Raw genomic sequence first — 288,358 nt, forward strand, 5'->3', positions numbered from 1 at the left:
GCTAGAAGAACAATGAAGATGCGCTCGGGGGTGTGGCCTTTTGTAGGGGTGGAGGGGTGCGCCTCGTGACCGTCTTCATCCCTACAAAGCCGTACACAAATTTTACACAGCGAGTCGTGAGGTGGCCTATTGTTTAGGATGTGGGAAAATACATGTTTAAACTCTACAATACTTTGCCTTGTGTCTACAATGTCATTTGTATTGTTGCGGAAGCACACCAACCGCGTAAATAAGTCCCCATGCTCAGCATAGGTGCGTTCACATGATGATGTCCTCAACACATCCGCCCCAGTAATGAAAGTCTTCTGGACAGCAAATGCAAAGATTCAAACGTGCGCATGCGCACAAGTGTCCTACGGACAGTGTTCGGGTTCTCAAACTACTTCAAAGTGCGACACAAGTGAGACGGACAGTTATGAACAGGCACGATGTTCGCAATACTTAAGTTTCTAATGCACATTTGCACGCATGCTATGTTCACTGTACGGACAGTTCCTGTGTCCAACTCCATTTTGTTTGCCTATGAACTTGCCGGCAACCGTGCCTGTTCTACGGACGGCACCATTTTGGCTGCACCCGATACGGACCGCTATACTGTCCTTCACACACTCCCATTTTACTCATTTACACCCATTCCGGACATCTGGTGTGTTCTACGAACATGTATTATCTCGTTTCCAAGCGGTACGACAAGGTAGTATATCCTTTGGACACCCCTTTATGTTATGTACGCACAATTTCAACAGATGGTACAGTCACACATCACATCCGTCTTACTTGATATTACACAGCACCCACATTCCATTCCTTGCGGATAGGTCGAACAGACGTGCTGTTCGTGAACATTTTACGTCTTTTAAAAAAAAAATCTACACACAAACTTTTTCGCTACAACTACTGTACAAAAACATTTTAAACACACACTCACACACACATCAATCGAAAGAAGTAGCAGGGGAAGCAGACACTGAAACAAATATGGGGGAATTAGGATTCAACACAGGCTGGTTATGATGAGAAGATTTGTGAAGGGAAGAAGGGATGGATATTTCGTCAAAACGTCTATTTTCCTGTTCAAGGTTTGGGGATGGTTAACTAGAGAATGGAGAAGCAGGGCAGGTGCTGGTGGGGCAATGATAACAAACTTTTCCTCTCACAGGCCTTCACAAAAACTCCCGTAAACTTTGAAAATTGGCGTTCAATATGTCCATTTTCTCCTCTATCCTCTTTATCCTGTCTTCTTCTGTCTCGTTTGTTACCCTTTCGTCTTTTTTTTCCTGGTCTGTTCAAATCAAAAATACATAAGTTCAATGCCTCTCATTATTTTGCATATGCAGAGCAATGTGTACCATTATTGTCGCTGTCTTCAGACATTTCCCCATGTGGGAAATACTCCTCCAGCCACTCCAAAGTACTAGCCATTTCTGAGTCAAAACAACAGAAAGAAATTATTATTTATGCACCACATACCAAAAAAAACCTCACGCATATAAAAAATGTACTGCACTCACTCTTTTGCTCTAATCTCCCTACGTCCTACTGCGTCCGTCCACTGTCGTTCCAGGCTGCCGAGTTTCTGTGAAGTGATTACGCTGGAGGCATCCTTTTTTTATGGTACCATCCACTTCATTCTACATGCTTATTAAATTTGTTGTTTTCTTTTCCCAGCTTCAGGTTTCCATATTTACCTATTACTTCTTATAATATCTTTATGTCCTTCTTCTACATTGGACACTTTTTGTGTAAGACAATAGTATATTTTCTACTACCCCACGCCTCTTTCGGTAATGTTGATCCTGTCCAACCCAGGCCGCAAACAGGCGATCAGTCTGTACCTTTCCAATATCAATAGGGAGGGGGTTCTGTATGTTCCATGTTAAATGTATGTTAAGTACGTAGATTATACTACTTATCTGTCAAAATCACATGATTTCAGTGTATATTCTGCTCACCAACTTCATTGCCACAATTTCATGCTTACCTTCCATCTTCCAAAAACCTACACACTTCCCTACAAAAAAAACTTTGTTAAGGGGACGTTATGGTTAAGTTGCCCTCCCAAAAACCAGTGAAATTCACTACAAAAAACCTTTGTTGAGGGGACGTTATGGTTAAGTTGCCCTAACAAAAACCTGTACACTTCACTAAAAAACACTTTCCACCTCCTCTTTATGCTACAAATTAAAACCGAAAACCCCCTGAAATTCACGACTTATGGTAAACTAAGCCCCCAACCCTGCCACCACCCCTGTGCACTGCTACCACTAACACCCAGACCATGAAAGATGTCATCTGAAATGTCAATGCTGACATCAATGACAACATCACTTGTTTAGCCCCTTTCTTTTCCTTCCCTGCCATACATATATATATATACAATCAGTGAAAAAATGTCACTAAAGGAATGTTATACTTCACAGTGCAACCAAACACCACTGCACATTCCCCCATTATAGTAAGCTAAGCAACCATAACTCGCACCATCTACGTGCATCGCTAAGACTAACACCCAGGACATCAAAGATGACATCACAAATATCATAAATGACATCACTTTGGCTGTATTTACTGTATATTTTGCAATGCCACTGTCCATGGCCTTCGGCCGTGGCTAGTGGCTAGTGGCCAGGGCCATGGCTAGTGGCCAGGGCCTTCAGTCATGCTGACTATATATATATATATATATATATATATATATATCAGCAGTCTGTCTCCTAAATAGCATCCTAATCTGGGAACTTCAGCAGTAACTTCACATCCTAAATGTTTAAGATGCCCACACTTCGACATCATAAATATACAAACAAGAGCAATCTGTCTTCTAAATAACATCTAGATCCTAAAATGTCATTGCGAAAGCAAAATACATTTGCATCCGATAGTACCCGTATCAGCATTTTCTACACTATAAGAATATGTGCAAATATAGACCCAAAAAGGTTTTGCAATCGCTCACCGCGATTTCCAAACAATAAGATCTTAACTGACCCATTATCTTGCAGCCAACACAAATATGTAGTTACTAGACATGAGTATATAGACTCAGCATCACTATGTTTACAACTCTGTGAGCCATCGACAAAAACGAAGGAATAAAGTTGCCCCCACCAAAATGGGCGATACACGTAGCAACGTGCGGCCATGTTGGTACCTCACGTTGATATAGCAACACTCAGGACCTTAGCAAACATTTGCAGCCGGCGTGCGAGAAGGAACGATCGTACGCTTGTAACAAGGTAAGCGACTGCAACAGAACAGCGGTCAACGATCGCTTAGAAAACATTATGCTGATACTGGTTAAATTGTTAGGGATCTGTTAACACGATCTTACCTCCTATTTTAGAGTGAGCATTACGAGATAGTGTATCTCGTCACACAGAGAATCAATACGGCAAAAAGGTCAGTAGTCCACATAGGGTGTATATTGCCACAAATACAAGAATACTCCTCTAATAATTATATGACACTATATGAGGGAAGAGAATATTAACAACAACAACGGGCACACTGCATGGGTTTATGCCAGTAAGCAAATTCGGATAATGCACATGACAATACAGGGGGATAACTCGGTTACTTTCACGTATATATCGAACGATAACATTGGCACTGGGCATGATAAATACGATGGTTCAGAGATGCTATAAGGAATGATAATTGAGAATTGCTATAACAGAAATGCTATAACAAAATATATTCACAAGATACTTTTTGCTTATGTTTTCTCCGATCTGTTGATTGTGTGTTTGTAACTGTGGGCACCCTGTACATACTATATGGATCAAATGTGTTTCATTAATGTCCTAATGTATAATTAATTTGAACATTTCAATATATAATGTATCCTTGGTGTTTATGATTTAGTTGACATTTACAACCTGGCTCTGAAGAAGGAGTTCATTCCGAAATGCATTAGCCACATAGGGTTGCATAATTATTTGCCTCTGATACAGCATTAGCCTAATTGGTGAAGCTGCACTTCGAAAAAAATGGATAACTGAAATCCAAGGGATACTTGAGAAATAAAGGATCTTAACATAACTATACCTAAATGACAATTTTTTGACAAAGTCTAACAAAATTGCTGAACCCGAAGTGGGTATTAAGGGTGTGCAGCCCACACCGAAGGCTTAAAAGTCTTGGTCTCTTTGCTTCAGTTTACTTGCAGTGCCCTACACGGTGGCACTGACCAGTGGGCTGCACCCTACTAATGAACTTTTAACAAACAAAATAAATACGCGAAACTATTAGACATTGACTAAAGCAGCAACTGTGCACTCTCGTTCTCTCTTTTTGTCTATATATTTTTTGGTGTCACTGTCCAAGGCCTTCAGTCATGGCCTTTGACCTTGGCTAGAGGCCATGGCATTCGGTCATGCCCACTGTAAATGTTTTGGTGCCACTGTCCCTGGCCTTCAGTCATGGACAGTGGGCATGGCTTTTGACCATGCCCACTGTATATTTCTTGGTGCCACTGGCCATGGGCTTCGGCCGTATCTACTGTAAATTTGTCAGCGCCTCTGTCCATGGCCTTCGGCATGGACAGTGATTTTCAACCCCAACATCACTGTAGCTGTAAAAAGATATATATGTATTTATATTTTTTTATCTGAGGTGGAATGTGATGAACTAAAAATACCCACAGTATACCCTCGACTGTTTGTAGTCATTATACCCACAGCTATTCGATAAACCGATAAAAAATGTAATTCTTCCCTGCCCTCCCAGATCCTCACTAAGTGCCCCGTTCATGTGTGCCTGCTCCCCTACTCCCCTGATGGCCTCCTCACATCCCCTGCCCTATCCCATTCCCCCACAACACTCATCATTTCGGTGAAGCAGTTTCAGTTGTAAAGTCGAGTAGCTGCAGATATACCCCAGCTTATAGCCGAGGGTATGTGACAAGTGTTTGAGCTTTGTGTTTCAAACTTCGTCCCTAGCCTCCCTGCAACTCCCAATTTTCACGTTTTATCCTTTTGCCTTCCCCCCACCTCTAGCCTGACAAAATGTGCATGTTTTTTTATCGAAATTCATTTTTTCTGCATTTTGTTTTCTGAAACCATCAGCTACAAGCTGGGGTATAACCACTGATATCGCTTGCATCGGACAAAAACAAATATGGCTGCTGTTTCATTTATAAACACCTGGATTCTCAATTTATCCATGATATAGCTATCTATTTGGGAGAGGTAGGCACCCTGTTCTACAAATATTTTAAAAAGTACTGGACGGAATAACCCTAAACCACAAAAGGAACGCGAGTCAATGGTTCATGCCCAAGTTGTTTCAGACCTGTTCCAAATCCATCCAGCAGTTTGGGCTGTGCGGTCCGTCATAAATGTACCTTTTTGTCTATGGAAAAAGAATGGTGACTATGCCGAATCAGCATTTTAGTTTTTTTTTTGCTTTCTTAATAACTTTTGCATTTTTTAACTAATCTTTCCCAACATTTGCAGTTGGGGAGAGCCCACACGTACAAAGTTTACTCCAAAATGTCAACCAAATGCATCTCACAAGTGAAATGTCATAGGCAATTCATTTTTTCAGATTATGGAAGTCTAACTCACCTTAACGATAGGGCGGTGACCGCCGACCTATAATATATATATATAAATACATATATGCATGCATGCATACATGAATGCATACATATGTTGATAGTTGTCTTTTCTCCCGTCGAAGTATCCAACATCAGGACGATATGTAAATAGAGTCCCAGTTCTATTTCCTCATGATGCACCATGACTACTGTCCTTACTTGACAAGGTCCCCAATCCCTTCCTAGAGAATCCTGTATTTGACTGGATCAGTAGGGTAAGGGATAGAAGCAAAGCCTCAATCCAGAGGCAGGGAAGAAAACTCTATCCTATAGTCATGACCCACAACCTCCAGAACCCAAACGTCTATGATCAAGTCTCCCCATGCTTTCAAAAGAGAGTCAGATTACCCCAAAGCCATGTCTCCTGACTGCCCAAGGAATAATCATCAGGAATGCTGTTGATCCTTGGGAAAGGGGAGTGAAGGACAACCACCCATTCCCATTTTCCTCTTAGTTTTGAATCTATTCCTGTGGAACGGTTGAAGATAATGGGTCTGCATTGGCAGCTTGAAAGAGAAGGAGACTGAAGGACATTTAGAAGAAACATTTACTCTACATCTGAAATGATGGGTATGATTCCTGTCCTCAAAAGATGAATGGACTATGTCCTCTAACCGAGGAACAAAGAGGACTGGACCTGAAAAGTGAATTCAAAGGATGTGTAATTTTGCAAGGGATGCACATTTCCATGTTTAGATGGAAGTGCCTACAAGCATGAAATGCTATAGTTTACAGCCTGTCAAAAGACACACAAGACATGAGCCTGGAGTGCAACTTCCTTTAGCCAGCCGGTCAAGCCAATATTCCCTCTCCTGAGACCAGCAGCTGTGGATATGCGTAGATATTGAGCTAAATGAATAGACCAACGGCCAACCCAGAGTGCCAAGTTCATACCTGCTTAAGCTCTTTACGCAGGTGCTTCAAACTGCTTGTCTACTGGGTCTGAAGGAAACAAGTCCTTTTAGACTACAGTTGCCTGTCTGGTAATGTTAGCCCTGTTAGGTTAGATAGAATAATGTCACTATCATATGTAGCATGACGTGTGAGAGTGAACGCACCTAAGCATGCATGGGTATGGTCATGAAGCCACTATGCTCCATCCCAGTTCTACATATTCTGGAAAATAGAAAATAGAACTGGGTTCCGTAAATGTTGACCAAAGACCTGGCTTTCCAATGTCCACCTGCTTAAAAGAGTATGTGTCACTTAATATGACTTTCTTGTGGTTTAGCGGCCACCTGCACACATGCACACCACAGCACTGCTTCATGCATGCTTCATTCTCCGACACAAAAAAGATAGCCAGGGCCTCAACTGCATGTTCTCTGAAATATCCATAGACCGTCATACACTGATACAGCACATGCCTCTTCCTAAGAGAAGCAGATTTTGGCTAGAGGGGCATCAGAAGGTCTGGAGTATGACCAACCTGGCTCCTGGAAAGATTGGTAGCTCCGATCTGCAGATAGGTGCTGCAGTTTGCTTTCGGCACTGATGCTAAAATAGCGCCCACTATCGGCCTGCAGGTGATCCAAAGTATATGAGCAGCGAGGGGAGCGGCGGAGGCTGTGTGCCGGTGCACTGTGGTGATTGTGCCCCGTTGCTGGTTTCTACCTGATGACTGATTCGGCATAGAAGTGTGCCAGTGAGAGATCCTTCTGCCAGTCGCTACCGGTGTTGCAGATAGCAATTTGAAAAGGCTGAAGCGATGTGAGGAAGAGCCATGAGGCGGCCAATCAGTGGGCGCACTGATTGTGAGACACAGCGCGTACAGACGATCGCTGATTGCCACAACATGAGCGGCACACGGATGACCCAGTGGAGGTGAGCCGAACACAGCGATTGTTGGGTGGCCCGTGAGACTACTACACGTGTGCAATGGAATATAACGAGACCCCACTACCTAGGGGAAGAGGAGCGTAGTTCTGGGTCCCGGATCGGACGGTGCTTTGTCGCCGTGCAGCCAGGTTTTTACCGACCACTGCTTTATATACAGAGGTTACGTGGGAAGAGAGCCGAGCTCCTGCTCCAAGGGGATTGAGAGGCGCAATGAATATTTGCAGACTGGTGGCAAGGCCTGCAGCGACTAATGAGAGCACCACAATTAGGATGTCCTGCTGAAACTCCTTGGGTGCAGTGACTGCCCTTGCCATTATCTTGAAGAGTCAATACTGACCTAACCTGATGCACCTAATATCATTTACTTGGGGATATTATTGGTCATCAAATTGCATTGGGCATGTACCATTAACATAGGACAGAGCAACCACTGCAGTGTAATATACATATAACATACCCTCCCTGAACAGAAGGCACCACCTTTCACTAGTGGGACTATGATTTTCAAAGGATATCTACTTCCAAGTTTTGGAACTTCCACTACTTTCTGTTTTGATTTTCCATCCATGTTACATCAGACACCCTGTGCTATCTCCTGGGGGTTAAGACTATATGTGGTGGACTAGAAGTTACACCTGTCTGATGGCGCATGGAGGTGGAGATGGGTTGATAGAGTCAATGGCCTGGGGAAAGCAAACTCTGGGTGGCTTTACGTAGCCAATGCCTCACAACAATTGCCTAACATACAACATGCCAGAATCCACGATGAAGGCGAACCAGAAAAATACCATTATTTACTCTTTTGCCTCCAGAGGTGCCCAGAAAGTTCTACCCCACCCTCCACCCCAGGGGCCTGATTGCAGACTGCAGGTGGACGGTGGCTCATGGCTGCATGAGCAAGAAAATAAGATGCTAGAAGCAATTGCAGTATTATGCACCTCCATCAAGTACAAAATAGAAGAAATTCAGATTGATGTAAACCTCAGCCGACAGGATGTGCGATCACTATCTACTCGGGTGGAGGACAAGGAAGAGCATATCTCAGCCACAAAGACCACCATTGAGGCTTTAAAAGCGACGGTGGAAAAGCTGGTACACAAGAACAAAGTCCAGGAGCAGCGTGCCGAAGAAGCAGCAGCTAGGTCCCGCCACAATAATGTCTGAATAATGGGTCTCAGGGAGGGCGAGGAGGGGCTTGACCCCACGTCCTACACCAAGAACTTGTTGGTGCAGGAAACTGGACCCAGACAATTGTCTCAAGGCTTCATGGTTGAAAGGGCTCATAGATCGCTAGCTTGACACCCACCGCCAGAGATACGATACTTAAGTTCTCTAAAGATGGAGATACAATCAAACATGGATCATCACTGTTGGCTATTTACACCGACTACACACCTTTAGTACAAATGAAGAGGAATAGGTTTGTTCCAACTAAGGAGAGGCTCAGAAATCTGGAACTCAAGTACATGTTAATATACCCAGCTAAGCTTAAGGTGCTCCATAAGGACAAATTGTTATTCTTCAATCATCCCAGTGAGGACAACCGATAGATGGATGAGTGTGTTCTGGCAGCCAGACCTGAGAAGGGAACCGAATATCCTGGGAATGGCTGATCAAATTCTTTCTATACCCAGTGATGGACCTTTGGCTGAATCAGCACACAGATGGAGCTGTATAAATCAAGATGTCTCGGGAGCGAAGCATGAGACCTCCTGGACAGATCTTGGTACACTCTGATATGGCACAAGCACCCTAGGGCGAATGTGCCACTGGGGGACACCACCGTGGCAGGTTCCCCCATACCTGTGAACCTCTGGAGCATATATGTTCGTGGGGGGAGCGGGAGAGCTTGAGCAGTGTTTCACTGCTGAACCACCTGTTTCTACTAATTGTTATAGTTCATTTTTGCTTTCATTTACCTTTGTTAGTTTTGGGCATTGCCATTTTAGGTATAGTAGAATATGGGCACTTGAGTTGTCTGAGGGTAGTGTGTGAGGAGAGGACAGATATGGAGATGCATATTAGCTGGGCTATGCTGGACATGGATGGGGCTGAACAGGTGCTACCAGTCCATGTGGTGGAAATGGGTGGTTAGAGGAGAAGAGATCTCTATTCTCTGAAAAATGACCACACTTAGGATTGTGTCATGGAAAGTCTGGGGCATGTTCTCTTATATGAGGTGGTTTAGGAATGCTTCCTATTTACATAGGAAAATATATTTCTATAGTCTTACTACAGGAAACGCACCTATTGGGAGAAGAGGTTTCTAAAATCATTTCAAATGGCAAGCTGTAGGGTACGGCTCCCTGTACACAAGGTACGCTAGGGGTGTTCTGTGTGGATTGCTGGGTCAGTACCGTGCAAGCTTATTGAGCTAGAAACTGATTATCAAGGTAGGTTGGTAATTTTACGGGGCTTTATCAAGCACAAAGAGGTCTGTATCATGAACTCGTATGCCCAGAACCTCCATGCATCTGTTTCCTTTCGCTCCCCATATGCGAAGCTGACACACCTCAGGTGCCTTCTGTGGATATGAGGGAGGGTGCTTTTAATTTCACACTAAATCCAGCATTAGATAGATCTGATCATAGATATGCCCAACCCTTCCCTAAGGCCAGGGCCTTGTGCGCCATGCTACTGTTGGACATCTGGCAGACGGGGACAGTAGGTACTACTCCTATTACTCCTCACCACACAAGGTCCATACTAGGATTGATTACCAACTTACTGGGAAGGAATGTATGATTGAATTTGTAGATGCTGGTTATGCTGGTAGGATAATTTTGGATCATTCCCCACTGATCGTTACCTGGGCCCTACAGGGTTCGATTGCTCCGATCCCAATTCGGCGTCTGCCTATGAATGCTCTTTCTGAAGATGTTTTACATTGCCACTTGGAGGATGTGGTGCAGGAGTACTTGGATGTTAACATTGGCAGTGTGTATACATGGGGTACGATCTGTGAGACACATAAGATGGTGGTACGGCACAAGACGATTGCCAAGGCGTTGGGGCCTTAGGAAAACCTTAACCTCTGTCCTGGGTAAATTGGAGGATAGCCTACAGGAGAGTGAAGGGGTGCGCTGAGATGAAGGTCCAAATTAGAAGGTCTCACTGCGTTTGTGCATTGTGTGTACGTGTTAGGCAACGTTTGTATGCAGTACCCTCTGGGACCACTACACACAACTCTAACTACAGGTATAGGCAACCCAACCTTTGGTATAAGCTTGTACTACACAGTTTTGGTACCGTGTTGAGCAGTCAGGCTTATCTCAAGAGGGGAAAATGTGAGCTGTAGTGGAGTTACGCAAAGATTCACAGTTACAGGCATTCAAATAAACTCTAACACTCAAGGTTTCTTGCATAAACAATTATTAATTATTTTTTGGGGGATTTTTTTGTCGTTTTTGATGCAAGCACCTTTACAACAGTTCAAAAATTACTTTTACAGTTTACAAGAATTCATTATAATGATTAAAAGAACATTTACAAAGTAAAAGGCAAAACAGTGTAGCAACATATTCACATGTTCCCAACATTCTCATTACCTCTGAATCACTTAGGGTTTTTTCAAAACTTACAGTTTGATACACCTAAAAACTTTCTTCTAACACAAATTGCTCTGGTTTAGCCTGATATCGACAGACTTTACGAAAGAAAGGAAAAGGCTACTCACAAGTACAATGACGATGTAATACTCGCAACTTCGCTTCAACTGAACAAACCATAATACTCTGTTGCACTGAGTGCCAGCAATCATGACAATCAAGGCACTAATTGCTGTTTCTCAAGCTGTCATATGATTTTCAAAAATGTCATAAAGTTGAATAATGCCAACATGGTAGAGTTTCTATACCCACTCATACATTGAGACCACAAAGCGACCAACATGAAGGCAGAATCACTATTATAATAAGTCCCATGAAATTTGAATCTTGCTTTTAAAAAAAACACACAATCAATCATCAAATGTTTTAGTGTTTCATCTTCACTAGCTACCTTGCAAAATCTGCATTTCAAATCATTTGTTTCACCAGGATTTTTTATCCAGTTCACCATGCGTTCTTTAGTCGGAAGGAGATTAAATCTAACTTGCATGAACATTGTGCGAACTTGATAAGATGGCACTTGTATAATATATGGGAGAAACAGCTTTTGTTTCTGTCTAAGTTTGGCATATTCTGTGTAAGACTTATACGTGCCTATCAAATCACAATTTATTGCCCAATCCCTTTAGTAGAGTTTTTTTTCTCACTATTTGAGGGCATGTTACTAAGTCACCCAGATACATTGCAATAGCATCAAGAGGGTCTCTCAGTTGCTTGACAAAAAGTGTTAAAGATTTCGGATTACCACTAGCTATCATACCAGCAAGATCTTCATATAAAGAGTTCTGTGGAGGCTTCAGCATTTTTGCCAGATTGGTCATTCTCCTCCATACAAGCTTTGAAGCCAATGATGTTAGTGCAAGCTTGTGAATAATGATGGCATTAGGAAGTGATTTTGGTAATGGCAATACTTTCTTCCAGATTCTACCTTGAATGATGTTAAGAGCAGGCCCAATCTGCAAAAGACAAAGGTCAGCCCATATAGGATGACCGCTTCAACCTTCAAGAGGTAGAATTCAATTAACGGTAACAGAGAAAACCTACAAAGCTTGTGTAGTATGATCTTCATCTGACCTATTACGGGAAAGATTTTAATGGAGATAGACAGTTGCCATTTCGCGATGGAACTGGACTTAGACAAGGAATAACCAAGGTAGATCATACCCAAGGTCCATTTGTATGAGATTTTTTTTTTTTAGTCGTAAAGACCACAATGTGCGGTTTTGTCGGATTAGGTTGAGGTTATGTTGTTCTCAAAATCTGGCAAAATGATACAATTCTTTTTGTAGCCCAACTGGAGTCCGATCCAGCAGAATCACATCATCGGCAAAGGCATGCCAGTTTATACGTAAGCTACCTAATTTGACTGGGGAGTTGTCAGAGTATATCCAAAGGGTAACAATATCCGCTAAGTACAGATTAAATAGAATGGTGGCTAAATTGCACCCCTGCTTTACTCCTATAAATGTTTGGATCAAATCAGTTAGCAAGCTAGCGTAGTTAATTCGCACTCTATAGTTTGTGTTGTTATGTAGGAGTGCGATCATATGATATGAAGGGGAATTTGAAAACGTTGCATTTTTTCCCAAAGTATTTCCCTGATGACACAATCAAAGGCAGATGATAGGTCGAGTAAAGCCATAAAGATCGGTCCCTTTTCAGATTGCGTAGAAGACAACAAGATGTGTGAGAGAATAGGTGCATTTAGCTGTGTTACCATTAACTTCCTGAATCCAGTTTGAAACCGCAAAAGAATTTGTCTTGATGATATCACTTGATTCAAATGCTTGAGAACCAGGTATGCAAAAACGTTTGCGGCCACATCCAACAAGGCGATCGGTCTAAAATTTGCCGGGTTATCAATCAGGCCCTTTTTGTGTAGGGGAATAATGATGGCAGTAGCCCATGAGGTTGGCAATATTTTAGACAGAAAGATATGGTAAAAACGACACTTCAGGAAACCAGGCCAAAATTTTTGATCACTCTTCAAAACACATGGGGGAATACCGTCGGACCCAGCGGCCTTTGAAAATGTCTGTTTCTTAATGACTGCAACTATATCCTCTACTCCCCAAGGGCAGGCACAGCGGCATCAATGTGTCCAAATTTTGTTTCATGACAGTGTTAAATCTTAAAGGAAAAGCATATTTTGATTTAAAGAAATCCATCCAGGTCTGACCACTGACTGCAGATTGAAATGTAGCAGGGTTTTTCCCAGATGGATCTCTCAACAGGGCCCAAATCTCATGAGTTTTTTTTTTGTCAAGAGGTTAATCATATATATATATATATTTTTAGATGCCTATTAAACTTAAGATGTTTGACATAATTTTTGTACCTTGATATAATTCTATTTTTTTCTTTTTGACGTTCAGCGAGATTAGTCACTGTTAAGAGCACTTTGTGAATTGTTGCGTTTTTTTTGTTGTTTGGCTACATTATTAATTAATTTATCAGTCAGTTATAAAGCCTTCTTCAGAAAGGAGCAATAGAATAGTAACACACAAATGCACTTCAGTACTGTACACTCTGAGTTTCTAAATCAGTAAACACCCTTTTGGGATGGCCCACAGACACAACCTACACCCACAGGCGACTTCAATAACTAGGGTGCTGAGTACATTAATATCTTACTGTTGGCATTTAGAATACTCTTAAAAGTTGGTAAAAGGCAAAGGTTATTAGAACAACAAGAGACCACAAATATTCTTAATCAGGCATGTACTTTTAGATTTTCCTAGAAGAGTCATTCAGTTCAATAGGCTAAGCCAAAGTCAATGGGCAAAAGTCGTGTACAGGATGAATATTTGTGGTCTCTTGTTGTTCTAATAACCTTTGCCTTTTACCAACCATTAACGAGATAGCACCACTCGAACGCAAAAAAGAAAAGAAATCACTACACTCCAACTCATTGTTCACTGAAGAACTACAGTCATTGCGCTCATGTAGAAGAGCAGCACTGAAAAACTGGCAAAGCAATCCACATGACAGTGCCAAAAATGTGTTCAACTCAATCTCCCTCCAATACAAAGCAGCCATCACCTCAGCCAAAGCTAACACTTTCAACAAACGCATCGCCAATTCTAAATCGCACTCAAAAGAAATGTTCTCCATTTTCAATGAGCGCATCTCCCCACCCAACACACCTGATGAAATACTCAAAGACGAAGCATGGTGCAGGAGTATCCAATCTGCCATGTTACACAAAATTGACCTCCTCCAACAGAAAATCAAGGACCACTGCAAAGCCCTACCTCCTCAATTGGGGACCAAACCAACCAATAATACTCCCGCCTCAACCACTGCCACAAAACCTAACTTCTCTTTCAGGGACATCACTGAACAAGAAGTTATAAACCTACTCAAAAACCTCAAACCCTCCTCATGTAAAGGGGACATATGCCCACCTAAGCTCATCAAGGACTGCGCGGACCAATTCGCACCACTTTTCACGGCATTCATTAATGCATCCTTCAAATCAGGCATTATCCCTGACAGCCTCAAAGAGGCTTGGGACTGCCCTCTACTAAAAAAAACGACTCTCGCCCCTCTTCAACCTAATAACTACAGACCGATAGCCACAGTGCCATTCCTCCTGAAATCACTGGACAGAGCTGCTCATAGCCAAATCCAACACTTTCTGGAAATCCACTCCATTGTATGGACCAGGCAATCTGGATTCCGGAAAGTACAAGGCACTGAAACAGCCATGGTGGATCGAAAAAATCAGATCACCCAAATCATGGACAAAGGCAAGCCAGCCCTGCTGCTTGTCTTAGACCTCTCAGCAGCCTTCGATCTGGTCGACCACAAGACTCTAACATCTCACCTTACACAATCAGCTAACTTCTCCAAAGAAGCAGCATGCTGGGTCCCCTCCTTCCTCGAAGGAAGAGGCATGAAAGTCTTCTCAGACATAGCAAACGCTACACCCACCACAATCCACTGTGGAGTCCCGCAGCGATCCTGCACAGCACCCACTCTATACAACTTGTTCACAAAGCCTCTCTTCAACAAGCTTGACTCACTTGGTATCGTGTACCCGAATTACGCTGACGATACACAAGTACTCTTACCTCTCACTGGATCATACTACGAAGACGCTAAGACACTCCACATGATCTACTCCACCATCCAGGCATGGATGGCAGTCAATGGCTTCTGCCTTAATGGGGACAAGACAGAAATCATGATACTAGGCCAAAAGAACACCCTAGCCAAACTCGATAAACTGTACACCAACTTTACCATTGGCAACTCCACTATCCCCTTATCCACAGCTGTCAAGACTCTGGGAGTTTACCTACACTCCTCTCTAACCATGAACAGACAGGTCAGCGCTATCACGTCATCCTCCGTGCATACCACCAAACTAATAAACGCCATAAAACCATACCTATCTAAACCCAACTGCCTTTCAATAGCTAGAGCAACCATTGGAGCCAAACTAGACTATTGCAATGCCCTTATGGCAGGCACATCAGCCAAAAACCTAAACAGACTACAAGTCACGCAGAACAATGCCCTTCTTGCCGCACTAAGCATCCCTAGAAGAGAGCATATCTCCCTGGCCAGACAATCAGCTCACTGGATCCCAGACAAAGAGCGTATCTCGTTCAAAATCCTCACCCTCACACACAAATGCCTCACACTCTCTGCACCCTCATACTTATCTGAAACTATCTCCAAATCCTCCTATACACGCCCTACTAGGTCACAATACACTAACCTACTCCACATCCCACGCAGCAATAGTGCTAATGCCGGCGGCTTAGGTTTCCCTTATGTTGCTGCCAAAGAATGGAATGCACTACCCACAGACATCAGAGCAGAAACCTCACTCCCTGTTTTTAGTAGAAAACTCAAGCTCTCACTCCCCGCACACTAAATTGTAACTAATTGCTAACCATTTCGATCTCTGTAAATATGTACAAATTTCACTTTGTTCTGTAAGTAAGTATCATCATGTTATTTTGTAACTAAGCCATGTATGTAACAAGTGCCACGATGCCCCAGGGCTGCTATGTGCTTTACCAATCCGAATAAATAAATAAATAAATAAACTTTTAAGAGTATTGTAAATGCCAACAGTAAGATATTAATGTCCCCAGCACCTTAGTTATTGAAGTCACCTGTGGGTGTAGGTTGCGTCTGTGGGCCATCCCCAAAGGGACTTTACTGATTTAGAAACTCAGAGTGTACAGTATTGAAGTGTATTTGTGTGTTACTATTCTATTGCCCCCTTCGGAAGAAGGCTTTATAACTGACTGATAAATAAATAAATAAATAATAGTTTTAGAGAACCTATAGTGACGTACTGGTACCAGTGCTCCTTCGAGTATTTGAGATAGCATATGGGACTGGGTGCCTTCCTGATAGTATGTGTTAATCCATGATAGTCCTGGTTCTTAAACAAAGGAATCCACACTGCCTCTGTGACTCCTATATGCCTTTGTCTATGCTAAATCAGAACATCAACATACTGACGGCGTTATTGGTTGGTCGACTAAAGTGTATTATTGGTTCCTCGATAAACTGCAAACAGACCGGTTTCGTCCCAAATAGAAACACTTACTTGAACTTGCGTAGGGTCCAGTATATCATTGACAGGTCCTGACACACAAAGCTAACTATGCAGTTGTTTCATTAAATGCCATCAAGGCTTTTGATTCTGTTTATTGGCAATGGATGTAATGCTGTGTTGGATAGCTTCGGAATCAGTGATGAGTTCTCTTGTTGGGTTAAACTGATTTATTCTGAGCTGGTTGCTAGAGTACGTACAGGTAAACATATATCAGCTGCCTGTAAAATACATAAGGGCACCAGACAGGGCTATTCTCTGTCACCAATGCTATACACATTGGCACAGGAGCCGCTAGCGGTATACCTGCGATCTCAGTTTGAGGATGCAAGGATATTGATCAACGGAATGCCCCACTTGATTTCGCCATATGCTGATGACTGTCTCTTCTACATACACAATCCCCCCCCCCCATAACCTCCCCACGGTGCTAGAGGTTTTGGATTATTTCAAGGAAGTTACTGGTATCTCCTTTAGCAAAGAGAAGTCTTGTATTTCTCCACAAGCTGGATTGCGTACCTGTAGCTTAGCAGACCTCCCGTTATTTGATATCAGGTAGGAAACTGACCTTTTGATATCTGGGGGTCAATATATTGCACCGGCCTGACCACATGAACAAGAATGACCGTGTGAGCGCTATAAATGGGAGTTCTTAGTCTATGAAATTTTGGAGCCGGTTGCCGCTCTCACTCATGGGGAGAGGTGCATTGGGTAAAATGGTAGTATAGCCCCGTCTATTGTATTTTTATTTTACCAATGTCTTGTTTTGTATTCAGTGCTCATTCTTTAAATCTTTGAATTTTCTGATAAATGGATTTCTCTGGGATGGGAAGAGGCACATAATTGCTCTATCTACCCAAGTTGAGATGCAAAGATGGTGGGGTCCAATTGCTGTGATTTGAATTATATTACCTGGCCTCTCAGGTACAGTATCTGGCTAAATGACTGTCAGATGATGTGTAGCTTGATACTACATTGATGCATTGTGCCATGAAACCTGCTGTCCTTAAGGAGGCCTTGTGGATAACTGATAGCTGCCTCTAGAATAAACTGATCACTTTCTTCAGCTGGCTCCCTCTTATGGAACAACCTCCCCCTCCCTCTCTGTCTTGAGCAGGACTTCCTCAAATTCCAGTAGCTCCTGAAGACTTTCCTTTTCACTTCCTTCTTCACCTCTTCCCTCCTCTGCTAATCTTACAGTAACTGTGATTGGTGGCCAGGGCCCTTATGCATCCCTCGGGGACCTGGCATCCCTTACCCAATTGCCTCTACCTCAGCCTACCTCTCAGCACTTGCCTCAGCACCCACCAGCCTCAATCATGTTAGCCTGCACTTTCTACCCAATGCGGTACCAGGCTGCATAGCACTTACCTTACTATACACTACATCTGCTGCTCACCTACGAGCACGTCCATTCCAGCACATACCCTCACCCCCCACTTCCCCTCTTCTCGCTGCACTTGCACGTTCTGAATACTCACAAGACATGGTAGGTTTGTCTTTATCTTCCAAGGTATACATTGTTTTTCAATCCCATGTTCCCTCCCTGTTGCCCTGTGGGTGGTTTGAAACAGAATTAACTTACTGTATAAGCGCTTAACAAATGCACAAAACATTTTCTTTTTTTAAATGATGGACCTAGGGTGGAAGATTTGGATTAGAATAAGGAGGGTTCACGTCCTAGGATATGCATAGTCTCCAAACATACCCCTGACGGAGTGCATATATCGAGACAAGTGTGATTTGTCCCTATTCAGGAGTTGGAGGGATGGGTCTTGCCACTTGGGGGACATCTTCAAGGACGGAGTGTTTAGGGATTTCTCAGCAGTGGCTGACAATTATGGGATATACAAGGGGCACTTCCTGTGTTCTGTGAGGCTTACTAACTTTGCTAAGGTGCTGTGAGCTATATGGCCAGATGAACCCAAATATACTAAGATACTGTACACACTACACGACCTGAAAGATGGGTGGAAACCCGTGACACGCCTATATCAGAGCCTGACTGTGGGTGCGAGTGGTTCGAGTTTCACGAATCAAGGAGGCAGGCCTAGAATGTGAATTAGAGGATAGGCAATCGGTTGAAGCCCTACTGTTTGCCAAAAATGTTTCCAGGAATGCATGCTTTTGTTTGCTACAGTTGAACATCTTGTATAGGACGTGCATGACCCCACATAAGGTTGCACACTTTCTGCATATGTTTTGGCTGTGCGCGAGAGTGCACTCCTTCTAGATCCAAATCCAACATGCACTGGAATCGGCGGGTGTGGGTAGATACAAGTGGACCCCAATGGAATGCCTACTTGGTATATATCCCCGCCTAGATATAGCTAGACATATAGTTAAGCTTATGGACGTGGCCTGTATACTAGCCAAACCGAGAATTGCCATGTCTTGGAGGGTGTGTGCAGACCCTAGTTATATCGTATGGTGCAAGGATTTGTTGAAGTGGTCCACGGTGGAAACGGTGAACTGGTGCATGGCCTTGAAGATGGGTATGAGTGAGCCCACCGTGTACTTGGGAGCTTGGAGGGCTCTCTTTCAGGCGATGTGCTGTCCTTCTGATGACAAACACCCTTGAGAGTCTGGAGCCACCTATACGCTGGTCTATGATACTTTGCAAGTTGCGTTGTCAGATTGACCCCTATGCCTTGAGTTATGTGCAGTGCTGAACCCCTTGAAACATGTAACCCTGAGATCCCTGCTCATGATTTCTTTTGGTGCCCGATGACAGAAGAAATATGTCTTTTGTTTCTTATGTTAGCCTGCAGTGTGCCCTGTTGTTGGTTTTCTGTTTTCTGCTTGTATTGTTTTCTCCTTGTGTTCACTTTTGAAACTTCAATAAAAGATTTTAATATAAAAGCTAAATGCAAAAGAAAATCTGGCCCAGCAGTGTCATCTGTGATCGTCAAGGGCAGGAGATAATGCAAATTCAGCATCCCTTTGGGACTGAGGATTGTGGCACAAAGCTTCCTGATGCACTTTAAGGAATCTGGACTCCTCCTTTTAATTTTCCTGCTCATCATTTCACTGTGAAAGAATACTGCCAGGCTCTCAGCAACATTCCATAGCTGAAGTTATGAATGGCCACAAAACCAGCAAAGGGGTGACAGGAAGTCCATATTGGGCTGGAGGTCTGGGCACCATGTGAGAGGAGTGTGTGGCTTTGAGGAGAAACTGGGGCAAACCTCTGGATTCTTGCCCCTGCCCTTAATGCCTGACTAACGCCAGTCAATCATCATCCGGTGGCTGACAGGCTCTGCCTTGAGAGGCAACCATCCCAGCTGGCCACTGAGCAGAGCACCTGAGAAAGTTAGATTGAGGTTTGAGAAAGCACTTTGCCTGACAACCTGCAAACAAAGGACACTGAAAGGGGGTCCTGGTGTGTTCATATGGTCTGTTTCTCTGAACCAAAAGTTCTTGCCACCCATAACCCTTAGCACCAAGATGACAGTAATAAGCAAAGCCTGCAGACCGCCCTCTTCCTGCATCTGCCAAATCCCAGCTCCCTCTGGCACATCAGTTGAAATGTATCTACTTGAGAGACAGACAAACAGGGCCTGACACTGAGCTGTTTCTATGACTTCTGATGCATTGTGATGAGATGCATGCATTTATGCATGCCGTAATATTCCAAAGAATGATCTGCTGGATGTGCTTTCAGGTTTTTCTGCCCATAGAGGTCTCTGACTTCTCCCTCCACTAACCCGCTTACATTTTACATTCCAACACAAAATACACATACCAACTAAAAGCCACCTGCATATGTCAATTGAACACCTCTCACAACAGCTATGAAACATCAGAACACCACACATCTACAACCAACTGATATACCACACCCCATGCCAATGCAGTCTAGCACCACAGGCACACAAGGCTCCCCTGCAGACACAAATACCGCTATGCTCTTCACACAGAACACATAGAAACTACCCTCCATACGGAGCTCAGGTTACTTCTGTTCGGATATACGTTAAAATATAAAATTGAGAAATTACTGCATTTTGTTTTTATATTGCAGGGGGAGACGCCCGTGCCCCACTTCCCCCACCTTAACTATTACCCTAGCCCACCTCAACCTCTATATTTTGGGAATTTTTTTAAAAAATGTGTAAAAGATTCAGTAATTTCTCAATTCGTTATTTTATTTTTCGCCCTTCTGTTCTGCATTTATCAACAGAATAGCAAAGTTATCTTGAATTGTATCTCTCTCTCAACTAACCTCACCCATCCTCTTCTCTTTCGGATTCGCCAACACACCTGGGGACTTTGCAAATGGCAGCAGGGCATCCTATAAATCCCAGTAACATAACATGATTGATAGAGGGACAGACAATCAAACAGAAAGCATAATTCAGGATTGTAGGTCCTTTTTTGGTGCTATGTCAGATTCTTTTAGTGCTTTATTCAAAATGTGTCTTATAGGCTATGGGTGGGGTCATTATTGCGGGATAATAACCCATCACCAAGTTATGCCCTGAGGCAAACAAGAGTCTTAAGTTGGGGAAGGGTCATTATCCCAAGCGATAATGACCCCTCCTGAGTTCTATATAGATATTAGCACATAGTGGTAACAGCAATACATGTTTTGTAGTTTTGGTGATGAAGTAAAAATGTTACAATACTACATTAAGTAAATAGCAAATAAGTTATTTACATGTGGTGTTCATGTTGTTGTATTTAAAAAACAAGGTTGTCTTCCTAAATTAAGCATTTAATTGCAAACTTGTTTAAAGTGCAACAGGTTTAACATGGTCGTGCTTTACGTGTAACATGATAGTGAAAGGATTTTCCACTGTTTCAGCTTACTCTTTAATGAGTTAAATGGAATGTTCTATTGAAATAAAGATCCTCCAAAAGAGGGAGCGTCTTTTTGAAATAGAACTTGCCTGGAAATTGCATAGTTGCTTCCCGGTCCTCTTTTGAAGGTAGAATTTTCAGAGTGCAGTCAATAACAGTAATTATTGACTGCACTCTGAACGTTCTGATTGGTTGAGCGGAGGTCAATAACCATGTCCATGTGCTAATGAAATCATTTGCCTGTCAGAGCAGTGAGAAATGTTGGTTTTACTTACTACCGGTGAACAAGGGCTAAGTGGGCGTGTATCTGTTTACTGTCTCTTGAGTGATTCTCTGTCATTGCATTCCAGGAGGAGGGGCTCCTGAAAGGTGAGGTTAACGTGTGTCGACTAAAGTCATTACCCAAGTCCACTGTCCCATAAGAGGCCTTGCTAGGATATGTGTCTAGAAAAACACACAGTTAAAGAACAGAAGCAAAGAAAAGGAATGCATTTTTGTGCAATTGGCTACAGACCCATCTGGGAAGTATGTAAAGTAATTTGCCAGCTTACAAAAGCTAGTTGCCATCCATTCAGCTGCTGGTGGCTGGTTAATGGCATGTAAAGTGGTACATTAAAGGACAATGTAAAAATAGCACTGATGTTGGCTTGCACAGCCCATTAGTCTGGAGAGATTTGACTGCACAGAAGGAGGCCAGATGTCGAGATCTACAGCGGACCCCCATTTGAAGCACCACTGTATGTTGTCGAGGGGCGTTGCAGACTGAGAGAAAAGAAGCTATCAGCATGCCAATAGGAGGACTATGAATGAGCAGAGTAAAGCCAGGTACTGTGTTTATCTACTGTGGAGACTAGAAGTAAAGAATGCAAGTGAACCTTTAGCAGCTCTGCTGAACTGTAACTGCTGTCAATCGCGGTGCAGAGGTGGCAGGTCACCGCCTAGAGCCGATCCAAACTCAGCTTTTCTCTGCCTCTTTCCCTCTTTCCCTTCCCTGTTAATCACCCAACTGCCACTGAGACCAGGGTCTGATCCTCAGGAAACTCATAGGACTAAAGGCCCTTCTTCCCAATTGATACCAGCACCCTCGATCCCACAGCAGTGCCCCTGCGGGCCCTCTGCTTGCCTGCTCTGGATTCCACCCTTGGGAGTCACCGGCACTAGCACTTAGCCTGAGGTCTCCTCTTTGACTGCTCTTGGCACATCCCTTCTGGGCCCTCCACCAGCACTTGTCCACTCCTCTGCCCCCCTTTGCTTCCTCTCTCATAGCAGAATGCAGCCAGGGAGGGAATCTCAGAGGCAGGCCCAGGGACTCAACAGAACAGCTGGGAAGGTCAGATCATGTTAAAAGGAAGGAATGCAGTTTAAATTGGAAAGCAGCTGATGATAAACTCAAGAAATGCATTTCCAATGGGAGAACAACAACAGATCCAGGAACAAATGAAACAAGTCTGAGTCAGCATTTCCCACCCTATAGTGGATCCCTGCCTGTAATCTTCTTTATCCCCTCTGTGTCTTTCCAAGGGTACCCGTGACGAATCATCTTCCAGGACACCAGTGATCCAGGGATGAATATGGGTTTCTAAACTATCAATCAGCCCCACACCTCTAATACACCAGAAGCGATCCGACGAATCAGAATAGCAAGCAAATTATAAACCTCATTGTCCAATTTTCGTAATGCATGGAACGACAGGCCTATCTCCGAAAGGTCTTGGATCGTTGGTTAGTAGCAACATAGCAAAAATAGAATTATTACTCAATGATAAAAGGGACTGTCCACTCAAGGTTGTATTAAAAATATATACTTCTTTAATCACAACAGACAGTCTAACAACACTACGACATACAACCCACCTTGTAAAGGAATGCAGAGGTCAGACAGTTTCAAAGAAGGAAAAAGGGATGCACTCTGGATATTGACAGGAAGGTAGTCGGTATGGTTACTGACCACAACATTTCCTTAACGTTTATTGTCTTCAGCACAAAGCGGGTAACAGGTCTTAAAATGTCTCTTGGGGCCTTCGACTATACCACAATGTAATTTTGGCTGTAGATGTTCTTGCTGCTTAACAGGGTCTAGTCGGCTTCAGGGCACTTTGCAGGCTTCTGCAACAGAATTCGAGACAGGAGTCAGCTGCGGGTATCAGATACCAATATGGTTCGGCGATTGACACTGGATGAACTGCTGCAGGCAGGCCTACATGGCAGCTCGGGGTCAGGAATCATCTCAGTACTGATCAGCGGTTCTATAGCACTAGTCAAGACATCGCTGATGTCTTTAAGCGATTGTGGCTTGACAAAGGTCAGAGTTGCAGTCAGTTGTGGGTCGAGGAACTCGATGGCTGGAAAATGTCCTTTAAGAGAGACATCGGTAGATGCTCATTGAGGCACTTCGCCCAGCTTCTTCAATGGGCTTTTCTAGTCCTTTAAGGCAGATGACCCAAAGCTGAGAAGTGTGTTGCAGGAACCTGCCTTGTCCTTGGGTGTAGCTTCAGAGACCTTCAGGCACATCCTGTCCAAGGAAGCTTGCTGCAAAGCCTAGCAGGGCACGCTGTGTACTGGCTGGGTACCAGTTCTGGAGCAGCTGGAGGGTCGGCTGAGTTATTTATCTCCCTCTGTTCCCTGGGAGATGATTAGGGGAGGGATACCCCTTCCCTCTTTGGATATCCTGGACTTCCTTCACTGGAAGAAGATGTAAGGCAGACTATACCTTCAGCCAGGGTCCAAGGTTGAGTTCTTCTTTGTTACTTCTAGTGGAGTTTTCAGATGATCTGCCAAAAGAGGGGTCCCTCCCTCTTTTAAAGCCAAGTGGGCCACAGAGATTGTTGTATGCTAAGCCTACCTTTGTAAACCAATACTGGAATCCCTACTAACAATCTTCTGTAGGTGTGAGGTCATAACCAGAGTGCTTTGCAACAGGAAAGGTAAAGGGGTAAAAACAGGAACATGGTGTGCCCCAAAACTAAAAGGGTGCAACCCTTCCCTCAATAGAAAGAGCTCTTGGCTCACTCCCTTGTGCTACTAAGTCCCACCCATCTTCCTGTCTGTTGTGTTCTAAGTGGCTCTCTGGTTAATGGTCCTCCCTGTGTGGTCCCTGTTAAAGCAGCAGATCTCCCTTGAAGCTGCAGTGAGACCAGATTCTCTGGTGCCTGCAAACCACATGTGTGTACCTTATGAATGGGGCATGCCTAGCGGGGTGGCCTACTGTAAATAAGAGACCCAGACACGACAGTTCACTTGTCATTGATACTAAAGGCCGTAGCTGGCTTCAGATTGACACAGTCGCATATGAAAGGTTGTTGGGCTTCTTCTCAACTTTGTTATCCTCTGCAGACAGGCATCCTGAGGGCCTGTTTGAAGTACCTTCTGTTGTTATGTTAATCGCTGCCACTAGCTGCGGGGCCTAACAAAAGAGCAGGGCGGTTCCATGGAGCCTTTGTCAGTTAATCAGGCTGACGATGGCAGGGGAAAGGTTGGTCTCCCCCTTTTTGGAGATGGCATTGTGCACTCCTCGGCTGTCACATTCCAACTAAATATGACACGGGCGGATGGTGCCTATAGTGGTGGAATGCCAGAGTGCACATGTCTATGCTTTTGTCGTAGTGTGAGCAAAGGCAAATGTGTGTGGATTAGCCCTACACATTTTCCTGAGGTCGGACTATCATCATTCCATTTTTTTTTATTTCTAAAAAGCCCAGGCTAGCCCGCGCCCACCATGCGGTTGGTCGAATTCCTCACAGTACCATTAATATTCTATTCTTCTATTCTAGCCATATAATTGTGCTGTATTTGTGTATATGGCTTGCACCACCCACACTTCCTTCACAGATAGGTTTGTGCTGTATAAAACCCAGCGTTATGAACGCACTTGATATCCAACCGGGCAGAAGAAACCGATTTGAAGAAGACCTTTTACACTTTGGTCACAGCACATGTATGACTTCATGAACACCCTCTTGTGTTCTATGAAATCCTGAAGATCCGCCTCTAAGCTCTATGCTCCCTCCTGAAGGCTGGTCTCAGACACAGCTTCCGGCACATCTGCCAACCCCTACTCTCAACTGGTCAGAAGCCAAAGGTCTGCCTTTACACGGCCCCTGTTTCATGGACCACTCGCCCCTATCAAGACTTTACCTTCTTATCTATGCATTCAGGTTTTGGGATGAATTGGGTGGCAGCAACCCATCCATTTGTATACCAACCAGAGAGCTTGTTGATCCTATGTATTTCCACGGCAAAGCACTGTAAGGCTGAGGATTGACGCGCTTAACAAAAATGGGCAAATGAATAAACAAACATGCACATATATAGGGGAAACATTGGGAGTTTCAGAACCCAGTAGTCTGAGTTTTATTCCTGACTCCTGAAAAACCAAATTGTTTTCCTGAGCCAATCTTGTGCTTAGAAACAGGCTAAACCTCTGGTTTATATAGCGCCACATAAACAAGCATTGACATACCCAATAGATTTGACTTTTGTTTAGGCATTGTATAGGTACATGCTGTACCATGGAGATCGTATAATCCTGGAATTTGTAAAAGAATGTGCTACCAGAAAACAGAGAGTGAAGGGGTGCTGTGTCCCTCGCCTGCTGCTTTCAGGAAGAAATGTGCCTAGCATCCGTCCTCTCGCCTACCTCCTTGAGCACGCATGTGGAGCACACATGCAGACCATTGCATGCTGTGTGCGTCCCCCACCTCCTGGAGCATGCACGCACAGCATTCCATGTGGTGTATATCCTTTTGCAATGAACTACTTTGCATGCAGAAGGATACAGACGCCATGGAATGTTTGGCATGCAGAAGTAAGAGCAGCCAATCCCTCAGCAGTCTGCCTTCTACGGGTCAAACAGTTGGCAAATTGGTAACTTTGCCAACACTGATTCAACCAAATCTAAAAACTGGCAGCATGTGAAATTAATTAATCTTTTATAAAGTTCTTAATACCAGAGCTCAGTCTCTAAGCGCGTTGCTCTGTGTTTTCGTTGCCCCTGAGCTATCCTTCTGTGAAATACGGATCTCAATAACTCTCCTTTTGTTTTTGTCTGAATACAGCAAGCATTCCACAGATAGACAGCTTCTGTTTTTAAATGCAAAATGTCTACAAGACATGTGCCTTGTGGCTTTGATTCAGAGAGAGGATAAAGGGAAGCTACACACCCGGTATTGTAGCAAAGGTTCATCTGAATGAAATAAGCGAATGTATTCCTCACTCTCTGCCCCGGCTTAGAAAACGCCTGGGCAAGTGTGCCCAAGAGGCCCTGCAGACGAACAGCCCATTCTCCCTCTGCATGAGGACAGAGAACAAGCCAAGCAGCCAATACCGTGCGCCAGATTTATGCTGCCCTCTGCCTGGCCGCTGATTAATTCTTTAATTTGCTTCAAGTGCACAGAAAAACGAGAGTGGACAGGGAATATGCATATGTTACCTCCTTTTCTAGCTAGATAGCTGGAAAAGTTGCACAGCCTTTAAAATCACAGCACATAATGGCAATTTAACAGCAGGATATGAGCTGTTGTTAATAAAAAATATATAGATTTTAGAGAGCGCTTCCGGTTTCACTGATTCTGTTTCAAGGCGCTGAAATAGTATTTTCATTATACAGCATAACTGTACTGATTTCAGCCACGGGGGGAGGATGAATGGATGTGTGAGCTCTGTCTGGGGTTGAATCTGGGACTGCAGGGTGCAAAAGTGCTTAACCTGTGTAGCTATCGCTTTAGTGGCTGGTGGTGAGTGATTTATGAGGGTCTCCACTTATGTTATGTTAAAGGTTGTTATACTTCTAAAATCGAAAAATGTTAACGACTAATAAATATGCTTTCATGCAAGGCTCTCTCATATCTTAATAGTTAAGTTGTATATTGTTACCTTTTTATGCTCGAAGTGGATACAAGCTATAACATGACCCTTTTATACCTTGTTTTCAATAAAAACCTTTAAACTTAAAAAAAAGGTTCTTATACCTCGCACTGTTGCCACACTGCGTGGATTCTTGGCGCTCTGTCGGATCTGTAAGGCAAGGAGGGAGGCGGGTAAGTTAGTAGGACTGAGCGGGGGAAAGGAGCAAGATGATTGTGATGTGCTGTTGGCAGCTCCAGTTTGGTGACATCCGAGTTCACAAATGTAAAAGCAAAGAGGTGTGTGGGCAGAGGAGGCCAGGAAGGCCAGGACCTCAGAAAGAGTGGTTAGATAAAGAGCGGTACCGAATGTTTGCATTCACAGCTGTCCCTGGAGGAAGTTAGAATAGTACATTAAAATCTCGAGATGTGTTAGTACCCTCCCCGCCCCTGCATATTCTAGGAGGGGATCCTTTAATGGTCTATCTCCATTCCTAGAAATCTGAGGAAACTGTTTTAGTTTGCACCCCGGGGTAGTGTGCCGTTAAATCCCTCAGGCAGACATTTGAAGGAACATCGGGGTAAAGAGGTCATGCTCAGCGGTCTGCAACCTGTGGCTCTACAGATGTTTTGGACTACCTCTCCCTTGATCCCACACCCATGGCTACGCTGGCTGGGGCTGATGGGAGTTGTAGTACAACACATCTGGAGAGCCAAAGGTTGCAGAACCCGCAGCTAGGAACTGACAAAAAGCCCTGCAATGTGTTGGATTAAGACCCTGCTCTTTCCCTTTCCCCAAAAGGATGCCCACTGCCTTTACTCCTACGTGGAGGGCACTTCTGGACCTGAACGTTTACCACCCCCAAGACAGGTGTGTAGGGGATTTCAAGGGATTTGCAAGCAAGCCTGGGACTCTTGGATGCAGGTAGGCTGGACAGAGCCAAAGGCACGTCAGACTTCGTTGAGTTTTGTTGCTGAAGATTTTGCGACATGGGGAACAACAAAGCCCCTTTAAGAACTGAACACATGACCCAGGGAGAGCGCAGGAGGGGTGGCAGAAGGGGAGGGAGAAGGGAAAGTTTCAGTTTCAGTTTTGGAGGATGAAGAAATAAAGTGAAGTCGCACATAACGTCGGCTCCACGTGATTCATAGTTACGTGGGTGCATTAGCCATAACAACTGACGACGACAGCGTGGCCCCGACACCACTGTGGCTCGCCACGGACGCATCTGGCCTGCCTACGGTCCATGAGGGGCGAATCCAGATTGAATGCTGAGACCTGCCGTACCGCACTGTGAAGAAAGTGATGGACGTGACACCACCATCACTGGCATTGGAGCAGCGTAAGGAAGGTGGTAGGAGGTCACCGCCTGTAATACATGTGCAGAGGACAGACCTGCAAAGCCGCGCTATGCAGAGTAGCGAGACGCAGTGCCGGAAGGGTGCATGAGGATGCTGCAAGCAGCACGTGCAGCACTGCAGTCTGACTTCTCACATACAGACATTAATGAAGATAACGGATGACTCTGATGAGCCAGAGACGCTCATCAACAGTTACAACAAGGAAATCACAGATAGGCTTGATCTACATGCCCCACTAAAGGCTAGATCTGTTAGAGATTCACCCAATCGGCACAAATGGTTTTCCACAGCCCTAGTGGAACTTCGAGCTAATAAAAGGCAGGCGGAACGTAACTGGCGTAAAGATAATTCCGAAAAGAACTTGCAGGCTTGGGAACTGATAGAGAGGACCTATACACATAAGATCATTGAAGCTAAAAATACTTTTTACAATGGCCAGATTAATTCAGCCGGGGAAGAACTCTTTCGCCTCTTTAGAACTTGGGTAAAACCCATAGCTTCCACTCCACTCTTTAAACCCACCAGTGAGGACTGCAATAGAGTGCAATAGAGTGCAGAAAGCCTTCGCGGATAAATTACAGAAAGCGCAACACAAAATAACTGAGGAAATTCTATTCTCCCCACTTAAGATTGCCTCGTGTCTTGATCAGAGCACTACTAGGGAAACCAGTACAAGTCCTTGCCCGGGTTTGTCCACTGCAGTACCCGATATTCACCCTCAGGAGGATCAAGGTATCGGTTTTTGGTTCAAAGAATTGAATATGGCAGAGTCATGAAATACTGAAAACCATGCATCCTACCAATTGCCCTGGCGAACTGCTTCCATCTAAAATCATACTGGAACATAGAGAATGATTTGTTCCTTTCCTGTGTAGGTATGTGTATTCCTCCTTCTGAACAGGTCTTATCCCTCAATCTATTAAGAGTGTAGCAGTGATACCACTGGTAAAAAAAAGCAGGATTGGATCCCTCAGACGCCGCCAACCTTAGACCTATTACGAACACCCTATTTTTTCTTAAACTCATTGATACGGTGGCCACGGTGCAGCTCCAATCCCATGTTTATACGTCGAATATCCTACATGAAAAACAGTCCGGGTTTAGTAGCTTCCATGGCACGGAGAGTGTTCTCCTTGATCTTCAGACACACATGCTTTCAAAACTGGAACATAGCAAGTCGGGCTGCTGATGTTGTTAGATCTTTCAGCAGCCTTTGACTTGCTAGACCATAAAATTCTGCTCGAACGCATTGCCACGGTTGTAGAACTCTCAATAGAGGCAATTACATGGCTTAAATCCTTTTTGGAGGGTCGCCGCTTGCGAGTTTACTGGGGTGACAGTGCCTCTGAGGCTGAAACTATCACATGTGGAGTAACGCAGGGGTCTTGTCTCTCCCCTCTGTTATTCAACATTTACATCCTACCATTATGTAATGACCTGGAATCTATGGATATCTTTTTATGCAATAATGCGAACGATTTCCAACTGGTTCTGAATATTACTGGGGACTATGAAAAAGACCAGCTGTTGTTGGACACTATTTATTTGTTCATAATGAGATGGATGTCAGCAAATTGGCTGTGTCTGAATGCGGCCAAGACTGAGCTTATGCTGTTTGGCCCAAGACTCTCTAGAATCAATCTTAGTCAGAAGTAATCCAACTTTGTTATTGATGGCAGTCAAATAAAGGTGGTACCTAAAGTTAGGACTCTAGGCACCTACATGGAGGAAAGTCTAAGCTGTAATGCCCATGTCACTGCCATCACAAAAAATACTAACTATTACCTCAAGGTGCTTCAACAGATTGCGTCCCTGATTTCGATAGAAAACTAAACCAAACTGGTGAGGGCTCTGATTCTCCCGTGTGTGGTCTATTGCAATGCCTTACAGGGAGGTGCTAACAGGTCAGATATCCAAGAGCTGCACACAATTCAGAACTCTGCCACACGTATCATCTTTCAGATGAAACGGTCTGAACCAACTACTGCAGCTAGGAAAAGACTCAATTGGCTACCTGTGGCAGCTCGTGTTCAATTTGAGCTGCTAACGATCTGTCACAAATGTATCTTTGGGAACCCCCCAGCGTACCTTAAAAATCGATTAAGTACATATCACCCTCAAAGAAATTTGAGATCTGCTGAGAGTTTCTTCCTGAAACAGCACCAGGTTAAAGGTACCAGGGGCTTGGGGCAGGCCTTCCACATTCAGGGGGCAAAAGCCTGGAATGCTCTACCACCATGTGTAAGAAAACTGAAAATCTTCTTGAATTTAGGAAGCAGTTAAAAACAGTGCTTTTCAATCAGCACGGCTGATTATTAGTATTTTGAGCCTCATACTCCTATCTCTCGGCGCCTGGATGCCTACGGGCTTTGGCGCGATACAAATAAAGTAACATAACATAACATAACAGTGAGGATCCAGAAGACTCGGAGGCCAGCAGGAGAAGAACATCGGTAGGAGGACGTTGCGGAAAGGCCACATGACGGCAGGGACACACACCAACTGGTAAGGGGAACGGCAACCACTGCAAAGAGGGCTGAGAGAAAGGGAAAGAGAATAAAAAAGAGAAAGGGAAAAAAACAGAATGAATAGACAGCAAACAAAGGTTGGAAAGAGTAAGAACACACCAAGGGCAAGGAGAAAAGGAAAAGGAAAACAGCAGTGAGAAAGTGCACTGGCAACAAACACTACACCCAGCAGCTCACGACTAAGCTACAAATAGTCGCAAACCTCCAAGCAAGCATGCAGACACGGAAAGATCAACATGGTGGACAACACACAGGCCAATGCTGGGCCGGGGGTCGTAGCACTGATGAATTTCACAGCAGGTACCACATCCAGAGCGGCATTCCTGAGGTGACCCAGCCCATTCACGCTGCAACCACATCACAACCGAGGACAAAGATGGGAAGAATGGATGGAGGAGTTTGAAGATATCATGAGCACCAGAGGAGATCAGCACTCACCCAACAAGACAGACATATTTGCCAACCTAGCTGGAAATGAGATCAAACAAAACCTAAAGACGATCCCTGCACAAGAGAAATCCCTGTATGCACTAATGACAGCAGCCATCCACAGGAAATTGGTCATACTACCTAACAGGGACTATGAAAGGTACTCTTTCAATCAATGTGTACAGCTCCCTCACAAAACAAATGGAGAGTTTGTCATAAGGCTCCAAAAAAAGATAACCCATTGTGACTTTGCAACCTTCTCCGATGCGGAGACCATTAGACTCAGGATAATAGAAGGATGCACATCGTTCATATTCAGGAAGCATCTGCTGAAGAAGCCTCTCTCACTGCAGGAGATTATAGACCTAGCCAGAGTGTGTGAGAGAGTGGATCTGTAAGTGGCAGCCATTGAGAACCCCAAGAGGAGTAACAGGAGTGACAGTGTTGCATCAATGCATGCCATACCGCCTACGAACACCAGACATCAAAGAACCCCATTCTGGCCAGGGCCAAGAAGCTCACAACAGAGAAACCCCTCAGAAAGACAGTGCTACAGGTGCGGGTTTGAATACCGTCACAGGGGACAATGTCCAGCCATGGGACAGATGTGCATTAGATGTGGACAAGAAAATCATATCCAAGCCATGTGCAAGGAGAAGACCCCGGCCCTCCCGAACTACAAGCCATCCATGCCGCCATGGAAAGCGAGATGATAAGAACAGCCATGAGGTTTCAACTACGGAACATGCTCAGACCAGTACCACGGAAGAAACACAGTGGCGCTCCAAAACGGGTTGATAAGAGCAATGGAAGGCCTTAGGCTTTAACCACCGCCACGGTACCCAGATGAGCATGACTAGTCACCAAACCCACCAGGGTGCTACACCCTCAACCATGATGTCAACTACAGACCAGATCCATATCCAAGCCCATGGGACTACTACACCCAAGACCCATACGAGAACCCATCGGCGGACCGAGTGGATGACGTACAAGCCTGTGAACACTTTTACAACCACCACAACAGATACAGCAAAGGATATGTGAGGCTCCTCAGTGAAGCAACAGATGATAGTCAAGCCCCAAAAGTGACAGTCCAGATTGGGGAATGAACCATCAGTTCATCGTAGATACGGGGGTGACCGGAAACGTCATGAATTAGAATTTATACCAAGACATAAAGGACGCCAATCCGTTATGCCCATCAAAGGCCCAAATATTTCAATGGGGTGCACTACACCCGCTCAACAGGACAGTTTCAATGTGACCTATACTGATTGTAGGTGATAGGATCGAAAAAAAAGGATTGAATGCCCTTTTTTCCAAAACCAAAAGGACCGAAAAAAGGGTCAAATTTTTTTTGGTTTGTTTTTATATGGGTGGGTTCCCCCCAACCCCCTGATTTCTTTTTAACATTTTTTTTATGCATACCAAACTAAAGAATTTTATAAATAAATAAATAAAAAATACCTTTCACCCTTTTTGTTTTCGGTCCTTTTGGTGTCGAACAAAAGGCATTCGATCCTTTTGTTTTAGATCCTTTTGGCTGAACACCACCTATACCACAAGGGTCAAAGAGTGTCCACGACCATACATGTCATACAAAGGCCATACAATGCCCTTCAGCAGGGCGATGCCTCGTAAGATACCACACGGCACATGCCCTTGCTCTAATAGACATACAGTATGACCAATCCGATGTAGTCCAGGGTCTCCCAACAGGGCCACAAGAACTGTACACAATGTCACACCGAGACCTTAGCATCGACACACTCAACCGCTTGTTCCCTGCCCTTTTTCAAGGTGTAGATTTGCTGAAAGACTCAGTGATCTCCCTCCACATTGACCCGAATATTCGCCCAATATCTCAACAACCGCGCTGAGTTGGATGTCATCTCCAGGCACAAGAAACCAAAGATCTACAGTTCCTCTTAGACAATGACATTATTGAACGAGTAAGTGGCCCGTCCTCGTGGGTGTCGCCACAGGTTGTCGTCCACAAGGGAAATGGCTGACTATGCCTTTGCATCGTCGTGCACATCCCAAATGCCACCATTCAAAGAGAGAGGCATCCAGGCACAAACATAGAAGACATGATGGTCATGTTAAACCAAGCTACTCGCTTCTCAAAGCTGGCCCTCAACCAGGGGTACCATCAGTTGGTCATTCACCCCAACCCATCACCACTTTTACAAAGCATGAAATGCTGTTCGGCTATAAGTGGTTTAACTTTGGAATATCTTCTGGTGCAGAAATCTTCCAGGAGACCATCAGCAGACTAATAGCACCAGTACCCACCATGCTAAATTACAGTGATGACATTCTGGTTTTGGCATGACTCAAGGTCAACATTACCAAGCCCTCAAGAGAGTCTGGCCCTCAACCTCAATAGATCCAAATGTGACATCAATAAAAAATAGCCTGTGCTTCTTTGGACATGTCTTCTCGGACCAAGGGATCACAGCCGACCCAGAGAAAATCAGTGCAATAGTTGACTTGGCTTCCCAAACCGGAGTTGCAAAACTACAGTCGTCCAGGACACTGTGCCCGCTACCTTCCGAACTATGTCACTCTCACGGACCCCTCAAACAGCTGCTTAAAAAAGATGCACCATTCAAATTTGATATCGCCTGTCAAGAGGCTTTCCAACCCATCAAGGCTGAACTGGTCAACAACCGCCAGCTGGCATACTTTAACCCAGAATGAGACACAAGATCACGGTTGACGCCAGCCCCGTTGAACTTGGTGCCATAATTGACCAAATCGACCTTAGCAGACAGAACAAACAAGAAATTGTTCCATACGCTAGCAGAGCGCTATCGACCACTGAACATGTCTATTCCCAAGCGGGGAGGGAAAGCTTGGCAGCGCTGTGGGCATGTGAGACATGTTACCACTTTACTATTGGAAGAAGATTCACACTCATCACAGACCACTAGGCGCTCAACTCGCTCTTTGCCAATCCCAAAACCAAAATCCCCCGACGCATTGAGACATGGGGGGTCTGTGGCTCTGTGGACTAATGCATCCACTATAGTGACCTGTGTTTGACCTCATGGTGACAGGTTCGAATCCCAGGAGGTCCACTCAGCCCTTCATCCTTCCGAGGTTGATAAAAGGAGTACCATTAAGTTGGGTAACAATAACCATCTGTTATTAGTGCCAAGATGCCAGGTGAATGTGCGCTTTACAAATACGTCTGTTATGTTATGTTATGGGACATCAGCTTCAAGTGTATGACTTCTGCATCATCCACAAATCAGGAGAGGACGCAAACCCTGGAGATTATCTGTCTAGATACCAAAGGAGGAGAGTGGAAGACTCAATGGAACAAGAAGCAGAACATTACATCATGTACCTGTCAGAGAATACACTCCCCCTGGTCATCACCATCGAGCTGTGCACTGACAAAAGCAGGACGGACACCACCATTCAAGCGGCAGTGCGACTCACCAACATGAACAAGTGGAGGAACTTCCAGAAGGAGGTGTTTGTGAACGGGGAGGTGGACAACAAGGAATTAAAATTAATGGTCAAGCTACAAGGAGAACTAGCCACCACGGACCAAGGCATCCTGCTGCAAGGAAATTGCATAGTAGTCCCCATGTCCCTGAGGAAGAATGGGAAACATAGCTCATGAGGGGCACCGAGAGATTGCAAACATGAAGAAGATACTATGCAACCAAGTATGGTTCGCATACATGGATGCGATAGTTGAGGACACCCTAACACACTGCTAAGCTTGTCAAAGAGAAGTGACAAACTCACTACCATGCCCCCTGACCAGTGTACCACTAACAGAAGGGCCCTGGCAACGAGTAGCCATGGACATCTATGGACCCGTAGAGGAGGGAGGACACCTACTCATAATCATAGGCGATTACTCAAGACTCCCAGTGATAAGGTACAATCCACAGCTTTCCACCAGGTGTTTGGTGTAATAGATGAAATGTTCAGCGAATGAAGACAGACAATGGGCCCCCATTCTAAGACAAAGAGTTTCAGAGGTTCACAGTACACCTACGGTTCAATCACCAAAGAATTGCACCGCTATGGCCACAGCCATATCTTATGATATGATATGATATTTTATTTATATCGCGATCTTACCCAAGTGTTTCATGATCGATCACGATATAAATAAAATATCATATCATATCAAAAGGTACAAACCTCGAATGCATCTTCTGCAATTGGAGGACTACATCAGAGAAATAAATGCAGAAATTCGACAACGAGACATGGAAAAAAAAGGAAAAGCTAAAGAATGGGCATACCGACAAAGAGGGTCCAAGAAACCACAAGTGCCAATTGGAAAACCTATCTTGGTACGGCAAATGCAACAAAGAAAGACAAACCGAAGACAAAACCCTGAGCCATTCCTTGTAGCCGTACCCAGACAGGTTTTCAAATTGGCAGTTGTGGTTTCTTGGCCCCTCTTTGTCGTTATGCCCATTCTTCAGCTTTTCTTTCCTTTTCCATGTCTCGTTGTCGAATTTCTGCGTTTTGTTCTGCGATGTAGTCCTCCAATTGCAGAAGACGCATTCTGGGATTGTACCTTATGATATGATATGATATTTATATCGCGCTTGTACGCGGTGTGTCAAATGCTGAGAACCTTCAGGAACACACCCCATGAAGCCATTGGGAAGACGCTGCTGAAGATCATGAAACACTTGTGTACGAGCGTGATATAAATAAAATATCATATCATAACATAAGGTACTCCTGTTGACATCACAGGTCACTCCTGCTCCCCTGTTGAGGACATGTATCCCTCCTGGCAGTCTGTTGTCATCACAGGACACTCCTGCTCCCCCGTTTATGGCATATTTCCCCCTCTGCCTCTGTAATAATGTCACAATTCACTCCTGCTCCCCTGCTGAGGTCATGCATCCCTACTGGGAGTCTGTTGACATCACAGGTCACTTCTGCTCCCCTGTTGAGGTCCTGCATCCCTCCTGGCAGTCTGTGGTTATCACAGGTCACTGCTGCACCCCTGTTGAGAGCATAAATCCCCCCTGCCCCTCTAAAAATATAACAATTCATTTCTGCTCCCCTGTTGAGGTTATATCTCCCTCCTGGCAGTCTGTGGTAATTACAGCTCCCCTGTTGAGGACATGTATACCTCCTGGCAGTCTGTTGTCATCACAGGACCCTCCTGCCCCCCGTTGAGGGCATATTTCCCCCCCATGCCCGTCTGATAATGTCATAATTAATTCCTACTCCCCTACTGAGGTCATGTATCCCTACTGGGAGTCTGTTGACATCACTTGTACTTAGGAACAATGCTATGTGATGCCCTTCCTGTTTTGTCAAGGGGTGAAAGGTTGTGTACCATCACTTCCTGTGATGTCACTCCGGGGTGGGCTGAAATTACATCACTTCCTGTGATGTCATCAGAGGTCAAGGATCATGTGATGTCACTTCCGCTACCCCAGGCATTTTGGTGATATGACGTCCCGGAGTACATCTTGCTGCTGTTCCACTTGCATTTCTATCTCTCATAAAAGGGCTACTGATCAACAACAAAACAACAGCAAAACCAGGAGTGACCTGTGATGTCAACAGACTGCCAGGAGGGATACATGACCTCAACAGGGGAGCAGGAGTGTCCTTTGAAATAATCAGAGGGGAAGGGGGAATATATGCCCTGAACAGTGGGGTAGGAGTCACCTGTGATTACCACAGACTGCCAGGAGGGATATATAACCTCAACAGGGGAGCAGAAATGAATTGTTACATTATCAGAGATGCAGCTCAGGGTTGCATCTTGTGTTTGTCTTTCTTTGTTGCCTTTGCTGTACCAAGATATTGATCTGTTATCATATGTGACTTATGATTAAGCGCTTTGTATAGAAAAAATATACATACACAAAGACCCAACCTGTGTTCTATTGATATTGTATTGATATTTTATTTGTATCACGCTCATACAAGTGTTTCAGAGCGTGACGAGGCAAGGGAGGGGAACAATGGAGAACAAAACAATGATTTTACTATGTCCAGTGACATTGAGAACGCACAAGTGCATGGGAGAGGGAGAGGGGGGACGTGCAAGGGATGGGGGAGAGGTGGAAAGTGCTGAGTAAAACAAAAATAAGTAAATAAAACATTAAAAAAAGCAACAAACAGCGGCGGTGCAGGCAGCAAGTAGCAAGTGCTAGGAATAAGGCAATAGACAGTGTGTGTAGTGCAGAAAAGGAAAGGGGGACTGTAGTGTTACAGATACAGACCCCAGTGCAAGGGATTGCCAGGAGGCAGTGCTGGTTAGTTGGCAGGGTGAGCAGGTACCTGTGCCCTAAAGACAGAGGGCGACCAGGTGCGTGATGCCAAGACAGAACAGATCAACGGGGGAGAGGAGGTGAGAAGGCAGAAGCAAAGAGAAGGTCTTGAGGTGCTTCCGGATCCAGAGATGGTTCTCCTCAAGTTTCAGAGAGGCATGGAGGCTGTTCCAGAGGGAGGCCCCAGCCGAAGACAGAGATCTACCCCCAGCTCGTTAAGACTGACACTGAGGGAGTTAGAGGTTGAGTAGTGAAGGGCTCGGAAGAAAGGTATTTATGGAGTTAGAGCTAAAGGGATTTTGGACGCGGTTTTTGTTTACAAAAGATCAGCTGAGGTTTAGCGTTTGTCTCGCAGTCATTTCTCGTTGCTTCCCGTGTCTGAACGCTAAACCTCAGCTGATCTTTCGTAAACAAAAACCAAAAGAAAACAAGTCGCAACGCGGCAGACATAAAAGGTGCAAAAACAAAAACGCTGCATGAAAAAGAAAAACAAGCCCTTGCTGGCAACGAGATTCATTGGATCTCTCCATCTCTTCCGCAAATGAAAGGAAAGATATCTATCTCCTACTGGTTAGATCTCCAATTCTATCAAATGCGCCAAAGAAAGGTCTGAAAACAGTGATAAAGAAAGCGAATCACTGCACCGAAAAAAGATTTACCAACACAAAATAGTGCGCACACAGCTAGATGTATTAAAACTTGAATTTGATTGAAAATAACCATCTCCTCACGCTGGCACACCAGAAGTACACGTTTTTGACCAGTTTGCCAATAACAGGTCTCAACAAAAATCGTTTTGGTGATTTGACAATACGCGATTCACTTGTACCAGAATGACATCAAAAGTGTCCTGAAGACAGCCTTGAACAAGTTCAGTTATAAAATTAGGCTATTAAGGCCAGAAACACATCCAAGTGTCGACATTCAATTGTGAGGGCAAAGGCCTCTTCCAAAAAACAAAATGTGGGGTATCTGTCACTCACCGAGGTTACTAACATCACCCATCTTTGCTGTCTAATATATGTTGCTGAAAGCATAGTATTTGAAACCAATACGTTTCTAGTGTATAATTTTGTTCATTCGTATGTTTTAGCCATTATTATTAGTATTTTTTTGCAAACGTTATCGCTAACGTTTTTTTAGAACGACGATTTAATCAAATTTGATATATGTACGCCACCGACCCACTGTATGATCTTTTAATTATGTTAAGATGTCCTTAAAATATGCTCCTGGTGACTCTCACTCTCCACCCTGGAGAGTTGCTCTGTTGCTTATGTTGCTTATGCCATAGCCGGGAAGCTATCTGTGGAACTTGTGTGTATGTGAATATCTCTGTCCTCATCCACAGAGCCCCAATTAAAAAAGAGGACCCCATTTGCTCAGTTGTTTACTAACTCCTTAAGTTTACTTACGCCAAGAAATATAAAGGGCCTCACTCACAGAGTGTTTTCCTATGGGATTGCACCAAAGTTTCTGAATCAGGCGCTTGTCGCTTGGGCAGGCAGATGCAAGTATCTGCATGGCGTGCAGCAGACTCTTCCCCAGCCCAACCGGTCTTTTAAAAGAGGATCCTTCTGGGAAATATCCAGACCCATCCAGCACATAAAGCTTTCTTTCCTCGATGTCCTATTTATACATTTCTTTCAATTCTATCTTTTTTATGCTATGAATTATGCTTTGTGTTGTGTTCCGGTTCCCTGGGGCGGGGCGCGCTTTATAAATATTTCAAATCAATCATTTATATTAATCCCACAATGCTCAGATTTCCAAAGGCGATATTGGGCAGAGTCTCCTCTAGCCACTTGAGCATACAGTGGGTGTCGTGAGTGACTCGTATCTGTGCGGGGATAAAGGTCACCCCAATATTGAATGGACACGCTGGGGGCTGATTAAATTGCACTGCTCGGTCACTTTGAAACACACAAAGGGAGAGTACGGCTCCCTATCAGACGCATTATCTATTCCGGCAGCGGTATTGATCCGTCCGCCCGTAGCTCCTGCGCGCGCGCGCGCTGCATGCGGTTCAGCGGCTGACCTTCGCAAGCTGCGCCGGCTATAAATCCCTTGGAGACTCGATTAGACATATTATGCGTTGGCTGGTGATTTAACAATCAGCACTCAGTAACTACTTCTACTTAAATAATAGTCATGTAATAGCTGGTATCTACACAGTTGCCCCTAACACATCCATTTCACTACTAGGCGTGTTATAGAGGGTTAGCATTTACTAAGTACTCTAAGGCAAGGAAGAAGGTCACATCCAGGCACGTTTTAGTCATTTCCACCACCAAGTGCAAAAGGCAAGTGTAAAAAGGAGGCAACATCGCCTTTACACCTCCTTTTTGCACTCGGCAGTGCAGATTGAGTAAATAGCACCAGCCATTTATTTACACATGATATCTACAATGGATTCCTCTGAAATCCACAGCATTTGCACCAGCATGAAAATGTCAAGACGGCGTAAATTCTTCTACATTTGTGCTGGTGAGAGTTTGGGAATGGTGGAAACACTCTTTTGTCCCTTCTCCGCCATACACATGAATGAAAATGTAGAGTTAAAAGCATGCTTACAATGTTTACGCATGCATTTTTACTGCACTCCACACTCAACATGACCCCTTTTGAATGGAAACAAAAGTGTCGTTACTCATGTCTGAACACCACTTGTGCATGTTGCTACCTCGGAGACAGCAGTGTAGCATCCTAGCTCCTGTCAAAATCAAAACTAAACATCAACAGTAAAACTTTTTGCAAATGATTTTAATTATGAATTGTGCTGCTTTTGTAGGGCTCACATTGATGGTTGCCCTATGATTTTGCATGGGTACTGTAACTTGTTCACAGGGGGAGGGGGGGTGCTTCTGCTAGACAGGGGGTTCTGTGCGCTTTATTGCAGTAGTGGTGCACTATTGCCCCATGGAAACATGTGCAGGCTGTGTCTGAAGGCCTCCGGCATAAACAGGAATAGGTGTATACTGTAGGAGTACAATTTAGACGGTTCAAAATTTAAAACATGCAAAATTAAATCAATCTGAAGTTAAACAATTATTTTAAAAAGCACAAACATTTAGATAAATAAAGGATAAAGAAACAGAAAATTCCCGACTTAACATCTTAAAATTACTGATTATATTGAAACAACAAAATAAATATTACAGCACAAGAGCAAAAAGACTACAATGTGGGTAAATCGCAAAGTGCTATTTCAACTCTCAAAAGGCCTTAGAATAGCAAATATACAAAGGCCATCAGATGGCTAAATTCCTTTGTCATCTTAAAACCAACAATGTAAAGCCCCCAAGGACATTAGGAGAAGAGACTCAAACATAATTGGGGTAAAGCGCAAGATGCTATGTCAAGGTCCTGAAAGCCAGAGACCAGCAGATGTCAAAGGACCAGCAGAATTCACTATTGATTTTCCTCAAAGACCACTCCTATCTAAATCTCCTTCGGTTCTACCTCTGTGTATGTCAGCATTCTGTATCAGCCCTTTAGATAGTCTAATTTAAATCTGTAAAAGAAACATCCCCATGAATCCATATTTGTAAATTCCCAGATCCTTGTTTTACACAGTGCACAATGTATCTATTTTATATGTATCTATTTGAGGGAACGAGAAAGAGAGAGCGTGGCAGTGGCAAGGGGAGGAAGTGAGATGGGGGCTGTCTGCATAGGCCAACTGTGAGGCCTTTTCATGCTATGCTATGATTTCTAATGCTTTTGTATGCCTTAATCATGCCTTGTTAAGCCATTTTATCCCTTGCTACATGTGGATCAACCGTTAGAGCCCCTTGCAAACTGCAATTGTGATTGGTTATTTATAACGCGCTTAATACCCGGAGGTTTCTAAATGCGGACCCCGGGATCAAACCTGTGTTGCTCCACGTCATCTTGCTTTCAAGGCGAGCGTAGTGCCCCTGAGCTATCCTCCCGAGACAAGCCTACCCACTAATTTACTTTCTACCTTATACTACACTGCTTCCAGGTGCCGAATGGGATCTGCTTCCATGTCCTACTGTAATTTGCTCCTTTGTGTCCCATTTTAATTGTGCCCCTCTGAGGTTTTGACCCATGGTGTCCATTGCAATTAATGCCCTACCATTTTTTTGCTCTCCGGTACGCGCTGTAATTCAAGTCAGTGGCTAATATGTGTCACACCTTCACTGTATAGCATGTGTCACACATTCACTGTATAGCTTGTGTCACACCTTCACTGTATAGCATGTGTCACACCTTCACTGTATAGTATGTCACTCCTTCACTGTATAGCATGTATCACACCTTCACTGTATAGCATGTGTCACACCTTCACTGTATAGCATGTGTCACTCGTTCACTATAGCATGTGTCACACCTTCACTGTATAGCATGTGTCACTCCTTCACTGTATAGCATGTGTCACACCTTCACTGTATGGCATGTGTCACACCTTCACTGTATAGCATGTGTCACTCCTTCACTGTATAGCATGTGTCACACCTTCACTGTATAGCATGTGTCACTCCTTCACTGTATAGCATGTATCACACCTTCACTGTATAGCATGTGTCACACCTTCACTGTATAGCATGTGTCACTCTTTCACTGTGTAGCATGTATCACACCTTCACTGTATAGCATGTGTCACTCCTTCACTGTATAGCTTGTGTCACACCTTCACTGTATAGCATGTGTCACTCCTTCACTGTATAGCATGTGTCACTCCTTCACTGTATGGCATGTGTCACACCTTCACTGTATAGCATGTGTCACACCTTCACTGTATAGCATGTGTCACTCCTTCACTGTATAGTGTGTCACTCCTTCACTGTATAGCATGTGTCACCCTTTCACTGTATAGCGTGTGTCACACCTTCACTGTATAGCTTGTGTCACACCTTCACTGTATAGCGTGTGTCACACCTTCACTGTATAGCGTGTGTCACACCTTCACTGTATAGCGTGTGTCACACCTTCACTGTATAGCGTGTGTCACTCCTTCACTGTATAGCTTGTGTCACACCTTCACTGTATGGCATGTGTCACACCTTCACTGTATAGCGTGTGTCACTCCTTCACTGTATAGCGTAGGTCACACCTTCACTGTATAGCATGTGTCACACCTTCACTGTATAGCGTGTGTCACTCTTTCACTGTGTAGCATGTGTCACACCTTCACTGTATAGCATGTGTCACTCCTTCACTGTATAGCGTGTGTCACTCCTTCACTGTATGGCATGTGTCACACCTTCACTGTATGGCGTGTGTCACACCTTCACTGTATAGCATGTGTCACACCTTCACTGTATAGCGTGTGTCACACCTTCACTGTATAGCATGTGTCACACCTTCACTGTATAGCGTGTGTCACTCTTTCACTGTGTAGCATGTATCACACCTTCACTGTATAGCGTGTGTCACTCCTTCACTGTATAGCTTGTGTCACACCTTCACTGTGTAGCGTGTGTCACTCCTTCACTGTATAGCATGTGTCACACCTTCACTGTGTAGCGTGTGTCACACCTTCACTGTATAGCATGTGTCACTCTTTCACTGTGTAGCATGTGTCACACCTTCACTGTATAGCATGTGTCACTCCTTCACTGTATAGCTTGTGTCACACCTTCACTGTATAGCATGTGTCACTCCTTCACTGTATAGCATGTGTCACTCCTTCACTGTATGGCATGTGTCACACCTTCACTGTATGGCGTGTGTCACACCTTCACTGTATGGCATGTGTCACACCTTCACTGTATAGCATGTGTCACTCCTTCACTGTATAGCATGTGTCACTCCTTCACTGTATGGCGTGTGTCACACCTTCACTGTATAGCATGTGTCACACCTTCACTGTATAGCATGTGTCACACCTTCACTGTATAGCATGTGTCACACCTTCACTGTATAGCATGTGTCACTCTTTCACTGTGTTGCATGTATCACACCTTCACTGTATAGCATGTGTCACTCCTTCACTGTATAGCTTGTGTCACACCTTCACTGTATAGCATGTGTCACTCCTTCACTGTATAGCGTGTGTCACACCTTCACTGTGTAGCATGTGTCACACCTTCACTGTATAGCATGTGTCACTCTTTCACTGTGTAGCATGTGTCACACCTTCACTGTATAGCATGTGTCACTCCATCACTGTATAGCTTGTGTCACACCTTCACTGTATAGCATGTCACTCCTTCACTGTATAGCATGTGTCACTCCTTCACTGTATGGCATGTGTCACACCTTCACGGTATGGCATGTGTCACACCTTCACTGTATGGCATTTGTCACACCTTCACTGTATAGCATGTGTCACTCCTTCACTGTATAGCATGTGTCACTCCTTCACTGTATAGCATGTGTCACTCCTTCACTGTATAGCATGCTGAATGGTTCCTAATGGACCCACCAGGACTCCGCGCCCTCTGAAATCCCTATGTATGTATGTATTCAAATGGGGCCCAGCCCAGGTATGGAGCTGTAGAAACAAAGGCAGGCCAAAGCAGAAGCGATCCTTTTGGGTCGCGCCACTCACACAGCGTCGTGGTCATGTGACCTGTGGTCTGAGCTCAGAGACTTTCCATCTTGCACCAGCTCCTGGTTGGAACAACTTACCATCTTGCTGACTCCTGGCGGTGGTTCAGGCATCGAGGAGCAGCTGACCCGGTCTAGTGCCATTGCTGGCGTTTGACCCTGCCGCCCCACAGCATCAGAGGCACTTGAACTGTGGGTTGGGGTCACAGACTTTCCATCTTGCAGCAGCTCCTGGTTGGAGCAACTTATCATCTTGCTCACTCCTAGCGGCGGATCTGGCATCTAAGGAAGCCTCCCCAGTGTGATGCCATGGCTGGCATTTGGTCCCGCCTCTCACACAGTGTCGTGGTCATGTGACCTGTGGGCTGAGCTCACAGCTTCCATCTTGCAGCAGCTCCTGGCAGTGGATCCAGCATCTGAGGAAACCTCCCCAGTGTAGTGCCATTGCCAGCGTTTGGCGCCGCCCCAGTGCAGCATCACAGTCGCATGACCTGTACACCTTTATAACTCCTTTACTCAGGGTGTCCATCGCCCAGTTGTTCTTTGCTAAGAGGAGCCTTCATTAAGGGCCCTGTACCAGGCTGTTTCCCACTGTTCACACCGGTTTATCACCGGTATTTTTACAGTTTCATTTTTACCTTTGCAAAGTATGTACTATAGAAAAATCCATCATGTCCTCTTTTTATGCTTCCTATTTAAGTCTTCTGGCTTTCTTCTTTACATGAATGTTCCTTTTAATCGTTCTTATTTTAGGAGAAAGCATGACTTTTCTTCTTTCACTTTTGGCTTATGGAAAGCTTGCTCCATTGTGTCTAAAATTGTTCTCAGTCTATTTCTTTCTCTTGAGCTTAATTTTCTGTGTATGAGCAAAGCTTGGCTTCATCACTTTGATACTACCAGGCAGGCAGCTTTAACACCTTCTTGCTCTTCCTTCCTTTGCGCATTGTCCCCGGTTGCTGTGTTCTGGGGGCAGCCCATGTCTTCTCTTCAATCCTCGTTGGATTTCTGTTCCTACTACTATGTCTTTGCCTTCTTGATCCACCTTTCAATATCACTTTCCGTCTTTGTCCTCGCTCTCTATTCTTACCATCTGTCATCCTCCAGGATCACCTGGATCGTTTCATGAAGATCTTGATTCTCTTTCATCTCTAGTTTCCGCACAGACTTCTTCATGTATTCTTGATGTTGACCTTGACACTTAATTCTTCTTACTGCAGCCTCTAATCTTTACCTTGTCCTTTCTCCCAACACATTCTAAAGGTGGGGTGTTCCTCATCGTATCTTTGATCCTTCTGATCTTGTATCGCAGATGGGGAGCAGGTTGCAAGTGGATCTAGGTCACCTGGTCTAAGCCCCGCCCACCTGGTACCTTCCTGCCTGCTGCTCTTTTTCACCACTTAGCATGCCCCGCCCACCTAGTGCTTTCCTGCCTGCTGCTCTTTTTCACCACTTAGCAAGCCCCGCCCACCTGGTGCCTTCCTGCTTGCCGCTCTTTTTCCCTACTTAAGGAGCCCTCCAGCCTCTTTTCCTTTGCAGATGGGGAGCAGGTGCAAGTGGATCTAGGTCACCTGGCCTAAGCCACGCCCACATGGTGCTTTCCTGCTTGCCGCTCTTTTTTACCACTTAGCAAGCCCCGCCCACCTGGGGCCTTCCTGCCTGCCGCTCTTTTTCACCACTTAGCAAGCCCCGTCCACCTGGTGCCTTCCTGCCTGCCTCTCTTTTTCAACACTTAGCAAGCCCCGCCAACCTGGTTCCTTCCTGCCTGCCGCTCTTTTTCACCACTTAGCAAGCCCCGTCCACCTGGTGCCTTCCTGCCTGCCTCTCTTTTTCAACACTTAGCAAGCCCCGCCAACCTGGTGCCTTCCTGCTTGCCGCTCTTTTTCCCTACTTAAGGAGCCCTCCAGCCTCTTTTCCTTTGCAGATGGGGAGCAGGTGCAAGTGGATCTAGGTCACCTGGCCTAAGCCCCGCCCACATGGTGCTTTCCTGCTTGCCGCTCTTTTTCACCACTTAGCAAGCCCCGCCCATCTGGTGCCTTCCTGCCTGCTGCTCTTTTTCACCACTTAGCAAGCCCTTCCCAACTATTGCCTTCCTGCCTGCCGCTCTTTTTCCCAACTTAGGGAGCCCTCCAGCCTCTTTTCCTTTGCAGATGGGGAGCAGCTGCAAGTGGATATAGGTCACCTGGCCTAAGCACCACCCACCTTCTTAGCTCTGCCTCTTCCTTCCTGCTCTTAACTATTAGATCAAGGGCGTCTCTCGCCCGGGCGTCCTAAGCAAAGGGCAGACAAAGAAAAGGGCAATTCCTGTTTGGACCTATTTTGGACCAGGAGGAACCAGGGGCCGACCCCCTGCTCAGAGAGCAGGTAAGCATGCACCAACATTTGTTACTCCCTCTGTCCCCACAGGCCATCCCCACCCCCTCGGGTCCCCCTGTGATGTTCCCTTGTGCCCCCACCATTCTCGTACACAGGTGTTGCCTGTTTTGCTTGATTCTTCTACCCTGCCCCTCTTACCCCCACAAGCCTACTTCTGCAGGAGTCTGTCCTGATAAATTCCGTCCATCTTGTGGCCAATGCTGGATTTGACTTTTATGGACTTCATTGATTCACGGTGCGTCACCCTTTCTCAACTCTCATGCTGGACTCCCTTTGCATCTTGTACTCATGGTGGCCCTGGATCATGCTGGTCCCATCTTCATCCTGTATCCTGGCTTGCAACATTATGTGTTACTACTAACTTCTGCAATTGTATTCACTCTCCCTTCTTGCTTCTCCACTCTTTTGACTGCTAACGCTCTGTGCTCTCCTCCTTTCCCTTCTCCCTTTTCCTATCTCCTCCCCTTACTTTCTTCTATGCACTTACTTGTCCCTGGACCTAGTTTGATAGCAACCTCGTCTGTCTTCCCCCTCTCCTTACTGGTTTTTTTCCAGCCCCTCTGAAATGTTGTCAGGCCTAGTATGATAGTCGCTTGTTGTGTTCCTCCCCTACCTTTCTGCACCTCTCTCCCTCACCTCTTGTTTTTCTCCAGCTCTACCAGAAATGTCGTCAGGCCTAGTACGGTAGTCGCCTGTTTCCATTCCTCCCACACTCCACCTCCCTTCCTTATCTATGTATTAGCTCTTGCACTATCTGAAATAGTTAATTTGACATCCTTACTGTTCATAGCCTGTAAGAATGTCATTGTATTTTCCCTTGTTCCCTCCCTTGCCTTGAAGCGCTTTGAAACACATTGTGTATAGGCGCCATATAAATAAACCATCATATCATATCGTATCATATCTATTGATTTTGTACATACTCTTGCTGTGTCTTCTGCTGATCATATTTAGATATCTTCTTCTTTTCTTCTTCCTCTTGATTTCATTCTTTCTTTTAGACCTTCATCCTCTACTTTTTTACTTTGTGATCTTTACAATCTTGATATTTTGGCTTTTGTTGCCTCTACTTTTTCAAATCTTCCGGATTTGGAGCAGTCTCCTTCAACCAATATTGATTATTGCCTTACTAAACTCCCCTCTGCCATTAGCTCATTTAGACCTTGTCATTTCTTTATCTGAATTTAATCCAGGATTCAACTTTAAAAAATCAAAAGTTGATTGTTCCTTAACAATCAACTCATTTGTTCACTATTCAATTCTTCCTCCTCTGCCCTAAAGCAAGCTAAAACAAACTACTTTCAAAATGTCATTCCTTCTCAAGCTAACTCTGTTAAATTGCTTTCCCCATCTCATTCGGACCCTTCTACCATATTAATCTCACCACTAATAACTTTGTGTCATTTGCCATGGCTAAAATTGACACTATTAGACATTAGTTTTCATGACCCTTGCCCGTGGCCCTCACTGGCAAGTCAGCCTTCCAGTTAGGGCCAGGTCAAAGGCCTTAAAACCTTTGGCGCCAGGCTCATAACCATCATGAAGACCAACATTAGAATGGGACGATTTACTTGGGACTATTTAACTTGGGGGGGTTCAGCCAACATGGAGGCACACCCATAGCTCAGTTAAAAGGAATTGAGCTATGCGGTCTAGTCTTTTGGGTGTGGCAGACCTGGGACTACTTTACCTGGACTACTTTGGGTGTGGTAGGCCTGGGGCTATTTTACCCTGACTACTTTACCTGGGACTATTTAAACCGCACCCAAACAGCAGAACATGCCTTGCGTTATTCTGCTGTGGGCAGCGTAACGCTCACTGTGTCCAGTTCTTTGATGCCAGCTTACCTGAAACCAAGGACTTGCAGAGAGAGAAAGAACACTACGAAACTTACCTGGAACAGTATCCTGTCTTCAATCCATCGCTGACTTCAGTTCCACTCACCTGAACTCCATCATCCAGCACTGCATGCATCCTGGAATACCATAACCTGGAAAGAGGAGAAAGAAAGCTTACTTTTTCCTCTACTAAAACTTTGCTGCACACTATGGTCTTATCTTCTTTTCACTACTGTTGTTCGCTTCATGTTGGGCTTCCGATGAACGCTCTTATTCTTCTACGCTCCATTGTACATTCTGCTGTTAGGATTCTTTTTTGTCTCCCTTTTTCTGATCATGTCACTCCTTATCTTGTTCATCTCGACTGCCTGAGGATTAAGCAACTTTTCGAATATCAATTTCTTTGTTTTATTTTTAAAAGTATTCATGCTCTGGTGCATTCGTATCTCGGTTCTCTATCTTCTCTGTATCATCACTCTAGAAATCTTAGTTCTGCATCACAATGTTTGCTGTCTGTTCCACATACTCCATGTGCGTCTTCACGTTTGTATTCCTTTCTACTTCTTGCACCAAAGTCTTGCAGTTCTTTAATAATAATAATTTAGCATTTATACAGCACTACGAAACCTCAGGCATCTGAGTGCTGCTCATTATTACCCATTGTGTATGGTGCTCATTTATCGACCTTGGAAGGAGGAAAGTCTGAGTTTGGCCCTGCCGGGATTCAAACCTGCGTCAACAGGCTCTGCACAGATGTCAAAGCGAGTGCTGATATTCAATTCTGCTCTTGACTTGCTTAATTTAAGAAACTTTGGATGAAAGTGCTATATAAGCACCAATAAATTAAATTAATAAATACCCTGATCTCTCCTCAGGAACCATTCTCACCCACTTTCTATTTGGTACCCACTGCTGCATGCTCCCTATGTTATCCATACCTCCCTGTGTTTTCTCACTCTCATGCCGGGCCAATCGATGCACACTCTCCAATGCAGGAGGTACCCACTCACTTGAGCTTGCCTCGGGACATCTCCTCATAAGTGCCTTACCTGTGGGCACCACTACATGGGCACACTGAATGGGTGCTTCAGTTGCCACCTGAGCCCTCCACTAAACTCTGCACTAGCATTCTCCACCTCTACACTCAAACACCCTATGCACATACCAACTAAGCCACTCGATCATGGCAAATGAGTAACCCTCCCAAAACTCATCAAACAGCTGAACTCTACACCTTTGCAAAGAACTTACATATCACAGATAATCCACACTGTCCACTGTCAGAGATGCCCACCCACTACATGCTGCCTCAGCAATTCTCACAAGTTCCTCATCTGAAGCACGCTTCTACCGAGGTGTCAGCCAAGGGGCACACCTATTCTTTCCCACTAACACTCTCTTACCACAGTCTCCTCCCCCATTTATTTGTTTTCCTCCCTCCATCCCATCCGTCTCTCCCACTGCTCATAATCTTAGTCCCTACTTCGATTCTAACCTTTCCTTTGCCCACCATATTTCTCTTTCATCCCGTGCCTATCGATTTCCTCTCTACAATATTCGCAGTTTGTCCTTTTCCCACTTTTCATGTCACGAAACTTCTTATCTACTCGTAAATTCTTTCTCGACTTTTCTATTGTTCTGCCACGTTCTTCTGTCTTCCTCATTCACGTCTCGTTCCTCTTAAATCAATCTATCATTCGTCTATATGCACACTCTGCCTTCTGTCTTATCGTGACTGGATCTCTTCTTCTCTTACCTCACTTGGCTGGTTGTCTTTTCACTCTCAGGTTAAATACAATTTTCTTTGCCTAGTTTTTAAATCTCTTTATGGACTTGCCCCTGACTTTCTTACATCTCTTCTTTCATGTTATTCTCCTTCTCGTTCTCTCTGTTCTTCAGGACTTTTTAGACTGACCGTCCCCTGTCCTCCCTGCGCTCAATCCTCCTTTCGTTCTTTTCAGGTCCTTGCTCCTCTTCACTGGAACATGCTCCCGCTGTCTCTTTGTTCTATCACTTCTTACTCTTTGTTCCGTTCCTCTTTAAAAACTCATCTGCTTCAGTACCCCGATTGATTGTTACCGGCAGTGCCCAAACCTTGATTTGCAATGCTGATTTTATGTACCGTTGACCTTTTTACGTAATGAACTTTGGAAAAAGGTGCTGTATAAAGTACAATACAAATACAAATACAATAACAAGATGTTGTCAAGGTGTCAAAGTATGGATGTTCCAAGTTTCCCACTGGGCCCTCGGCTAAACTCCCATCTCTCACTTTTCCACCTCTAGACTCAAATGCACTATATTCATACCAACTAAACCAATCAGACACAGCAATTTAATAACCCTCACTAAAAACATTAAACAAAAGAATGTGACACCTGCAGCCAAGTTATAAAGAAAAGCTTCAACAAGTGCATCCTAGAAACATGGACAAATGATGCTCTCATCTGTCACAAATGTCTCTGTGCCCTCAACACAGACCACCTAGAAACAGACGTGCACTCTGAGCTCAGGATACCTCCATTCTGTATGATCCAACACAACACCAAAGCTACCTTGCATTTACCCTCTATCCACACTAACCTAACCTCTCTTTCAGATCTGCCACTGCACCTGGACAAAATACAAATGGCAGCAGTGCGCATTATAAACCCCAGTAACATAGCATAACATCTCCTCCTACCGTGTTTCATTCCAGCAGCTACGGCATTCCCCCGGGGACAATTTCACACTGCTTCACACGTCGCATAGCACCACCACAATACACCTCATCTACAGACATCCTGGGCACATAGGCTCCTTCGAGGAAGACTTAACAACATTACTTGCTGACACCATCAAAACCGCATCGCAAACCTTAATCCTAGGTGATTTCAACTTAGGCTATAACGACCCCAACGGCCCTTCAGCTATCAATCTAGCTAATGCACTGACTGAACATGGATTTACTCAAAAAAGCACCCAACCAACCCACGAAAAAGGAAGGATCCTTGACTGGGTAGCAGATCTAAATTACAACATCACAGTGAACAAAGTCCTACCTCAACTATGGACTGACCACTACCTTCTCACTTTAGAACCTAGCATCAATAAACCACCAAACAAAACTGGCCCTGTAGCACCACCAAGCACTACCAGAAATAAACACAACATTACTGCTGAGGCAATTATGCCATTGGTAATCCCCACTCTAAGCGCACTACCTATCACAAACTTACCCCAATCTACTGATAGATGCCTATAATGCATCCTTGGCCAAAGCGATAGACCTAGTAGCACCTCTTAAAATGCACAAAGGGAAACCAAGAGCTCACATGGACTCCTGGTACACCCGTGAACTAAAGTCGCTTCGCTCGGAAAAAAGAAAACTTGAAGCCCTCTGGAAACATATTCCTTCAGCAGAGAAGAAAACTATTTTAGCCATTATCACTGCTATATAAAAAGAGGAGATCATCCGCACCAAGCGGGATACATTCAATAATAGAATTAGCCAAGCAGGATCTAGCTCTAAGGAACTCTTCATAATTCTGGGAGAAATGGAGGCACCCACCCATCCTATTGACTCTACAAGACAAACTCCGGTTCACGAACATTCAAAATGCTCTCATCAACAAAATTACCAGCCTTCAGACCAAAATAGCAGACAAACGGCGACTCTTAAATGATTCAGCCTCATCCAAACTGACCCTAGCTACCACTAACCAACAGCCCTCAGATTTCAAATACACTAATGTATTGGTACCTGAGATTCAAAAAATCATAGCCTCACTGAAAACTTCTAACTGCCAGGGTGACAGCTGAACCGCACAGATTATTAAAGATGCGGCCAGAGTCCTGGCCCCATTTATTACCAAACTAATCAACACATCCTTCCAAGCGGTACAGTTCCCAGTAACCTGAAGGAATCGTTGGTACTCCCTTTACTTAAAAAACGACCCCACGATCCCCACTAAATATAGACCCATCGCCACAGTCCAGGTCCTGTTAAAAATCTTGGACAGGGTTGCATATTTGCAAATCCAAGACTACCCTGAGACCAACAAACTCCTGGGAACTCAGCATTCCGGCTTGAGACCGCAACATGGGACAGAAACCGTCCTTATTGATCTGAAAAGCCAGATTGACGAACTTAAGTATAAAGGAAGACTTGCAATCTTGCTCCTCTTGGACCTGTCGGCTGCATTTGACTTTGTCGATCACAAGGTACTCTGTGGTCACCTCACCTCAGCAGCACACTTCTCCAAGTCAGCCATCACGTGGATCCAATCGTTCCTAAACAATAGAACAATGCAACTTTTCTCGCCCTCCGCTTCATCTGACCCGATACCTATTACCTGCGGTGTGCCCCAAGGATCATGCGTTTCACCAACTTTGTATAATATCTTTACAAAGCCGCTATTTGATGACTTGGACCATCTGGGTGTCACATATTCAAACTGTGCAGATGACACCCAGATACTCCCACCCCTCACAGGCATCTACGTTTCTGATGTACAACGTGTGAATGAAATTTACACAATCATTCAGGCATTGATGGCCGTCCATGGCCTCTGTCTGAATGACGACAAAACGGAACTCCTCCTCGTCAGTTCACCAATCAACATAAACAAATTAAACCACAAATACAGTACTGTCAATATAGATGGGAACAACATCCCTATTGCCAAAGATGTAAATACTCTAGGGTTTTATCTCAACGCCACCTCCAACCTCTCCAAACAAGTGAACATGACCGCATCAGCCACTGCCTACACATGGCATGCAGACCATTCCTGTCTACTGAAAGTTGTCTCACTTTAGCTAGAGCACTTATAATGTCCAAACTGGACTATTGTAATGGTCTCTACCTAGGCGCCAACAAGACTGTACTTAACAAACTATAGATAATGCAGAATAATGCTCTCAGAGCTGCATTAAACATACCAAGAAGAGAGCATATATCAGACACCAGAAAAGAATGTAAATGGCTTTCCATAAAAGAAAAGATTGAACTCAAAACCATATGTCTCACCTTCAAAGCGCTAAACCACACAGCCCCTCCATACCTCACTGAAAAATTGAACCTTAGATCATCTACACTAACCACCAGATCCTCCAACTTATCCTGCCTGGTGGTCCCAAGATTTAATCTAAAAAGATCTGGCGGTTCTAGTTTCCCAGTTATGGCCTCACAACTGTGGAACACCCTCCCCGCTGACATTAAATCTATCCAAGTATTCTCCAACTTTAGGAGAAGCGTCATCTCTTGGCTTCTCAGCAAGAACTAGCTAGCCCCCATCCAGTCTTAGTAACGCCATCCGCCTAAACTTCGAAGTGCAACTGCTCACTTTTTTTCATGTATGTACATAGTATGCCTTAATGTTTGACTTTGTAATCTATTATTTACTGCATCTCCTGATTTTGTATCACTCTGCTCATGCCTGTCACTTGCTACTTGCCTTAAAGCACCCAGATACCCCCAGGTCAGGTGAGCTATATAAGAAAAATATATAAACAAACGAACACGCTGTGTAGTCCTGGCCTCTCTCAGGTAGCTTTCGCTTGTTACCAGGGGGTTAAAGGCATTTAAAAGACAAAAGACTGCTATCCCAGATCCTTTCCTTCCTTAAGAAGATAAGGATTTACATTCTGTGCATATGTTGATAGGTGGGAAAAGAAGAATGAAGTGTCTTATGTCCTCTTCTCGGGCCTTGCTGCCAGGGAGAGTGGCATCACTTCATTAGGTGTTAGTTAGCAACCTTGGGTACCATCAAGGTATCCAAGAAACTGATGTTTAAAGCATCTTGCAATATATGGGCTGGGGTAAAAGTGAAGTAAATGTTCTCCAAGACGTTTGTGGGGCTGCAAGAACTCTAATAATAACTATTATTTTAAAGAATGCATTGGGGCAAAAAGGAGTACTATGAGGTTGGCAGGAAGAGATATTAACATATTCATGATACAGTTGGTGTTGAAATGGATGTGCATCCAGGCATAAAGCTAAACACCGAATTTAGAGGGATTTGGAGGGTTTATCTCAACACCTAGTTAATCGAACTTGCAGATGATACTCAAACGTTTTGCTCACAAGGGAATCCACGAAAAAGCAGTCGATGTGTCCCCAAATCAATTCTAGGGCTCTGAATCTGAATTGCAGCATCAAAACAATATGCACCATGCCAATGTGATAGACACATACATGTGCTACATGTGTCACAAGGATCAGCATACAACTTGACACAATGGGTCACACCGGGTGTCAGGATGACTCCTTCTAGGACCTTGCCCTCTATTCTCCTGGCGACCCATAATCCATCGTCCTTCACAGTCTTTAGGGCTTGAAGTGTTCCAACTCTCTGTCTCTCTCTCTCTCTCTCTCTTTTTCTAGTCTTCCTCTCTACTCGGCCTACTTTTTTCTCTCTGCTCAACACTTCCTTCTCCGTCTTGTCCTTGTTTTCAACTCCTCTTTCAACACTACTTCTTCCCTTCCTTGTCACCAATGGCACAAGAATCAGTTCAACTCTCGGAGGCGGTACAAGTGTTTTTATTGGTTTTTCTGTGGGCCCTAGGGTTGTCCCTCTCTATTTTCATCTAATTTTGCACCTCCTCCATAGCCCAGGCACCCCTAACACAGGTTAGTATATACAGAAGGTTCACCCCTAATTTCTAATTTCTATCTTATGCTAGAAGTGATAATCTAAAGGCAAATTTGCTCTTCTCATTAACTAAACTCCCTCAGGGACTTTCTTACTGTTTGCACTCTTACCAGTTGTAAGTGATCTAGCAGGAATTTGGAATTGTGCTCACTCACTCTCACTCTCGCCTCTCCCTCCTCTGTCCTCAAGCTACTCTACACTTTTCACCCTCTCTCCCCCTTCCCTCCTAACTACTGTCCCCCTGATGTCTCTCACCCTTCTCGACCCTTTGATGCTACTACCTACCCTCTGGCTTTAATAATCCTTCCTCCACACTTGTACACCCTCCTCCCAACTTCTACTCTCTCCTGCACCCTACAACTCCCTCCTCTACACTATTACTCCCTCCTCCATGCTACAATTCTCTCCTTCACACTACCACTCCCACCCCCACACCACTACTCCCTCCTCCCAACTTCTACTTCCCTCTTTACACTAGTAATCCCTCCTCCCAACTACTACTCCCTCTTCCACACTGCTACCCGCTCCTCCATGCAACAATTCCCCCTCCCAAATACTGCTCCCTTCTCCACACCACTTGTCCCTCCTCCCAACTAGAAACAACCTCCTCCCAACTACTTCAATCTCTTCCACACTCCTACTACTCAGATACCTTCCCTCCACTTACTACCATTCACGTAAAAGGCACTCCTTACACAAACTGTCCTAGACTCACTTGCCACACTAACATGCACACTTACACTGCAGTGACACTTTCATTCCCTGGACAACACGTGCCTTCTCTGTGAATTGCCTCCCCACTCTACTGCTTCTTCCTCCCTCCTGCTGGTCTCTTGTTCTGCTGCCTCCTCCTCTGACCTCACCTGGATAACCCACAACGTAATGCTCCCTGTGGTCGCCTTATTTTTGCCTCCCTATCTGGGCATTGGTTCCCTGTGCCTGTCTTCCTCACCCATGGCATGTTACGACAACCAAACATTTCAAGTAGAAGGCTAAACCCTGTCCACTTTGATTGGCTGAATCCACTGTGGAAACGAGAAGGGTGGTCTGGGCAGGAAATTGTTTGTGTTCACGTCGAGGGGACTGTTTTCCGATTGCCAAAAGGTAAGACCAATATTGTGATAGTGTAATGTATTTCCCCCAGAAATAGTTATGGGGGTTTAGTGCATCTGTTGACAACTGCGGGTGCTTGCTGTTATCATTCGGCAGCATGGTATGTATTGTATTATATTGTATTGTATTGTATTGTATTGTATTTGTTTATTTGTATCGCACACCTAACCCTGAGGCAACTGGGCATTGGAAAACTTAAGTTACAGGAAACATTAATATACATCAACATACATAGGTGTTCAACAGGTGGCTTGACCAAAGGGTACAGGTAGGTCTCGCAGTCAGTACAGTTACGGGCAAATCAAGAAGCAGGACAGTGAGGATAGAGTATAGATCCGCTGGCGGCCGGGAGTTATTGCCTCTACACTCTACTGCTTCTTCCTTGTTGCGATGAAGAACTGTTGTGCACTGTACTTGGGGAAACACAACCTGCTTCACCGCAGCAGACAGCTTGTGCCGCATGCTGATCCTGTTCGGAATCGTCATATGTAGCATTCTGCAACCCTGGTGATGCCTTCAGACTTTGTGATGGACCCCTTGTCCTGACCCTGGGTGGATCGTCATCTGCTGAGTCTGGGCAGTCCATCTCTGATGAGCTCGACTACCCAGAGTACCAGTCTGTTGTTGCTTCATTGGAATTCCAGTAATTGGCATGTGTGCTTTGTGCAGCGCACCACTTCTTTACACAGTCCCAGTATATTATCAATAAAAATCACATTAAGCCAAATTTCAGAAATACTATTATACCACACATTAAGGGAGAACGTATTAACTGTATCGATCTGGCTCTCTCCCTCTCACGCGAATAACTTGTCATGTTGATTTATTGACCATAAAACTAACAGAAATACCCTTTACAAATGTTGCATTTTGTTGAACTGTGTTAGTTTGGTGAATAAAACTGCACACGTGCCTCCCTGCATTTAAACAGGTCAAAACAATGCACTGCTGCTTCTCAGGCTGCTGCTCAAGTCAGCATGTTTGAAATGAGGTCTACTACTAATTCCAGGAACCGGGAGGATAGCTCTGGGGCAATGTGCTCACCTTAGAAGCAAGAGGTCCGCTCTTAGAAAGCTATGGGTGTTAAGCGCATTATAAATAACTAATTATTATACTGAAGAGAGACTTCAGATATGTGCTAACAGGAGTTATCAATTCCAAACACATACAAACAACCAGAACCCCTTTGATTTTTAAACTCACAGGTGTTCAAAGATACTTTGCTGTGACAATCCACATATTTAAATTTTAAAACAATATGTTATTAAATCAAATTATTCAACAGTTCAACCCACCACCACAACCCCCCATGCCCTCCTATGGCCAACCCCTCCTTCAACCCAATGGAGGATTCAAAGGCATTCTCATTCATCTTCCTGTCACTAACTTGTGGGGTGTGAGGTGGTGATCAGACCCAGGCTGATTCCTTAAGGCATATAGAGTTATCGGTAGGCAATATAGCCATCCCTTCTTCAATGTCAATTTAAGCTTGGTGACTCTTTCCTTCAAGAGGCCCTTGAGTCTCTCACATATTCCGTTTGCTTGCGGGTGATAAGCAGAATCCTATTTGTTCAAATACTTCATTAACAAAATGTGGCCCATTATCGGATCTCAGCACCTCACACATTCCCCATCTAGGAAATACTTCTCATACAAAAAGCATTGCAGCGCAAGTGGCATTGGGGTGTGTACAAGGACCTGCTTCGATCCGCCTGGAAAAGGGACTCACCACTACTATCAGATACCTATATCCATTATATACTTGCAGCATGTGAGATCAACTGGCCTAGGTACAACACTTCTTCTTGACAATATTGTAGCTTCTCTTTATCTACTTTATATCCCTTGTCTGCTAAAATAGTCATTAATTGAATTGAGTCTTGTCTACACTCATCTTCTGTTAGGCTACAAATAGAAATGTCACCTACGTACTGTATCACAGTGCTTTTCATATCAATATTGCCTAGGTCCATCTGGGGGACTCTATTTAAGATCGATGAAGACTCACAGTACCCTTGAGGCAGTCTCATATGTGGATTTGTCGGAATGAAAATGAAGTCAAGTCTTGGGAATCTTTGTGCAACAAGATTGAGAATAACACATTTTTAAATCAATCACCATGAAATATCGTGCTTCTACTGGAATACTACATAGTATCATCACTGGATTAGGAACTAAAGGAAACTCTGCCTCTACAATCTGGTTAATCGGTCTCATTTTTTGTACGAATCTCCATGACCCTCCCTTTAATTTCTTCACAGGGTACACTGTGGTATTGCATGATGTCTTTGACAGTACCGGAATCCGTTGCTTTATCAATGATGAGATAGTCTGAAAAATGCCCACATTTGCCCCTCGAGACATTGGGTATTGTTTAACTCAAGGTAGAATCGCTCCTGGTTTCAGCTTTATTTTAACCTCCCCTACTTCCTTTAGCAGGCCTATATCATAAGGGCCTTTAGTCAAAAAAACACTTGGCACTTTCTCCAAGTCTTCGTCAAAAAATGCTGGATGCTGCAGCATTATCGTCATGCGCTGTGGAATCTCCTTTTTCTCTATTCTGATCCAACATTTAATGCTCATAAAGAACACCACTTCATCATCTGATAGATTGTCTCTGAACATCTCATAATCAGTGACTTTAGTCAATCTGCATCCTTCCCTGATAGCAATTACTGTTCTCCATGGCATACCTTCGTCATCTGTCCCTTCGAGCATTGCTATTTCTCCTCATACTATGGCGGCATCTAATACTAGGGGGATGGTCTGTTCCCCTCTTCGTCCATAGGTACCTGTGATCTAAACATAAATTCATCAGGTATCCTCATAGTCCTTCCCACTAAACCAGGTAGCCATGTTAACAGAATTCTCACCCAATAAAGGAAAACTTTAGGTTCTAGTGGCACACCTCGCAGAGCCATTAGCCCTGTAAATGCCAATATAAACTCACCCACATTTATATAGTGTATCCCAGGAGTGGAGCACACTATACCTTTGTCAGTTAACAAAATTGTCAAGTTAAGTTTTGTCAATAAGTCTCTTCCTAAAATATTAACTGCAGTCTGCCGTGAATACAATAATGGATCAGACATATCACATTCTCCTATCGAAACTGACAATTCGTCAGTAAAAGGAACTTAACTTGTAGCTCCACAGAATTGTTGAGCATTCATGGCATTTCCTGAAATTGTATATTTTCCCTCTGATATACATAAACGAGTTGCACTAGTGTCTGCTAAAGATGAAAATGATGTGCCTCCTATCAGCACATCAACCCTTGGATCCTCTTGGGGGTCTGGTGTCACAGATAGTACTGAGCACATTGATATGATATGATAGTTTATTTATATAGCATCTATACAAAATCTGTTTCAAAGCGCTTCAAGGCAGGAAGGGAACAAGGGAAAATACAATGACATTCTTACAGGCCATGAACAGTAAGGATGTGAAATTAACTATCGTACTCGGCTTGACGACATTTCAGATAGTCCAAGAGATAAGACATAGATAAGGAAGGGAGGGGGAGAGTGGGAAGGAAGTGGAAACAGACAGGCGACTACCGTACTAGGGCTGATGACATTTCTGGTAGAGCTGGAGAAAAACAAGAGGTGAGGGAGAGGGGTGCAGAAAGGTAGGGGAGGACCAAAACAAGCGACTATCATACTAGGCCTGATGACATGTCAGATAGTGCTGGAGGGGGGAGGGTGGGGAGGAAAGTGGGAAAAACCAGTAAGGGGAGGCGGAGGAGACAGGTGAGGTTGCTATCATACTAAGTCCAGGGACAATTCTGATTGAGTAAGTGCATAGAAGAAAGTAAGGGGAGGAGATAGGGAAAGGGAAAAGGGAAAGGAGGAGAGAACAGAGAGTAGAGATTTAGCAGTAAAAAGAGTGGAGAAGCAAGAGGGGAGAGTGAATACAATTGCAGACGACAGTAGTAACACATAATGTTGCAAGCCAGGATACTAGATGAAGATGGGAACAGCATAATTCAGGGCCACCATGAGTACAAGATGCAAAGGAAGTCCAGCATGAGAATTGAGAAAGGGTGACGCACCGTGAATGAATGAAGTCCATAAAAGTCAAATCCAGCTTTGGCCACAAGACGATGAAGGTGAAACCAGAATTTATCAGGACAGACTCCTGCCGAAGCAGGCTTGAGGGAGGTGAGGGGGGAGCAGGGTAGAAGAATCAAGCAAAACAGGCAACACCTATGTGCGAGAATGGTGGGGGCACAAGGGAACATCACGGGGGGTCCAGAGGGGTGGGGGATGGCCTCTGAGGACAGAGGGAGTAACACATGTTGGTGCATGCTTACCTGCTGTCTGAGCAGGGGGTCAGGCCCTGGGTCCTCCTGGTCCAAACAAGAATTGCCCTTTTCTTCCTCTGCCCTTCGCTTGATCTAATAGTTAAGAGCAGGACGGAAGAGGCAGGGCTAAGAAGGTGGGTGGTGCTTAGGCCAAGTGACCTAGATCCGCTTGCACCTGCTCCCCATTAAGTCGCCCTGCGAGCTGTCTTATTGTGGATACATGCATAACCCAGTACATGTGAAACAATTCCCTCCCTCCAAAGTGACACACCCTATTGTAGGTGTCAGTACTTGTCCTGTGTTTGCAATCTATTGTATCTGCATGGGGGCGTGCTGTGACTGCCCTTGTGGTAGGTTCACTGGCGTTTGCTGTAACTGTTGTGGATGCTGTGCCTGCTGCACCTGTGGTGCTTGTGCTAAATATACATGTCTGATCTAGAGCAAAACCATCTCTAGTTTGTGAGCTATATGCTGGAGGATATGCTGTCCCCCATCTTGAGAATTGCCCACTTTGTATATACCCTTGGCTTCCACATGTGCACATAATATGCCCTGTCATCCCACATGTCCAACATATAGTAGTACCTCGTCTAGCTAGTCCCCCTTGGTTAAACCCTCCTTGTGCATTCTGATTCTCATTCTGCACATTCTGAAATCCATCTCTTCCTCTATGACACATGCCTCTACCCCTTGGTATAAATCCACTCCCTCCTTGGTCATTGGGTGCTGATTATTCACCTGCGGTGTACCCACTGCTGCTGTAACCCTAGCCCTTCTCTGCTTGTCAATACCGCCACTTCTATGGCGTTCTTTGACAATTTCTTCTGGACCAACTTGGCTTCCTCAATTTTCCTAGCATCGTCTTTCTTCTTATTTTTCTCCTGTAACAGTTGACATTGATGCTTTATAGTCAACTGTATCTCAGGCCACTGTTTCGCTTCCATTCCCACTTGCTTCTTAATTTCCCTCTGTACCTGTTCAGGCAATCCCTGACATAAAATGTGGTCAAATACTGCCGTTGTCTTTCCCCACGGCTCGCGCATTGCAAGAATCCAGCATTCCTAAATATCCTGAATATAAGCAAGTGCATCCTCGTCATCTTTCATCTTTCGTGTCATTATTGCACCCATGTCTGATACATTGGGATACTGTACTCTCAGAGCTCTCCAGACATCTGCTGTACAAGTATTAAATCGTGCTTCATCATGCACTGTGTTCTGTGCTGTGACACTTGAATATCCTGTTCTCATCCAAATATCATCAGCACTTTACCCATGAACGGCTGCTAGGAGATCCTAAATATCCCCTATTGCCAAGCTATTTCCTCCCGTCATTTATTCTAACTCATAAATCCATTTTCCTTCACCCGCCATTAAACTGGGGAGTTTGCACCTTAAATTATCCTTATCCATCTGTGGCCATGGACTATACTGTGGCCTTGCCCCCCTTTTTTCAATAAGGGAAACTGCGTAAATCTTGATTTGCAATCGGCTCCAATCATCTGCCTGTCCATTGTAGGAAGGATTTCTGATTGCCTCCTTCCTGGCAATGACCTTAACCTATTTACATACGGCAGTGATTCCCTCCTCTCGCTGTATGCTCATCCTTTAGGGCACTCTGGATATGCTATAGGATCTGGAGTTCTTTCCTTAGATTGCTCTAAATCAGACCATCTCACTTCCTTGTCTGCCTGTGGGCCTCCCTTCGAGGGTGCACGCACCTCTTCCCTCTTCCCCATGGAAGGATTCTCGCTCTTCGTCGGACATATTTAGTCCCCAACTAGTATGAGTCTCATCCTCTTCACCCTTATCTTAGGTCTGTCTGCTTAAAGACAAGGCTCTTTGCTCAAGACTGAATGGATTATTCTCTTTGTTTTGTGGCTGAAGGACTAGGGTTTGCTCTACCTTCCCCCAGCTTCCACTTTATCTTGAATCCTGATAGGCTTTATCGATCCTATCTCCGATACTCCCTATATCGAAATTCTCTTCTAGGGTCACTCTGAATGGCCCTGACATTGCTCCCTGTAACGGGAGGAACTCCTCTATACTGCTCCATTGTGTTACTGGACTTGGCTCCATTAATTCCTTTTGGATGCGATCAATATCATGTTCCCGCTGTCTCCTTTTTTGTTCTAATTCTTCATCTACCTCTCTTTGCTTATTGCTTCCGATCTAACTCTTTCTCCTTCCTTTCTCATCTCTTCTTACCCCACTCTTCTTTCTTCCTCTTCCCTTCATCTTGTATTCTTTTATCTCTTCATTTCTGCATGTCCTCTTCTTCTCTCTTTCTTTCTTGCTTATCTCATTCCTCTATTGCTCTCTGTATGTTGTCATACTTTCTTTGCTCCTCCGCTCTTTCTTCTTTCCTTTGTTACTCCTCCTAATAAATCTGTTCTCGCCACTATCTACTCTTCCTCTTATGCTCGTCTTCTTTCAATCTCCTCTATCATTCCCTGCCTTTTCTATCCTGTTCATCTTGATCTTCCCTTTGCATAACTTCCTCAATGCTTTTCCCATCTAGCTTTAGCAATAGCTGTCCTCCCATCCATTCTTTCTGTCTGAGCATTACTTCATCAGCTTTATCCTTCTCTCCTTTCCATCTCTTGATCTCTCGTTCTATATCTGTCAATACATTCGATCACTCGCTTTTCTCTTCCCTGTTTTGTAAGACCTTAAAGTCTCCTCTTTTCTCTTAGTCTCCTCTGGTGTTTCGTCACAACTATAAGCAGGCGGTTTCTATATCAGATTACTATACCCCATCACTGCCTTCAGTACCCTTAACGGATACAATCCTACGTCTTCCGTGCTGTCACTTTTGACCTCAGGTGAGGCAAGTGGAGGAGAAGAATTGGCCCCTTCCTCTTTATACTGATTAAACATCCAATCCCCAGGCATCGGGTCCTCTCTTTCTTCCTAATACATTTTCCAAAGCTCTAAAATAGCTAACCTTTTCTCCAAATTCTTTCCCATGTATGCAGTGTGCAAGTATGTGGCCATGTGTTGCAATACTGCTTTTGACAATGATCCCCCTTGTGGCCATGGCAAGAACATCTTATCTGCCCTGCCTTTCACCCATTCTGCACTGTACTGTTTGAGTTTGGGCATATGTTTTGGCAATGTCTTCCATAAATGCATCAAAGTTGTGATGTCTCCCATTGTGACGAGTCTCAATTGACTGTCAATACTTACCAGTATTTACACAAAATACCTTTATAAAAACAACAAATATGAGCACGGTCAAACAATCGCTGCTCAAACCTCTATTTCTTCAACAATCTCAACCTATTTCTAAGTTGGTACCAATAGTTTCTCTAAATAGGCTCTATATCTTTTTGACCTTTATCCAACTCTTTTTACACAATTATCGCTCTTCGACACTTCAATATACTACAAATACACAAACATACTAGTCGACTCTTCACATTTATCCTCAGTGATCGCTCCTCTTATTTCCGCCCCTAATTATATCCTGATCACAGGATTTGAGCTGTCTCCTTATAACAAACCTGTTTGTAAGTAGCCTAGATTACTTCGACTGGAGTATATGGCAGCTCCTTCTAAATCCTCTTGGATTAGGACTCTCGGGCTTTATTCTCTCTTCTCTCACATAAATAAAATTACACACTGCTTTTACCCGTTACTTCTAACTACCACAATCCCGTCCCCTCAATTTTCCATTCTCCTTAATCTACTCACCATTCGCTCTTTCAGCTCGAGACCTTCGATATCGACTCCCACCTCCAATTGATCACTTTCTCCTTCCGTCCGCAAAAGGCCTGTGGAAATCAGGAGGGATTTCGTCAAATAGGGACCCGTCCCACCTGGCTCCATTTTCTTGAAAGAATTCTATATCAGCCGCTCTCCACAGGACACCTCGCGATCTTCGGCCTGGATGGCAGAGGGTACTCGATCGTTCAAAACTCTAGAGTCTATCAGTCAATGGGTCATTCTAACCAACCATCTGAAATGCTACAAAGTGAACCCTTATGATCCTTTTAAGTAAGGTAACATATCATACAATGGATGGGATGGAGAATAACTCTCACACCAAACAAGAAGACAGACTCAGGAAGTTGGCAAAAACGCTCTATTTTATTATCAATTATCTAAAACAGGAAGTACAACAGACATCAACGGACGTTTCACAGCACAATCTCAACACATTACATAAAAAATTACACTTTTATAGCAAAGACCCATCATACGTGAAGTCATACTGCGTGGCAAACTACAAAAACCTACGGGGGATTGCGGTTGGTTCAAGGGGGACATCTAAGCATACTTTCTATATGAGATAGGATTGTGATTGGGTCTCTATAGTCAGGCGGGCAACCTAGTACAAGTCATCGTCAACTGCGATTAGAACCACAACACCTCATTGGCTTTCAAACTATAATGCCCTTTGTTATATGCCTTCTACAATTGTTTGGCACGCTTGTACCCTTCTGGAACATTCAATTCTCTAGCAGCACTTAACCTGGTACGCCCGGTGCTGGTGGGTGTACTTGACCATACCTCCCCACCCAATTAGCCCATCATCTCTCATCACTCATGCCATCTGCCATGAGTGTGAGCACATTCTTATCAAGGTTCAGGCTTGCATGCCCACGTCTATTCTCATCTTGGACTCACGCGATCAGAGACTGTGAATCGGCCCATTTCGTAACATTTACTTGTCTTTAATGAAGAACTTGGCTTCCAGGATTTTCTCTCTTTGCAACTTACCAAGGGATGCCTCGGCTTCTCACGCTTACTTGTTCTTCAAGGACTGATAACCAGTTTTGGCTGCTCATAGCCTTTGACACCAAGCCAAGCAGTTTTCCTTTGGTCCATCTTCGAGCCTCAGCTTATTCTTTGCTGTCACTCCTCCTTTTTCCATGGGTTGAGCTTACTAAAATTATAGCATAAAATGTCCAGATTCTGTACACATGTATATATATATTGGCGGCACCGCCTGCAGTCTATTCACTACTTATAGCCAGCCTTATGATCACTTAGTCTACTTGCGTTACGGAATCTGTACAGTTATAGAATTACATGCACTTTCTGCAATGCTTCGTCACACATGAAATCTTCATTCCACACATTACCGGCTTCTCAATTATTTACTTCGCCATTTCTTGTGACGTCACAAGCTTCTTCTTTCCATGTTTTCACAATTCCTCAGGCATCTCTCCTAGGAGACCATCATCCTTCCGGCGATACTTCACGTAGGGTTTTCTCAGTGGATACCTTGTCTCAAAGGCTTCTCGCGATATAGGTACTCTTACTGGTATTGCACATGTTCCAATTTCTGGTTTACAACATATACGTAAAATAGGGGCGGGGCTTCCTGCAGAGGCTTTCAGCTGCTCCTCTACACTCTCATCACTGTAGAGAAGGAGATGTACATGTCACTCATGGAGCCCACCCCCTCACCTCTGTCATGTTGGAAGAACAGCAAGAAAGCACTGTGCATGACACCTGGTATCATCCTAATACCGCATTGAAGATATGAAAGAGAACTGTACCTAATGTACCCTCGAGCTCAAGTGGTAGAAGGAAATATACAGACAACATCAGACATACAAGAACTATAAGTGAAGTCTGACATGCGTAAGGTGCACGTCATCAATAAAAGAGACATTGATGCACTGAAACGATACAATAATACTTAAAGAATGAAGATGTAACTCAAGTAACAAAGTAAATGAATGGATACTAAGAAATAACACACACTGAGAAGATAAGTAAGAAGAGATGGAGTTGATGTAATTATGCAGAAACACAAGGTAGATGCGAAATATAGAAGCTTGCTGCATTAGAAAATATGACACGGGTAAAGAAGCTAAGATGAGAAGATGGACGTCGGTTATATAGTAAGCTGAAAACCCCAAGGAGAGAGACCAAGGCTGCAGAGCTGACAGGCACTGATATACAGATTCATGCAAGAACAAAGAATATTTGTTTGGCTAAAGATCAGGGATGCCACAGTGAAAAGCAAACTGCAAAGTACAAAGGGAGCCAAAGAGGATAAGTCATGAACGCAAGACATATTTCTCCTAGATTAGGCAAAGGAGTAAACATTTGTGAGTGCAGAGTGTAGGATAATTAAAAGTGAAGAAAGCTTAAGCAAAACGGAACAACCAAGTCTCCAGAGGCCAAGAGGTTTAATTGAACCCAGCACAATTGAATCAAATAGCACTCAATAGGAGGACAGAATGAACAAATCATGGCCTCCTCACACGTGGTGCAAGACCAAAAAACAATGCCTATTCATTACACTCCATGCAAAGATAGCCATGTACCCTCACTCTCTTAGAAGTTACGGAGAAGAGAAGCAGGGTCAACTGCAAAGAAGAGGCCTTGGCTTAGCACCTAACAGATGAGAGATGAAAAGGCTAATTGGCCAAGTGGGCAGTTGCCTGACATTATTACCCGCACCTGGGTCCACGGTTGGAAGAGGATGCCAACCAATCAGGATGGCCTGTACAGCACTCGATGCGCTCCAGACGCTACTGCACATCACTCTGCTCTTTCTCTTTCTAAAAGCTACCAATCTCCTCTTCTCTCTCTCTCTCTCTCTCTCTCTCTCCTGCTCTCTCTCTCTCTCTCCTGCTCTCTCTCTCTCTCTCTCCTGCTCTCTCTCTTTACTTTCGCCTCTCTCCTCATTTCCATTCTCCTTCTTACATGACCTCACCTCTATGTTACCATGCATCCCCACTCAAACATTGGCGGGGTCGTGGGTCCTCATTGAGCGATGGGTGCGGTCTCATTCCCATGCTATCCCAGTATCCCCGACAAGTGCAGCATGCAATTTCATAACGCATGCAAACCCCAAGCCACTCCCATTCTGCCTTAAACCTCTCAGTGGCCTCATCCCTTTTTGAGGGGAAACAGAAGTTGAAGGTCCACCCCAGGGGTCTCCAGGTTTGTTCCTCGAGAACCCCCACCCGAACAGGTTTGCAGGATAACCACTGACAATTAGAAGAACTTCCCTTTGCATTTCATATGGATATCTTAAACTATGGGATGGATTTGGTTCTTGAGGATTGGATTTGCAGACTTCTGGGACTTTATCCTGCCAGAAACCTTGACGTCTAGCTGTCTGGGAAAGCCTGCTTTCCTGGGTGTGAGAGGAGTTTGGTCCCCACCCGCCCATTCAATGCTCGGCTGTTATATTAAGACTGCTAGAATAGGCGCCAGTCGCTAACAGATGTGGGACTCCATCTTAGACCTTTCATAGGGCAGGAGGTGAATTCTTCAAACACAACAAGCGACTAGGCCATCTGCTTCTCATCCGCCAAAGGGGCTGTAATGCGGTTTTGCAGACTGAGAATATTGAAAAATATTAAGAATTGAAAGGTAGGGAAATTAAATTCCCTTATTCAAGAGCCCTGGAATCGCTTGGCCGAACCTTGAAGTAGAGCTATAAGGCAAATATCCTTGACTTGGTGCACTTTAATGACCCACAGAAAGTATTTTGAACCAAACCAGATTTGAGTGCTCTGCATAGTGCGCTGGCATAGCAAAGGACATTTGGGATAAACACAGGCCCGAGAGAGTCTAGTTCTGCATTTACTTTTGATTTGTTTAATAAAAATGGTGCGCTGCGTTTAGGGTTTCATAATTTTGTGTTCTTTTATTGCGCTTCATGCCAGATCCCACCAGCTTCTAAGCACTGTAACTAAAAAGGTGCTATCACACCCAATGTTGAATGGTACTCGATTTATCGACCTTGAAAGTATAAAAGGCTGGGTCAACACAGCTGAGATTCGAATTTGTGAAGTGCACACTGCTCTCATGGCAGGGACCAGCGGCTTCCTGGTAAGCTATCTTCCCAGATATATGTTTCAAAAAGCACCCCCGCCTCTGAAAATGGGGACGGCAAAGCCCCACCGCATCATATCATACCAAACCAGTTATTGATAGCTAGTGATATAAGATCACATGAGATTCGCATAGACCCCCCCCTTTACCCCCATGGCTTCGGTGCATCCTGTATGGGCTGGCTCTAGAATAAGGCAAGACTAGCCTGCCACAAAGGTCACCTCCAGCAGGGAACATCACGTTGCCCCTCCAAGTGGCAAAGCTCTCTCCATGCCTCGGCAAATAGGACTGCACTTTTTGGGTTTAGATTGTGGCGGGCTTGGTCAGTTGCTAACAGTGGCATGTCCAGGCTCTTTTGACTGGGGTGACCCAAGTGGGGCACTGATTTATACAGGGGTGGCATAAAGTACGAGCACACACACATAATGATCATAGTTTAGGATAATGGGGTGGCCCCTGGGGTGGCCAATCAGATTCCAGAGGTAGCACGTGACACCGCAGGCCACTCCCTGGACACCTCTGGTTGCTAAAAGGGCAGTGTGCAGGACTGGTGGCCAACATAGGTGGAGTCTATGCGCTGGTGATTATGTCAGCAGAACTCAACATGACAAGCAAGCTACACAGGTTCAAATCACAGAGGAGACATCTCATTCTCCTGAGGTCAGGTGCCTGAACGCCATTTAACTTCAAGCAAATGACACCCTTCATTAAAAAGTGGCAGTAACTTTAGATGTATTAGTTCGAATGTGTGGGTCACTAAATCCCTGCCTGGATGTTGCACAAAGCAATGTTTTATGTTAATTTGCTTTTGCACTGTGCCAAATCACCACCCTCGTAATTTCCGAGCGCTACGTCCTGTCTGTGGAAGGGCAGACTGTAGCCTCACGAGGGAGACCAAATATTGCAATTAAAGAATAACTCATGAATACAGATAACTGTATAACACTTTTTAAAATAAATTGATTTACTATGTTTTTTATTCAGTAAATTAAAAAAACCACTAATCACAGGTCGGGGCTCGATTCAGAGGTCCCTGTAAAACTAGAAATGTGTTGTACTAAGCAGCCACAACACATTTCTTAAACACAATGCTTTGGTAACCATCAGCAATGCAAGGTAGGGCAGAGCCCTGCTTTAGCATGTCAAAAAAGAGGAGTTCAAATCCGGCACCTGAGAGATCGCGTTTGTCTCAGGAGGGTAGCTCAGGGGCAACGCCCTCGCGTTGAAAGCCAGACTATGCTGAGCAGCACAGGTTCGATCCCCAGTCCGCGCTTAGAAACCTCTGGGTATTAAGTGCATTATGAATAACCAATAATCTACTGCACACATTAACTTTCCCAGATTGCAACAACACATTTCTCTAATTTACTGGAAGCTTAAGGGCACTTTCCAAAATTAAAAAGTGGCCAGTCTTTTAAGAAATGCTCTCAGTGATGCTGCTGCTGCAGACACTGTTCACACAATAAGGGATTTTAGAAGCTTCACTATCCCCTCCAGTCTTTCCACCCACCTCACAATGGGGGTGCTGAAAACTGGAGGCGAGCATGTCAGCTTTCTAAGCCGAGCTCTGAACCGCCTTCCCAGTGGTGTGAATTTAGAATCATGCGGTTCTATTTAGGACCAACACCTTTCTAGTGCCATATTCTGGAGCAATTATAAAGTGTGGGGCCAACATGAAATCTACTCGGCATCCAAACTTTACGGCTGTGGCAACGGTTCTGGAGACCACCATAATCTATGTGCCAACTCGGCGGGAAGATTCTCTGTGCACTGCGCCACTTCAGCATGGTAAAGAAGGCGTCAACATGTTCCACTTGGGAGGAGTCGGCAATAACAGAAAAGTATGTCTTATAGTCAAATTTGAGATATCTGCCGCTGTGAGGAATTACAGGTTTCCTTTGGTTTCTATCTTTGGTTACTGGTAATTAGGTGTGAGGGATTGTCATCTGGCAAGGGTGCCAAGCCCTGGCTTTTAGGATTTTTATTAGTACATTAAAGGATGTGGTGAATGATTCCTTCTCCAAAGGGGTAAACTGCTAACCAGATCCCCCTTTGTCGGACCTCCCTGCCAAAAGAATAGCGCACTTGTGCCTTGCTGCATCAGTAGCCAGATCTCCAGCACATGCTCTACTCGTGGTGCAGAGCAGGTTCAAAGGTCACAAGATGCCCAATCGACTGCCACAGCGACAGCAAAGTCACTGCGACACAGGGGCAACATTTGAGATATACCCCCTGTACCGAAATGAAGATGATCATGAGCACCCAGTGCTGGTGGCAGGGTAATTTATAAGGATAAGAATAAGCTCATTTCTAAGACTAAGCTTGCCTAAATGTATGCATAGTGCATGGCGATACTAATGATCATGGCCGCCATGTTCACATTGATATTGGACATATGTCAGCTATGCTGTGGAAGGGAATGTGTATTCGGTCAGATGAGCCTCTGCTGCCACATGGCAGGACAGAAACCCAGAGGACCCGGCCTCTCTTTGTTTCTCTTTTTGAGGGCCAGTAACCCCCTTCCCCAGAGACAGCCACACAGCAGGCAGCTGTCCTGGGCCCAGGTATCAAATGAGCACGCCCATTCTGGAGGAATTAGCCTCTCACCTGGGTGCTGCATATTGTGACGACTCCCCAGAGAGGAGCTGTTCCCTATGAGGCTAGGGAGGTGTTCCCTAGGGGTGGTAAAAAGTGGGAGCACCACATAGAGAGACTCCTCACATGGGGGATAAGGACTCTAGTCCTGTGAAAGACCTCCCTAAACACTTGTTCCCAGAAGCCATGGCTCTATTAACTCCTTCTGCCTCCCAACCTGAAACTACTACTGTGTGTTTTTGTTAAGTTTCTATTATCTCATTTGTAAGATTAGATAAGACAGAGACGAAGAAGAACCAAAGAAACATACAGAACAACAGCAGAAGTGAATACCAAAGAACGGTGAAGAGGTGTCCGCTATGAGGCACAAAGATAACTTCTGAGGAATTGACGACAGACATGGATGCTACGCTGGGGTGGGCCCAGCATTATAAAGTAAAGACAAAGGAAGGACTAGAGGTATTTGAGAGTGAGGGAAGCTGGCATCATGCTGCAGGGCCTGGGAGTTAAAACCTGTGTTGCCCAAAGTATCCAGAGACAACCATTCTTAAAAGGAGAGGCCGAAAGAAACAACGCAGTAGAAGCAGGAAGAATCCATCCGTGGCGTGGCCTCTTCGAGGTGGACCAGGTGGTCCATAAAACACACCAAGACCACTGCAGCAGTGACTCTGTGAAGCTGCATAAACCAAAGAAGAGAAAAGCAGGAATACACACTAAACGTGTGCAGAACCAACAGCGACCATAGGCCCTGGGAATAACCAGTAGTTCTCCCAGTGAAGATACAGGTAACGGGAGTTGTGGGTTAGCCGGGTGTAGTCCAGAGTAAGAGTCATGTATTCATCGGGAGTGATCTCCCTCATCACAGTAATGACATGAAAAAACATAAATCTCAAAAGTGAACTCCCTAATCACAGTGGAAAAACCAACACATGGGAAAGATACCAAAAGGACAAAGGATTGTCATGGTGTAATCTCCCTTATATTTAAAATACCAAAAGGCCTGACAAAGTGCCAGCAATGAGGAGATGAGTCGATAAAGCCTTAACTCTATTATTTGCAAATCCTTGGGAGAAAATAAAGAGACTTCTAAAAACGTATACACAGGACTATCAAGGATCAGTCTCCAAAGCTATTCCAGATAGACCAGAACTTTGGAGTCATTCTCCTGGTCTAAGTGTATTTGGTAAATCAGACCCTATTACAGGAGACTGCTGTTAAAGTCAGCATAAGACTGGATTGTTTCACCAGAAGGGAATCGTTCTGCTGGTGGCTTTGATAAGAAGTTCCCTGAATTCTTTTTGGTTTATTCCTTAGTAGTATGGACAGAGTAGTTGGTTTGAACAGAGGATGGTTTGTTTTTTGACTTACATCCTGATGAGCACCCATGTTTTTCTGTGTTTAGTAAGGGAAAACCCCTCTAGAAATAGAGAGAGACAGGTTATTTTTCTTCATTTGAATAAAAGTCAATTGCCAAAAGTATAATGCCTCCTTACTACATCATGCCACAACATCCAAAGGTCTTTGTTGTCAGTAGGAAAGAAGGAGGCAGCAGTGGTATAGGTGGGACTGCTCAGGGCACTGGATGAAGCACTCCACCATCTTGTTACTTGCTGTCTCTCTTTCCCATTCCTGTCTCCTCCCCTTCCTCTGTAGCAAAGCACTTTGGATACAAGATCAATAGGGCAAAGTCCCCTTCAGCCAGGAGCAGGGATTGGTCTCCTAACGCAGGCTAACTTTAGACCAATCACCTGAGGACTTCTGCCCTTAAAAGATGGAGTCTTGCAACCCTTCAACAGAATTCCCTCAGTTCCTCAAGGAGCATTTAAGGCTGATTAGACTTTCTGAACATTCTCACCTGGACTTCCTTTGGGACAGTTGCACTGTCCAAAGCCCTCCGCTGGAGGTGAAGGAGCCGTCCAAGACAGCAGGAAGATCTGTCCCCTTACCACTCCCAGGAAACATCGGGAGTGCCCAGTGGTATGGAACAAGACCAAACATTCTGCAACAGATATTTTAGGCCAGAAGAGCAGACCCTGAATTAGAGTATCCTTTCCTCAAGTCCTTTGTGAAGGCCTCAGAGCAACCGTAAGGTCAGGCAAGCCGCAGCTCCCTGCTGCATCCTCAGCAATAGGGGAGGCTCTGGTATCTGCATTCTTCCAATCAGTCGAACAATTGCAATGCATCTAAACCAGCACGACAATGCATCATGTCCTAGCAAAGCATATCACCAGCTAGGCCCAAAGCGTCTGCTCAATGCCAGAACCCGAACCGAATCTCAGGATTGGAGGGTCACTCGCTGACTGTACCCGGGGGTTTCAAACATGGCTCCGGCCCAATTAGCCTGAGAACTGCCGCCTCATTGACAGCACATCTACACACCCTCGATCACCGCTTCATGACTGTCATCCGCCGAAATCGAACTGCTGGAGCGTCACTCGCTGACCTCACCCTGCGGCCAAAGCACATTGCAGTCTGGCCAACTGTGAAGCGTTCTTGGGACAGCCCCAACCTGCCTCAATGAACCCGCGCCGTTCCACCGCACAGAACACACGCATTCGTCCCTGCCCGACATCCACTTGCTGCCAGGTCCGCCACTATCCTACGTAGTCCGCCACTATCCTACGTGCCCGACTGAGCCTGATCAGTATGTATCGACGTTCAAACCCATGTCTGATGAGTCAACCCACCAAGAACTTAATCCAGGTACTGTGACACTAAACTGCCCCCACGGTCCACTTGGGCCCTAGAGACAGGTTAGGTCCCTATTGCTCCTGTTTTCAACTCCTATCCTTTTTATGGATCTATACTGATGCTACTTACTCCAGTTTGTTACATCTCTTCTGTTCTTTCCTTTGGGGAGAGTTTTTGTATAGTAATGTTTGTTCTACTTGCAGATGGTGTGTTTTATTAAAGTGTTTATATTTCTATAGAACCTTGATTGGACATTCCCTTTATTTTGGACTGTGATACTGTGTTGTTTGTGTCACTACTGGTTCACCTTCGCACCCCTCTTGATGATATAGCCTTCCCTCTGCCCGCGTCACCATAAAGGGTAAAGGAGCTATATCTCGTGAATGTCCCAGATGTACCTTTATTATTGCGTTGGGTTTTGGTTTGTAGAAGTGTGAGGTATGAGTGGGTCATTTTATCCCTACTCATCCTTGTACTGCTGCGAGGCAGAATCCAATTCATCACACCAGGGGCCAGATTACAGAAACTTTGCACCGGTGCAAGTGTAAAGGTGCACGGTATTAGCACTAGGGCAATGTTTGCCCTATTTCTAAAAACAGTGGGACATATAAGAAAACTATTTCACCTTGACAAGTGCAGTTTGGCAGGGAATGAGAACCACGGCATAAATTGCCATAGTGCAAAAAAGATACATTTTTGATGCGTTTTTTCATCAGTGCAAAGTTTGCTCTAGTGCTAATACCATTCCGTATTAGCACTAGGGGAAACGTTGCCCTGGTACCAAAATGCAGTGACAATGTATCTTTTTTGTCCGAGGGACATTTTTGCCATGGTGCTTATACCATGCCAAACTGTACTTGTCATGGTGCAAATGTTCTCTAATGTGTCATCGTGTTTTAAAAAATAGGGCAAACTTTGCCATAGTGCTAATACAGTGCAACTTTGCACTTGCAACGGTGCAAAGTGTCTGTAATCTGGTACCAGGTATGTAATCAGTCATGATATTCTAGCTCATCTGTCATATGACCGACCATGCTGTATTGCCAAAATATACATCTGTGTGCCTCGGTGGCACATTTGGGTAAACAGTGCCATAGGCATTTCTTCTATTTTCTAAACATTTGGCAACTCCTGAGATGAATAAGATATAGTTGGGGTCTTTACCAGAAAGTGTTGCCATTGAAGTTCGGAACAGGCGGCCCTCACAGCCAGGAAGCAATGATACCTTTAAAACTGGAAAGTACGTCTGCTTACCGCCGCTTTGTCCACCCATCTCTGAATCGTAGTGTAGGGAAATGGCGGGGAGCATGGCGGGTTTCCAAGACAGTTTCCATCCTGGCTCAGAATCGGGCCCTGTCTGAAAGGTAGGTTTGTTAGGTGCAGTTCGTAGGCGCGAACTCGGCATTTCATTGTTCCGAGGTGGAGACATGGAGCACGGCTATTGACTTGGGTGATAATGACACCTATTATCAAACCCCAGAGTCCTTAAACACTGCACCCACGCAAGTGTAATTTTTCACAGTACTGGGACTTCTAAGCCCATACCCACAATGGGAAAAGTGAAACTACAAGTCACAGCATGGCATGCAACTGGAAAACCCTGGATCGGTTCAAGGTGGCGCATGTGACATGGGGCCACCTGACAGTTATTAAATTGCCCTAGTGAAAATACCCATTCTTTAGAAGCATATTTGCACCTGCCTAACGTATTAGCAGCACACGAATAAACATGGTCCAGGTACAAACATTCATTAAACTACGTATTTGCCCTAGTGCTGATTGATACCGTGCAAAATTACACTTGCACGAGTACGAGGTTTCTAAAACACGACCCGGGAAGTGTTTCTGTTTGCACCGGATGGGCTACAAAAAGTCAATGTCGCCTCCTATTGAAACAGGGGAAAGGGCCTGTCCTTGTATTGCTACATTAATGTTTAACAGCCGGGATGACCTCCATAGGTTTCCTATTTGTGATGCTGATTGCATTGGAGAGAACATGTTGCTGGCGGTAACGCTCGTGCGTTGCCCATTAGCAGGCAAAGCGGCGCGTCTCGCAGCCCGCGTGTTCACTGATGAGGATAATTTTGTGTATTTTGCAGAAAGATCATATCGCTTTAATAGACTGATTGCGAAGCTAATGAGGTTCGTGTTTTAAAGGCCTATCGCGTCCTCGCGTTCCGACGCGTTTGGAATATTAATGACTGGGCCGCTTTTTCTAAATTAAAGCAAAACGCACAATTACTAGGCAGCAGTGAAGGCCCAGAAGGTCGCGCGCTCTCAGAGTGTTGCATGTCAGGCCTGAGTGGTCATCTAGTCCTGTTTTTTTTCTTAGCGTTCCCAACTGGTAGTTTTGCATTTCCAATTAGAAAGTCAGGGCACAGTGAAAACCAGTCCTGATTGAGCTACACACAGCTGGCATGGTGAGAGAAATGCATGCATGCATGCCAACGGGAACTGACCAGCCCTGCATAGACTCCGACTTTACATCAGGGAGGCCATTTCACCAAAATACCAGGGGTAGCGAAAGAGACATCACAGCTAGTAATGTCATTTGACCCCTCCCTGAATTGACATCACAGGAAACACGACCTTTTACCCCTTCACAAAACAGGTAGTGCCATCACATAGCATTGTTTCTAGGTACACTACGAAAAATATGGTTGCGAAATCACTGTAAAGTGATTTACGTTTCATACAAGAATGGATCACCATATGTATTGTTAATATCAGTGCGTATAGGCCCATATTACCAAATTACTGTAAATGCAAGCAGACGTCCATGGCCAAACGATAACGATGCGTTATTATATAGCACTTATGCTTAGGCGCTTCATATAGAACAAGTATACATACAATATCACCCAACCTGTGTTGGTACTCATTTATCAACCTCAGCAGAATGAAAGACTGAGGTGACCTTGCCGCGAGTCGAGCATGCAACCTGCAGATCACACAAACAGTGCAGCAGCGAGCGCTCAACCCACTGAACTATCTTACTGGCTATAGCTACCAGAAAACCAGCCACTTCTGAAACAAAGAGCCAAATGTTGCTGGCCACAGACCAGGAGCCTCATTAAAAAAAAATTACAAAAAATCATAATAATTCTTTTTTTCTTTTTTTTTAGCGGTAGCGAGGGATATCTCAGGGGCTTCAGGTGCGACCCCTGGCAACCCCTAAATGATGTCCCTGCTTTACATTGGCTCATCCGTACATTCGCGTTTTAGCTATTAGGTGGTGCTAGTGCTCACACATCCTCCATCCCAGACTACTTCTGGATAAACCCCATAAAAAAACACCTAATCATGCAATATCAACACGGTGCAACAAGGCACATTTTATTTATTTATTTATTTATTTATTGCATTTACTTCAGCGCACAAAGCCCTAAGGCGCTAGTTACCACTGGTGTAACAGGGGACCACGCAGCACCCGCGGTACGGGTGGCCCTGCCAGCACATTTCCTGGGAGGGGGCCCTATTTTAAGGAAAAAAAAGCGTATTTTATTTTTTAAAACAAAACGTTTCTTTTTTAATTCACTCTGCATTAATAAAGAAATTATTTCTGTAACAAAAATCATTTCTTTATGAAGTCTGTGGGCTCCCCCACCCCATGACAGGGAAGACCCTAGGCTGGAGGCCTCCATGTCATGGGGTGGGGGGGAGCCCTATGACTTCAAAAATAAATAGTTTATTTTTGAAGTCACTCTGCCTTCATGAATCAATTATTTCCGTTATGGTTCGGTCCTGCACTGAATAATTTCTTAATGAAGTTAGAGTGACTTCAAAAAGAAACAATGAGGCTCATTGTGACCATGCCGGTCCGGAAACAACGGTGCTGGTAAGCTTACCGGCACCGTTGTTTCTGGACCGGCATATTACAGGTCTGCCTGCTGGGGCCGCTGTGCCCGACAGGTCTGACCCTGCCGGGCACAGCATCCACGGTAGGCAGACCCATCACGGAAGCACCGGCACTGTTAAGAACGGTGCTGGTGCTTCCGTGTCACCAATCCCGTGGAGTTCTATGGGAGTCCACGGGAATGGGGATTACTGAAATTACCGGAGCCTGACTTCCCAGCAACCGGACTTGGAATAGCCCGGTGGCACCGGGAAGTCAAGCGCCGGTAATTTTTTACGGGTCTGGCAGCAAGGCGCCGGTAGCACCGGCACGGTTACTGCCGGACCTGTAATGAGCACCAATTTCTTTTTGAAGTAATAGGGCTACCCTCAACCCCATGACGTGTGCGTGTGTGAGTGTATGGTTAAAGGGAGCACACTTAAATGTATAGGTGGCTGCCTGTTTGAGTGTATGGTGAAAGGGTGCCCACAAATGTATGGGTCGCTGGGTGTGCGTGTACGGTGAAAGGGTGCACACTTAAATGTATGGGTGGCTGCCTGGGTGTACCTGTATGGAGAAAGGGTGCACACTTAAATGTATGGATGGCTGGGTGTGTATATGGTGAATGGTGTGTGTGCTTGTGTACAGGGGCACAACAAAACCTACATTTCGGGGGGCTAACCCTTCAAATGTTGGTAGAGGCGCTAACTTCATGGGTGGTGGGGGGACGCAAACGTATTTGTGTGGGGGCATCTAACTTTTTTACGCGTTTTAATGAGACTATTCTAGTGCGGCTTCAATGTTACAAGCAATTAACTCTCTCCTTTAAGTCTCCTATTCCCTGTCTACCCTTCCAATCACTCCGCTGGCATGCAAGTACTAGACCCACATCATGATTTCAATTGCCTAAAAAATGTGGCATTTGAATGCAGGTACTAACAGTGAAATGCTTTACGTTGGTAATTGCTGGGCCCTTATTAACAGCAAAACCCAGGTGCCGTTTATCATCTGTGTCCTCTTCTGTCCGGCAACTGCTCTAAATTTCATCCAGGCCGAGTGAACATAGCTCAAAATTTCAGTGGGGAAGTGCTGAAGCCCAGTCAAATCAATGGTGTAGCGCCAATACTTGTGTTTAATGCCTTGATTACTCGTAGCCCTATTCTTCCTCGTCCCAGTACTTATGTATGAGGCAGTACCTGTGTACATGGAGGTAATGCCTGACTTAGCTACCTGTAATCTGCATTACTCCTAGTCCCACTCTTCCTCGTCCCAGTACTTACCTATGAGGCAAGGAGCCTCATACATAAGCTCTGGGACAAGGAAGAAGGACATGTAGGTAATTCTTGGCTAAGGAGCTGATTTTGGAGGTTGGGATAGAGGGTGGGAGGGAGAGGGGATGTGTGGGGGGGCGGGAGTGTGCGATAAATCATAATGGTTGTCCATGTCCAGGCTAAGCAGGCATGATATGTGGTATTAGTGGCTAAAGAGGCATTTCGGTGCAGCCAGTCTAGTCATTCCTCACTTTGGTATGACTTTATTTTAACTGGGAATTTCTGATAAAGCAGTCCTGCTAAGTGTAATTACCTGACTAGATTGGCATTTGGGTGCTGCCAGTCTATCAATTTCTTACTGCGCCATTGTATATTTTTCTGGGCATCTGTGATAAAATTATATGATAAAAGTCATTTATAACGCACCTGTACACAAGAGTGTCTATGTGGGACAAGAAAAGGGAGGGACGATAGAGGGAGGACAAGACAAACGATCTCACTAGGCCTTGTGTCATTGCGAGAACGAGAAGTGCATGGGGAAAGGGAGGGGCGAAGTGCAAGGGAGAGGGCAGGGGAAAACAGGGCTGCAATGTTCTGAGTAAGTGCAGCCAGGGCAGCGCGGCTATGGGTAGTGCAAGGAGAACAAGGGGCTGCAGGGTTACAGTTACAGCCCCTAAGTGCTTGGTAGGCACGGAGACAGTGCAATGGTGACTGATCAAGAAAGAGCCTGGTCTCAGTGAGACTCTGAGGGTATCCAAGCAACCGGTCGGTACAGCAGACAGGTAGGTCAGCAGGGGAGGGAGAGAGAAAGCAGAGGAGAAAAGGTAAGTTTTGAGCTGCTTCCGAAACTTCAGATGGTCCGGCTCAAGTTTGAAGGGGAAGGGAGGCCATTCCAGAGGAAGGCATCTGCAGAAGAAAGAGATCTACCCCCCACTGGAGAAGCGTCTAACCCTTAGAGAGTTGGAGGTAGCTGAGCGAAGGGTTCGAGAAGGAAGGTATTTTGGAAGAGAGCGTTGAATGTAGTGCGGGCCCCAGCCCCAGAAAACTTTGTGGACAATGAAAAGGGTCTTGAACTTGATCCTTGCAGCCACTGTGAGCCAGTGGAGAGAATTCAGGGCTGGAGGGATATTATCCCTGGGCTTCAGGACAAGGATAAGTCTTACAGTCCTGTTCTGGATTAGTTGCAGATGACGGAGAGTAGAATAAAGCAGATTGAGAAAGAGGCTGTTGCAGTAGTCCAGCCTAGAGAGAGCCAGGGCTCTGGAGACAGTGAGCTTCTGGTGGAAAGTGAGAAAGGGAAGAGTCCCTTTGAGGAGGAGCAGCTGGTAGTGGAACTTCTTGGTGACATCCCGAGATGTGAGGAGAGAAAGAAAGAGTGGCATGGAAGATGACACCAAGGTTTTTTACTGCACAGGAAAGTGAAGGAAGAGGGCCAAGGCGGATGGCCAAAGTGAGAGAGGGAAAGCTGGTGCCAGGGACCCAATGAGAAGGATCTCTGTCTTACTGGCATTAAGGCATACATCGTTGGAGGCGCACCAATCCTGAATCGCAGATAGACAGTCATGAGCAAGAGAGGTGAGGAGGCTGATGGGAGGTTGCAGGAAAGCTGAGACATCCGCATAACACTGAAAGTTAGAGAAGGTGGAGATCAGGTGGCCCAAAGGGGCCAAGTAGAGGTTGAAAAACCAGGGTGAGAGTATAGAGCCCTTGGGAACGACACAGGTAGAGAGAGGTGGCAGAGAGAATGGGACCAGGTTGGACCTGGGGGGGAGGGTGGTCCAAGAGGAAGGAGGTCAGTCAATCCAGGTGCTGATCTGTGATGCCTAGGTACTCAGAGAGTCGATTGATCAGGATGGCGTGGTTGACAGTGTCAAAATCAGAGGAAAGAAGGAGGGTGAGGACAGAAGGAATGCTGCAATCAAGGTTAGAGAGCAGATCTTCACGGGTTTTCAGGGTAGCAGTTTCCATGCCTCTGGCAGATCTGATGCCAGACTGATGGTCATGGAGACAACCAACAGATTCAGTGTGGAGAGTAAGCTGGGAGATGGCAGTTTGCCAAAGAAAGGGGTGATGGAGATTGGGCAATAGTTTGCCGGGCAGGTAGGATCAGCAGAAGCCTTCTTGAGGAGTGGGTGCACAAGATAGTGCTTAAGGGGAGAGGGGAACGTTCCAGTGGCTAAAGAGTGATTACAGAAATCGACCAAGGCTGGAGCGAGGGTGTCAATATCGTCCATGATGGTTCTGGAGGATCAGGGGAGCACCTGTTTGGACGACGCTTTCATAGATCGGACTTGTCTAGAAACCTTGTCAGGTGTTGTCAGAGAGAAAGAGGAAAAAGGAGGAGGAGAGGTAGAGATGGCCAAAGGGGGCAGAGAGAGGAAGAGGGAGAGGAGAGGAGATAGAGGACAGGAAGTCCTGAGATTTAGCAGAGATGTGAGAGGCAAGAGCCATACAGAGGGCCTTGGAGGGAACAGGTGTGGTAGAGATCACAACAGGATTGACCAGTTACTTGCAGATTTTAAACAGTTTGGCCATGTTGGTAGAGGCCACGGAGACGCAGGCTTTAATGTGTGCTCTCTTCTCGATGAGTGTTATTGCTTTGACTGGCATTTTGGTGCAACCAGTCTAGGTATGTCTAAATGTGGCCTGCCATTATTTACTGTAATGTTATTACGTGTCTACACTGGTCTACATTGTGCAGCCAGTTGGACCTGTTTTCATTGTGGCATGGCATTTTTAATAGAAAAGCATTAATGCTCCTGTGCACTGTTGGTGACTTGCATGTATTGGATTGGTGTTACCCTACAAAACAATTTCAAACATTGTGGATTTATAGCCAATTTATCTCAGAAAGTATGCTGTATATTGCATTAAAATACATATTTATATCTTTCTACTAGTGCAGTGTGCGGCATACCCCTTCAGCAGCATGTTCATGTGTATTGTGCAAGCATGACAACCTAGGACGGCCCAGAGTATGGCACGACCCATGATTTGTTGCCGAGTTGAGGGGGGGGCCCTCAGCATGGCTATCAGGGGGACCCCCACATTTTGTGTTTCTGTTACACCACTGCTAGTTACAGCAAGTGCATGGTACATTGGTTAAGTGCATAAATAAGCATATGATTACAGACATAAAATAGTGTGTGTACGCAGACTGGCAAAGCCTCCCCTCGTGTTACAGGGGGCTACATCAGGCTGCATATGAGTCAAATTGGTACAATACAGATTGGCAAAGCCTCACCTTATGTTAGGGGGCTACTTCAGGCAGCATATGAGTCAAATAGGTAAGATTCGACAGACTGGCCAAGCATCACCTCATGTTACAACTCATGTTACAGGGGGCTACATCAGGCAGTGAATGAGTTAAATATGTACTATTACACATACTTGCAAAGCTACACCACATGGAGAGAGGGGCAAAACCAAAAAGGCTGCCACATAGTAAGGACTATGTAATTGAATATAAGCAGTGAGCATAGGAAGAAGGGCTCACCCGCATGAATGGCACTCAAAAGACACCCTAAGCACAAAAACAAAAATGGTTGCACACATGTAAGAACACCTACATTCGATTTTTCACACAAGGCACTTGTAAAGACTGGAGGGGGGTATCTGTACTCCTGCTCTTTATATGGCAGCGCAGAAGCACAGAGCCCCCCAGCCAAGATTCTCTATATGGTAACGAAGGTCGAGCAATCAAGGCTTAGCTCTCAGGAGGTGATGCAGGCTGGTTCTTAAGTACAGTGTAGTCCCCAAGCCTCCACAAAGGAATGTCCACACACTATGTTATCTGCTAACACAATTCTTTATATAAAAATAAAGTTCAATATATATACACAATTAATAACACACTTTGTACTTTGGCAAATCCAATATGGTAAATTTATACCATCTTTATGTGGTGCCACACTTAACTATTGACTCCTTTAAATTGCACCAACTGCTGACAGTTCTAATGGCATACACATCAAACAGTAATGTGTATCAGCATAGGACATAGGAAGGAAGACAAGTTAGTTTAAACAATGGCAGAATACTTTCTTCAGCTACCAAGACACAGTTCTGGGTGAGGATCCGCCGACCTGGGCAACCTGTAATAAAGAGTATTGACAAGCCCAGTCCATATATGTTTAAATATTCTTGTTTCCTAGTCAAAAATGTTCCACTTATCCCAATGTAGCTGAGTTTAGCAGAGTTTCTTTGATGGTTTGTCGACGTATCCCTCAAGGGGGGACCCTCTTTAAAGCAGGAGCTACAGGGCGTTGAGAGTCCACAAAGAAAATGTGAACACTGTCGATGAGACAGCAGCTTTGACCTTTGCGGTGCTCGTCGACGATCGATCGTGGTCGTCCTGCAAAGACGAGGTGTGCGGTGCACTTCGATGTAAAGAGTTGCAGCAAAGCAGACTGGGTGAAGAACGTAGGCCTGGCAATGGGCATCGGGTGTCAGCATCAGCGTCAACGATCAGGACTCGACCACGGCTGGCTTTCAGATCTTCAATCGTCAGAGTCTTTGTGGACTTCAAGTGGTGGGAAACCAACCGGCAGATTCTCCTCGGTCGTCAACGAACTCGATTTTCTCTGGCGGGATAAAGCGGTCGACAGTGATGGCAAGGAAGCCCTTCGTTTAAATTTTCTTAGGCAAAGGTGGAGTGTTGCGGTTACTGTCGTGGAGCAGCACAGTGTCAAGCTGTCCCCGCTTCTGGGCAACACAACTCAACTGGCTTCCAGCGGTCACGGAAATCCTCGGAACCCTAGTCGACAGCAATGGACTTCCATGGCCTCAATGTTCTGGTGCTTTACTTCAAGATTTCTAGGCAGACCCCGTCAACAGTCGACAGCTTTTCGGGACTGGCTTCCAGGGTGCCTCGATGAAGATCAGCTTCTGCACGATGTTCCCTCATAGCTCAAGGAGAGGTCTCCTAGCCAGGTCCTTTCTCAGATCAGTCCTCGACAGACTCAACACCTTTCGGATTTCGTTGAAGGAAAGCAGCAGCAATTATTCTTGTTCCAGCTGGGCTTCAAGGATAAGCAGCTTCAAGCTTCAACTTCAGCTTCTGAACTAATTGGTAAGTGAGAGGTCCCCAGATTTACACATCTGTCCCTCATTCACACTGCTGAGCCAAGCTCAGTCAGCCAATAAGTCAGAAGGGCATTCATGCACGCAGGCAGCCAATCAGGCTCACAGTTCATTCAGGCCATTCACTTCCACCCAGACACCCATAACAATAATGTGCATTGGGGCAAGCACCCACCCTTTCAACACACCACACTGCATCCATGTAAGTTTCAGGCAGGTATTTGTATTTGTATTTTATTTATTTGTAAAGCGCAACCAAGCCCTGGGGCACCTTAAATCAATTTAAATGTGGGAATGGTCTGATCCTTTGGGAGTCTCCTAAATAATTCTTTGCTGATGAAGCTCCTATCGTTATTCAGGCATAGTCTGCAAACAATGGCTCCTCCCCCTCATTTAACTGAATATGGAAAAACAACTGTTCGCCCTTTTTCTGAATGTCCATCAGACTTTGAGTAGGTTCTTCCTTGCCTGGTTTCACGGGACCCAATGGTTCGTCTGACTTTTGATTGGTGCAAAACTTTAGGGTGTTCCATTCCAGTGTGGATTGCCACTTAAAACTGGGAGTAAGGTTGATTTTCAAGAATGGAGAAGGGTTCCCATCACCAGTGTGTTCTCCTACAGAGATAACAGTGATGTCTGGGACTTGGCTATTGTTGAAATGGAACTCTACATTCTCAGAACATTGATCAATTAAGTAACAGGTACTATTCAGACTTACATAGTTGGTACTCATTTTAAATTTTAAAGGGGGTTAGTCTGAGCCAGAGGACCTTGTTTACACAGTCGATCAGAGGTGATAACTTCCTCAGGAGATCTTTCCCCAGTAAACAAGGTGTGCCCTCTGGAGTCACAATCGTCACCGGATGTTTCAGCCGATGTCATCCAATTTTTATGTGCCGATCCGCAGTCCCTTCGATGGAAATATCATTCCCATTGAAATCTTTGAGTTGTCTGGGAAGCGATGTGAGGGGGAATTTGGTGGCCCTCCGCTGCCCTGAGTTTAGTTGATCAAAGGCCTTTTTGGACAGGAGAGTCGCTTGGGATCCAGTATCCACCATAGCTGATAATTCACACTGACCGTGCACCTTGAATGGTGCATGACATCAGCCTTCTATCTTTTTCAAGGGGCAAAGAAAGTGTGTGTCACAGGTTTCCCCCTTTCTCACCTGTTTTCGCTGCTTGATGGATTCCGTTGTAGAAGTTTTCTTCCTTATGCTTTGGGTCTTGTACAAGCCCGCTCGGCCGTCTTCGGCTTCCAGTGTTGGTTCAACTTCTTGTCCGGGATCGATAGTAAACTCCAGGAAATCCAGGAAAAAATAAGGGGAAGAAGCACTCGGAGGCGGGTGCAGGGATTCCGGGAGAAGGTTGGGTAAGAAGGAGAAGGGATAGAATGGAGCAAAGGGTCCGGGAACCAGGAAAGCAACAAAGTTCTGCGAAGGCGAACTATGGAGCACACGTCTAGCCACAGCTAACAGTAGCGTTGAGACGCGTTGAAGCGCGGGGGTGTGGCTATTTTATCGAGTGTGCTGCAATGAACGCGAAAACTGGTAGGCAGCGTTCAGTGTTTGCGGCCATATTGGTAGTACAACAGAGTGCAAGCCCCGGCGTGACAGGGACCAGGAGGTCCAGAAGGGGCGTGTCCGATGGGTCATGACAGCATGCCTCCTCCGAAAACCCGTCCCGCCAGGTTTGCCTGGGTGTATGAGATGGAACCTTCGGAGTAACCTGGGGGTATTCAAATTGGAGACGGGTTCCGAAGTACGTTCACTGGGTGGATATCCTTTCCATTCCGCCAGGTACAGGAGCTGACCACGTTTATATCTGGAGTCACATATTCGGGAGACTTCACATTCCAGTTGGTCATTGACAAGGACAGGGCTAGGTCTGAGGTTAGTCCGAGAGGTCTGGATGTATGGCTTTAGTAGAGATGTATGAAAAACTGGGTGGATCTTCTTCCAGGAATCTGGCAATTTGAGGCGAAAGGCCACTGGGTTGATGATTTCTTTTATAGGAAAGGGCCCATAATATCGGGTAGCCAGTTTATTTGGCCGTAGATGTCGAGGCAGTAGTTTCGAAGATCACCATACTTTATCGCCTATTGCGTAGGAAGGGCCTGGTCTTCTCTTTGAGTCTGCATAATGTTTGGTCTGATCCAGGCTCTTTCTAGCTGTTCTTTGGCTTCTCTTTGTACATTGAACAGTGTTTAAATCCAGGAATCGACTTTAGGAACCGGTGTAGGATGGGGGAGGACAGAATGTAGAACCGAAGGGTGGAACCCCTGGCTACAAAAAAAAGGGCTGGTTTTAACAGCCGAGTGATCCGAGTTATTACAGGCGAATTCGGCCACAGGTATTAAAAGGGACCAATCATCCTGGACCTTGGTAGCAAAACATTGAAGATATTTTTCTAATGTTTGATTCACACGTTCAGTAGCTCCGTTGGTTTGGGGATGATAGCCTGAGGAGAGAGCACGTTGAATTCCTAGTATTCGACAAAGGTGTTTCCAAAACTGAGAAATGTATTGGGGTCCTCTGTCCGATATTGTCTTGGAAGGGAGACCATGAAGCCGGAATATGTGTTCCAGGAAAATTCCAGCAAGTTCTGATGAGGATGGTAGTTTATACAGGGGTGTTAAATGAGCCAAATAAGTGAACAAGTCAATGGTGACCATGATAGTCGTGTATCCCCTGGAAGGTGGCAATTCCACAATGAAGTCTGTAGCGATAAATTCCCAGGGCCTTGTTGGTAGTGTAGCCTGCAGTAGGAGACCCGCCGGTCTCTTGTTGTCATGTTTGTTCTGACTACAGACAGAACAGGCTTGGACGTACAGCTGTATGTCAGTCTTCATTCTAGGCCACCAGAATTGCCTTTGTATGAGACGGAGGGTATTGGTAATGCCACGATGTCCAGAGTGAAGTGTATTGTGGCAAAGGTTTATTATCCTTTGTTGTAGTTTCTGTGTGGGAATGACTAAAGCATTATCTTTGAACAAATATCCATCCTTGGTTTTCAGATCCCATTGATTCTTCCTTGAAATATTCTTCCAGAGTTCAGAGGACTGGGTTTGTAAGCAAATTTCTTCCAGGAGGCTGATTGCGTGAGCTACAAATATCGTATGGAGAAACATCTTAGGGAATGTCCGGTCTTCTGGAGGCTCTTAATCAGGACGTCGAGATAAGGCGTCAGCAATTATATTCTGCGTTCCAGGGACATGGTGAATCTGGAACTGGTATTGGGCAAAGAAGAAGGCCCAACGGGCTTGACGGCTATTTCTGCATTCCAAGGCCTGTAATACTTGAAGATTTCGATGGTCCGTGCGAACCTGGACTGGATGTTTTGCTCCTAAGAGTAAACGACACCACTCAGTAAAGGCTTAACGGATGGCTAACAGTTCCTTTTCTAAAATAGAGTAGTGGGTTTCACTGGGAGTTAAGGTCCGTGAAATTAAGCAATAGGATGTTCCAGTCTGTCGTCGAATTCTTGTTTCAGAACTGCTCCAATGGCGTAGTTAGAGGCGTCTGTTTCCACTAAGAAGGGTCGATTGATATCAGGTTGCGCCAGGATGGGAGCTTGGGTGAACTCTGATTTCAAGCGTTGGAAGGCTTCCTCCTGAGCTGTTGCCCAATGAAAGGGAGCGTCTCTCTTCAACAAGGCAATAATCGGTTGGACTATCTCAGAAAAGAAAGGTATACATTTCCTATAGAAATTAGCTAAGCCCAGTAAGGACTGGATCTGTTTCACGGTGGTCAGACTTGGCCAGGATAGTACAGCCTTTACCTTGGATTGATCCATTCCAATACCTTCTGGGCTCAGAACAAATCCTAGATAGTGGACAGTAGGCACATGAAAGAGGCACTTTTTGGGTTTTGCCAGGAGCTTGTGTTCACATAGCCGTTGTAACACTGCCTTAACATGTTCCTCATGTTTGAGTGGGTCCTTCGAGAATATTAAGATATCGTCCAGGTACACGATGACAAAAAGGAATAGCATATCCGAAAACACCCGATCCATGAAACGTTGGAAGACCGCTGGGGCGTTAGCAAGTCCGAAAGGCATGACCAAGTATTCATAATGACCAAAGGGTGTTCTGAAGGCTGTCTTCCATTCGTCACCTTCTCTAATACGGACCAGATGGTAGGCACCTCTAAGATCCAATTTGGTGAATACTACGGCTCCTCTTACTGCTTCCAGGATGTCTGAGATCAAGGGCAAGGGATACCAATCCTTTAGGGTGCACTGATTTAGGCCTCGATAATCAAGGCAAGGTCTGAGCTCATTGGTGTCTTTCTTTGGAACAAAAAACAGTGATGAACCTGCTGGATGGTCGTATGGTGCCATTTTCAAGGTTAGTATCTAGGTATTCACGGAGGGCCTTTTTCTCGGGTTCGGATAAAATGAACATCCTCCCAAAGGGGATCACAGCTGAAGGTTCGGTTTCAATAGCACAGTCTTCTGGTCTATGAGGAGGTAAGGCTTGAACAATAGCAGAAGAAAACAAATCAGAGTATTCCTGATAGACTTTAGGAACCTGAATAATGTGCGAGACCGAGAGTGGAACTAGATGGGTTGCTGAAAGTCCTTCCGCTGGTGTCGGAGCAGGGTCCAGGGGTAGGCAATGAGACATGCAATGTTCGGAACACAGGAACAAGGAACTTGCTGTCCAATTGATGTATGGATTGTGTCTTTGTAACCAGGGCATTCCCAAAACCAGTGGGTAATGGGCGGATTTTATGATGTCAAACTTTATCTTCTCTCAATGGTGGTTTATTGCTAGCTCGATTTCCTTAGTCTGGAGGGTTATTGGTCTGGAAGAAAGGGGTCTCCCATAAATTGCTTCTACAGGTTGCATGACATTCTGGGATTCGTAGGGAATATGGTGTTTAAGGACCCATTCTTGGTCTATGAATATTCCCATGGCCCCACAGTCCACTAGGGCCAGAATGGGGTAGGTGTTCTTCTTGGATGGCGATAGAAAGGCCTGTAAAATTACCAGATTGTTCTGTCCATGAGAGTTCAAGGATGGTATAGATGTGGAGCCAACATCTCTCTCTCGAAACTGCGCTCCATCTAGGATCGGGAGCTGGTGTTTCCCGAACACCGTGGAGGAGCTATAGGACACTCTCTCACTAAATGTTTGTCTGATGCGCAATACATGCATAAGCCGGTATGGATCCTTCGTAATCTTTCTTGGGGGGATATAGGTCCACGGAAGGCCCCTAATTGCATGGGTTCAGGTTGGTTAATAGGGGCAGAGCTGTCTTCAGATTTCGTGGGGATCTCTATCGGATTCTTCTGAAAGGGTGACTTGGTTTTCTTTTTCTCTGCCTTCCTTTCGTGTATGCGAAAGTCAATCTGTAGAGCAAGATCCATAAAGGCCTGGTATGAACTTGGACTTGCCACCCTGGCCAGTTCATCCTTGATGTCTTCATTCAACCCTCTTCGAAAGAGGGTGAAACAGGCTTCAGAGGACCAGTCTGCTTCTTTAGCCAATTGCTTAAATCGTGTGATTGATGAGCATATCCTGAGAGCCCTGCTGGAAATCGAGAAGGCGTTCCTGAGCACTATAGACCTGATCTGGATGGTCAAAAATGGTCTTAAGTGCTCGAATGAATCCGTCATAATCATCCAGGAGGGCATCTCCGGCATTAACTAATGGTGTGGCCCAGGTTAATGCATTCCGGTAAGGTGTGAAATAATAAAGCCACTTTAGCCCTGGGGGGGGGGGGAGAAATAATAGGGCTTAAAAGTAAAGTGGACCAAACAGGAATCTAGCAATCCACGAAGGTTCTTTGCTGACCCATCGTATTTGTCAACAATGCCGCCCAATAGTACGCTCTCCTTCGTGGCAGAATCGCGGGATAAAACCAATTGCTTTAGCGCAGCATTCTCTGCCTTTAGGTTTTGTACTTCGGTCGTTAGTTCCTGCATGCCGCGCAAAAGATCCTGAACGGCCACCTCCATGTCTGTATCGACTTCGGTCAGGTGGCGTCTCAATCTGTCACAGGTTTCCCCCTTTCTCACCTGTTTTCGCTGCTTGGTGGATTCCGTTGTAGAAGTTTTCTTCCTTATGGTTCGGGTCTTGTACAAGCCCTCTCGGCCGTCTTCAGCTTCCAGTGTTCGTTCAACTTCTTGTCCGGGATCGATAGTAAACTCCAGGAAATCCAGGAAAAATTAAGGGGAAGAAGCACTCAGAGGCGGGTACACGGATTCCGGGAGAAGGTTGGATAAGAAGGAGAAGGGATATAATGGAGCAAGGGTCCGGGAACCAGGAAAGCAACAAAGTTCTGAGAAGGCGACCTACGGAGCACACGTCTAGCCACAGCTAACAGTAGCATTGAGACGCACTGAACCGCGGGGGTGTGGCTATTTTATCGAGTGTGCTGCAATGAACGCAAAGACTGGTAGGCAGCGTTCAGTGTTTGCGGCCATATTGGTAGTACAACAGAGTGCAAGCCCCTGCGTGACAGGGACCAGGAGGTCCAGAAGGGGCGTGTCCGATGGGTCATGACAGTGTGAGTTATTGAACAGCCCATGGTAATTTTCTTAAAATTGAACTCCGACACTGTGTGATCTTGGGCAATTTTCTGTGTCAGAGTTCGGAATCTGTAAAGAAAACTTTGCAACTCGCAATGAGAGTTGTTGGGGAATCCTCCTTTCCCCCGGCTCCTTGGCTCATCACCTTTACCTGGCCACAGTTCTCAGAACCTGTTTGTAGAAAGGACACCCCCTACATTTCAGTTCTGTCTGGCTTACCTTTTAGGGGTTGAAGAGTTTCTTGTTCTGGGTCGGTCTCCATACTTACCCTGTCCCACTCATTGTCTTTTGGGGCCCAATGTTCTTTGGATGGGATCCCCCATTTTTTAAAGAGAAGTTCTACTTACCTGAATCCTCCAGGGTTTCTTCTCTTTCAAAGGGGATTATTCTTTGGCCTCTCCTACTTAGCCTTTGCTCTTAGGGTTCTAACATTTTGGGGGTTGAAGAGACACTTTCAAGCTAAGAGGTTTTTAGGGGTTCGGTTTGGGTGATAAAGGAAGTTTCCTCTAGGGCGTGGCATCTCCTCTCCACCTGGGCCCCCTCCTCAGGAACCTGTGGTTTGTCAGAGATTCTGCTTTAGTCATTTCCGCATCAGACCAGTGTGTTGGGGTGTTCTGGGCAGTCGGGTTAGGTTGAGCATTCAAGCAAGCCCTAAGCACGTGCCTCAGATCATCAGTCAACTGCTGAACCTGTTGATCCAGCTGCGTAACTTTTTCCTTGTGCGTTGTAAGGAGGCCACTTTTCATACCTCTGCTGCTCCCTAAAAGGGTAACTGTCCCTTCTAGGGGAGTAGCTTGGGTATTGGACATTTCCCCCATAATTTTCAGTCCTAAATCTCCCGTCTCCCAGATTCAGGTCATAGAACCGGAGGGGAGGAGGAGAATTATTTTAGAAATTCTGATTGTAGGGTAACTGTTGGAAAATGTCAGGTGGAAAGGTGAAGTATTACTTCTCTCCTGTGGGAAATTTGAAGGGGAGTTTTCCTGGGGCAGTATTTCCCTGATTTGGCCCCCCCTTTGTGCCACGGGAGTGTACACATACCCCAGGAGTGGTCTAGTACCCTTGTACTGGGGACTTACATAGGTGGCAGGGTCAGAGGGGTATTATTCTGAAGTACTGCCTGACTACAATTCAATTGAACTGGTGTGGATGGTCCTCCTCTACCGTTTATTCTGCTTGTTGGCACAAGGGGTATTTTAGGGCCTCCCTTCTCCAGGTCCAATGGAGGAGTAGTTTTCACCTCCGCCACCTTTGCAGCGGCAGGTGTGGTAGATGGTTTGGTAGTTTTGGGGTTACTCTTATTCTCAGTGGGTTATCCTTGTAGCTTGCTCTATGTTGCAATCCAGTGTCCTGCACCCATGGAAGTCATGCACCAATTGAGTCATTATATATTTGGGAAGGACATGGAAATAAGTGGTCACAAATTCCCTACTGTTTACATTCCCTCGCCTGGAAGTCTGTGCAAAAGCACAATTTAATTCTTGCACAAACTCCCTAGGTGCCTGATCTTCCCCACACTGTAGGTTATAAGCAGCCTTTACGGTCCTCTTGTGGGTTGCTGTGTGTGGAAAAGTGTTTCAAAATGGCTGCCTTTATAGATCGCCCATCTTGAATGACATTGATCCTCCAGTCCAGCAAAGAAACTGGAGTATTCTGGGGGAAATGTCAATTTTCTTTTTTTTATTTGTATATGGTTTAAAAATAAAACCTTTAAACAATGTTTTAAATTACAACAATACAATACAACATGAATAGAGAAGGTAAATTAATAAAAGAAAAAGGAGAAAGAAGGAAAGATAATCTATGAGATACAATTCTCAGATGTACACTGTCTCCAATCAAGCCAAAAATGCTACTTTAAAATGTCACAATTGATTAAAACCCGCTTTTAATACTAAATCTTGCTTACAACACAACTTTAATCACACAGTTTACAGATGTTTTTTTAATTTCAGGGATACCGATTTCCTGTTTAAGATAGTTAGCCACAGACTTTCAATTAGCACCCATTGAGGACTTATTATGTATTTTCCCAGGTACACTATTTGCACGGCCAAAAGAGCAGGGCAAAAGAGAATCAAGTGCAACAGTGTCTCCTGTGTCCTTATCATGGTGCAAAATCTACAAGTAGCTGCTTCCACCGGGAGGCCCCCTCTAATTCCAATGATCTCATTTGTAAGTAGAACATTTAATCTAAAATGCATAAAATCATTTCTAGCATGTCTTGCTGGGAACAGGCTCAGATATAGTTCAGTAGTTCCCAAACGTTTGTGATGTAGAGTGAAATGAGAGTACAGGGGAGATTTCAGTAGAGTTTCCCTCATACTGATCCAGTCATTCGACTGTATTAACTTTTTTACTTTAATCAGGTTAGCAATCAAAGTTTGTAGTGAACTTCCTGCATTGGACAGAAGCCTGGAACAGTGCCCCATGAATAGAACGATAGAATTATCATTAGCCATTCCTCTTTACCCAGTTGCGCATAAAGTGTATCTTTTGGGGAGCAATGCAGTTTCCTTAAAAGAGCTAGCTGCTTCCACCAAACTTTACTTTCAAGTGCCTGTAGCCCTGGTGCATAACGAATTGCAACCATCGAGATGCTGCGTGGTAGAAAACCCTGTACTTTACGCTACATCAGGGCTTCAAAAAATGCAGTTCTTTAAGCAGCCAACCAGGGAAAATTCTAGACCATAGATAAATTCCTTTTCCTAAATAATCTTTCAGCTCTGGCATCATGGACAATTTATTACACTTTCTGTGTATTTTACACATTTGGGTAGCTAACCTGGTTGCTTTTTATTTTAATAGATTCCTGAAGAAGGGTTTCGAGGGGTCGAGTTGATATGATAGCCCAAGTAAACCATACTCTCTTTAAATGATAACTTGATTTTATTTTGATACCCAGATAAGATGTTTTTCTTTTTTACTTTGCAAAGTTTTAAGACCACAGTATTCGAGGGATTCATTCTTAATTTGTTGACCAGGATATATTGGTTAAAGGCATCAATTAGTCTCTGTAGTCCTATCAGCGTATGATCAAAATAGCACAAAAACGTCAGCATACGCCATCGATGAGATTCTAAACTCGTCTATTTTCAGGGCAACCAACAAGGCTTTTAAAAGGGATTTACCTACATCCGTCATGTATGAATGAAAAAGACGCGGTGCAAGAATGCACCCTTGCCTAAGGCCGTTATTCGTTTGTATTTGCTTAGACAGCCCCCCTTCATTATTCAATCTGACGTGCAAAGAGGTACATTCATGGATGTGTATAAGTAAGCTTAACAGGTTTTTAGGAAAGTCCAGAGTATCTAATTTGGACCACAAGATTGTGCGGTCCACCATACTGAAGGCCATAGCTACATCCATGGAGGCAATATATATTGGCATTATTATAGCTCCCTCCTCCCACGCCAGATTTTGCATACAAGTCATTAGGAAGCCTCCACAATCAGTACCTATGCCTTTCCAGAAGCCAGTTTGATAGATTTGCAGCACATTCTTTTTCTTTACACAAATCTTGGATTTTTTCCAGTAACAGGGAGTCAAACATTTTGGAATCATTGTCCAGAAGTGTGATGAGGCAGTAATTTAGAGGAGACAGCGTATCCCCCTTTTTATAAATCGGATGACATGCATGGTTTTCTATGTAGGGGTTGGGGTGGTCATGGTGCCAATAATGTCAGAAAGCAAAAGATACAAGATGCAGGACCATAGCCCAGTATCATTTTTAAAGATCTTGTTAGCCAAATGGTTTGGGCCTCCCGCCTGAGATGGGTTTGCCTTAATAATCTTTTTTTTCGATATCTTCTATAGTAAATTCCAAAAAACAGTTTTTGAGACAGGCAAGATCACTACCTAGAATGTTGGACTTGCTGAGGCCATATAATATGGAAAAAGGAGCGGTCCAGATATTTTCTGCTACTGAGTTACTTTGGACTGCCATTTGGTTAATTTCCAAACCATTCATCAGGGTCTAAAATCTCATGAATTACCGCTATTCAGAGCTGCCAACATGTCCTCCCCACTCTGTTGCTACAACCTATGCCTATGTGCCTTCAGGCCATTTTTTAAAACTTTTCTTCGCTTTTTTTTATATCACACAGAATATCCTCCTTCTGACCAGTAGCCCTTTTAATTTGCCCAATGAGTTGGCATGTGAAACTTTTCATGTTTTGGATTTGTACATCAACTTTGTGGGTGAACGGAATCTTGAGAGATTTACGCCAGTGGTCCTTACAGAGTGAGTCCACAGCTAATTTCACATATTGGTTGAAAGATATAGATGAGTATGTTGGGTACTTGGCCTCATAAAACAAGGCCCCAAAGTCTTTCACCATCAACATGTTGAGCCTTTTGATATTGTCTTCATGCCAGCTGAGGTGATAACATCTCACATTAGCCGAGTACAGTTGTATTTTTTGGATTAGAATATTCTACACCCTTATATGCAAAGGACATAATTAACATGCAATGGTCACTACTATGATTATAAATAATTTCAAATTTAGTACATTGGTCCCAGTGGGCTTTGGAGACAAACATATAATCAGTCATAGATGAGCAATTGCTACTGTGCCATGCTGTGTTGGTCTTCATTTTTCCCACGGAGAGCTCATTCAACATGAATATTCCCAATTTTTCCAAATAATTACAGCACATATTACCTTTCCCCCGCACAGGAACCTCCCTACAAGTAAAGAAGGGATCAAGATCTGGGCTTTGAGCATCAGTACAGTCCACATTCAAGTCTCATGCCACAATCACCTTACTCCCTGGGCAAGTCACTGACCATTTTTCCAATATATCATGAATGTTTCCTATTACTTGTCATAAATCCATACTGGAGTTCCAATAAATGTTTATCAAGGGGCTAGGGCATGTCATGTGGCTTTCTTTTTGATTGATTGTAACCAGTGAAATCCCCTAGTTGGGTTGGTGTGTCGGATGATAGAGAACTTTACCCCATTACGTATGGCTACTAGAAAACCCCCTGCTGGGCACCCCCCGTAAGCCTGGAACAGTTGGTTCAATAATTATGGAGTATCCATGAAACACCGGTGGGTTCACTAGCCAGATTTCCTGAAGGAAAATGATGGAAAAAGTTTGGAGATGGGAACAAAGAGAGGCATCGGTATAGAGGGAATAGAAGCCTCTAACATTCTGGGATATACACCTAATCGGGGCCACAATGCAAAAGTTGCCCTTTTATATCTTCAAGCTCTGTTATTGCTTCTACAAGGGTCATGGCTAGCCAGCACCATTCACCTGCCCCAACCCCCAGTGCTCCTTTGCTGAGATGGTTTGTTAGTGTGCTTACTCGGTTCTTCGTATTCCACTTCCGGAACTGCCCCCCGAACCCTCTCGAAGCCTTGGGAAACCTCTGTCCCCTGACCAGTTATCTCAAAGTGTGAGAGCTCATAACCAAATTTAATTAGGTTGGGTGCCTCATTTAATATGACCTCGTATATCATGCGAGATAGGATGACTAATCTGACCTGATCAAATCTAGAGGGGTGTACAAAGTTCACCAGTTTGATATCCTTCAATGTTATAAACCAGTGGGCCGATAGTTTGTTAAAGAGGATCAATATTCGAGTCTTATTCAATGAGCCTGGCCCCCTCTGTCAAACATATAGGGCCTCATTACACGGACAGCGGTAACCATGGCGCTATTAGCGCTATTAGCGCCATGGTTGCCGCCGGTATTTGACCGAGTCCGCCATGGTAAACGGCGGAATTACCACCCTATTCCAAGGTGTGTGGGGGCGGTAATTCCCCATTCACCATGGCACTTCCCCATTCCCATTATTGCCCCCATAGGGCTCAATGGGAATGGGGAAGGCGGTATTCACGGTACCGCAAATTGCGGTACCGTAATTACCTCCAATGTCCCTTTGCGGGTCCCATCCTTAACGGCTGGTAAAACCTTCCCACCTTGGCCCAATAATGTGTGTACGGGAAGCAATGTGAAGTCCTTCTTAAATAACGGTCCCCCATGAGATACTCTCTAGTTTTCCCCTACCTGTGTGATAAATCTGTTTCAGCAGTGATTGCGTATCCTGAAGGCTGTGCCTGATGTTTTTATTAACAGAATCACCGCCTTCCCTGCGTGCTTCATATCCCTTGGCTTTCTGAGAGTTGTTGTCATTGTAGGCCTGTGCAATTAATGAATCCCTCCTAGCTCTTTGCAGCTGCCCCACCCTCCTTTGTAGGACAGTCTGACCAGCTTGAGATAGAATGTTCTTAATAATCTCATTGATGGTTGCCTCACTTAGATTGGACTTTGAGTCCTCCTGTCCATACGAGTCCCCCTGCTTTCCCGAGGTATATTGCTGCAGGTTTATTTGGGTCTTAGTACCTGACCCCTGCGTCTGCGGTCTTTCTTTTTGATAAATATTGATCACCTCGACCCCTTTTACCCTGAGAACCTTCCCCTATTTCATAACTGGTGTAGGATGTTGGGCCTGGCCGGTGGTCTTCGGCCTTCCTTATTCTCACGTATTGGGGCCGGTGGTTGTTTAAGGATATCAAACAAAGCATCTTCTTTAACATTGGTGTCAGGCTTAACGGGACGCTGTTCCTTTCTTAGACCTTTCAGTTTCATAGTGGCATGCAACCCAATAGTGGCAGTTTCATAGGCAGGCATATGTATCTTTTCCAGGCTCTCCCTGCTTCCCGGAACTAACTAGGGAGGAATCTTCAATCAGGAGGAATCTGCTTTCCAACTGGTCATTAAGGGTAACAGAAACATTTCCCTCAGGGCCCCGTTCCAGGGAACATCTGATAGGCATGTTTCTCAAATATTTCCTGGAGGATTTTTTATTTTTTATTATTTTAATTTTTATAATTCACACTTTATTTTTGGTAAAATGTTTTCCCAGGTTTTGGGGTGTTTGCTTGTTGCTATCCACAATAGTGTTTTCCAAACCTTGATGAGGAGTAGCTCCAGGGGAACTCTCGCAGGCCCCCCCTCCCTCGCCCACTTTAGGAATAACTTCCTCACAGAGCACAGATTCATTCATGAGCCATCTCACCCCACATATTGTTGCACAGGCTCTCTATGGCAGTAAATGTAATTTGCACCGCAAGCCAATTTATGGGCTTTACGGGAGTAGGTGCCGGGGCCAATGTTATACTCCCCTCAACATCTGCTACTTCATCTAAGAGTTCTGACCGAGCTAGAAGGGAGACTTCACCAGGCACAAAGATTGCCGGGGTATCAAAGAAGAAGCAATGAGGTGGCAATGGGTGTGGGTTATGAACCCCCAGGATTTGATTTTGACTAGTTGTGGGGAGATTGTCCAGTACATCGATCCCCCCGTGGGGGATGTTGAGCTCTGGTTATTATCCTTCCGCTGGATGTTGGTTACCAGAGCTTCACCACTCTCCCCCTTCCCTTTTACAGGTCCCCTGGGTGGGGAGAACTCAACATCCCCTGGCAAGGGAGCTAAGCTAGGGCCAGGGCTCGGCTCATACTATCCCGTCTTTTGGAACAAATCATAGGAGCCGCTGTGATCTCGAGTTGGCATGGGCCCCCCTGCCCTTTTTCATCATAGTTCCACATTTCAGATGGTTTGCCTCTTATTAGTCGGGCTTTCAGCTTAAGTCAAGTAGGATAGTAGTGAGTGCTGCACTTTTTTAGTGTGAATGTAGAAAATTCACGAGTAGGTGTACAGTATAAGAAGTACCTTTTATAATTGGGGGTATGGCTCAAAGGGCCATAGCCACGCAGTCACCACGACAAAATATTGTAGGTGACTTTAGAAGGTTAAGTCACAGCTCAAAGGGCCGTAGCCCCGCAGTTACCACAACAAAGTGCAGGGGAACGCCAGAAACCTGCCCCTCAGTCACAGTGGCCTAACACTGAGTGGTAGCTCAAAAGGTAGCAAGAACGTGCTCCACAGTCACCAATCCACTTCAAACAACGTTGAGACAAAACAACCTAAAAAATAAACCAAACAATAGTAGTAACCTACTGCCTGTACTTCGACTCATGATTGACAGGGTTCAGCAGCTACCTGCAGGAATAGCCTGGATTCTCTGATTTTCAGTTCTCTGCTCCTGTGATACGCTAAGGTTTTTCACACACACTCCGCTTCCCCTGGCTCCTACGAGTTCCTGGGGCAGCAGGACTGATCTCAGGGTAGTGTAGACAGAGTACACTGAACACTCTGCTTCACTAGGTAGCAGACTCTATCAGCGCCACCTCGGCACGATGGAAATGAGTGACAGAGCCAGGTAACCCTCAGTCTGCCGCCTTCACGATTCTTGGTGCTCTAACAGTAATTTTGTTAAATCCTCGGCTAACGCTATCTATAAAGGGTTGGTTCTCCAGCAAATACCCCACTTCGAACAGGCTTACTATTGCCCTGACTAGTGAAGAATTCGAGCATAGACTGGCTCGCCCACTTCCTCTAAAGATTAACATTTCAAATCAGGTGAAGGATATAGTGTACAATTTTGCACAACTCCTCATGCCGAGGTGGTGGTTTAATTGGGGGAATTTCAGCTCTTACCCATATTTCTCATGATGGAGCCAACCACACAGAGCCCAGTGCTGATATAAACAGGAGCAATAAGAAGGGCTCCACCAAGAGTACAGTTTTGGTTGTCTTGCCCTCAGCTGAAGCTCGTCTGTTGAGCTGGAATGTGGCGGTGTTGGCTAATAAATTAGATGACCCAGATTTGGTTAGGCTGGCTAAAAACCTCTGATATACTCCAGGAGACATTGTTATTGGAATATACTTTATTAGTAAATCTCTTCTTGGATTACTGGGTAACAATTTCTCTGGCTACACGTGAGGGCATTAGCCGGCCACGTAAGGCCTTGCCACTTTGATGCGCCGATCTAGGAACCGGGATCCTGCACATATCTCTTCACCAACAGACCAAATTCTTTTGACGTCCATCCCAAAGGGTAATAAGGGGGACGCCAGACTCCTTATTGAAATATGTATCTGCACCCGAAGGAGGAATTAAAAAGTATCTTATCCCCGAATGGGTGGCTGGCGGACCATCAATTATGTGAATGTGACTCTAGCAGACTGTCAAACTCGGGGCACCCTCTGATAAACTCCTCCTTGAAGTAGCTTGTGCGATCCCCAAGCAAAATAAAACGTTGGTTTCTGGTGACTCACATGGTGCTTTACTGGATGTCTTTTTAAATGCCACTATGTTGGTCGAACTAAATATTAGATCACAGGGTGATGTAACCCTGAAACATACAGCTGAGCTGGAAGTAATTCTTTAATTGATTACTGTCTGGTTGATTGAGATTCTTTTTGGCGAGTGAGAAGTTTTGAGGTCTGTCCACACCCAGAGAGCGACCATGATCCACTAATTATTGGCTCGACCGTGGCGTCCTTATGTACCTTCTGCCGTAACAACCTGGTTATGGCTTACTATTCAAGAAAATGATCTAAAGGAGTTTGGCTGAAATCATGGACATTGCACGGTCCGCAAGGGATGCATTTGTGGCACAGTCATTTGCAGGGGACCCCAATGTATCTGTTAAGGCGAGCAAGAAACTGTTGACTTTTATCGCTGGATTGTGCAGGGGGCCAGTTCCTTTACCTCCAGGGACTGGTCCAAGGTGGTGCTCAGTGGACCGCTCTAACACCCAGTGGAATAATGCAGAATGTCGTAGGGATATGTTTGCCTTATGGCTTAATGCCAGATCTAATAACAACACAGCATGTGCTAGGTAAGCGGCTAAGAGAGATTATAAGAAACTTCTGAGCCTAAAGAAAACATTGTTTTACGAATCCCAGTGGCTATACGTGACAAAGACACAAAAGGCTTATGAAACCTTGTGGCATGTAGTTTCCGGGAAGCTGGTTATGTTTCAAGCTGCCCTATATTAGACTGCGAGGGGCTGAGCACTTCAAGAATATTATGTTTGACGAGGTTTGAAAAATTCCCCTTACTACCTAAGGTTGATATTGATCTTACTTTCTCACTGGATGAGATGGACTAAGTTATTATGGATATCAAACCAGGCAAGGCATCGAGCCTGGCGAATATCAGACCTGAAATGTACGGTATTACCCAAATTGATCCTTTCGGATTGACCGAATGGTACAATTGGCCGAATTCGGCCAGTACCATTTGGTCATTTTCAAAACAACCAATTTGGGTAATCACTACCAAACATGGGGAGCAGGGGTTGCGGAGGTGTCCGCCGCTCCCCATGTTTGGTAGTGATTGCCTTTAGGGGCAGCAGGGGTTTCCCCCGCTTCCAGAGGTATGGAGACGGGGGACAAAAAAAATAAAAGCTGACACGTCGGTGTCTGTTCTGACATGCATAGAAGGGACGGATCCGACATTGTAGGCTCATTGAAGGCCCGGACAGTGAAAAGGTGAGTAGGGGGTGGGTGGGTGTTTTTAATGTGGGAGTGGGTGGGGTGATTTAAAGATTTGACCACGGTCAATTCGTCCGCGACCAATTGTGCAAGGGCCAAAATGAATACATCCAAATGTACAGGAGGTTCCCAGATTGGTGGCTACCAGTCTCCTCACTCTTAGTCTCTGAGTCTTATCAAACCAATCTTCAAAAAAGGCTCCAGGTTGTATCCTCAATGCTATCACCCCATTTCATTAATAGATTTCAGCTCAGAAATGTATATTAATTGTCCCCTGGTCAGGCTTGAGTCATGGGTGGAGGAAAATAAGATACTCCCCATTCATCATGCTGGATTTCAACAACGGGCCATGTTTTGTACTTTTGACAATTTTAGATCAATATGTAAGTATAAGAAGGGGTGCATTGTATGAAGTCTTTTTGGATCTAGCCAAGGACTTTGATTCCATTGAACGACCTCTACTGTGGGCTCAACTCAAGAGACTGGGTGTCCCATCTTCACTACTCCATATGATTGTTGATACTCAGATACTAGGGTGTGTGTTAGAGGCCACCCCAGTGCAGGGCCCTTGAGTGAGTTCCCCACAAACAAAGGGATGTGTCAGAGCTGTCTATTGGCCCCCTTTTGTTTATTAACCTTTCTTCTGATTTTATACAGCCCCATTATTTGATGGTCTCTCTTCCCCCAAGCTTTACTTTATGCAGATGATACAGTATTACTAGATCTGGCCCCTAAGGGGCTGCCCTGCAACCGTGGCTATGCATCTGAATATTTTAAAAACAACGGTCTAAAATTAAACCTAAAGAAAACCAAGATTGCTGTGTTTGGTTCTAAAAAAGAAAATAAATATAATCGGTGTATAGACAAGGTCAATCTAAGTGTGGAGGATTTATATTGCTACTTGAGTGTTATGGTCGCAAGCAACTGCCAGTGGTCTGCACATGCAGCAATGGTGGAAAACCGCCCAAGGACTAGTCTGGGTGAGCTCAGGTGATTTTACCAACAATTTGATGAATTCCGCTTTGATAAATGTATTCAAGCCCTTGAGGCTAAGATCTATTCTGCATGTTATATGGCAGTGAGTTATGGGGAAGTGTGAGTTGTACCTCCTTGGACCGTATACTCTGTATCTGTCTAAGAAAGTTGTTAGGTTTGATGCCCAGCACTACGGGATCTCCTCTTACACTAAGAATTGGGGTTTCTAGCATTGGCGTACAGGCTGAATTCAGGTTTTTAGAATATTTTCAGAATATTTCTGAAAACTATACTTCTCCATTGCTGAATTCTAATCTTTTTCATCTAAGAGAAGAACTAAAAAAGGCAGAGAGGTATGCCTTATATCCCCGGTTAAGGACTGTACCAGCTTGTGCAAATAGTGGGGAATTTGTTTTGAGGCGCTGAGGAGTGGCACAATAACTAAACATCAACTGTCCATGAAAGCTAGATGGCGGAACGTTGTTCTTGCAATAAATATTAGTCACAAGTTAAGCTCATTGGGTTATTTGAGTAGGGCCCAACAGAAAGACGCATCATTGCGAAGATCCATCTGAATGTCTTACCTCTCAGGGCGCAGATGAAGTGGCTGTTTAATTCCAAGCTTTGTACATGTGGGCGAGGGACTGAGAAGGACTAAAATCACATTTTATTTATTTGCCCAAAACTCTTGGATCTGAGACGCCTATGGTTGAAAAAACACTTTAATGCTAATAACATCAGGCATGTCTCAGATGCTATGAATTTTGTTTTGTCATGTGTAGATTCGTGTTTTATTAATGACTTATGTAAGTATACTGTTGAAGCTTTTAAAGCTTTGGTGAGGAAATGTTAATCTCTTTTCATATGTAATAATTCTAAGAAAATCAGGTAAGCAGTAGGCAGAGCTTCTCCGGCATCACTGAACACTCTGCTTCACTTTGCAATGCTCCGCTAGGTAGCAGACTCTATCTAACAAACAGCGCCTCCTGCGGCGCAAGGGAAATGAGTGACAGACTCGGGTAAGCCGTAGGCAGAGCTTCTCCGGCTTCACTGAACACTCTGCTTCTGTCCATTTTACAAATTCAATACAATTTATGTCATTATTAATCTCAAATGATGTCATCATTTGTTCATAAAGTTCTTCTAAGTGCTCCAATACCAGATATGTTGCATTCTTGTGGTATGGGGTCAAAAAGGTCTTTATGGCTTTGATTTGCCTGGTTGTGTCTTTTAGAAAACCCTTTGTACTTGATTCCATTCTCCATCTGACTCAGAGCTGCTGTCGGACCTCCATTCCCTATCCTCTATACACGCCCCATCTCTATGAGATCGGGAAGATCTCCCAGAATCACAGGGCCTGGCTTCCTTTGTCCTGGACAGCCGTTCACTCTCTGGGTCATATCCCCTCTAATTACCTTTTAGGGCAGAATGGTACTCAGAGTGTAATCTCCCTCCGTTCGCCAGAATGTAGGACATTTTTGATAATGCCCTTCCTAGGCTGAAATTTGTGCTCCTGTCTCTCAGCGATGCATGCAAAATGGTCTTTTTGTACTTTCATTTTCTGAAAATCGAATTCCCTGATTCTTTCATCGTAAGAATCTTCCTGATTAGAAACATTCCCAATATTTTTGGTCTCTCAGAACACACTGGACAGGCCACTTTTCCTTGTGTTTGATAGAGATGAATACTCATTTATATCAAGTAAGTACTGGCCTTCTGTATTAGTTTGACATGGGACAGAGAAGCCCAGCTGCCTCATGTTTCCCTATTTTTGGTATGTGGCAGACATGAGGTCTGTTCCAGTTTGCACATGGGAGATTGAGGATAATTGGGTTGAGGTCCCTGCTGGGAGGGGCATCTCTTTTTCATCAGAAGGCCCTGTCTCATATTCTGATTGGTCCGGGTACCTCATAGCCTGTTTGTATTTTTGTATTTCATTCATGAGTCTTGCGCTTGTGTTTCTTTCAGTCCTAAATTCTTGGATACATTCAGAGAGTTGACGTTTTAATTCTGATGCCAAGACCTGTCTGGCATCAAGCGCACTGCCCTGGGCATAGTCGGTCTTTTATTTTCTGTGCTTCATCCTGAAGTGCCTCTGTAGGGAAGCAGCTGCATGGCTCTGCAAGAAACCCCAAACCCCTACCTCCCATATGTTGGAGACCTGAGATCCTGCCGTGTTTGACACGAGCAGTTGTGCCAATACCGCAGCGTAGTTCCATAGAAGATACCAATTGAGACAACCGTACCAAATGTATCCCCGTCGTGAAGAAAACCCAAGGGGCGAACTCCCTGAAGGAATATGAAAAAGAGCAAAGAGAGAAGGTAGTGACATCACAAGAGACATATATGACGTTCCGATATACTGGCTGAAGAGGATGTATGGATCCTAGAGAAACTAATGCCGAAGTAATGAATCAAGTGAACACTTAAATACAAAAATGAAGATTAAATATGCGCCAAGTGCTGCAAAGAATCAACCGTTCAATAATTGTACAGATGCTGAAATGCAAGTAGACTAAGTCATCATAGAAGCTGGCTATACGTAGTGAATAAAATGCAGGCGAAGCCACCATTGTATAGAATCTGGATGCAGGTATCATGAATTTAGTAAGGCAGGACTCATGAAGGGGAAAGGGAAAACTGTGTTGCAGCAAGAATGAGCTGAATCTTACAGCTTCATGCAAGGTTGTCTGGCCTAGAGTCAAGACCGAAGCAGCCAAGGTCAGCTATCTATTATGGAAAGGAGCAAACGTTCGAAGGATGAATCATCCCTTGTTAAGGTGCAAAGAGGGAACACCAAGAGTGCCAAGTTCAATTAATTTAAGGCATTTAAAACCTGCAAAATAGACCAAATCATGGTCTCCTGTCACGTGAGCCAAGAATAAAAATAGAGTTCGGGCTTGGAGTCCCATTCTGAAGACAGTGATACTTTTGCAAGGCCAAGTTCAAAGACAATGTTCATTGCAGAAGGCATGGGCTATGAGAGATCCAGGGCTAATTGGGTGGGGAGGTAGAGTCAGGCCCCATCTCCTTGCACCTGGGTCTGGGCTTACGTGCTGCTAAGTGAATCACAAGCATGCCAACCAATTGTAGTGGTCCATATAACGATGGACATTATAGTTTGAAAACCAATGAGACACTGTGTATCTAATGTTTCTGAAGCCATGTTTTAGAGTCTACCTGGCAGTGGGCAGCCAATCACAATCCTAGTTCCTGTAGATAACATACTTAGATGTTCCCCTTAAGCCAATCTCGACCCTAAGTAGGTTTTGCATTATTTGCCACATACTATGACATAACCTCTCACGTATTTTTGATATGTAAACTATGTTTTATGAAAAGATCGCTGGGAGAACCTGAGCTTACGTCCGTTGATGCTCATTGTAAACTCACTGCTTAAGATAATTGTTAATAAAACAGTGCTTTGCCATCTTCCTGAGTTGGTTCGGTTATTTGGACTTGTAGTTATTCTGTGTGATCCCATCCATTACATGCACGTTCCTAAAGGGCCCTAATCTCACCTCATATTTTCTCTGAGAATTCTGTATGATGTGTACATATTCTGCACGCTTTTCTTTTAGGATGTTAATGTCCTGTTTCTGAGCTTTTTGGCAATGCACTGTGTGTATTAAGTCATTTTCTGCTTCCTCACCCGCTTTGAAACTTGTACATTTTGTTCCTTAATTTTTGTCAGTTTCTGAGAACCTAACTGATCCTTTCCTACTCCTACCTTCAACGGATTTACCTCCTGGTTCAGTTGCTATTTTGCTTTTTCTTGGTGCATCTCATCAAATTCGCCTTGGGAATCAATCCCTTTTTTAATCAGATGAATATTTTTGGCTTTTATTTCATTTATGGTTTGTTTAAAAGCTACAGTTTCATCCAACAACATCCTACTGTAAGCAGTTAGATCATGTGTCTTGGCTTGGAGGGTGCTCACATCCTCCATACATTGCCTATGTACATCATGCAGTACCGAGAGTTGCAATCCCACCTCAATGCTGACATAAAGGTGGAAGGTGTGTAGTCAGACTGCACAAAAGCACACTCAGTTCCAACTTCCAAGTCTCAAATGTCCTTAGGTGTGCGAAAAAACTGCCATCCAAAGATGTAAATGGAGATTTTTTATTGTGGTCAGAGCCGACACGTGTTTCGACCACAGGGTCATCCTCAAGGCAAAGGCTAATAGTGATAATGCCCTTTATGTCCTGGTTTTGAGATATTGCAAAGATGCAATTATGTGAATTCATGGATGCTACCTATTAGGTACTCCATAACAGCCCCATGAAGGCAATGAAATAGTTGTGATCACAATAAAAAATCTCCATTTACATCTTTGGATGGCAGTTTTTTTTGCACACCTAAGGACATTTGAGACTTGGAAATTGGAACTGAGTGTGCTTTTGTGCAGTCTGACTACACACCTTCCACCTTTATGTCAGCATTGAGGTGGGATTGCAACTGAGGGCCTGATTCTCATCCTGGCGCAGTGAACATGCTGAATAGAACGATTCACTGCGCCATTTCTTGGTGTATAGGAAAGTGTTCATATACACCCGTGTGGTGTATATGAACACTTTCATTTAAAGCGAGCAGCTTCAACGTTGCATCCTGCAACGTTGAAGCTGCTGTCTTTGGTGTAAATGAAAGTATTCATATACACCCATGCGGTGTACATGAACACTTTCATTTAAACCAAAGCCAGCAGCTTAAACGTTGCAGAATGTAACATTGAAGCTGCTCGCATTGGTTTAAATAAAAAGTGTTCCTATACACCCGTGCAGTGTATATGAACAGTTTCATTTAAAGCGAGAAGCCTCAACGTTGCATTCTGCAACGTTGAAGCTGCTAGGTTTGGTGTAAATGAAAGTGTTCATATACACTTGTGCGGTGTACATGAACATTTTCATTTACACCAAAGCCAGCAGCTTCAATGTTGCAGAATGTAACGTTGAAGCTACTCGCATTGGTTTAAATAAAAGTGTTCCTTGTGGTGTATATGAACACTTTCATTTACACCAAAGCGAGCAGCTTCGACGTTGCAGTATGCAGCAACGTTGAAGCTGCTTGCTTTGGTGTACATGAAAGTGTCCATATACAACACGGGTGTATATGGACACTTCCATTTACACCAAACACCAAACAAGGCTTCTTGTGGCACTCCTCCAGTTTAACGGCACCAAAAGGGTATCGCATATGTGCGCTAGTTCAGTGCACATATTAAACTGAAGGAGTGCCACAAGAATAGGCTTCCAAAAAGCAAGTTTACAAATGTGGCGGTTGCTAGGTTGGTTTCCAACCCATCCTAGCAACCGCCACATGTATTCCGAAAGTGGTGCATTCCTTCCAACTTCGGAAGAATGCGCCACCTTCAGAATAGGTCTTAAGTACCGAAAAGGTTGCTAACCCTTTTAATGTCCTTTTCGGTACTTAACACCTTGATGAGAATCGGGCCCTGAGTGTTCTCTTGCGCAGTCTGACTCCACACCTTCCACCTTTATGTCAATAATTTTTGGAGTAACTTAGGGGAACCTCCTGTGTAGCTTTGCAGCATGGGACAACACGTAATATAAGAAAGTAGGGCGCACCCCATATGTTGTCACTTCCCTTTCTCATCTTCCACCTCAATGCTGGACTGCAAATGTGTTTCTATCTCATCTTTGAAATGTTTAATGCACACTTCATATTTTAGCTCTGCAATGTGACAGTTTTGTAATTGTTCTTCTAATTTCTGTAATGATTTCTGGGGCTCGTCTAGGTCCCCAGTTTTATCCAGCAAACTGGCTTCTTTATTTTGCAATCGCTCTTGGGTCATGTAAAATTGTTCTAACTTTTTGTGTAACAGACCCCTATCCCCCCAATTTTCCGATGTTACTGCTGTAACTTCCAGAATAATTCTGTCTTACCAGGTGCCAGCATCCATCGCTGCCCATTCACTCCGAATAAACAACTTTGAGAGGAGATACTGTCTGGCCTGTTCCATTTCTGCAATACCATTGCTTAAAAGTGACTTGTTTTTACTAATTTGCAAACATTTTCTACTGCAACACAGTCCTGTCTTTCACAGTCAGTAAATGTCTACAATTTCTAAATTAAATATCTGGTCAAATCAGATTACTTTTGGATTACTTTGGGTACTTGTGTTCCTCAATACTATTCTGATTCTCAGAGGTCAAACCAAAGTGGTACTTCAACAAAACATGAATAATAAGCCAAACACCTAGTGATTTTACACAAAAATGACTGGCCATCTATACCATTCACTTGTCATGAGTCAGAACAACAGGCTAAATCCTGAACGAGCCACCAATTTGTAAGGGCCTTCTGTGATATTGAGTTCGCTTAGCCTTGTCTGAACAACATATAATATCATCAAGGCTTTCTCCCCCTGTACCACGCAAAGCCCAAAACTAGGCCATGGTAGTGAAATAATAGATATTTTTATTTATTTGAAACAGATGTTACGAAACTCACACTGAAATGTTAAACACCAGTTTATGCATGGCATATCACAACAAACTTCTTTCAATATAAATTGAACAGAACACAAATCACAATGATTTACTTTCTACAAATATCACTTCAAAAAATATTTAGCATTGGTCAGTGAACACAATTTACAAATGTAGTGCTGTGTAATTTTGATTTCCTGCATGCTTAGAATGCAAGCAGTTTGGTTTTTCAGATTTGGACAAATGCATGTGGCAATTATGATTTCACACACACTTTTGGTTTAAAATTAGGGTGATTTAGTAGTATTTTTTTAGACCCCCCCCATACTTTGGTCTGGGTTGGGGAAGTCTGACAAAAAAAATGAGGGTGATTGAAGAATTTTGGATTTCAGACCCGCTCAAGTGAAGGGCCTGTGTTGGGGAAAGTTGGACAAAAAGATTGGACTAATATAAGAAAAAATACATCCCTTTCTTAAAGAATTTGTGTTAACTGGACAAAAAGGATTAACCAATAAAATTATACACTATCGATTTTTTTCAGCACACACTCGAGAGTGAGCTTTGTTAATTTCGAATTTTAAGAAAAATACCCATAGTGTTTTGCCAAAGGGAATTAATTAAATTATTATTTTGAGTTAAATAGGCTAAGTCTCTGCACAGTTTTGCCCCCCCCCCACACACTATAAAGGGAAAGGATTTAAGGCCAGCAGATTCCCCTACCTTTTGTTTACAAAGGATTTAAGTCTACTTACATTCAAAACCGCTGTTTAAACTTCAGGACAGCCATCTGCATGTCAGGATCCTCTGAAAAGATAGGGCTGGTGTCTGATCACTCCACTCTCAAGGATGGCCTCCCGCTCTCCACCATAGGACCCAGTCAGCTTTTAGGCCTTTCCAGAAAGGCAGCTCCACCCAGATGCACTCTCAGAACATTCCTCTGGTGTTCCCTTGCAGCTGTCAGATGGTAACGTTCAGCAGCTCTCCCCAATGGCAAATTACAGTAGGACTGTCCATTCCTCATAGTGCATTCCCCCCTTATATAGCAATAATGACACAATCAAGTTTACGATCTTGGGGAAGTACCCTGCAAAAGTTCTCGCAAATAGGATTGGACAGTTATCATTCTCTCTAATCCACAGCAGACATATGGCAATTCCCATTTACAATCCACATTTGTTCTCACGTCAAATATTTGGCAAAAACTTGTTATGTGGCAAAACCTCATTATTTTTTCTAGCAGCCACCATAATATATATATATTCAGATTCAGCTAATCATGGGGAATTCAATTAGATGACAGCCAGGTCCACACCATTTTAAACAGTCGTGTGGCAACTTTCTACCATTTTCACAAAAAGTATAATCATTAGAGAAATGTAATTTATTCCCTATATTCCTAATTTCACCCTCCACCCGTTCACCAAGTACCAAATTTGAAACATTTTCAGATCAGCCAGAAACCCATTTTAGGTGGTCATTACAGTTCCTTTAGTTGATGATGGATGGATTTTATATCACCAAAATCACATGGAAATTATCTAAAAATTAATCATAAATAAAGAAATTCAGATTGTGGTTACTGCGAAAAAGTCCTAAATGATAATAGCACTTTTAAACAAAGGCAATCTTCATATGTGTAAATATGAGCTTTCCTTCCTCCACATCAATCCCCATTTGCTACTCTGGGCCAGTGTTTTTATTAGTCTCTTTGAAGTGGTTTGCCTATTGGAGTTTCAGCCTCCCTTAATTGTAGCACATGTCTTCACACCTCCTGCTTAAATTCTGTTCAAGCTCCAGCCAAGGGAAATTGTCCTGCAGAGACAGAAACTCTAAAGGACACTTGGTTTTCCACACCTTTCAAGGAAGCCACCTTTTATTCTTGTTGTAAAATAGCTGAGGCGATGTAAACCAGGCCTTCTGTGGGGGAGTTCTTCATGACATGTGTCCCACAGCAAGCAGACTGGGTCTGCCTGGGCCTTCCCTGACATTTTTATGTTGGCTGGGTACAATTGCTCACATTTTAACTGCATTCACACATGCAAAACCGTTGACGGGTCAGTGTGTTTAAAGATCCTGTTTGTCATGTGAAAGGGACCTTTGATTTGCTTTCTTCCCTTGTAGATTAAAATGCTGCTTTTCCTTTGTTAATTATTCACATGCAAACCCACATGCAAAGTCTTTTTTGGGTCAGTGTTTAAAAATCCTGCTTTTCATTTGAAAAGGTCCTTCAGTTTGGGGCCTTTGATTACACCCACAAGATGTATTTTTAATGAAAATAATACAGAGAGAGTTGCCACCCCCAACGGTGGTGCTGTTTCTAAATATCTTCCCAATTCAGAGTTTACCACAGTTGGAGGTGGCATTACTGAAATATCTCCTGAGGTATTTCAGAAATGCCATCTTCTTCAGTGGTAATGTAAAAGGTGTTTTCAATTCAATGTGAAGGTGGAAATGGATTATGTACAGTAATTTCTGCCACTACTGTATTTCTTTGGGATGTACAAAAGGGTAAATTCAGACCCCTTTATGTATTACATAGGTAAGGTGGTGAGGGGGCATCAGATATGCCCACCTTTTCACCACCTTGCCAATGCCCTTTGTGAAAACATGATTCACTTTATTGAGGGAAGCACCTGTGCCTCTTTTCTGTAAAGTAAAACACGTTTATTTACAAATTGTGGCCAATTTAGTTCTTGACCTCCACCTATTAGGCAGAGGTAAATATAAGTGAATTGTCTGCCAAAAATCTGCTTCAAATACTGCTGCCAATGTTCCCATGGCATACCGCTGGTGGTATTTGATCAAACCCTGAATTTGGTGGACATACAATCTGTGGTATTTATCAAATACCACAGATTGTACAGTTACCACCCAATTCTGAATGAACCCTTAAGCCTGTGATCATTGTTTATTTTCTTATCCAGGACACTCTTCTGCGCCAAAGAAGATGCAGTTACAAAGCATCAACATCTTCACATCTATAGTTAGTCATGTGAACACAGACACACAGTTATACTTTACATAGTCACAAATACATCACCACAGCGACACAAAACGAAACAAACACAAACAAGCACACACTCCACCTCCAATGAAAATACAAATAAATATAAAAGGTCCATCTTAGTCCCTCTCCATTACTAGATCCCAGGCTGACTTCCCTCATAGTTCCAACTGCTTCTGTGAACAGAAGTATGCAGTCAACCTTCCAAGAAAGTGAGTATCATACCATTACATTACATATGTGTTTGCTGAATTCTTTTCCATCAAATTAGTTTGGGCATTTTTCACCCCAATGTAGATGGGGGTTGGTGTAAGGATTACATTAAGGTGGGGGATGTGAGGAGTGGCTCTGGGGAGTCACACCCACTTTAATTTGCATTGAAAAATGCAAAAATGAATCGATGAAATCGAATTTCGGTAAAAATAGATTTTATGCAACTTGGGAAAACAATACAAACAAGACCTCTCAGCATCTTGTGCTTTGTGTTGTTGAATTGCAGGCCCAACAAGACCTTGACCACAACTTTTTGTTTTGTCTAGCAGAGGTCCACTGGAAAATTCAGTTGGTCTATTGTCTAAATGTGAGTCAGGGCAACAGAAGCAGGTGAGTGATAAGGAATTGGTGACTGAGCAATGTGGGCAAGGGAAAGGGGTGTGTGCAAGGTAAGAGGGTTGAGTTAAGTGTTAAATGATGGAGTAACAGGGTAGTGAAGGTGTGAACGTTAATTGTAGGGAGGGTAGGAAAGGGGCATCAAGAATGTGGTGCAAGGAAACACACCAGAGGATGATGGGTAAGGAACAAAGCTAAATTAGACAGAGGTACAATTCTCGAAAAGTAGGTCAGCAGATTGAAAAGACTTTGGCTGAGAGCTGTGCTTGACCTGCCTACCATTGCATTCAATTATGGGACACCTGGACACGTTTCTGTGTTAAATACTTGCTTTATGAACATGTGTTTCAATTAAAGCTTCTCTTATATTTTGTCAGGTTGATTTATTATATGACTGTTGCTTTCTATACCAATATTGACAAAAAGTAGAAATGCTTCTACTGAGTGCTGGTCTATTTACATTACATGCTGTGGGACCTTCGGTGACGCTCGCACCTTCCAACAAACAGACCTACCTAGGCCCTCTTCCAGCCCTCGGGATCCTGGAGTAAGTCCATCCATCAGGAACCCACGGCTGCCCCCGAGTGCAACACGCACCCAACAGTCCAGCAATCCACACACAGCATCACCACTGCAACAACAGCAGAAGATAAAATGGACAGAATCACATCTAGCGTCCATCCTGATGAAGGCCAACTCTATGACGGGCTTGATACCAGCCCCCCATGGCCGAAACACTCAAGTGTCAATCACCTGTGACACAACTGTATAAACCTCTTTTGTGTATGTTCTGTAGATAGTGTTGTGTACACTTTTATATCAATTACCCCCTGGACCAATTACTGTCCCGTGTTGCACTTTGTTCAGTCGTAGGTTTACCCTACTGTCATTTGTGCCTGTGCCTTTGTGTGGAAATATTACCTTGATATTTCAGAGGTTGATACTTACCTGTAGTTCTGTTGTATATAATCACATCTGTCCATTGTAACTTTTGTGCTTATCGAAAGTCTTGTAAATAATTGAGAAATCATCAGAAAAATCTGGTTTGAAATAAAATTATATGTTCAAAACCACGCAGCTGTATTTGGGATCTCTCATCCTGATTATTTGATATTTATACTTGTACCCACCTGGGTATATCAGGACCCTGACAGGTGCCCTGTAGATTTACTTGGTCTATTTAAAGTACTCATAATTTTGAAATGAATTGTTGGGGACAAATTGAGTCCAAACCACTAAAGGTGCACAATTAATTATGCGCTGATACACCTGCGACCAAATCAAGGCTACGAGGAGTAAAGCTGCAGAACCTCTTCGGTTCCATCGCAGACAAATCTGGGCAGGGTCTTTTGTGTCTGCGGAGATCCTCTTCCCGTTCCCTTACTCACTCTCTTCCCTCCAGCCGAATAAGACGGGAGGGAGAACAATACGTTGCTCTACGAACCAGGCGATGGCACCTTGAAACTACTAGGGTAGTGGTTTGGCGCCAAACAAAAGTATATTAACATAACATTTGATCTTTCAGACAAAAGGACCACATGGGGCCTTTCATACAAAGTTGTAATGACAGACTTTCCGCACAGGCTCTCTTTACAAAATGGCTACTCTGTGCCCTAGCTTGCAAGAAGCAGGGCCATGTAGTGCCTTTAGAGATCGGGTGAGTTTGGGGCTTTTCTGTATTCTCCAGTCCCTGGCCTGGGTGGCCCTGCATCCATCATTGGGCTTTGAGTACAACATGCAGTGCTGGACTTTAGATGACAAAATGGCTGCTGTGTGGCCTAGCTTGGAAGAAGCAAAGCCATGTAATGCCTTTAGAGATCGGGTGAGTTTGGGGCTTTTCTGTATTCTCCAGTCCCTGGCCTGGGTGGCCCTGCATCCATCATTGGGCTTTGAGTACAACATGCAGTGCTGGACTTCAGATGACAAAATGACTACTCTGTGGCCTAGCTTGCAAGAAGAGGGCCATGTAAAGCCTTTAGAGATCGGGTGAGTTTGGGGCTTTTCTGTTTTCTCCAGTCCCTGGCCTGGGTGGAGCTGCATCCATCATTGGGCTTTGAGTACAACATGCAGTGCTGGATTTGGCTGCATTTAACCTTTGTACCAAGGTTGTTCTGTCAGGGTTATGGTTTCCTTTGATCGATATTGGGTTGTCTGTATGCACTTTGTTTGTGACTGCACTGGGAGCCGGCAGTGCAAGGGCATCATTTGGAAACAGCTATAGGCTAGTAATTGTTAGTCCTACGTTGATGCTTGCAGCCCCTCTCGACTGCCTTGTGACCCCGTGATCTAACTAGTCTGACTGGTGCTCTACTTAAAATGAGCAATAATTCAGCTTGTGGTAGTATTAATAAATGGGTGATTGTGCCTGTTATCCATCACTGTTTCTTAACATGACACAGCCTCGTATTCTCAAGGAAGATTGGTCCATTATCGGGGTTATGGACCGATCATCACTTCCTTCATGACCTTGCAAGGTCCAGGGACCTGTGATTTCACTTGTGCTACTCCTTCTGCAGCGGCGGGAAACGGGGAACGCCAGGGTGCAGCATTAGAATGCGACTGTGGGTCTATCTCACCATGGCCGGCCCTTTTCACCAACTGGACTTTGGATTGGCTCCGTTGGAGGCATGGACTGCACCTGGGCATAATTTGTAAGGCAGTGAGGGAGCGCTTGCTGTGGGTTTGACTGGGATGTAGGACGTACAGACATCACACAACTCAAGGTGTACAGACGTGTGGGAGATGGCGGGAGTTGCTGCATGCCGCGGTGTGCCAAGTGCCGTGTTGGCCAACAACGGGTGGATGACGCCTGGATTAATAGGTGCCACAGGTTGTGTAACAAGCAGGACTGTTTGCTGGATAAAACGGTTTAAGCGATCCGTCATGGGCAGGGCCGTGGGTGCCAATTGGGCTGCTGTAGGATCTTGCGAGCACTGATCGTGAATGGCAGAACTCTGAGAGATCTGGATCTTAGAGAACTTGAGATCTCGACTCAGGCATGGTGGGATCCCCCGTCACCAGCGTGATCCATGGTGCTACGCACTGAGACACCCTAGTCATTTTGAAAGGCAATCCCTAAACGCTCAGTAAGCAAGAAAACTGCTTCATTTAGGAATTTTCTTTGCTCTACCCACTCATGTACAAGGCATGAAAAATGTAAATTAGATACTATTTGCGAATATTTTTTAACCGGTTTACAATACTTAGAGAACAAATGATCTGTTTCACTGCTTGAGAACTGTAATTTAAAGCTTCCACGTGCTGGTTGAGTGCTTGAGGAAGGTTAAGCAAGCCTTTCTCCCTTTACAGGGCAGGTACTCGCGCACAGCTGTGCAATCGCTGCACGAGAGCACTGGGAAGTGAACCTCCGCATTATCTTGGGGATTCCCCGCCAGATGGACTCGTCCAAAAGAGTCCAGATGTAAATCTTCTTTCTGAGAAAGGGAGCGAATCAAATGGGGGTCCTGAGATTCCGCGGGCTCATACCAATTAAAGGGGGGAAGGGTTTTGCTTCCTGCTAGAATAAAAAAAAGCCAGGTGTTCCAAGAAGAAAAAAGAAATGAGCACATGGAAAAAAGGCAATAAAAACAACAGTAAGCATCTGCAGGTGTCCTGAAGGAGATTCGTCTCGAGGCAGCTGGAGCGGCCCCTGGTTCCTTACAAAGCCTCAAATTGTTTTATACCAGAGGAACCATTTTACCTCCTGCATGTCACGACTCCCCCACCAATGCTTCCGGTAAACTCTTTAGGGATGTTTTAGGTCCAGAAAAATTCACAAAACGTAAAACAATTGGATCCATGAACTCTAAACGACTTTCATAGACTGCACAGTGCTTAAAATATGACTTCAAATCGCTTTTTTTCTAAATTGGTTCCATGACATGAATTGTGATGAATATGATATGATATGAAATTTATAGTGCACCTATACACAAGTGTTTCAAGGCGCTACGAGACAAGGGAGGGAACAAAGGGGGGACAAGACAACGATCGTACTAGGCCAAGTGACATTGAGATTGCGCAAGTGCAGGGGAGAGGGAAGGGGAAAAGTGCCAGTGAAGGGGAGGAGGAGCAAGTGCAAGACATAGGATCAAAAACATTGAAAAGCAAGAAGTGCGGCCAGCAGGTGGCAGTGCAGGGGTTAAGTGCAGACAACAAATGTTAGATAAGTGCAGGTATAGGGGACAGTAGGGTAGCAGATACAGCCCCACGTGCCGGGTAGCCAGGAGGTAGTGCAGGTGTGCACCTGGGAGGGCAATACCTGGGCCCATGGTTCACTGGTGTAACTGGAGCCCCCACAGCCCCTGCGGCGCAGGGGGCCCCGTGCTGCTCATGCCTAGCAGGGGGTTCCACTGGCAGTGGGGGGGCACAGCAGGGCTTGCAGGGGGGCCCCCACATTTTGTGTTACGCCACTGCCGTGGTTCAGAGGGTAGCCAGGTAACCAGTGCAGTATCAGACAGGAGATCAGCAGGGAAGAGGAAGAGAGAAGGCAGAAGCAAAGAGGAGAGTTTTGAGCTGCTTCCGGAACCGGAGATGTAACTTATTACTTTCTATTTTAAATGATTCTTTACTAAAAGAAAAAATGATAATATTTGCCCAAGCCCTTGAGCAACACTTTGAGGGCTCGCCTCTCAACGCGGCAAGCTGGCTATGCGAAGCCAAGGATTACGCGCTCATGGAGATGTGGAGATATATCAAAACCTTCCTCTTCACTTCTGCTTTCTCTCTCCCTCTCCCCTGCTAAATTCTTCACCAATACTGCACTGATTCTGCAACTGGGCCACTCTCACCGACCTCGGTCCTGGGCCCAGTCACTCTTCACTTGCACTGCCTCCCTGGCAACCCCTGCACTGCGGGACTGTCTCTGTATCACTACAGCCCCCCCCCCCCAGCACTTGTCTGCACTTACCTTGCACTTGCCACCAGCTGGCCCTATTTATTTATTATTTTATTTCTATTCTACTTATTTGTACTGCACTCCCCCCCCGCACTCCCCTTCCCCTTGCACTTTTCCCTTCCCCCTACCCCTGCACTTGCACGGTCTGAATGACACCTGGCCTAGTAGGATCGTTGTCTGTCTTCCCCTTGTTCCCCCCTCCCTGCCTCGTCGCGCCTTGAAACACTTGTGTATAGGCGCGTTACAAATGCCTTATCATATCATGTCTTTGTTAGACTATTATATAATGGCCAACTGCCAAAACCTTATCCCACGTGATCCCTTGGCCCCACCCTCCTCCATAGCCCACAGTTCCCTTGGTGGCTCACAAGGCCTCAACTGAGGGACACCCACATAACGATTTGGTGTGGCTGTATAAGTTCCTTACATCATGACAATATTGTTTTTATAATATGTGACTGGCTGGTGCAGACGAAGCAATACAAACTGTAATAAATTGTAGTATCCAAGTGCCAGCAGATGGACCAGCATTCATGTAAGGAACACTCTGGAGCCAAGTGAGTGCAGTAAGGGCTGCCTCATTAGTTACAGGGTAAGTTAGGAAGATTCTACAGGAGATCAGTACTGTAGCATCTTTCCAGATAGGGCGTCCATCCCGTGTGTCCGAACTGTCCCACTTGGAACACACAGGCCGCCGGGTTCCACATTCCATGATGCATTCCATCCACTTAAAGAATGCCCCCAGACACATACTACATAAACAACACTAGCAAATGTGCAAACTGCACCAGCAATAAACATATGATACTCGCTGGTAAATGTAGCCCTGGGTAAGTCTTTGCTGATCACAATGTATACCCCATCCTGACATAGCACTCACTTACGTGGGCCTCTCTTCTATGATTTCTGCGTAATGCGCTTCTATATTGCATGCTGTGCCTGGCTACGGTCTACCGAAGACACAGTTGTGTGTAGCTATGCAATTCCAGACGTCCCACTATCCTATCAGGCCGCATGCATGGCGATTGCGTGCTTTATCAAAACGCTAGTAACATAGCATATAGAACGTTAGCAAGGTATGTGTGGACATTTTCCATATGAAAGGATAACCCAACCCAGTAGCAGGCGTCTACCAAAAACAAGCAGTGGAACTGTGAACCGGGCGGGGAGCCACATGCAACACATTTTTGACGGGTCACAGTCTTGCTGGTTGACAGTCAATTGAGTTGAAACAGATTTCAGTTTAGCTGGAAGTGCTAATGGGTGGTAAAGTGGAGAAGTGCGCTTTAACTTCACAAAGAGCAGTTCCAGAATGGTGAAAATGGTTACAAAGCGTAGTGGAACTCGTAACAGCAAAATATAAAAAGAGGTGGAACTCTGATCCCGACCGTTCCCGCTCACTTCGACCACTGGCCCCACCCAGAAGGGTTTGGAAGCACACCTATGACATAAGGTGCATTGTTCTAGAGCTGGCTAAAACCCTATAGGGTGGAACACATATTCCCCGAAAATACTACCCATAACATAAGCAGCACACATAAGTAATGCCCCATGCCCACCAAATGCGGCACACAATTCAGTGGCGCATTATACAATCAATATGGATCTTTTTCGCCAAAGTGGTAATTGCATGGAGGAGACCGGCTCCCATCGCACATTCGAGCAAAAAACTCCCCTTCGTGCAATTTTCTTCATTTCCGAGAAGCAGCGCAAAAAAAGGGGGGGCCTCATTACGAGTTGTGCGGTTATCAGGCGGTAAATCTGCTAGAATACCGCCCAATGGAATTACCATTACCACCATTCAGTGCAGCGGAGTTACCACCAGATTACAAGTGGCAGTGGTGGAGTTAGCCCCCATTTTTGTAGCGTCCATTGTACTCTATGGGGCATTTTTGACATAACTATCGTTGGCGGAATTACTGCTGTGGTAATTCCGCTGCTTTGCCGATTTTCAGCAGAAAGTGGGATGATTTACCTCCAGCATGAAGCTGGAGGTAAATCACCTGCTCCAGGGTCATACTCGTAGTAGGGCCGTGCGGGAAAAGTGGCTGTAATTCTGTTACCCCCAATTTTTTCCCACACCGTCACACTCGTGATGCCACAAGGTGTTAAACCTGGCAGTTCAGGTTAATAGTTTTTTTTACACTCATTATTGGAAAAAATGTAAATGTTTTCCTCGATTAATGATCGAGGAGGCGTTTACAATGGATTTCCCTGGTGCCCCCCTGTTTTTAGCAGGTGAATAACCCGGACATATGCCAGAGCAATCCATTGGTTCAACATCAGTACAGAATGGCACGCCTGCGTTAAACCAAAGGTTTTGCCGGGGGAGCGAAAATGCACGGGGGAATGTATGTCCTTTCCATCCACCCTCCCAACCCCCCGCCTCTCCCCTGATCAGAGAAAAAGGTGTCCAGACAGGCGTTAATATGCAATATCTCTCTTTAGTGCCATGTTTTTCGATCAGGGGGAAGTTGAAAAAGACCCTAATGAAGCAGGTCTCGACCACCAATTCCGCCTTCTCCGACACTATCACCTAAATAAATACATAACTCTACTCCCCCTTCTGCACCAAGCTGGCTCCCCACCCATCCAAACATGAGCGCTGCAAGCGAGGGGCACGCACCTTTAGGACTGTCTCCCTCGCCACCTGTGCCTGCGATGAACTTTCAGAAATTCTGGGAAGTCGTGACTGCCCACCATTCCTGATTCTCATATAAACCATGAGGACACAGTGGTAGTCATTGTATAAGTCCCAAGCAGGGCGTAAAGCAGGTCCATTCCATGAGAATATAATGTAAAGGCCATCTGGAGAGTGGAATTTGGAATCTGCATTTACGTGTGTTCATAAAATAGCGCATAATAGCATGCAGTGAACCCCGCGGCATATAAGTGCTAACATTGGTGGTCTCGCATTTTTCATAAAATACCCCCTGTGTGAGTGTCCTTTACTTACTGGAGGGTAACTGCATGCAATTTTCAACTTTGGTAAAGGGCAGCGAATACATTCAGGTGAAATTGCCTTAAGTCTTTGCTTTTCTGCTCAGCCCTGTAAAAAGTGTACATGCTGCCTCCAAATTAAGCTTTGCATACAGCATTTACAGTAGACCCACCTGCATTTTGCAGGTGTTAAACAGGGGTGAGTTCCACCTGCATGAAACTCTCATGCTGGTGTAAAATGAAACTGACTTTAAAGGCACGGGTAAGCAGGGCGGAAACGTTTATTGCACTGCGTTCCTCTTCTCTACCTTCAAATGACTGAAACTGGGCCAGAGGGATAAACCAAAAGCATACAGGCATTACGCCTTGCTTTTACGCCTACGTTTGCCATCCCCACCCTTTTAAAATAACCCTCATTGTGGTAGCCATTGAAAGGAAGAAAGACTCAGCTTTTAAGATGCATGTATAGAGCCTGTTGTTCTTGCCTTGTCTGTGCAGACCATCTTTTCCCAGGATCACAGGGTGCAGCATCCACCATCTTTTCCCAGGATCACAGGGTGCAGCATCCACCATCTTTTCCCAGGATCACAGGGTGCAACATCCACCATCTTTTCCCAGGATCACAGGGTGCGGCGTCCACCATATTTTCCCAGGATCACAGGGTGCAGCATCCACCATCTTTTCCCAGGATCACAGGGTGCAGCATCCACCATCTTTTCCCAGGATCACAGGGTGCAGCATCCTATGAGCCTTGATTCAGAAGAACTGGGTGGTCAGTCTTAGATTGCATTAAGTTCCACAGCATGCCAGTCATTGCCGGTGAATGTGTCTGAAAGCCAATGCTGAAGAGGGATGACGATTTGTTGTACTGCTTATTATCAGATGTGTCCTTGCATGTTCTGTAAACAAGTATGTTAGCTACACACATTGCCATGGATAGTTATTGACTGTGCTATTTATTCATCCATCTCAATAGTAAATGTAATGCAAATGCTATATAATGGCCATATTGTTTATTGTCAAGTCTCTACTTTCTTTTCTGGCAACGCTATTCCTCCTCGTTTTCAGTCTGGTTTTCGTCCCTTTCATTCTACTGAAACTGCCCTTCTCTCTGTTCTTGATTCTCTTACATCTGCTCGTTATTTTAAACATTCATCTCTTCTTATTCTTCTCGACCTATCCGCTGCTTTCTATACGGTCGATCACTCTCTTCTTCTAGCTTCTCTCTACTCCTTTGGTTTTACCGGAACGTTTTTTTTCTGGTTTAAATCATACCTGTCCCAAAGGACGTTCCCAGTCTCTTGGTCCTGGCCTTCCTCTGATACTCTCCAACTCATTCACGGTGTCCCGCAAGCTTCAGTTCTAAGTCCCATCCTTTTCTCTCTTTCAAACTTCCCCGCTGGCTGAAGTTATCTCCTCCTCTGGGCTTTCCCATTACTTCTATGCTGATGATGGCTTTTTCTTTCCTTCTCCTCGTTTTCCACTGACGTACATACTCAACTTTCTACAGGTCTCCTGGCCGTCCAATCTTGGATGTCGGATCCTTTTCTTGCTCTTAATGCTGCTAAAACTGAAGTAATTTTCTTCCCAGTAAACACTATTGCTTCTCCTTTTCCTCCTTCCTTTGTTTCCTTTCCTCCTTCTCAACTAGCTATTTCTCTTACAGCCCGTGATCTAAGGCTGTACTCTGATTTGGCACTATCATTTAAGCATTCCAATTCATTATCTGCACGTGCTTGCCGCTTTCTTCTTTAAACATCCAGAAAGCTCGTCAATTTCTCACTTTCAACGCTTTAAACTCTTGCTATCTTCGTTAATTTTCTTTTGCTTTTTTTACTGTTCCTCAGCCCATTTTGGTCTCCCGTCTACTCGTTTGGCACCTCTTGAATCTATTTTTACAGCCTCTATTCATTTACTTTTTCTTCTGGATCCCCATGATTCTATTTCTTCATCACTTTCCACTCTTGGCTGGCTTCCATACTCGTCATGAATTAAATTTGGTATGGCTAGTTGTGAAATCTCTCCATGGCCTTGTCCCTGACTATCTTTCTTCTCTGGTTTCATTCTATGCTGCCACTTGCACACTTTGTTCCGCCTCCCAATTTTGCCTTGTAACTCCATATCCCCCTTGTGCACAGTCATGTTTCCGTTCATTTTCTCTGCTGGCCATCCTGCATTGGAATGTTCTTCCATTTCCCATCGCTCTATCACTATTGTTAATCTGTTTCGTGACTCTCTGAAATCCGATTTACTTCACTCTGGTTAATTTGGTTGCTAAATTTGTATTATCTTCATCTGTCAACACCTGTGTATGATGGCGTTACAAATAAAATATCATATCATATCATTATGTACTGCCTTTTTTCTGGGTACAGCGCTTTGGTGTAAAATACAAAATACAAATATGTAATCAAAGGTAAAGTTAGGGTGTAGAGGAGCAGGTGGATGCTTTTCCCCTGGACCCCGCCCCCTCACCACCATCTTGTTGAAATAGCCGGCGAAGAGATACAATTGGGAACCCATGTATGAATCCATCCAATATTCCTGTACCACGTTGAGTGTATGAGAGACGATATGCACTCAGGCAACCATTCAGAATGTACCCTCATGTTGAAGCAGTGGAAAGAGACTACCAGGAAGGATGTCACTTACCAAGTTGTCAGAATGCGTCTATGGATGATGTGTATGTATGTTAAGCAAAATCTGATGAAGGTTGTCATAACAACCATATATGAAACTGATGACTATGTAACCGAGCACTAAAAGGAACATGTACCTAAAGATAAAGTTAAAAGATGAAGTAACTCTTTGAAAAATAAATTTAAGTATGCCCTAACACAAGGTAGAAAAGACACATAGAAGCTTGCTAAAAGAGGTATATGAATAACGTTTAGGATGGCCATTAGAATTAGATGGACAATGGCTCATGACAAATCAACTCAGTTACCTCAAATATAAACCTAGGATTGCAGAAATTAAGAAATGATGAAGAAGCTGTTTTCATGTGCAGAATAAAGGAGTACCATGGCCTGGAATCAAGGATTCTATTTCAAAAGATGAATGCGGATCACAAAGGGAGTCCAATGAATAGACCATGTGCATAAAACATATTTCTAATAAGATTAGGAGAGGCACGAACATCTGCAAGAGCCAAGTATTGAACAATTAAAAATGCAAAAAGCCCATGCAATGTGGAGTGAGCAAGTCCCTAGAGGTCGCAAGGAGTCACGACCCCCAGCACAATTGAATCAAATAGCAGTAAATAGAATGTCAAAATTGAAAAATCAATCGTCTCTTGACACATTATGGAGAATGCAAAAAAGGGCTATTCATTAAACCCAAGTGGAGATAGCGGTCTGCTCACACTCCCTTGAATGTTTCAGTACAGTGAGCAGACTGCAAGGTCAACTACAAACGGAAGACCTTGGCTACGGATCGAAACGATGAAAGATGATGGACTAATTTGGAAAACAGAGAATGGGTTGATGTATCTCAAACACCTAGGTTTCATTTCCATGTACGTGCTGCTAAACAAGTCAAATGTACAAGGTTGGATTGGGTTGCCAACCAATTTGAAAGCCTGCCACGCACTTTTAGATACAATGTTGCATTTAATAGTCTGCTCCCATAATCTCTGCTATATGACATATGTAGAAGTAGCTCAGGGTGTGTCCTACAGACAAGGGGCAGCCAATCAGATACTAACACTTATATGATTCTATAAGCAGAGGTATTCCCCTTATCAATCCCTCCCGTTGATAGGTTTTTGTACAATGCCACGTAGGATGGCGTCACAAATAATGTGTGTAAAAGTATATAAACTCTGTACTAACAAGATAAGGTGTGACTACTCATGCATCCATTTTGAAAGCTCTGATATCTCCCTGCTTTCTTTCATTAAGATTAAGCAGTATGTTTACCATCTTCCTTGAGTTTGTCTGTTTTTTTGTTCTAAAGATATTTTATTTGTAATTCCATCTAGCGCAAAGTAAACGCTGTTAGGGTTGAATTTTCATTTCTATGCGAATTCCCTTTAAGCTTAGAGACCCCCAGCTCTTTTGCGGGACTCTGGGCATTTACATTTTTACTCCTGAGTGAGTGGGGCCTTCTTCTCCCTCACTCATGTGTTTTCCTGCCTATGACTTTCTATGTTCCTTACTGTTTTATGGAGTCTGGTAAACTCCATACGCATCCAATTTTGCATTGTGACACACAGCACCTTTTGTGCAGTGTCACTGAGAAGTCCCTCTCTTAATGTTGAACTACATTTTCTTGGGCCAACTACTGTTCCCAAGAATAGTGAGATGACCCCTGTCTTACTTACCTTTACTTTATGGGTCCAGCACCCACCACCCTATGTGGAGTGCTGGGGGGTTTACATAGTATTTCCTTTAACCCATTCCTCATGTAACATTGTGTTACACTAACTTACTTGAATGGCTGGTGGCAGAGGTTTCTTTTTTTCTACCTAGTGACATGTATCTGTAGGCTGATACCTCAGCTGCAGTGCAGCACCCAATGGTGAGAATATTCTGAAAATGGCCCCTGTCTTCTTTTTTGACCATTTCCTGTTAGTCCATTTCTTCTGGGCTTTTACTCTGTTGTTTGCATCAGGTTTGAGTCCTTTGTGTAGTTTGCCTTTGGCGAGCTTCAGCCCTAAATCCCGGCCAGGCTCCAGTGTGTCTGGAAAGGCAGGAAGAGAGGCAGGGTCCCTAAACTTCTTTGTCCTTTGTCTCTAGGTGTGCCTGAGTGAAACCAGTTACAATGGGCTGGCTGCTGTCCTGGAGGACAGCTACTCTGCTGTGTGATTGACAGCGTAGGGCTGTGAATGAATGGGAACTTGCATAAAAAGCAAGGTTTTTGTGACTAAAAGAAGAGTCGACTACTGGAGGACAACATCCTAAGCAGAAGATGAGAGAAGACCCCAGCAGCACGCTCTTGGACCGCAAAGTGCTGGTGCAGCCCTGAAGCTGTGCTGAACCTGTTTTCGAAGCAACAGGGTAAACCCGTTAAGGAAGACTTCCTCCATTAGTCTGGTGTGACCAACTAGCCTCGAGATAAACTCCATTTTAGCACTACGCCCAACTTGCTGTGACTTTCCAAGGCTGCAGAAGCCCAATACCTGGGGTACCTCAACCACTTGTGAGTGCATTGTCATCCAAACTCTTAGTGGGCATCCAGAGGACCCTACAGAATCAAGAACTCTGTATCCAGGGTCTACTCACCAGAGTCCTGGACCGAGGTATCAAGGAAATACTAACTGGAGCTGTTTGTTCTTCTTTGGCGATGAGAAAAAGGCGCCAAAAGCACAAAGAGCCGCTGAATCAATGGATAGCCATTGCTGCCGAGTCGCTCTCTCGAGTGCTGCTGCAGAAGCCCACCAGACGTCCTCCCTTTCATCACCATGGCCAAGGACCAGGACAAGGGTCTACTGCATTGCATTGTAAAGGCAACTAGCTGGAGCAACTTATTCATTTCAAAGGTTCTGTGGGGCTTGGGGTACTTTATCCTTTTGCCATCTGGGGTGCGATTTAACCCTACACTAAGTTGACCTCAATTTACCTGCACTGGCCTTACAGCTTGTGCTTTCCTAAATTGACTCCTCTTGAGTTGCTGTGATTTCTAATTTGAACACTGACTATTTAAGAACAATTTTCTAAGAAGAAGAGCATCAGAACTTTGACTTTGTCCATTGGCTTTGGCTGTCTTGGCTCCCTAAAGGCACTCCTCTGAACGTATTGGCTCTCCCTTTGGGAGACTCTAACTGTTCTTATAACCTATCAATCTGTTCTGATCTAACCCTAACCATTCCTTCCTTGAAAACTCAATATTGCAAAGGTGATACTATATCAATGCTATACTGACCTCAACTGACGTCACCTCCGGGTGCTGGAACACGTGTAACATATGAATGAATTACTCACCTGCTTTATTCTTCACTTTTTTTAATTGAATCCTTGGAATTAATGTTACAGCTAATTAGTGCTTTTCAAAGAATGCTTTAAATATCTTTATGTATAAATAAATAATTTATTATACAGCTTTAAGGTTGTAAGTGTTTAATTGGATACTTGTGTTTACTGATTTCATTGTACAGCTCCACAGCTCACATTACCCCTCTTAAAATAAGCCTGTCTGCTCAGTCACACTACCAACTTGTGTAGTGCACGTCTATATTAAAAAGTGGGTTAGCAAATACCAAGAGATATGTCTTGTTTAGTCCCACAGCAAAGATTAGGTTGGTCATGCCATTATGTCTTCTCATACCTTCCTTATTCCAGAAATTAGGCACTGGCACGCCATTCTCTTGTCTCCACACTTCCGTTTTCCAAAGATTACGCGGCAGCACACCATTCTCTCTTCCCAATCCTTTTTTATTTCAGAGATTAGGTAGTGCAACACCATTCTCTCTTCTCAATCTTTCCTTTTACCAAAGATGAGGTGGTGGTATGCCATTCTCTCATCACAATCCTTCCTTATTCCAAAGATTAGGCAGAGTGGAACACCATTCTCTCTTCTCCACCCTTCCGTTTTCCAAAGATTACATGGTGGCACACCATTCTCTCTTCCCAATCCTTCCTTATTCCAAAGATTAGGCAGAGTGGAACACCATTCTCTCTTTGCAATCCTTCCTTATACCAAAGATTAGGTAGTCACACGCCATTCTCTCTTCTCCACCCTTCCGTATTTCAAAGATTACGTGGTAGCACACCTCTTCCCAATCGTTTTGTATTTCAAAGAGTAGGGAGTGCCACACCATTCTCTCTCCTCAAACATTCAGTATTTCCAAGGATTGTGTGGTGGCACACCATTCTATCTTCTCAATTGCTCCTTATACAAAGATCAGGTGGTGGCACACCAGTCCCTATTCTAAATCCTTCAATATTCCAAACATTAGGTGGCGGCACACTATTCTCTTGTTTAGTCTTTCTGTACTCCAAATGTTAGGTGGTGACACCCCATTCTCTCATCTCAATCCTTCCATATTCCAAGGATTAGGTGCTGGCATGCCATTCTATCATCTGTTTGAGAAATTCCCACACTCAAGTGATATACCGTCCATCCTAGCCACACACAACATCCACATCCACCAATGCGCTGACGACACACAGCATTACCTCAAGATCGACTCCATCAAGGACATCCATAGGCACAAAACCTGCCTCTCGCTGATCCGGTCTTGGATTTACAGTGCATACTTGAAGCTCAACCCCTCCAAGACGGAATTCCTACTCCTCACCAACAACACCAAACACCCAGACATACAGCTCTGGCTATCAACCACGAACTCTGAGGGCTTCACACCCAAGCCCAACTCCTGTGCCAAGTCCCTTGTGTTCCAAATCGACAAACACCTGTCCTTCAAGGAACACATAACTAAGAAAACTCAGACAGCTTGGTACCAGTCCTCACTCCTACAAAAACTCAAGAACCTCCTCCCTCTGGACAGCTTTAGATCCACCATTGAAGCACTGGTCCTATCCCACCTGCATGGGGGGAATGCACTCCTTGAAGGTCTCCCATTATCTTCTCTTATGCCCCTGAGATGTGCTCTATACACGGCTGCATGCCTGCTTAAGGGTCTATGCAGATACGAACACATCACCCCTGCCCGCATCGACCTTCACTGGCTCCCACTGCCCACACAAATCACCTTCAAGTCTTGCTGCATCATCTATAAGGCAGTCGCTCTCAAGTCACCCAGCTACCTTACGGAGAAACTCAGCATCTCCGCCGGACAGCGCATTAGCAGAAGCCAGGACATGTGCAGACTTGAATTCTGGCACTGAAAAAAGGAAAGGACCAGTAAACAATCCTTCTCCGCCTACGCTCCAAGACTATGGAACCAACTCCCAGTCTGCATTAGTCTCGCCCCCACACCCCTACAATTCAGAAAAGAACTGAAGACCCACCACTTCTAGGAGTCTCTCCTCCTCAACACTGAGGCCATCAAGTTGCCCCTCTCCTCCCTCCCACGCGGTATAGCTGTACCCCTCCTCTGTTCCCTTCTGTATCCTACCACTGGCTGTATATGTGTTCTGTTGTTACCACTGAAAAGTGCTCCATTATGCATATGTAATGTTGTACACCTCTGTAAAGCTCTCACTTATGTATTATATGATATGATAGTTTATTTATATAGCACCTGTACACAATGGGCCTCATTCCGAGTATGGAGGTAGTCATGGTGCTATGTGCGCCATGACTACCTCCCATACCGGTACCGACTCCGCCCTGGTTCAACTTACCGGGCTAGTCCAACCTTTGCGGGACTGGTAAATCCCCATTGAAAAATCCATTCCCCATTCCCATTTAAGCCCCATAGGGCTCAATGGGAATGGGAAAGTAGCTAATAACGGTACCGCAAATTGCAGTACCGTTATTAGCTCCGAAGTCCCTTAACCTAGCCTGTCCACAACGCCTGCCAGGCGTTAATGGAGGGACCCGCTAAGGGACCTCGGAATAGGGCGCAAAGGGATTACCGGCACCGGTGTCCTTACCAGTGCCGGTAATCTCTTTGCGCCCAAGTCGGAACGAGGCCAATGTGTTTCAAATCGCTTCAAGGCAAGGGAGGGAACAAGGGAAAATACAACGACATTCTTACAGGCGATGAACAGTAAGGATGTGAAATTAACTATCGTACTCGGCCTGACGACATTTCAGATAGTGCAAAACCTAAGACATAGGTAAGGAAGGGAGGGGGAGAGTGGGAAGGAAATGGAAATAGACAGGAAATTACCGCACTAGGCCTGACATATTTCTGGTAGAGCCGGAGAAAGACAAGAGGTGAGGGAGAGGGGTGCAGAAAGGGAAGGGAGGAACAAAACAAGCGACTATCATACTAGGCCTGACAACATTACAGATAGTGCTGGAAGGGGGAGGAGACAGACGAGGTTGTTATCATACTAGGTCCAGGGACTATTCTGATAGAGTAAGTGCATAGAAGAAAGTAAGAGGAGGAGATAGGAAAAGGGAGAAGGGAAAGGAGGAGAGAACAGAGAGTTAGCAGTCAAAAGAGTGGAGAAGCAAGAGGGGAGAGTGAATACAATTGCAGAAGTCAGTAGTAACACATAGGGCCTCATTACACGGACGGCGGTAAGGAAATAACGTTACCGGTAAGTGAATACCGGTAACGCTAAATTTCCTATCCAATTACGACCCGGACTTGCCTCTATTAGCGCCATCGTTAAGTACGGTGGCACTAATAGCGGAAAGTCCGTGGGCGCGCGACCCCCAGGTCGGAAATAGCGGCATGTCGATAATAGCATCCCATCACAAGGTAGGCAGACATGGTAATAGCGGCATGGTAAAGACCCCAAAACACCCTACCGCCATGGCGCTAATACCGGCATCGCGAACCACCCGTTAAGAGACCTGAGTAGTCCACCTGGCACAGGTGGACACATCCAGCACAGGTGTAGGGGATGGAGACTGTGGAAGCACAAAAGGGCACACCACACCCCTCCCCACACCCGTTCCCACACAAAAATGCTTCCAATACTGCCCGCATTACATGTGCTGCAGGATGTGATTGTAGTGCGGCACCATCAACAACACGAAGCACAGAGGAGACGCAGGAGGAGTAGGAGTAGGAGTAGGGCAAGACAGGCGTAGCAAGCACCAGCAGGGCACCCAGAAATACCACAGAACCAGCAGGAAGAGGACAAGAAAATTGCACATAGCCGTACCTGCGCTGTGATGGAGCAGGCATCCGGCCTCTACAACACACAGCAACGGTCCCTAAGCGTGCTGGGTGAAGCCCTCCTGTACGGCCATGACAAAGTGCCAAAGTAAACCATGGCATGTGTGTTGCGGGACTAAAATTACATCAGGCGGAATGTGACTATGCCACCTGACATGCAAGCACAAGATGAGGATGATGTGGATGGTGATGAGGATGGCTCGAAAGGCCCGCAGGGACATGCAAGTAGCAATGTCCAGGCAGGACACGATGTGCGTCAGCATCTGATGCATCAGATTGCATGTCATACAAGGTATGACTGTAATGGATAAAGATGGGTATTACTGCCCTGATGCATGTGGTCAGTACCACAAAGAACCATCTCCCCAATACAGTACACACACACAATGATGAATACCAAGCCAGTGTAAACTTTCAAACAGTGTATTGTGAACAAAAGACAACAATAAGTGCAGGGCCCAACTGTGAAAACACCCTCAATGCTGCCTTCACTTGCTGGGAGACACACTCCCGTGGGTGCCACGATGGCAGCAGGCATGGCCTGTGGCTGTGTGCAACTGGTGCTCCTGCTGCCTTTGTCCCTGTGGTCATGGTCACTCCTCCTGGCTGCCCTTGAGGATGTGGCGGTGTCCCCTGTGGCATCCCTCCTGTTTTTTTAGCTGGATGTGGGAGCAGGTGTGGAAGTGCGTGCCTCCTCAGTTTCTGTGTGTGATCCTGTATGGGCGAGAAATGGGGAAAATCATAATTTATGGGTCGACCTGCCTTATGCTGAATGAATACGTCATGCCGTTCTATGCATTTAGGGCTCTTTAGTGTGGATGCAGGTAATGGGGATGTTGGGTGGGTCATGCATGAATGGCTCTGTGTTGAACGGGTATGTGGTGATGCATGCATGTTTGTTTGTGGCTGGATCCACGGCATCCATATGGACACATGATTGAGGGGACCATCACACTTCACTGTGCATTGTTTGATGCATACACTCACCTCCATCAGACGAAATGGCCACGCCATGCTCCATTTGTCCAACTCCCTCGATGGATTCCACGCCGATTGTTGATGCACAGGCCTCCTCCCACTCACTGAGCTTAATCGGCGATTCGCTGCCTCCTCCTGTGCCCGTAGCCAGGTTGCGGTTTACGGATAGGATGTTCCTCAAACGGAGCCGGAGGTCGTCCCACCTCTTTCGGCAGTCTTTAAATGTGCGGGTGGTGGTGCCTACCGCGCTTACCTTGTGGGCTACCTCTTCCCAGGTGGCCTTCTTCTTCAGGATGGTCTCCCGCCGCATGTCATTGCAGAAGACCACCTATGCATTTTCTGCTAGCGTCTGAGTGAGCATTATGAGCTCCTCCTTACTGAATTTCTCCTTGCGTTGCCGCTCTGACAATTTTTTCACGGCCTTGGGCATCTTTACAGTGTCCTGGAAGGATTTTCGAACGTGTTTCCTGGTAAGGTGTCTTGGATAAGGAGGATGGCAATGGATTGTGTTTTTGGCCGCCGTGCTGTTTCCCGTTCCTATGAGATGAGGCTATTTCCAGTTCCGCAAAATAACGGTCACCGCTATTAGCGGTGACCGCTAATGCCGATGTCCGCTAATTGCGGTGACCGCTATTTACATGTGGCGGCAGGTCGGAAGTGCTAACAGCGCTTTCGACGATGCCGTTAAGGGACTTTTTGGGGACTTTTGCGGCATGGCGGTAGGATCATTACCAGCATGGCGCTATGCTCGTGCCCGCGAACTCGTAATGGCACGCAATTGGCGGCCTCTTGCGAGGGCGGACACGCTAATTACGCCATGCCGGTAAATTCCTATTTTTACCGCACAACGTGTAATGAGGCCCATAATGTTGCAAGCCAGGATACAAGATGAATATGTAAAGAGCATGATTCAGGGCCACCATGTGTACAAGATGCAAAGGAAGTCCAGCATGAGAGTTGAGAAAGGGTGACGCACCGTGAATGAATGAAGTCCATAAAAGTCAAATCCAGCATTGGCCATAAAACGGTGATGGTGAAACCAGAATGTATCAGGTTAGACTCCTGCAGAAGTAGGCTTGAGGAGAGTGAGAGCGGAGCAGGGTAGAAGAATCAAGCAAAACAGGCAACAACTTAAGGAGGGCTCCTTAAGTAGGAAAAAAGAGCAGCAAGCAGGAAGGCACCAGGTGGGCGGGGCTTGCTAAGTGGTGAAAAAGAGCGGCAAGCAGGAAGGCACCAGGTGGGCGGAGCTTGCTAAGTGGTGAAAAAGAGCGGCAGGCAGGAAGGCACCAGGTGGGCGGAGCTTAGGCCAGGTGACCTAGATCCATTTGCAACTGCTCCCCATCTGCAAAGGAAAAGAAGCTGCAGGGCTCCTTAAGTAGGGAAAAAGAGCGGCAAGCAGGAAGGCACCAGGTTGGCGGGGCTTGCTAAGTGGTGAAAAAGAGCGGCAGGCAGGAAGGCACCAGGTGGGCGGGGCTTGCTAAATGGTGAAAAAGAGCGGCAAGCAGGAAGGCACCAGGTGGGCGGGGCTTGCGAAGTGGTGAAAAAGAGCGGCAGGCAGGAAGGCACCAGGTGGGCGGGGCTTAGGCCAGGTGACCTAGATCCACTTGTACCTGCTCCCCATCTGTATCTGGATTGGTGTATACCTCTGTAAAGAGTTTGGTTGCTTCTCAAAGCTAGATCTGCGCTCAATAATTACAATAATAATAAAATACCCCCTCAAGGATTCAATGCTCCCCACTCTTGTTCCATCACAGGTGTGTGCCAGATTTTTATTACACTCTGTTGCATCCTGGGAAGAAAATGGTGCTGCACCAGTATTTACTGCTTTGAATCTGTTTGTTTTCTGCCTCTCAAGAGCTTTGGAGGGGCTATTCAGCAGTGTTAAACATTTAAATAAGTCACCAATCAATATTGAGTCTCCTGCACTAGAGCTCTGTCGTGACCTCCCTCAGCTCCCTCCAACGTGCCTGACCTCTTGGGTTGCTTACTGGAACCTAGCCATCCCTCATAAATCCTGATCTAGGCCAAATGCACACACGCATCATAAGCCTCCTGTCAGAACCTTCCCATGCCTGGACTTCGGCGATACCATAAAGCGCTTTGAGGCTATACAAATGGGAAAAGGTGCTCTATAATGACTACTACAATACAATGCACAGCCCTAACTCAGGCACTCCCTTGCTTTTCAGTTTTTCAGAGATCAACTCTGTTTCCAGACGGTCTGCAGAGGAAAACAGGTGGCCTACAGCTGGGAGCAAAGCCGATCAAAGTGCTTGGGAAAATGAATACATGAAATAACAGGTTGTGTGAACCACAGGGGGCGGATTAATGGTAGAGGTGAAAAAGGATGAAAATAAACTGATGGAAAAAAGACACACACAGCGGTGCCAAGCTGGACTTGTAAAAGAAGGAATAATTGCTAGTTCAAATGCAAGGTGATTATGTCATTGGAGCTGCTCTGCACTATTTTAGGCAAGCCTGGCCTTTGAGAGTAAACAATTTTAATCGAGCTATTAAATAGGAAATGCACAGTACGGGTCATAGCAATTGTGAAGATTATATTGCGTTGTTTTGCAATTGTTTTCCAAACATTAAAGACTTTTCAGTGCACTAACCCCGGAATTGGCAATCCTAGAAGGTGCGATTTACTGCGTTAAGAGTTTGAATGTCAGAATTATTGAATTTTGTTGGAAACATTCTTAGAGGTGAAGCTGAATATTTTATGTAACATTTGGATACTGTTTTGTTTTTTTTCCTTTCTCATGATCTGTGAGTATGGTAACGTTTTTATTGTATGTTTAGTGTGTATAATGGCTGCTGTGTTGCGATTAAACTACAAGAACCAATACATAATTGGGAGTTAAAAAGAAGCCGCAGGACAGTCAAAAAAGAGTCGCTGGACCAAACCATCACTTATGTGGTCTGCAACCTTTGCCTCTACAGATATTGTGGACTACAATTCCCGTCAGCAGTATCCAGCATAGTCAAAGGCGAGAAATCATGGGAGCTGTAGTCCAAATCATCTGGCCTACTTTTCCAAGGGTGGTTCTCTGCAAACTATCCAGGAAAGGAATGGAGGGGAGTCACTCTACATATCAAACAAGCGTGTAACATGGTAACCACTGTTGGATGAGGAAAGGCACACAGAGGTGGGAGTAGTGCAATGATACGGACAGCAAAGTGAGGTGGGGGATCAGCTTTGAAAAAATTTATTGTAAGTGCTGATTATAAGTGCTGATTTAAAAGCTGGGATGCTGCTGATGTGCACAACCTCAGGGGCTAAGGAGTTCCAGAGGAAAGAGGCAAGCAGGCAGGAGGAACGGAAGAGGGAGGCGATATATGGTGGGCGATTTATAGAAAGGTTGACAGCGTTGCTGGAGCAGTGGGTACGAGTTTGGGATTAGCGAGAGAAAAAGGACGACCATTAAAGGGATGGGGGAGTGAGGCCACTGAACTGTTTAACTTATTTATTTAAATTTATAAAGTGCATGTCACTGACCCGGAGGCATAATAGTGCTAACAGGACGTACAATATATAATCATAACATATAAAAACAGGGACTATGCCTAGGAAAGGACAGACAGCGCACAGGCCAAGCCTGGCTGGGGCGCTGTAGTTAGACCAGTGGCGTCGCTAGGGGGGAGGGCCTGGGGAGGCTAGGGCCCCCCCCCTTTGAAACCCTGTGCCTCCCCTTGTGCCCCCCCACCTAAGACGAGCAGTGACCATGTTCTCTCCCTACTTTTGTCTGTGCCCCCCTACTTTTGTCTTTGGCCCCCTCTGTGCCCCTCCTAAATTTGATTCCTGGCGACGCCACTGAGTTAGACTAGGGTTCATTCAAACAGGCTGGGTTTCAGATATTAAAAAGGCAAAGCATAGGAATGAGAAGTGGGAGTGGTTGCCCACAGAGAGCCAGCCGGCATGCAGAGGCAAGGTTGGAGAGGAGCCTGGAAGTGTAGAGAGGTTGTGAGTAGTAAGGGAGGCCTAACAGTAGGTTGGAGCAGAAGTCGAGGGGACTGAGGAGAAGAGTAAACATGAGAGAAGTGGTTGAGTGATCGGTGAGGAAGGGCACAGATTGTTCTAATGTTTAATAGGTTGAGTCTGTCTTCAGTGGCAGTCGATGTTGTGAATTGTTGAAGCTTGAGGTCATTGCCAAAGATGATCCCATCTAAAGGTTGTGTGCCAGAGTGGATGGGGAGAGAAGGTCCGGGGGAAAGATATGGATGAGGAGATGAGAGGAGTAATACTGTGCACAAGAAGGTTGATGCCTGCCTAAGATGAGTTAAGCATGAAACACCGAAGGGCAATACTGTGGCAGATGGCTGAGAGGAAGTCTGAGGGGTTCCCAAAGAGCGCAGGGGTGAAGTCCGGGAAAGAGAGGAGGATCTGGGAATCATTGGCAAATCGATGATAAAAGAAACATAAAGAGGACATGAGCTTTCCAGGGAAGGAGTTTACAGGGGGAAAGGAGAAGGTCATAAAATGGCCACTGTGGTACTACTACAAGAAATAGTGTATAGTAGTAGTAATAGTAGCATTCTGAGCAATCCGTGCTCCCTCAGATGGAAAAAGATAGGTCTGAGTGGTCTGAGAGGTAGGAGGTTACCCAGCTAAGAGCAGTGTCTGGGATTCCAAGGTTAGTGAGGGCAAAGTGTGTCTGCTGTGTCAAAGACTACAGAAAGGCATAGGAGAATGCAGATGAAAGACAGTTTAGTGTGCTGATTGGTGGGTAGGAATTCTGGGATGCGGTTGAGGGCTGTTTCAATTGAGTTGCAAATGAAACATCCTGATTGGAGCGGGGAGGGAAATAGTTTGATTCGAGGCAGTGAGTGATCCTAGTGAAACCATATGCTCTAGAATTCTAGAGTTGTGGGTGATCAGGACGACAGGTTGAGAATGAGTAGGATTGCCTAGGGCAGCCAAAGACTTTTGTAGGATATGTAAAACAGAAGTAATGTTCTAGGAAGTGAGGAAGAAACCAGAGGCAAGTGCAATTTGGAAAGGGGCAGAGAGGTAGAAGAAGGCTGTTAGGTAATATGTTCATAGTAATGATACATCTTCCTGACCTGGGTCAACCCCAGAACCTATTGCTTTTGCTGGTGGATTATCTTTTCCGTATACCTCTGTGAGTGGGAACCTTTTTCCACACTCATGGAATCTTGTATTCTTTTTATGGGTGTCATATTTAGGACGCTCAATTGTGTCTTTAAAAGTTATCCTCTTTGACAACTTTTTGGCAATAAGTGCCTGTGGTTGCTGGGTTGCCATAGGGTCTCCCCTTTTAATTTTCTCTGGCTAACCTTGAGGAACTACAGTTCCCAAGGGTAGAAAGGATATTTGTATCCCTTTTAAATTTTATTGAGTGGGCCAGCACCCCCACCTTATGTGGAGTGCTGGGGTGATACTTAGCATCCCTTTTCTCATTTTAAATGTGGCATGTATCTTACAAGAACAAACTTAACTTTAATGGCTGGTGGCAGTGAACCTTTCTATTAGTTCCATGGACCTTTACTGCAGGCTATTTGCAGAGCCCCGGTAAAAGTACCCATGAGTGCTCATTTTACCAAAATGGGCCCTGTATTTCTTTTTGCCATTTTAGTGTTTCTTGTCCTTTCTTGTTCTGTCCCCTAGCCTCCAGGGTGGAAAAGTCCTTTCTGTGATTTATGTAGACTCCCAACCAAAACTCCAGAGTGCCTGTGAAGGCAGGAAGCGAGGGAGAAGTCCAAAACTCTGCAGTCCTTTTTCTTCCAGCCTGAGTGTGAGAATCCAGTTCATACTGGGAGGCTGGCTGTCCAGAAAGGATTGCCAACCCCCCAAGTTTGAATTCTGCAATGCTGTTTGATTGGCTGGGTTCCTGCATAAAAGTCCAATCCTGGAAGCTGAAGAGATAGTCGACCACTGGGACCAAAACTGAAGCGAAAGATGAAGATTTGAGGCTGAAACGATTTCCAGCGACTGGAGAGCCTGCTGTAACTCTTCCTTCCAATCGAACTGGAAATTCCATAAATGACAGCCCTGATGTTCAGCCTGATGAGACCCACTACACTCAAGAATACCTGAATTTTGAGCCATTCCACCCCGTGCTGCGACCTTGCGGGGCTGCAATGCCCCAATACCGTGGGACATCAAGACATTGTGCGGTGCACAGTCTTCTGAATTCTGAATCTTGCTGAAACTTTGTGGGCAACCTGCTGGACATCCAGACACGTGAATCCAGTTTTAGAAGTCCCCTCACCAGGGTGCTGGACCTTGCAAACCACGGGAATCTGACCAGCGTATTCTGTCTTCTTCTGTGCTTCTGGAAAAGACACCAAATCCACAGAGCCTCATCCAGCCACAAGCAAAACCTTGCCTAGAGCCTTCCCCATGATCATTACTGCAAAGGTCCTTCCAGTGTCCTGTCTTCTGTCTTCTTAATCAAGGAATTCAATGACTGGGTTTTTGGCTGCAGATCCTGAAGTCCTCCTGCTGCAAAATATTCTTCTGTGCGGAGGTACTGTGCTGGCTTGGGTATTTACTTACCTTAAGTCTCTTATGATTCCTGTATAGTTTTGGGGTGTTTTCTGTGATTGGGAGGTCTCTCGTTCAGTTCACCCAGGCCCACTGCTGGAATCCTCCTAGGGTGTCTTCTCTGAAGTCCCTGGACCCTCAACTAACTCTAAAGTAAAATACGTACTTGTTTGAACAGAGTTCCTACTCTGAGAGTGAATAGTTACACAAAGCTATTACTTACCTGATATGTTCTGCCATTCTGAAAAGTATATATAGGATTTACTTACCTTGAATAAGCTGTGTGACTTCTTAAATAAGTATTCTCAAAGTCTTACTTTCCTTAGAAACTGTTTCCACATTCTAAAGAAAGTAGGTAAAGGGTTAACTTACTCGCCTGATAATTTGGTTCTCCTCTTCCCAAAAGTAATGCTGTTGGTTTCACTTTATTTTTCCTGTTAGGATAATTGTATGAGTGTCCCTAATTGTAATTTGTGTCTCCTGACTTGCTGTTAGCCTGTCCAGAATAGGTCTGCCTAGGTCATACTAACCTTTTAGTTTGCGGGTAGCTCCTTACAAAAGTATATAGATTTTACTTACCTTGCATAGCTGTGTTCCATCCTAAAATAAGTTAGAGTCATTGCTTCCCTTAATCTGTGAACTGAAAAGCAACAGTAATTGAATATTACATGATAAGGGTTTTCTTACCTTGAGTATAATTGTGGTTTCCTAAAATAAGTTAGTTATTGCTTCCCTTAGTCTGTGAACTGAAAAATAACTGTAATTGAATATTACATCAAAAGGGCTTACTTACCTTGAGTATAACTGTGTTTTCCTGAATCTGAGTTATAGGTGTTTTACTGTTCCTAGAATAAGTGTTCCACTATTCTGAAAAGTATATTTTCCAGTTGACTTACTATGTGATTTTGTACTGAGCGTCATAGTACAACTGATAGAGTCTACTACCCTGGTATTACTGAAAGTAATCTAAAAGTAACTATTGGTTTTGACTTCCCTTAGGGGTTCCAAACAAGGTTATATGTTTTGGTCTGTGCACCTTCAAGCATAGTGTTGTGTTTTTCTATAATGTGTTTATATGATCTGTGGTAGTACTTATTTCCCCCAGGATTTATCTGGGCCCCCTTGTATTTAAATAAACCATTTATTTTTACAATACATAGTGTTTCAGTGTTTCCTTGGACCATCTTTATTACAATTTTGTTGTACTGATTCTACAGCCCTCTCTCGCTCCTAAGATAAGCCTGGCTGCTATGTCTACACTAGGTGGTACAGCCTTATACTAAGAGTGGAGTCTTCCAGTTGACTTACTATGTGATTTTGTACTGAGCGTCATGGTACAACTGATAGAGTCTATTACCCTGGTATTACTGAAAGTAATCTAAAAGTAACTATTGGTTTTGACTTCCCTTAGGGGTTCCAAACGAGGTTATATGTTTTGGTCTGTGCACTTTCAAGAATAGTGTTGTGTTTTTCTGTAATGTGTTTATATGATCTGTGGTAGTACTTATTTCCCCCAGGATTTATCTGGGCCCCCTTGAATTGAAATAAACCATTTATTTTTACAATACATAGTGTTTCAGTGTTTCCTTGGACCGTCTTTATTACAATTTTGTTGTACTGATTCTACAGCCCTCTCTCACTCCTAAGATAAGTCTGGCTGCTATGTCTACACTAGGTGGTACAGCCTTATACTAAGAGTGGAGTCTTGTACTGCCTCGGTTGGACTTTAGAAACAGTGTCCTAACAAAGGCTAGAGCTTGTATTTCTTTAGTGGCTTGTGCAAAGGGGTCAATAGGAACACAAGATATGTTAGCAGTGTGAGGCTCAGCAGGGGAGGTATGTGTGAAGGTAGGAAAGAGGACTGGTGAGGGTGCAATGGATCCAACATATTTCTGTGGAAAAGTAAAGGGGAAAAACATCTTTGGCAAATAGGGAAGGAGATCTGGAGTGAGGATGTGAGGAGACACAGCAAAGTATGGCAGAGGAGAATAGCTTCTGGTAATCAGAACTGGTAGATGAGATGATCTTTGTAAAGAAGTGGATTTTAGCATTGATAAGGGTTGTAATGAGGGACAACTTCAATTTGGCGGGCATTGGAGATTTTAGAGAAGCTCTAGTCATTTACCAGTAAGTTAGGAGCATTTGCTGGGAGTGAGCCAACTAGGAGGTTGAGGTCAGCGAAGAAGGAGTTTGAGTGTTAGGTTGGTGCTAGAGTACAATAACAGCGAAGGGAAAGCATGGAACTACCTGATCAAATGGTGAACATTTTTTATGTGAAATGGAGGCAAAATGTTTGGCCTTATTGATAATGAGAATCCCACTACTGAGAGCATGTAAATATCCTTGAACTGAATAAGGACCAGTTGGAGGTATTTTATCATCAAAGGAATTTAAGTTTCTCAATTCCTCTGAAGGTCACATCCCTCTGTTTTACATCATTCAAAAGCGCATAAGGATGTGGGCATATTGTTTCTAACTGTGGATCCATTTTGGAACCACTATCAAACTATGTTGATTTTTTTACTAAACCACTGGCTGTGAACACTCCTACATACTTAAAAGATACATGTGACATTATCCGTCTAGTTGAAGATCAACCTTTTGATCCTGAGAACCATTTGTTTGTTCCTATGGATATAGAATCTCTATATACCATTAGCACCTGGCACGCGCAGCGCAACGGGAATACTGCATGGTGATTGACTCATTTGCGAGCCATACCACACGGTATTCCCTTTTACGCTGTGCGTGCCGGCTACTCTGTTCCCGGCGAGGGGCGTGGCAGCCCCTCAGACAATGAGGAGGCTCGAAATGGGGCAATCCCCGCTCTGAGCCTCCCCATGGCTGGAGGCTTCATTCGTCCCCCGCCGGGGACTCAGGTAAGAATTTATAATGTTTTGTCCTCCCTCCTCACACCTCCCACCCCACCCGACTTACCTTCTATCCTGCGATCTCCGGCGGGGGACGATGGAAACCTCCAGCCATGTGGAGACTCGGAGCGGGGCCATCCCCGCTCCAAGCCTCCACACGGCTGGAGGCTTCCATCGTCCCCCGCCTGAGACCGCAGAAGTTTTTTTTTTTTCCTTCTTTGTCCCCCTCCTTTCCGCCCTCCCAACCCCACTTTCCTTCTTTTTTCTTCTGGTCTTGGGAGCGAACGCGCTGGGCACACAAGTCTTCCCAGCGCATCCGCTCCCGATGGCCGCCATGGAAAGGGAAAACGGACTAGGTTTACCCTTTCCCGGTGGCCATTTTTTTTCTTTTTTTTTTGTTTCGAAACAAGCGGAACAGAAAGAAAAAAATGACATTAGCACCCCGGTCTAACGGGCCGGGGTGCTAATGGCAATAAGACTCTCGGCGGCGGTCCAATATCGCCCACGGTAATGCCCCGGGGCTTCATTAAGGCATTTGCTACGCTCGGGCCTGTAACTACGGCCCCGGGGGTATTACCTGGGGCAGTATTGGCCCGCTGCCTCGGGTCGTATTGCCACAATATTCCTCGGGATAAGGCTATTAGCATGTTTCAAGAGGCTCTTAATGGGGGTAATTACCCCACACTCTGAGGACTTATTGTTTAGTTGACTGTGCTTCTCTTGTCCTACAAAACAGCTTTTTTTAAGTTCAAACAAACAAGAGTTCTACAATCAATGTAAAGGCACGGGTATAGGGTGTACATTTGCTCCTAATTGGGCTATTCTCCTTATGACAGAGTTTGAACAGATACACATTTTTAGCAGTAATAATCATTTTCGTAATTTAATTGTCTTGTATAGAAGGTATATTGAGGACATTTATTTTTCATCTGGGATGACAAAGAAACTAACCTTTATTTATTTGTCAAATGGCTGAATAGTTTGGATAATACTCTTAATTTTACATGTGAATACAATTCTCAGTGTATTCCTTTGTTGGACCTACCTATTAGGCATAATCAAGGTAAGTTGGAGGTTGATCTATTTCAAAAAGCTAGGAGCGCAATACAACTTTGCATTTCTGCAGCCACCATCCGAAGGCATTGTTTCACAAGTTGCTGGATGGTATGTTTCTGAGACTACATTGAAACTGTACTCAACTTATGTCATTATATACACAAGTTGATTCTTTGCAACAGATATTGTTACTTCAGTGATACCCGAAGAAAGTCATCAATCAATTTATTTATTTATTAATGTGTTAACAGCTTAACATAAGCTTTTCACATATAAATCAATAAAACATTTTATAGAATAAAATTCTATTTAGATAAAACAAAGATAATATCATTAATTCGTATCTAATAATAATAATAATGTAACTTATAAAATAGGCATTCAAGCTATATTATAAGACTTGCATGTCAATAGCTCGTATAAACCTTACCTAATACGAACAGCCATAAGACTGGTTGTATTCACAATAATAAAAGTAGGTAAAGTATCTCTATATAGCTATTTCTAATAATTTTTCAATTGTTAGCCATACATTATATACAGCAATATAGAGCTTCATTCCTGAGCCATTGAGCACTCTAAGCCAAAAATCTTCACTGCAAATGTGGTCCAAATGGTGGACAAAGTCCCCATAACAAGTTGCATAGATTTTTTGCATGGCCGAACATCTAGTTAATACATGTTTTCCTGTTTCAATCACCATATTATTCATACATAATCGACAGGATCGTTCTATATTGGTGAAATTACTCATAATCCCGCTGATAGCCAATACCGGCAGTTGGTCCGTCCGCAATAATATAATAAAACGTCTTAATCGCGGAGAAGGGCACAGAGAGAGATAGGGAACCGGTTTCTTAAAAATGTAACTCATATGTTGGACAAATTTATATCGTTTCAATTCTTCCAAGTGTGCATAATTTTCAATCCAATCATATAATTCAGATTTTTTAGATAAAGCACACAAGGTAGAAGTTCGAATGCCGTTATGCCTATTTGACCAACCAATCTTTTCCAGATATTCCTCCATTTGTTTTTTCATGAGAGGGAACAAAGACGATTTATTTATTTCATTATGCAATGTGTTCAGTAGAGGATTTTCTGTAACTAGTGACATCTTTAAATATAGTTCAGCTCTTTTTCTGAGAACTTGTGCTTTTAAAGATATCAGGCCCAATTCAAGTCTTAGGATAGCCATTGGAATACAATTTGGGAGGCCAAGTAATTTCTTCCAGAATGTTCCTTCTTATATCTGGAGCCACCCCAAATCCATGAGCTGCAGGGCTTCCAATCCATAAGTAATCATAGGAGTTAGTACCTGTAGATACAATTGTCGTGCAGCCCAGACTGTGTATCCACAGTGAGAAGTAGAAAAACGATATATTAGAGCACTGATTTGTGCCGCTCTCGTGATTCGGACTTGCTTACACATCGCATATTGACACTTTGGCTCTATTTCAATTCCCAAGTATCTATAAAAGGGAGTATATTGAATTCCGGACCCTTGTATTTGTAGACTCACTCTGGCGATTTTCTTATTGCTGATGACCATCATCTGGGTTTTGTCTAAGTTGATAGTAAGGCCATTCCTATTGGCATAGCTCCATAATGCCTCTGCAGAATTTCGAAGACCTTTGATAGTATGGTCCATAATAACTATGTCATCCGCATAGGCTAGAACTGCACAGTGAGCTGGGCCAATCTTAGGTGGACAGTTATGGACTTCAGATAAGGCTTTTGGAATGTCATGAACAAAGAGATTATGCAATGTTGGTGCTGTCACACAGCCTTGCTTAACGCCTCGCAATTGGTCTATCTTATTGGTCCTGTTACCCTTTGCATCTAATTTTAGAGAGAATGTGGTATCCCAATGTAGCTGTTTGAGGTAATATAATATTCCCTTCGGGCATCCTAGATTTTCTAATTTGGTCCACAGCAAGTCTCTCGGCACTAGATCAAAGGCAGCCTTAAAATCAATGAATAATATGTATAATGGAGGACTGCCGGGAGATCTGGCCTTATTCCGCAGTATATCCATTGTAATAAGGTTATGCACCGTAGAGTATCCACTCCTGAAACCACATTGGAATTGGTCCAAGATCTTTTCTCTGTCCATCCATATATGGAGCTCTTGAAGTAAATATGTCGAAAATAATTTGCCAGTGGAATCCAACATAGATAATAATCGATAGTTTAAGGGGTCAGTACGACTTCCCCTCTTATATATGGGGACCAAGGTTGCAGTTCGCCAGGAGTCCGGTATAAGGTCGTTTTCAAAGTTTTTTCAAACAGTATTTTCAGGACCTCTGCCCAATATTCAGGGTTGCTTTTTAATATAACATTCGCTAGGCCATTGGGCCCGGGCGCTCTCGATGATTTGAGTTTTTTAATCATGATTATCAATGAGTCGATCGACACCTTGAAAGGAGGGGCAGGGCTGTTCCAGACTGTCGGCACCATAGACAGATCAGATAACTGGTTATTGCGACTTCTCAAAAATTCGTCCCAGTGGCCCTTGTCAATAGGATTGTTAAGACTACTATTCGTTTCGCCTCTGGCCTGTCTCAATGGACTCCATATGGAGCGGGAATTTCTTGTGCATAATATTTGAACTGTCTTTTGCCATTTAGCTAATTTGGACGCATAGCGTTTTTGTCTAAGCCAAGATCTAAAGGCGTTCTTGCGTTTCTTACTGGAAATCAGGTAACTATCCCAGGTGGTAGAGTTTTTCTGTAGCATCCTAAGTTCTGCTCTTAAGATTCTTTTAGCGTCTCTGATTTCAACATCAAATGTATTAGTTATTTTAGCATCAGGAGCAATTATGTTAATATTCACAGCGGCATGCTTGTGTGAGAAGGAAGTTATCCACTTTTCAATATCGTTGCCGGACATTCTGAGAAGAGCAGCATGGCCAATATCTGGCATTTTATTCATAGCTTCTACAGCTTTTGTGATATTTTTGTCTGACCAGCAAATATTTGAAGAGGTGTGGTTCGTTCTCAAATCGCCAATCGATCGAGGGCAAATATGTTGAAGAACAAAATTAAATGTTAACAATAGGGAGGAATGGTCGCTCCAATCGTTGTCACTGACCTTCATATCTGCAGTCAGATTAGCCATTGAGGGACTTACAAATATATAATCTAGAGTACTACGGGCTCTGGTATTTCTCCAAGTAGATTGACCTGGATAGTCACTGGGAGTTCTACCATTCAAGATTTCAAAATCCCAAGCATTAAAAAAATTGAACCACAGCAGTCCCTCCGCATTCGCCTCCTTATGCCACATCGTGCCTGTATTGTTCTGCAATGGGTTATTGGTCTTACTCATTGGACCCACAATATGACAGTTGAAGTCACCTACAATTGTTACTAGATTGTGGTCAGAATCTACCATCCAATCAATCAGTAACGAATGGGAAGCATCCCGAATGAGGTCTCTGTGTGGAGATTCAGGTGGATTGTAGAGATTAATCACTAACATCTTCTCCGTTTTATCTTTACCAGTGAGTTCAATTTCAACTGCTAGTACAAATGCGTCAAAGTTCGAGTGGATACTCAAAGATTTTAGTGGGTGTATGATTCCAGTTATAAGGCCCCCATACGGTCTTCCCTTGGGACCCTTTTTGGCTAATTCCTGATGAATTGAATAGCCATTGAAAAGTGCCTGAGTGGTGATCCACGTCTCCTGTAGACAAATACATGTTTTCCCCACTAGCAGAGAAGAGGAGCCCACTGCCGATAATAAATGGCTAAATCCCCGACAATTCAATGTGATTAAAATTTGATCTCATTGGGATAAGGAAAGCGACGGCAGGGATTCGGCAAGCCATTTAAGCACATTTTGCACATCCGCTAGTTGTACTGCGTTGCCTTTAGGTAATTTCGGTGCTATAATTTCAACCGCTTTGGTGCTTGGTATATGTATTGGCCATTGTGGATCGATTATATTTGGATCAGCATCTACTTCAATATCCACTTCCCACAAGCTTGCTTTATAGCTGTGAATTAGATTGGCAGTCGCTAAAAATTTACAGTGTAATGCCGAGGTATTAGAGTTCTTTGCTTTCAAGGGCTCCACATATTCGAAGTCTTCTAATCTCAGCACCCTAAGCTGTGGTATAGAATACAGTCTAGTCAACAGCGCCTATCTAGAGAGCCAATCATGATCGCTGTTTTGGTACAGGTTTTTAATAATACATATCCTTCCACCTTGGTATGGTATATTATTGCCTTTGTCGTTGTTTTGAAGTTCCCCTAATGGAACAGATACTATATCTGTTCGAGCTGGATTGGTTGGTACGGCATTTGTAATGTCAACTGCGGGGTTGTCCTTCAGCTCATCAAGACATGTTGAATGATCTGAATCTCTCTCATCTGCTTGAGGTACAACAATACTCTTATTAGACACAATCTCCTCAACTGTATTGTTGATAGTGCGCTTCTCAAGAATAAGCCAACTAGTCAGTTTATTCTCCCTGCTAGCAGTGCCTTTATTCTCTCGAAGTACCTTGCGTTTGGGTTTTTTCTTGTCTTGTTTAGGGGTCCTGCCTTTGGTAGGAGTAGATATTTCTTCTTCCTGCTCCACTGTGTCCGGTGGTCTTAAGGTTGCCATTTGGCGCTTTTTCCTCGCAAGGGCTCTTTTCACCAGTCGTCGCTGTTTACGTGAGTAGAAGACGTCCACATTCGTTGTGGTGTTAGAATCGATGTCTTCGATCTCCGGGCAGTCTGGCGGGATCTCTTCCTTGTGAGGCAGATCACTTTTACCGTTATTTGCTGATGGTAGGGTAAGGGTGACTTCCAATATCCTCCCACACATCTTTAAAAGGATGTTCAGAGCAAATTACAGAGATGCAACTGAAGGTTGCAAGTCACCCAAGGTTATCTGACTTTCTCCTTGATCCCTACCGCAATCAGGTTCTGAAGATTCCAAATGTACATCCAAATTTGGAGAAGCAGATAAACTATTGTATGTTTCCCGCTGTGTGTGAATAGGCAGATGTTGGTAGCTATCATTCTGGATAGCCAAATTGTTTCCTAGGTAAGGAGTCATAGATCTCTGCATAGATAAACACAAGTCCAATAGCGAATTGTTATCTATTACACTTTCACCAAGTGCCTCCATAGAGGTATTCATACCAGAGCCCCCCATAGATTTATCCATCAGGAGTGTTGGTGTTGTAATATTAGCGGTATCAGGGAGCGAGAAAAAATCAGTGATTGCTCCTTTCTCCACAGGTGCTTCTTTGGATCCTTTACTTCTGTTTGCTTTTTTTGTCTGGGTTCTGCTCTTCTGATTACGTAGAGAATATCTCGTCGCAGAGCATTTCCTAACTGATAGCATGTTAAGTCTTGAGATGCTTCTTTAATAATCTCTGAGAACTCAGTATCGCGTATATAGAGACACAGTTTAGAGCAGTGTATTAGCAGTTCCCTGGGCTTAGTAAGCCTATAAGCTCAGTTGCAAGCAACCAATCACAGTCTATAGGCTATAGACTTATCCAAATGGAGTTCAAGTAGTCACAGGGAGCTGATTGTATATAAAGTATGAAGGCCGGATCCAAGGGTGACCTACAGTCTCCTACTGAGGTCGGCGTATGGCACTGCGGCCTCCAGACCCAGAGCAAAGTGCAAGTTAGGTCCTTCCAATATAGGACCTAGCAAGGGCCAAGTCAAACGGCCCGGATACGAGAAAAAAAAAAAGTAGCCGGGTTTTCTTAAAATGGATCTTACCAAGTGCCCAGCCCTCGCGTGGGCGCTTCTGCTGCTAGGCAGGTTTTCACAGCTCCGGGCCGCCCTCCGCTTTCCTCCGCTTCCCTGCAAGTCCGTGAACCACCAGCGTAGCCTCTGCAGCCACTGCTCAAGGCGCAGGATCGCCGTAATCCCAGGCCGCAATCTCGCGTGTAACAGCCGAGTGCCCACAGCCGCTTGCCCACCGCGACTCCAGTCCCTGGGCTACGGCCGCTGGTGTAGGCTACGGTCGCTGCTGTAGGCTGCTGTAGGCGTTCAGTATACGGGGGTAGCAGGGGGTCGTGAGCTTCGGCAACTCTGTTCTCTCCCGCAGCCTTCGCGGTTAGAGTAACGGACCCGTTGCCGTCGATACGCGTCAAGCCGCACCACGTTCCAACGCTCGCTCGCTCGCGTAACAGAGCACAGAGCACAGAACTGGCCGCTTCCGACGCAAACGACTAGCAGTAGTATTACTCTAGAGAGCTAAAAGCTGCGTGCTTCAGAAGACCCTGCAATGTAGAAAGAGAGCTTGATATACGAATAAGGAACTATTTGTTAGAAATTAGGCCAAACACCCACCAACAGTCTGATTATCTAGTATGCATGACCACTTTTTAATATATTAATGCAATTAGGGGAGCAATCTTACAAAACTGATGTGTGCTTCAAATGTTTGATTCTTCTTTTGAGAAACCTCTGTTTGCATTCAAGAAAGATAAACGTCTAAAGCAGAAATTGGTCAAAGCCTCCAGGGTCCAGCCCCAAAAGCTTCTACTATTCTGAGCATGTGAAATATGCCTTTCTTGGGACATGTCCGACGTGGAAACTCCATTGCCTGTGAATTTCCCAAGCGCATACATTCCTTTTATTATGAAAGCAAACCATGGGAATTACGTTCCTTCGTCACATCCAAAAGTCATATATGCTATTAGTTGACCTTGCCAAAAGATGTCTATAGGTAAAATAAATGACATGTGCAGTACATCTTTTTATTAAGAAACACGCTCGAACGTTCTGACCTCACTGACACTCTGGAGTGTTGAGAAACCACACTTGCCCCCCGCAGTGATGGTCATTCGAGTACACAGGGACTAGCCCGTCCCCTGGGATCACCTCTCTTCGGCCGGACTCTACTTATGGATTTCCGCCGTGGGGAGAGGGCCCTAGATGTGGAATCACTTGAGGTCTGGTGTTTGGTGTCGTGGTTGAGGGAAAACGTTATTTATTTATTATGGTGCCCTCTCAATTTTTCAGGATATTACTCAATCTTTGATGTGATGCCAGTGAGTTATTCCAAAATATGTTTCTGTAAATGTGTTTTTTTTTAAAACATGGGCCAGCAGATATGCAGATTGAAATGGTCTTTCTCTAAAGGTGTTGTTCTAGCCAACACGCACCCTGATGAAGATATGCAATAATGAGCTCTTTGCGTCAGAACTGGTCAGTTTCCTATCTACAGTTTGACACATAGGGCTTCATGCTTTAGATTGCTCCTAATGAGATGGAACTTGTCTGATAATTTTATGTATTTGTTATGATAATGTATATCACATTTCCTGCTGTTGAACTTAATGATGTTGGGCACACCAGTTTTGAATGCACTTTAAAGCCTATTTGTGTATGTTTCAAAACTATGTATTTGCTGCGCTGTGTACCATAAGATGAGCTGTTGCATTCATTTTTGAATTGAGGCAGTAGAATGTGTTTGCGCAGACTTCAATTTTTCCTGTTGAATAGTATTTTCCAGGGTGGTCGGTGGGTATGGGATACCTGCTTTTCTGATGTAAATTATTGATAATGAGGCTGCGAGATTTGCACTGTCATGAGGAGCAATTTACGTCTCAGTGATTCCTATCGCAGCAATATTATGATTGTGGTAATCAAAGTAGCTAGAATGAATGGAGGCTTTGTGGCAATTTGATTGGGAATTCCAAGCCCGATAGTGAGGCTACGAAAAAAAATAGTAGAGGTGAGATGCATTAGAAGGGAAAGGAGAGGGGGGAAGTTCATATCGGTGCAACTTTTCTGGGGGTCTGGTGTTTCTTGTGAGTGGTGAGTAAGATAGGAATAAAGAGCGTGAGGAGAGTAGAAATGGGTGGGAATGATGCAGAAGAACACATGAGGGTGGCACAGTAAAGGATAGGACTAGGAGTGAGAGAGAAAGTGTATGTTATTACTGCTTTTTCCTTTACATTCTGAATTTGTAGTCGTCTATGTATAATGCGATAAACAGAATTACAAGTCCCAGAATGCACAAAACAGAACAGGACTGAACGTTGTTCTTCCAAATGGAATGGGGCATGCTAAAATATGGGCAGGAAAGGGATTTTGGGGTGGTATGGGGATCTTTCACAACCCATGTGGTTTTTCAATAGGAATCAGCGATCTCCTGAATTATGAAAAGAGTCTTCTAATTTATAATCCACAAATCTAATCCCAGGAGGCGGTAATGCAGGAATATAGGAGGCAAGGCCAGGACTAAATACAGGGGCAAGTGTGGTTTCTCAACACTCCAGAGGGTCACTGATGTCAGGGGCTAGTAGGGCATCATCCCGCAGGACCCAGGGCTCAGCACAGCCACTAAGAGGCCCATTAATTGTTCCAGTGGTAAACGATGTAATGGTTAGAAAGCTCCTGCCGGGGGGGTGCTGCTGAGCAGCCATCAAGATGGCCGCTTAAAGACAGAGCTCTGCTCTCGGCCCAATGATAAACAGACTCGGTCACGGCAACACTGCACTTTAAACTTTATAAACAGGTGGGCTGGTACCCCTAACGGGAATTACCGTCTCCAGTGGTGGCAAAAACCGGGAAGCAAAGGACGAGCTATGCTGCTTTGACGACCTGCACCGGGGATGGTGGAGGAGCCTCTGCAGCATTGCACTGGGAGGACTTTCCACGCGGCTGAGCCCTTGCTCGGAACTGCCCTGGTCTGAAAACACACACACTGCAGTGGCCCGGCACTCAGGAGGACAGTGAGGAGGCCCTTCTCATTCATGACACAGCGGGCGGATGAAGAACACCCCGTCACATTGCTTGGATCAGTGGTGCCGGTCACAATCCCACGCCCATCCACTGGCAGCGGGATGGGTTGGGGCCCTTCCCGATCGCAGGGGCTGCAACATGAACCCTAGGCTGCTCTGGCGGTGAGTGGTTGTCCCTCCACTTAGCGCACGACCGCCCCACAGCTCCAGCATATACTGAGGCCTCCTCCCAGCTGCCCCACATTGGGCCTCCGGACCTGCACCACCACACATGTTTGCTGTGGCTTCTTTCCGTCTCAGCATACCTTCCTCCTGGCTAGATCTCTGCCACACTTGGGGAGTGGCGTGGATCCCCCAGTGATCCTGTGCTTCCTCCATACTAGCGTCCCTCCAACTTGTGCTGCTACTGGCCTCCTATATCTGCCTACAAAAGGCTCTGTTGGGTGAAACTACCGGTCTCATGCCAGCAGCCCCATGACCAATCGGCCAACCTACAGACACTACTATTTTACTGTGAGACACCTGGAGTTCTGGAGACACCTAGATAAGTCCTGACACTATCCATGGGCCAACAACCATCTGCCAAAGTAGGCCAACAGCCCCATACTTCGTTACTGGACCTTTGAATTCCCGAGCCATAGAACAGCTGGTCTGGGACACCTACCTGACTTGGACGACCCCACAAAACGTCCAGAGCACTCCTGAGACGCTGGAACAAGCTGGAATAACGCAGGTGGCTGGGCTGACTCTCTGATGTGTGCCCTGGGCCCCCCCTCTGAGCGAGCTCCCCCTACTCTTTTACCATGACCAGAGGCGCTGGTGATGGAAAAGAAACTGAGGCCATGGACAAGTTTACTAAAGCTGCTACCCGCCAGAGCCCTGGTCCCTCGACTTGCTGTCCTCCAGACCAGATCCAACCCATCATGCCATCGCCACTCACACATATGAAGGAAGCCATGACAAAAGGCTTTGCGGCTGTTCACAAAAAGCTGGATGACATAACAGCCAATGTGGCGTCCATGTGATCTCAGTAGACCAAGGAATTTGGACATATAATAGAAGCAGAGACGAGAATTGGTGCGATGGAGGAGACCGTCCAGGGGGTTCAGACACTGTAACATCCCTAGCGAAGGAAATGAAAATAGCGAGAAACTAATGCGACGACCTGGAATCGCGCTCCAGGAGGAACAATATTCGCATAGTGGGAGTTCCGGAGGAGGCACTGTCTGGTGGCATGAAAAAGGCAGTGGAAAATCTTCCTAGGGACCTGCTTGGGGCACCAGTGCCCTCCCCTTTTTTTTGTGGTGGAAAGCGGGAAAACGAATTGGCAGCAGAGTACAGGGTTGGACATTTTTTCACTTAGAAAAGCAGGAGGTACACTGGGAGGTTTGCGGGGCATCCATTAACTAAAATTACCCACTGCAATGGTGCTTAAGGTGATGAGATGGAATGTGAGAGAGTTGGGAAACTTCACAAAATCACGTAAGATCATGGCCTTTGTAAATAGACATAGGATAAATACCTCACACTCAACCCAATCCAGGGGGTTCATGATGCTAATTCACAAAAATGTGAACTTTGCCTTAAAAAAGAAATATTTAGACCCTTGGGGGCGCTATGCCATCCTCCATTGCCTCATTGATGGTGCAGAATTGCTACTGGCTAACACCTACAGCCCCAATATTGACTCTGCTGAATTGTTTGATGAAGTAGTATTAATACTTGCTGGGGGGGGCATGAATTTGATTCTGTATCAGACCATGGATAGGGCAAATGTGGCCCCTAGAGCTAAGTCACGTGCAGCTCGGCAGCTCCTGACTCACATGGAACACGTGGAACTGGGTGATACATGGCACCTACTACACCCACAAGAGCGACAATACCCATTCTACTCATCGGTACACGACAACTCGTCACGTATCGACACATTTCTGACATCCAGATCCTTGGTGGATAGGGTCGAGGACGTTGTTATACTACCCCACACTCTCTCTGACCACTCCCCATTAGTACTGTCTGAACACAGATAGATCGGGCATCGCTTGGCGTTTTTTGAGACATACATTATGTGCAATGCCATACATTATCTACACTCTACAAAATGCTTGTGAACAGACAGTCTTCTTTGACGCCGAAAATACGCAATAACTGGTGTGAGTACCTGGGGATTGAGCTATCAGACTCCCAGTGGAAACGCATCTGTGCGCACACCAAACAGGTATCGTTACATTTCAGAGTCAGATATACAGACTTCAAACTATTAAACAGACTGTATTACACCCCTGAAAAACTCAGCAGGATATCACAATGTATGGAAGGTTGCTGTCCCAGATGCTGCTTTAGCCCTGCTGATCACATAAGTATGTTTTGGTTCAGTACCCAACTGGGAGATTTCAGGCACACTGTGCTAAAGACCTTTGCCAATGTGATAGGGATTTCTCTTGAGCGCTATCCTTTGGGGTCCCTGTTTTTGTGTGTGGATAACCTCCCAGACAAGAGATTCTGCTTGTTTGTGAGTGCAAGTTATGTGATAGCCAAGAGATGTATTCTGTTGAAATGGAAACATGCTACCTCCCCTAACTCCAAGACCTGGCTGTTTGCACTTACTCGGGGCCCAGAACTGTGAGGAGATGTACCTGGACTCACTACCCCCCACATCTCGCCCTAACAACGCCTGGTCTGAGTTTTGATCCTCTTTGACCACCCTTACTCCTGATGAATAATTAGAATAAATGCCACAAAGTAATCCTATTGATCATACTAATCCAGAGATCAATGTAATATATGTACCTCAAGCAACTCATGATCAGATACTGTGGTAATGCATTGTGGTTATGTCTTCCTGCCTGACATGTGTAAGCGCTGTAACCTATTGTACTCTGCCTAGTTTGCCAAATAAAAAAAAGTATAAAAGAAAAGAAAGCTCCTGCTGGAGGAGAGGGGACTAGCGTTGGAGGAACAAAGGTGACCATAGAGCTGCACAAGCTGGCACTCGAAGAGAAGAAGGAGGCCAACCGATCCAGCTCTAGGGAAAGCAGTGGTAATGGCTCAAACCAGGGTACCCAGGATAAGCCCCAGTGCCACATCCCAAAGGATAACACCTCTCAAGTCACAGGCTAATGGAACTGTGAAAATCTTTATGACCAACATTAAGAGAAATGTGCATATTAAATTTATAACGGTAGAGTCTGTGGACAAGACATTATACCAACCGTTGCGTGATTATCGCAACACGCCACACAGAACTACTGGAAAAGGTCCATCTGAAGTGATGTTTTCGATGATACATATGCACAAGAATCCTGCATGTCATGAGTCCTGAAGAAAAATACAAGAGAGCCACTGAGATGAGAGAACGAGACACGAGTGCCAAGGAAATCATGAAAGGGCGAGCGGATGTAGTCAGGAGAACTCATGAGAATGATTTGGAGGTGGGAGATGTTGTGATAGTGCGCCAGCCCCAGGCTACAAAACACACAGCTGCTTTTGACAAAGAGCCACTGACGGTCACTCTAATTAAAGGATCTCTCGTCACAACTGGAGGAGAGAGGAGAGAGATGACACAAAATTCCTGGCATTTCATGAAGATGCCTGGAATCATTACAACCAGATTGTCCACTGAAACATTTGATCCACAGGAGTGGGATAGTCCCTATGAAGATGATGGCAAGGACTTCAGTCAAGAACAGGTCAGTTCACCTGCAAGAGGGAGACATGGCCACCCACCCATAAGTCCGGTGAGGAGGCCCCAGCAGGCCAGGAATCGACCCAAGAGACTGATAAAAGGAATGAACTGAGAAGTAACATTTTGTTAAGAAAGCGGGGGAGAGGGGGTGGGAGACGGCGCAAGAAGCAAACACCTGTGTCAGATGGGAGGGTGGCAACGGGATCATGTCATGTGAGGAGGAGAAAGAAGGGGAGGCCAGTTAGAAGGAGGAACACGTTCGAATAAAGACATGTATTATAATCCTCCCATGGTGTCTGCTTCTCTTCTTTGCTTGACAACTAGAATTGAAGCCATGTGGGTTAATGTGGTGTAACCCTGCCCGGGTTAGGTCGCAAAGCGATGAGGCCACGCTGTGTACCTTTCCGGTACGTCGAAACAAAAGTGGAACCCGGTCAAGGCCTGAGTTCAGGGGCGAGCATGGGCGTTTTCGCTCCAAGGAGCGGAGGAACGTGGCCTCAGAGGATGTGAAGAGGTGTTAGGAATTAAGATGACTCATGTGTTCAGAAATGGCAGAGCGAGCAAGGAGAGGAGGCGTGTTGTGCGTTCTGCTTGCTTAAAATAACGAAATGTTGGGTGTCAGCGAAGGTTACATTTTGTCATATTATGTCAGTGAGGCCTGTGGGTGGCAAGCATAGTGAGCGTAATTCAGACTGAAGCAAGAAAGATTTAATTAAATCTGAGGTTTAAGAAGTGACATAATGTAGGCGTGTGTGAAGTTCTAGTGTTGGCGAGGAGGATGCTATAAAATGACACCTGTTTGAAGAATGTGACAGGGTTAAGGAGTTTGAGGTTTTGCAGGTATAGAGCTGGTGTTAACAGCTATGGACCTTTAGGACCTGCAATGTTTTTCGCAAATATGAGGCATTTAAAATGAAGTGAATTTGAAGAATTCAACATTTCGAAGTTGGAAAAATAGTTAACCATTTTGAGGAGTTGCAGGAATAGAGCGGCAGAGATGGCTAAGGACATTTAGGTTTATTGTGAAATTTGGTAAGTGTCATAGTTCTGGTACTTTGGGAAACTTGTGAATATGGTCAATGTTGGGTGTAGCACATATTGGATATTGAGAACAATGTCATGAGATGAGTGCGCGAGTAACGAGATATGTTGTTAGAGTGTATGCAACAGTACCAGGATTCGCTATGCTACAGAGCGACACTGCGCTCTTTAAACACTGTGTGAATGGTGAGAGTATGGGACTGATGCTTCCGGTGTGTGGCACAGTCATTGTATAGAGTGACATTGCGCTCTATAAACACTGTGTGAATGGTGAGAGTATGGGACTGATGCTTCCGGTGTGTGGCACAGTCATTGGTATAAAGCGACACTGCGCTCTTTAAACACTGTGTGAATGGTGAGAGTATGGGACTGATGCTTCCGGTGTGTGGCACAGTCATTGGTATAGAGTGACATTGCGCTCTATAAACACTGTGTGAATGGTGAGAGTATGGGACTGATGCTTCCGGTGTGTGGCACAGTCATTGGTATAGAGTGACATTGCGCTCTATAAACACTGTGTGAATGGTGAGAGTATGGGACTGATGCTTCCGGTGTGTGGCACAGTCATTGGTATAGAGTGACATTGCGCTCTATAAACACTGTGTGAATGGTGAGAGTATGGGACTGATGCTTCCGGTGTGTGGCACAGTCATTGGTATAGAGTGACATTGCGCTCTATAAACACTGTGTGAATGGTGAGAGTATGGGACTGATGCTTCCGGTGTGTAGCACATTCATTGCTATAGAGTGACATTGCGCTCTATAAACACTGTGTGAATGGTGAGAGTATGGGACTGATGCTTCCGGTGTGTGGCACAGTCATTGTATAGAGTGACATTGCGCTCTATAAACACTGTGTGAATGGTGAGAGTATGGGACTGATGCTTCCGGTGTGTGGCACAGTCATTGGTATAGAGTGACATTGCGCTCTATAAACACTGTGTGAATGGTGAGAGTATGGGACTGATGCTTCCGGTGTGTGGCACAGTCATTGTATAGAGTGACATTGCGCTCTATAAACACTGTGTGAATGGTGAGAGTATGGGACTGATGCTTCCGGTGTGTAGCACAGTCATTGCTATAGAGTGACACTGCGCTCTTTAAACACTGTGTGAATGGTGAGAGTATGGGACTGATGCTTCCGGTGTGTGGCACAGTCATTGGTATAGAGTGACATTGCGCTCTATAAACACTGTGTGAATGGTGAGAGTATGGGACTGATGCTTCCGGTGTGTAGCACATTCATTGCTATAGAGTGACATTGCGCTCTGTAAACACTGTGTGAATGGTGAGAGTATGGGACTGATGCTTCCGGTGTGTGGCACAGTCATTGTATAGAGTGGCATTGCGCTCTATAAACACTGTGTGAATGGTGAGAGTATGGGACTGATGCCTCTGCCGTGTGGCACAGTCATTGCTATAGAGTGACATTGCGCTCTATAAACACTGTGTGAATGGTGAGAGTATGGGACTGATGCTTCCGGTGTGTGGCACAGTCATTGGTATAGAGTGACATTGCTCTCTATAAACACTGTGTGAATGGTGAGAGTATGGGACTGATGCTTCCGGTGTGTGGCACAGTCATTGGTATAGAGTGACATTGCTCTCTGTAAACACTGTGTGAATGGTGAGAGTATGGGACTGATGCTTCCGGTGTGTGGCACAGTCATTGCTATAGAGTGACATTGCGCTCTATAAACACTGTGTGAATGGTGAGAGTATGGGACTGATGCTTCCGGCGTGTGGCACAGTCATTGGTATAGAGTGACATTGCGCTCTATAAACACTGTGTGAATGGTGAGAGTTCTGAGACTATTGCTTCCGGTGTGTAGCACAGTCATTGTATAGAGTGACATTGCGCTCTGTAAACACTGTGTGAATGGTGAAAGTATGGGACTGATGCTTCCGGTGTGTAGCACAGTCATTGTATAGAGTGACATTGCGCTCTATAAACACTGTGTGAATGGTGAGAGTATGGGACTGATGCTTCCGGTGTGTAGCACAGTCATTGTATAGAGTGACATTGCGCTCTGTAAACACTGTGTGAATGGTGAGAGTATGGGACTGATGCTTCCGGTGTGTGGCACAGTCATTGCTATAGAGTGACATTGCGCTCTATAAACACTGTGTGAATGGTGAGAGTATGGGACTGATGCTTCCGGTGTGTGGCACAGTCATTGTATAGAGTGACATTGCGCTCTGTAAACACTGTGTGAATGGTGAGAGTATGGGACTGATGCTTCCGGTGTGTAGCACATTCATTGCTATAGAGTGACATTGCGCTCTATAAACACTGTGTGAATGGTGAGAGTATGGGACTGATGCTTCCGGTGTGTGGCACAGTCATTGCTATAGAGTGACACTGCGCTCTTTAAACACTGTGTGAATGGTGAGAGTATGGGACTGATGCTTCCGGTGGGTGGCACAGTCATTGCTATAGAGTGACATTGCGCTCTATAAACACTGTGTGAATGGTGAGAGTATGGGACTGATGCTTCCGGTGTGTAGCACAGTCATTGCTATAGAGTGACATTGCGCTCTATAAACACTGTGTGAATGGTGAGAGTATGGGACTGATGCTTCCGGTGTGTAGCACAGTCATTGCTATAGAGTGACATTGCGCTCTATAAACACTGTGTGAATGGTGAGAGTATGGGACTGATGCTTCCGGTGTGTAGCACAGTCATTGCTATAGAGTGACATTGCGCTCTATAAACACTGTGTGAATGGTGAGAGTATGGGACTGATGCTTCCGGTGGGTGGCACAGTCATTGCTATAGAGTGACATTGCGCTCTATAAACACTGTGTGAATGGTGAGAGTATGGGACTGATGCTTCCGGTGTGTAGCACAGTCATTGCTATAGAGTGACATTGCGCTCTATAAACACTGTGTGAATGGTGAGAGTATGGGACTGATGCTTCCGGTGTGTGGCACAGTCATTGTATAGAGTGACATTGCGCTCTATAAACACTGTGTGAATGGTGAGAGTATGGGACTGATGCTTCCGGTGTGTGGCACAGTCATTGCTATAGAGTGACATTGCGCTCTATAAACACTGTGTGAATGGTGAGAGTATGGGACTGATGCTTACGGTGTGTGGCACAGTCATTGTATAGAGTGACATTGCGCTCTATAAACACTGTGTGAATGGTGAGAGTATGGGACTGATGCTTCCGGTGTGTGGCACAGTCATTGCTATAGAGTGACATTGCGCTCTATAAACACTGTGTGAATGGTGAGAGTATGGGACTGATGCTTACGGTGTGTGGCACAGTCATTGCTATAGAGTGACACTGCGCTCTTTAAACACTGTGTGAATGGTGAGAGTATGGGACTGATGCTTCCGGTGTGTGGCACAGTCATTGGTATAGAGTGACATTGCGCTCTATAAACACTGTGTGAATGGTGAGAGTATGGGACTGATGCTTCCGGTGTGTAGCACATTCATTGCTATAGAGTGACATTGCGCTCTATAAACACTGTGTGAATGGTGAGAGTATGGGACTGATGCTTCCGGTGTGTGGCACAGTCATTGTATAGAGTGGCATTGCGCTCTATAAACACTGTGTGAATGGTGAGAGTATGGGACTGATGCCTCTGCCGTGTGGCACAGTCATTGCTATAGAGTGACATCGCGCTCTATAAACACTGTGTGAATGGTGAGAGTATGGGACTGATGCTTCCGGTGTGTAGCACAGTCATTGCTATAGAGTGACATCGCGCTCTATAAACACTGTGTGAATGGTGAGAGTATGGGACTGATGCTTCCGGTGTGTGGCACAGTCATTGTATAGAGTGACATTGCGCTCTGTAAACACTGTGTGAATGGTGAGAGTATGGGACTGATGCTTCCGGTGTGTGGCACAGTCATTGGTATAGAGTGACATTGCTCTCTGTAAACACTGTGTGAATGGTGAGAGTATGGGACTGATGCTTCCGGTGTGTGGCACAGTCATTGTATAGAGTGACATTGCGCTCTATAAACACTGTGTGAATGGTGAGAGTATGGGACTGATGCTTCCGGTGTGTGGCACAGTCATTGTATAGAGTGACATTGCGCTCTGTAAACACTGTGTGAATGGTGAGAGTATGGGACTGATGCTTACGGTGTGTGGCACAGTCATTGCTATAGAGTGACATTGCGCTCTATAAACACTGTGTGAATGGTGAGAGTATGGGACTGATGCTTCCGGTGTGTGGCACAGTCATTGCTATAGAGTGACATTGCGCTCTATAAACACTGTGTGAATGGTGAGAGTATGGGACTGATGCTTCCGGTGGGTGGCACAGTCATTGCTATAGAGTGGCATTGCGCTCTATAAACACTGTGTGAATGGTGAGAGTATGGGACTGATGCTTCCGGTGTGTAGCACATTCATTGCTATAGAGTGACATTGCGCTCTATAAACACTGTGTGAATGGTGAGAGTATGGGACTGATGCTTCCGGTGTGTGGCACATTCATTGCTATAGAGTGACATTGCGCTCTTTAAACACTGTGTGAATGATGAGAGCAAGAGTCTGATGCTTCCGGTGTGTGGCACATTCAATGGTATAGAGTGACATTGCGCTCTATAAACACTGTGTGAATGGTGAGAGTATGGGACTGATGCTTCCGGTGTGTGGCACAGTCAATGGTATAGAGTGACATTGCGCTCTGTAAACACTGTGTGAATGGTGAGAGTATGGGACTGATGCTTCCGGTATGTGGCACAGTCATTGTATAGAGTGACATTGCGCTCTGTAAACACTGTGTGAATGGTGAGAGTATGGGACTGATGCTTCCGGTGTGTAGCACAGTCATTGCTATAGAGTGACATTGCTCTCTGTAAACACTGTGTGAATGGTGAGAGTATGGGACTGATGCTTACGGTGTGTGGCACAGTCATTGTATAGAGTGACATTGCGCTCTATAAACACTGTGTGAATGGTGAGAGTATGGGACTGATGCTTCCGGTGTGTGGCACAGTCATTGGTATAGAGTGACATTGCGCTCTATAAACACTGTGTGAATGGTGAGAGTATGGGACTGATGCTTCCGGTGTGTGGCACAGTCATTGCTATAGAGTGACATTGCGCTCTATAAACACTGTGTGAATGGTGAGAGTATGGGACTGATGCTTACGGTGTGTGGCACAGTCATTGTATAGAGTGACATTGCGCTCTATAAACACTGTGTGAATGGTGAGAGTATGGGACTGATGCTTCCGGTGTGTGGCACAGTCATTGTATAGAGTGACATTGCGCTCTGTAAACACTGTGTGAATGGTGAGAGTATGGGACTGATGCTTCCGGTGTGTGGCACAGTCATTGTATAGAGTGGCATTGCGCTCTATAAACACTGTGTGAATGGTGAGAGTATGGGACTGATGCTTCCGGTGTGTGGCACAGTCATTGCTATAGAGTGACATTGCGCTCTATAAACACTGTGTGAATGGTGAGAGTATGGGACTGATGCTTCCGGTGTGTAGCACAGTCATTGCTATAGAGTGACATTGCGCTCTATAAACACTGTGTGAATGGTGAGAGTATGGGACTGATGCTTCCGGTGTGTGGCACAGTCATTGCTATAGAGTGACATTGCGCTCTGTAAACACTGTGTGAATGGTGAGAGTATGGGACTGATGCTTCCGGTGTGTAGCACATTCATTGCTATAGAGTGACATTGCGCTCTATAAACACTGTGTGAATGGTGAGAGTATGGGACTGATGCTTACGGTGTGTAGCACATTCATTGCTATAGAGTGACACTGCGCTCTTTAAACACTGTGTGAATGGTGAGAGTATGGGACTGATGCTTCCGGTGTGTGGCACAGTCATTGTATAGAGTGACATTGCGCTCTATAAACACTGTGTGAATGGTGAGAGTATGGGACTGATGCTTCCGGTGTGTAGCACATTCATTGCTATAGAGTGACATTGCGCTCTATAAACACTGTGTGAATGGTGAGAGCAAGAGTCTGATGCTTCCGGTGTGTGGCACAGTCATTGCTATAGAGTGACACTGCGCTCTTTAAACACTGTGTGAATGGTGAGAGTATGGGACTGATGCTTCCGGTGGGTGGCACAGTCATTGCTATAGAGTGACATTGCGCTCTATAAACACTGTGTGAATGGTGAGAGTATGGGACTGATGCTTCCGGTGTGTAGCACATTCATTGCTATAGAGTGACATTGCGCTCTATAAACACTGTGTGAATGGTGAGAGTATGGGACTGATGCTTCCGGTGTGTGGCACAGTCATTGTATAGAGTGGCATTGCGCTCTATAAACACTGTGTGAATGGTGAGAGTATGGGACTGATGCTTACGGTGTGTAGCACATTCATTGCTATAGAGTGACACTGCGCTCTTTAAACACTGTGTGAATGGTGAGAGTATGGGACTGATGCTTCCGGTGTGTAGCACAGTCATTGCTATAGAGTGACACTGCGCTCTTTAAACACTGTGTGAATGGTGAGAGTATGGGACTGATGCTTCCGGTGTGTGGCACAGTCATTGCTATAGAGTGACATTGCGCTCTATAAACACTGTGTGAATGGTGAGAGTATGGGACTGATGCTTCCGGTGTGTGGCACAGTCATTGCTATAGAGTGACACTGCGCTCTTTAAACACTGTGTGAATGGTGAGAGTATGGGACTGATGCTTCCGGTGGGTGGCACAGTCATTGCTATAGAGTGACATTGCGCTCTATAAACACTGTGTGAATGGTGAGAGTATGGGACTGATGCTTCCGGTGTGTAGCACAGTCATTGCTATAGAGTGACATTGCGCTCTATAAACACTGTGTGAATGGTGAGAGTATGGGACTGATGCTTCCGGTGTGTAGCACAGTCATTGCTATAGAGTGACATTGCGCTCTATAAACACTGTGTGAATGGTGAGAGTATGGGACTGATGCTTCCGGTGTGTAGCACAGTCATTGCTATAGAGTGACATTGCGCTCTATAAACACTGTGTGAATGGTGAGAGTATGGGACTGATGCTTCCGGTGTGTAGCACAGTCATTGCTATAGAGTGACACTGCGCTCTTTAAACACTGTGTGAATGGTGAGAGTATGGGACTGATGCTTCCGGTGTGTGGCACAGTCATTGTATAGAGTGACATTGCGCTCTATAAACACTGTGTGAATGGTGAGAGTATGGGACTGATGCTTCCGGTGTGTAGCACATTCATTGCTATAGAGTGACATTGCGCTCTATAAACACTGTGTGAATGGTGAGAGCAAGAGTCTGATGCTTCCGGTGTGTGGCACAGTCATTGCTATAGAGTGACACTGCGCTCTTTAAACACTGTGTGAATGGTGAGAGTATGGGACTGATGCTTCCGGTGGGTGGCACAGTCATTGCTATAGAGTGACATTGCGCTCTATAAACACTGTGTGAATGGTGAGAGTATGGGACTGATGCTTCCGGTGTGTAGCACATTCATTGCTATAGAGTGACATTGCGCTCTATAAACACTGTGTGAATGGTGAGAGTATGGGACTGATGCTTCCGGTGTGTGGCACAGTCATTGGTATAGAGTGACATTGCGCTCTATAAACACTGTGTGAATGGTGAGAGTATGGGACTGATGCTTCCGGTGTGTGGCACAGTCATTGCTATAGAGTGACATTGCGCTCTATAAACACTGTGTGAATGGTGAGAGTATGGGACTGATGCTTCCGGTGTGTAGCACATTCATTGCTATAGAGTGACATTGCGCTCTATAAACACTGTGTGAATGGTGAGAGTATGGGACTGATGCTTCCGGTGTGTGGCACAGTCATTGTATAGAGTGGCATTGCGCTCTATAAACACTGTGTGAATGGTGAGAGTATGGGACTGATGCCTCTGCCGTGTGGCACAGTCATTGCTATAGAGTGACATCGCGCTCTATAAACACTGTGTGAATGGTGAGAGTATGGGACTGATGCTTCCGGTGTGTAGCACAGTCATTGCTATAGAGTGACATCGCGCTCTATAAACACTGTGTGAATGGTGAGAGTATGGGACTGATGCTTCCGGTGTGTGGCACAGTCATTGTATAGAGTGACATTGCGCTCTGTAAACACTGTGTGAATGGTGAGAGTATGGGACTGATGCTTCCGGTGTGTGGCACATTCATTGCTATAGAGTGACACTGCGCTCTTTAAACACTGTGTGAATGGTGAGAGTATGGGACTGATGCTTCCGGTGTGTAGCACAGTCATTGCTATAGAGTGACACTGCGCTCTTTAAACACTGTGTGAATGGTGAGAGTATGGGACTGATGCTTCCGGTGTGTGGCACAGTCATTGCTATAGAGTGACATTGCGCTCTATAAACACTGTGTGAATGGTGAGAGTATGGGACTGATGCTTCCGGTGTGTAGCACAGTCATTGCTATAGAGTGACACTGCGCTCTTTAAACACTGTGTGAATGGTGAGAGTAAGGGACTGATGCTTCCGGTGTGTGGCACAGTCATTGTATAGAGTGACATTGCGCTCTATAAACACTGTGTGAATGGTGAGAGTATGGGACTGATGCTTACGGTGTGTGGCACAGTCATTGCTATAGAGTGGCATTGCGCTCTATAAACACTGTGTGAATGGTGAGAGTATGGGACTGATGCCTCTGCCGTGTGGCACAGTCATTGCTATAGAGTGGCATTGCGCTCTATAAACACTGTGTGAATGGTGAGAGTATGGGACTGATGCCTCTGCCGTGTGGCACAGTCATTGCTATAGAATGACATTGCGCTCTATAAACACTGTGTGAATGGTGAGAGTATGGGACTGATGCTTCCGGTGTGTAGCACAGTCATTGCTATAGAGTGACATTGCGCTCTATAAACACTGTGTGAATGGTGAGAGTATGGGACTGATGCTTCCGGTTTGTTGTGGCACATTCAATGGTATAGAGTGACATTGCGCTCTATAAACACTGTGTGAATGGTGAGAGTATGGGACTGATGCTTCCAGTGTGTAGCACAGTCATTGGTATAAAGCGACACTGCGCTCTTTTAACACTGTGTGAATGATGAGAGTAAGGGACTGATGCTGCTGGTGTGTGTTGGGTAGTCAGTGGAAATGGTGTGGAATGTATCCCCTTCACAAGAAAGTTGGCTATTGGTAGAGGTGTACACACCCATAGTGCTTCTAGAGCGGCATCGCTCTTAAAACAGGTGCATTGGAGGATGATATACATGTGGGTGGGTGAAATTGGTACACGTGCATGTGTGTGTGAAATTTGTGTTGCAATGTTGGACGGTATGTGGTGTGGACTGTAAAGGAGAGGAGATGTGCTGTCGAGTGCTTGGATGGTATGTGGTGTGGAAGGGAAGGGAAAGGAAAGGAGATGTGGTATATAGTGCTGGGATGGATGTGTGGACCCTGTGATGCAAAACAGAATGCAGTGTGACTTTTGTTGTATGAGTGAGAGAGTGTTGGAGGTAAATGTTCTATGCTCCGGTAGTTAGAGAGAGATCAAGCCTGGGTGATGTGTGCCAGCGGGCTCCTGTGAGATAACTTAATGTAATCTGACAAGAAGCAATACAGAACCTACCTGTGCGACACCTGGATTGCATACCGACTTTGCTTTATTACAGGAACAGCAAGTTTTTAAACAAAGAAATCATCATAACTAACATCAGTTAGTACTTATCATAAAAAACCTGTATTCTCATTTTTGATTTGTTGGTAGTGTATAATGTATAAAACATATAATTATCTATAAATGATCCTTTTGAATATTGATCCTTCTACAACTAGTAACTCCTCCTATATTCAACTTTCTTCAAAAGATACATTTCAATCTAACATGCTATTGGGTGGCACTCTACTACACTAGTAAATAAGTGGAACAGAGTTTGATTGGCCAGTTATGTTCTCATTGGCCTCTGCACTTTTATGCAGTGCCAAAATACGTGGTGAGGAGGAGAGATAGCGAACCTCTATGATCCAGTCTAATGAAGTTACTACTCCCTTCCCCTAACCCAGACTTGAGGCCTTATCAGCCAGTCTTGTTTGTGGCCTTGGCAGATCATCTCTGTGTCTGGATGTGCTGAGGAAGTGGCAGGTGCACTATCCATTGGGCCTAGAATTAATTACCATTGGTTCAGTCACGTGATAGGGGACCACTGTTCAGAGCTCAATTTCATCTATTTGTTGGAGTTTCTGCTATCCTAACATGTGTGTGCCTTCCTTTGGCAGCCACTCGGGCTGTGTTCCTTGCGCTCATTAATTATGGGATCACTTGGCACGATAGCTATCCCAATTTGAAGTGCCCTGGTAGTTCAGTTCTGCAACATGCAGGCCAGGAAATGTGCCTCTTTCCTTGCCAGTAGTATCTACTCGTATCCTTGCACTGAGACACCCATGGAGCTCTCACAATTACCCCTTCACTGAGAAACGCAGCATCTCCCAAGGCCTACAATCCACCAGAAGTAAAGACATGTGCAGACTTTAGCTCCGCCGGTAAAGGAAGGAAAAACAACAGAAGACAGGTCTTCTTTGTCTACGCCCCAAGACTCTGGAACCTCCTCCTCATTAACGTATGACTCGTCCCCTCTCTTCTACAGTTCAGGAGGGAGCTCAAAACCCTCCTCTTCAAGGAATGGCTCCTCCCTAACAAATAGGTCCTTACATCATCCACTGCCCACCTAACCTGAGACTACGTGATCTAATCCTGACTGTTTCCTCCCCTTGTTACTTATTGTAATTGTACTTGGTTATTTATAACACGCTTAATACCGAGAGGTTTCTAAGTGCGAACCGAGGGATCGAACCTGTGTTGCTCTGCGTCGTCTTGCTTGCAAGGTGAGCATGTTGCCCCTGAGCTATCCTCCCAACACTTACAGATCCATTTCTGACTATTGCCCTCCCTCTGCTGTTGTTAGATCCCAACTCCCTTGTTCCTATGCTCCCTAACCTTATTCTTCTCCATATGATTGTAAAGTGCTCCTTTGCTTCCTGGAGCTAGGTCTGCGCTCCATAAATACACTAATAATAATAATAATAATAATAATAATAATAATAATAATAATAAATAAAATAATAAAAAGCCTCCACCTTTCACCTTTCACCTAACCAATACTTAGAATCATGCAGCACTCTCACAGTGGACCTATATCCTGATTTTGCAGCAGAGATGTCAAAGTGTACACTTTCCCTGATCAGCAGCATGCACGTGCATTCCATTACTGAGATAGCTGTGTACCTCTCACAATTCTCCTTACTCCTAACCTGCAGTATGCACTTGTATCCCAGTACTAAAATATCCACAGAGCACTTCCAGTGCACCTCTACCTTAACTCTTAAGCTTGAGGCAATAGTTGCAATTTGATTTGGTGAAAGGTTTACCTAACTGCTGCTTGGTAATTCAAGCGAAATGTGTTATGCAAATGCTACCTATTTAAGTATTTATTTAAGTATTACACGTGTTTATCTGAAACACTGGTAGGAATGGGCAATGAGAATAGCCCGGCCACTTTAATGAAACATGGGGGCCCCGTGTGCTGTACGAGAAGAGCCCAAGACAAAAAGCTAAGATAGCTCAATGAGCTGAATGCTTGCTGCAGCGTTTTTTGGATAACCTGCAAGGTCCACCACCAGATAAAATAACTCAAGAACGTAATGGTCTGCTACAGAGTGGCCGAAGTAAGGTAGTCCCAATCATTGCATCATAGCCCAGGAGGTAATGCTCCTGCTGCAGAAATCTGTGCATAATGAGCACATCCCAGCTTCCAAACAAAGCACGACTACCACAGACTTTCCTCCTTCAAGGGTTATGAAATGAGTCATTTTTAGTAAGTCAATACTGGGTTTGGATACCCTAGAGCTTAAGCAATCGATAGAAGTACATGAAAGTATTATTTTTACCCAAAATGGCCATATTTTACATGATATCATATTTAGAGGTTGGAGCATGCAAGTATTTTACCTGCGTCTAACCTTCTGCTCTCAAATAGCAGGGAAACATGCATTCCTACATTATTAAGAGCTAAAATATGGACATGTTGAGGTCGTGAAGAAGAGTTTTCAGTTCCCAATTAAAACAAATTGGCTAGTATTGTTTTTCTTTAAATGAGTCAAGTAAGTAAAAATAGATATAAATGTGGCAATTATATTTTCCCCCGAGGCGCATCATACCAGCAGCTGTCGCTGCCTCTCCACAGCCAGTTCAACCTGCCACTTTTTGTTAGCACGAATCCATTGACAGAGGACCGGGATGATAATAGGGCGGCCATCTTGGAAGGGTCCTGACTCCTCTACCTTTCAATAATGTATGCTTTTCCTGAGGTCAGAGTTCATTGCCTCAGTCAACCTTCAATTCGTGGAGAAATTGCAGCACAGCAATCAACTAAAATAAAAATTGAGCTATACCATCAAATCTTCCATACTGCACACCATTCAACTATACTTCAATTAATACAATTAACGATCAACTATATTAACAGTAGGCTAAAATCTGATCATGGCAATTTCCAATCTCCCCAAACTGCTTTATAGACATACCTCTGTATATAGCGGCGGCTAGTGAATTTTTAAATATGTTTTATTTTTTTATTACATTTGTAATAAATTACATTTGTTACTCGCCCAGACCCAAAGGTATCACAGCTAAATTACAGACAGTTTATAGAATTTCTTATACAATTTTGCATAGCCATCAAAACAATAATAGCAGCATTTCCTATACAATGTTATACAAAACAGTAATAGCAGTTCATTTAAAACTTTTGTTGCATATTAGGCCACTGGGCATACATATAGGACATATGACCAACATTTTAGTGTTGCAGTTAGAGTCGAGGTGAGTCGGGGACACTATGGCCCCCTGGTTGATTGGGAATAGCTGAATTTAGTATTTGTTGAACAAACGGGTTTTCAGTGCTTTTTTGAACCCTAATAACGTGTCCTCATTTTTAATACTAAATGGTAAGGCATTCCAATGAGTTGGGGCTAGAACTTTGAAGCTACTTCCACCTGCTCTATTATATATATATATTTTTTTTTTATTCAAACCGTTGTTTATTAGTTCGATCAACAAACTTTTACAAGTTTTATACATTAATCATTTCTTCATATAATACAATTTAAAAATGTATTTGAATGCAGTTTTTCTTTCTGCGTAGCTATATCATTAGATGCTAAGTACAATTTAACATAAATTATATAAAACAATTCGTAATTCCTATTGCCTATCTGCATGCTGATGTAGCCCATCATGCTATGAGGCAGGGGGTTTCCTGTCTGCACACACCCATGCCTACTTGTCTTATTGCCTGTCTGCATGCTGATGCAGCCCCTCATGCTATGAGGCAGGGGTTTTCCTGTCTGCCCACACCCATGCCTACTTGTCCTATTACCTGTCTGCATGCTGATGTAGCCCCTCATGCTATGAGGCAGGGCTTTTCCTGTCTGCACACACCCATGCCTATTTGTCCTATTGCCTGTCTGCATGCTGATGGTGCCCCTCATGCTATGAGGCAGGGCTTTTCTAGTCTGCACTCATTGATACCTACTTAGCCTATTGCCTGTCTGCATGTTGATGTAGCCCATCGTGCTATGGGGCAGGGCATTTTCTGTCTGCACACCCATACCTTCTTGTCCTATTGGCTGTCTGCATGATGATGTAGCCTATCATGCTATGAGGCAGGGGTTTTCCTGTCTGCACACAGCCATACCTACTTGTCCTCTTGCCTGTCTGCATGCTGATGTAGCCCCTCATCCCATGAGGCGTGGTTTTTCCTGTCTACACTCACTCATACCTACTTGTTCTATTGCCTGTCTGCATGCTGATGTAGCCCATTGTGCTATGAGGCAGGGCGTTTCCAGTCTGCACTCCCTCACAGCTACTTGTCCAATTGCCTGTCTGCATGCTGATGTAGCCCCTCATGTTATGAGGCAGGGCATGCCAGTCACTCTTTAAAGCAAAGAGGTTGCCTTGCCCAATCACCCAATCACAAAAGCTATGGAAAAAAGCTCCTTGACCCGAAATTGCAACATACAAGCTAAAAGTCTCCAATCTTTCTTTCCCCTATGTCCTGCCCTTTCCCAAAACTCTACACTATATGGAAAGCCATCAAATCTGCCGGCCCTTCCTGTTCATTGGCTGATGCTTTACTAGCAGCTACTTCAGTTTTCCTGACCAAGTCCTAACATTGGATCTCCCATTATAACAAGCAAATCATTTCACACTGGATCCTTCCACCAACAGCTCAAGCATGCAACAGAGGAACTTCAATTTAAGAAAGCCCGGTTAAATCAGAACTCTCGGACCAGGTTTAGTTTAATTTAGTTTCGTTTATTATTTATATAGGGGGCCGAGCCCTCGGGCATCCAGCAGTCAACCTGCCTTGCTTTTAGCAACCCCAGAGTCAAAACTGATGAATTACAATTAGGCTCAAGATCCTAACACATGACACAGCCCTCGATATTTAAGACCCTCTCCTTGAGGAACTCATGGTAGTAGTTCAAAGTTCCTTATTCCCAATGATGGAGTGACAGTGTCATCCAAGACTTTGGCAAACTCTCTCATGAAATCCTCATATGAACGGTTAATTGAAGATTGCCCATAACAGAAGTGGTCCTTGCCAGACGCTAGGCCTTCCTCCCTAATTGCTCATAGCAAATTTAACGCAATCTTAATTTTGCATTCCAACACCTTTAACTGCGTAATACATCAAGGCTCTTCCCCTGTCCCCAGTGCTGTAGTAGCGACATGTGCTAACTAGCTGATGTATTAAAAATCTTCAATATTGAACACCAAAGATATATGCAAGACTCCAAGCAGTGGTTAGAGGTACTAAATCCCAGGCAACTGACTCTGGTAAAGTCCAACCCCTACTTGAATCACTCCAAAACTCGCCAAAAGTCATTTGGATCTGGATAAACCACAAAGAAACTGCTCTCAATGCTAACAAACTTGAGATGATCCTTCTTCAATATGTGATCATGTGTCTATGCGGTGTAGGTCTTCACTGAGGCTTCCAGCTGAATTGCCATGATCTTTACATTGGAGTGTTTCCTGATTAATTAATTTTGCTGAACGCAACTTTGTGGAATTTCTTTTCTGATGTAACCACTTTTTTCCCCTCCCCTCAAAAAACATGGGAAGAATCCCTGCTTCCCCTCCCCTATGCCACCAACCCAACCCCCCTCTATAAAAGTGGTAAATAAATAGGCAAAAAAGTGGTAAACTTGTATCCGGTAGAAGTGTGGAATACTGTTAAGACAACCCTTATTTGGTCATTTTATATTTTGGACGATTTGTACCTACCCCACTCTCCATCCCCACTCCTAAACACCCCATAAATACATACATCTATTTAGATAGTTTTAACAATGGCATTTGCTTTACCAGTTTACCAGTTTACCACTTTACCACAGTCATCAAACTCGTTTGGGCAAAAGCCAACCCTAATTGCTCATCCCGCATCTAACATTTGGGCACACATTTTTACAGGTCACGTATTGTTGAAGCCTTGAGTAGGCACCATGAATGGTACGAAACATGTGTAACCATAACAGGCTGCCCCTTTTAGAAAACAGACAACCTAAAATAAATCAATACGGTTTCTTGGCAAATACCTGTGTGTAAGCCGCTATTTGTTCCAGCTATTGATTCACTTGTAGTGTTAACGGAACACTAGCACCTGCACACAACTGTGCAGTGGACCTGTCATCAAACGACTACAGCACCTAGACACATTGACACTGTGCGGTACCTGTATCCGCTACGCTAGCCATGGGGATTTCGACAAATGTAGTCACCAAGAACAACAAATCAAGAACAGCATTGAACCTTAAGTCATACGACAATACCACATGGGACCTCGAAGAACTCCCTTGACTACCAGTCTCGTGCCACATCGTCTTCGACCCAGACTCACCTTCAGAGTACTTCAGCTCAGTGTCCCTGCTTACTAGGTTCAAGGCCAACCCTTTCGTCCACCAGGCCTTTATTGCTTGGCAAACCAACATTTCTAAAACAAAGGCTTTGTGGCTGCTGCTTTCTATACGGATTCCTATGCTTTGAACCTTCTGTACCGCATCACCTACTAAATATGTGTATGCCTGTTCTTCCTTCTCCACCGGCCTCTATTTCTGTCTCTCTCCATCCTAACACCCTTGGACGGGTGTGCTACAAGTTAGTTATTAATATTGGTAGGAAAATCACCCTTGGATGCTCAACTTGATGTGTGTACGGTTCGTAATTTACTGACAAAGAATTACGAACCGTGCGTTGAGCAGGAGGGTGGTGCATAGGGCCTGCATCCACCTTTTCAAGAAGTCTGTGCAGAAAAGCACCTGGGTCTCCCGCCGCATGAATTTTCATGAAGGTAGCGAGGCGAGAATGTGCACGAAATTGGGCATGGCTTTTGCACCTGCAGAAATCAGGCGGAATCCACTGGGATTCATGTGCATGACATCTGCACTGCATTTATCAGCAGCAGTGTGCGTACCGAAACTCATGACCGCCTGCACGTCCATGTATCAACTGCACCCATATGTAAAGCAACCAAAAAGTCACTAAGGAGGGCGATTAAGTGGAAGTGTAAACCGTCCTCTCCATGCAATGCCTGGGTAATTGTAAAATGCCCACCCCCGCCCCCAAGGAGGTCTGGCTGTACTTCGGCGCTGCACACCACCCCTCTGCTCAGTCCTATATAACATAAAAAGGTTTGCCAGGTACCCAGTCATGTTACCGAAAACATAACAGAGTGGTACATTTCACTGCGGTCCATAACACTGAAAATATTCATTAAATATATATGGGCAAGTGGTAAGGAGTTCAAATAAGTCGGGATGGGGTTGGGGTGGCGTTATAAGGGTGGAAAAACAGGGGGTTTTGGAGAGAACCCCCAAAAATGTTTTACAAAATCTGTGTTTTTCGGTATTATGACCACGATGAAATGTATCACTCTGTAATTGACGTTGGTGAAATCACATATAACCGTTTGCCATGGGAATTTTCTGCTCTCGTTTTCTCCCGCAAAAACAAGATTAAATGCCCATTGGTCCCCGACCCTAGACCCCAGACCGCTGAGTTCAGTATATGGTAATGATGCAGTATTGCCCAGCCTATAGTGGTACACGACCTTTATGCAACAATAGGATGTAAAGCGACCAGTGCATCACACAATCAAATCCTTCCTCCAACGTAGACAGCGCAAATCAACTTCAGCAAACAGCCATACCGCCCTCAACCAAGTTGGCAGACCAGCTTTCTGCAAACTCTGGGAATATGTTCCAAAAAAGGGACTCAATCTACTGATTGGGGTGAAAATACTCCACTGGTTACCTGCAGGGGTGGACTGGCCTACAGGGAACTCTGGAGATTTCCCAGTAGCCCTCTGCACCCTAGGCCTCTTTTGTGTCGTATTTCCAAATGTTCTCATAGGAAAAGCCTTGAGCTTGCTAAAAATGTGCAATATGGGGCCACATTGAAAATTATTTCCAGAGCCTCTTTTGGTTCCCAGTAATTTTTTCCAAGGCCTCTTTTGGTTCCCAGTCCAACCTTGGTTACCTGGCTACCCCTGAACCATGGGCCCAGGTCCATGCCCTCCCAGCTGCACACCTTCACTGCCTCCTGGCAACCATGCACTTGGGGCTGTATCTGTAACTCTACAGTCCCCCCTTCCATCACTTGCTGTTCTGCACTTAACCTTGCATTGTCACCTGCCGGCTGCACTTCTTGTTCTTGATGTTCAGCTCCTATGTCATGCACTTGCTCCTCCTCCCCTTCCCACAGCACTTTTCCCCTTTCCTCTCCCCTACACTTGCGCAACCTCAATGTCACTGGACCTAGTAAGATTGTCGTCTTGCCATCCTCTTGTTCCCCTCCCCTGACTCGTCGCGCTTTGAAACACTTGTGTATTGGTGCGCTATAGATAAAATGTCATATTATATCAAAATAAGCCGGTCGCAGGGCCTCAGTAGTCCACATTTTGTTCATCCTCTGAAGGGGCAGTTTTATTTCTAAATATTCCACAAGCAATATCCCAAAGTAAAAACAAAATGGCACTCTCTCAATCCTTCTTGGACGCTGCAGACATCTGACCCCACTAAAATTGGTTCAGGGTCGTGGGCTACCTTCTCAACCCTGGTTCTCAGAACAACTTAAAACCGCCCGCTTGAAACTAAGGCAGACAGAATGTAAATGGCGCAAAAATTATGATTCTGGACTTAGAGAATTATACAAGTCCTGCCTCTCTACCTATCTGGTCGACGTCAAAATATCTACCTCAGAAGATCGAAGATCGAAACAGCGCTGTGTCAGCCAAAAACCCACTTCTCTATTGTGAAGTCATTAGCTTCCTCTGAGACCCTTACTTCTCGGGTTAAACCCTCTCAAAAGCTGTGCAATGATCTTTCTTCTTTCTTCATTAATAAAATTGAAGTAATCCGCACAAATATTGCTAAATCTCTAGCTACAGTGACTCCTAATGTTGTCAAATTTCCACCTGCTTTCCCCACTGAACCCCTTGCTAACTGGTCGACCTTCCCTCTCTTTACCGAGACGGAAGTTCTAGCTGCTATTCAAAGAATCAAATCATCCTCTCCTGAGGACGCCATCCCTATCAAAATCATGAAGAAGATCGCTCTAGATCTACTGGGGAACTCACATCGGCAATAAATAATTCTTGTCAATCAGGACTTGTCCCTCAGAGTTGAAATCCGCGAGGGTTGTCCCCCTTCTTAAGAAGCCCTCACTCGACCCCACGGTTCTGGCTAATTTTCGCCCTATCTCTTTGCTCCCTTTCCTTTCCAAATTATTGGAATCTCTCATTACCCCTCTTCTATCCTCCTTTCTGGAATCCTCAAAGGTCATCAATCCTGCACAGGCAGGATTCAGACCAGGGAGAGGAACAGAAAGCGTGCTGGTTTCCGTGCAGGACGACATGTCCAGGCTAGTTGACTCGGGTGGGGTTGGTGCTTTGATTCTGTTAGATCTGTCAGCCGTGTTTGACACGGTCGACCACCCCATCCTGCTATCACGCCTGGCACAGATCGGAATATCCGGCCAAGTCCTTGCTTGGTTCACCTCTTTTCTATCAGATCGCACACAAACTCTTGCTATGCCCCCTTTCCTTTCCTCGTCCTGTCCTCTCACTTGTGGTGTCCCGCAGGGTTCTTCACTTTCCCCGATCCTGTTTAACATCTATAGCTAGGCACTGGTCTGTCTCATCCGTGTCCACGGCCTCAACTGTTACTCCGACGACACCCAAATCTTCATCCGCCTAGATCAGGATCGAGCAGATGTGTCGTCGTGCCTTTGTGACTGTTTGACGACGGTCAGCGACTGGATGGACCAGAACTGGCTCAAGCTCAACGGTGACAAGACCAAGGTACTGGTGGTGGGCTGTCCTCCCGATCCCTCACTCTGGACCACAGCTTCTTGCCTGCTTCCCTGGGCCCTCTACCCAGCCCAGTAAGCAAGGTAAAAAACCTGGGTGTCATTCTCTCTGCTTGCCTTTCCATGTCTAACCAAGTGACGGCTGTTGCCAAGCCGCTCACTATCAAATCAGGGTCTTGAAGAAGGTTCTACCCATGATACCTGAACCTATGCGCCCTCCTGTAGTCGCATCGCTAGTTCTCTCTCACTTGGATTACTGTAATTCTCTGTACCTGTCACAGTCTAGTGGCTTAATACAGTGGCTACAGCGCATACAGAATCTGGCGGCTATGCTGGCTACGGGCACCCCGTAAGGAGCTCACATCTCCCTGGTGCTGCGCTCACTTCACTGGCTACCGGTCGGCCAGCGTGTTCATTTCAAGGCCCTGTGTATAGTTCATCAGGCTATTCATGGTCAAGGGGCCGAGTTTCTGCATGCTAAATTCTCCCGCTATCTCCCCGAACGGGATTTACGTTCTTCCACCGCGAACCTTCTTACTGTTCCAAGATTCCATCGTACTAGGGTCGGTGGTAGGGCTTTTTCTATAGCAGCAGCTAACCTCTGGAACAGTCTCCCTCCTGTCATGAGAAAAATTCCCAACCATCTTGGTTTTAGAAGAGCACTTAAGACCGTTCTCTTTTAGCTCCCTACTCCGCGGCTTCTTCCCCTACCTGAGCAGTCCTCCTCTTCATCGCCATGATGCCTTCAGGCGACAGTGCGCTCTACAAATGTACATAACATAACATAACAAAGGAAATGTTCAAAATAATAGTTTTAAAATGGTGCAATTTCTTTCATGCTGCTTCTTTCCAGTAACTACGCTGGCAAAATATAAAAGGTGCTCACCTTTTAAAGCCAGCAATCTTTAGTGCAATATTTCCTGGAAAACAAAATATCCAAATATGAGACATGTGCTTTGATGACAATTTTTTGTGGTGTTGTGGGTAAGCGTCAACACTGGGAATGGTAAAAGGCGAGGGAAACGAATAAACTCCTGTACCTTTGTACAGCCCTTGCTAAGAAGTAATCACAATGCAGTGGACTGTGGGGCCGTTTGCGATGCTGGGTTTATGGGCCCATCCAAAAGGAGGCTATTAGCGGAGCATTGCCCTTGGTGAGCAGGAGTCTGAGGCAAGCATCACTGGAGTCAGATGTCCACACTGCTGGAATTAGTATACTGTGACCAGAATTGGCCATGAAGTCTAGGACTGGGTGCAAACACAGGCGACACGTTATTTGCCCAATCAGATGAATGTGGCGAATTAACCTTTTTTCTGATCTGGCGTACAAAAAAAACTTTGATTTTCCAGCTTCATTTTGTAGCCAATCACTCAATACTTCAGTTAAATGACAGGTGCATGTCTTTCAGATTGCTGGGCAATGTGGGAGACTCCTACAGGGTCAGGGAGACTGAAGTTATGGGAGATATTCAACAATGCTGTCAATAACTGAGCTGAATAATGTATAGCTGCACCTGACTGTCTGTATGCAACTTGGGTTACAGGTTTCAATCACAGTAAATTAGCTGCGGTGGCGCGCAAGGAGTTCATGCACCTGCTGCAGAGGTCAGGGCTAACCTGCAACTCACAGGCTGTAACTACGGTAAGATAGCTCATAGGATTCCTGCACCTACTGCAAACAGGGCCGGTGATAGATCCATGAGTTCTGGCCCCCCACAGCACCTAACCCCACCTCCAGCAAATAAAAGGCGCTTTGCCTCCAGCTCATGTCATGCAAACTTAAGTATTGGGCCGATACTTAATTTTGCATGACAGTGAGCTGGAGGCAAAGAACCCTTCATTTGCTAGCGGGCAAGAGCTGTGCAGGGCCACACACAATATAAGAACAGCAGGTGGCTTAATTCACATGAACAAACACACTCAGTGACGGAGACCCCTGCTGACACGAACAAACACACTCCGCAATGGAGACCCCTGCTTTTCCTGTATTGTGTGTTGCCAGGCGCTGCATCACTCTTCAATATGCACAATGAAACATGTCTCCCTGTCCCTCGGTTCACTGACCCAATGGACATTGAGAAAAGTGTTTTTGGGGCGCCCCCGCCACCCAGACAGTGGCGCATGGAAAAATCTTGCACAGGGCGTTGTGTGGGATCTTTGCCGGGGCTGAGGCAGAGGCACGCTGGATCACGAGATCCGGCTAGAGATCTGATACCGGATCTCGAATCCCACGAGAGCCGGCTCATTGGCCAGCACTGCTTATTACAAGGGTATAGCAGGCATAGAAGGCAGTTCTGAGCTTGCGATACAAAGAGTGTGAAACTATGACAATCTCCCCTCCAGTTTCCAGCACCACCATTCTGACGTGGGTGGAAGAATTGGAGGGGAGATGTTGTGCTTTCCAGCAGCAAAAGTTGATAACATCACTTGATGTGGGGCAAACATATGCTCCAGTGGCATTGCAAGCATTTCACAAAAGACTGCCACTTTTCTAATTTAGGAACGTTTTCTTAAACTTTTATTATACTAAAAAAGTGGTACTAAAGTCTAAGAAATGCTATATTTATAAAGGGAAAAAGTGTGTTGTGGGGTTTAACCCCTCAAAGGTGCCATATTTTACCTCCCTTTTTTGTCGTGTAAAACCAGTGCTGCTGGGAGGAGAATCCCCTTCATGTGGCTGCCCTGCACTCCTGACGGTTGCTAGGGCTGTTGCCAAGCCATAAATCAGGCACATGCAAGAAGATTTCATGCCCCTGCGCTACCTTCTTTCTTTATCAGAATATGGTGTTTGTAAGTAAAGTGTTCCTCCTTCATGGAAGAACACTTTCTTACATTTGCACACACCTCAGAATCAGGCCCATAGTGTAGCAAAGATGCCGTGAGTACACAAAGCACACGTCTAGGAGAAATGTCCTAATATTGCTATTACTAGGTGTCACATCCATCTTGTTTACTGGTTGCTCATAGCTCTGAGCTTAGCACCCGAGCAGTATTTCATTACATTAGGGCATGCTGAACCCTATCTAACCCAAGTCTCCTTGAGAAAAAGCTGGGAACCCAAGATTTGTTTACTAACCTTTTTAATTTCTTAAATTCTTTTGGTAACCTGTTGAGAATGGCAAGGTGAACACATTCAATGTACGACTAGAAGCAGCACTACAGCCTTTGCAGGTTAGTCCTGTTAATGGCCATTACTGTCATAAACCAGGAGACCATTCTACCACACCACCATTTCCAGAATCCATGGGGCATAATGTACTTAATACAATTGATTACATGTGTTTGTTATAATTACTCCCAGGAGTGTGACCTTTCCCCCACTTAACAAGAAATTCACTATCCAGGGTCTGACTGGGCTATCGGTCATTTGGTCATAGGCCGAATCACTTGGAGGACCGGGGGGCCAGTTTCATAAAAATAAGCCACCCTGGGCCTGTTTTTTGAGGTTTCAATTTTATTCTAACTTATGTTACTAGAAGTAAAGTACGTTACTTGTTCTTGCCTGCCGACTGCTGACTGCCTGTGGGCTGTGGCCCGCTCAGGCTCAGCCAGCTCACGGCACAGCAGATGCATTTATCAAAGCAAGGTAACACTTGCTAAGTATTACCTTGCTTTGATGATGAATGCATCACAATAGAGCTGTGCTGGCCAGGCAGTGCCTGAGAGCATGAGCAGCTTGGGCTGATCCAAATCCAATCCAAATCATCAGCCAGCAACAGCACCAGTGATGGAGTAGCTGGCAGCAGTCAAGAGCAGGAGGGGCCAAGGCCACTCGGCCCGGCCCGCTCCTGTCATAAACATACCAGTGAGTCGTGCACACTCACTGGGGTGGGAGGCAGGGGGTGGCTTGGGACGATGTAGCACCATTTATCCACCTTAAAACCTTCAACTGCCCGGGACCCCAGAGGGAAGCATATGGATGTTTTCTTCGATTTGGGTGCTACCATTTTTGTTGCAGCTGAAAATACCAAACATGAGGAGCGAGAGCTGCAGGGGTGTCCCCCGCATCCTTAACATTGGTGGCGGGGGGGGGGGGGCGCTAGTGAGCACGACCAAGATGGCCGCAGCACACTTTTAATTCGGCAAAAAACCTGACGGTCTCTGCAGCGGCTCTTTTGTTTTTACAATGGCATCGGTGCCTATGGAGTGTTGTGCCCCCCAGAGAGATGATTAGTGCATGAGTTGCAGTCCTCAGGGCGCCATACGGATGGTTTAAAGTGGTCGCAGGTGCCTACCCTGGGAAGGAGTGGGGGAGGTGCATGCCGGCAGGAGCGGCTTTCCATAAACCCTTCTAGGACAGAAGCTACGGAGTGCGGCGACGGGGAACGGGGGACCCTCCCCTGATTGAATGCTGGGGGCTCGGCGGGCGAAACCGCTCAGAACACCTTTGGAGGAAAGATGCTGACAGGAGAGGAGAGCGCTGACCTGATTGAGGCCGGCGGGGCGACCGACGGTGGATTGAGACGTCGGGGGAGCGGCAGCGGCGTAGTGGCCGCAAGTTGAGAGCGGCGGCGTAGTAGCCGCATGGAGGTGAGGAAGTCGCCGCCAACAATCCCGCCCCTCCCCGGTTGGCGGCCTATTGTGCTTCAGAGACGTAGGGGGGCCGCATGCCCAGTGCCGGTGGGGGGCCTGGGCTGGATGAGGTGGCATTACCCGTCTGGCAGCTGGGCGCCTCCCTCCTCCCTGTGACATGATCGCTGGCCCTGCCTAGCCGATGTGAGGCTGGAAGCTGCGGGAGGCTGTCTCTCTCACCGGCAGCGGGTGACACTCCACGGGGATGCAGCTAGCACTTGTGCGGAACCTGGTGAAGTGTTGAGCGGCATGTGCGTGTGCTGACTCCCCAACGAGCGGTAGGCTGGGATTGCGTGAGGGGATCCAGGGAGGACTTGTTGGACTCATTGACTCCCGAGGAGGCACGTGTGGGAGGAGGTCGGAACCGGCCCCGTGAATGGCGGTTGGAATCAGTTGAGCCATCAGGGGACTCATTTAGCTGGTGCTATCCGGGGGTGCGGGGCCCGTTCGCGGCGCTCTATCCCGTCTGGCGCCCGCTTGGCGGGCGTCCCTCCCCCCGTGCTTTACTTGTCTGGGTCTGCACATCTCAGCCACTGAAACGCCTGGGGAGGCAGGTGATCTGCGACCACATGCGGGATTAGGCACAGCAGCGGGTGGGGCGCTACGCTGCTGGGAGACAGAGCCCTGGCTGGAACATTGCAGAGCTAGGCTGGACTTGGTTGTGATTGAGTTGCAGCCATCATTCGTTGGGAGAGTCTGGTCTTCGAGGTTCGGGGTGGCTGCTCCCTTGCCTGGTGTGTGACCCCCGCTGGACCCTAAGCTCCTGCACCTGAAGATAGGAGTGCGGGGGACCTGGGTGGTCACTCCCCACACAATCTCTACTGGGTCCTGTTTGCCGTACTACTCATGTCTAAATCCGGGAAAGGGGGTAAGCGGCAGTGCAAATTGCATTTCGAGATGCCTACACAAACCAAGAGTGGAAATCCACTGGGAGGGGGGTTGCATGCGTCAAAGGTGGGACCCGAGCCGGATCTGGCAGCTGCCTTTGAGGACATTAAAGCTATGTTATTGCAACTGCAAACTGGGATTCAATCCTTGGATGGCAAGTTGGACACTTTGACGTGCAAGGTGGATCACATGCAAGTCAGGTTGGACAGACACAGGGAGAGGCTGGATGAGGCTGAGGGGTGGTTGTCGGGGGTGGAAGGTGTGGCTACGGCATTCTTTGGGGAAATGGCAGCTGTCCGGAAAACTCTGAAAGAGCTCCGGGAGAAGCATGACGACTTAGAGTCGAGATCGCGCCGGAATAATACCCGAAACATCGGCTTATCCGAGTCGACGAATCAAAGAGACATGGAGGCGCTAGTGGAGGAAATCCTGCGGGAAACCTTGGGCTCGGATGGCTTCTCCCCGCTCTATGTTGTGGAGAGGGCGCACAGGATCCCCAGTGGCCGGAGGCCGGTCCCAGGGGCCCCGCCTCACCCACTGATTGCCCGTCTGCTGAACTACAGAGATAGGGATATGGCCTTGAGGAAAGCCAGAGAGAACGGTACATGATCAAACTCTTCCCAGACTTTTCTGATAAGGTACAGGCTGCCAGGAAATCTTTTTTAGACGTCAAGAAACAGCTGAGGGATAAAGGTCTACAGTATGCAATGTTGTTTCCAGCCAAACTGCTGGTGATTCATGAGGGGTATCATTGTTTTTTCAGTCCCCGGATGAAGCCTCCTCTTTTCTTGATATGCTGCTGAGGTCTCCTAGATCACGGATGGGGGAGGCTTGAAGATGTTTTCCAATCACGGGCACCGATTGCTGTTATTGTTGCTTTGGGCAGTTAATGGCGGATTTGTATGTAGAGAAAGTTGTCCTAAGTAGTGCGAAGGAGGGTTGGGCTCGTAGTTGCCCCCTGAGCGTAAGCTGTTTATGTGTATGTTGACAGATGTTGGGGTGCCGGTAAGTTGGTGTTTCCGGCATGGGTGGAGGGATGGATTTGTTGTGGGAGGTGGAGGGGTGGGGTAGAGGGGGGAATGTACACTGACGTGTTGGGGGGTTGTCGGTAGCATGGGGTGGTGGGAGGGGGGGCGGGGAGAATGGATGGTACGCATGTGGAGTCGGGCACCTGTCGGGTATGTTAGGGCAGGGGGGGAGTGGGTACCTAGCTACGGATGGCAACGGTGCCTCTCATGACCTGGAATGTTAGGGGTCTTAATAGTTTGCCCAAGTGCCGGAAAGTTTTACAATATTTGGACCGGCATAGAATTGGAGTAGCTTTCCTTCAGGAGACCCATTTCGCGCCGGGGTCTGAGTCAAGGTTTGGTAAAAATTGTGGGTTCCATAGATATTTCTCCTCCTATTCTTCCTACTCTAGAGGCGTGGGTATCTTAATACATAGGTCAGTGGGGTTCAAAATGGTTAAGGTTGTGAAGGATTTAGAAGGGAGGGCCCTGATAGTACAGGGGGTCATTCACGGGCGCTTATATACTTTGATATGCTATTATGGTCCTAACCAGGATATCACAGAGCGCCTGGACTGGGTAGAACGGCAATTAGGGTCACTTCCCGAGGGGGAAATTGTTTGGGCTGGGGACATCAATTCGGTTCTGGATGCGTCCCTGGATAAAGTGGGAAGCGCGGCGTGTCCAATCACTAGGACCTCTCTTAAACTTCGGGGAATGTGTCCAGTGTGGGACATTGATGACATTTGGAGGGTGAGGAATCCCGGAGTGAGCCAGTTTACACACTACTCGGCCCCACATGGCTCGGCGGCTCGGCTAGATTATTTTTTGTTTCTAGGGCGATTTTGGGTCGGTCCACTGGGGTGGGTATATTAGCCCGTATGTACTCTGTCAGACCATGACCCGGTCTTGTTGTCATTACGTTTGGAGGGTCGGGATAAGGTGAGACCTCCCTGGAGGTTTAAGAGCGAGGCACTTACAGTCAAGGTCTTTAAGGTCATAGATACATACTTTGAGGTTAATGAAGGATCAGTGTCCTCTGGTGGCATTCTATGGGAAGGATTTAAGTGTGTGATTAGGAGGGAGTGTATAGCTAAAGAGATGGGGATTTTGAAGAAGCTGAGGAGAGATTTGGTCGACACGGAGGAGGCAATTCGGGTGTTGCAAGAGGAGGCCCCTGTCCCGGATCAGGCTCAATAGGGTACCATTAAGCGGAAGATGCAGGAATTTCAGACACTGGTGCAGAGGGAGATTAAGTATATGTGGGACAGGTTGGCACCTCGGAAATATGGTGAGGGGCAGGCTCCGGGGCGGTCACTTGCTAGGATAACTCGATGGGGTGGGTGAGAGAACAGGATAACGGTGATTACAGATGGGAAAGGAGTTGACCACTATGAAGATGAGGGCATTGCCCATGAATTTGAGGATTTTTATGGCCACCTATACTCGTCACAATTGGCGGTGACGCAGGAGGATCTAGAGGTGTTTCTTGATGAGGTGGGGTTATACTGGTGTTCAGAAGAACAGATGGAGGGGCTGAATGGGCCGGTAACAGTGGAGGAGGTGTTGGGTGCTATAAAGTCTCTGCCGGGCGGGAAATCTCCAGGCCGAATTTTACAAGTGCTATGCTGAGCGCCTGGCACCACGATTGTTGGCGATGTATCAGGAGGCGATATCCATGGGGCGCTTACCAGACACACTCAGAGAAGCTGTAGTGGTTGTACTTTTGAAGCCCGGGAAGCCGGAGGGGGACTGCTCATCTTATCGCCCAATTTCGCTCATCAACCTCGATACTAAGATCCTGGCGAGAGTCATAGCGAACCGGCTGGCACCACTGATGCCCACCTTGGTAAAAGCGGGCCAGGCGGGATTCATCCCGGGTCAGTCGACTTCCTTCGGGTTGCGGAGGATGTTTGAACTGATGTCGGCATTACCGGCTGAAGACCCGGTGGTGGCAGTCCTGTTGGATGCCACCAAGGCATTTGATTCTGTAGAATGGCCGTTTCTATTCACTGTTCTGCAGAGGTTGGGCCTAGGTAGGTTTTTTATATCCTTGGCGTCCCTTCTATACACTGACCCGGTAGCCCGGGTGAGGGTGAATGGGCGGAATACTAAGATACTGCCACTGGAGCGGGGGACACGTCAGGGGTGCCCGCTGTCCCCTTTACTCTTCGCCCTGGCGATAGAGCCTTGGGGCGGAGTGGGTTCAAGAGTTTCATCTACAGCGAGGGGTTCAGCTGTATACTCATAAAGTGGTCATATCGTTATACGCGGACGATATGGTCCTGTTCATTCGCCATCCTGAAACTAACCTAGACCCGATTATGTCGGACTAACGGCGCTTTGGCAAGCTTTCAGGGTTACGTATAAACACCAGTAAGTCTGTTATCTTTCCATTGACGGGTGGGGTGTCTCCCTTTCAGGATAGTTGGGGATTCCAGTGGGATTTACAGAGCACGCGCTATCTGGGAGTCACAGTGGCGAGGGAGGAGAGAGAGGTATACACTAGGAACTATGTGGCTGTACTGGAGTCGGCTAGATGGATGATGACGAGTGGGCCTCACTCCCACTTAATTTATACGGCAGTATCTCGATGGTCAAAATGACCATTCTCCCCAAATTTTTACATGTGTTTTTGAATGTGCTTATAAGGGTGCCCCAAAAATATTTTTGGGATCTAAGATCATCGGTGCTACACTTCGTCTGGGCAGGCAAGAGGGCCCGGGTTTCTTGGGAAAAGCTTACATCACCAGTTTGCGAAGTTGGGTTGGCACTGCCCGATTTCAAATTGTACTACAAGGTGGCACGAGCCAGCTACCTTCGGTACTGGTATGGAATGACGGCGGAGCACAGGCATGTGGAGATTGAGCGATCAATAGCATCCCCAGCATTGCTGAGGTCGGTCATTCTGACGGCCCCGGGCCGCTTCCGGACCCCTCGGAATTTGGTAGATCTGACATGCTGGGCTTGGGTGTCATTGGAGAGGGCTTCCAGCGGAGGCCTTCTCTATTCGTCCAAACTCACGCCTCTGTTCACTCCTGGGATCCCCCTGACTAGTGAGGCTTGTTATGTGGGTATGATGAAACGGTTGGGTGTTACCACATGGGGGGAGTTGTCCCCTGAGGGGAGGTTCATCTCTGTTGTCCAAATGAAGGAAAAGGGAGATATGTCGGTACTAGACGTGTTTCTGTACTATAGGTTGAGGGTGGCACTACAGAGGCTGTTCCCTTCCTTCCCTGTATCGCCTGAGGTTGCTGTGTTGCTCGATAAAGTGATCAGGGAGACATAGGGAGGCGTACACTCTCTGAATAGTATGGATTGGCTCTGAAAGGCCGGTCTAGCGCTGTGCTATCCTCGAAGAGGTCGTGGGGGAGATCTCTAGGGTGGGAAATACCAGTGGATGTCTGGGAATACTGTTGCATGATGGTTAGGAAAGGGGCGGTGAACTCGAACTATAAGTTGATTCATTTTAAATTTCTACATCAAGGTTATTATTCCCCAGCTCAACTAAAAGGTTACTTCCCTCAGAGGTCAGGGGCATGCCTCCGATGAGGCCAGGAGATGGCGAGCTTTCTACATGTGGCTTGGGAATGTGTGGAGCTGGAGCACTTCTGGCAACATGCGTTTGGGGTAATTGGGGGTATCGTAGTGCAGCAAATCGCGCTGGATCCTGTAGTAGGCCTGCTGGGATATACGAAACAGATACCCAAGGAAACTAGGAAATTGGTGGGTCTCCTCTTGATTTTGGTGAAACGCCACGTGGCTATGGGGTGGGGTCAGAGGCAGAGTCCGGCGGCTGAACAATGGTCTCGAGATATATTGTATTGTAATGATATGGAGACCCGTTGGGGTGCGCTGCGGGGTGTGCATCAAAGTGTTAACCTGATGTGGGATGTGTATACCATGTATCTTCTCAGTCAGTCGGGGGGTGTGGACACCGCATCTCCTGTTACACATGGACCTCCCTCGCGGCTTGACCCCAGGGAGAGGTCCCAAATTGACTTCGGAATTGAGAAAGGTGCACTGGATGGCTAGAGCGCCACACCTTCGTAGATGTGGAGGTCACACAGCTTTATGGTCCACTAGACCTTCCGGACTTTTACGAACTACTCCTATATGCGTACTGAGGGGTGGGGCGAGGGATAAAGAGGTGAGATTTGGGGATGTGTTGTTTGAGTTGTTATCTGAAATGCTAATAAAGAAAGTTAAAAAAAAAAACATTGGTGGCAGGGAAAAACAATTGCTTGGGGCCCCGTTTTTGATGAATGGTCAAAACGGGGGCCCTAGCAGTTACACTGCAGGCAGTCCACCCCCAAAGAGAATGTTTGCGGGCAGACAAGCCAAATCCGAGGGAAGCTGGTCATCATGCTTGGTGCAAACTGTGCATGTACTCCCAACTGTTCTGCCCACAGCCACTTAATCCTTGACTGTAAGCTTGCACCAAACCCTGACTGGTCACTAGCGTCATCACTGCTCGTCCTCAGCCAGGGAATAGGAAAAGCTGTACAGATCCTGGGAACTAAACGTGTCTGGATCCAGGAAGGAAGCAGTGATGCCAATACCCCTATGCACTCATATCTGAAAAGTCCCAATGACATTGACAATTTGACAATCCCACTATACTCACAGTTTTACAACAAATATATAATTCCAGTTAGTGAAATCAAGTATTATCACAGTGATCACAGTCTAATCCTTGCTAGCCCCTACATCGAAAGGCCCACCCAAGGCCCTGTCTGTGCCTGTCTGGGCCGAGGAGGGCTCAGAGGGCCTCCACCTTCTATCCCCCCTCCTCAAACTATGAATCTGCCAGCTCAGTCACTTCTGTGACTCCCTTCTGCCTGATGGCTTCAAGACCATCTTCAAGCCACAACCTCACTGTGCTGGCAGTGGGATTGCCTTAATCTCCCCAGAGTGGGTTCCTTCTTCCGTCATAACCACCCAGCTCTAATCTTCAATGAGAGCCTAGTCTGTAAGCTGGTCATCTCTCCCTCCTCCTCTCTGATCAATGTTAGAATCTACAGGCCTTCTGGTGCTACCACCCTCTTCCCCTCTGAATGGGCTGATTTCTGTTCCTCCCTAATCTAAACCACCTCTAATCTTCTCCTCATGGATGATTTCCACATCCAATTAGACTCCCCGTCACAGCATCCAAGCTCTTCATTGACCTCTGCACATCTCTCTCCCTCTCCATTCTCCCTTCTGGCCCACTCGGCTGGACACACTCTGGATGCCTTCATCCATTCTGACCTCTCTCTCCACCCCGCTGGTCACTCCACTCTCTTGGTCAGACCATTCTCTCCTCTCCTTGCACCTGTGTCCCTTCGGCCCTTTGACCGCCTCTTCAAAAGTCCTGCCAACCTCATCCATGAACATCCGTCTGATGAAACGAGTGTCAGCTGCTGCCTTCTTATCCACCTTCATCCACCCTCCACCAACCCCAGACTATACCACCGACTCTGCTCTCGTCCAACCTTCAGTTGGCCATTACCAACACCCTTGACATTCTTTCCCCAGTCATGAGGATCTGCCTAAAACCCACCTCCAAATTTAACACCTGGTACAACTCTGAACTTGCAGCCCTGATGTGCAAGTGAAGAGCTGCAGAACGGAAGCGACAAACCTCAGGCACACCCTCTGACAAACTGGTCTGCCGCCTGCTCCAAAGGCAATACAGACTCTCCATCGGTTCCAAGAAAAGGGCCCGCATCCAGGCACAGGTATCGGGTGCATCCAACAACATGGGCTATCTCTTTCAAATCTGCAGGGAAGTAGCCAACCCTTCTGCAGTCTCCTCCTCCCCTCTTCTGTCCCAGGCCCTCTACAAGGCACTGGCCACACACTTCACCACTAAAACTCTGGACATCCTGAGCATCCTTGCTACCCACCCATCCAATCCCTCCCTCACTCCCTTGCCTCCTATGGCTTCATCCCCTCCTTCTTCTTCTACTCCTCCTTCTCCCCTGTCAAACCTGAAGAAGTCACCAAAGTTGTCCGCTCCATGAAGGTCTCTTCCAAACAGGTCTGCCCTTGGTCCTCCAGAGCCATCAAGGGCAACATTGGCTCTCTTGCCCCTGTACTCGCTGATCTCTGCAACCACTCTTTTACACCAGATCTTCCTCCCTCAAGCACTCGCGTGTGCGCTCCCTCCTGAAAAAACCTTCAGGAGACGCTACCTGTCCAGCCAACTACCGTCCTATTTCTATCACCCCCTTCCTTGGGTAACTGCTGGAGAAGCAGGCCTTTCTGCAAGCTACCTCACACACTGAACTTGTTGGTGGTCTCCACGACCATCAATCTGGATTCCGAGCATCCAGAAGCAGGAAACTGCTCTTCTGAACACCCGTGAAGAATTGCTTGCATCTCTGCACTGTAACTCTCCAGCTGTCCTCATCCTACTCGATCTCACCTCTGCCTTTGATATGGTTAACCATTCCATGCTCATAAAACGGCTCCATGATACCCTTGGTATCTCAGAGCGGGCAGTAGACTGGCTTACCTCCTTCCTAACTGAGCATTCGTCCCAAGCCATTTCGGGCAAGCTCTGCTCGTTTCCTCCTTCTCCACCAACTTCCAGTACTACGCAGATGACACAAAACTCTTTTTCAAATGTCCTGCTGACCCTTTTGCACCTTACATCATCCCTGACTGCCTATCTGCCATCCAGACCTTGTGCACTTCCAATGATCTCTGCCTCAATGCCAGCAAGACTGAGATCATTCCCATTGGACCCCTGCTCCCTCTTCGTTCCCCTCACTCTGGCCATCCTCTATGGGCTCTCCCCCTGCTCCTTTTTCTGAAGCCAGAAACCTTGGAGTCATCTTCGACTCCTCCCTCTCCTTCCACCTTCACTCTCAGGACATTGCCAAGATGTCCTACCTTTAACTCTTCCTTCTCAAAGGAATTCTCCCTTTTCTTATTTTCCCCCAGAGGCTCAATGTTACCCGAGCCCTCGTTCTCTCTAGGCTTGACTACTGCAATAGCCTTCTCCTGAATCTACCTTTTCCACTTTATGACCCCTCCAGCTAATCCAGAATAGGGCAGTGAGACTTATTCTTGTCCTTAAGCCCAGTTAGCGCATCTGTCCTGTCCTAAAAACTCTTCACTGGCTCACGGTTGCAGCACGGATTAAATTCAAATCCCTCTGCATCATCCGCAAGGCTGTCTGAGGCCTGCGACCAGGCTATTTGCAACTTTCTCTTAGTAAATACCCTCCCTCTAGACCGCTGCGGTCCTCTGGCACCACCTCTCTGTATGTAAAGCGTTTTGCTAAACAGAGGGCACGAGGCCGATCACTTTCTTCAACTGGCTCCCTCTTTTGGAACAACCTCCTCCTTCCAAATCGTCTTGAGCAGGACTGCCTCAAATTCCGGAAGCTCCTCAAAACTGTCCTCTTCCCTCCCCTGCTAATCTCACGTTTGCTGTGATTGGTGGCCAGGACCCTTACATATTCTTTGGGGACTTAGCCTCCCATTCCCAATCACCCCGGCCTCTGCCTACCTTGCACCACTTGCCTCGGCACCACCCAGCCTCAATCCTGTATGCTTGCACTTTCTACCCAATACGGCTCCAGGTTGCATAGCTCTTACCATACTATGCACTTCATCTCCTGCTTACCCACTAGCACAGACTTTCCACCCCTTACCTCCCCACTTGCTCTCTTTTCGCTGTACTTTCACATTCTGAATACTCACAAGACATGGTAGGTTCGTCTTTATCTTCCACTGTATTCATTGTTTTTCAATCCCATGTTCCTTCCCTGTTGCCCTGTGAGTGCTTTGGAACAGAATTGACTTACTGCATAAGCACCTAACAAATGCACAATAAATAAATAAATATTCACAGTTTGAAGAATACTGGAATATTTTCAGTGTAGACAATCCTAGTTTAGTGAAAATCTGTCAATGGCAGCAAACTCCCACTTTGCTTACCCAGTATAGGCCCATTTTCCACAATTCTAGTATATACACTGTCTACGGATTCCCACTATGCTCCAGATTGGAAATACACTCTACTCTCAGCATGACTATTCCCAATTCTATTTACAATATAGGCATACTCAAAGTTTAATATGTCTGCATACGCCCCATTTGACATACCCACTATAAAACTAATGTGTAAACTCCCAGATGGCAAACCCTGCACACTGCCAATTTGACAACCCAAAAAACTTCAAATTGGCTAACCGAGTATGCTTTTAGATTGATAAATCCAGTATATTCCCAGTTTACACAGTTCCACTACACTGTCAAAATACGACACAAATATATTGGCAGACAATGTTCCATTGGAGAAACCTTGCCCGTGTGGCTCATACAGATACTCCCCCCAACCCCCGACTCAAATCCTTATGTTTAATAGATAACAATGGTAAGATGAACAGGGGGCGAAGAAAAAGCCAACAGCCTGAAACAACACTCTTCTAATACGGAGTGAAAAAAGCTTCTTGTTGGCACCTACAAAGTGGAAATATTTGTATAAATATATGGACAGGATGGACATGCTTGCCAATGCTATTTTGTAGAAAGAGAGAGAGAGAAAGAGGCAGAGAGAGGGAGAGTGTGTGAGAGAGAGAGAGAGAGAGAGAGAGAGAGAGACTGTGTGTGTGTGTGTGTCTGTGTGTTTGTTTTGTGTGAATCTGTGCATATGTTGGTTTTGTGTATGTGCAAGCATGTAATAAGTGTGTGTGTGTGGTGTTGTCTGCATGCACACATGCAGACATGCCTATGTGTGCACACCTTGTGTGTATATACATTGTGTGTGTGGGTGTGAGTGTGTACTGTGTGTACATGCACATGTGTGTATTGTGTGTGTATGGTGCGTACATGTCTGTTGTGTATATGTGCAAGCAGGTGTGTGTGTATGCCTGTGTGTGTTTCAGGGGACCACTCCAGTGGTATAGTGCGCGGTACAAATGTCCTTTAACATTAACATGCACACACCTGGAAGTGCTGTGTGTGTTTGTAGCTTTTATATGTGTGTCTGTGGCCCTGTGTTGTGTACAGATGCAGGTGTGTGTGCATGCTGTGTGTGTGTGTACGTGCGCTGTGTGTGCATGCCTCAATGTGTGTGGCTGCTTCAGGACATTGGGTTGTTGCGGAGGATGCTGGGACCGCCCCGATTTGTTTGCTTGACTCCAATAAATGTGATCCTGTGTTTCCAAAAAAAAATACATTGTGCCCGTGGTTATTTTGAATGTGAAAGTAATCATTGCATCTTTGTCTGGGATGTGGGCGGGGGGCAAAGTAGGGGTTGGCCCGCTAAGTGGAGTGAAACTGTGAGTGCATAGTCGCTGGGAGATAAGGAAATGCAGAGCTTCTCTCCTTTGTCCGCCCAGTGCCAGCTTCACTGCATTAAAGCTTTGTAGTCTTGAATAGCTGCCATGTGTTTCTATAATGCGGTGAATCAAACTGTGGGGCTGCATTATATCAGCCCCAGTCGGATCTGAAAGCAGGTTAGCCCGCAATCTGATCCGGCTGTATAATTTATAGAACCCCGTGAAACATCACATCACTCCAGATAAAATTGCATAATAATGTTCAGAAGAGGGGCGCCGCCAGGTTTCCAAGAGACTTTTTACAGCCTGCCTCGAATCAGGTTTATTTCTTTTTTTTTCTTTTACATAAAAAGGTATTTTAGCCATATTTCACCCGTGGTTATGGGAAATCTCTTGAGAGCATCTTGTGCAATACACCAAACAGGAAATAGAGCTGCGTTTCCAAATCCTGCAATGGACAACATGAATAGGAGAAAAAGTTGGGAGATTCATGTTAAGAATGTTCATAATCCCTCGGCTCTGGGGTCTGGATCCTTGCCCAGTCGGACTGTGTGGAACAGCCTGGGAAAATGTTGGATAGATCCTTCCGCCATTAATTATAATGCACTGCTAGCATTTGATATCCATTCCACTCCTATTCGCTGTGGAGTGTGGCAGACGCCATTTTAGGACAGGATAACAGGGCAGTCATCGTGTCTCATCTTTACAGAGAATGGAAAGGCCGTGGCCTATTTATGTGAAGATCAAAACAAGCGTGGGACGGATAACTAATCTGTACATTGAACTATTTCCAAGAACATGTGAGCCACCAAAAGCAAGTTCAATTATTATTAAATAACAGGGCTATTTATCAAACCAAAGCTCAATAGAAGCGATCTGGAATAGTGTTGATTGCATTTATTAGAGCACAATGAGAGTTCTGATGTTATCATTGAGAACCGACTGGCCTAAATCCTGTATTCAAGGGCTGGCAGTACTGCCCAGCCTCTTCTACTAAGCAAATCAGATAGTAGCACTGCATGCCAGCCTCTGGTCACCCAACACGGACCAGCACCCGAGATCTACCTGGAACAAATCACAATTTGAGGCACGGATAGTAATCCTGAGAACGTCCCCCATAAAAGTGAGTGCCATCAGGTATGTGCCTTGAGGTTTCATGAGTCCCAGCCAGAACCTACGTCAGCCACACTAACAGGTAGGGCCAAAATAATTTAGCCAAACTAAAGATTGTCTTTTTTTAAAAATGTGTGCTTTTGTGCAGATCTGTGTGCTGCTTGCAGTCGGTCTAGAGTGCTATAGTTTGGAGGTGAAATGAAGCAGGGAAACGCCACGGATCAGTTGTGGATTATCTAACCACCAATGCAGCAACAGATGAATGACTCTTCAGTGCTTGTTTGAACTTCATGCAGTGTGGTATAATGTAGAGATGTTGTTTTGGACGGATGGTCTAAGCACTTTATGCAACGAAGAACAAATGAGTCTTCGTGCTTGTCTGAACTTCATGCGGTGTGGTATGATGCAAATATGTGTTGGACGGATGGTCTAAGCACTTTATGCAACGAAGAACAAATTAGTCTTCAGTGCTTGTCTGAAATTCATGCGCTGTGGTATGGTACAGAGATGTGTTGGACGGAAAGTCTAAGAACGCTATGGAACGAAGAACAAAAGAGTCTTCAGTGCTTGTCTGAAATTCATGCAGTGTGGTATGATGTTGAGATGTGTTGGACGGATGGTCTAAGTACTCCTAGAAACGAAGAACAAATGAATCTTCGTGCTTGTCTGTACTTCATGCGCTGTGGTATGATGTAGAGATGTGTTGGACGAATGGTCAAAGCACTCTATGAAACGAAGAACAAATTAATCTTCGTGCTTGTCTGTACTTCATGCGCTGTGGTATGATGTAGAGATGTGTTGGACGGATGGTCAAAGCACTCTATGAAACGAAGAACAAATTAATCTTCGTGCTTGTCTGTACTTCATGCGCTGTGGTATGATGTAGAGATGTGTTGGACGGATGGTCAAAGCACTCTATGAAACGAAGAACAAATGAATCTTCGTGCTTGTCTGTACTTCATGCGCTGTGGTATGATGTAGAGATGTGTTGGACGGATGGTCAAAGCACTCTATGAAACGAAGAACAAATGAATCTTCGTGCTTGTCTGTACTTCATGCGCTGTGGTATGATGTAGAGATGTGTTGGACGGATGGTCAAAGCACTCTATGAAACGAAGAACAAATGAATCTTCGTGCTTGTCTGTACTTCATGCGGTGTGGTATGATATAGAGATGTGTTGGACGGATGGTCAAAGCACTCTATGAAACGAAGAACAAATGAATCTTCGTGCTTGTCTGTACTTCATGCGCTGTGGTATGATGCAGAGATGTGTTGGACGGATGGCCTAAGTACTCTATGCAATGAAGAACAAACGAGTCTTCAATGCTTGTGTGAAAATCATACAGTGTGGTATGATGCACAGATGCTTCGGACGGATGATCTAAACACCACATGCAATGAAAAAGAAATGAGTTTTCGGTGCTTGCCTGGACTTAATGCAGTGTGGTAAATTTAAGATAGGTGGTACTGGTCTAACCACCGTATGCAATGAAGAACACATGAATCTTCTCTGCATGTCTGAGCTTCAGGCAGTGGTTTATGATGCATGGTTGTGGTGGTTGACATGCCCAGTGGTAGGAGCCTTGACTTTGAGGCAATATACACTTTTCACGCAGTGTAGTATGATGTAGAGACTTGGAATTGGACAGGTCTAGAGGGAGGGGCCTGGACTTTCAGGGCACCTACCACCGAACTTGCATAATATTGGTACACATTTCTGACTGAAACACAAATCTTCAAATCTACTTTTTCTGGAAATGAATCTGCAAATTCATGTCACTTTTCAGCACACTTCATTTATTTTGATTGAAAAATTGTTAATTAGCATTTGTTTGAGAATTTCCCAGCAATCTGAGATTATGACTTGAGCAGCCCTCTGTTGCATATGTAATTTCCCTGCAACCCACCAATCATGACCTGTAACTAGCACCTAGATGCCTCAGGGCGTTGTGCTCTGCTATAAATGCTAAAGTAAATAAATAAATAAAGTGATACCAAGTGAAAGTCTCCCACTTCTTGCTTTCCTAGATGCAGCCAGTGCGTTTTTTCATACACAAAATTGTGCTATTCACTCCATGCTGCAATCTTATAAACCTTTAACCTGTTTTGCTCACAATTGTCTGCATTTGTGCAGCTCCCTCCACCATCACCCACATGAAACATTGTAGCACTAACTGAACCACCTTTTCATTCAATGGTCACTCTCAGCACGTCTCTGTCAGCAGGCAGCTTCAGTGAAAAATAGTACACTCCTAAACTGCCCTTACAAAGACACCGGAGTCAGGACTAACACAATAAAACAATGAACGTATTTGACTGTAAACATCTGGAAATTGAATGCTCCTGGAAAATAAATCCACAAATTGTTATACATTTGGCATACAAAAAAAGGTTTGTTGCCGAAGTAGTTTTTTGCAGTGAATGTAAAACGCATTTACATTTCTGCGAGAAAAGTATAGCCAAAATCTGCAATTTCACCAATTTGCATAAGCACAAAAAGAGGAAACTTTGAAATTTCATGATTTAAAAAAATCAGCAAATACACAGATTTTCGTGGGAGGAATTTAAATGTCACCCTCCCCCGTTTCCTGCCTTCCCTGTGTTGAAGAAGGAATCATCATAAGCAAATCAAATCTTCAGATCTTCATGAGACAGCTGTGGGCAGTAATGTAGGATGCAGAGAAGGATGGAATATGGAAAGTCCCCTAAAAGAGAAGGCCTGACACAAACATGCTGATTCTGCAATTTAAAAAAAAAAAAAAGATTTTGGTGCCATTTCTTTGCATCTTTGCATATTTTCTGGGGTGGAGTGGCCATCACTGTGGCAAACCCGCATGTTGATTCCAGGTAGCCCTCTGACATGATGATTCTGAGTCACGCTCTGAAACACTTGTGTAAAAGCGCGATACAAATATAATTTCATATCATATCATATCAGGCCGTGAAACAGTGATGTAACAGTCAAATGTTGTCCTTTCCTCTTCAAATGGCTGGTGGCAGTGGTTTTAGAATGAACTACCATCATTTTTCCCGACCGCGAACACCGGTAGCAAAAAATCGGGCCAGCCATCTTTTTCAATATGGCGTCCATGACCCCTCTGTAAAAACAGACTCTGGTCATCTTCTTTTTCACTGTTTCTTTTAGGAAAGGTCCTTCTTGTGTTTAACTCTGCGCACCAAACCAGGTCGGGTCCCTTTGTTCGACGTCCTTTGGCGGGCTTCAGTGGTGAAGCCCTCCTCTGGCGCCTGAGTGTCTGGGGTGGAGAGGATGTGAGGGAGGTGCCAAAACTCCCTGTGCTTAGTCTCCTAGGAGACCTGAAGGCACTCTGGCATGATTGGCTGGCTGACTGTCCGGCAAGGACAGCCACCCTGCTGGGTGAGTGACAGCTAGGCTGGAATGAATGGGAGAAAACTGTTTAAAAGCAGGTCTATGGGACTTGGAAGGCAGAGTCGATCACTGGAACGAAAGAACCGAAGACGAGCTGAAGGAAGGCGACTGCTGCAACTCCTGGACCATTGGTTTGCCCAGTGAAGCCCTGCTGCAGGTCCGAATTGCCTGAAACCCCATCGACAGAGAAGCTCCTTCAAGGACGACTTCTTCCCTTGAGCTGGTGGGACCAACCAGCTCATAAGCCACCTGGACACCGTCACCATACTGGTCGAATTTTCATCAGAGTGCTGTTGAAAACCGGATAGCCAGTGAGAAGGATACCAGTTTGTGGACTTTAAGGCACTCGCACCTTAAAACCAACGCTTAGCCAAGCTTGTGGCCTCTTCCCTGGGCAGTGCAGGAACCTCCCGATGTCCTCCTTCTTGTCCCCACGACTGAAGCTCAGGAACAGTGAGATGTGCAGGAACTGCCAGGAACAAGTGCCTCAGCTACAGCTTTTCTTCATACATAAGGTACTGTGCAAACGCGGTGTGGAAATCTTTTCTGCCGCGGTGAAAGTTTGTGAAACTTTCCCAACTTTGGAGTCTTGTTCTCTCCTAATCTGATATATAACTCTTTTTTCTGGCAAACTACTTCTTCGAACATTGGCAAAGACTTAACCGTTTACTACCAGAACTGTGCTATCCTATCCAAGACTCTGAACCACTGACTTTGGCCCAGGCCTATTGAATTGAATTGCCAGTTGTAGTGAACTGAAACTATTTGCCCTGCCTATGAAAGTAATTGTGCTTTATTTCTTCTAACCTTTGCCTTTCTACCCATTTTGAAAGTTACTAAAGTGCCATTTTGCTCCCACTTCAGGGGAGACTAACTTGTTCAGAAACGTATTGGTTGTGTACTGTAGTGTATTAGATTGTGATATTGAGCTGCTTCTTACTAGTGGAATGTTTTCAAACTGACTGTGTAAATAAATGTATATTCTTTTACCAAGAAACCTTGAATAGTGTTTGTTTGAACTACTGTGATTGCAAGCCCTTTGTGTATCATCTTGTACTGCTCACATCCCTCTTGAGATAGGTCTGGCTGCTCAGCTACTGCTACCACATAACTTTGTAGTACAGGCTTGTACCAAAGGTGGGATTGTGCTTACACCTGTGGTCTTAATTGTGTGTAGTGTTCCCAAAGGGTACTACTGCATGTAATTCTGCCTATCACTGGTATACAGTGGTGAGGATAAAGTATAGGTATTACATTGAGAGTGCTGCTCTTACCTTTGTTCGAATAACCTTCACAAGGCTAAGCACCACTAGAAAAGCAATTGTTTTATCAGGCCTGATGTGGATAGCTACAGACAGGATACCCTAGTCATTTTTACAGTTGATCAACTGAGAGAAATGTGCAAAGCTAGGAACCTCACTGTTAAAGGCAAAAAGATTGAATTGATAGAAAATTTGTTGGAACGTCAAAGTCAAATGAATAGGTCTGCTGCACCTACTTCTGATGAAAATGTGGAAAATGATGAGGAGGAAGATAATGTTTCTGAGTCCAACTCAGATGTTATTGATGAGTTAGTTGAGGCAGAGGAGTCTCAAGATGTAGGCCTCACTTTACCTCTACCTGCTCTTAGGCCTCAATCTTTTGCCACAGGGGCCCTACCAGGTCCAATGATGAGTCCAGAGTGTGTCTCTCTTGAGAAGATGAGACTTGAGTTATAATTCAAAAGAATCCAAGCACAAACTGAAAGTAAATATCAAGAACTTAAACTAAGGGAAATGGAATTACAACATGCTCTTGAAATGAAGAAATTGTCTCTTGAGAATGGTTTTCTCCCAGAGTCTTCTAGGTCTTCCAGTCCTAAGAGGCCTCACATGCCCACAGATACAGCAAGTATGTATGAGGTTAAGCTTGATATTTTGGATTGGTTGGCAACTTTTTAATACAACCATGAGATTCAGAACATTAAAGCGAATCAGCTGATTCCTTGGCTTTTTTCTAGGCTACCCCCAGTTGCATCTGATGTTGTAATGGAGATGGGAGAAGTAGACAGAATGGAGTATTAAAGTGTGAAAATAGCTTTGATAGCTAGGTTTGGGAAACCTCCTTCCCAGTATCTTAAGAGGTTTAGAACCCTCAAAAAGCATGATGGTACCCTTTGGGCTACCAGGGTGTGTGAAAGGTTGGAAAAACTTAGATGGTTGGGTTAAGGGTTACAGAGTTAACACTTATGAAGGTATGAGAAATCTGTTTATGTTGGCATCTATCTATGATGCCTGCTCTCCTGAGCTGAGACAGCACTTGGCTGACTCTAACGAAATTGATCGAAAGAAGTTGGCAAAGGCTGCTGACTTGTGGGTTACCAATAGAGCTACTCACAAGGATTCTGGGGCAACTCAGAAGAAGGATGAGGGAAAGCAGCACAAGAAAGATAACAAAGAGAATTCTAATACCTCCAATCCAAAAGAGGCCACAAACATAACAAGGGTAAGCCACAAGGGAAACTGAATCAGGATAGTGTAACCCCTGGTGCTAAACCATGGGTGGGTCAGGTCAAACCCCCATTCATAAAGACATTTGGAAAATGTTATGCTTGTGGAGCAACTGACCATGTGAAAGGGGTTCCAAGATGTAAGGGTAAACCTTCAGGGGTCCACACTTTCTCCTTAGCCTTCTCCCCAGAGGAAGAAGTTGAAATGGCAAGTGGAAACGTTTACCTACTGGCCGAGGAACCCATGAAAGTCTCAGCCAGTGTATCTTGAGTGTCCCTGGGTCTGTGGAAACAACAGAACTTAGATGTCTACATTTACATTCCAAACAATACTAAAGACTATTACAAAGACAGAGTTCTTGTGAATGGTCAGGAGACCCCTGCCATCAGAGACACTGGGCCCAGCATTACTGTAGTGGATTAATCTTTTTTCAACCTAGAGCACCCAAATACCCCATTAAGCTTGCTGGAGACCCTGTCCAAATGCTTCCACAGTTACCAGCTCTCGTCCTGTGCAATAACATGACTGTCAAAATACCTGTTAGTGTGCAGAGTGAAGTACCAGGGAGAGTCCTGTTGGGGAATGACTTCAAAACTCTTGGAGTTGGATCAAGCAGCCCAGGGCCTCCCAGAAAAAAGAAACAGGAGCAGACAAGGAAGGCCAGAGAGAGTACCTTGAGAGGCTCTCCAGGGCAACTTATAGAGGAAACTATAACCCCAGTCCACAGGATTTACTGACTTCAATTTCTGAAAAGAAAGAGGAAAACGGGAAACCTAATCCTCAAAGAAGATGTCAGCCAGCACTCCTGTGCTACCGACAAGGACATGCCAGAGAGGACTGTCCAAAGTCACACCTGTGACTCCCCCCACCAGCAGAGGCTAAGTGTGAGGGACAACCTAGTTTGGTTGAATCAGCTGCTGAGAAATCAGAGCTGGAAGAAGGCCTTGATCCTGTTGGAGATCACTGGATCCTGCAGACCATCCTGAGCTGCAGTCTTTACTGGCAGAAGGTGGACCCTGCAGGGTAGATTTCAGCAGAGGTCAAAGAGAGTGTCCTACTCTTGAAGGTCTTCGCCAACAGGCAGCTTCCCAGCCGGAACGGCAAAAGCCAGGGAAGCATAGGTTATACTGGGAGGATGGCCTCTTCTACAATGAACCTACTGAGTCTATTCCAGGGGACTACAGAAGTCTTGTAGTGCCTCTGAAAAGCAGACAACAGTTCCTACAGTTAGCCCATGAGATTCCTTTGGCTGGTCACTTGAGTTTCAAGAAGACTTAGGAAAGGCTTTCTCTTTATTTCTACTGGCCTAAATTGGGGTCTGATGTAGATAAATTCTGTAGGAGCTGTCACACTTGACAGACCTCTGGCAAGAGTGGAGTCAAGAATGTGGAACCCCTGATGCCTCTCCTAGTGTTGGGAGTCCCTTTTGAGAGGGTAGGAATCGACATTGCTGGTCCATTAGACCCTCCAGCTTCTTCAGGCAATAGGTTTTTCCTGGTCGTAGTAGACCATGCTACTAGGTATCCTGAAGCAATACCTATCAGGACTTTTACAGCGCAGGCTGTTGCTAAGGCCCTACTTGGTATTTTTACCAGTGTAGGTTTGCCTAAGGAAGTCATCTCTGACAGAGGATACAATTTTATGTCCCACTAAATGCAGGCCATGTGGAATGCCTTTGGAGTAACTTACAAGTTCTCAACTGCCTACCATCCTCAGACAAATGGATTGGTAGAGAGGTTTAACTGTACAATGTAGAGCTTGACAGGTGCTTTAGAAGAGCCCCGTAGAAGAAAGTGTGTCATTCTACTGCCATGCCTTCTATTTGCTTGTAGAGAAGTCCCTCGGGAGGGTGTTGGATTTAGTACCTTTGAGCTTCTCTATGGCCCTACAGTTAGAGGTCCCTTGGCCCCAATTAAGAAGGGGTTGGAGAGTGCTCCTTCCCCCAAGCCAGTGAGAGTCACTGCTATGTGATAGGTCTCTGGAGGAGAATGTCACACATGATGGCAGAAGCATCAGACAAATTGAAAGCAGGTCAGGCTCTGGTAAAGCATTGGCATGACCAGAAGGCCAACATGGTTGAGTTTACTCAAGACCAGCCAGTTCTAGTTATGGTACCTACAAGGCAGAGGGCCTTACAGGACAAGTGGATGGACCCTTCAAGGTTGTGGGCAAACATGGAGAGGTCAACTATCTGGTGGAGTTAGGCAATCCTAAGGAGGCTCCCAGAGTCTTTCACACCAACCCTCTAAAAGCTCATGTCTCAAGACCAGAAGTAGGAGCTTTGCTTCTAGCTTCAGCCCAAGAGGATGAGGAGAGTGAACCTCTACCTGACCTACTCAGAGGACAGCCTTTAGATGAGAAGATAGAAGGAGTCAATCTCTCTTCTTATCTGACACTGGAACAACAGGAGGAGTGCAAGTTTCAGTTAAATCATTTTGCCTCCCTGTTTTCACTATTACCAAACTTGAACCCTTGGAGCCAGCGTGATGTTCTCACTGGTGACTGTTTACCTGTGAAAAGCAGAGGTTACAGGATTCAGATCATGTCAGAACCCACATAAAGGAAGGGGTCAACAAGATGCTTCATCTCGGGGTAATAGAGCCATCTACAAGTCCATGGTCTAGTCCAGTTGTATTAGTGCCAAAGGCAAGATCCAAGGAGTTGAGATTCTGTGTGGACTATAGAGCTCTTAATGCAGTCACAAAGACTGATGCCCATCCTTTACCAAGGACAGATGAACTGGTGGACAAACATGGCTCAGCCAAGTACTTCAGTACATTTGATCACACTTTAGGCTATTGGCAAATAGCTCTGACAGACCATGCCAAGGAGAAAACTGCATACTCGACCCCAGCAGGCCTCTACCAGTTTAAGGTAATGCCTTTTGGACTAAAGAATGCACCTGAAACATTCCAAAGGATGGTTAATCAAGTTCTGAATGGGATGGAGGACTTCTACATGGCATACTTGGATGACATTGCAGTGTTCAGACCTACTTGGAAATAACATGTTGACCACTTAAAATATGTTTTGCAGGCTCTTGAGCAGGCCCATCTGACCATAAAGGCGGGTAAGTGTCAAATTGGCCAGAGTAAAGTGGTCTACCTTGGACATGAGGTAGGGGGAGGTGAAATCAGGCCATTGCCTAGCAAGGTATAAGCTGTACAAAACGGGGCCACCCCTACTAATCAAACCCAAGTGAGAGCCTTCCTATGCCTCACTGGTTACTATAGGAACTTCATAGAGAACTATGGGACAATAGCTTCTCCCTTCTATGTGATCTCCTCACCTAAATTTCATTAAAAGGTCAGGTGGAATGAGAAGTGCACTCAAGCATTTGAAGGACTTAAGAAAGCCCTCTGTCAAGCTCCAGTCTTAAGAGCTCCTGACTATTACCAAACCTTCATTGTGCAAACAGATGCTTCCAATACAGGTATACGTGCAGTTCTGAGCCAGCTGGATGAGAAAGGTAGGGAGAACCCCATTTGCTTCATCAGCAGGAAGCTGAAGGAACCTGAAACAAGGTGGTCAACCATTGAAATAGAATGCTTTGCTGTTGTGTGGTCAGTGAAGAAGCTTAGACCATACTTTTATGGATCTACTTTTGTGATCCAGACTGACCACCAACCCTTGAAATGGTTGACGGAAATGAAAGGGGAAAATCCTAAACTACTGAGATGGTCAATCAGCCTGCAAGGGTTTGATTTTACCATTGAACACAGGTCTGGGTGTCACCACCAAAATGCTGATGGTCTCTACAGGATGTTTGACCGACTAGAGTAAGGAGATTCAACCAGGAGTGGATTACATTCTCCTGTCCCTTAGTCTGGGGGGCACAAGTGTTAGGGAGAATTCTCAAGAATATGCTAATTTCCCTTACCTTTTGAGACCCCCAGCAACTTTGCTGGATTTCTAGGATTTTAATTTTTACCTGGAAAGAGTGTGAGCCTTTTTGTCCACTATTTCATGTATTTTGATGTGTGTTTTACTTTTGTGTTCTTTGGATATGGAGTTTTAAACAACTCCATAGGCATCATCTTTTTCTTGTGTGTCACACAGCACCTTCAGTGCAGTGGCACAGGGGTGTCTTTCAGACTCCCCAAGGTTTAAATACCTTCTCTGGGACTGACTACCGTCTCCCAGAGCATGTAAAGTAAAATTGACTTTGCTAGTCTTTTTAAATTCATAGACCCAGCACACACTATCTTCCTATAGAGACTGGAGGGGTTGCCTAGCATCCTCTGTGTCTAAACACTCATGTAACAGTCACATGTTACCCTTTCCTCTTGAAATGGCTGGTGGCAGTGGTTTTAGAACAAACTACTATGATTCTTCCCGGACTTGAACAGCGGTAGCTGAAAATCGGATCAGCCATGTTTTTCAATATGGCGGCCATGACCCCACTGTAAAAACAGACTCCCCTGTCATCTTTTTTCACCGTTTCTTTTAGGAAAGGTCCTTCTTGTGTTTAACTCTATGCGCCAAACCAGGTTTGGTCCCTTTGTGCTGAAGCCCTCCTCTGGCGCCTGAGTGTCTGGGGTGGACAGGATGTGAAGGAGGTGCCCGAAACTCCCTGTGCTTAGTCTCCTAGGAGACCTGAATGCACTCTGGCGTGATTGACTGGCGGACTGTCCAGCAAGGACAGCCAACCTGCTGGATGAGTGACAGGTAGGCTGGAATTAATGGGAGAAAACTGTTTAAAAGCAGGTCTCTCGGACTTGGAAGGCATAGACCACCACTGGATCTAAAGAACCGAAGACGACTTGAAGGAAGACGACTGCTGCAACTCCTGGACCGTTGGTTTGCCCGGTGAAGCCCTGCTGCAGGTCCGAATTGCCTGAAACTCCATCGACAGAGAAGCTTCTTCAAGGACGACTTCTTGCCTTGAGCTGGTGGGAACAACCAACTCGTAAGCCACCTGGACACAGTGTCCATACTGGTCAGATTTTCATCAGGGTGCTGGTGAAAACTGGGTAGCGAGTGAGAAGGATAGCAGTTTGTGGATTTGTAGGCACTCACACCTTAAAACCTATGCTTCGCCAAGCTTCTGGCCTCTTCCCTGAGCAGTGCAGGAACCTCCCAACATCCTTCTTCTTGTCCCCATGACTGGACCTCAGGAACAGCGAGATCTGCAGGAACAGCCAGGATCAACTGCCTCAGCTACAGCTTTTCTTCATACATAAGGTACTGTGCAAACGCTGTGTGGAAATGCTTTCTGCAACTTTGGAGTCTTACACAATTAAGACTACAGGTGTTGGTTTACAGTCAGCTTGAACAAGTAAATGTGATTTTGCCTCTATTAATCTATCTTTTTAAAGACCCATTTTGAGTGAAATAGGATGAGCAATCGAGCCACTTTCACAATATTTGGATAATATCCTATGACCACTGGTATATAAACTACCTGCTCACTTAAAAGATACTATGAGTATCCTTAATAAGATCAAACTATTATTATGGGAACCACGTTATATTTTGGTTACGCTTGATGTTCGGGGACGATATACGTCTATTGAACATTCTTTGGCAATCAAAACATTGGAATACACTTTCAGAGAATGCTCAGCATCCTATTACCAGCATGTAGAAATGCTAAAAAACATCTTGCAAGTTACACCGGACCATAACAAGTTTATATTTAATGATACTTTTTGCCAACAAACCAAAGGAGTAGCAATGGGCACTAAATGTGCACAAGCACTTGCGTAACTGTTCATTGGCCTATTTGAGGACACTGTCATCTATACCGATCTAACGTATATGGAAAAAGTTGTCCTTTGGTCAAGATACATAGACAAAGGGCCTCATTACACGGACGGCGGTAAGGGTTAACGGTCACTGTTAATGGTAACGGTGACCATTAACCCTTACCGCCGTACTACGAGCTCCCTTTGCGGTTTCGGGAATTTAACGCCTGCTTTTTGCAGGTGTTAAAACTCAACCCACAAAGGGACCTTGGTGCTAATTACGGCACCGCAAATTTGCGGTACCGTAATTAGCACTTTCCCCATTCCCATTATGTCCTATGGGGCAAAAATGGGAATGGGGAAGGGCAATGGTGGAAGGGGGAATTACCGCCCCACCAACCTTGGAGTAGGGCGGTAATTCCCCTTTCCGCCAAGACGGTGCCGGTGATTTACCGGCATGGACCAAGGTGCTAATAGCAGTGCAGGACCTTGGTCCACCGCCTACCGTGTAATGAGGCCCAAAGTATTACTAATTTGGAATGGATCACAGATTGAACTAGAATCATTAATTCAAATACTGAACCAAAATGGTTTGGTATTTGTTTAACTTGTAACTCAATCAATCAAAAGATAGATTTTATAGAATTAAATATTTATGTCTTTGGTCAAACACTACTTACAAGAACATATCGAAAGCCCACAGAAGTCAATTCTACTCTTCTAGCCACCAGCTGCAATCAGAAATCAGTGATACAAAATATCCCAACTGGTGAGTTCATTAGAGCCAGACAAAATGTTACAGAATCGGAAACCTTTGAGGAGGAATGCAACCTATTGGCAGACAGATTTTGATCAAGAGGGTATCTACCAACTACCATTCGCAAAGCAATGAATAAAGCAAGAAAAATGCACAGAAGCGCAACTATGGAACATAGTCATAAGCAGATCAGTATGTGAGAACCATAATGAAATCAAGAAGATACTTAACAAGAATTGGCATTTACTACCATTGGGTTAGGATCTCTCAAGACATATTGAAGACAAACCTAGAGTGATATTCACAAAAGCTGTCATTCTGAAGCATAGACTAAGTCGATCATATTTACCGAGCGTAAGCAAGGAATCAACGTGGCTCCAATCTGCAAGAAAAAGATTCCGCAATGTTGCATGTGTACTATGTGCAAATTTGCTCATCCAAGCACTGACCAATGTATGGGCCCAAGAGAGAACAGAGTACGCATCCATGAAAAGATTAATTGCAAATCAAAATTTGTAGTGTACGCTATGATATGCATCTGCAGAAAGCACTACACAGGAAGTACCATCCGTGAGCTAAGGGTAAGGATTAGAGAACACTTCTCCACTATTGGAAGACAGGACCCCAAACTACCACTGGCCCAGCACAGGCAGCAGCTACACCACCTTGAACTTAAGAAAGATTTGTGATTCATAAAACTGAAGAAAGTCTCCCTGAGTAAAAGGGGAGAGGACAAAGAATTGGTATTGCGTCACATGGAAGCAAGACTGATTTGCAAACTAAGGGCAACATAATTTAGGTAAAACACAGATCAAGAGATGGTTTAATTTTTATAAGTGTTTGTACATGGATTACACATTTTCACTATAACTCTATTTTTTGTAATTATCATGGATATATAATAATTCTGTAACAAAACTTTGTTAACGGGACGTTATAGTTCCAAGTAAAACCGAAAAACCCCTGAAATTCACCAGTTATGGTAAGCTAAGCAACCATAACTCGCGCCACCACTGTGCACTGCTAAGACTAACACCCAGGACATCAAAGATGACATCACAAATGTCATTGATGGGGCATTATCTCCTCCTCTAAATGAGTGCATGCCCTCTTTTTCAAACATTGTACTAAAAATGCAGCATTTCAACGGATTACTCTCTACGGTACTCTCTCTGCATTCATAAGGTCTCCCTCTCTATGCTCAGTCACTTGCACTCATTTAGAGGAGGAGATAATGCCCCTCAACTAAAAAATATTCACGTGCCACCAGGGACCTTAAATCATTTAAAATGCCAGTCTCCCGCTTAGGTGCCTCTAGCCACTCCACCACACGACCATTGTGGCAATAAAAGGTGCCTCTGCCATTGGTACAGACATTATGAGGTTACTGGTTGTTCACAGTGGTGACTGGTATGCATGGACGGTGGGAGCCAGGTATCACCCGTCTTCTTTCTTCGCTAGTTAAAGATGTAATGTTTCGTACAAAAACAGTCTTATATATTTCCCCTATGCAGTGGTGCACAACTCATTTCGCCAGAGAGCTGAATGTTCCCTAGATGCCACCTATTGGGGGCCGAAAAGTAAATGTAAGAGGGGTGGGGCGGTAGGCAGGGCGGGTGGCTCTGTCAACGCCCAATTATTTTTAAACACATGGAAAAAGAATACCTTTTTGAGGTGTACCGGTCCATATTTTTATTTCAAATTAAAATGTTGTAATACACATTTTCCATTCCACTTTTATAATTTCCTTTTTTTGCAAAGGACATATAGGCACTAGAAAAAATATGCAAATCATACAGGACGAAAAGACTGAGCTCAAACATTTCACAAGTTATGTTGCTTTAGATTTGCAAGGAACAAGCTCTGCCATTTTGCACAGCAACTGGCACGGCTGTAAGTGAGCAATGAACCATGAGTATTGAGAAAAGCGGTTTCTTTTTTTAAGTGGGGGGGTGAACAGTGAACCAGGCATAGTGAGAAACATTGCAGCATTTCTCAGCTGTGTATTTCTGGATCTCAGGCTCCAGTGATGTTGTTTCATCTTTCAAAATAGCATGGAGATGTTGGTCAGTGAGTCTTGTCCTTAGGCTGAATTTATCTAATTTCACCTGCAAAAAAAACGTGCTCATACATGTAAGTACTCCCAAACATGGACACCATCTATAATGCTTCCCGGGACAGATTGGGAAATTGAGCAGTGTTCAGAGACTGGTAAAAGGCTAATAAAGGCATCTCTCTGTGCTTATTTATGAGGACACTTCAGCACTGAAGTTCAATAACTTCCAGTTGAAGTTCAGGTGGCACAAAATGTTTAAAAGAGGCTCGCTGTGATTTAAATTGTGTGAAACGATTCTCAAAAACATTTAACAATTCATTCATGCTGATGCCATCCTACAAACTTATCATGGAGGAAAACCTCTTCAGATGTGGGGAAGTGTACCAGCATCCCTTTCTCCAGTGGGCTGTCAGAAATCTTAACTTTATTTCATTGGCACAAACTGCCTCAATCAGATCAGATATTAGATTTTGGTTTCTTTGCAACTTTACATTTAAATCATTCAAATGGCCTGTCAGGTCAGTCAGAAAGGCACAGTCAGTTACCCAGTCAATGGCCCTCATTCCGAGATTGGAGGTAGTCATGGCGCTATTTGCGCCATGACTGCCTCCAATAACAGGTCCGGCACTGGTCTGGTTCAATGGGGACTTACCGGTATAGTCCGACTTTTGCTTCAAAAAGCCATTCCCCATTCCCATTGAGTCCCTATAGGGCTCAATGGGAATGGGGAAGGCGCTAATGAAGGTACCGCAAATTACGGTACCATTATTAGCTCTGAGGTCCCTTAACGGGTCCCATCAATAACACCTGGTCAGACCAGGCATTAAACGAGGGACCCGCTAAGGGACCTCGTAGTAGGGCGGCAAGGGATTACCGGCACCGGTCTCCTTACCGGTGCCCGGTATCCCTTACCGTCCTACTCGGAATGAGGGCCAATATCTTGCATGACAGAAGTGTCCATTCCCATTTCATCAAGGAATGCTTTTATTTCCTGTCGTAAAGCAAAGAATCGCTTCAGAAAATTGCCATGACTAAACCAGCGAACACCAGTGTGATATAGGACATCACCATAATCCGCCTTTGCCTCTTCTAAAAACGCCTGAAACAATCTGTGATCTAAGGAGTGTGCACAGATAAAATTAACTGTTTTCACTATGAAGTCTATGACTTCTGTGAATTTAAACATTTTGCACATAATGCATACTACTGTATGATGCAATGACAATGTATTTAATGGACAGCCTTCTAACCCAAGTGTCTTTTCAAGCAGCCAATAAAACAGTTTCATCCCAAACCATGGCTGGCGCTCCATCAATGGTCACGCCTACCCTATTATCCCATGGCAAATTTAAATCATCGATGACTTTTGGAAAGGCATTTAAATTGCCAACACCAGTAGTTCTGCCATGCAAAGATACAAGGGAACCAAGTTCTTGAAATACTTTGAATTCGTTATTGACACCACAAATGAAAATGAAGAGCTAGGCTGTGTCACTCGCATATGTGCTCTCGTAATGGGCAGCTGAAAAGAATTGTATGTCCTTGCATTCCATTTTCAGTTGGCTGTAACAATTGTCAGACATATCTACAATACACTGCTGGATTTTCATCCTTGAAAGGGGAACATTTGTAGAAGCCTTTTGCAAATCACCATAATGCAGTCCTTTACAAAATCCCCATCGGTGAGACCTAGCAATAAGCTGTTCAATCTTATAACTAACTAAAGTGGCACATTCAGATTCTTTTCTTTTCTGCTCAAAAACACCTTTTTGCTTGCTCAGTTGTGCTTTTAGCTCCTGTGCATTGTTCATTCTTGCATCACTCCTGCAAATCTTTATTTTGTGAATGTTTTGCTTCACAATGCCGGTGGATATTATATTCCTTGGGGACTGCAATTTTCTTGAGGCAAATAAGGCATGAGTACACATTCGGTTTGGAGTCAATGAAAATAAAACTCTCAGCCCACTCAACCTCAAAGTGACAGTGCCCCTGGTCAATTTTCCTTTTTTTAGCAGCACTGTACATTGGCAGGGATCTCTTTGGAGCACAAACAGTGATGCAATGGACAATGTGGCCTGTTTACAAAGATGGAGTAACAACGGTAAAAGGAAAGATTCAATGGTACTTTGGAGAAGTTAGGAAGTCCACTGTTATGCTCCCACTATGGCGGTCCAAGTCTAGAGTACATACAAATCATATACTTTTTAGACAAGCCTAAAAGCGACAAAAGAACAAGATCAGATCAAAACAGCCTCTCAGGGATACCTTTTCATGCACTTCTTGGTGGATACTTGTTTGAAGAATAGCAGGAGCCATTGCATATGAAACTTCTATGTAATAGATTAGGATGGTTAATGCAGGAATTTATCAGCCCTTCTACAGTAGCCATTTGCAATTGCGAAGTGGCAGAGTTACGCCATACAAATCCCACCTTTCAAACGAACATTGACCCAGAGCACTAAATGTAGAAACCTGAGAAAATGCATTGTTGAAAGTCTTTACTTTCAAGAAAAATCATCTGCCATAACATGTACCTGCACTCGAAAGTTAGTGCTTAATGTAAAGCAGTAGCAGGGACAGTGTGGATAAGCACTGGCTACACCATTCTGTATTATGCTGCAAATTTACCTAGACAGAGTGATGGTGCGCTGCAGAGATCTGGATGCCTCTTGAAGTTTGCAGGATGGAATGTATTCTTCAGCTGGAAGGAACAAGAGTGAAATATCACATAACCGAAAGAAACAATGGTTGCCCACTTTACAGAAATAGATTAAGGTGAATATTGATCAGGATGGCCCTCTTTGCCTCTCTAAGCACCCTTGAGCCCAGAAAATACGCATAAACAGCCCAGATTTTACACTCCATGAACTAAAAGACTGCCACTGGCAAAACTATGCTTGTTGACAACAATTTTGCCAAAAAGAGGTGCAAAATAAAGAAAGAATGTCTTTCACACTTTTAGTTGGCAAGCTACCTGTTCCCCGGTTGAACTGGATCTATGGATAGCAGCCCCCCCCCTTAATGCCAGGCTAATATGCAAAAAGGATGAGCATACTCGTCCTTGGCACTTAAGGGGTTTTAAAGCGGAAATGATCTCAAATATAACTTCATCTGCATCTCTGGACATAGAATATTGCTTTGCTTGTGGCAAGATTGCCCCTGATTTAAGCTTGATTTGAACTATTCCTACTTTTTTCAATAGACCCACATCATATGGACTGTTAGTCCATAAAATATTTGGCACTTTTTCTAAATCTTCCTGGAAAAATGGCACTTTCTTTTTTATCATTGCCATTCTCTGCAGTATTTCTCTATTCGCCACTTTAATCCAATAATTGACACTTTTGAAGAATACTAATTCATCATCTGATTAATCATCCCGGAAACGCTCCTCGTCTGTCAAGCCTGTCAACCTATATCCTTCACCGAGCGCTATCACTGCTCTCTATCCTCTTCCCTCATCAACCATCCCATGTACAACCATCCTTTCCTCTCTTACCACTGCTGCTTCTAACTCTAAAGGGATAGCCTGTCCTTCTTCGTCATCCATAGGTGTATCTATAGGTGTTCTCAATATTTTACCTACCAACCTGGGTAACCCTGTTAAAAAAACAGTCACTCCATACAAAACTACATCTGGATCTAAAGGGACTCCTCGTAATGCCTTCTGACCTGTAAAGGCTATTATAAATTCTTTTTAATTCAAATAATGTATCCCTGGAATGGAGCACACTATTCCTTCATCAGTAAAAGATATCGTCATGTTAAGAATTGTCATCAAGTCATGCCCTTATATGTGAACGGGGGTCTGCCGAGAATATAATAATAGCATAGACACATTGTGTTCGCCAATAGAGATTGGTAATTTGTCTGTAAAAGGAACTAAAATCATCGACCCAGAGAATCCTTGCACATTCATGTCATTACCTGAAATTGGGTATTTTCCCTCACGGACACAGTAGCGAGTTGCTCCAGTGTCTGCTACTGTTACCTTGACCTCAGGTTCCCCTGGGAGGTCTGGTGATACTGATAGTACTGTATACATCAGGTCGCTCTGTGGGCTGTCCTATTGTGGATATAAATGAATTCCTGTACCCGTGAAAGGATTTCCTCCTACCATGGTCACACTCCCTATTCTATGTGTGGGTGCTTGTGAGGCTCCTGCATTCATATTCCATTGTGGTACCATGGCCTGTTGTGTCTGTGCTTGCTGGGTTTGTACCTGTTGTGTTTGCATAGGCACTTGCTGTGGTTGCTGCTGTGGCGGTTAAATTTGTAATGGAGCTTGCTGGGTTTGCTGTGTTTGCAGCTCACGTGTATGATTCAGCGTGTGATCTTGGGCATACTACTCCTGTGGTTCTGTATTGTATTGTAGAACATAGCCTACCTCCCCTCTTGGAGTTTGCCATTTTTGCTGCATGCCCCCTCTACTTCTACACTTTATGGCTATATGATCCATCCCCACACAATTCAAACATTGTTGTGGTTGTCCACCATTAAATCCTCCTCCTACCTGAGGGTTTTGAAATCCACTGCATCCTCCCCTCGGTTCATTCCCTCACCCTCATGGCCAAAAATTCTACCCACTCTGATCCATGGGGTACACTACATTGCTCTGCTGCACTGGTCGTATCTCTTATTTCATCACACCTTCACCACTCTTCAATACTGCTCCCTCTAGGACAAACTTTGACAATTCTTTCTGAACTAACTTCACTTCCTCCTGCTTTCTGCTTTGAGCTTTGTTCTTATTCTTCTACTGTAACAATTGACAGTTATGCATGATATTAAGCTGTATTTCTGGCCATGGCTTTGCTTCCATCCCTACCTTTTTCTTCTTCTGCAATTGCACTGCCTCAGGTAGTCCATGCCATAAAATCGTCTCGAGATATCATATCTCTTGAATATCTTGAATAAAGGCGACATGATCTTCACCCTCACCCATTTTCTTATTCATAATTGCACACGTCTGTTTATCAGGATATTGTACTCTGAGAGCCTGCCATTCATCTGCTCTGCAATTATTAAATGGCTCTCCATCATGTGCTGTGTTTTGTGCAGTCACACCTGGATACACTGCTACTTTCCAAATGTTGTCAGCCCTCTCTCCTAGAATGGCTGCTAGCAGGCCTTTTATGTCGCCCATTGCTAACATCATTCCTGGTGTCTTTCTCTCTAACTCATGAATCAATTTTCTCACACCAGAAGTCAAACTAGGTAATTTACATTTCAAATTATCCATGTCCATTTGTGGCCGTAGTGTATATTGTGGTCGTCCTCTTTCTTTCTCTAATAACGGGAATTGTGCAAATCCGGATCCGTAATCATACCCACCTACACTTCCTGTTTTCCATGTGGGGCTAGTCTCGCCTGTTTGTCTCCATCCTGGCAGTGACCTTAATCTGCTTACATAAGGCGGGGATATATCCCCCGTATTGCACGATCATACTTGCGGTCACTCAGTATATGGTGTTGGTTCTGGTGTTTTTTCTTTAGGGTCCTCTAAGTCTGACCATTTCCTCCCTTTTTCTGCACTTGAGTCTTTCGAACAACCACATGTGCCCTCTCTTGCTGCCTTCTCATTTTCTTCCCTTTCTTCATCTGACATCATTATGCCCCAACTTGTATGGCTTTCGTCCCTTTCCAGATCATCATGATCTAATCTACTTAAAGACAGTGTTCTAGAGTCATCAGTTATTACATCATCTGACCTTCCTCCTGTTTCCCTTGATAGAGATCCTTCGATGTTCTGTTTGGTTTTATATCCATCTTTTTCCCTTATATGCCTATATAAATCCCCAATCCTTTTCACTATGTTTTCTGCTTCATGCTCATCAGTCCATGTCTGTATTCTCGGTATCCCTTGCAGCTCCATGCAGTGCTGTTGTGACCCTTTCTCTTCTTCTGATCGTTCTCATGCTTCAATCAGCACCATCCCTTTATTGAATAGATAATCTATGTTGTCATCCCTATGTCCCCCACTCCTATTCATCTCTTTCTCCATTCTCCTCATCACTCTCATCTTTTCTTCCTCATGCCTTCTTTGCAACCTACGTACCTACAATCTCTGTGTTGCTATCTCCTCTTGTTTCTTCTCTTCTAATCTCTCTTTTTCTGTCCTTGCCTCATACCTTCTTCATTCTTCATTCTTCCTTTTGCTTCCTTTCTTTTTCCTTTTCTTCCATGTATGCTTTCTCTTGTTCTCTTTCTTTGTTCTCCCACTTTCTTCCTTTTCCTTTACCCCATCAATGCCCTTGTCATCTAGTTTGAGTAATATTTGTCCTCCCACCCATCCATTCATTCTGTACTATTGTCACTTCCTAAATCGTGCCCTTCATTTCTCTTTGCTTCTTCCTCTATCTATATCTGTCGTCCTTGCTCTCATTACGCTATTTAATTCCACCGGGTTCTGACATATATTTGCGTGGTCTACTTTTGCTCTCTTCCACATTATCCTCACTGTTATAAGCGGGGGGGATCATATGTCAGATTAACATAACCCGCTCCTGCTTTCAATTCCTTTAAAGGATTAAATCCCTTCTTCTCAGTATCTATGCTCTTGTTTTCAGAAGGGCAAGCCGAAGGCGTTACATCCTCCCCTTATTCTGATTGAGCATCCCCTCCTTCTCAGTCGGATCTTCTTTCTCACTCTGATACATCTTCCACAATTCTAAAACGGGTAACCTTTTCTGCAAATTCTTTCCCTTATATGTAGCATGCAAGTATCTTGTATGTCGCAATACTGTTTTTGACAACGAGCCGTCTTGAGGCTTCGGCATAAGTGTTTTATTAGTCATGCTCTTCACCCACTTGATACTGCCTTATGTTGGGGGTATATCTTGGCAGTGTCCTGCATAGATGTAAAAGTGGAGTGTTTCTCATGGGGACGAGTCAATTTTACCTGCCAATACTTATCAGATCTTTTATTCTTTGATTTACTTTATCAAATATACCACACTGATTGATTTGATTAAGCACCGTCAATCACCACCCATTTCCAGTAAACCAAATTTGCAACCAAGTTTAAAAATCTATGCAATGATATTCTTTTTATTCCTTCGTTTACAGTTTCTGTCAATTTGTGCTGTCTTGTTATTTTATTATTGACACTTTAAGAATCTCTTCTTTATTTATTTATTATTCACCTTTGAATTGTATCCTCCTGATTGATGTCAATCTCTTAATTTAAAAATCTGATGATCAACTTAATGTTTTACTATCGTTGTCTAGCTCCTAATTTAGACACAATAAAAAGTTTAACACTGACATATTTATAACCCCTTCAGTCCATGGGGCCCCTGCGGGGACCGGGCAGGAATTTCTTCAAAAGAGCACCTCCTGGCGATCGGTTCTTTTCACATGTGTGTATTGCGCGCCGCTCTCCACAGGAAGCTCCACGATCTTCCAGCTAATGGCAAAAGTAGTCAATAGTCCGAGAGTCTAGATCTGGCCCGAGGTCGATTGAACCAGAATCGTCCGCACTGCTACCAAAATGTGCTCTAGCACCTTGAAGCATCTCATGTGCTCAATAGAATCATGATCTCAGATCCAAATAACTGGACAGACTCAAAGAATATGACAAAGAACTACTTTATTATCAGCTCAGAATAAAGTAGGGCAATTTTGTGAACAGCAAACTGTAGTCCAGGCCCTCACCCTTAGGTTTTGATTATACAACGGCTTTATACATGCCCATCTGTTCCTCTCCAAGAGTGCGAGAGAGCCTAGATTGTGGCAGAAGAGTGGTGAGCCATACACTGCCATAGCCCACCCAACATCAACTCATCTTCAAGTTGAAGAAAAACATCCCTAATGTGAACCTTACAAAGCACCACCTGATCAAAGCAGCCTTCCCATTTCGAAAGTGTTCAGGATAAAGGATGGGACAAAAACGATTGTTCTAACGCGACCATGTTCTTTTCTGCAGTAATGTTTTCTTTGTTTTCACTTCACATATTTCTCACAGGGTCTTCCTAAACCTATAACTCATAACATGCTCACAGCCCTAATGAGAAGACAGCTAATAAAGTAAGACTGTTAGACTGCAGAATTGAGACCCTAATGTTCAGCTACATTGGACTGGGGACGTGCATGGAGTGTGATGCTGTTGGATAATGAAATGGGGTCATGGGAGGGGGTAGGCAAAGAGCAGAGTAGGCTTACATGTCAGAAAAGGTGAAGGGGTGGAGGGAGGTGTCCTACTGATGGGGTGTGGCTTGATGGAAGCAGATATATCTGGAAAAAGAGTCCTATTACCCACTACTGACATTTTGGGGGCTTGAAGTGGAGTACCACAGCAAGACCGTACATGTCACTTCTGTAATGGAAAACTGTTATAGAAAATTTATACCATCTTTGTAATGAGTACCGCAGGCAGGTCCCATGATCCTGCATGCAGCTCAGAATTCATCAAGTCTCAGAGTTCTGTTTCTTTGCTAATTCCTTTGTTCCTTCCCAGTCTTATTAGACCTATCCGCTATTTGAAGTGAACAGCTTTGTATATCTGCTCTGATCAACTGCATTGCAGGTGAAAGGTGATGCAACACATGGACAACCCCTTCAGCCCATCCTGTCTTCAAGATGGAGCACTTGCATCCCTGTGACAGTGTCTTAGACCTTCCAGCCTGAGGGATTGGAGGTCATGTATTCATGTGCTAATTCCAGAGCACTATACTATTTTGCTAGCTTCTCTCTGTATAGGTTGAAAACATTTCCTGCCGGGTTTCCTTCCTCTCTATGTCCTGTGATAATAGGGGTTGTTGTTAGCCATTGTAATGGTAGGCAATTTTATAGACCTCGAACTGGTGAAGGGCTGACTTGGACTTGCTGAGCTTACTGTCTGTGTTCAAAAGGCTAAATGCACATTTTGGAGGAAAGCGCTGAGCTTGCCAAGCTACCTTATAGACTTAATAGCCACTGACTATATGTTCTGCATATTATACGTTCTCTTCCTGTGAGTGAATCTTCAGTGTACATCCTTCAAACACGCAATGTTCGCCATCCATGGAGAGAATCCCCAGACCCATTGTTTTCAAGACAATTCCTCGGTCTCTGGTGAATCCCCAAAACGCATTCCTCCCACATGTAACAAGTTGATTATCATGGGCTCGCTTCCCAGAACCAATACTTCCTATAGGTGGCTGACTTGCCACCTCTTTGCTAATCACGAGAACCAACTTGTCCAACGTCACAATAACTTGTACTTCTATAGCTGTTACGGGCACTGCTTCCCATTTAATGAAAGGTTATCTGTCCTTGTGGTGATACCCAGAGCCCATTCTTTCTTGATATAAAAGGCTCTTTGGTCATTTACTTATACCACAAACCCATCCTTCCTTCCTTTCACAGTCTCTTTGTCCACAGATGAATTGCCAGAACCCCTACTTCCTACAAAGGAAAAGTTGTTTTGCCCGTGAAAAAAGGTCCCATAATCCACCCTTCCTACAGGGGACAGATTCTCTGTCCCTCTATAAATCTGCAGAGCTATCCATCCTTCAGCTAATAGTTAATGTTTTGTTCCTGGTGTAGAGGATCAGCTGGACACATATACTCTAACTCCCATGCCCTCACCGCTGTCATACTGGAACAGCAGGAGAAGAGCTGCATGTGGGACTCCTTGTGTCGATCCCAATGCTGCATCGAGTGTTCGATGCACTCAGTTAACCTTACCAAATCTACCCTCACACTTAGAGAGTCAAAGATTTCTGCATACACCATTGGACATCATGGATTGCTCAGTGACATCTGACGAGGGCAGAATGATGTCATGAAGAAGATATACGAGAACATACTGAAAAGATATGAAAACGCTAAAGAATGACGAGAAACATGTATGAAATGATAAAGTAATCATGTATGCAAGAACAATATAAAGTAACTTGTGGATCAATAAGTGTAAATACGCAGCAACGCAAGGTAAATGAGACATATAGAAGCTTGCTATAGAGTAATATGTAACGTGGCTAGGACAGACATAATTGGAAAATGGCCACCGGCTCATGCAAAGATTCATTCTAACTACCTCAGAAACAGACCAGGGCTGCAGAGTCAAGAGATGCTGGAAAACAGCTTTGTGTGCAAACGAAAAGGAGTCTGTGTTGGCCTGGATCAAGGATGCTATTTCAAGAAATAGCTACAAAGCACAAAGGGATAAGTCATGAGTGTGAGACATATTTCTCTTAAAGAAAATGAATATATGTGCAAGAGCCAAATATTGGACAATTAACAGTGAATAAGGCTCTTACAAGATGGAGTGAGCAAGTCTCTAGAGGCCAAAGGAGCAGTAACACCCAGGATAATTGAATCAGATAGCAGTAAATAGGAGGTTTAAATGGACAAATGTGCGGTCTCCTCACACGTAATGCAGAAGTCGAAAACAAGGTCTATTCAATAAGCTGCAATTGAAGATAAGTGAGGTGCTCATACTCCCAAAATTCTCCCGGAACAGAGAGCAACAGCAAGGTCAACTACAGACTGGACATTTTGGCTTATGGTCAAGCTGATGAGAGATCATGGACTAATTGGGAACGTGGGAAGTAATCCGATATGACTCAAGCATCTGGGTTTTGGTTTCCTTACATGCTACTAAGCTGAGCTGAAAGTCTAAGGTTGGGTGCGAATGCCAACCAATCAGTGGGTCTATGGGGCAACGTGCTAAACAATGTTGCATAGACCAATCCACTGCCATTTTGTCTGCTATAATCAGTATTAGATGTATTTAGAGGTAGTTCGAGGTGTGTCTTACAGATAAGAGACCGCCAACGAAACACTAACCTGTATACTTTATATAAGTAGATATGTTCACCTAACCAATCCCTCCCGCCAGTAGGTTTTACAGTTTGCAATGTAGAATTATGTCATAGATTATACATATTGGGCTATAAGACCTCTGTGTAATAAAGTTTGTGTGTGTGTGCACAAGCATCAGCCAATGTCTGGCGGTGTACCTTGCTTTAGTAAATTAAGAATAAAGTAGTATATTGCCATATTCTTTGAGTCAGTCTGGGTATTTTCTCTAAGATATTTATTGGTAATATCATCTAGCACAAGATACTCTTCAGGGTGCTAGAGCACAATTTGTTTGCTGTGCGGATGCTTTAAGGTCTAATCGACCTATGCCCAGACCCAGACAATCAATTTCTCCCACCATTAGCCAGGAGACAGCAGAGTTTCCTGTGGAGACCGGCGTGTAAAATCACATGAAAAAATATACAGTTGGCAGGTCCCCCTCTGATGAAATTCCTGTCTGGTCCCTGCATGTGTCCCATGGCCGGAAGGCAAACTGGTCAGTTAAGTGAGAGTCAATGCCGAAGGACTCAAGCGGAGCCACGGACATAAGTATAACATCGAAAGTGGAAAAAATAGAGGAGGGACTGTGTTGTAAATAATATATATATATAAGTAACAGGATTTTGGTGGGTTTATAAAGTATAGAAGTAGATACCTCAATCCCCGGTTCCAAAGAGCTGGAAGGCTATGCACTAAAAAGATTCCAAATAGGGGTGTTAAGGTTAACTGAGGCAAAGCCAACAAGAAGCATGCGTATCAAACTCCAAGATGGGGTAAAAATGAGATGAGATACATTTACTAAAGATAGTAAAGGAAGGCATACGCAGGGGGAAATGTATTGAAATGCACATGTGTGGGGTTATAAATATGTCAATGAAAAGCTTTTATTGTGTTTAAATTAATAGATATAAAATGATAGTAATAAATTAAGGTGATTTTCAGATTTATTTGTCAAGAGATTGATGTCAATCAGAAGGATAAAAATCAAAGGAAACTAATAAATAAATAAAGAAGAGGTTCTTAAAATATCAATGAGAAAACAATGAGAAAATTGATAGAAAGTGTAAACGAAGGAACAAAAAGAACATTGTTGCACAGAATTTTAAAAGCGGATAAAATATTTCGATTTTCAGATACTCAAGCAGCAATTGATGGTGCCTGCCTAAATTGATCAGTGTGGTATATTTGACAAAATAAAGAAACAAATAAAAGGTACGGTAAGTATAGATAGTCGAAATCGACTTGGCACCATGGGAGAGCCTCTGCTTCTACACTTATGTAGGACATTGCCAAGATACACAGCTAAGAAAAGGAAATTTCATTCGGAATGTGTTCAGGGCATGACTAATAAGACACTCATGTCGTTGCCTCGGGAGGGTTTGTTGTCAAAAACAAGGGAAAGAAGTTACAGAAAAGATAGGCTATTTTAGAGCTACGGAAGATGTATCAGAGTGAGAAAGAAGATCCAGTGGAGAAGGCGTGGACGCTTAATCAGCATAAAGGGGAGGATAACATACCTTTGGCTCCCTTTTCCCCTTCTGAAAACAAGAGCATAGAGACAGAGGAGAAGGGATTGTATCCCTTGAAGGAATTGAAAGCAGCGAAGGGGTACGTTCATCTGACATATAAGCCCCCCGCTTACGGCAGTGAGGACAATGTGAAAGAGAGTACAAGCAGCTAACGTAAATATATATTGACACGCAATGAAAGTAAACAGCTTGAGGGGAGGATGGACAGACAAGACAGACAGGTGGAGATAGAGGGAGAAACGAGGAAACAGAAGGAAATAAAGGAAAAAGCTAAGGGAATAACGATAGTACAGAATAAGTGGATGGGAGGATAAATAATACTCAAGATGGACGATAAGGGTAATTATGGGGTTTGAGAAAGAAAAGAGAGAAAAGCGGGAAAAGGAAGAAGAAAGGGCATTTAAAAAAGAGAAAGAAAAAGAATACAAAGAAGGGAAGAACAAAGAAGATACGTGGGAAGGAAGGAAAAGGAAAGGCTAGAAGAGAAGAGACGAGAGGAGCTAGAAGTGCAAAGAATGATATGATATGATATGGCATTTATGACACGCTTATACACAAGTGTTTCAAGGCGCGACGAGGGAAGACAGACAACAATCCTACTAGGATAGGTGACATTGAGATCACGCAAGTGCAAGGGGAGGAGGGAAGGGGAAAAGTGTGGGGGCAAGGGGAGGGTGCAGTGCAGTATACAGGATAACAGTAAAATAAATAAGATAATAAATAAGAGTGCAGTTAGCCGGTGGCAAGTGCAAGGGTAAGTGAAGACATCAGGTGCCAAGTGCTAGTAGGAGCTGTAGGATACAGAAACAGTCCCTGAGTGCAAGGGTTGCCAAGGGGCAGTTCAGGTGTGCAACTGGTGGGGAGGGGACCTGGGCCCAAGATCAGAGGGTGGCCAGGAAACCAGTGCAGTTTAAGATTCAGCCAGGGGATCAGCAGGGGAGAGGAGGAGAGAAAGCAGAAACAAAGAGGAAGGTCTTGAGGTGCTTCCGGAACCAGAGATGGTTCTCCTCAAGTATCATAGAGGCAGGGAGGCTGTTCCAGAGGGGGGTCCCAGCAGAAGAAAGTGACCTACCACTAACTCGCTGTTTCGAGAAGGGACTGACCTTAAGGGAGTTGGAGGCGGATGAAAGAACATAGGCTGCAAAGAAGGCGAGAGGAAGATGAATTAATGGAGATGTGGTAAAGGGAAGAAGAAATGAACAGAAGTAGGGGACTAAAAGATGATGAGATATCTATGTCATGGAAGCATAGTGCCGATTGAAGCACAAGAACGGCTTGAGGAAGAGAGAGGGTCACAACAGCCCCGCAGGGAGCTGCAAGGGAGACCAAGAATACCACTATGGGCTTAAGAACAAGACACAGAAAATATAGGGATAAGAATTGGGGATTTATACAGGCAAATGAGGGATAAAGAAGGGTATAAAACACAAGAGAATATAGAATAATCTATTTTGAGTGAAACAGGAGGTAATTCAGATGACGGCATAACAGACGAGCATAGAACGCTGTCTTTAAGTAGACTAGATCTTGATGATGTGGAGAAAGAGCACAAAGGGAGAGCGCATGCAGATTTTCAAAAAGTATCGCATATAGAAAAAGGGGTGCAATTGTCAGATCTAGAGGACCCCAAAGAAAGAACGCCTAAATCAACACTATACACTGAGTGACCACAAGCACAATCACATAGTGCATGGGATTTATCCCCACCTTATGTAAGTAGATTAAGGGCACTACCAGGTTGGAGACAAATGGGCGAGACTAGCACCACCTGGAAAACCAGAAGTGTAGGTAGGTATGATTACGGGCCATGATTTTCACAATTCCCATTATTGGAGAAAGGGGGAGATGACCACAATATATTCCATGGCCAAAATTGTATAAAAACCATTTAAAATGTAAATCACTGAGTTTAACTTCCGGTGCGGGAAAATTGATTTATGAGCTAGCGAAAATTACACCAGGAATGATGTTAGCCATAGGTGACATAAAAGGCTTGCTAGCAGCCATCTTAGGGGAGAGGGCTGACAATATTTGAAAATGAGCAGGAAATGCAAGTGTGACTGTCAAATCACGACACATGTTGGAGCTCCATTTAATAATTGCAAAGCTGATGTATGGCGAGTGCTCAGAGTACAATATCCTGAAACATCAGATATGGGTGTGGTTATGTCTAGGAAAATGGGTGAGGATGAAGACCATGTTGCCTTTATTCAAGATATTCAAGAGAGATGGCACCTTGAGGCGAGATAACCGTGGGATAAAATGGTAGCCTTAATTTACCATGTTTTATGTCAGGGACTGCCCGATCCTGTGCAACAGCAAATTAAGAAACAGGTGGGAATGGAAGTGAAACCATGGCCAGAAATACACTTGACGATCATGCATCATTGCCGATAGTTACAAGAGAAGAATAAGCAGAAAGCCCAGAGCAGAAAGCAGTAGGGGGTAAAGTTGGTTCAGAAAAAGTTATCCAAGTTAGCCATAGAAGAAGTGGTATTGACGAGTAATGAGGGTATGGTGACACGGGAGATACAACCAGTGCAGCAAAACAATGCTGTGTACCCCACAGATCAGGGTGGGTACAATTCCTGGTCAAGAGGAAGGGGGAAGGGCCTAGAGCAGGAGGACAAAGTGGATTTCAGAACCCTCAGGGAGGAGTAGGATTAAATGGCAGAAAGCCACAACAATGCTGGAATTGCAGGAGAAGGGGACAAGTATCCAGAACATGTAGAAGCAGAGGAGGCATGCAGCAAAATTGACAAACTCCATGCGGGGGAATGGGCTATGTTCTGCAATCTAATACAAAACCACAGGAGTATTATGTCCAAGATCACACGCAGACTTCGACACTTGCACTGCAATCACAGCAGATACAGTAAGTGCCACTGGAAATGCAATCACTACAAGGGCAATCTCAGCAAATACATATGCAAACACAACAGGTACAAACACAGCGAACACAGGCACAACAGGCCATGATACTACAATGGAAAATGAATACAGAAGTCCAGCAAGCATCTGCAACAAAATTAGGAAGTGTGACCGTAGTAGGAGGAAATCCTTTCACAGGTACAGGGATGAATTTATATCCACAATAGGACAACCCACAGAGAAACCTGATGTGTTCAGTACTATTTGTAACACCAGGCCACCAGGAGGAACCAAGGGTCAAGTTGAAGATAGGAGGCAAGAGATTTTAATTTCCTGTAGACACTGAAGCAACTTGTTCCAACATCTGTGAGGGAACATATCCAATGTCAGGTATTGCCATAAATGCTCAGGAATTCTCTGGGGTGATGAGTTTAGTTCCTTTCATAGATGAATTACCAATATGTATAAGAGAACATGACGTGTCTATGCCATTATTATATTCTAGGCAGACGCAAGTTAACAAATTAGGGCGTGACTTGATGACGAAACGTAACATGTTGATATCTTTTACTAATGATGGAATAGTGTGTTCCACTCTGGGGATATATTATATGAATGTGAGAGAGCTTATATTATCCTTTATAGGCCATTAGGCATTACGAACAGTTCCCTTAGATACAGAAGTATTTTTGTATGAAGTAACTGTTTTACTATCATAGTTACCCAGGTTGATAGGTAAACTATTAAGAGTACGTAATGAATTTCTGTTCCAACCAGAAATTCTGATTGGATGATAAAGAAGAGCAGACTATCCCTTTGAAGTTAGAAGCTGCAGTGGTCAGAGAGGAATGGGTAGTTATTCATGGGACAGACGAGGGAGAACAGTGATAGCCCTCAGTGAGGTATACAGGTTGACACATTTGACAGGTGAGGTGCTGCTTAGGCATGAGTATTCAGATGATAAATTAGTGCTTTTCATAAGTCTCACTTATTGGATTAAAGTAGAGAATAGAGAAATACCGCAGAGAATGGTTCTGGTAAAAAAGAAACCGTCATTTTTCCAGAACGATTTAGAGTAAGTACCAAGTATTCCATGGACCGCAAATCAATATGAGGTGGGTCTATTGAAAGTAGTTGGAACCGTTAAAATCAAGCATAAACTACAAGCTCTTTTACGATGAGCAAAGCAATAACCCATGTCAAGAGAAGTGGATGAAGGTATATTTGAGACAATTTCTGCTTTAATGAAGCAAGCCATATTGGTGCCATCCTGTTCTCCATGCAACACGGCTGTGTACCCAGTGGAAAAAATCAATGGGGGGTCGTGGCAGTTCATACAGGATCTTCTCCCCTAAACAATATAGTTGAAGCTGAGTTTTCTTTAGTTCCAAATCCCATGATAATATTGTACAACATCCTATCTAAGGCCAGATACTTCACAGTCATAGATTTAAAGAATGCATTCTTTTCAATTCCCCTTCATGAAGACACACAAGATTTTTTAAATTTTTGAATTTTAATTCAGTTTATTACAAACCTTTTATTACATTTCCTTTAAAAATCTACATTCTAACATTCTTGCTTTATACCCTCTCCCCTCCCATTGTTAGCTTTAGTCAGCCTACTATATTATTCCGTTGGCACACCCAGCCCTTACACCTACGATTCATTACTCAAGATTTTGTCCATAAAGTCAATTATCGCACATGTGATTGTACATTTGTCATGAATACCGTCTGATAGTAAACATTGGCCTAAGCATATTCGCATTGCACTGTAAATCGCATTTGAATGAACCTGAAATAGGCTGACTATGCTGCCATTTTAAGTCATCCGCCATTTTGATTAACGCCTGTTTTCTGTCCCATGTTCGAATTTCTGTTTTCGGCTCCAGCAGAGCAAAATGAACTGTGTACTGTGTCAACGTAGATAAACATGCTGAATCTACTAAGGTGGATTGTTTGTCCTGAACTAAGCAGACATTGGAGTTAAACAAGAGCCATTCTAATCAGTAATTTAGATGCCATGTGTACAAACAGTGTCTTCCCCGTTCAAATAGCGAAATAGAATGCTGAATAGCTGAACATATGCTTTTGCAGAAATCTTTGTTTTCGCTCCTTGAAACTAAGCTGACTTTAAACTTAAGAACAAATGGTAGATAAATATAAGTAAATGGAATAAGGACTGTTACCTTTGCGTCCAATTTTTGAAAAACATATGATGTGTTTATCAGAAAATAACCATCTATTCAAGAATGTTTTAACATGTTTTAGTTATGTGGAAAGGCTATGTGCCCTAGGTAAATATGTTAGAGGAAGAGGGGCTGGACGATGTGTCTGGGATTGTGAGAAAAATGTATAAATACTCATGTTTTTGAAATGTCCAGCACTCTCTCATCTCATGGTGTCTGCTTGCACACATTGAGGGGTGATGAGAGCCAGACAGCTGTTCTGCTAAAATAAAGTTTACTTGTACCTTACTACTCGTGACTGGCGTATTTCTAATATGAGGCATTAAGCCTCGATATTCTTTTAATCTTTCAGATGGCTCCCGAATAGGGCCCCTCAGGATTGATGTCACATCGCTAGATGAAGACGAGGCTGCCGGACCGGGATCGGAAAATGACGCAAAGTGAGATGCGATTCCTCCACAGTACTGCATGCCCGATCCCTGGACGGTGAGCAGCATTTAGTAGGACATCACAACGAGGGTCCCCGTATCGAGGCCTGTTTCGATAAAAATGCCAGCCACGACGATTTGTAATCCAATCAGACCACTTTGAAATTTGAAATCAGGTGAGACGTGCCCCGATTCTTAAAAGTCCTGATATTGGTTGCAGTTTTGTTTTTGAAAATACAAACGACGCCAGGTAAAGACAGTGATTTGATATGCCTGGGAAATTGTCATCTTTTTTCAGGGTATTATTCCGCAGCGATAGACAATCTTTGAAAGAAGGCCAACCGGCGCCACCCGATGGGTCGGCGGCTTATTTTATGTATTGTAAGTATGGCCTAGGAACTATAGTATTTAATGAAATTTGGCACAGACAGAGCAGACATGTCTCCGAACTTCAGTGGCCAGTCTATGGAAGTTTTGAAATTGCCTGCCTAGAGAATTTAGAATCTGCATTGTTGAGAAAAAAGGCTAGGCCTGCAGCATTTGATGCAGTTAGAGATTGGAGGAAGGAAACTATACAGCAACTCAGAAGTAGAGAAAAGCATGCACGTAGACACTTGACAAACGCTCAGAAAGCATTGTTGCATGATCAGCGGGTACAGTCAGAATCCATTAGAAGTATGGATGGGGCTATTCAACTAGATGTGCAAGAGACATATCCCTCTCAGGATTTTCATACATCAGATGAGTTACTTAATACATTATTGAAAGAACGTAGAGCTTTTTCAACTGCACTACCTCTTTATGTGCCTCCTCCCGTTGTTGTTCCTCCTCTTCCCATTGTTGTTCCCCCTCCTGCACCTCCACCCTTGCCGACAGTTGCCGTCCCCATAGTGGTTCTACTCCACCTGTAGTGGTTGAAGGGGCAGGAGCTGATCCAAGAATAGTGACTCGTGGCACAGTATCTAAAGGCAGAAAGAGAGAATTTTATATGTGGGCTAAAAAGTACATAAAAGAGGGTGATGAATCATCTGTTTTAGTTGCTATTCCTGACCAAGGGGGTATTCCTGAACAGAATATTTAGATAGAACGGATGGGAATGTATTTAGTTGATATATGGAGTGATTTAACTGACATGAATAACCCATAGGGGTTGAGGGCTTTGAATGTCCTTGCCCGCTCAAGGGACACGGCAGAGAAAGTATATGAGCATGTAGAGAAGGTATTTGAGTTTAAAAGGGAGCTTGATCGATTACAGGAAGATGAAATGGATGGTAATGAACGGCAAGCTTCATATGTGCAGAAGCGATTTCTTCCTCCATTGAAACCAATGTGTGAAAAAATGCACATTTGCACAAGAGACGCTCTTAGATATATTTCTGATGTTTCAATTTCTTCCGTTGAAGTGCATGACACGTTTAGTCAGTATGCTCCGGCAATGCAAAGGAAAGTGTTACAAGTGATGGTAGAGTATCTACAAGATGAATTTATGAAGAGAAAGGAATGTTGTCCCAGAGATTTGATGGTTATTTATAAAAGAGCATTTTCGCCCGATACTGCTTTGACTACTTTGTCACTTGATTTAGCCTTGTTGCTTAATAGACGTTTGGATTTGCCTACTTTACAATTGCCAATGAAGGAGCTTCCTCAGACATTTGTTCCATAAGTAGAGATTCCTGCTAATGCCGTAGCAGGAACACCTGCCACCACTATTGAAGCACATTATGTCTCACAGTTTGTCCATGTTCCATTTTCTAGACAGGAAGTTAAAACCATTAGGCAATCAATTCCAGATACTAGGAAGAATCCAACAGGATTTTATAAAGAAATAGAATCTGTCTTTCATTCGTCAGTTTTCACACTGCGTGATATAGATTTGTTGTTTCCTGTGATCCTTCCTGCTGATTTGTGGAAGCAGATTAGAACTGTAGACGATCAGGCAGGGATGGGTGATACATGGGATGCCTTGGTACGAGTAGATGGGGAAAGGAATGCCAGTGAGAAACCGCCACAGGTGATACTGATGTTGCCAGAACGTCTGAGAACAGTAGTGAGTTTTTTACAGAGTGATATCTGGCCTTTCCCATGGGCCAAAGCTATCTTGCATTGTTGGTATATGCACTGGGTCATATAGTTGATCTTATTGGCTCCCCAGAAAAAATTAAGTTTACATGGATTTAAACTATCAATTTAAGATTGCCACTTATACCATATGCTGCAATGCTGGCCATTCTGGATCTCAGAAGCAGGTTCAAGCCTAAATGGAAAGACTATAGCTTCTGTGGAATCATCACGTTTTACTGATGTTAAAAGATAAAATTGCATTTTAACTCAAAATATTTTATATGTTTTATTGACACCTGGAGCAGGGGGCGGCAGCCTCCCAGCCAATCAGGAAGCTAGCAACATGGTCTTTGCCACATGATCAATACCCATTCTGAGCCTCCTTGAAAGTGGGAGGCCGCCATCTTCCCCAGTGGAAAAGCTGGTAAGTCCATGCTGTGTGTCACCTTCTCTGTTCCCCCTCCCTCAACCACCAATTTCCAAGTCCCTCTCCCACCCCCAGTCCTGCCACACTTACCTGGCGCTCCCTTGTCCCTCGCTGGCGCATCTCAATCACAGCAATGTCTGCCATAGAAAGGGAGAAGGGACTTTGTGTAGATTATTTCCCTTACTTAATGATAGCCGTCTTGGTTTGTAGTTATTTTTAAGTGGAGAACCATCAAACAAGCCGTTTCTCAACTTAAAAAAAATATTATTGCCATCTTGGTGAAATATGCCAGGATTCTAATAGCAATAAACCCCTCCGAGCAGGGGCGTTACCATGTCTGCTTATGCTCTAGGCTAACATTCACTTTAACATAAATTGGCCATGACCATTACATGCCCCGGTAATGCCCCTGCCTGGAGGGGTTTATTCTTCAAATACAGACCAATTAACAACTTTATGATGATAGTTATAGTTGCAAGCACAACAAAAAGGGACTTGTAGCCCGTGGCCCTTCGGAGCCCGGCTAGTTAGGCTACATGCTGGCCATCTGAGGGAACACACAGGAAAGAAAAACACAGACACCACTCTAGTAAAAAAGGTTTTATTAAATGTGTAGTGTGTGTGTGTTTGATTTGTGTGTATGTGCATGGGAGAAACTGCGCAGCCAACCATGGGGCAGCATGGAATGTTAAAAGTAAAGGACAGAACAACAAAAAAGAACTCCCATGCCCAAGAATGGGCTGGCCAGGGGAGAGAAGAAAAGAATCCACCAAGATTTAAAAATAAGGAGAGTTGAAAAAAGGACACTTAACTGGTGGGTTGCGTCCTCGAGCGCCCCATCTGGGGCCTTAAACCTTTGAAAAGCGCCAGGCATCACAGAGGCTTTGAGCAAGAGGCAGCTTGGCCATCCCTGGGCTGTGGAGCCTGTCGGCCCACCTGGGGGCCAGAAGGGACGTGCCCCAGAGACATTTAAGACCCGGGCAGTGTGGCAGTGGCTGCCCAGGCCTGTTAAGGACAGCCCAGCGTGGAACAATTGTGGGGGGCGGCCCCGACCAGGCTGCCTGGCCGTGCCCCCAAAGGCCTGCCTTGTGGCCAGCTAGGTGGGCCTGTCATCGGAAAAAAATCCTCCCGGGCTGCGCATGACAGGAGCAGCCGTGGAGGGAATGCAGAGAAGCGTACTTCATCCCGGATCAGTGAAGGTGTAAGCCCCGGGTGGGCCTTGCTGGCCCACCCGGGTGAAGAAGAGGCAGTGAGGAAGTCCCAGGTTGCTCCATTGAGTGGACCGGGTGAAGGGCCCAATACCTGGTTCTGGTCTTAGGTTACTTCAATTATTAGGCTGAGGCTCCTGTTGATACACCCACTGCCTCATTAATGGGGGCACTTGGGAATATTGGCTTTACACAATGGTCCTCCAGCCCTACACACTCTGTGGGACATACCCTTGATTGCGTCCTTTCCCACCTCCTTACTGTTGCTAATCTCACTGTATCTCCTTGTTTTTGGTCTGATCACCATTTGATTTCTTTTTATGTTACTATTCCTGGGCCCCCTACTAGGCTTGATACCAACCCGAGACTATCTATTTAGCCTAGGTACTTACTGGAAGAATGCCTCTCCAAAAAACGATCTTCCTTGATCACTGTTCATTTGGGCTCACTAGCTAACTTTGAGAAGGCTGATGAATTAGCCAGGCATCTCATTGTCTCATTGGAAGGTGCAATTAACTTGTTAGCCCCTATCGGAACCCGACAGGTGAAGAGTGGAACCATGAATAAAAACTGGTTTAATGATAACACTCTCCATCTCAGACAGGAGAAACGGTCTGCTGAACGCTGCTGGCGTACTAACCCCTCCTCATCTACTTTGGCTACCTACAAACGCCTAATCAAGCACTATAAAGTAGCCATTGTAAAAGCCAAATCTGCTGCCAGCAATGACAGGATATGCCCAGCCAAGTCTAGTTCCAATTAACTTTTCGCTATTCTTGATTAATTTAAAAGCAAACCTTGCTTAGTTACTGGTTTTGTTAAAAATGATGACTGGTGTCAATCTATTCATAATGCCTTTATCAACAAGGTTACATCTCACCAAAATACCATTCAAGTATCAATGAGCTCCCTCGACCCTATCAACGAACCGCCTGCGGTGCCCGGTAAACATGCTTCTCCCATCACCCTGTGTAAAAGCAAGAGAAATATCGAGGCTGAGTACCCCAAAAGGAAATACACCAAACACGGGTTTACAAAGATACACAGATCTTTATTCTATAACTGAACAGTTTTCAAAGAAACCAAGTATCAGATAGCTATCTGGCCCTCAGTACATCACAGCGAATACCAGCCCTTTCAGTGTGAGAAGTGAGTGGGAGTGTACACCTGAACATTTACTCTTTTACACGATTTCTAACATAATGTCCAGGCCATCTGCAGGTTAATTATTGCTCGGTCGAGGGGTTTGTGCCGAGTTCACTTTTAATTTATTCATCTATATGCATATGGATTATCCCTTAGTTTTTACACCAATAAGTCACAATGGCAACAGTGTATCTTTGGATTTAACATTAAGCCTTAGTACATGTTTTTATACAATGTAGTTCAACAAGTGTTCACGTTCAGTATTTAAACAGCATTGTATTTAATATATGCTTGCGGATCAGTTTCGTTGGCACAGGTAATCCTTGATCTACAGGTCAACGAAGGACAAGGTCTCATTACATGACCCTAACATTTGGCCTGCGGGCAGTTTAGACATTAACTTGCATGTAGAGGTCAGGACGGCCACGTTACAAACAAAAAAAACACTGTCCACCATTTTAAAACACAGGGGGTGACTTTGGAGCGAGAATCAAAATGGCGGACAAACTTAAAATGGCGGCTAAACTTTGGAAAGCGGATTTCTTCGCAGAGCGACTGGGCTTAGTCCAATATATACAATAAAGGAGGCACGATGTTATATCCCATTTAACAAACCCTCCTTTTGGCCTAAGCCAAGCGCTAAACTACTTCTAGTCACTTTACGAGTAACTCCACGTCTCAATGTGCATACATCCTGAATCACTATCGGAGATATCAATTGCCATAAAATCAAATACTAAGATCTCCTTCAACACAAATTCATTGGATATTTTCTCTGGGGCATATACCTTGTGTCTTAATGTACCTATCGCTTGTGGGCAACATCCCCCTAGCATTGAACACATACCAGGAAGACACTGTATACAACAACAAAGAAACAACTGAATACCCAGAATAATCAGCAAGACCGAAAGTAGCTTCCATCCCCAAGATCGCAAGAAGTCCTAGAACCAAGCGCTAAGATCCCAGTTTCCCTCTGGAACATGCACTTCTCAACTAAGGACATGCAGATTCTGTATTGCCTTAAAGATAGTTGGGGAGGAATCTGGCACGAAAACACAGCAAGCGGACCCCACTAATTTACATACCCCACCACATTCAGCCAGGATGATATCTAATGCCATCCGGTTCTGAAGTGCTACTAATCTTATTGCTTTCTGTTCTAGAGTCATATTATAGAGTATGTCAGTGGTCTGGTGATGGTCCTCTCCAGTACTCTTGCTAGTCTCCTGATATCTTCCGAGTTCAATATTTGCCCCCAAAATAGCACAAAGGATTTAGCTACATCAGCCAGAACTTGTGCTGAAGTGTCGCCATTCTCGTCTCGCCGTGGACGAGCTTTTGAAATTTCTACAGTACTAGCAATGAATACCCCGGGTAACAGAATCCCTAAATAACTAGTCCCTTATCCTCGTGCTGCGGTAGGTGTGAACAGACCCAACAATTAGACTTGTTAAAAATGGCATGTTTAGCATTCATAATGAGAAATAGTGTGTTGTTGTGATAACTCTGTCTGTGCTGAGAGTCTCTAGGAGATAGAGTGTGCAGATGCACGAAAGGAGTAGAAACAGTAGATACATTTTCAGTAGGTAACAAATTCTCAAACGGATTTACTTCTTCTAGATACCAGAAACCTAAGACAATGACTTTTGTAAAACCAATTAACATTATCACAAGACAGCAATACGTTTTCGGGGCCCACATATTAGAATGTTCATTTCCGTAGCTGGTCACACAGTCTCTTATCTGTTTGTACGAGCGGGAGCGGTTGCAGGCAGTGTTCTTCAAACAATTTGCACCAATGTTTTTTTGCTGGCGACCTCCAGGCCGAGCATCTTCTTAGTCCTTTCACAAACCCTAGCCAACAGAATCCCCTTATATCCACAAATGATCGGGCCAAAAAGGCAAGCCCTTGATGATTTTTCCTCGATGGCACAGTCGAAGTCTACTTCCTCAGACGCAGATCGTACCTTGTGACTCTTGGTACTGAATGATCTGTGAACAACGTGTCGTCACTTCCCACTGGAAATGGCGAATGATCAGAAGCAAGATTCGGAGCATTCTCCAGAGACGAAACTGTTGGAGAGTGTGGGGATGAAGCGGCTGTTTCCCCAGGCCTCACAGGCTCAGGGAGAGACTCTGATGCACTCTCGATGCTGGTTGCTGCTTCGTGATCATTGGTTACAGCATTGGTGAGGGGTTCTGTATCTTCTGTATCGTGTGGCATTGGGTGTGGAATCCTCTTGGTGTGCGATGCGTGGATCCAGTGCTTCCGGCCTCCTACCCGCACCGCAGTCTCTGTGACCAGCAAAACTTGGAAGGGTCCCTGCCAACGAGGTGCGAGGCAAGAAGATCGCTCAAACGATTTAGTGAGGACCCAGTATCCCGGTCGCATGCTGTGACCGGGGCCCTCGTACCGTACAGGTAAAGCCTCTCGCACCTGGTGATAAATCAAATACAGATTTTTTATTAACTGGCCACAGTAGTCAGAGAGAAGTACATTTTCAACGTCTCGTAAAGAACGAGACTTCGGAACATTCCAAATATTAGCTGGCCTACCCTTGACCACCTCAAAGGGAGAGAGCCCAGTCTTAGTTTGGGGGGTCGTTCTCATAGATAATAACACGATCGGTAAGGCGTCCGGCCATTTTAGTTTGGTGCCGGCACACGTCTTAGCGAGCTTGTTCTTGATGATGCTGTTGTGTCTTTCTACTAGTCCAGCACTCTGAGCGTGTCTAGCCGAATGGAACCGTTTATCGATCTGTAATCCCGCGCATATCTGCAGAATCACAGCAGCGATAAAATGTGGACCATTGTCCGACCAGATGACTCTCGGCAAACCAAATCTAGGAAAATATTCCTTCAACATGGTCTTCGCCGTGGTCATAGCAGTGGTATATTTGACAGGATAGGCTTCAACCCATTTGCTAAAAGTGCAAATAACTACTAATACATATTTTAGATTATTACAACACTCCATTTCAATGAAGTCAAAATGTATAACCTCAAAGGGGACAGAAGTGGACCAAAACGACCCTTAGGAGTTGATGTGCCCTTTCCCACATTATGCTGTGGGCAAATCATGCACCCTTGAACGAAGCGTTCAGCTATTTTAGGGATTTTATCATTTACCCACACATTTTGCAACATTTTAGTGATTTTACAAGCACATATATGGGTGGGACCATGAGCCATAACAACCATCATCATAATATATGTGTCAGACAGTAACCATTTCCCTTCAGCTTTGTTCACCCAACACCCATCATCATCCAGTTTTGCCAAACCCTCAGCCCATTTCTTAGATTCATCTAATGTGGCATCGGCTTGGATATCCCTTACGTAATCAATACCCTCATCCAAAGTACAGGCATTTGTGACTCCCCTTGAAGTACACATTTCTGAAGAGAGCTCAGTGGCAGTCTGTTTGGCTATCTGGTCAGCGAAAGTGTTCCCTTTTCCTACATTATCTACAACCTTCTGATGTGCTGTGCATTTTATAATGGCTAGCTGAGTAGGGAGTGCAAGGGCTGAGAGTAACCGTACTATCAAGGAGCCATGCTGTATCTTAGTACCATGGGAGGTCAGGAACCCTCGTTCTGCCCAAAGTCTACCAAAGTTGTGAACCACCAAAAGGCATACTGGCTGTCAGTATATATATTTACGGTAAGCCCTTCGGAAAGTTCACAAGCTCGGGTCAATGCTGTAATCTCTGCGGCCTGCGCAGAGTTATGCGTGATTCTCTTGGTTTCCACAACTGTGCTCAATGTAGTGTTTGCATAAGCAGCTGTGGTTTTACCATCCGGGTGTTTGCACAGGAGCCATCGCAAAACACCTCCCCTTGTGGATTGTTCAAAGGAGTATCTTTCAGATCGATTCTACCTTTTGTCTCTTGTTCGGTAGTATAAAGGAAGTCATGTGACTCCTCGTCACTGCAAGCAGTACCTTGCGGGAAAGGTAAAAGTTCAGCCGGATTAAGAACACAACACCTCTGAATTTTGATGTGCCGTGCAAACAAGATCAATTCGTATCTCGTTAATCGTGCGGGGGTGAGGTGTTGCATTTGTGTTCTGTTTAATTGAACAGCTACAGAGTGAGGTACCATCAGGGTTAAAGCATGGCCTAGGGCCATTCCCTCGCTCTGTTTTACAGACGCAGCAGCAGCAGCGACAGTTCTCAAACATCTTGGCAAAGCGCATGCAACAGGATCAAGGGCGGAAGAAAAGTAGCCGCATGACCTATACTTCCCTCCATGTTCCTGCGTTAATAAAGCCAAAGCGCATCCATCACATTCATGCACATACAACACAAAGGCCTTTTCATAGTTTGGTGTGCCAAAAACCGGTGGCGAGCACAATGCAGTCTTGAGCAGATCAAATGCTCGCTGGTGTTCCAAGTTCCACGGCAATGGCGAAGAAATGCCCTTCTTCGACCAAGCCAACATTGGTTTGATCACTAAGGAGAAATTCGGGATCCACTGTCTACAGTCAGAAGCCATTTCTATCAAGGCTCTAACTTCCTTCTGTGTATTTGGGACAGACATGCCAGAAATGATTTTTATCCGTTCAGGTGTCAACCTTCTTCCCTCCTTTGACAGGAGATAGCCTAAATAGGCTACCTCCTGACAACAATACTGAAATTTTTTAAGCAAAGCTTTATGTCCATGTTTAGCCACATGAATAAGCAACAACACAGTACCCTCCCTACAAGCGCTCTCTGAGTCAGCAGCTAAAAGAAAGTCTTCGACATATTGAAGCAGTGTACAAGTAAAGGGCAACTCAAGGGTATCGAGCTGCTCTTTCAAAGCCCTACTATAGATGCTAGGACTTTCCGTGTAGTCTTGCGGTGCGCGAGTGAAGGTAAACGAGTGTCCCACTAAGGTGAACGCGAACAAATATCTACTATCCTTATGTATAGGGATACTAAAGAAAGCATTCTTTAGATCCACAACACTAAAGTAAGTAGCTGTAGCCGGGATCATGGTTAATATTGTCGTCACATCAGGCACAATTGGAAATTGTGGAGCGACAATCTTATTGATGGCAAGGAAATCAATTATGAAACGAAAAGGAATTGCATTATCGCCTTTTTTGTACACGGGCAAAATCGGGCTATTGCACAAACTACCTGCAATTTCCTCAATCACCCCTCGATGCACAAAATCAGAGACTATGCATTTCAAAGCTTGCTCACCATCGACCGAGTTCTTACACTGGGGAATACGTGGCAGCTTCACTCCATGTTTCAAGATAATCTTAACAGGCTCAATTTGAAAAAAAAACACTGATGTCATTATCATCAATTGCCCACAAACACTCCGGGACATCACTAAATTCCGGCGGCAAAGGCCTGGTCAAGAATTAAGAGACAGAAAGTTGCTGTGGTGAAATCATCAAACGCACTCCATCAGAAGAGCAATGAATTACCGCATTTAATTCCTTCAACAGATTCAACCCCAGCAAATTCTCTCCACAATACGTAGTCAAAAAGAATGGACAATGGTCCGTAAATGGACCCAAAGAAATATGTACCGGCGAAGAAACCGGACAGACAACTGGTGTGCCAGAAAACCCTACAGAAACATCGGTTTGCCCTGACAGTTGAATGTTTGGAACCCGTGAATGTTCAATGGACCACATCTGTGCCCCTGTATCAATCAAGAATAGATGTTTCCTATTTCCCACTAACATCTCAACGTAGGGACCTTTCTGATTAACGGGAATAGGCGTTGGTTCCAAACCCTGCTTCGGGCAATCCTAGCGAAACAGAATGTCATCAAAAGGAAGTTCTTCAGAAAAATATGCACCAAAAGGATGATAAAAAATGTTTCTATTATCCACAATTGATGTCTGCTTGTTCTGTGAAAAAGGTTGCTGTGAATCCTGTGAAAACTGACCTCTACCAGGACCCCCTATCCCTGGGCGGCCTCTGGATCGTCTACCCACAATCCCAAATGCGTTATTCGACCTCTGCTGGAGGATCGGGCATTGTGCACGCCAATGACCCTCTTGTCTGCAATAAGCACACTGGTTTATGTTTACAGGATCCAATGGCACATTTCCCTGCGGAACATACTGACTCCTGAATTGCAAATTACCCCTTATAGGGCCTCTAACAATTTGCTACAATAATACTTTTGTTTTTAAGTCTCCTTTTCTCTTTTCAACTCTTTCTTCTTCGTTATTGACACGATTCTCATAGTACTGAGCCATGTGCAAAACTTCTGACTGAGACTTTGCTTGCCAAGCGCTCTCGGAGGACATAATTTACAACTGGATGTCAGGCAGCAATCCACGCACAAATTTGTCCACAAATAATCTTTTCTGAGACTTCTGAAATCTGAAAATACCTGTTTGAAACGATTAAAGAACTCGGTAACACCCTCAGACTTTCCTTGGACACAGGCAGTAATCTTGTCCCAAATAATTCTATTTTCAGGAATTAAAGTTTTCAATTTCGTAACTATTCTGTCAGGCAAAGTTAGTATCACTGAGGCGGTCTTTCACCAGCTGGCCTTTCTCCATCGAGTCTTGCCATGTTATTCCATGTATCTCCTAACCCTGGTACATCATCTATAGTCCTAATTTGTTTCCACAAATCAACAGGCAGGAGTATATATATATATATCACTTAGAGTGAATACCGATGATTGCAAGACAGACTCTATTTCTTTGTAGAACCCTGTTGGATTCTTCCTAATGTCGGGAATAGATTGCTTAATGGTATTATGATATGGCATTTGTAACGCGCCTATACACAAGTGTTTTGAGAATGGGACGTGAACGAACTGTGACACATAAGGTACAGGAATATCTTGCGCTGGTGCACCCGTTACAGCATTAGCAGGAATCTCTACTTTTGGGACAAATGTCGGAGGAACCTCTCTCATAGGCGACTGAGAAGTAGACAACTCCGAACGCTTACTAAGCAACAGAGCTAAATTGAGCGCTAAAGCAGCCGAAGAAGTGCCAGACGAAAAAGCCCTCTTATAAATACTCAATAACTCTGCGGGACAACAAATCTTTCTTTTTACACACTCATCCTGTAGGTACTCTCCCATTACCTGTATCACTTTCCTCTGTATTTCTGGTGTATACTGGCTATACGTGTCGTATACTACAACAGGAGTTATCAACACGTCTGAAATCCATCTAATCGCGTCTTTCGTACAAATTCGTGTTTCCTCATTTATCGATTTACGACAAGGGGAAAACCGTTTCTGTACGAACATAACATCCAAACTATCATCATCTACATCTTCATTCTTTAACCCTTCCAACTCCCTTCTATACTCAAGAACCCTCTCAACATGCTCTTGTACCTTTGCCGCAGTATCTCTAGAAAATGCTAAAGTATTCAGATCCCTTAACCCTTGTGGGAAATCTGTATCACTTAGTCTGTTCCACATTACACACAAATGAATTCCTAATCCTTCAATAAAAATGTTTTTTCTCAGGAAAATTGTCCAAATTACAAAGTGTGGCAAAAACATCAGCATGTTCACCCTTCTCTATGCAATGCTTAAACCACACAGTTAGTTCAGGCTTTTTCTCTGAAGATACGGTATTACGAGTTACAACCCTCGATCCCGCTCCCCGATCTACTACAAGCGGTGTAGAACCACTTGGAAGAGGGAGAGTAGGCAAATTTTGCACATCCGGATTTAGAGGTACTATCACAAGCGCGGCAGGCAAGCCCACTGAACCCGTAACAGCAGGCAAAGGTGGAGGAGCAGGTGGAAGAGCGATGACAAAAGGAGGAACAATAACCGGAGGAAGAGGAACAGCAGGAGGAACAATAGGAGGAGCAGGAGGAACTACGGGAGGAGGAATAACAGCAGGAAGAGGCAAAACAGCAGGAAGAGAAACATACAGAGGTGATGCAGTGGCACCAGGCCTTCACTCATTTAGAAATTTGTCGATTAGCTCATCAGAAACATGAAAGTCTTTAGAAGGATACATTTTCTGGATACCAAGTGAAAAAGCCCTATCCATATTCCTAAATGACTCAAACGGTTTATTCGGTCATACAACAACGCTTTTTCGGCGTTCGTCATATGACAGCACGCATGCTTTTCTCTTCTCCTAAACTGCTGCAAAGCTTCTTTCTTCCAATTCTGTAATTCATCAAATGCTGCAGGTCTAGCCTTTTTCTTTAACAATATGGATTCTAAGTATTCAATACGAGGAATTTCAAAACTACCATTGATTGGCCACTGAAGTTCGGAACCATGTCTGGTTTATCTGTGCCAAATATCATCAAATAATATACTATCAATGCTGTGCTTACAGTACATAGTACACGCCGGCGACCCCTCCATTGGTGCCGGACGGCCAAATTCCAAAGATTGTCTGTCACTGCGGAATAACGCTGTGAAGCAGGCAGACAATTTCCCAGGCATATCCGAATACTGGTGTTACCTGGTCAATAAGTGTACTCGCGAGTGCAATGCGCCAAAACAAATTATCAGGATACTTAAGAATCGGGTCACGGCTCACCTGTCCAAATCCTAAGGAAGTCCAATCGGATTACAAAGTTCTAACTGAGATTTCCTAGTGGTTGGTGATTTCGGCAAATCTGGCGGCCTCGATGTATGGACCCTCGTCAAGATGCCAACTCGGACCACAGGCTCACCGTCCAGGGATCGGGTTGTGCAGGGCTGCTGAGGTGTCACGTCTCATCCAAGAAAGGGGCCCCCTTTACACCGTCCGATCCCGGTCCGATAGCTGCGTCAACCTTCAATGAGCTGGCATCAATCTTGTGGGTCCCTGTTCGGGCGCCATCTGTAAATCAATAGAAATATCGAAGCTGAGTACCCCAAAAGGAAATACACCAAACACGGGTTTACAAAGATACACAGATCTTTATTCTATAACTGTGAAGGGGCCCCTGAGAGACCCTTGCATGTGGAAACAAGGCACAATCACCACACACAAACTGATACGCCAGACACAAGGTTGTATTCCAAAAATCTAGGGTTTATTGCAAAGCAAATAGTCTCAGTTGGCCAACTGATCCCACGCCCCGCGACGTGTGTCTACCAGACCTTGGGGGACACAAGAGAGAGAAAATCGTACAACAGTTACATATATACAAAACAAGCATCTAGTAATCAGTAATGTCACAACCAATACCGCCCCTAATAAATTTCCTTTGAACTAGGCACGATGATTGACAATGGTGACGAGTATGACACCTTCAAACATTCATTTAGTAACAGTTTGTAATTTTGTGAGCCCACAGATCTTTGTTTTAAAGAACCCAATGCTTCTGTTTCTGCAAGCAAGCTGTGCGTAGGGGAGAGATACATTCCAGGCCTTGCTATGTCCTAGTTTCTATTCGCGTACTGGGGGTCAACTTGCTCTCCAGGGCTCTACAGGGCTCAGGAAAGGGGGACGCAAAGAAGAGCATAATTCAAGTAACTTAATGCTCGCTTCTAGCATTTCTACTGTGTTTTCGAGACCAACTGGCACCTGTGGACTGATTAGGACGCCTCGCTGCTCTCTTTCAAGGATAGTGCACGGGAGGAGACTGGGAATTTCTGGCTGGGTTGATACGTTATGTTTCAACATGCCTCTCGTAGCCTTGCGTTATGCACTTAGTAAAGCAGAATAATATTTCAGCAAACCAGTTTAACAGAAGGCAAAAAGCAAAAGTTAGAGAAACAAAATGGCGATTTCATTCACTTTAAAATGGCCGCACTTTAGTCAAGCTTATGGCTATATATTTCTAATACTAAATACATGAGACGGTTGGTCTTCGGCCAATATAGTAGATAGCCTTATGTTCGAGGGGTGTCTACTTTTTCTAGATCGACAAACTCTCCTTTTGGCCGTATGCCAAATGTCTCATCCGTACATTGCATCCTCTTCTGACCAAGTATCTGATTCTGATTCTGAGTCTTGTGCATTATTAGTTTCCCTATACTATAATATTGATTGACATGAATTCTTTAACTGTCTTTGATTCCTCATTACCGTGGGTACTTGATTTAATAGTGCTCTTTTTTTCTATCATCTGTACACATTCTTCACTTATTTCAGTGCATATTATGGGTAAGCAGTGTATGCAACAACAACATGTCATGAATATTCCTAGTACTGCTACTAGGATTGCAAATAATTTCCATCCACATGAATATAATAACTCCCAGAACCAGGAGCCTATATCCCAACACCCTTCTTGGGTATGGAGTTCAGAGCTCAAGATGTGTAACTTTCTTATTGCTTCAAAAACCGTAGGAGAAGAGTCGTTTACAAATACACAGCACGCTGATCCCACGATTTTGCAAACACCGCCACGATCAACCAGAATTACATCAAGAGCCATTCTATTTTGCAGTGTCATTAACCTAATACCTATCTCCTCTAATGTCATGTTGTATAATATATCTGTTGTTCCATTTATTGTTTTTTCTAAGATTCTGGATAGTTGTCGTATATTATAGGAGTTTATTGCTTGGGCCTTAAATGGTATAAATGATTTTGCTACGTCTTCTACTATCAATCCTTCTTCATTACTCCTCCGTGGCCTAGATCTAGATAATTTGGCTATATCTGTGGTTTTTAAAATAAACACTCCTGGGAACAAAAGTCCTAAATAGCAAGTACCTCCCCAGTTCCTAGGCAACCAGGGATACGCTTTTTCTCCACATATAAAATACACAGGATCACCTACATATACAGGTTCTACTTCCCTATCAAGAATCGCTATATTCATGCATCTAGTAAATGTCCCTACTGAATAGGTCCTTTCTTTTTTAAGCAAAAAGGAACAGAACGTGGGCTGTAGTTTACTGTGCAGGAGGGAGGCACTGCATCTTTATTTTCTTCTAATCTCATATGAAACGTGATTACAGATGATTTATATGGCACGAACAATCTATCCTGTGGCATAGGTTTAGGCGTATCTTTTGGCACTATCATTCGTTCTCTATGAAATATAGAGCAACCTACAGGTCTCATGATTATCTCCTCAAATTCATTCATGTTTGTGCTATCTAGTTGACCCGTTTCACTTTTATTCCTCTTCCCATAATATAATGCACTTAGAGATTCACTGCATGCAGAACTTAATGTCAGTGGCTGCACGTACCAACCTGTTCCTTTACCACCATGCTGTGGCAAATGGGTACACACCCAACAATTATTCTTTCTCATAATTGAATGTGTCATATTCATTATTTGCAATAATGTATTGTTACCACATCCTTCTCTGTGTCTTTCTTCCATTGGTGACAGAGTGTAAGTAATTACATGAACAGGGCTTCCAGTAGTGGAGATGTTTCTTATGGGCAAGAGAATATACTCATTACGTACATAATTATTATTAAAATCAGCATACAATTTTTTCGGTAACTTTTTTTGTGGAATTTTCCAGTTTCTATGTTTAATTCATTATCAGCAGCGGTACAGGAGGGGGCAAAAGCTGGTTCCGGCATCTTTCTCTCACGGTTCTTCTTCTTCAGCAGTGTTTGTCGTGAATATCTCTCTTCGTTGCACTCATTGGAATGCCAACCGTCTGTTCTGCCAGTTCTTAGCAGCCTGGATTGCTACACTTTGGGCAAGATCTCTGTTCATCTGCACATTGGTCAAAGAACTCCAGAGCAGTTATCAATTGCCTTCGTACCATGTGCGTGCCGTTCGTTTGCATGGGTTCAGGACACATGGATTTTATGTTAGTACCGAGGAGCCTCGTTTTTGGGTTGTCCGATTTGCACAACCTTCACGCCGCTCTCCTCTAGGCCTCCGGTTCCTACTTCATCCGAGAATAGGAAACAGAGGCAACAAAAGATCAACAGCAATGTAGGTTTGATCACTCCTTCTTCCGAGGTCATAAATTGTATCGCCTTGCTCCTGGTATCGTGTGATCAATGAATAGTGTGGATGCACTTTCAAACTCAAGCTCAGAGTAAGCCCGTGGCGAAATAGCAGATGATGGTGGGCGCCACAGCGGTGATGCAGGTTTCGATTCAGGCTGCGGTGCAATGAAAGAGGGTGGGCGCCAGAGCGGTACACGTTTTGTGTTAGACAGCAGTTATGCAGGTTCTGCTGGACAACCTTGGGGCACTCTTTGCCCTTCCTCTTTTACAGCAATCTTTTCAGGCTTGGTATCAGGATCAGGCAAATTTTGTGGTAAAAAGAACTGGCAATTGTTTCTTTCGTTTCTGGGACCACTATCTCTTTCTGGTCGTCTCGATCCGTCAGTTCTTTAGACGGTGATGGGACCTTCTTAGCGTGTGTCACATTGATCCACGCTTTCCTTCCATCCACACGAATTGCTGTTTGCGTAGTTAGGAGGATCAAATAGGGCCCACGCCATCTGGGTGCAAGCGATGTCTTTCGCTCAAAGTTCTTGATAAGCACCCAATGTCCTGGCTCCAGTGCATGTCCCGGGCCAGTGTATCTTATTAGTAAAGCCTCCTGCACCTGCTGATGAATCAAACGCAATTTTTGAATGAAAAGATTACAATAAATGCTGAGCACAGGGTATTCGAGATCCCTCAGCTGTTTCGGCTGAGGTGCACACCAAACATTCACCGGCCTCCCCATTACGATCTCATACAGGGAGAGCCCAGTTCTTGCCTGCACAGAGGCACGCATGCACAGTAACGCTAGCGGTAATGCGTCTACCCAGGTTAACTTGTTTCCTGTGCATATTTTGCTTATTTTGGACTTCAGCATGCCGTTGTGGCTTTCAATAAGACCGGCCGACATAGGGTGTCTGGAACTATGGAATCGCTTATCGATCTGGAGACCTGCACAAATCTTTAATATTACTGTGCCCACAAAATGCAGACCGTTGTCTGACCATATGACACGGGGCAAGCCAAAATGGGAGAAGTATTCCTTTAACATTACTTTGCCTGTTGGAGTCACCGTTCCCTTCCCCACATTGTGTTGTCGACACATAATAGAGTTCTGGACCAACCTCTCAGCATTTTCCTTTATGTGTGCATTCTCCCATACTGTGGCTAAATGCTGGACTATCTTTTTGGCACAAATATGAGTAGGGCTGTGGGCCATCGTGACCATTGCAGTTACATAGGAATTGGGCAACATCCAATTTCTACTTTCCTTGTCCACCCAGCACCCTTCTAGCTCTAATTCTGCAGAGCCCCCAGCCCACCCTTGGATTTCATCAGCAGTGGCTTCCGCCTGCATCTCTTTGACAGTAGCAATCCCATTCTCTATCATGCAGGGCACTTCCTCAGACAGACTGTACTGTGAACATGTTGGTGTTCAAGTCAGTGGCAGTTTGCTTCGCAATTCTGTCTGCAAATGCGTTTCCTTCTCCCACTTTGCATGTCACTTTTTTATGCGCCACACATTTCACTATCGCTAGGCGCTTTGGACGCGTAAGTCCAGACAACAATTGTACAATCAAAGGGCCATGTTGTATTCTGGCCCCATGTGATGTCAGAAAACCTCTCTCAGCCCAGAGTCGGCCAAAGTTATGAACCACGCCAAAGCCGTATTGGCTGTCAGTATATATGTTTACACTCAGATTTTCAGAAATCTCACAAGCTCTGATTAACGCTATTATCTTTGCTGCTTGTGCAGAGTTGTAGGGGATTCTATTACTCTCCACAATACTTTTTAATGTGGTGATAGCGTAGGCAACAGTTGATGTGCCATCAGGTAGTTTAAAACAGGAGCCGTCACAAAACAACTCTCCATCTGGCTCTTTTTGTGGGGTATCTGTCAAATCAATTCTCCCCTTTATTTCTTCCTCAGTAACCATTAAGCAATCATGGGGATGTGATTCATTCCCATCAAGTTCTTCCGTGGGCAGTGGCATTAATTCTGCAGGATTCAACGCGCTACACCTCATAATTTGGATGTGTGGCGCAAAAAGGACAATTTTGTATCTAGTCAATCTAGCAGAGGTGAGGTGTTGCGTCTGTGTTCTATTTAATAGAACGTCTGTGGCATGTGGCACCATCAAAATTAAGGTGTGCCCCAATACCTTCCCTTCCGTTTGTTTCACTGATGCAGCAGCCGCTGCAACAGCTCGCAAACATCGTGGTAATGCGCACGCTAGAGGGTCCAGCGCAGAAGAAAAATAGCCGCACAGCCTATTTCTTCCACCTTGTTCCTGTGTCAAAACAGCCAACGCGCAGCCTTCATTCTCGTGTACAGTCTAAAAAAAATTCATAATTTGGTGTGCCCAAAACTGGAGCAGAACACAATGCAGTTTTGAGCAGATCAAATGCTCTCTGACATTCTTCATTCCACTGCAAAGGCATCACAACATCCTTCTTTGTCAACTCCACCATTGGCTTCACAATTAGAGCAAAATGCACAATTGGTGCTTTCTTGGTGTACTGGAATACTGAAAAGCATTCTTCAAATCAATAACACTAAAGTATTCTGCTGAGGCAGGAATCATTGTCAGAATTGTAGTGACATCTGGAACCAATGGGAATTGAGGATCTACTACCTTGTTTAGTGCGCGCAGATCAATTATGAAACGATACGGTACCTCATTACCTCCTTTCTTATACACCGGAAGAATGGGACTGTTAAACATGCTGCCTGTAATTTCTTCAATCACCCCCAATTTTACCAAATCAGAAACAATACTTTTCAATCCTTTCTCTCCTTCTGCTGAGATTTTGTACTGTGGAATGTGTGGTGACGTTACTCCTTCCTTTTGTGTAATTTTAACTGGCTCGATCTTCAAGCATCCCACATCATTGTCATTCACTGCCCATATACAAGTTGGCACTTCACTTAATTCTCCTGGCAACGGTTTGGACAAAAATTCTGATACTGGTACATTCTGCGGTGAAATGGTCAAAAATACTCCATCTGGTGTACAGTGGATAACTGCACTCAGTTTTTTCAATAAATTTTATCCCAAAAGATTCTCTCCACAATTCTCTGTTAAAAGAAATGGACAGTATTTAGTGAATGGGCCTAATGTCACTGCTACTGGCTGGGACACTGGATTGATTACTGGGGTGCCTGCGAACCCTACTAAAATATTTCTCTGCCCTGACAGTGGTATCTCTGGAACCAAGTGATGGTCTATCGAACACTTTTGTGCCCCCGTATCCACAAGGAATCTGTGCTCACTATCCCCGACTTTCATTTCTACGTAGGGTCCTTTCTGATTCACAGGAATAGACACTGGCTCCAACCCCTGTCTTGGGCTTTCCTATTGATGAAACAACGCATCATCCGATGTGTAATCGCTGCTGTTATTATAGCACACATTTGATTGAGCGTCAAAAATGTTCCCACCCCTTCCTCTATTTCCATACTGCATGTTCTGACGACTCTGGTTCTGAGTAGAGGCAGTTTGATTATTAGCTTGGTTCTGACTTTGGGTAACATTCCCTTGGCTATTTTGGTGCTGCTGCATATTATTTCTATTATGCCCATTTGCTCCAGGATGGCCCCTATGCTGTCTTCTCTGGCCATACCCATTTTTATTTTGCAGATGTGGACATTGCGCTCGCCAGTGACCTTCCTCTCTGCAATACACACACTGATTCAATCCCAGCGGCCCCCCATGCATGTTCGAATTACCTCTGCCTTGTGCATTCCCTCTTCCTCTATTGTATCCCACCACTTGCTGGAGTAGCACCTCAACCATTGTTCATAGTGCTTCTATTCTCATTGGCAAGGGGTATTCATCAAACATCTCATGTATTTCCATTGTGGGAATACTAGGATCTGATATCCAATTTTATGCCTCTCGTATACATAATTTCAGTTTATCACCTGTCTGTCTCGACAACGGTAAAAATCGCCACTGTATATATGGCTCTACCACTTCCTTCCTGTCTCTATTAGTATCTTTACTCCTATACCCAGGCATGGCAAACATTTCAGCATATTCATCATCAAGTTCATTCTTAAATTCAAATAGTCAGTCCACATGCTCCCTTATTTCTTCATCGTTTTCTCTACAACGTGCTAATACATTTAAATCCAACAATTATTGTGGCGGCAACCTTCCAATTAACTGTTTCCATCTCGCCACTAAATATTCACCCATGCATTCCAACACTACCTGTCTTTCGTTACTCCTCCTGAAGTCATACATCAAGGCAGTGTTGATGTTTCATCATTCCCGTTTATATACATTTCTGCCTGTTCTTGCAACTCTCGTCTTCTCTCCTTGACAACGAGTCACTCTTGTGCATCCACTTTATCCAGCCCCTTCCCTCGTTTCAATAAATTCAGGTTCAATCACGGGAGGGGCGGATGGGACAGAGACGGTCTCTATGACGGGAGGTGCAGATGGGACAACAGGAACGGGAAATGACTGTTGAGGTGCTGATTGGCTAATAGGAGGCGCTGAGTGTGTGGTCTGTGGCTGTGCTAGGATTTGAACAACTGGGAGGGGCTGAGCAACAGGAGGGGGCTGAGCAATGGTTACTGACGCAGTCTTTTTGGTCTCTACCCTTGGACCTTGCTTTGTATCAGTCAATATTTTTTCTATCAATTCATCTGGTGCATGCAATTCTCGTTGTTGGTATATTTTTTCTATACTCAACTGATTACGTTTATTTGACTTTCTCAAACTATCATTCCACTCCTCCTCCTCCTTCTCTTCCACTCTTTCTGCTTTTGATTTATGCCTGTGCGCATGTTCCAATGGAGCATAGCTTCCCTTCTCCAGTCCCTAAGGATATCAAATGCTGCGGGGCTTCTTTTCTTTTTTATCAACACCTTCTGCAAATTATCTATTCTTGTCATCTTGAAACTCCCATGATTCGGCCACTGAAGATCTTCCTGTTTTCTGGTTTACCTGTGCCAAATCTCACAAAACATTATCGCTCCCACATCATACTTCATATACATCTCATATGCTAGTGTTCCCACAGGTGGCGCGACCTGGCCAGTTTCCAAAGATTGTCCACCGCAGCAAAAAAATCCTGCTATAGCGGACAATACCCAGGCATGTTTTAACCTTATCCTCGGCTAATCAACCTTACGCTGGGTGTTTGATTTTGCAAAATCACCTCTCAACCAATATCAGGATTACTTTGAATTGGGGCACGACTCACCTGATCAATCAAGTTGTCTTTTCAAGACACAATTTGTTCTGTATACTGACGCAACCAATGACGTCGGGTCTGCGTATCTTGGCTCACTCTGCCTTGTTTCGGGACCCTCGCCTCCTTGTTCTCTGGCTGGGCACGGCGATCAGGGATCAGTTGTGTGCAGATCTGCAAAGGAGTCGCTCATCGCTTTCGCAGGGGCGCCCCGAACACATCTTGATCCCGGCTCGATCGTCCCGTCCTCGCCGTTCTCTCCGCGTTCCTTATTTTACAACGTACACGATGGAACAAGTGGGGGAGGGTCACTATTCAGACACCATCTTGAAGGGGCCCCTGAGGGACTCTCGCATGTGGAAACAAGGCACAATCACCACACACGAACTGATACGCCAGACACAAGGTTGTATTCCCAAAATCTAGGGTTTATTGCAAAGCAAATAGTCTCAGTTGGCCAAATGGTCCCACGTCCCGCGACGTGTGTCTACCGCACCTCGGGGGACGCAAGAGAGAGAAAATCGTACAACAGTTACATATATACAAAACAAGCATCTAGTAATCAGTAGTGTGACAACCAATACCGCCCCTAATACATTCCCTTTGAACTTAGCACGATGATTGACAATGGTGACGAGTATGACACCTTCAAACATTCATTTAGTAACAGTTTGCAATTTTGTGAGCCCACAGACACAAATCTTTGTTTTAAAGAACATGATGCTTCTGTTTCTGAGAGCAAGCTGTGCGTAGGGGAGAGACACATTCCAGGCCTTGCTATCTCCTAGTTTCTATTCGCGTACTGGGGGTGAACTTGCTCTCCAGGGCTCCACAGGGCTCAGGAAAGGGGGGCCGCAAAGAAGAGCATAATTCAAGTAATTTAATGTCGCTTCTCGCATTTCTACTGTGTTTTCGAGACCAACTGGCACCTGTGGACTGATTAGGATGTCTCGCTGCTCTCTTTCAAGGATAGAGCGTGGGAGGAGACAGGGCATTTCTGTCTGGGTTGCTACATTATGTTTCAACATGCCTCTCGTGGCCTTGCATTATGCACTTAGTAAAGCAGAATAATATTTCAGCAAAGCAGTTTAACAGAAGGCAAAAAGCAAACGTTAGATAAAACAAAATGGTGATTTCATTCACTTTAAAATGGCCGCACTTTAGTCAAGCTTATAGCTATATATTTCTAATACTAAATACATGAGACGGTTGGTCTTCGGCCAATATAGTACATAGCCTTATGTTCGAGGGGTGTCTACTTTTTCTACTTCGACAACTGAACAGTTTTCAAAGAAACAAAGTATCAGATAGCTATCTGGCCCTCAGTACATCTCAGCGAATACCAGCCCTTTCAGTGTGAGAGGTTAGTGGAACTGTACATCTGAACATTTACTCTTTTATACGATTTCTAACATAATGTCCAGCCCATTTGCAGGTTAATTATTCCTCGGTTTAGGGGTTCGTGCCGAGTTCACTTGTAATTTATTCATCTATATGCATATGGATTATCCCTTAGTTTTTACACCAATAAGTCACAATGGCAACATTGTATCTTTGGATTTAACATTAAGCTTTACTACATGTTTTTATACAATGTAGTTCAACAAGTGTTCACGTTCACTACTTAAACAACATTATATTTAATATATGCTCGCGGATCAGTTTTGTTGGCACAGGTAATCTAATCCTTGATCTACAGGTCAACATAGGACAAGGTCTCATTACATGACCCTAACATTTGGCCTGCGGGCAGTTTAGACATTAACTTGCATGTAGCGGTCATTGTGGCCATGTTACAAACAGAAAAACACTGTCCACCATTTTAGAAAACAGGGTGACTTTGGAGTGAGAATCAAAATGGCGAACAAACCTAAAATGGCTGCTAAGTCGATCTAAGATCGGAACTTTGCAACGCGGATTTCTTCGCAGAGCGACTGGGCTTAGGCAAATATATACAATAAAGGAGGCACAATATGATATCCGTTTAACACCTGGAGTCGCCCATCGTTGCATTCTCCCATGTATTGATTCCTTCATCTCTCAGATGGTTTCTCATATGAAACCCACTTCTTGTCCAGGGGATGTTTGTCCGTCCAACATTTTGATTAAGTGCATTGACTTACTCTGTCCCTGGGTCACTAAATGTGTTAATCTCTAATTTTCAGAAGGCTCTGTCCCCTCACTTCTTAAAGAGGCCTGGATAACCCCCATCCTTAAGAAGGATAATCTTGACGCTTTTGTGACAGATAGTTATGGGCCCATCACGAATGTTCCATTTCTCCTCCAGATCCTGGATAAGGTGGTCAATAAGAATGCCAGTGTTTCTTGGAGCAAAATAACATTCTGGGGACTCATCAGTCTGGTTTCAGAGCCCGTCATGGCACAGAGACGGTCCTACTTGATCTGAAGGTTAATTTGCTTAATATCGTGGATCAAGGCCAACCTGCAATCTTAATGCTTTTTAGATCTCTCTTCTGCCTTTGATCTTGTTGACCCTGCTATATTGGTGGAACGATTACACTCTCAAGTTGGCTGTTCCAGCTTGGCATCTTCGTGGATGTCTTCCTTTTTAGGGCCATGAATTGCTAGAGTTGTTAGCGGGGATGCCCACTCCATGCCCTCCCCATCACTTGCAGGGTGCCCCAGGGGTCATGCATCTCACCATATCTTTTAATTTTTTACACATGCCCCTTTTGAGATTGCTGGACGACCGGAGTGTCCAGTATACTAATTATGCTGATGACACTCAGGTTGTCATGAACCTCTCCGGACTATATGCCACCCACGAGTTCAACCGTAATAAGATTTATACTGCCATCCATGAATGGATTGCTGTCCATTTGTTGGCATTAAATACAACAAAACAGAACTCCTTTTTTGTGGCCACTGCTCAAAAATTCAAAACCCTCTCCCCGGAATATGTGAGCTTCACCATTCTTAATACTGCCATTCCTGTGGCAAAAAAGGTGAAAATCCTTGGTGTTACTTTAGAGTCTGAGCTAACAATGAAGCAACACGCTGTGCAGGTCCCGGGATCTTGTGGCCTCGTGAACAAACTGCTTGGTAATATTCAACCTTTTGTGTCCCATGAGAAAGCTGCCATCCTTGCCACTGCCCTTATAAACGTGTGCTTAGATTACTGTAACAGCCTCTTGAGTGGCTGTTTTCAAACTATTCTGGCTTCCCACCAGGTAATTAATTACAACTTCTCTATATAAAGTGACCTATGACTGGCTAAATATCCCTTCAACCGGAGACTAACTATCCCTTTGTTGGGTGCTAGCTCCCTAGTGAGCGCTGGTGTAATGCTTATCTAGGTTAGGGGATAGATCAGAGACTGGCTCTATCCTCTCTCACTACTTTCTCTAGCATCTAAAAATAGGTGCACACTCTCGGAAGTCAAATCTGTTTGTTTATTATTATTGCTTCCTCGACGTGTGACTTATCAGTTCCAAATAACTTAATTCCAAAATAAATCTAATGTACAGGTTACTATGTTTTTGTCTTTTTATGTTTTGTGTATATATATATATTCACAATCATGTATCTACAGAGTCAATCTGGTCGTTAAAATGATACAATTCAGCCGAGTTTGCTAATTTGTAAGCATGTCTCGGAGGTTAGATCATCACCACGAGCTTTGATTGGTCAACCGGTTTCAACCAGATGGGTTACTATCCGCTTCCTTCAGGACTCTAACTTAGACACCATTTGTCAAGTATCAAGCATTTTTTTTCTAAAAAAGACAACACAGTTCTTCATGTCTTAATCTCTATGTTCTGTAAGGGAGGAGAGCGTCTCTTGATTTCTTCCACAGTGATCTTTATTTCCAGGCTCCCGGTACTCGGCTTGTTTTTCTCTCTTTTCTTATTTGTTCATGTCTTCTTCTATCTGTACTGTGGTGTGCAATGAACCAGTACAGCTTTGTGTCTCAATCTGTGCGCCCGTAGTCCATGTCGCTCTGTCAGTTCTGCATACCATTCAGTGCGAATAGTGTGCGGTATTGACAGAGCGACATGGACTATGGGCGCAGACAAGGCTGTACTAAGAATAGCAAATAACAGCCGTGTGAAGCGCTATCCCAACAAAACAGAACAAAAGACTTGAAAAGCCAGGTGGCGTAGCAACTAAGAGGCAACCCCAAACATACTGGTTCATTGCACACCACAGTACAGATTAGATTTATTTTAGAATTACTGTTATTTGGAACTGATAAGTCACACGTTGTGGAAGTGAATCCGAGTGATTTGCCCACGGCTGAAATTACTGCGGGCAAATCGTTCGCATGAGAAAGGTGCGAACTACCAAAAGTTTGCACCTTTCTCATGTGAACACACTTACATACTACGGCGGCTGCAGGGGTTTCACCCGCAACACCACGCTCACTATACTATAAGCAAGCAGCCCCCGTTTTTTCTTTTTTTTTTACGGGTGTGTTGCGGGAATGTCCCCTTCAACACCCATCTCACTATACCACACAGTATAGTGAGTGGGGTGTTGCGGGGGACACCCCTGCAGCCCCTGCAGTCTTTTTTTTATACTTACCTATAATGCTACCACCAAAGGTTCGAACTTTTGGTGTTCGAACCTTTGGTGGTAGCATTTTTAGGACGTTTTGGCAATGCAATCTTTTGCATGCGGTCAAAAACTAAACCGTGGAAGCAATGATAATAAATGAACAGATTTGATTATTTTTAGATGCTAGAAAAGGTAGTGAGAGAGGATAGGGCTAGTCTCTGACCTATACCCTAACCTAGATAGGCATTACACCAGCGCTCACTAGGGAGCTAGCACCCAACAAAGGGATAGTTAGTCTCTGGTTTAGCCAGTCATAGGTGACTTTAGATAGAAAAGTTGTAATTAATGAACTCAAAAAGTGTCTGTCAGTGTTGTGATAAAAGGTTATGGGTTCAGACAGAACCTGTTGGCCCAAAGACTTCTTGTGTAGTTTACTTCCCTTCAGGTAACTCAGAATAGCGCAGTTCGTGCCATTACTGGCATGTCCAAGCGCGCTCATGTCACATTGGCTAGACAGGATTTGCACTGGCTTTCCATCAAGCACAGAGTGACCCATAACATCCTCTCTCTGATACACAATGTATTCTTAACACTGACCCTAAATACCTCTCTGCTCGACTCAAGCACTATAATCCATCGCAAACTCTAAGATCCAAGAATCAACTTAGACTTGTGCAGCCCTGTTTCAGACTGGCCACAGCAGGCAGACTCAGCTTTGATGTGAGAGGCCCAACTGCCTGGAATTCCCTTCCACTGACTCTTAGAACCGTCACTACGATGACTTATTTTAAAAAAGGACTGAAAACGCTGCTATTTAATCACCCTCCTGATTAAACCCTGTGACTTTTATATGACTTCTGCTTCGTTCCATCTGTTTGTCTTGTATTGTTTCTTGTGTGCCCTGAGGCTTGCGGGCATGTGGCGTGATATATAAGGATTCAAATAAATAAAATAAATAAAATAAGGAAGCCCCTGGCTGCCCAGCGGAGTGGCCTTGGTGAAGACACAACCCGCCCCCTGCGTTTCCACTATGCATTGCTGAGGGGGGCCAGGAGCAGGCCGGATGCTTGGAAGTGAGCACGCCAGCATCCCCATAGCAACAGGGACGCTGCAGTCTTTGTAAATGGTGCCCGGGCTGTGCAGTGACTTTGGAAGGCCCACCCTAAAATAATATTTAGAACGCGTTGGTGTGGCGGTGAGTGTGGGTGGTCTCCCATGCATGCAGGGGTCCATCCAGGACAGAAGCAAGAACCGGGGCTGCTGGCGGTGAATGTGGTGGTCCCAAGTGGTGGATGGGGTCACCTGGAAAGAGGAAAAGGGGCCAGGGCACCATTACAGATCAACAACGAGGCCAACTCAAGGAATCACCATTTGCCAGCACCACAAGGACAGACCTGCAAGGTACTGTGAAAGGGTGACTGCCCGCAGCAGTCAGCCCATTGTAATATAGTGTTGTATGTTGTATATATGGTGTGAGTCTATGTATATATGTATGTTTAATTATGTGTATATGTGTTTAATGTTAGGTACGGTAAATGCTAAGTAGAGGGAAGTAGAGAGTCGGGGTATTAGGGAATGTTAAATAGGGGAACTGCTAAGTAGGCATAGATAGGATATTGGGTAGATGGCCATTGTTATTAACAGGGGGTAGAGGAGGTACCCTGGCGTGAAGTAGAGGGATAGGTTGGCGGCCTGCCCAAGGCCACCTTGCAAGACAGAACAACCCACAGAGGCCATCCTCTGGCCTCACTCTCAATGTGGGTGGTACCTGAGTTTAGGAAGTGGATTGGTCCCTCAGTCCCCTCCAAGGAAGGGTGAGCTGACGTAGCTGGTCCCCCCTTAGATGGAGCAGGGACCAGCAGGGGAATCCTAGGGTCTAGATTCTAAGAATGGGTATGTTTAATAAAGAGGGGTCCTCATTGGGATCCCTATAAAAGTTCACTCTGGTGTCTGTGTCTGTTATTCATCAAAGAACTCAGGGTGTAGCCCATCTCCTGTTTACAGCAATTTTAAATTAGCAGGTGCAGCACCCCCTCTACCCAGGGGGCGGGGTGGTGGGGGTGGTATTCATGGGAAGAGCAGCTTTGAATATCCCACGTAGAGAGCATATCTCCAAACACCGGACTGAGGCCCACTGGCTAAAGATAAAGGACAAAATCCTCCTTAAAACTATTTCTCTCACATCCAAATGCCTCAACAATCAAGCACCCACCTACCTAGCTGAAAGAATCGACTGGAGACCCTCAAACCGACTGACGAGATCTGCCAACACCTTCTTACTTGAAGTCCCGAGATTCAAACTTACCACAGCGGGTGGATCTAGCTTCCCTGTTAGAGCTGCACAATCATGGAACATACTCCCACCTGACCTCAGACGCCCATTACCCTACACTAGATTTAGATGCAACGCTCTCAAATGGCTGCACAAGAATGATATGTAACGATATTCACCCTTATCTAGCTGATCATGCTATACATATGTTAAGACGGTATTCTTCTACGCTTACCCATCTTGATCCTATATGTACTGTATCACTTGTATCATTTGTTGTATCATTTGTTGTAAGTTACCTCTGTTTTTTTAATAGCCTGTGTCAGGCACTGTAACTGAGTATTGTTGCGCCCAGCTGCCCAAGGGCTTGGAGCGCATTATCAAATAAACAAACAAACAAACAAACAAACAAACGATCTCTGCTCTGGGGAAGGGGCGAACACACCCTTGCACAGACCAGAGACAGGAAACCAGGGGCTACAGACTCATTATGAGTTACAAAATACCACCAATCTCGTTTACCATTACTGCCACTTAGTCCCATGAATTTACAGCAGGACTATGAGGGGTATAACAGTGGTTAGATTTCAATTTTTTGAGTCCATCAGGCTCCTTTGGGATTGGGATTTTGTCAGATGTCCTGCGAGTGGTAATTCCACTCTAATAAATCAGACCTTTTTTGGAGGAAAATTGTGGGATTCACGTGAGATTCTTGCTGGAGGTGAATACTGCACGCCACTTCAATTCCAAACTTGTAGTAAGGCGATTACCACCATTTCACTGCCATTTGTTTTCCTGTACCACCACACTCATAATAAGGCCCAAAGTACTGATCACCTACAGACTCAGGATTACAATTATTACAATATTTGACAAACAAAATAATAAAAAAAATACCTTTGGCAATGCAGAGAGCTCTGGGTGATCTGATGAACCTCAAGTTTTTGCCGTGTTTAAATACAATATATGATGATACCATTCCATTTAAAGCACATGGGTAGTTCCCCTATGGAAAGAAATGTGAGCTGGAATGTAGTGATAGAATACATGTGACAAAAACAATACAACACCGCATGTAACAAACTTCCATAGTGCAACAAAGCTCAGGTAACTTTCTCAGCATCCATCACTTGAGCAAATGTTACCTATATTGCAGTGATGAGTTATCTGTGTTTATGTTGCTATTCAGTAATGCCAGTGTCCCTCCTCCCTTTGCTTCCAGATTGCATTCGCAGGAATGTTTTTCGCAGTATGGCTCAGGGTCAAATGATAGCGGTTTCAGCCTTCTTGGAGGGTGAGACATGGGGTGATGTGTAAATCTGTTCAGGGGTCCAATGGAGGGACAGTCTTTGTTTACTATGAAATCATCTCTACATGGAAAGATTAAGAAAGATTGCACCCTGAGAGGTGATTGTGTGTGTTTGGTGTCTCCCAGCAAGTTGGGCACAATAGTTTGATTTAAAGTGTCTGTCTCCCATACATATAAAAATCTAGGCAGAATTGGTACTTTATCCGGATAAAGGCCTCTGTGGTCCACCGTAGAGGCTCTGCCGATCTCCACAGTCCAGCCATTTGCATATATCCACGCACTGCATACACAAATAAACAGAGATATTAGTGAGGACATAAACAGAAAATGCCTAGCCTCTGTATTGAGCTGTAGTGGAGTGAAATAATAAAATCTAATGTGCATGTGGAATGGTGCAGATGTCTCCTGCCATTAGTGTGGGGTTGGGGGTGGACATCAGATAAGAGCCTGGCCCCTGTCTCCTGTTGCTTGTTGTGAGCACTAAGAGCTCAGGGATACAGCCTTCATAAAACATGATGGGGAGAGAGAGCCGCATGGGGAAGGATGTTTTCTGCACAAATGCAGCATAAAGGGACAGTAATGGTGATCGGCCTCACCTACCATAGTGCCAAGTGGATGAGTGCACATACACAATAGACTCATGGACAGGGGGAGATTTCTGAGTCACCGTGCAAACAACCTGACTGGCTTTGCTCTCAAGCAGGTCCAATCACACTGAGCGTGGCCAGTGAGAAAGGAGAAAAAGTGTTCCCGCAATCTCCCATCAATTCCAGAAAAGGACTTGGCATTGCTCTACAGGACTTGATGATCAATCACGTTAAATGCAGATAAAAAGGTTTTGGAAGATGAAGGATGACACACTTCAGCTGTCAGAGTAAGAGCTCATCAAATACATGTACTAAAGGTAGGGCGGATTCACCACTTTTCTTTATAGACAAGTGGCCGGGAAGACCGTTTCCCAGAAGGCACCTCTGCCATCGCCCCCTCCCACCACCATTTTGTGACAAGCTATAGGGTCAGTTTCCCAAACAGGCATCTGCTTGGTGACAGCAGACAGAATGAGTGGCAGCCCCTTGTCCCCACAAACACACAAGAATTAGAGTGATCTGTAGATGTTTTGATTAGGTGAATAGTCGGTACGGTGGTTCTGAGGTTGCTGGGAGAGAAGGGCAGAGGGATCAACTGTAGTGTTTTGTTGTTAAGTCCTGGATGACCACTCAATTTCTTCATCTCAACCCCTTTAAAACTGAGGTTCTTTTCTTCCCATCTTCTTCTCCTGCTCCTTTTTCAACTTCTGATCGAAACCTTGGTGTCATCTTTGCTCCTTCCTTCTCCTTTTCCCTACATATTTCTAATACTGCTCGTTTCCATCTGGATAATGGATAACCTTTGGCGAGCTCTGTTATTTCTACCATTTCGGGCTACTAAACATTTGATCAATTCTCTTGTTTTCTCTCATCTAAACTACTGCGCATTCCTTTTATTAGGTCTCCCTAAGACTCATCTTACTCTTCTACGCTCTATTTCCAATTATGCTATTGACTTGCTTTTGCAGTTACCTTTTTCGCTCTTCTGTTACCCCCTTCTCTTCGTTCTGCCTCAATGCTCTCTTTTGATCTCTATCTTATTTTATCATTTTCTTCATGGTCTGGCTCCTTCACATCTATGTTCTCTTGTTTCTTTTTATTCCCTGCATGTTCGCTCTGCATCTCTGTTCCTTCTTTCTGTTCCTAAACCGCCTTGTGCCTCTTCCCGGTTCCGCTCCTTTTCACTTCTTGTACCTGAGCACTGGAAGGCACTTCTGCTCTATTCGTGCGTCTTCTACCTATCATATTTTTCACTTCCAATTAAAAAACAAAAACACATCTTCTTTCTCTCTCTTCAGTTTAATTGATTTTTGATTTGCCAGCATTTTCATATTGTTATTGTGCTGTGTAATTTAAGTAATCTTTGGCAAAAGTGCTCAATAAATAAAATAAAATCCAAATAGTGTTGGTCGGTCTAGGGTGAAATCTAGCCTTGATTTGGGGGTAGGTGAGTTATGAGCTATAGTTAATGCTGCAACTAGCTGGAATGCATAGAGGCGGTTTATTTGAGAATTGGAAAAATGTATTGGACTGCGATCGTAGTATTCCTATACCTGAAACTAATAAAAAGAATTAAAAAAGGAAGTTTTCTATATTACATCTACAGTAGTACGATCAAGCGTCCCAGTCTACTTCACCACCACTGCACTGGAAGGAGTGTATGTTTTGTATCTTGACTTGCACATTATTTGTTACTACTGACTTCTGCAATTGTATTTGCTCTCCCCTTTTGCTTCACCACTCTTTTTGACCGCTTACTCTCTGTTTTCTCCTCCTCTCCCTTCTCCCTTTTCCTATCTCCTCCCCTCCTCCCCTCACTTTCTCCTATGCACTTACTCTATCAGAATTGTCCCTGGACCTAGTTATATGATAGCAACCTTGTCTGTCTCGTCCCCATCCCTTTAATGCCCCCCCCCACACCCATTCCGCCTCGAGCACTATCTGAAATGTTGTCAGGCCTAGTATGATAGTCGCTTGTTTTTTTCCTCCCCTACCTTTCTGCACCCCACTCCCTCACCTTTTGTTTTCCTCCGGCTCTACCAGAAATGTCGTCAGGCCTAGTACGTTAGTCGCCTGTCTGTTTCCATTTCCTTCCCACTCTCCCCTTCCCTTCCTTATCTATGTCTTAGCTCTTGCACTATCTGAAATGTCGTCAGGCCGAGTACGATAGTTAATTTCACATCCTTACTGTTCATAGCCTGTAAGAATGTCATTGTATTTTCCCTTGTTTTTTCCCTTCCCTTGAAGCGCTTTGAAACACATTGTGTATAGGCGCTATATAAACTATCATATCATATGTAGCCCCTGTTTTTTTCCTGGCCCGGTTGAGCACAGCATTATAAATACTCCGGACCAGGAACGAACCTCACTTACATCCCAGACCAGCTGCTCTTGTGGGTGACGAACAACCTGCAAACAAAAGATGAGATGGGCCACAATACTGAGATCCAGATGGCAATAAGGTACAGTACACTAGAGGGGGAATTCTAGTGCCCTTTCAGGCACAGGCGGGCTTCAGCAGCATGGCCTTGTTCTTCATCCGGGCTGCAGCGCGCACGCAGCCCAGGACTTCCCTCACGTCTGGCTGCACAGACTGGCCTCGGGCGGCCTGCAGCCACCAGGCCACGCTCCGGTTGGGGCCGCCACCACACATGGCCCCGGGCTGGGCGTTATTTTCACCCAGGCCGCACCGGTCCAGGACTTTGATGTCTTCTGGGCCCGCTCGGACTTGCCCCTGGGTGGGTCGCTGCTGTCTCCATACAAAAAGCATTACCGCATACGGTAATTACTACATGCAGTTATTACTTTTTTATTGATTTATTTCTTATTACACGCATCTCACCTGGAAGCCTATTAATATTAATATTAATTCCGCCAAACTCATAATCAGGTTGGGGCTCATTGCAAGTTTGGTGATATCACAGCATTAAATCCCTAAGGATACCACCAAAACTGTATTACTGTTACTGCCACTTGTTCCGGGGGTATTATCGCTGGATTACAAATGGCAGCATTGCAATGTTAGTCCCCATTTATGGAGTCCTCCATGGGGATTTCGGCAGTATTACCACTGGCGGTAATACCGCTGAAATGGCCCCATTATAGCAGAAAAGCTTCAGAATTACCTCCAGCATTTCACTGGAGATTTTTCCTCCACCTTGTAGTTGGGTAGTGCGGTAATGCCGCGGTAATGGTATTACTGCTGAATATTGCCCGCATTGCCCAACTTGTAATGAGCCCCCAGGTGGTGTTGTATGCTTGACTAGAAAAGTTAAACTTCAAAAGCCTATTGGCATCCTCCCTCCAGTGTCCACTGAGTTTAAATGTCTATCAAAACACCACCCTTCCTCAGATGGGTCACTTCAATGAGCCGTCATATGTTAGGCAGTGAACAGGCATGGATGAGTCAATGGAAACTCAACATGGCGGAATCTTGAGTCGCCTACGAGTTTACAGCATCGAGAAATATTAACCAGTAAAGTAAATGCTGATGCTCACTGACTATCGTTATTAGGATGAACAATTGATGATGAGTTTGGGATATGGCAACTGGACTAGTAAAGGAGGTGCCATAATGAAGGGGTCGACTCCAACCATTTATATTATGAGATGTGGTCCAGTGTGGGATCAGGAGTCCTCGGGAGGAATCCCAGCTCTTTCATTGATACAAAACCTGTGATCCTGGGTCATCACGTTATCGTCAAATCTTATTAAATGATAAAAATCAGTGTATCAAAAACTCAACATATTATTAATTACATAAAAGAGAACAGTTACGAGAATGATGCCCTAAAAGCAAAGGATATGCCGTAAGACATATTTATTTATTTATTTATTTATTCATATTTGTTAAGCGCACAGAGTCAGCCCTGGGGCATCGTGGCGCTGGTTACAGAAATAGCGCTGGTTACAGAAATAGCGCGACTTAGTTACAACATAGAGGCATACAAGCATAAAGGTTTAGACAATAACAATGTTAGTAATGTGTGCCTGTTTGAGTGTGGGTAGAGGAGGTTTAGTTAAAGAGAGAAGTTTTGAGTTTTTTTCTAAACGCTCAGAGGGAGTCTTCTGCTCTTAGAGCGTGGGGGAGATTGTTCCAGAGTCTGGGTGCTATGTAGGGGAACCCCACATGCACTACCACCCAGCACCCCTTCTGGATAAGTCCACACTAGGGTACTGCCGAAGCACACTCAGAAGAGAATAGGAGGCTTTTGCTGAACCTCACCAGGACATGAAAACACTAGGCTGTTGTTGAAGCTCGCCAAGACAAGGCAAAACTAGGCTGTCGCTTAAGCACACCACGACAGACCAATACTAGGCTGCTGCTGAAGCCCTCTAAGAAAAGGCAATTCTAGGCTGTTGCTGAAGCCTTCCAAAACAAGGTCCTTCTAGGCTGTTGCTGAAAACCTCTAAGACAATGGAATTCTAGGATGTTGCTGAAGCCCTCTAAGACAAAGGCAATTCTAGGCTTTTGCTTAAGCACACCACGACAGGGCAATACTAGGCTGCTGCTGAAGCCTGCTAGGATGGAGACATTCCAGGCTGTTGCTGGAGCCTGCAAGACTATGCTAGACAGCTGCTGAAGCCCCCCCCCCCCAGGCATTGCAATACTATGATGTTGCAGAAACCGACAAGGCAATACGGCTGCTGCTGAAGCATCCTAGGATAGTCAATGCTCCATAACCCATGAGCTTGCCTGGGCAAGGCAACACTAGGTTGTTGCTGAAGCCCTCTAAAAGAAGATAATTCTAGGATGTTGCTGAAGCCCTCGAAGACAAGGCAATTCTAGGCTGTTGCTGAAGCCCTCTAAGACAAGGCAATTCTAGGCTGTTGCTGAAGCCCACTAGGACAATGGAAGGCTAGGTTGGTGCAGGGGGCTACTAGGACAAGGCTGTTTGTCAAAGCCTGCTAGCACAAGTTAAAATTAGACTGTTGCAAAACCCTCCAGGACAAAAGCAATACGAGGCTGTTTCAAAAGTTATATAGGACAAGGATAACTAAGCTCTTAACTAAGCGTTAAGAAAAGGTAAGTAGGGTTTGGTTATGTTGGGGGTGAGGGTGGAGGGGTGTTGAGGGTGTGGGTGGGGGGTGTGTTGTGGGTTTGTTGTGGGTGGGGGTGTGGGTATTTAGTGGTTTGCAGTGTATGTTCGCATGGGAAATGTACAAACCTTTTGAGGTGCGTACATTTCTCATGCGAACTTTTCCGTCACAGACTTTTCTGTGATGGAAAAATCAAGCAAATCCCGCCCTATTATGTTAGGGAGCATTCTATAAGTGAGTAAAAATATGTTCTAACTTTAAAAGAGAAATGGTTTTGTTATAAATATGTATTTGCCTGCTTATTGATGTACATTAAAAGATGTATTTTTACCTCTTCAGATCGGGCAGTAATTATAGTATTTATTTATTTATTTTTCGCTTATGAGGCGCTTATACAGTAAGTAAATTTGGTTTCAAAGCGCCCACAGGGCAACAGGAAGGGGATGAGAAACATTAAAATGCCCACAAAATAAAAATATAAATACTGTGGGGGGGTAAAGACGGCAGTATATTCGGTTTCAAAGCGCCCACAGGGCAACAGGAAGGGGATGAGAAACATTAAAATGCCCACAAAATAAAAATATAAATACAGTGGGGGGGTAAAGACGAACCTACTATGCCTTGCGAGTGTACAGAACGTGCAAGCGTAAAAGGGCTGGGGAATGGGGTAGGTGCTGTGGTGCTCATGGGTGAGCAACAGGTGAAGTGAAATGTATGGTAAGTGTGAGCCTCCAGGGTGGAGGGTGTGCCGAGGCAAGTGCTGAGGATAGACAGAAGCTTGGAACGATTCAGTGTGGGGGGTCAGGGCGCCGAGGATGCATAAGGGCCCTGGAAACCAATCAAGCAACTGTGAGATTAGCAGAGGAGAGAAGGGGGAAGGAGCAGGTAAAGAGGAAAGTCTAGCGGTACTACGTATGTTACTGGTCCAAATATATCCATAGAGCTGTGCGGGTTAAAGCAGGGGGACGAGCATCTTCTGTATCTGTTTCAGGCAGTATCTTCAATCCCGGGTTTTCTTTTTTCGGATCATTTGCCTTTTTTCAGGGGGTATAAGTGTCTGATACACCCCTTATCTATAGGCTGCTGCTAGGTCAAGGCAATACCAGGCTGTGGCTGAAGCCTGCTAGGACAAGGCAATACTTGTTGTTGCAGAAGCCTGCTACTACATGTCAACATTAGACTGTTACTGAAGCCTATTCTGACTTAGGCAATAAGCCCAGAGACTGCGGGGCATCACTGCATAAGGTAATGCCCCCGTGGGCCATAGTTACAGGCCCTCGCTATGTTCGGACTTTAACGAAGACACCAGGGGCATCATTACCGTATGCGCTAATGGGACGCAGTCTAGGGCCATCTTGCCATTAGTACCCCAACCCGTTAGAAGAAGTAAAACAGTTTTAAAAAATGACCACCACGGACAGAAACACGTAGCCCATTTTCTCTTTCCGTGGCGGCAATAGTAAAGAAAATGGCCTTTATGGAAGGGGAGAATGGACAAGACATAGTGCCTTCTCCCTTTCCATGGCGGCCATTGACTCGTATGTAAAAAAAGGTAAACAAAAAAATGGCCGTAATGGAACAGAGAGAAGGGATTACGTGTAGTCCCTTTTCCCTTTCCATGGCGGCCTGAAGAAACACAGAAGAAAAGTGAGAACTGCTGTGAGGGATGTGGTGTGACGTGAGTGGGATTACCAGCAGGTAAGGCTCAGTAAAAGGACCAATAGGTAAGTGGCTTTTTTTATTTTTCGCTACGCGCCGGGTACTGATAGGCATCAAGAGTGTGTTGCTGAATCCCGCTCGGACATGTCAATACTTGGATGTTGCTGAAGCCTGCTAGGAAACTGCAATTTTAGCCTGGTCTCGATTTCCCCTAGGCCGAGGCAATACTAGGCTTTTGCCAAAGCCCTGTAGGACAAGGCAATACTGGATTGTTCCTAAAGGCCACTAGAGCAAGATAATAGTAGGCTGTTACTGAAGCCTATTACGACTAGGCAGTCAGAGTCTTTTGCTGACATCCGCTAGGAAAAGGAATTACTGGGATGTTGAAGAATCCTGCTAGGAAAAAGCAATCTTAGGCTATTGCCGAATCCGCCTAGGCCAAAGCACTACTAGGTTGTTTGTGAAGCCCTCTAGGACAAGTTAATACTAGGATGTTGCTGAATCTTTCTAGTCAGAGGCATTGCTAGGGGGCGCTATAGCCCCAGGTCTTTTCATTGTAGCCCCAGATAGAAGCTCAGGGGCTACAACCAAAAGGCTAGCTAGCCCCGAATACCGACAGTCCCAACATCAGCATAGCCCCGGATCGTTTCCACACCTAGCAAAACCCCCAGCAAGAAACCAGTGCAATACTAGTTTGTTGCCGAATCCGGCTAGGCCAAGGCAATACTAGGCTGTTGCAGAATCCCTCTAGGGTAGGCAATTCTAGGCTGTTGCTTAAGCCATCTAGGACAAGATAATACTAGGCTGTTGCTTAAGCCATCTAGGACAAGGCAATTCTAAGCTGTTGCAGAATCAAACTAGGGAAAGGCAATTCTAGGCTGTTGCAGAATCCATCTAGGACAAGATAATACTAGGATGTTGCTTAAGCCATCTAGGACAAAATAGTACTAGGCTGTCGCTGAAGCCCTCTAGGGTAGGCAATTCTAGGCTGTTGCTTAAGCCATCTAGGACAAAATAGTACTAGGCTGTTGCTGAAGCCCTCTAGGACAAGGCAATTCTAAGCTGTTGCAGAATCCAACTAGGGAAAGCCAATTCTAGGCTGTTGCAGAATCCCTCTAGGACAAGATAATACTAGGATGTTGCTTAAGCCATCTAGGACAAAATAGTACTAGGCTGTTGCTGAAGCCCTCTAGGACAAGGCAATTCTAGGCTTTTGTTGAAGCAGCCACCAGTAAGAATATGCCAGTTTGCCCCTACAAGCTATAATGGATGCCAACTATGTATTGGTGGCTGAGTGATCAGAGGCAGCAAAATGTCACTAGGCCTAGGGCATATAAAATCATTGACCAAGTCCCAGAGTAGCAGATCCGCGCAGTATCGGTTGAAACCATGGATAATTTCTTGTTCCAGTCCAGTCACAGCGGCACATTTCAGGAGCACTAAAACTTGTAATAAAAAATGTGTTTCATATTCCTCTGCGGCTATGATTATTTTAACACGGACGTCATATGGTTCCCAGTTCCTGTTATCCAATTATAAGTGTGTAATAAATACATATAATCCAGTCTATATTGTAATTGCCTCTCTGCACAGACAGGAATAAATCCTGCACTCTATGCAAATGAGAGCAGCAAGGAGCTCATAAGTCATGGACATGGCGTCATTGCAAAGAATATCTTGGTGGCTTTAAGTATGCAAGAAAAAGACGATGGGCCTCATTACGGTGTCGGCAGTGCAGGAAAAAGCAGTGGCAATGCAGCAGTAATTTCGTTACCATTACATTACAACCACATTACCGCACCGCCGAACTATGAGTTTGCCACTATGGTGGTAGGTTTACCTCCCACAAAAAGTTACGAGTTAAATTTCCTCCCTACTGACAAAAATCAGCAAATTTACCGACTTTGGTAATTCTGCCGAAATCTCCATTGGGTCGTATGGACTAGAAAGAATGGGGACATACACCGCCTTCCACCACTTCTAATCCTGCGGTAAATCGGCGGGACCAAGTGGTGGCAATAGTAATTCCATTTGGAGGTAGTCCGGCGGAATTACTGCCGAACTACGGCCACACTCGTAATGAGGGCTGAAGACATTTCAAAATTAAGGCAGTGAACTTTAGATTTTACCTCTGGCTACTATAGACTGACATGTGGTGTTCAGGATTATTTGGAGACCTTTGTTTACTTAATCGTCAAATGGAATGATTGAGGTTTCCTTGGAAACCATTGTTTACAGCAGCATCAAATAGTGTGGGGAATGTAAGGTTTCCTTGGAGATCATTGTTTATACCAGTGCCAAATAGGGTGAGAGATTTAAGATTTCCTCGAAGAATATTGTTTAGAGCTGTGTCAAATTTGGTGGGAGATGTGAGGTTTCCTTGGAGATCATTGCTTACTACTATGTCAAATGGGTGGACTTCAGGTTTCAGTTGTGACCCCAGGTGAATAAGGCAAGGAGACAGGTATGAGGTAACAAGTTTACACTGCACAAGACCAGACCATGGAAGAGCAGCCTGCCTCCACATGCCGCTTCTCCAACTTCCTGATGTTCACATTCTAGAAGCTGGAGGTGGCATGCATTCTGAAGGCATAATCACAACGATTCTAACAGCTCAGCCGTGCAGTAAAAAAGTGATGGTAATGAACTGACTGTCACTTTTACCGCTCCACCAAATTAAGAGTTTCAAAACTGAAACTTGCCAAAAGCACTTGGTTTATTGTGGAGGAAATGTTATCCTCATAAAACCATTACCTTATGTGATTTTACTGTATGTGGTAAATACTGCACGCAGTAATATACCACTCCCCAATGGGGAAGAAGTAGATGGTCTGTAGGACTCTAGACCAATACCATGATTTGATGGCATTTCCATAGGCAACTTTAAACTCTAAAGGAAGCCCTTTATAGGAACACGGGCTGTGGTTGGTAAAATTTGATGGGGGAACATTATGGTTATTGTTGTGAAATACTTATTGTATGTAACTTCTTTATTTTACGTCAGTTGCTCAACACCCTATCTCCCACTCCGGCTTCCCAATGACTTCCAGTAGAATCCACCCAAGATTCTGCATTCTGTTATACCCAGTGGATTCCACTGGAAGCCCAGCATACAGCACATCCCCATTTCCTTCAAGTAATCCATTCTTTCCATTAACAACTCCATCACAAAAAACAACAACCAGCTTAATATACAGTGTTAGAATCACTGAGCATTTTGAAATCTTTGGAATCTCCATGGAAGAAGACATACGTTGTGTTCTAAATGTTTGTGGGTTGCAGCCTTGTAATGTGAGATGTGGAAGGTTGAGGCAGTCAAGTGTTGAGGACAGTTGGGAGGAAGCGGCAACATTTTAGTGTAGGCTGTTGTGGGCCTGTGTTTGTACCCATCTTGCTCAATAAAAGGGTACAACTTACCCATGTCTGCCTCAGACTTTGATCAGCACACGTTGCGACACAGAGATGCAGCGCTGTGGTGAGAGCAACACTCATAGTGAAGTACGCGGGTGAAGGGACTACATATTGATGACTGCACTGAGAAAAGCGAAGCGTGTAGGCAGTGGAGACAGAGGAGCTTGCACATTCCGATGTGTGCCACCTAAGTGGCTTATCATGCCCCGCTGCCCTACAAAAACTAGTGGCGTGAGAGATCCACAGGCATGTACCTATTGACGTCAGTCAGGAAAGTCACCTGGCATGAGAGATGGTGTGTGAACGCAGTACTGCCTAAAGGAACGCACATATCAATGTGCTGCATCCTGACAATATAAAGCTTGTTGCTAAGCAACAGGAAACACACAAATGATAAACACACAGTAACTCAACGGAGATCAAAGCCATATACATATGCTCAATTATACATAACATGTTATTCATGAGCACACGTTGCTGGCGAAAAGAAAGGTGAACCTTATTCCAAAGTAGAACAGAAACTGCACTAAAATAAATAAACACAAGAAAGTGGAGATCCTGAAATGCAGACTCTCACAATACACCCCCCGGCATGTTTCTTACCTGACCCTGGTGAACAAGTGATTCCCTGGGTGGAATGGAAGAAGTACTGGAAAAACACCTAGGAGCAGTAGAACACAAAGGCTTAATGTCTGAAAAAAAGAAACCTGTTGTTAGATGCTTTCAGCCCCAAAGCACAGAGAAAACGGCTGCTATGCCAGACACAGTTCTGCCCCGCTTTGGCCCAATAATGCTTGAATGGTGGAGTCAGGGGACATTTTGCAGTGGTGTCTCTCAAAGGAGAAAGAAAATTGTTTGCATACAAGATGATGAAATACCAGATGAAGAGAGAGTAATGGTGATCAGGAGAACGATGGAGGAATTTGCAGTGATGAAGTGTCCTAATTGTGTGATGCAACAAGGGGGCATCCTTGTGACCATGATGGTGGATAGCTGTTCACCATATTCGATGATCATAATGAGAAAATTGAAAGACCTGTAAATGGCAGGTATGAAGGAACAACTGGACAGATCCTACATAAGGAAACTTCAAAGTCAAACAAATATCAGTAATTGTATGCTTCATGTCCTGACAGAATGCAGCAATATATTAGCTACTTCCAAGGTTTATGTCGCCAAAAATGATGTAGAGGTTATAGGATGAAAACACAGGTGGTGCTAGACATCAAATTAGATCCATCGAAAGAGGAACAAGTACTGAGTTTGCAAACAGGGATGTCACTATGGAAGCACACACTGAGGTGTTCATGTCATCGATTGGCTGACTAAATGGATACGTGCATCAAATTATATTGAAGGCATGAGCCTTACCAGTTGTGTACAGATGTCAAAATACACCTTTAGCTTTAAAAAATGAAGAGAAAAAAGAGCTGGAGTGATTAACGAATCACGGAATCATTGAGCAAATAGGATCAGCGGAGTGGGTAAGCCCCATTGTTGTAGCACTTAAGAAGACAGGAAAAATAAGGATGTGCATTGATCTTAGGAACTTTAATAAGTATATTTAAGTGGACGAATATCCTTCACCACATTTTTTACAGACCTGTTGAACTCTATAAATAGGGCAGATAATGTCACGAAATTGGATCTGTTTGCAGCGTAGCACCAAGTGAAATTAACAGAAGATTGCAAGCATCTTACATCTTTCATTACACCATTTGGGATGTACCGGTACTGTGGGTTGTCGTTCAGCTTGGCGTCAGCTGCAGCTGTATTCCAAAGGAAGATAAACCATATTCTGGGGGGGGGGTGAAAGGCACTATAGTATACCACGATGAAAATCACCCTAGTATTTCCATTTAGCTTATATAGGTGCCATGATTGCTTTTTTTGATTTCCTTTTTTTGTCATATGGCTCAGAAACCTTAACCTTTAACAAAAAAATACAAAAACAGAGAGACAAAAATGAAGCACAAGTAAAACGATAAAACCAACTAAGATAAGGAGGAAAAAAGTTCAATGGACAAAGATAAAAAAAAACAGTATTAAACAGCATTTCATACAATATACTGACATACGTTAGACACAGTCAATACAAAATCAAAATATATACATAATATTAATTCATTAGTATTGGGAAGAAAAACATCTAGGATTCTTTCAGAAAAGCATCCAAACACAAACATTGAAAAAAAATGCACAACTGCTAAGACCGTAGAGGTCATATGGGAGAGGGCAAGCAGAATATGAAAACAGAGCTCACATGGTGTTGAATAAACTCAGGGAGAAGGGATTACTGATTGAGGCAACAAGTGTATATTTGGTGCCAAGGAAATAGAGCATCTGGGTCATGTAATGGTCAAGGGTATAAGCCAAAGGAAAGGGTTATTAAAGCCATTAGGGAAGGCCCAGAACCAATGAATGAAGAAGTGCCCTCATTTCTGTGGACAATATATTATTACAATAGGTTTGTCAAAGACTTTGCAGAAATTACAATGCCTTTGCGTGTGTTGTTGAAGACGATTTGAGATTTCAGTGGTCTGAAGAGTGTGAACATGCAGTGGAATTAATTAAAGAGGGGATATGTTAAACCACTGAGTTAGGAGGGTTTGTGATGGGAGAGCACACCATTGTGATGGAAGAAGCAAGTGGCAGCGGTTTAGGAGTGGTACTTTCCCAAACAGTAAATGTAAAAGGAATGCAGTGTGAGTCATGCTTCACATACAGTGACAAATAATGCAGCTAAGTATTCAGTAATTGATCAGGAGTTGTTGCCATGTGTGTGGGGTATACATTGTTTTGGAAGGTACATTTGGAAAAGACCTTCAAAGCTCAATAATTCAATTTCAGAGTACAGTAAGTGCCAAGGGTTTAAGATAAGGTGGCTGATTGTCTCTCATGCATGCCAGCAGTTAACACCAAAGATAGAGGAATAGAAACAGAAGATGTTGTGGCTAAAGTACTATTAACCTTGACAGGGGCTATCATGAGAAAAGAGTTGGAGGAAAAAATTGAGACAGAGAAGGTGTTAGTTAAGGTGAGGTGTTGGTTCACTGAGGGTTGACCTGAAAAGATGTTTGTAGAGAGAGAGCTTTGGCCATGTGGGAAATCAGGGAAGAACTGTCTACTGATTGAAATGGCATCTTAATGTAGCTGAACATTCCAAAAAATCATTATGACGGTTGTGTACTTCTTGGATTCCTTAATGGATTTTTGATGATAAGTTGCAGGTAGGTCAATTGTAGGGAACAAATCTGATGATGCTATCATGTTAAGCATCTCTGAAATCACTGGAAGCAGTTACCTTTCTTCTACAGTGCTCTTATTCCAATCTCTTAAAGTGATGCATACACTTATCTTTCCATTAGCCTTCCACACCACTACTATTGGAAAAACCCATTTAGCCAAATCAACTGGCTCAATCACATCTTCCCTCAACAGCTTGTCCAATTCCATCTTAATTTCCTCCTCATTGAAATCTGAATTTTCCTCACAGTGTGTGAAATCAGTTTTACCCCGTCCTTACTATTTTATGGAAATGCCCTTTCAATTTACTGATACATTCTTAAAACACACCTGGGAATTGTGTCTCTATATTTTCACTCACCATACCTCCCATTGCCTTACTTTGCACTGTCTTTGATCTATCAAAAGTAGATCTTCACTTCCTGTGTTAGGTTTCATCTCTAATTTAGCCTGGCATTTCCACCCTAAGACATTCACACCTTTATTAGAAACATACACTTTCACAAACGACATACATCAGTTAAATTTAAGTAGGTTAATGTAGCCTTTGCTGAGATGTATGTAGTGCATCCCAGCCAGGCAAACAAGTTCAGGCTGAGGAATATATATTAGAAACATTGCAGCGTGAGGGGGTTCCATTTTGTACCGCAGAAGGCACATGTAGCACTTGTAGTTAGCTTTGAACACATTAGACACACTGCATGCAACACAGAAAGAGCGACACATAACAAATGTATTAATGTTGCAGTTGTAGTGGTCATAGATAGAGCCGTGTATTATAGGCCCAGTGTTTAGAAGTAGTACTTGGTATGCCTTTAGTAAGGTGTGAGCAGGGAATTTAAGCAGGTGGAGAGAGAAGGTGTAGTCAAAGATGATGCAGTAAACACAAGGCCAGCGGGTTGACATGGCAAGACTGCCACCCATTGGATGTCTAGCCACAGCCCACAATAATGGGCTTCATTACAGGTTTGCCAGTCCCGTACAATTGCTGGTAATTCCAGCACCGGCAATTTTAGCATCCCTGCTAAACACACGTTTGCCAATGAGGGCACTGATTTACCTCCAGCGAGGAGCTGGAGGTTAATCATGCCTCTACCAGAAAACAATTGCTGGAATTACCGGCAATGGTATTACCGGTGCTGGTAATTTTGGCAATCCCCTCCATTGAGTCCTATTGGATGGAATGGTGATGTACTGCCCTTTCCACCACCTGTAGTATCCCGGTAAATCCGGGATATCAGGCAGCGGAAACGGTAGGGGCATTTTGTCGATAAGCAGAATGAAGGCCCTGATGCGGAGCTGCAGCTCTGTTTAGCTTAGTCCCAAGAACAGATCCCCCGTCCATCCCCAAAGAGAGGAGCCGAGGTCAGAGGTACCAGCATTGTGCAGATATATTCCATCTGCAGAGCTCCAAGGCAATTGCAATGGAATGTTAGATGCAGGGAGGCATGGTAGGGATGTGCCCTTTGAAGGATGAATTAATGAGAACAAGGCAACAGGGTTACAATGTCAACTGGCCAAAAGAAGATTTAGAATGCTACTGCCCTCCCCAAAGAGCAGTCATCCCTTATGAATTACGAGTAGATGCACAACTCGAGCAAATACATCCGTAAAATTCAGACTCACATCATTACTGGTCACATGGTGCTTGAAGGAGATAAGGGGGAGCTGTGTCTAGAACATACTGTGTTTTGAGATATGTATAGCAAGAGTTGATGCCAGTTAATTCAGTCCAAGGTCAAGGGTGCAGCTTGTGTCTGCCACGGCATCTGGTACAATGAGAAGGCCTATCGTCTAATCAAAGCAGAGTTGTCCTTGCCATCCTTACTTTGATCGCGCCTTGGTTGGAGGGGTGCACATCATGGGACAGTAAAGACTTATTATTGTGATAGTGTACCTGCGTACCAATCATGTATCTGGACTCATGAGTGACGATGTAGCGGGCCACCTGTATAGGGGAATGGGTTTAGATAAGGAGTGGTCAATCGGCTCAGGGACTATATAGGGACATTGGCATGTTATATAGGTGGTAGCCAATGAGGTGGTGGGGTAACTTTTGTAACCTATGTATTGAAATGTGTGGTTTTCCGCTATATAACTTGTAACTTCTTGGAGTGTGGGAACTCCTTGTCAGTTTGGTTCTACGGGACCGTCTACGACTTTTGTGTGTGATGAACCTTGTTTCCCCTTGTAAATTGGATCACTGGTTTTGGTTTTGGGTCACATCTTTCTTTACATCTTGCATCACCATGGTTGATCCTTCAAAGGCTTCAGAATTCCTAATGTGTAATTTGTGTAATTATACACTATACCCTGTGTCACACAACTCCAACCATCCCTCACTAGTGATAACAGAGCATGGTAATCCCGGATTTACCATTGATTTGGTGTCCACTCTGTCTAATTTAAACATGCACTTTGGGACTTTCCCCTTCTTGATACGCACTCCAGTTACCACTTCCAATTCTGTCTCATCTGGATATCGCATACACCTCACACTAGCCAGTTTCCCCCACCTTCTACACATGACAGCAAAGTTTCCTCAAATATTACAATCCAAACCCCTCTGGTTTACACTCCCTCGAATTGGCATGATGTCTCAATCTTCCACATCTGAAACACTTCCCCTTTTGAGGTTCATTCATATTTCCCCCTAATCGCTTCCTGCTTGTTCCTTGTTCATCTTCCTCCAGTCCTCCCTCATCTCTCGCTTAACTTCCTTCTTGCATTCCTGTTCAGATTTTCAGATAGCAGTACAGATCCAATTGTTTGCCATATCATGTTCATTCCTGCCCGCACTTTCCCCTTCTTCCAGGGGGAGATAGTTCTCTGTGTTAACAATACCCTTCAGATCCTACAAAGCGTAGTAGTAAATGGCATTAATTCCACACAATCTATGGTGCTTACATCATAATTTCATCAATACGCCGTCCAAAAATGGGGGAGGTCCCCCGGAGTAGCAAGAAAGTGTTGTGGGGAGCGAATTGTGCTATACTGCATCTCCCCAACACCAGTTCCCTGACCTCATGCTGTTATTTCAATCGTTTTTAGCTATTAACTCAACCTCCTTAACACACAATTTCATGTTTTTCTGTTTAACGGCTCCGCTTGCACGTTCTCTGCTTATAGGTTTGAGTTATATACTCATACATCCTTGATGCAGTATGAAAGGTGTCTGCCTATGTTTATCTTTATGCTGCGCCATTCTGCCTCTATAGTTTAGAAGGTGACTTCCTTTTGAACTTTGAGTGCCATTGAGTTTCATCATCTGCATGCAGAAGGTGCCTTTCTCTAATCTCTGCAGGTAACTGCCTCCATTCAGGCTCTACTTTCGGTTTACAGGACTGCACTCTGATGAACCACAGGGGTGATGTTTTAACAACAAGGTTTTCTTTTTCTGTCCTTTTCGTGGTCTGATGTTCCACAGTGCAACACTCAGGAAGGAACGGGGTATTATCCATGTCACCATTAGTTTTTCTTTATGGTGGTGTACCCCTCGTTGACAATTGTTGTGAAGTAGGTAGGTGTCTTATTGCATGCAACGTCTTTATTCTACATCAGTTACTCAACACCCTTCTTCTACCTCCCACTCAGACTTCCAACATCTTCTGTTAGACTACACCCCAGAAATTCTGTTCCACCCAGTGGATTCCACTGGAGGACCAGAATATAACAGTTGCCAGAGAAAGGTGTCATCTCCCCTATTTCCACAAAGGGCAGAGAGAGTAAGTAATAAAAGTGTTAGGATTGAAAGATCACCAATTTTAGGGTCGACATTTGACCAGATCATCTATTTATTTTAATTTAATTTAATTCATTTATTTGAAAGGCATTGAAAGCCCTTGGGCATCGGGGCGCCCATAACACTCACACTGCAGGATGACCATCAAGGAACAGGACAAAAGGGGAGTGCACAATCAGGAGGGGAGAATCACTTGAAAAGAAACGTTTTCAAAGCTTTTCTGAAAGGTCCTAGTGACTCTTCCGACCTCAAGCTAATGGGGAGAGCGTTCCAAAAGATTGATGCCTTACCCGGAAAGGATCTGCCCAGTCCATTAGTATGTCTATGACCAAGGCAGATAATCTGATTATTGCGCAGACCTAAAAGATCTGCCAAATACAAGTTAAAAGGCTGGGGAGGGGGGGCAACTCAACACAATACAATTAAATGCATAGATTGGTCTACACAAGCCAAGTATATGGGTGGCTTGTTTTTTTGCCATGCTTTTGTTTTTAAGAAGGTTTATTATTAAGAGATTCAGAGAGGTACTTCTATGTCCTTAGAACCCCGTTTGAAATTTAGACCAATGATCCACCAAACTAGCCCAGGCCACTAATAATGAAGCACAGATTTTTAAGGATTAACAAGAGGGTAATCGGGGACGATAATTAGCTGGTTTGTTAGAATCACCCTTCTTGAAGATGGGGACAGTGTAACTCAGTTGCCACATTTGGGGAATTATTCCCCGACTACAGATTTTGGCGTACAAATTGTAAAGAATGACTGCCTGCATTACATGGTCACCTTTCAATATTAAATTCAGTAGCCCATTGCTCTGGATCTTTTCGATTACTGAATGTATTATGCACTAGCTGAGCATGAGAAGGAACCTTTCCAAGGGCCCAATTTGTCTCCTTTAAATATTGGAATAGTACCAACATTGGCACCAAACTTCCCTATAAGATACTTGTTCCAGAACCATTTTTAAATAGCATTTTGGTAGAAGACAATTGATTAGTACACATACCCTTAACACTTTTCCAAAATATTAGCAAATTTTGACATATACTGACTATCTTCAATATTTAATGTTATTTTATAAGCTTTGAGCCAGTTAATTTTTTTCTTTTAATAAAATGTTATCATGGTAAAAAAGATTTTCATTTTTTAGAGACCTAATTCGTTTACAGAGGTCTTTATTTTGTTGACAAGGCAATGGGTGACAAAACATGATTTCTATGGAAATTATTCTTGCCTACTTGAGTGTTTTTTTAACAATAGATTGGACACCCTTTAGACACCCTTTCAAGTGATATGAGGAAATGTGTTTAGAGCAGTATTCACTTAACCCTAAAAATATGTAACAATGTGCAGGATGTTTCTCAGCAGAGTGTTATACTTCCTCACAAGAGTTGATCATCAAAATATACAATCTCTCTAATTGTTTGTAACAATAAACGTAGGTCCACTTAAAGATTGAAAAAAGTTACACAGTGGCCTCCAAGAAAGTACTAAACAAGCAGCATCCCTCTCTTGTTTGTCCTGTAGGACCAATGAGCCAATCAGTGGAAGAAAATGCAAGGATGTAAATATATAGTCGATTGTAGAGGAGCTCTCACCTCTCTTTCAAGTTGGATGACTCGGAATATCACCCTAGTATTTCAATTTAGATTATATAGTTGCCAAGATTGCTTTTTATGTTCCTTTTTTTATTGTCATATGGCCCAGAAACCTTAACCTTTCACAAATTCTTTTTTAAAAAACAGAGAAACAAAAAGGAAACACAAGTAAAACAATAAAACCAACTAAGATAAGGAGGAAAAAAGTTCAATGGACAAAGATTAAAAAAACAGCATTAAACAGTATTTCATACAATATACTGTGATACGTTAGACACAGTCAATATCAAATCACAATATATACATAATATCAATTTAGAGTATTGGGAAGAAAAACATCTAAGATTCCTACTGAAAAGCATCCAAACCCAAACATTGAAAATTCACAAATGCTAAGACCGTAGAGGTCATATGTCCAGCAAGACACATCGTCCATAACTGATCGCCATCTCCAGCACTCTTTTGTCCACGAAATTTCCCCAAGTATTTTCATCTCTGCCAATGAACATCTGGACATTCCAATAAAATATGTCTAAGGGTTGGAATCACCCTCACAACATTACATAATCTACAGTTTGCTAGCAGAGGGTCTAGCAGGCCATTGTTGGGTAGGAGTGAACCCCCAGGTAGGGGAGGGCTACTGGGAGTCCCTGGATCCAGAACTCATGGGAGGCCCAACACCTCCCTTTTTGACAAAAAGGAATGCATAAGTACATCACCCAACTCTTCCTTTCTTTCTCTTCCTTCTCCTCTGACCTCCACCTTAAACTCTCTTCTTGTCTTACTGCCATTAAAAACTGGATGCTTTCTTTCCCTAAATACTGATAAGACTGAAGTCTTATTCTTTCCCTCCAAACTCTCTTCCCCCTCCCTCTCCTCCACCTTTCATTCACTTTCCCCCCTCTAATCTTCCTATCTCTGCCCCCGCTCGCAATCTAGGCATTCACTTTGACTCCTCCCTCTCCTTTTCCAATATATTTCTCTTACCTCGAGTGCCTGTCGCTACCACCTCTTCAATATTCGCTAAGTCCGCTCCTCTCTCACCTTTCATGCTACTAAACTTTTAATCTCCTCCCTTATCTTCTCTCGCCTCTTCTACTGCTCCTCTTTACTCTTTGGACTACCTGCTTCTCATCTTGCTCCCCTCAAATCTATCTACCACTCAGCCGTCCATACCCTCTGTCTCCTTGCCACCTCCATTTTTTCTTTCCTTTCCTTCCTTGGCTGGCTTCCCTTTCACTCCCAATTTAAATTTCATTTACTCTGTCTAGTCTTTAAATCTCTCCAGGATCTTGCTCCCCCTTATCTCTCCTCTATCCTCTCTTTCTACACTCCTTGCTGCTCCCTTCATTCAGCTGACCACTTCCTTCTCACCATCCCTCCTTCCCTATGTGCCTCCTCCCATTTCCGCTCCTTTCAGCTCCTAGCCCCCCTGCACTGGAACTCCTTACCTCTCTCAATTAGCTCTATACCTACCTTTTCCTCCTTCCGCACTTCCCTGAAATCTCTCCTTCTCCATTCCCCGCCATGAAACCTTCCCCACCTCTCATTCTCTCTCTTTCCCTCTAATCTTCCCTATGATCCTCTATAACCTCCCTCTTCCCCTTACCCTCCCTCATTCTCACCCTTACACCCCTTTGTTTCCCTCCTCCTTCCCTTCCTCAACCCTGCCCTCTTCCCTCACAGTTTAATTGCTCTACTTACTGTTTTGTTGGTTTGATTCATGATTGTAAATTGCTTCTACTGTTATGATGTTCTATGTATTCTGTTCTTATAATGTAAAGCGTTTTGGATTAAAGCGCTATATATACACAAAAAATACAATACAATACAAAAAAAACAGCAATTTCAAATTGTGGCTTTATTCTGGCCAGAAACACACAGGGATCTGTGCATGGAAGAAAGGTTCAGGCACACTCACCCATAGCCTGGCTGCAGACTCTTTTCTAAGACACAGGGCCTCATTACGAGGAGGGCGGTAAGAAGTTAACGGCGCCGGTAAAGTTGCCGGAGCTGTTAACACCTTACCGCCCCATTATGAGGTCTACTCGCGGGACCCGCTCAGGGGGTCTGGTTTTACCAGATGTCCTTAGCGGGACCCGCGAGCGGCCTAGCATGCTAACAACCGGCCCGTCATTAACAGGCCTGTTGTTAGCATGCTCCCCATTCCATTGAGCCCTATGGGGGCTCAAATGGGAATGGGGATAGACCGGGTCCGGGTTCCCTGAATGGGTAAATACCGGGCCCTCCAAGGTTGGAATGGCCCGGTATTTCCCCATTCAGGCAACCCGGACCCAGGTTTGGGGGTAGCCATGCCCTTGCTAAGGGCATGGCTACCTCCAAACTCGTAATGTGCCCCACAGTGTCCTGCTGATATCCGAGCTTGGGCGAGTACCCAGAAACCTATCTCTCCCTGTGATTGGGTGCTGAATGATGGGCCACTTATATCTCTCTTATAGAAAGTATTTTCATTGGTCCTACATTGTCAGAGGGCTGGTTTGGCAGTTCCTCAATAACCTAATTCTAAAATGTTGCATTGTGAATGTCTTCCCATCGGTTTAGCTGATGCCCCAGGCCTGAGACATAATTTGCTCTCAGCTGGAATGTTTCTTCCCAATGTAAAGGTAACTGTTTTCTTTCTGCATCATAATTATGTGTGAATCACCATGGCTTTTGAGGGCCCTCGCTTTCAAATGCAACATGCAGGTCTTCTTGTTACACTGTGTTGCAAATCATGTCTGGGCTTTGCAAAATTGTCTTTCGTTTCCAGAGAAGCGTGCTGGCTGTCCTATTAAGGGTATAATTACAATCCATTTCCTGGGAAAGGGCTGTCCCCCACCATGGTAACCCCTCGCAGTCGTCTAACCGGTACCGTTAGACCCTCTCAAGTATTAAATGTCCCTCATGCACTGAAAATGTACTGCTGCCAAAACTAATTCTTGACAACGCTGCAATTCTTGCACCGTTTCTGACAAGTATGGCAAATGATTCGTTTAGAGATGGCAATATCCCTGCCGCTATCAAAACGGTCACGGTAACACCATTGCCAAAAAAACCTGAACTCCAACAACACCCCACAAACCTAAGGCCAATTACCAACTGTAACTTCCTATTAAAAATACTAGACAGGATTGCCACCGAGCAACTCCAGGAATTTATGGATGACAACAATCTACTTCATCCACAACAATCGGGCTTTAGGACAGCCCACAGCACGGAATCCACGCTATTGGATCTACAAACAGAAATGCTCAGCATTCTCGACCAAGGTAAAACTGGTTTACTGATCCTATTGGACCTCTCGGCAGCCTTTGATCTGCTGGATCATCCGAGGCTGCGAGAGGCCCTAGATCAATCAGGAAACTGCTCTGAGGGGGCCATAGACTGAGTGTCATCTTTCTTGCAGGACAGGCAATCTAAGATTGTCTGGGGGAAACACTCCTCAAAACCAAAACCAGTTAACTGTGGAGTCAAGCTTCTCCCCCCTACTGTTCAATTTATACATGCGATGCCTATGCGTACTTCTGTTCCAACTCGATATATTTTTTATCAACTTCGACAACGACACCCAACTGGTGTTCGAACTTAGTGGTAATATGAACAGGACAGCGAAAAACTCTCGAGAATTTATAACATCATCGAAAGCTGGATGAAGGACAACTGGATGTGCTTAAACGCCACCAAAACGGAGCTTATGATATTTGGATCACCTTATGTCAGTAAAAATTAAGTCCACAATACACCGCATTCAAGAACAGAGACACAAATATTTATAGCAGAAAAAGTGAAAACATTAGGCATTTATCTACAGGCATCTTTGGGAGCAGAAGCCCACACTGCCTACCTTAAAAGTAACTGCCAATATCATCAGAAACTATTGAAAAAAATCAGACCCCTGCTGAGCCTACAAAACAGCACAACAATAGCAAGAGCTACTATTCTCTCCCGGTTGGATTATGGAAACTCCCTACTCCTAGTTGCAAGCAGCAAATGTCTAAAACAATGTCAAGTGGTCCAAAATAACGCCATCAGAACAATCACCGGTAAACCTAAGAGAGAACATATCACAAAAGACAGAATGGACTTACATTGGCTGGCGATCAAGGAACGCATCACATTTAAAGCCGTTACCCTAGTACACCGATGCTTATATGGAAAAGCACTATCTAAAAAAAATATTCATATGGTATGAATCACACTACAACCTGAGATCAAATAAGACTGGTCTCCTCCGAGTTATTCCTGCAAAAAAAGCAAAAGGATTAGGTAGGGCCTTCAGGACCAAAGCAGTCCTTACATGGAACAAACTCCCTTCCGCGCTGAGATTGGAAACTAACCATCTTCTCTTCAGAAAACAATTTAAGACACTTATTTTCAAATAGGACCCTACCTTAGTTACTCAGCTAGCCCAACACTTCCTTCTATATGTTTTGTTCTATGTGGCCCTCGCCATGTCCTGTTCCCTATTTCTAGTCTGTCTCTTTGTAATGCGCTCTGATGCCTGCAGGCTGCAGCGCAATTTAAACATATAAATAAAAATAAATCAAAATAAAAAATAAATACCGTTGCTATGGTGTCCATGGGCTCCGTTGTGTCAGTGTTCTGTATTTGTGCTAACTACTGTGCAGTCCCTTTGATTTGTGGTGCTTGTGGGTATTGGAGTAGTGGTGTTGTCATTTGTGGTATCTGTGTCTGTACCTGTGGTGGTGACGGTGCCTGTGTTGGTGGTTGTGCCCTGCATCTGCCCTTGTTGCTGCTGGCCCAGGGCATAATAATCTCCCTCTGCCCCTGCATAATGTTGTTGTTACGCTCACCTGATCTCTGCAGAGGTGTTGGGACACGGTTGCAACCCTCCCGGGGGTGAGGTCTCTTGGTCCGACTTCGCCCTCTGCGCTTATGTGGTGACTGGTAGTAATAGGTGATGCTGCTCGGACTGCTACTGCGTGGAGAATAGGGGGCGTGAGTATGCCAGCTTGTGCACCTGATCCCCTTCCATACCCCTTCTCCCACATTGTGGTACCCGTGGGATGCGCTGTCCCTGGAAAGCTCACCTGTTGATTAGTTTTGGCAAGCACTCCGTACTGCTGCTTCTGTCAGGGGCGCTTGTATGATCTGAACCAAGTTCCTTCACTGGTCTATTGCACGTGGGAGTCCAGTCCTGCTGCGAGTAAGCCACTATATTTCAGGTAAGTGTTCCTGTTTGCCTTTGTCTTTCCTCATCTGTTTTTGTTGTATTTTAAAGTTAGTTGTCTTGTATTCCTGTCCGTTCCACTTTTATTGTTTGCCCTTTTGCTTCTTCCCTTGCAGGTGATTTTGCTGGCCCGGCAGAAGCTGCAGAGCTTGAGGCGGCAGCCGGAAGGAATGAGGAACGAAGCTGCAGCGGTACAGTAGCTGGTAAGTTGTTAACTAGGGGCACCCGGGGTTGAAATGTGGCACGGCCCTAGGACGGATGTTCTAACCTTGTCTTTCTTCTTCTTCACAGGGTTCGTGGATGCGGAGCGCGGTGCTGCTGCGTCGGGAAGAAGATCACTGGATGTCAGGAGATGAGTCTGCAGATGAAGCGATGAAGTACCGGTTTCCTGGAGGTGAGTGTGCAGGAGAATGCCTGGTTTCAAAGATAAATAAACTGGTCCAAGCGGCGGTGAGCGTCACATTCCCTGTGTTTATGGATCCAAAAGGGACATAAGTGAGTCAAGTGACCCATTGCCCCCATCACTAGATGGTGTGGTTTTTGTGTTCTGGGGCCTGTGGCCATGACAATTGTTTCCCCTGATTCCCCCAATTTTGCTGTGCTCCCCCAAAATGACAGCTCCTTGAAACATGTCATACCTTCCAGCAGGTCCAGCGCTGTGGTTGCTCCCTCCCCTGTCCTGGAAAACCCCCTGAAAAGTCACCTGCATTCTGTGGTCCCTGCTGTCCATATCCCCGAAATCCTCACTGATTGTGGTGCCTCTGTGGTCCAAAACTGTGCCCCTTTTGGAATCCTCCCCTTCCTATGAATCCCTGCTGGAACCCGCCCCGCCCCACATATCATCCCCACATGGGCGGTGCGTATTGTGGTGGTTGTTGATACTGCTGTTGTGGTGCTGGTGCATGTGAGGTGGGACTGGTTTTTACTACCCCTTCCATTGCATACTTTAATCATTTCCTTTGTACAAACTTGGCCTAATTTGCTTTTCTGTCCTCTGTCTTTTGTTTAACCTTCTCCTGTCACAATCTACAATATCCAAGGTCAATGTCTACCAGCCAACACTTGCCTCCTCCCTTCCATAACCCCATACATGCTGCACCACTCCCTACTGAGCCTCTTTCATGTCTGTCTGTGCTGTCTGGTTCTGTCCTTCTCTCTTCCTCCTGTCTCTTCCTTTGCCAATCCAGTGCAATCCACTCGCTGACTGCTTTTATGGCCCACTCATCCTCCTGCTTTCATGCCCGTTCCCTTGCCATTCTTTGTAGTTGCAACTTTCTCTGTTCCCTTTCTGCTAATTTGCATTTTTCTTGCTCTGATATCTCTCTCCTCCTCTCTTCCTCCTCTTTTCCCTTTCCCTCTTCTCTCTCCACTCCCTTTCTACCCTCTTCCTTTCCTTCAGTTCCCTTTCTATCCTTTCTTCATGCTCCTTTCCCATGAGTTCCCTGTCTTCCCTCCTCCTCTGTTTCCTGTCCTCCCTTTCCAGTTCCCCCGCTCTCCTCCTGTCCCTCTCCTTGCACTGCAATTTCATTTTCCGGTCGTTCTCCCTTCTCTCTTCCTCCTCCATTTGTTCTGCCCAGTCAAGCTTTTTGCGCTCCTTCTTCCAACTCTCTATTGCTGTGGTTACTCCTTCCACTTCCCCCATTGTCTTCCCCTTAAGTTTCAAAAGTATTTGGGCTGCTATACATTCCTCGGTACCTATGCCTTCAAATTCTGCTTTCGCATTCTGCAGCCATTCCACTCTCGCTCCTGTGCTGCTAGTGGGTTGTTCTGCACCTTCATGTTTGTTCTCTTTAGTGTATGGTGGTGGTTTGTATGTGGAATTTGAATATCCTTCTGCTGCCCTCGTTCTCTCATGGGGTACATCCCCGGCTCATCATCTTTGTCATCAGATATTACACTCTGGTTGGCAGGGGGAGGTGCAGCAGAGTGAGACCTTGCTACTTCCCCTTTCCCCTCCTGGAACATGTGGCACAGCTTCAATATAGCCAGGCGCTTCATCACCTTCTTTCCCTTGTAAGTGCTCTGTATGTGTGTCAGTAGGGATTGCTGCACGTCTCTGGAGAAGCTGCCTGTGGGGGGGCCATGGTTTTATTAATGTGCCCTCTGTAACTTTGGACCATTCTACATTGTAATTGCCTAATTTATCTTTGTAGGACGGCAGCGTCTTACTTAACAGTTGAAGAGGAGTAATTCCCCCGCTATTCCTAAATACATTATGTACCACTTTTACTTGACCTCAAGTTGAGGATTTCGATAATCTGCTGTTCAGGGACCAAAAGTCAGAAGGTAATTTAACACCTTTCAATTTCTATAAACCTTCTTGGCTCTGCATCTTAGCCAGTGTACTCCTTCTTCACCAAATCATTGCCTTCTCCGGCACCCCTCACCCGCACAATCTTGCGTATGTGCCTTCCGCACACCGCCACTGGTTCACTTCTTCTGCCTCTCCCAAGGACACAATACTAGCTTCTCACCATCATCACTCTGCATCCTATGCAGCAACCTAAGGGTGACGCCACCAAACTAAAATCACAATGCAAATAAACAGACAAGTGCACATACACAGAACAATGACCCGTTGCTTCCCATCCCACACAAAACCCCACAAAATCCCAAAAGAAAACCCCACAGCTGTCTTCTTACCTCTCCAGGGTAGAGTAAACTTCTATTCTCTTGTGATTAACTGCACCCGTTGAATCGCCTAAAGGTCTAAAATGCCTCTCTCCAGGAGACGTAACCAGCTAATACAACTTCGGCAATCTAGGATAGCTCCAGCTAACCAGCCACTACGGGAAAACCATCATCCATGATCCAGACTGCAATGCCCTACCCACAGGAATACCTCTTCTTAGTTACACATTTTCACCATCCAAGCCTTCTAAACCTGAATGTAGCCTAACACAGAAAACAGGACCTCTACCTCCCCTCCAGTCTTTATTCAGACAATACTACTTAACAGTTCTACAACATACTGATGAACAATACTTCCCTAATACTTCAGCATTTGCCCAGTCTTACCCCACAAAAATTCCATACCCTCCCTCAAAGCCCATGTTGCTGGTTGTTTGGACTAGTACTTACGTTCCTGTGATGCACTGACACTTGCTCTGCTACTGGATCCCCATTGGAGGTGCTCCCCTTCCCTCCTCTTCTGCAGGTCCTTCACCTGCCTTCGAGCGGGATGGTTTACAAGTGGCTCCCAATACCTGTATCCGGTTATGGGTTTTCCAGTGGTCTTGAGGAACATGCGAGGGTCCCACAGTTTCGGTGGGTCGGCGGTAAAAGGGCCGGTTCAATGCAGTGCTTTCGCAGGCAGTGCCGGCATTTCTCCACCAATTTGTTGGGTAGGAGTGAACCCCCAGGTAGGGGAGGGCTACTGGGAGTCGTTGGATCCAGAACTCATGGGAGGCCCTACACCTTCCTTTTTGTCAAAAAGGAATGCAGAAGTCCAAACCAACAGCAAGTTCAAACTGTGGTTTTATTCTGGCCAGAAACATACAGGGATCTGTGCACGGAAGAAAAGTCCAGGCACACTCACATAGAGCATGGCTGCAGGCTCTTTTCTAAGACACAGTGTCCTGCTGACATCAAAGCTTGGGCCAGTTCCCAGAAACCTATCTCACCCTGTGATTGGGTGCTGAGTGATGGGCCACATATAGTTCCCTTATATAAAGTATTTTCATTGGTCCTACGTTGTCAGAGGGCTGGCCTGGCAGTTCCTCAATTACCTAATTCTAAAATGTTGCATTAGGAATGCCTTGCCATCGGTTTAACTGATGCCCCAGGCCTGAGACATAATTTGCTCTCAGCGCAAATGTATCTTCCCAAAGTAAAGGTAACAGTTTTTTTTTCTGCATCATAAATATGTGTGAATCACCACTGCGCTGAGTGTTCTTACTTCTAAATGCAACATGCAGGTGTTCTTGTTACACTGCGTTGCAAATCATGTCTGGGCTTTGCGAAATTGTCTTTCGTTCCCAGAGAAGGTTCCTTGGCTTGCTGTCAGGTCCACTGAGTCACATGTTCTGTCTTCATGCTCTGGGCTTTTCCAGCTCTGAATTAGCTGTATTTTATAAGAATTAATAATGATGTCTGAGCTTGAGTTCACTGTCGTTCAGAGAAAGGAATTTTATCTCTCGCACAAGACCTTGCCTGAGAGCCTGGATATGTGCGGTGCATTTCATTGTTCGCGCAGACCCCAACACTACTGGACTTCACTGAGACTTTGCTGTAATTTTCCTGAGCCAGGCATGGTTTCCACTGTGCGATTTTATAATGCATGAATTTATGAGTTATACCGCTGTTAGGTGGTCCAAATACTTCTTGCATTATGAACAAACATAATAAACAATGACAAAGTATAAATGTATCTGTCCTCTAACTACAGAACTGCGCATCCGTGTTCTTCATGTAATTACATGTTTGAAATAGTTCAGTGTGTGGATGACACATGTTTTTCATGTCTAACGTGGCTATGGCATGAGGGCCCTAATGGCACTGAGCATGTCTTCTTGGTGCTTTAGTCAAGACTGTTAATTGAAGTGTCTCTGCTAGCACCCAGAAGCTCTTCATCCACTCTGGGCAAGGTTTGTGTTGCTTTTAGATTGCAGGGTTGGTGAAGTGGGTATCTTTCAGCATATTTGACAACCATGGGTGCACTGGAGACTGGTGCAAAATGGTGAGTGCGCTCATTACTCTTTCTGTGCGTCTTCCTGTTCACATGTCTGTGGGAAGGGGCAGCAGAGGTATATTCTGGCCCTCCCTCTTCACCATACCTTACCAGCAAGGTTTTAGTTGCCAGCATACTGCACCTGAAGCGCAAAAAAGTATACCTAACATACTTAGCTGGATAAGGATCCAGTGTGCCCAACCTCTTGTGATCGAATTGTAGTTGCACCAAGGATGGATAAGCATGCATTTTTTCTATTGCCAGGATCCAGTCATATCCATATATGATAGGTTGTTTATAATGTGCTTAATAACAAGAGGTTTCTAAGACCGGACCCGGAGATCTAACCTGTGTGGCTCTGTGTCGTCTTGCTTCCAAGGCAAGCACGTTTCTGCCGAGGTCATATAACAACTTCTTTACACTTACAGGATTTTCCCTAAAATCTTGTAGGGATAGGCTCAATTCTCTCAAAAGAACTTCAAAATATAACGACATTTCATTAACCTTAATGCAAGATTTAAATTTTAAGATTACCCCCAGATCATTATACAGGGTACCCTTAGTGGGACAGAGAATCTTTCGTACAACAGATAGGATCTTCCACTGCCCTCTTGCTTTCAAACAGTCCTCACCAAGCTCATACCTAATAACATGGATAGGCACAGTGCGTGGAAGGCGTAACAACCTTCTCCATATTAAGGCTTCCAGATATTGTAGATAGCCACCATTTCCAAAGGATATACATCAGTGCCATAGGTGATGTTAGGTATAATTTTACCTTTATAATACCTAATAGGAGGCACGAATAAAAACCTACAGAAGCAGGTGTCTATTCTTCCCAATTGACTTGCACAAGCGATAGCACGATTCTTCAACTATTCCTTCAATCAGAGACAAGCAGGAACCCCATTTAGATAAGTGAAGACACCTTCTCCACTGGGTCCTTACCAATGTGCCACTTACATGAACATTTTATCCTTCCTTTTGTACATTGCATGATTTTAGGTTTTGTAGGGTTAATTTGAAGAAAGTGTTCATCCATAAATCTTGAAAATGCATTTAGAAGTCGCTGCAATCCAACCACAGAGCAATCGAATAAAAGAATGTCATCTGCCGCTCTCTGCCCCAACTTTCAGTGCTACGCGGATGACACTCAGATCGTTTTCAGGCTCCCTTCAGTCACCTCTTCTCCTTCTCTCATCTTTGACTGTCTGTCTGCTATCCAGGAATGGTGTGCCGCCAATGATCTCTGCCTTAATGCCAGTAAGACTGAGATCCTCCTCTTCGGCACACCTGCTCCCTCCTTTCCTGTCACTCTGGCTGGCCTCTCTTGGCCCTCTTCCTGCTCCTACCTGTGAGGCCAAAAATCTTGGGGTCATCTTCGACTCCACAGTTTCGTTCTCTCCTCACATCTCTGACATCTCTAAGAAGTCACACTACCAGCTGGACCTCCTCAGAGGTATTCTTCCTTTCCTCTCGTTCCCCCAGAAGCTCACTTTCTCCAGAGCGCTGATTTTCTCTAGGCTGGACTACTGCAAAAGCCTCTTTCTAAATCTGCATTCCTCTACTCTCCGCCCTCTGCAACTCATCCAAAACAGGACTGCGAGACTTGTCCTTGGCCTCAAGCCCAGGGATTGTATCTCTATAGGACTGAAATCTCTTAACTTTCTCCCAGTGGCTGCAAGGATTAAGTTCAAAATCCTCTGCATTGTCCACAAGGCCTTCTGGGGTCTGGGGCCTCAATAACTTCAACTCTCTCTTCCTAAATGTCTTCCTTCACGAGCCCTTCGGTCATCGGCCTCCAACTCCCTCAGGGTCAATCGCTTCTCCAAGCGTTGAGTTGGTGGTAGATCTCTTTCTTCGGCTGGGGCCACCCTCTGGAACAGCCTCCCTGCCTCTCTGGAACTTGAGGAGAACCATCTCCGGTTCCGGAAGCACTTCAAGACCTTCCTCTTTGCTTCTGCTTTCTCTCCTCCTCTCCCCTGCTGAACTCCCGGCTGAACTTGCACTGGTTACCTGGCTACCTTTTGATCTCGGGCCCAGGTCCTCTCCCTGCTAGTTGCACACCTGCACTGCCCCCCTGGTACCACCATCTACTCAGGGACTGTTTCTGTGTCCCTACAGCCCCCTACCAGCACCTGACACCTGATGTCTGCACTTACCCCTGCACTTGCCACCACTTGGCTGCACTTCTTATTTATTGTATTTATTGGCTTTTAGTTATTTTATTGTTATCCTATGTACTGCACTGTCCCGTCCCCTTTCCCCCTTGCACTTTTCCCTCTCCCCCCTCACCTACACCTGCGCAATCTCTATGTCACCTGGCCTAGTAAGTTTGTTGTCTCCGTCTTCCCTCTGTTCCCCCTCCCTTGCCTCATCGCACCTTGAAACACTTGTGTATAGGCGCGTTATAAATGCCATATCATATCATATCTGCATACAACAGCCAAAGTGGGCATACGTGTTGAAACTCAAGTGTAACAAATGCTGCATATTTCAAGTACTCACCCAGGTCTGATATATACAAGCTGTATAGAAAGGGGGCCAACACACAGCCCTGCTTAACACCTCAAAAGGTCTTAATTGGACGAGATAGTAGGGCCATTTGATTTAATCTGACCTGCACTACTGAATTAGAGTACAGACCCATTAGTAACCACAGGAGACCAGGTGGTATCTGCCATTCATTGAGTTTTCTCCACAGCAGGTTGCGATCAACCATATCAAATGCAGATGTCAGATCAATCGATGCAAGAAAGACAGACTTATATTGGTCACCCCAAGCCAAACCGTGTATGCCCTTTACTATAGGACCATTAAGGGAAGTTCCCCGATTTTTTCTAAAACCTATCTGCCATTTATCCAGTCTGCCGGCCAAACAGGCCCAAGATTCAAGATGGGACAGCAAGACGCCAGAAAAGACCTTGCTGTATGCATCCAGTATGACAATTGGACTATAGTTTGTCAGACTTGATCTCACACCTTTCTTATAGGGACTACGTGGGATTTCGACCAAGATTTGGGAAAAATACCAGTTCTATCAGTAGATTTAAACAGAATAGACAGAACATGTGCCCATGCATGAGGATCTTGTTTAAACAGGAAGATTGACAAGGAGTTTGGACCTGCAGCACGAGACAGGTTGATACGAGAGATCACATCGAGGATCATTTCTTCCTCAAAATTAGAGAATCCCAAGGTATAATCAAGTCCACGTCAAAGGACATAATATTGGGAGCACCCATCGCACGGGAAACCAGAGCATTAAAGTGTTGCATCCATTCATCGTCTATGACAGCATTCAACTGTTTGTGCAATTGGGGGGAATGTATGTTATTAATCACCCTCCAAAAAGCCTGTGCGTTTTTGTTTCGTAATATCCTCAACCTGCCTTCTGCATCAGCCTGGCTCTTTTTTGCCCGTTTTTGTCGAGACCAGTTCCGATATGCCAAACACACTTTTTTTGACCCGAATGTTCTTCTGTAGCAGAGTTAATACGTGTTCTTCCTGTTTTGACTCAACAATCTATTTTTTTTCCAGTTTTCTTTCAGCAAACTCTAGGCCAAATAAGCGTATTTGGCTTAGCTTTTTAAGGGTACATTTCCACCCACTGAGCCAATGAACACCAGGTCTTTGGCAAATTCCTCAAAGTGATCAGCTGAGAAAGTGTCAACTTTCAATTCACTAGAAGAGGAACATAGGTATTCACCCATGATTGTATTGACCCTCGCTGCCGTTACTACATTCCAGGAGATTCTGTTGCCTCCAGAGTTGACAAACATATCGCTAGGCCCTTATTCATTCACGAAGGTGGGCTCGTAGTCTATTTGGTAGGTGGCTTGTAGAATGCAATGATCACTATGCATTGAATGAATGACCCTTTATTCTGAGCACTCTTCATGTGTTTTTACAGCTACAAAGATGTAATTTATGATTGACCCAATTCTCCCGTTGGACCATGTAGGACAGGCAGGGATGTCCCCAAAGACATTGCCACTAATGGGATGCACCCCCAATCCCTCCAAGTGGGCCACATACAACCATGCCTCTGTTTTAGGGAACATGAGGGATCCATAAGTTCACAGCCCTGTAGGTCTGTTACATCTGCACATCCAGAGTTCAAATCTCTGATGGCCATAAGCTTACCATTTTTATTCTCACCACACCAATCCTCAATAAAAAATGCACACTTTTCCAGCAAGTCCCCTAGCTCACTCAGACCATTGTGCCAGTAGATGTTAAAAATGAGAAGATGACAGGGTAATCTGCCATTGAGATGAGCATGCAGCATCAGGACACCAAACTGAAGATTCCAATGCTTCACCACGGAAATGAAAGGTCTTGACTTAATCAAAGTGATAAGATCCACATATGGGCAAACCAAATCACCTCTCCTAGCCTCCTGACCAGATTTCCTGTTAGCCTACAATCGAAAAAAGTTTAATCTCTGCACATACCTGAGGATTAGTAAGGAGATGTGCATGCCTCCTGTTATTCCAGGAGATCTCATCCAGAGAGCTAAGCACACTTGTTCCACTAATTTGGTGAATCTTCCCCAAAAGACAGGACTAGTCACTCATCACTTCTGAGGGCCTTATTTTCCTCTTCAAAGCAGATATTTCCTCACCTAACACATGTTCACTGTTTTGCTTTTTCGACCGCCCACGGAGCCCTATTCTCCTCCGTAATAGGGCTCGAATCAAAGCCATGGGCTAGCAGGGCATCACATTCATTCATGACTGACTCATACACAAACTTAGAGCTAAAACAAATCAAGGCCCCATCTGTTCGATTTGAGTCAGCAAAGTCCACTCTCTGAAAATCCTGGGCGGTTATGCCTCTCAACCCTTGTACTTCCCAGAATAGTCAGAGTATAGTCGAGCGATTCAAAATCACTGATCTATTCTTAGTCAGTACGTTTTCAAGAAGTATTATATTACATGCTTTCCTATCCGCTTTCTCTCCGGTACATTTCTTGTTGAGGCTCGGGGGACCCACCAGAGCACGCGGACCCCGGGGAAGGCGGTCCCTAATTTATGATTGTTGAGCTCTTAAATGAGCCTACATTGCCCTCCAGACCACTACCCGAGGAAAGATTACAAGCACACTTCCTCCGTTGGGCATTCCCACGGTCAGCCCGCCCTCAACCAAATTAGAGGATAGCGTATACAACGCCCCTTTTCCACTAGGCAAGGGGTAGCCGATGGTCCAGGCACAGACACAGTGAAGTTAGTTCTCATGTTTTCAGTCCCACGCAGCCCCCCAGTCAGGGCCGCATCGTGGCTGTGATGCAATAAGACAGATTCTGCATTGCACATCCCTTCAGATGGAGCCAGCCTGGTGCTCAAAAGAGGAATGGAGTCACCAACCCCATTAACACCCATCCCCTGGGTAACATTTATGGTGCAGCGGCGCTTGGTGTTGGTGTGGAGCGGGGGTGGTGCTACCTCTGTCCGAGGTAAGAGCGACACTGCCGCCGAGGAGAAAGTGGCCAGAAAGTGGCCAGTCGGCGCAGTGTGGCCTGCAGCGAGTGCTGGTGGAGATACGCATGCATAGCCCCGGGCAGGAGGGGCCACGACTGCGGGGCAGAGAGGCGACGCAAGTGGAGAAGCAGAGGCCTGGGCGGGATCTCGCGGTGTGGGTCCACCGCACCGGCTCGCGGCCGCTGTGGAGGGCTGAGGTGGAGGCACCCCCGGGGAGTGGAGAGAGGGTGGTCCCGGGCCCTCGCAGAGGAAGGGGGAGGGGCCCCCTGCCATGAAGGGCGAAGCGGAGTAGCTCCGGGGAAGACCCAGAGCTCCAACGTTTGAGAAAGACTGCTTCAAGCCTCGCCCGCGGGGCTACAGCGGGGAGAGGCGGGCGACCCGAGGAGCCGGCCTGTTACAAGCAGCGGCGGGGCGAGCCGCGAGGAGGTGTCTGCTGGCACTGCTGACACTGCTAGGATGCAATCGGAGCGGCAGGTGAGCGAGGGGAGCAGGAGAGGGGGCACGGCCTGAGTCTATTGTCACAAAAAAAAACTGTATGATCCTGTGCAAGTGCCTGTCCCTTGGCTGCCCCCCATCCCTATACCTTAAATTGGGACAGTGATTGCTTCGGAGAGAGATGTGGGCACGGGCAGACCACCCCAGGGGCCGGGCTGCGTGAAGAGCTCAGGGAACTTTCAATATCAGGGGGCCCAATCCCAAACCTGGGTGTGGTAGCGGAGGAACCTCTGGGCGAGTTCTAAAAGGCCTCAGGCCACTATAGGGTCGAACTTTGACAAAAGGAGGGCATGAAGAGCCCAGAAGTGCTGGGACATATGGCTAGGAGTGCACGCGACCTGGTGGTCTGGGGGGGACAGTGGCTCGGAGCTCTAGCGGGCACCAGGGATGAGAAAAACTGTGGAAGGAGGAGAAGCTGGACCCAGGCGAAGAAGACAGCGGAGCCAGGAGGGCCCAGAACTGATTAAGATGTCAAAGAATAGAGGAAACGCTCCAGGGACCCCGGCGAAAGGGGATAAGAAATCCCCAGAGGGTATGCTTCAGAAACTGTGGAGAAAGGAAGAGGGAGCAGTACCCGAAGGAGGGAAGGAAGGAGATAGGAGTGAGGAGGGACGGTCCTGGGAGAAGAGCAAAGGAATGAAAGGGTCATA

This window comes from Ambystoma mexicanum, chromosome 2q (assembly GCF_040938575.1).
Source record: "Ambystoma mexicanum isolate Mex_15411 chromosome 2q, UKY_AmexF1_1, whole genome shotgun sequence".
NCBI classification, from domain to species: Eukaryota; Metazoa; Chordata; class Amphibia; order Caudata; family Ambystomatidae; genus Ambystoma; species Ambystoma mexicanum.